Source organism: Calonectris borealis, chromosome 2 (genome assembly GCF_964195595.1).
Source record: "Calonectris borealis chromosome 2, bCalBor7.hap1.2, whole genome shotgun sequence".
NCBI classification, from domain to species: Eukaryota; Metazoa; Chordata; class Aves; order Procellariiformes; family Procellariidae; genus Calonectris; species Calonectris borealis.
Genome location: NC_134313.1, coordinates 147,827,999 through 148,116,356, shown reverse-complemented (window position 1 = coordinate 148,116,356; position 288,358 = coordinate 147,827,999). Strand labels below are relative to the sequence as shown.

The following is a 288,358-nucleotide window of genomic DNA, read 5'->3' as shown; positions in this document are numbered from 1 at the left end:
CCTGAGGTGATATAAAACCTCAGTGAGCAAGACTGTAACTCTAGTTCAAAGCTGATGTTTTAGTGTGACAGACAGGGTCCTGGTTTATTGAAAAACCCAGAAGTACCTTACAATTAGCTGGCCATTTATGAAACACTGTACTGTCTAAGTTGTGGCATGGTTACAAGGAAAGGACATACAATGACACTGAGCAATTGAATCAAATATGCTATAAAATAACAGTCTTAAAATAGTAAACGTTGCAATGAATTATTAAAGTTGCTTATTTTAACATTTTATTTACTGAATTTTGCATTATTAAAATTACAAATCATCAACTCACATTGTGTTGTCATTGAATCTGGCCTCCCTGAAATTTGCTTTGTTCCCATTCAGTCTACCCAGTTGGTTAACATGATCTCGGCTCCTGACCTTTTTCTCATAATACCCTTATGATTCATGCCACTGACTCCCTTTTGCCCATTCCTTCTCATTTGAATTTTCTTGGCTGTGCCTGCAAAGCTTTGCAAAGCTCCAGCACACCATGAATCTCTCATCTTGTGTTTTCCCATATGCAACACCTCTTGTCCTCCGTGTCCCAGATTGCTAAGTTACTGCCTTCTTTCACTTAATTTTGTCCCTGGCACCCATCTTTCTTGCAATACTCAAATGAAAAAAAAAAAATTAAGATTGCTTGGTAAAATGAAATTCCTCATGAGATGCCAAGCATATGCCATCTTTCCTGTGATTGTTTTCATACTGTACAAATTTTCATATACTTTTGCTAAAATATCTAGCACTGTTTCATGTACAGGTCAATCAATGGATTCTTTAGCATGGTGACAGGGAGAGACTAGTCCTGTGACATGCCCCAAATGGACCAAGGCTTTGAGATTAAATTCCTTAAAGTGAGCATCCCAAAGGGGAGGAATCTCTAATGCTAAAAATGGAACATTTCAAACAGAAAACTTTTTAGACAGAGTGAAAGTACGAAGGTATAGAAACATACCCTATACCCTCCTGAGTTCCCGGGAAAAGCTTGGATCTTTCTATCCCATCCAAGGAAATAACGCTGGCCCAGCTGCAGGATGGCATCCTGGTCTGTTCCTGCTTGTGTCTCTCTTCCTCCATGTCCTATCCGATGCCCACCTACAGCCTTTTGTGTAAAACATGATGTAATTAACACATAAAGAGAAGAATCATCCATTACGATTTCAAAGAGAACCTGAGAGGGCAGGTCTCATGGACAATCCCTGTATCATCTTCAACATAGTTTCTGTCCTTTGTTGAGGTTAAGGAAACTTGGTAAGGCTAATTCCTTCTGGGGCAAAGCCACAGCACAGATAATCCAGGCAGCAACAGCATAAGCAGGGTCTGTCTTCTCTTGTGGCTTGCATGCTTTATATTCAAAGCTACCTATTTATAACGTTTCTCATATGAATGCTAAAATAGTATCTGCCATTTTTAAAACAACATTTATCTGTTCTGGTGAAATCTTTTTATTTTTGAAACTCCCTACCTTGTGAACGTAGTCATACTGCTGGTAACGACAGCTGCGGTTTGACTCAAGTCACACCAGCAACAGTGTTTTGCCATTACATCTCACTTGCCTTTTTCTTTCTGAAACGTCTCCCAACAGATGAACTTTTGGATATTTTCAAAATGTCAGTTCAGAGGCTGGGTAATTTTGAGACCGTCGGTGACACCTGCCGAATGTCTGAATAGGGGTGCTAAGCCGACTGTGCCTAAGCACAACGCTTACCGCTGTTACGTGTCCCTGGAGCAGCTCGCTGGGAGGAGAGGCTGCCCTGCTCATCCCTCAGGGTTAGGCACGTGTTTAGCTTTAGCTACAGATGTATTGTTGACAAGCGACACCGTTAAACGTGCTACCTGTCACCACCTGCTGAAGTCTGAGCCCCTCACCCTGCTCCAGGCAGACGCAGGCGGTGCCGGCCGGGAGCGCAGCGGGAGCGGCACCCGTCCTGACGCGGGTGTCTAAGGGCTGGGCTGGTTCAGCCGGAGGAGAGACATGGAGGGGGAGGCAACTGCTGTCTTCAGCTACCTGGTTAGAGAGAGGGCAGTCAGACTCCTCCCAGAGGTGAGCAGTGAAAGGAAACCTTCACACGTTGCAGCGAGAGACATTCTGATTAGGTGTAAAGGGTAATTTTTTTCTCTAGGAGTGTGTCAGTTATTTTGACTGTAAAAGAGGTTGGGTGAGTCATGCCATAAGCGTGCTTTGGAGGTCATGCCTTCCTCTCCCCTGGCCCTACGGGGGAGCTGGGGTGAGCAGTTCAGCTGGAGGTGGTTGCACTGCAAACAGCAGCTGTACTGCAGGAGCTTCTTGGCTATCCTGCTTGGAATCACCCAGCTACTTGCCCTTGTGCCTTTAAGGTACTTTAGGAACAATAATAGCTTCTTTAATATTTACTGAACTCTTTTTAAGGACACATAACATGGAATCTGTACATTTCTGGCTTATTGTTATAAACAGGCATGTGTTTGATATACAGCAGATGTCACTATATATATTTTTTCCTATTCCTAAAAATGGTATTGCTTTTCTGTTGGGCTTGAGCTCTCTTCAGCATTAAAAGAAAATCCAGGGGATCAGGTAATCATTCCCAGGCAGTTTCCATTTCAGGCTAACGATCGGGAAGAGAAACTACTAGGGTAGAGTGCAATTTAATACTGCTGCCAAATTCTTCAGGTTTCCCCTATAGGATTGTTTATGCTCCCTTGCGAATGATTCCCTGGAAGGTTAATCAAAATAATGTCAGTGTGTATTTTCTTCTTTGGTCCAGCTACCTGTGCCAAAGCAGTATGTTTTATGGGGAAAAGCCAAGATACTTTTCCAAATGTAATACCTAACACCAAGGCTTTCTGTATCTGACAGTAATAGGAAGAGGACTTGCAGATGCTGGCCTCTGTGATGTACTCAGTTAACTTGGCACAGTCTTATTCTGGTAGGATTCCACTCTTGGTGGGATGCTTGCAAAATCTGTCAACCTAGATGGATGCTCGGTGCTGAATAAGCTTTGTTTACTATTTGTCTGTGTTCTAGAAATGAGTCAAAAGGCTCTTTGATCACCTTCTGGCCAAAAGGCAGTGCTAGAGTTTTCTGTGCAAAGATCATTTGGAATCTTAGTTAATGTTTTCTGAATCATGTAGAAACAACAATAAATATTGCAATCCACAGATACTTAAGAGCATGTGAAATACAGTTTATGTGAGTGTCCCAAAGACTTTTGTCCGAGCTGGAACAAGGGGATGCCTTCTGTTCCTTTTGTTTCCAAGACAATTTTTTTGCACAGCCTCGACCAGCCCTCTTGACAGAATGTAAATCCAAGAAAGTTCTCTTTATAGTATTTGGAATTAAGTACTGCACAGATATTTTGTTAACATTTGCCTGCCTCAGTTTAGGGAACAGAAACTGATTCATCTGAGGAAGCTGCTGGCAACTGACATACAGAAAAGCTGAATTACAGCCAGCATCAGAATCATAAAAATGCACTGTTTTGTTCAGAGGGAAGAATTTTGTCATTAGCCATGCCAAAACCTGCCGTCGTTGACAGAAAAGGATGAGAGCGCATTATCTTATCTCAATATCCAGTTTACCAGGTCACACACTGGCAGAGTCCTAATCGCATCCCTGTGATCGCGCGGAGATGACAAAGCCCAGCTTGTTCCTGGCTCAGGAGAAGCTTCTCTATATGTATGTCTTTGAAAATGGGGTATGAGGCCACCCCCTCCCATGGCAACCGGCAGCCCTTGCAGGGAACCCCCTCTATGATACCACTTTGTTCTCCTTTTCATCCCACTTTGGAAGGGCTCTGGTGTCAAGGAGATGATACCTGGAGACAGCAGCAACCACTGCTGCCGTGGCTGCTCGCTAGCCCTACCTGAGACCCCTCAGTGAAGTCGTCCCTCGATAAAGGGGTTGCCACCCCAAAAAGCCCATCAGGTGAGAGATGCACCATCAGGAGCTGCAGAGGCCAGACCTGCCCAGACTCTCTGTTGCTGAGGATGGGAATTTTTTAGGGCAATATTTTCACGAACGAGGCCTAGGGAAAGCACTGCTCTCCTCTCCAGTAGAACAGTCATTAGAGAAATTTCTGGAGATGGCACAGCCTGGGATTTTGCAAAACATTAATTTCTTCTGAACATTTCTGGATTATTTTAGGAGTTTTGTTTTCTGCCTCATTGGTGCTGAGGCCCTACTGAGTAACACTGCAAATACTGAAGTGAGAAAAGAAGGAGGAAAAGTCATGTCTCTCCTAACTTTTTGTGCTTTGTCATCTCGGAAGGTGCCTTGATTACTTTTTTTTCCTCTCTGCAAGTTGTTTATACCTCCTGGGAGAGACTCTTAACAGAGGAAAAACAATCAGATGGTTCTGGGAATGTCGTCGGGAAAATACTGCCTTCTCTTGACTCTGTGAGAGCAAATGTGCAGCTGAGCCTGCTAACGCGGACAGATGCTTGAACAGCATCTTTAGCACACGTGATAAAAAATGAAAGACTGCAGCGATTCAATAGCTCAAAATTCTGTTCAAACAAAGGCATTTGTTAATTATTATACCACAGTTAAAAGGCATTTGGAGGTGATATGCAAATAGCTTCAGTCAAGAAATAATAAAGCAATAATAATAATAATATAAGTAATATTGGGCTATGTTGAACTTAGGAGCCTAACTTACTCCTTCTGGTTTCGGCTAGTTACCTCTGCCTTTTTTACTGTATTACATGACTTCACATAATTTACCTTAGATCCAAAACTTATATAAATATATAAATATCAAAGATCTTCCCAAGTCTTTTCAGGAAGATTGAAGGCAACATGGACTTTATCAGCCTATGTGTTTGCATGGAATGCAAGGCAAGGAATGTGTTTGCAATGATCCATTGAGTATTTACTTTAGCAACAAAGGTTCAGGCAGCAGGATTATGCGCCTTTGCTCATACATTTAACAGTTCATTAGATTGTACAACAAAAGGATCTCAAGCTGTTTGCATACTCATTTTCAGGTATTCTCTAAGAAATCATCTAAGGATTTGAGGAAGGACTGCAGTAATTCATTGAGCTTTAAACTTCTCGGAAAAAATTGACATCATTGTATGAGGAGGCTGGGTTTTACTGCTGTTACACATATCAATGAAGTTCAGTATTGTAATGAATGACCATGTACTTCTGGAAACATTTTTAGGAGACATCTTAGGTCCCTAGACCTTTTGGAGGACCTCCTGCATCAACTGAATTTCTTAGTGTGCGTTATGCTTCCATTATTACATTGCCGTTTTAAGTTGATATGATGCTAGAGATGCAATGGCTCAAATCAAACACCTTCCACACTGATCTCATTGTAAGTGTCCTGAAGACATTACGGTGGAATAAAATAAACATTCTTTGTTAGATTATACAGCTACTCCCATACACTCTGTATATGCAGGTGTGAAGAGCCCAGAAAGAAAATATTTGTAGTGATACCTTATTCATCCACATCCTGTAGAAGCTCTCTAAAAAATATCAAAGCAAATCTATTCCTCTTTTCCCACACATTTCAGGGAAGTTATAGTAATAGAAGTCACATTGAGATGTTCCATAATGCTATGATAGCAACATTGTCCAAACATGCTACCAAATATGTGCTGGCATATATTAGGAATGGGTTATAATATGTTCTTAAATCATTGTACCTGAATCACTGAGCCAGAGCTGGAGTAAGGCAATGCGTCTTGCAGTGCCTCCCTGCAAGGTGGTGCGGAGGGGGAAGGCCATGAGCACAGTGCAGGTCACGCTCAGCAACTTGCAGGATGAATCCTCTTTGAAATTAAGTGATCATCTCTAGATGTTTTCATTTGTTTTATCAAAAACTTCCCAAACAAACCAGTTCCCAAAGGAACCTCATGTTATTACAGAGAAATGGTAAGTTTCTGCTCTAATTAGGAAAATATGAATAAATAGAAGGGACACAGTGTAAAGTGAAGGGTCAAATGCATGCTGTTCAAACGTCTCTTATCAGAAAGCAGGGCCAGACTCAGAGCTGCTGTAAATCACTGACTTCCTTGTTAATGATGTAAACTCGTTTGTTGCGAAGTGCCCTGTGACATCCTTCCAAAGGATGCTGTGTGGCAGTATTGTGCAGTAACTAGCGGTTTTGTTGCAGTAAGGGATAAATCCATAGGGTTGTGTTCCTGCAAAAGAGTAGCCTTTGAAAGACAGTTTCATAAATGAGCCGTTATGACCATGAGTGAGAAGATTTGGAAAATCAGACAGAGAGGAACTGTGATCAGGCAATGGATGCAACTGTCCTGAGGACAATACGGTCACTAGTGACCTTACAAAAATCAAACTAAGCACACAAAAATTTGGCAGTTTAATCCAAAACTACATTTTGACCTCTGTCTTCCGTGGTTTTGCATCAGGATCATTTCAGAAAACAGTAACCTATAGGTGGCATTCAAGGATAGCAAATTACTCCGATTTTGCACACATGTATAGTGCTGCCACACTTGGTCACACAGGTGTAAGCTGCGAGTGTTACGGTGTCATTCTCAGTGGAACAAGCTGGCCAGAATGGGAAATGTGCTTGCCCTGCCATGGTTCCTGAGAGCTGTCAGCTGCCTTTCTCCACAAACTTCTGTGCCACACTACAGACCCTCCTTTTCTAACTTTAGGGGCTGAATTGGCAAACGGGCTGGATAACTATGGGTCCAGGGCTATGGCATGAGCTAAGCTCCAGCTATGTCTGCCTTCCCCTGGTCAGGGCGCAGCGTGAGCCACGTTAGCAGTGCCGACGTACCCTCCGCCTGCAGCCTGCTTCTCGGAGGGGAAGGTCTCTGCAGACTGCAAGCTCCAGCTGCCAAACCTGGTTGTCTCCGGCAGTGCTGTGCTGAGCTGGCATTGGGGGGACAACTTGTGGGTGCCTCCACAAAGTGCCCAAAGCTGACCCTGGCTATGCTCTTGCAGATCGGTCTGGACTGTAAAAAAAATCCCAAGAAACTTTATTTCCTGGCAGAGACCAAATCCTGATGACCCAGCGCCTGGAGTTTCTGTAAGGGGCCATCGGACGTCTCCTCTTTAGATCATACATAGGCCCTTCCCCTGGGTAGGACAACCAGCCTGCCAGAGACAGAGAACTTGAGACTAGATGTGAATGAGGAAAAAACAAAAGCACCTGGAAAGGCCGAGAGGCAGATCTGGACCTCAAGCAGGTGCTGGGTCAGGGTGCTGACTTGCAGGTGAGAAGGATCACGTATGACTTGTTTTCTTCAGCCATCCAAAACACTGTCCAAGCAGGTCCCACTGTACCTGCATGAGCCCCCACCACCATGGGATTTCCCTCCTGCCTGGTTGTCAGGTGGCATTTGGCACAAATCCCACTGCAGTTGTGTCTTCATGCCCAGGCCACCTTCAGAAACCAGAGGTTTGCTCTCCTCCATCCCGTAGCAGCTCTTTGAACCAGCACGGCAAGCCATCACCTTCATGGTCAGCCAAGAATATCCAGGAAGCAGGACATGCAGTCAGGATAAAACACCATAGCACCATCTCTTTCCTAAGACACAAACTACATAGGAGTGTCATGACCTGTGCAGAGCAACCTGTTCTCCAAAACCGAGCCTATATTCCACCGATCAGCACAGGCCAATCCTTCAGAGCAGCTTCATGTGCTTGAATCACCCCATCCCCTGGGATTTCATCCCCACAGAGTGCTTTGAGTCCCCCAGAATCTGTCCTTATACCATACCTCATCCCAGCTGGCACCGGAGGACCATAGAATCATAGAATCATAGAATAGTTTGGGTTGGAAGGGACCTTTAAAAGTCATTTAGTCCAACCCCCCTGCTGTGGGCAGGGACATCTTCAACTAGATCAGGTTGAAGGATGCTGGTGTGCACCTATTTCTATTCATCTCATTGCAGCTGGAGATCCCCATTCAGAGTAAAAATCAACCACAGGCTTTTTATCTCCTAAGCATAACTGTTAAACTTCACAAACTATGGAGTCTCCCCCCACCCTTATCACATGTGGTCAGTGCATGGCACAGGGCAGCCAGCCGGCGAGTGCTGCTGGGCACTGCCCTTCTTGCGGGGCAGAGCAATGAGGTGCTACCAGCATTGCCTAGCTTTGCAAAATTTGGAGGTCTGCAAGGCATGCAATACCCTAATCCTGCGCTTAAAAGGTTTTCTTAATGAATCTACAATTTGGATATTGCTCAGGTATAATACCCAAGGTCAAACCTTGTTTTGCCGTTGTCGTGACATTCTCCTTTGCATAAGCAACCTGTCCGCACAGGACTTTTCTTCTGCAAATCTTGTAAGGCATTGTACAGGGGGTAATTAAAGCAGTCTGTTTCTACAGCACGTTCTGTCTGTTTCTTCTTTTCATTATTAGATGTGATGACACATTTGCCTGTGTGGCTTCCCACAGATGGCACTGAAATTTTGTGATCAAACGGTAAGAGTAAACCAACTGTCAGCTCCGATCACAGCTTCCCATATTGCTGCGCTGGTGTAAGAATACTGTTTTAATAAAGGGCTCCTTCTTTTTAAAGTGGTACCGTTTGCAGCAAGGATGGAATTTGAGAGTAAGATGTCTAATTCGATATTAACAGATTGAAGGCTCTATTAAGAAGTTTTATGTTCTAACTATAGATTTTATTTGCAAACACTTTTAAAAAGTCAATATATGAAGAATTCTCTTTCCATCTTTTTTTTTCAAGACAATTGGTCTTTTAAAAGCTCAGAAATTTCACTTAAACGTTTTAAAAATACATGTAAAAATCACTGAAACATTTTATAAAAATGTGCCTTTTGAACATACAGAAATACATTTCCAGAAGGCTTTAAACATCTTTGATAAAAACAAAAGGGTTTAATTTTCCTTATGTTGATTTTGAAACATATCTCTTTGAAACAACTTTACTAAATTTATCACATTTGTCCCATAATAAGAAGTGAATGTTAATAGAGAGTGTGTTTAAATCCACAGGCAATTTTCATGGCAAACTGAATAAAATACAAAATAATGTAGGTGGTGGATAATTCAAATGCTTTGAAAATTCTGACTTCACAATAATAAAGTGTAATATAATGCATACACACAAAGAAGAAGAAAAATCAGACATGTTGCATGATTTTTTTTGGTTTAAAACAGAAAATTGGTTTACAGGGAAGACAGATTTAGGTTAGAGGTGCCTAGTGTAGTGCTAATGCAAGGCTTATACATGCCTGGCACTGACCAGCTCACCTCAGCCTCCTCTGAACAGATCAGACTTGTCTTGGCAAGTAAATTTGGATCTGACATTCAGGATTCTAAGTAGAATTTCTGCTTGATAATTCAGAAGCTGACAGAACGGCATAAACGATGCAGATCAAACATTTATTTACGGTTTTAGCTTTTTCTGCTATTCACAAATTATCTACGAACAGAATTTGATTTTGACAGATTTGTTCAATATTCAAAATAGTCAGAACATATTCCAGGCTATGTCTTGTTTGCAAATTATTTGTTTTCAGTATGGGTGTGTATTCAACTGTTTGCTGAGTATCATCCTCTGCTGCTGCTGGAGGAGCAAAAGATTTTACAACAAAGAAAAGAGAAATTGAACTTCCTCACGCTAACGAGCACCTGCATGAGCAGCGAGCAGGCTCTGCTTGCGGGGTCAAGCTGTGATTTTCCTGCAGAGAGCTGATGGAGGCAGCTGGTACTGGTGGGCCTCTTCCCTGGTTCACCTGGATCCCCGAGCCGCCTGGATCCCTCCCTATTCCCACCTTGGTCCTTCCCCTAAATGTCCCATAGGAAGTTTTGCACTCAATCCCCTTAAAAAGTCCCATGAGTTTTACACAGTTCTCCCCCCATACACCCCAAAATAAGTCCCACGCCCGTGCAGGCAATCAGCCCTTGGTTTGCCTGGGCTGGCCGGGGAGGGGGGGACCTCTTCTGACCCACCTCAGTAGGCTTCATCCCAGGGACAGTGGTCTGCTGGGCCTCCTTGGATAGCCTTGGAGTAGCTGATTTGGGAGCTCTGTTCTTGCTTTCTTCACCGGGACTTGGTGATTCATTTGCTGAGCCTTTGGTCAGGAAACCTAACTGAAAGGTTAGGGTATCTTCCGGTCTTTCCATCAGCATTACACAGGGAGGGGGAACCTGCTTCAGCGGGGCAAGTGGTGAAACCAGCCAGTGGTCCGGGTTTGGGAGTGGAGAGGGGAAATCCCTCAGTATGAAACCCCGGCGTCGAAGGCTACTCCCAGACTGACACTTCCACACTAATCAGATATTCTTCCATCTTCCTGGCACTCTCGAGAGACTGATTAAACGGAGGGATCAATGGACGGCTTTGCAGTAATTTCACACTCAGAGAGGATTCCTTTCGCCTCTCGTTATAATTAAAATAACTGACATTTTTCTATGTTAATAAGCTACTTTATTTCTTGGTGGGGTTTGTTGGGGCATAACGAACTCCAGCATGGACTGGTTTGCTAATGTATATTGTCCTTTTTAGTTCTATAGATACAGATGGTTTCTCAATACCACATGAAAGATCAATTTGACTAAGATATGGTATTTAATATTAGAATTTCTCATGCGCATATTAAATAGTATTTTAAAGGTCATAGCAATTTCAGTTATGATCTGATGAACCTTGCAGTTTAGTGCATTATGCATTAGATGTAAGTATTTTCAGATTTTTAAGTCAAAGACATTAAAAACCATTATCTTATAATTTTATTCTGAAATTGTTGTTTTCTATACCAGTGACCTTTAGTGCTTTTACCTTGGGCAGAAGCCGTGTGATTTACTTTTACACCAGCTCCTAAAATCTCCCCGGCTGTGGGGGATACTGTTCCCCCACAGCCCGGCACAGAAAGAAGTGAGATCACAAAAATGCTTGTGAAAGAATCTGGAGCTGAAAATACGGCGCACAAGTCTTGTTTTGGCCACACAGAAATAAAGTGTCTGGTTTTTAGAAAAATCAGATCAACTTCCTCAGGGTCTTGTTAAATTGCTGAGTGTAAATTGTGATTGGAATTGACTGTTAAAGATCTTGGTTGAGCAGGTTAAACATCTGCCGGATTTATTATGGTTTTATTTGTACTTCATCTGTAACTGGTACAATTAAGCCAATCAGAGTAAGCGAATCAAATCCAATTTACTCTTTAATGGACCAAAAAAAGAACGAACAAACACAGCACTACTAGATCCAAATGATTAAACATGTCTCTCAGGTATTTTTGACATAGAAGAATCATGGTGTTTATGCTATAATTAATCACTAAGGAATTATGTAAACTAGTTTGAGCATTCATTCATTTTTCATACGGTTTCATAAAAATGCTAAACAAAACATACGAATGCAATGAAATAAATTCCATTGGAGTTGGGTACATTTATTTCTATAACCGTTTACCTTATGTCTAGGATCATTATACGATTGATACAGAGAGACATATTTATCAAATTGGGTGAAAATTTGTTGTACCAATCTTTTCCACATTACCAGGCCTTTTAAAGACAAAATTCAGCACATGTGTAAATAGCTGTCTAAGATGCACATATCATGTTCAGGTTCATTAGGTGACCATAAAAGTTAAAGTTACATAACCAGGGTTAATTTGATATTTGATATTTCAAAAGTATGCAAAACGGAGCTGGGGGGCCCATCTGGATAGATGCACTGGATGAAGCTGCACACTGTTAAGTCTGGAGCCCTTCCTTCTTCCCACCACCAGGAAGAAAACCTCGGCTTACAGCTGTTTACTCACACTGCCAGCTGGAAAGAGGATTTAATCTAAAATAAGTAAGCTAAATAAGAAAACTATTTAAAGCATTAATAAACAGAATACACAGCATGATTTAACCATATCATATGGAAACAACCCTTCCTTTTGGAATGACCAGCTTTTCTGTGCCAGTGTGATGCCGCTAGGTTTTCACGTATTCCAGGAGGGCCCTTTTATTAAACAATTTCCTTCGCTGCCTCTGGAGACATTTCATCACGGCGGGAGGCAGCTGCAGTCCCCATGGGGTTGCTTTGCACCCCCTTGTTTCTCATTGCACCTTAACCTACGTACTCTTACGTGAAGTTATGTTTTGGCTCTTCCACTGTAGGAGAGAAATCATATTGTTATGTATGAGTAAGTTGGAAATAACAAATACATGTATTTTATTCCATGGTGAGACACCTTTGCAAATACCAATATTCTGCAAGGACTGAGAGTTTCCACAACCTCCTAAGTTCTTTGTCAGGACTTTGTTAAAGCACTCTAGGGCAGAGATATAAGGAAAGTCAGAAATTACTCAAAATCTTTTGTGAAAAAGCGTGTTGCTCTGGAACTTCTAAGTTTACTTGGATATTTAGCAAACAACTGAAGATAAAAATAGCAGGATTTATACTCTAAAAGCAGTACTTTTCACAACTGAGGCTAACATCATTCATCAAATCACTTACTTACTTAAATGGCAAATTCGCGGTGACAGTTTTCAGTCTGGGCTTGTACAATATCTAGTGTGAAGGAGTCCTGGCCCACAGCTGAGGCTTCAGAATAACATAACCACCAGACATACTATGTTGCTATAGCAAATTTACCACTGCCTTGGCATAGATTAGAGCGCATATTTTTATCAGTCAGTACCGTTCCCAAAAATATTTTTGCAAGTGGGGCCTCCAAGATGAGGGAATCATTTCCACAACCCGTACCAACGTGTGATTCCTGATACAACTGGGAGGTGAGCTGCAGCGATGGTGTGGGGAGCTTCTGGCTACCTTGGTGAGCCGTGCAGCCCTGCAGGGGCATTGCACTTGTGTCCCGGGCTAGGCAGACCGCTGCAGAAAGCACACCAGCGCTAAGCCTCGACGCGTATCCTGGCCTTTGGGATGCTAAGAGAAACAACAGCCCAGGTGCTGCAGCTGCGAGACAATTTCAGCAGAAACTCTGTGCTGCATCCGAAGAGCCGGCCAGGTAACCACATCACCCACATGCCTCCCGATCCTCCTGAGCCAAACCCAAACTGGGCTCCAGTATCACACGACCTGTGAGCCCAGCTCAGCTGGGAGGTGGTAGGTTCTTAAATCACCTTGTGGTTGTCCCTAATTATATGAGTTTTCCTTTCAGAGCAGAATCAGCTTTAAATCACGACTGTTTGATTTTGCCCTGAAATGGCATGGGAGAGCCTAAATAGTCAGAGAGAGCTGAGATGGCTGGAAATACAAAATTGGTGTAAACATATGAAAAGACTCAGCCTGTACTAAATGTCAAATACAGATGAAAGTTTTGATTTTTAGCAGGCATAAAGTGAATGAACTCAGCATTAATGCTCAGTCACGTATCTGTGCAAACATGCTATTCACATACATCCTTTCTTTGCCTGGGTTGCTGCTGTCATCTGACACAATCCCGATGACAAGGACCAGACTCCCTGGGCATTTGTACCATGTATATTTTATATCAGGAGTGAGATGCACGCCACAAGCCTGCTGGACAATCTGCAGATCTTTTGCGATAGTCTTTTCTTCGTAATGTTTTATTTAAGGAATTGAATCAATAAACCTATCCTGTAATACCGTCCAACCACCTGTTGCCCTTGGTGAGTGACTTTCGGGATCAGTGATCCATGGAGTCAGTTCAAAGGATGCAGGTACTGTGCCTCGCTGCCCCGGGATAATTGCTGATGCTGAGTCATTGGTTATGAACTGATCATCTCAAGGAAAGTGAATTCCGCACACAAGATTTTCAGAGCTGAGTGTGGGAATAGATGTTGAAATGCAACATCTGCCTACAGATCTCTGTTTCTTTGATTTTTACTCAGGCTTACAGCTGGGTGTTAAGTAATGCGGTTCTAAAACATATGTAAAGGACAAAACAAGCTGTTTATTTTCAAAGTGGCAGACCAATTCAAAATTACAATGAATAATTTAACTAGCATGATTAATAATTACTTTCTCTTAAAAATATAATGAGCATGGTTTTGATGGGTGGGTTTAACACACTGTACCTAGCGAACATTGCTTTTGAAAACCACTTAAAAATACCCTAACTAATCACCTGGAAAATAACTGTGTAACAAATGAAAGGGACAAGAGCCGCCTGGGACTGTGGATCAGAGCCTTCAGTGAGCTGGCTTTAATTAGCAGCAAGACAGTGAGAAAACATCTTTCCACAGTCATGACGCCAAAGCTAAAATTCAAAGTATCTATCACTGGAGAAGCAAAGGTGCAGGTGTGCAAAGGAGTTTAAGCACCTACAAATGGATGAAGGGTAGGGTTGAAAGACAGAGCTCCAGCTGGAAATGGGCTGCCAAAGGGAAAACTGCAAAGATGGCTTTGATGTGAGGCATGGTCAGAGGCAGGAGGTGGAAATAGCAGATAGAATAGGAGAAAAGGCTTCAGTGAGAGGTCTTCTGCTCAGAAACAGGGATGTAGAAGTGCTAGATTTTTATAGCATTTTCTTTCCATGAAGATTCCTGGGGGTTTAGTTCTTGATCACCATATAATTTCTTTTATGTAGTGCAACTGCATGGCAACTGTTTAATACTGTTTAATGCGTGTGTTTTTACTCATGTCTTACACCAAGTCTTGAAGTAAGGCCCTCTGAGCTGAATACTATCTGTACAGGTTTACAACATCATGCTTTCTCCTACGGTCTCTCCTTCTGACCCTAAAAACCTTCCCACTGTTTTCGCACAGTAGGGAACGTGTACCAGGCAGGAGGCTCGTCCCCGTATGCCATACGGATCAGTATTCAGCCCTGTCTGCTGGGAAATGAGCTTGATCTGCCTCATGCTGGAAAGGACTCAGATCTGAACACCAGACTAGCTGATAAAATGATGTTGCTACTGACTATGTTTTTTAAAGAAACAAAGGGAGCTGGTTGTCTGTACCCAAAGGGATGATTTAAGTGACAGAGTGTTGGTCTGTGAATCTCACATATGTTTTTTGAGTCTGGGGCCAGAGAAGGAACAGATGTCTAAGTCTGGAAGAAACACTCTTCCCTTTTTAACACTTCCTGTTGACTATTATAAGGTGTCCCCTCATTCAGTAGTGATTTCCATTCCTCCATATCTAGTTCTCCCTGCGCATTATGTAGATGCCTAACCTGGCACTGGGAGTTTAAGGGAGGAGCTATGCTCATGATGAACACCTCCATGTGCGGGGGCTGCAAACCCACAATTGTGGGATGCAGTTTCTGTCAGGTTCAACCTCAGCCTTTTCATCTCAGCTCTTTATAATCATGCTTAAGAAAGCAAGGTTGGTATGGAAACTGCCCCTCTCAAAGGAAAAGCATTTTGTACTGCAAGATCCTGCAGGAAGAAGATGTGTCAGGAGAGTGAAAAAGAGGGAACTCCGTGAATGATTTTTTGTTTGTGGGTATAACCTCTTCAGAGTTACACATAGTCTCTTGGTAGATATTGCTATCCAAATTAGCCTTTGTATGGAATAAAGGGCTGTTTGAACCACTCTCTCAGCCAAGTCAAGAGTGGATAGATATTGAAGTGCTAACTTGGTATGATACATATGTTCCACCTTCATGAAAGTTTTGCATTTTTGAATCTGTTCTTCTTTACAAGCAGTTGTATGTATTGCTAGCTCCTTTGGCAGAAACAGTGCAATCAGGAGGAGGAGAAGCTGTCAGGCGCATGAAAAAGGAGCCAAGGGGCCCAACTCTATTGAAAGATGATGACTGAATGATAATATTGGCAACATTAATGCTCACTGTCTTTGCTCATTAGAGGCATCACAGTATCTGCTATTGCTGAAACAACAAGACTTTCAAAACTGGGAAGGGGATATTTTTCTTTAGGTTACATAGGATTTACTGTTATTCTGAAGTTGCCATGACTTCTGTTTCGATTTTATTTTTAAAACAGGAAATATTAGTCATCCATTCTCAATCTACAGCACCTAAAATACTCATCCCAAATCCACTTCAGGTTTAAGTGTGTGGTACCATCTTTGCCATCCAACCTGTGGGCTGGCTTCCCAGCTGGTTGCAGAGCAATGCTCGCGGGTTTTCAGGTCCCCTGCAAAACCAAGACGAGCGGGTGGGACTGTGCTCTTCATCCCGACTCCACCTTTGCAACCTGCACGAAGAGTTGAGGTCACACGTAGCACGAATCCAGAGAGTCACCTGAACACAGGGGCTGCCACGGAAGCCACTTTTCCTTGGAAGTGCCACTGCCGGCACCTGTTGCCAGCACGGAGCCCCTTGAGCTGCAGGCCGTGCCAGCCCCTCCTGCCCTCTTGCTCAGACTCCCCGACACCCCTCAATCATCCCAATTAACCCAGGGCTCATACATGCACCATACCTTACCCAACCCACACAGCAGCAGTCTGAATGCCTGTCCCCAGAGCGGACCCCGCTGTGGGACCCCCTCCTCCCACACCATCCCCACTGCCAGGCACTGCCCTCCCACATCCTCCTTCAGCTCTCCCTCTCGCTCAAGGGTGCTGCGAAGACGGGCATTCATAATTAGTTTTTGATTTTAATAAAATCCATTCATCTATTCTGTGACACGGTTCATTTGTGACTTTATTATAAAAACACAAAGTTTTATTTTAAACAGAAATAATTTTATGAGTGAAGTGCGGAGTGCTGCCAGTTTTCTCCCCTGTGGCTCATCTACAAAAGGGTTTGGGTGGAGATAGGAGAGGGTAGATCAGAAACTTCTTCACACTGTGCCAGAGAATATAAAATTGGGAGGCAGCTGACAAAAGGTGGCAATGAGACAGTAAGAGAACCGTGTTGTTGCAGAGATATAAAATCCTAATGCCATAAAAAGAGCATTACTGAAAAATAAATTTAAGTTATGAGCACATATTCAAAGAGAGCTTGAGGAAGGCAGGAAAAGGATATTTATGTAAAAGGAGTAAGTCGTGTGGTTGCAGAGTTTCGAGAAGCTTCCAGACAACAGGACCATTTATTGGCCTCAGCATGTGATCAGGCTGGGTTAGCACATTGCTTATCACAGCCAGGTGAGTGCATCACTTAACATAGCAATCTCCTGGCTACCCTTCCTCTATTGTTTTCTATACATCTGAGATTCAAGCTGCCCCTTAATGTAATGTCTGAAAGGACTGATTGTACATACCTTACTAATTGCAGTCTGAATATTAATATTATAGACGGCATGATTTAAAATACCCATTTTGATGGTACGGTGTGGATAAATTTGGATTACATATGTCTCCTTATGTAAAAGAGATCTTCTTTTAGTAACACATTGTCTGCTGCATTTGCCTAGCACCCCCTACCATATGCTCTTTAAAACAAGCTGTTGCATTTCAAGAACTGTCCCTAGTAATTAACAGGAAAAATATTGTATTTTTTTTCTGAATAAACTAGAAGACCTTGCATCAATTAAGACTTATTTTTCCCTCTGGCTAGTTGTTCCTGTAAGCCATAAAATCAATTACTTCTGTTCAGTGCCTCACCTCCTGCCTGTCAGTTCAGCTTTTAGCACCAGTGCTCCCAGTAAACACAAAGAAAGCTTTTCCCAATCATCTTTTCATCTTCCTTTTCCACTTTGTCTCTAAGCTTCTTGAAATCCTTAAAATTGATTTGCTCCAAGATCTCCTTTTCATCTCTGTTTTGCTCTCTTCATTCTCGTGCATGGGTCTTTACTCTCTTGCTTCCAGAAACCTACATCTGAACCAGTCTAAGAGCTGCTATTTGCATCCCCTTGGACCTCTTTCTTTTTTCTGAACCAAGAATTAGCTTTCTTTTTTAATTCTAGAAAGATTTTGCCTCTGTGGCTTTCTGTTCTTCCAATTAATCTCCCTAGTACTTGATCAATCAATACTCTGGGCTGTATGGGCTCCCTGTTCCCTCTTTCCCTTTCAGTCGCTGTAAGACTCTAAATCTTCAAATCCTTTTCCTTTCCCTCCAGCACCTCAATTTTGGCCCATGTGATTTGCTTATTGATATCTATAGGTATATTATATAGATACATACCTGTATCTATAACCGTGAGTCTCGGAGTCCCTCAGCTCTAACTTTGTTCCTTCTTCCAGTTCCTCTCCTTTATGGTCTGTCCAATATTCCCAAGATACTCGAAAGCTTTCTTAAATCCAGAGTGGTGGCAGTTGAAAGAGTTGTGTATCACTGTCTAGTTCTCTCCTTTTTGTGACAGCTGCAGGTTTGTTTGACATCTAGCCATCCAAAACTCAGAAAACAAGATAACTGTCCTGAGAGAAGAATGTTTCTCATCTCTTGATATCTAGACTCCACTTCTTCAAAATTCCCTACTAACTTTGTATTCTATTGGTTTCAAATGACTCTCCATCACCATCATATAGGAACATCTTTCATATAAACCTATAGCAAAGTTCCCAATAACATGAGGAGCCCCTTCAACCAGAATTTTGCCCAGGTTTTGTTTAATCTGTGGGTTTTTTTGAATGGGGCCTGAAAGTGAAAATGTGGTTTGAATGGCAAGCTTCCTCTGTGGCAAAGAAGATTTCTTCAGGAATATTAGAGAGTCCACAGCTCCAAAATTAGATCCTCTTGACTAAGCATGCAAAAGAAATCTTGAGTTTATCGCTGCCTTAAGAGATAAAGCTGTTGTGATGTCTTATAGGCCGATATTAATTTCAGCTTTAGGTATTGTAATTCCAAATACAGATGTTACTTTGGCCTGGTCTTCAATTTGGAAAGAGGACAAGATTTCCTAGAAAGTGAATGGGAAAAAAGGAGATCTGAAAACCAGTTCCTCATTACTTGCTTATCTGGGTTTCACAGGGTCTGACTGGAGTCTGAAGATGCACGCTGTGCACTGCTGAAGACTGAATGCTGTGGAAGACAAAAATAGTATCTGGGAAACACTTTGAAGAGGTGGCTCTTTTTTTGACCAGCACAGGTTTGGTCTTTCATGGCTTAAGCAAAACTAAGCCAGAGGTAATCTTCTATAGGCATTTTGATATTCTAGAAATAGTAGTGGTTTCCTCAGTTGACACTGACAATTTTTGTACTTTTATTTCAAGAAAGCTTTCTTTCAACCTTGACAACTTGTTTGCATGCCCCACCTTCCCAGACAATTATGGGGTATCCCCTCTCGAAAGATTTCTATCTTTCACAATGTCTCCCTCAAGAAAGTTGGAAAATCCCTATTTCCTTTAGATTGAATCACCATTTAATCTTGGCATGCAGGGACTTTGTTCAATTTACAAAGACAGTCAGGTGTCTGGATCAAATACAGCAGCAGTTATACTCCGCTTCACGGGGAAAAGTTAATCCAACACTTTGACATATCAAGTGATGATTTGACTCCTCTTGGGAGTCCTAAGTGATGGATTTGCTTCTTCTAAAACAGCAGCTGTTTCAGATATGTGTTACCAATTAGGAAATCATTTTCCCATACATTAAGCCTGTAGAACATATGGTATGTTGAGGTCCCCATAATCACATTCATACGCACCCTCACCACTGATGACCCCCTAGGGAATGTAAAACTCTGCTAAATACAGTGTGTAGTCCCTGAAATAGGCCCGTACACGGTCCAGTCATCAGTACTGCAGGAGTAAATCCCCACGGGTACTGCCTCCAGCTACCTCTCCAAAATTGCCCTCCTCTTCCGAGATGGCTATAAACATACAAAAGTTTAAAAAAATCAATTGTATTTAATTTCATCATGAAGATTTATTTCACAGTCTGTTCATGGCTTTTTGCTCCCTGTGTTTTCCAATACTGAACTCCAGATAGATTTTTCCTGGAACTTTGTTGCTAGGGAATACCACTGCTGTATATTACATCCTACACGAAGGCGTGTGATAAAGGAGCTGTTTGCATGTTCAAGCCAGCCTACAGGCCTGAAGCGGAAATGTGTAATGGTTGTCTTTTACAATGGCATCTTGTGCTTGTACTGTGTGGCTTAGAGGGCCAGACAAACTGCCAGACAACAGTAACATTACACCACAACATGGTAAAAACAGATTAAGGGGAAGATCCACACGCTATGGAGAAGCGTAAGAGTCTAGGAGAGACTTGTTTTATCTAAGCCAGGAAAAGAAGAGGTTTCTCCTACTCGGCGCTGAGAATCAGTAGTTACGCTCTTCCTATGCATTCCTGTGTAAAACTGAAAGCTGCTAGGTGCTGGTTGAAGAGGAGGAGCCGCTCTCCTCCACCGGCTCGGGAGAGCCTCCGGACCAGCTGGTAGAGAATCTGCAACCTGCCACCACCTGAGCGAGGTCTGCCCACAGAAGCCTGTCAGAAGCCTGCCTCCTTCGCAGACAGATATTTTGCCACCTGACTCAAAACAAATCTCTGCTCGGAGCATGCTTTTTAACAGCCAGCTTTCGTCACTGCTTCCCGATACCATCTTCCTCCTTTGCAGCCTGGGGAAGGGTGGTGGACTGGGTGATTTCCAGAGGAGTAAATGTTAGCAGTGCTGGGAGCAGCTTCCCTGCATTTGGATGTGATGGTAATGAAACAAAAGCGGTGTTGCCAAGTATCACATCTTTTTCATGTATCCTGTAATACATACTGTTCTCTAAAGCTTCAGTTCAGAATATCATCACAAGAAATATCTACCTTGTCTTTAATTCTATTGCATATAACTGTATAGAAATACTGGGGAAAAGTAAGTTTCAAACAAAATTTTAAAAGGTCTAAAAAGCTCAGTGTATTTTGGTGTTCATTTGGTTTGGCTACTTTGTTCTAGTAAAGAAATTTCTGGCATTTACAGGTAATCATAGCAACTATCAAGGGATTGAGGTTTATAAGAAAGAACTAAAGATTAATGAAATTTTTGTGAGTTTTTATGTTGCTGGGTATGGCTTCTTATCCGATATTTTAACTCTAGCTAAATCAATTTTTAAGATTTTAAGTTATTTTAAATAAAGTTATTTAACTTAGTTTTAAATAAAGTAAGTTATTGAAGTTCTTTTAAATCATGTTCAAGCTTTTCAAAAAGCACTGATACATGGAGATACACTGCAGAACTTAGTCTTTAAAATAAATTGTACTGGGATGGCAAAGAGGGCCAGTAATGATAACAAGGAATACCACACCCCGGGAGGGGAACTGTAACAAAAAACAGGTATTGGCAGTCTCATGTATCATCAGTATGGAAGTGAGAAATTTCTTATCACTACCCTCAACTAGTTACGTGGAATTTACTTCTTCCAAATTCAACTACAAAATACATAATTCTAATTTTGCCTGTGAATATGTGGTTACAAGAAGTGTATACCTGTGGCAGATGCATCAGTCATTCAAATTAGTAAAGACCAGCAGGAAAGATACATTAAGAATAGCTTCTTATTGTAGAGTTAATATACAGGACTTTCACAGAGTCAGTGGTGTAATAAATACATAGGTGAAGCAGGGAGACCCTCCCCCCCCCCTTTTTTTTTCCCCCCATCCTTGGAGGGAAAAGTTCAAAAAAGTGAACTATTCACCAAAAGCAACCACATGCACTATCAGGTCACTGCAGTGGGAACCACTGGGCTGTACTAGCTGGAAAGGAAACTCCTTTCTCTGTGTATCTCTTGAAGGACAACTTGATGAATTTCTTTTCTGTTCTACATTATCTAAACATTTATAAATTACTTTTAAACCTGGGATATAATACGAACATCTGGGAGTTCCTGTCTTTTTGACAGCACTGTGTTTAAAAGACTACTGGCTATATTCTGGTGTATGAAGGCTCACATATACAAGCTTTGATGCTGCTCCTCTCACAAATCATTTGTACCTTGAACACACTGTATTTTAAAAGGTACAACTGAAAATATTATGTTTACAGTATCCTGGCTCTGTCTCCCACAACCCTTCCCTTTCATTAATCTTAGAATAAAAGCTCTGAAACCTAACAATATCCTTGGTATATGTATAGTTTGTTGGGACTCCAACCGATTGCTGCATTACAAATTACTATTAATAAATCATTGCAAAAACTCAAAGTTTAATTGCATTGGAATAATGGATCTGCTATAGAGACAATGCACAAGGGGTGAAATTGCACTGCAAGATTGGCAACTGTTTGCCTTTAATATTAATAGATTAATTAGACAGTGCATTTGAGACATGATTGCCTGGGAAAATTTTCTTCCCAAACTGATGCAGTGAACTCAACAGGATGAAACTTTGGTTGTCAATGGTTACTCTGCAGATCTTTGAAGAAATTTATTTTTATAATAACTTAAAAAATATTGGCATCATCATTACATGTCCAAATGTGATTAAGAGTTCAGTGAGTGTAATATTTTAAAACATGTTCAAGGTGTATGATGTTAATGCTCTTGAAATAAATCTTATAACATGCCTCTTAAGGTGAAGATTTCCTTTGGTCTTTCCAGATCCATATTATCCCACTGGAGATGTATGAGCCCTATGGATTTGTTTTAAAAGATTTTTTATTACTGGTTGGAATTGCCACAATTTCAGCGAAAGTTTCTATGGCAGCAACTGGTTTATGGAGAACTGCCTGGATGAAAAAGAACACAGAACAAAGGAAACAGCCAAAAACATGATTCTGAAACACACAGTGGTACAGTACTGAGTCAGTGCAGCTGGGAGTGTGAGCTGCCGTTCAGACGAATTGGTGATGCACTCTCAATGTTGGAGTGATGTGTTTGAAAATAACCACACGTGATTGCAAAACACAGCACTGGCAGTGTCTATCAAGTACCAATGCTGCTACAAGAGCCATTGCAAACTTAGCAAAAGCAGCATCCCTGGCTAACCTGTGGCAGAACATGTAATCACACATTAGAGCTATAGGGAGGGCTCCTTGCGTCTGGGCTGGTAAGTTATAAACCTAAAGTCTTTGACTTCTGAGAATTTCTTCCTGTGGCAAGTGAAGTATCACACAGGAGTAGATTATTGTCCAAAGAAGCAAAGAGCAGTGAGTTTAACTCGTAGCACAAAGGAGACAGTAGGTTAAATTTCATAATGGCAATGACCCAGCGAGGCAGCGGGAAGCAGTGGATGCAGGCCAGGGCATCTCCAGAGCTGGGGAGCTCTGAGCAGCTGCTGCAAACAGCAAAGGCAGAGCTGATCCTGCCGTGGGGGAGAAGGAAGGGAGCAGATCATATCTCAAGACTGTTCCTAGTCTTATTTTTCCATAACTATAAGTTATTTCCTTGTTCTGTGTTCTATGTTTTGTTTCCATTTTGTATGTACATCTCAAATATATGCTGCATTTAAACTTAAGCAGTGTCCTATGTCCATATAGTTATTTGGTCCAGTTAACATGAATTGGATTATAGATTTGGGATGCAGAGTTTGATATTGCAAAATGAAAAAAAAAAGTACAAAAGCGCAGCACTACGCTGACGTGAATCTCTTTGCAGAATGAACGCCTTAGCCTCTAGCCCTAAGGAACTTGCTCTCTTCCATTTCAGAAGCTGTCAAAACTCTCATACTTTATAGTAAATTAATAATATGCTGTTGCATATAGTGGGAAAAAACTGGCAGGAGTCGATTTAATCCAATCTGATGCAAGCTTGTCTTAGAAATATTCCTAAAAGGCATAATAGGAAGGCATGATAGTTGAATAGCAAAACAGCCAGAGACAGACTCTATAGCAACAGGACAGCTGATGATCTGCCTTCCCCAGCTGTTAAGCTGCTGTTTTGCTAACAAAGTGTCTGCTGACTTCACTCTCCAGACAAGATTTTATTAAAAATGAAACCAGCTTAAGTGAAAGTGGAAATGCCTATGCAGATGTTTCAAACAGCAATTAAAAGATTACTGAATTTTGTCTCTGATCTCCAAATCACTGGTTTTAATTAACTTAAGGGTAACTAGCAAAGATAAAAGGGAATAAAGTAGCAAGACAACCAAAGCTGCTGTGTTTTCAGAAAGAACGATCATATTGCCTTCATGATTTCAGGAACTACTTGCAGAAGCAGAAGTCTTTGCAAATGGAGATAAAGTGTAGGTCTTGATTTCAAATGCATGCAAGCCATTTACATTCAGCAATGGGTTGTCCAGTTCAAGCACTTGGGCCAGGTCTACTGAGGTATTTAGCTCATTTGAAATCAATGGTTCTAGAGTTGTTATAGATCTTTATACATCTCTACATAAGTTTTGTGGCTTACAACAGCCTCATGGCCAGGGAAAATAGGAAATACTACTTTAGTTCCAGACTTCTTCAGTGGCCTTGGACAGACATTACTACCAATGCTGTGTGCCATCTCCATCTTAAAAAAAACCAGTATTTTTTCCTAATTCCTTACAGATGTGCTGTGAGGATAAAATCTGATGGTAGAGTTTTGACGGTCTCAGTAAGTCTCAGCAGCAGATAGATGTTCTGGCTGCAAAAAAAAGACACCCCTTTCATAGCAGGATGAAACAAGAAACATTCCAAACACCAAAGAACAATAAACTGACCCAGCCTGAAATAACCAATTACTAGCATTTAGGGTGCTAAACAAGGCAGTGGGAAATGCAGGCTGAAATCCCCCATGTACTTCAGCTAGAGCAAGGAAGGGAACCATGGTTCTATGCCTTGGATGACCAATTCCGGGGAGAAAAGCTTCCTTTACAGTTAAAAATTCTATCTAAAATCTGGAAGATCTTCCTCAGTGAAACTATATGCTTTGCCTCTAAGTGCTATTTTTGATAAATGAGAGTGTTCAGACCAAATTGTGTGGCTGAAATATTCCAGTCAGCTCTAGCACTCAGCTAGTGTGCGATGGAGCCCACCTACACAGACCCCTGGAGAGCAGCCTAGGTGCGGAGTCCCACCACCAGCAGAGTTCACCCCAGTGTCACTGGAGTTTTGGGACCCCTTTGCTTTCTCACTTGTATTATTTCATTGGAAGTAATGCCAAAAACAAAGTGCAAAGATCTAATGCAGCAAAACAGGAGGAAACTCAGGATCAGTCACTGTGTCCAGTGTGTGCTTGTCCTGATACAACGAGAGAGATAGTCCTACTGTCAAAGACATCAAATAACTAGTTTATTTTACATGCTGTACTGGATTTTTACTAGTTAACCAGTAAAGGAGGATTAACTGGTAATCCTCCACTTGTTTCTAAGGGATGCTGAGCCATGAGTATCTTATACCCACTCTAATTCACCTTGAGTGAGAGTCCATCACCATTTAAGTTATACTAACAGGATGTTGAGAATGAAATCTCTGCTTTTTGATTGTGTAGTGCTCCTCCATGTGTGTATCCAAAGGTTGGCTACTGAGGCAGTGATGAGCCTTCAACTCTTTTGGGCATCACTATGATGAGTACATAGCATAAATGTCTGGATTGATAAAATGGAAAGTTAACAAACTGCTAAGGTAAGATCAATCCTGAAATCACAGCATGGTAGCCATGGCAATGGGCAATTCAGCTTCTAATATACACTATAAGGAAAATTATTTTTTTTCTTTACCTTGCCACCTACTGACTTTTGTCTTAGACTAAGGTTGTCATTTCTGTTTGCTGTGGGTCCACCTTTTCCTTCTGTTTGTACAATGCCTCGGACAGGGACATGTAAATTGTAATGGGTCCTCCTAGTTATGCAAGATTGCTACTAGAAGATTGATAACAATTATATAGTCAGTCTTTCCAAGAAGGAGAATTATACTTGTTGTCAGGCTGCATGAAGAGAATAATGAAATTGGGCCTGCTGTTCTTATATTGTGTAAAATGTCTAAAATGCCCATTATTTTCTTATTTAATATACATGTAATGTTATACATGTAATAACATTCCAAATCATTTCAAAAGCAGTGAGACCCTACATTAATTTCGCTTGTGATCATAACACTAGCAGCAGTGCTTCTTAATCATTTGAATATGCAATTAAGGAAATGGCGTGTAACTTCAAATTGGCAATGCGTAGGATAAAACATGTCTTCACCCTGAAGGGACTGAGTTAAGCTTCCTTAAAGCAACACCTTTCAAGGCTGCCCAAGACTTTCTTTTTCCATTTCTCTCATTCTTCTTGCTAATATAACTGCACACCTAGCCATATGGGCAGCATAAACCTTTTCAAATATCTGGTGTGCTCTTCCTGCACAGCTGAGAAAGAGAATTTGGAAAAAGTCAAATTATGATGCTAATCTTTTCCTTTCCAGGGAACGAAGCCCAGGCTTTGGCTCTGCAGTTAAAGCTCTTAGAAAGGCAGGGGTAGAGCATAGGGTTAGAGTTCATGTTTAGATCTGTGTTTCCCTACACTCTCAACTCCACTAGTATGCTTTCATGAGCACCAGATTTGTGCAAAAATAAAAAAAAAATCCCAAAGTCTCTGCCAACCAATTATAATGAATGTCAGTATTTTGATACATGAAGCAGCTGGTATCTCCTACTAATATTTCAATTAGCAATATGAATGCAAGTTATAAATATTTCTGTGCACTTTGGGAATTTACAGTTGGAAGGCTTGGCTGGAGAAGAATTGGAAGTGCTAGCATTTTCTGATATAGCCTGAATACCTCTTGAAGCAGCAGGTGGACGGGATGCTATACAGATACAACTCAGGCATGTGTTTATATTACAAACAAGATCCCAGCATTGGCTGTAGCTAAGATTTGGTATTGATTCTCATTTTAGCCCCTCTTTTTCGTTGCTCTAAGTGCTCATAAGTGCTCTGTCTATGACTTTCTTTTTGGAGAAAAAATTTGGGTTTGGAGAATTCAGCCAAAAACTGTTTGCAAAAAAGCCGTCTCTCTCACTCAAGTTAATGCATTTGAGGGGCTGAAAACTTTTATTGCCCCAAGCAGGAACATGGGGGAGCCAGAAAGCTCCGTTCATATGTGTTAAACTTTTGCCTAAATTGCAATTTGAAAATTCACTTGGCATAGTATCAGTAGAGGTTTATTAAAAATTAGTTTCTAAATGCCCTGACAATTTCAATCATAATATGCATACCCTGGCATGTGTGAGTAAACTGGGAGCCTGCAGGTAAGTGAAAACTGAGATGAAAAGAAGGGGAGAAGGAATGAAAATGGGACTGAGTGGGAAAGGGTGCAATTTACTGATGAGATATGAACCAGAATGCAAAAAGATCCAGAGTCAGCAGGCGTGGGGGAGACTGAGCTCCAGGGAGGAAACCAGCCTGGGAGAGAGCCTGAAACTGGAGACTGGGATTGTCCGGGGGAAGAGACCGAAGCGATCACACTTCCTGGGGAAGCTTCACTTTTGAGTTTGCCATCCCCCATGTCGTGAGTTAAATATACAGCATAGCGATGGCACGCAGATCTTTGGCCAACCCAGGAAAGTAATGGTCTTGTAGTACTTACATAGTTTTCTTGTTTGGATTTTCTTTTTCCATTTACCAAGACAGTTGTATAGCTATTTCACTTTATCCTTAAAACAGAACTAGAAGAAGAGATCACTCCTGCCGTTGCCTTGCTCTTCCCAGCAATCCCCATCTCTGATGGGGAACGCTGCTCCCTGTTCCCTGTTCCTGTGCTCCCTTCCCCCTCTGCTAGATTTGCAGTCTGGCCAGGTAAAGGAGCATGTGACTTTTTATATCCTGAAAACTAATGCAGAGGTGTTAGAAATACTGTCATAATTGTTTGAAGAAAACTGCTAGCCTTTCCAGAAGGAGAGGGGAACAGCAGGAGGGTTTTTTTAATGTAAGTTTAATTATAATAGCCAAGTAGCTCAGCACCATCAGAGCATAAGTTGCAGCTCCCTGTTTATGATACACCTGCCAGGAGGAATTTCAGATTCCTTAAGATATGCGTCTAATAACTGGTGTCAGTCCCTAAAGGCACAGGCCTTCTGCTTCATATCCTTTTCCACTTCAACTTGTTCATTTTTTATTGAACTATGAAAACACATAGTAACAAATCCTTTAAAATTAATAACTTACACAATGAAGTAAGATTAATGAAATGCTTTCTAAACCAGCTTAATCAGTGACAAGGCTAAATGCTGCAGTTCACAAGTTTTGAACTTGGAAATTCACAAAATAAATCATTTCTGTTTACTCACACTGGGTTTGTGCAACTCAGTAATGGTAACCTTCAACGGATGTGCAAAGGTTCAATGGAAGTAGAACAAAAAGAGCCAACAGATGGCACTGCATGTAATTCTTTAACAGTGTTCACTAATTTTTTTTTTTTTTTTGCATTAAATTATCTAATTTTTCAGGGCTATTTGTGAATGCATCAACGATACTCAATTTAGTATGTCATACAATGTTTTTTCATGCCCGTCGGTAGCATGTCTAAAACTTTCAAGGCCAGTTTTAGCACAGCTATAATAGCTTGAATGAAGTCTCAAAATATTTCATATCTGGAAGCTGTTTTTTTTTTCTCTCTCTGCTTTTTCACTGACTATCAAGACTATTGCAGGAACATCTCCCAGGCATGTTATTGCAGAACGTCTGGTGGGTGCGTGATAGTCTTCAGCTGTGGCTGTTGTTATTGTAGGAGTGCTGGGCAGCAGTTTTGGACTGTATTATTGACTGTGTCTGCTAAACTTAGATGCCTGTTGTCAGCAGTACTATTCCCTTGAGTATCACTTGCAGGATTAGGTATTACGTGCACGACGTTACACAAATTGTACAGTTGCTGCAAAGCTGAGAGTAAGCGCTCTGGAATACACTCTGAGATCCTACTGTGGGCTTTGCTTAGTTTTAACCCTACTCTACATCACAAGGGACATCTTCTACCGAGATACCAGTGGTGTAAGTCACAGCTTAAAAGATAACCAGAAGCAGGATCAGGCAAAACTCTCCAAAACAAATGGCAGTTTTATAGTATTTTAACTATAGCTCTTGGAGAAAAAAAGGAAGGTTGGAAATGGATGATTCCTCCCACAGACCTTTTCTGGCAACACTGCATCTCCTGGAGACCATAGTACACAAAGAAAGCCAGGGTAGAGTTGTAAACTGGTTGCTTTTCCCAGTTCTTTTTTTTCATCAGCACTTGCTAGGTTCTCCGATTCCATTTCCTCAGGTTCTCACCCGCTTCTGCTCAAAAATAGTGTTCTCTTCAAATATAGAAATTAAATTCCACGTGTGGACAAGAAGCGTCCTTCTTCAGAGGTCACTGATGGAGCTGCAACATCTCCTGAACAGTAATAAAATACACGCAAAACTTCAGGTCTTTTGTCTCTAATTTTGTTCCGCCAAACAGTTCAGCTGTCCACTTCCACATATGCTCTCTTGAGAAGTGCTTTTCTCTTCCAGATAGTGTACCCACCTGCTACATCCCTGAATGCCTTCTCCACTTGGAATAAAATACTCTGGGTTTTAATTCTGTTGTTATTATTTAGATATTGCAATAGTAGTATATCTAACCTCTAAGTGAGATATTCCTGGGACAATGTATTTAAACAGCAATTATTGTTAAACAACTGAATCTAGTTTATTTAGTTGTTTAGACGTCTAAATAAGACACCTAATTTGCAGGAGCGCAGAGGTAGAATTAAGTGGGTTTGAGCCTTCCTGGAAATCAGGCCAATACTTTTATTTAGGTATTTAAAAACTTAAAAAGGAGCCTAACTTTGGATGCATCCAGTTGATAGTGCTGGCCCCACATTTTCCTCCTGAAGTCAGAGACACGTGGAGGATGAAATGGGGATACTCAGAGGATGGAAAAGAGAAATATGTATTTTTCTGTCATTCTGGTGATACTGCCATTGCCTTTTCCTACCTGTTGATATAATTACTATAGCACAAATAATACTTTGCTGTCTGTTCCCCAGGAAAAGAGACCCTTCACATCAGCAGGGAGCCCTTGTGCCACGAGACCGTACAACTCAGCTGCCAGTGGCCCTGTGGGAGGGGAGGAAGAACCCCAAGGAAAACTACAGCCATTTGGCACAAGTCAGCAGACCTACAGTTGCAAACCTGAAAAGCACCTTGTTACCCTCCTAAATCGAATAGAATTCAGGAATACTAAATCTGAACCTCTTGATGCAAACAGCCATTTGGGAAAAGAAACAGATGATTGTGTGGTAAATGTCACAAAAATCCCAAAGTTGTTCTCTGATCGAATTTAGTAATCAAAATCCAACCGTCCCCTACTTCAATACGGACTACCGTTTAACAGAGCCAGCGCTAAGCTTTTGCTGAGCAGCAAGACGCTATTGCAGCACGCCAGTGCCAGCAGCAGTGCCCCCCACACCCTTCCAGGGGCGATGCAGCCCATGCCGCTGTGAGGGTGAAGGGACCACCGGGGAGAAGCAGTCTTCGACAGACCTGGGCCCATACTGCCTCTTTGGGACCCACTGGCCCATCCGGCGCAGAGCCACCGGAGATGCTGGAACCTGATCCGAGTGGGCAATGGGGGCTGTGCAAATATATTCCTCTGATTAGTACTGCTGGACCCATTTTGTGCCAGAGATGAAAGGTGAGAAACCAGGTGCTGGGGCTGAGTGTGGTGAGGGTGGGACGGCAGCTGCAGACCCACTGGGAGGCAGTGCCCGGTGCCCCACGCAGCTTGGCGGGGGCTGCTACAGCCCCCCAAAACATCCCCTGGCTTTTTGATGAGTTTTGCAGGATGGGGAAGTGAAAATCTGGGGAGTGATTGGAGGGAGAAGGGGAAGAAGTGAGAGGTGGAGAGAAAGCAATGATTGCAGGTGGTGGCGGAGCATCAACAGGAGCAGAAATCAGAGCAAAGCCCATACAGAGGTGGAGTCAAAGCAGGGGAAGCATCACATTGAGAGATGGAGGAGAAACGAGAAGGAGTGGTCTGAATGCCTGCGCGTCTCTCGTGGTGAACAACAGGCGTTTTTGTTACTACAGGAGCATGAGCTTAAGGATCAAGAGTGAAAAACTGCCATTTTGTATGGTTAATAAGTTAACCCCGGCAGCTGACACTGGCACACAGTGTTCAAAGATGGAGTGGGCAGGAAAATGTCAGAGGCAGCAATGCCAGGGGTCCGCAGGAGACGCTGGAACCGCTCAGTTGTGCCCGCAGTTACAGTACCTTACTCGTTTGGAAAGTGGTAATGAGAAGACATTTACTTAAAGGCTGATATTTAAAATAACAACCACCAGTTTTACAAGCATCAACTTGTACCAGTTAATAACTGTGCCAGGAAAATAGGAGGTATTTTTAACAGCCAGCTCCTCAATCTGAAGGCCTTGACATGCGAACAAGCTACTCCTAGAACAACAAGTTACCAGAAGGTGATGGCTAAATTCAAAATTGCACCAGTGTGGCTTTAGATCAGATTAAAATATATTTAATTAAATCAAGCAAAACCTCCATCTTTTCCGATTTATCAAGGTCCTATAGACTTAATACAATTAAGAAATGCCTGCAGGTCGGCTGGGTCTTGCGTCTGCCAGTGGCAGAAGCGCACAAATGAACCTATGAGATGCTTGTCACCGGAGTTAAGTCGGGTAAATGGGAATGTTTTTCCTTAGTAAGTAAGGTGGCAGTCTGTGTGTTTATTTGGGCTGGGAAGATGGCCCTCAGGACCCTGAAAGTGAAGTGGTAGTGGTGCAGACATCCGCACCTGTGTCTGATGCCTCCTTTCGTGTGCTGACGGCTTTTAGCTGGTGGCCATATTCAAAATAGACAGACTTTTTGCATAGTAAAAAAGCAGTAACAGAGAGTTGGAGAAAATTGTCTTTTTTTCATTTTGTTGACTTTTTCCCACATAGCATTTTCTGTGACTGTTTAAGTCTGCGAGAAAAAAATAAGTCTCTCCTTATTAAAAATATGTGTGTTTCTGAAGGGATACACATATCCAATATAACCTTCATTACGATGCTTCTAATTAACCAATCTGCTTCACAATAAAGTATCTAGCTGTCACCAAAATCAACACTTTTCAGTTATTAATAGATTAAGGGAAGAATGTTAATTTCTTCAAGCTCCATTTCATTTGGTCTCATTACTTTGCAAGCCAGATGGTCGCAGGGCCAGACCTGTCAGCAGGCACCGGGAGGAAGAATCCACTCACCGAGTGCCAAGCTGCAACACGCGCAGCATCTGAAAACCTGCGCTCTGGGGCGGCTGCTTACGGTTCCCAGGAATTATTCTGCAGAGAGCAGAAGAAATCATGAGTCGATCTAACTTTCTTTGATTTTTCTCACCTCTCGCCCTACGGTACCCGACATCTTCTCCAAAATAACGGCGGTGTGTGCCTCCAGCTGCGAAGGAGGTAGCTCTCCATTCGTTTTAGGTGGCCGACTAATTGCCTTTTTCCTTATGCTGATGGATTTTACCGTCTCTTCTGAATTGGCTGAGGTGATGCCGAGTTGGAAGAGATGCTGCCGTCTACATCCAATTTACTAGAGACTTTCTTCCTGCAGTATAAGTCTTAGGACTAAGAGAAAAGCACTTTGTCACGCTGATCAGTCAAAATGTGTGGTGCCTTCCCAGGCTCACATGGCAGTAAAACCCAGAAAGAGAAGTTCACCTCCATTTACAGCCTGGGTAAAATGGCTCTCACACTGAAATTTTAAGAGGTTTTTCTTTTCTCCTCTTGGAAATAAATTAAAGAATTACAGGTTTTGAAAGAGAATCACCATTAAAACTTCTGAAAAAATAAGACCATCTGTTTTTCACAAAAACTCTCCAAGATTTTTACTTCTAATCAGAAAAAAATGAAAAATTTCAATTTGACCTGAAACTAAAATTTGAGAAAAATTTTCTCAGGTTCCCTTTTCTCTCCTTGAAACTATACAGGGGGGTAAGTTCAGAGTAACACAAGGCTGGGTCAGGTTATCTTTCCATAAAGAGGCAGAACTAAACATATCGAGGCCATTCTGGAAAGATGTTCTTGAAACTTTCCATTGGGAATTCTGCCATCTTGCTGAGTAGCCTGTAACAGTAATTTTCTATTGTTATAATTAGCAAGGTTTTCCTGAAGTCAAACCTAAATCTTCTTTGCTGCAAATTAAGCCAATGTCATCTTATCCTTCCCCATGCTGAACAATTGGTTACTTATCCCCTTTAGCATCCATTTTGTGTATTGTAAGACCATTAATGTTTCCCTACCCTAAACATCATCTTCTGTGTATTAAAAGAATGTCTTTCTTACAACAAGCTCAAATTTTCTAAGTTTATTTTCATTCTTGTTCCTCTATCCAATCATTTTTTGGGCTCTTCCCAGCTTACCAGTACATCCATGATTGATTTTTTCAACTTGTTCACAGTTGAAAAACAAAATTAATTTAAAGTAAACTGGAATGTTTATCTTTTCCAAAAAAAAAAAAAAAAAGGAAAAGGAAGAAAATTGTGAACATTTTCCACAAAAATAATTTTCTGATCTTTTATAGAAAATGCCCTTAGATTAAAACATTTTACCATCCCAAAACTACTATCTCATTAAAACGCTAAGCATAAATGCAGAAATGGTAATATTTTTGTGAAACATTACAGTGAAAAGGCTCTTAGTGGGAGCACAGCACAAATATACTGTAGCGTGGGGAGGCCTGTGAAGAAAAATTATCTGTTTTGGTCCTCCGTTTTTTGCCCCTTGTTTTGCTGTGGGGAGGCCAAGTTGCAATTTCCGTGTCTGCCCGAAGGACAGGATGAGCAGGGCTGCGGGAGCGGGGTGATGCAGGCAGGACCTCCCCCGCCCCATCCTGCCGCAGCCTGCAGCCCGGAGAGGGAGCAGGCGCAGCGACTGCTGCAAGTTGGTGAACCGGTAATGGTAAAACTAATGGCAGACAGAGATAAAAAATGATCTGCTGGCTCTAATTATGGAGTTGGGTTATAGAGTTTAAATATAAAAGGCTTTCACACAAACTCATGTGTATGATAGCCGTATGCAATTAGATACTGTAGAAGACATAGATTAATGGTAATGAAGGCCATTTTAGAAAGGCCAGCTAAAATTACCCAGAAAACTAATGGAGAGAGGAAAAATAGAGGCACTGATGGGGAATTTATCAGAAAAAAAGTCCTGTCCTTCATCTGAATAACACTGAGGGAGGGGAAGCAAGTAGCAATATCAAAATCGTAATCTACCAAGATAAAAATTATAAATCCTATAGTTTTTAGGAAACAAAATGAGCTCCAGCTAGTACCACACATAGTAAAAAAGAACTATTTGTGCCACTATGTGCAAAAAGAAATTGCTCTTGCAACTTGGTTTTGGCCTTCGCCAATCTATGTTTTCTCATCAAAGCCGGAGATGTCAAGTTTAAGACCTAGACTGCTACATTTGTTAAAGCTGAATTTATTTCAGTAACTTACATACTTTCATGGTGGAGAGTGTAGATAGAGAAAGGATGGATGAGCAAATGCAAGAAAGGCCTATCTCAGTCTTTGCCAGAGGGTCATAGGGCTGGAAGGTTCCCCGGGGCTCATACGGTCTGTTCATCATCCCAAAGGCAAAATCAGCGATAACCATGCCCGTCCTGAGAAAGGCTAGTTTAATCTGTTTAATTTGTTCTTAGAGACCTCCAATAGTGGAGGTGTTGCAGATTTCCTTGCCAATCTATTCTTATCCATTTTTATGTACACACATATGAGATATATATTTTAACATGTGATAAAACTTTCTTGCACCAATTCAAGTCCATTAATTCTTTTCCTATTTACTCCTGCATAGATTTCTCCCCTCATCACTGCAGTTATGTTGAGGACTCTTATCATTTATTCCCTTGTTGTCTGGGTTAGACAATCCTTGTTCATTTGTTCTTGCCTCATACATCACATTTTCTAGAGCTTGATCATCCTTGACACTCAGCTTGTGATCCATGTCTAACATTGGCTTGAATTTGTTCTTCTCAGGGATGCATTTATTTGAAGTGCAAGGCATGGTGGTGAGGCTGGTTCTGTCAGGGCTTTTGCCTCGTGAGATCTGGGCTATGTCTAACAGCAGGGTAGACTGAATTCCCTCCCTGAAGCAAGTTGCTCATCCTCTAAATGCCTCATTTCCTTAAAAATCGGTACCGTGATTTACCTTTGCTCCTACAGGGTAAGCTAAGAAGAAAACCGCTAACAAATGCAGAATGTCTGCTACAGAAACATCCCCTGTGGCTCAACCAGTTTGCTGCCTCTTCTTGTGTGAGTGGGACAGGGGAATCCAGGGTGGACAGCGATAGAGGTGATTCGCAGTGCTGCATTAGCCTTACTTTTTGTCTCCCATGGGGAGTTTGCAGCCAATTAATATTACCTCCCAAACAAACATCACTTAGTGGGATATCTCATGTCCAGCGTCCCAGTTTAATGGTATCAATAATGAAAAAGGTCTGTATTTAAGATAGATTGCCATTTCAAAAGGGATTATTTAACTGAGGGAACTAGTTGAAGATGTCAAAATAACTGAAAAGCATCAGAACTGGCATGTAAGAGGGAGTTCAGATTTCTCTGCATCTCAGAGACAGAAATGTCCAAAACATGTATACCAGCCTAGAGGTAAAATGCTTGGAAAGAATGGCTGCAGACCTAACTGCAGACCTGAAGGAAAATACTAAGGCTAAGCAGTAAGACTATAAGCAAAGGAAGAAAGAAGTGATCAATAAAAAAACCTAAGATGTTGGAAAGTATTGAAATAGAATGAGACTCTCCAAAAAATGAAACTGAGTTAGACCTGCCAAAGAAAATGGAAAAAAAAAAACAGTAAAGAATTCATATAATTAAAAAATAAAAGGAGTTGGCTGCAATGCATTGAGAGTAGGAGAGAATGATTAAAGACAGACTGGGTATGGCCTAAAGATTGATGAATACAAGTGCTCAATTTTCAATAAAGATATACTAAAAGCCTTTCCAACATTTTGAAAAAATAAATTGTTGAAAAAGACTTTTGACAAGCTCATAAAATCAGGGATTATATCGGAGGACTGGAGACCAGCAAACACAGTATCTGTTTTTAGGAAAGGGAGGGCAGGAGAAAAGCAATCCCAGCAACTACGCTACGGTTCATGATCATCCCAGCACACTGGACGTCTGGAGGTTTCGAGAACAAAGTGTGAGAATGGTGTAATCAAAGACTCAGAGGTAAACAGATGAGGATTTATCAGGCCAGGAGAGAGAAATTAAGGGGCCCTGTGTTCTCCCTCCCAGCAGCACTGGCTGGTGTTACATGGCTGGTGCAGTCCCTGGAAGGGTGATGGGCAGTGGTGGAAGGGCTCTCACTTTGCTGTACAAATGCACCATCCGGAGCACTGCTGTTTCCATCCTGTAGAAAGAAGATAGGATAAAATTCAGCATAAGATTCCCAATTTCTTTCTGGTATCCTAAAAGCAGATACCGTCAGGATAACCCAGTATCTTCCTTCAGCCACTTATTTTTCCATGCAAATGACATGCAGGCAATCTAATCTATCTGACCTTCAGTAAAGCACCACAGAAGCAATTGTATAGAGCAGTGCTGGTTATAGCATGACTTTAAGAAACTTAGGAAATGAACCAAATAGGAGATAGCAAAAGTTAATCTTGAAGGAAGAAGTATAATACTTGAGGGATCCTTAGGATCATCTGCAGCACGGATCTTCCTTAATATTTTCCTAATAACCCTGATATGAAAAACAAGAGTACGTTGATGATATTTTCTGATGACATGAAATTAAAAAGAATTGTCAGGGCAGGGAGGGTTATGACCTTGAAGACTACAGTTTAAGAACTGTCATGAAATTAATCATATAAATGGCAAAATCATGCACTTATAAGCGAAAACAATTTTTTTTTGGTAGAATTTTATGAAAAGGATTACATGATATGACTGACTGAGACAGCAGCAAGAAGGACTTTATAATTAAGAAGGTCTCTTCCAATCCTTTTCTCCTGTTTCTATGTGGATCAACACTTACTTTGTGGATTAATCAAACATTTTCATTTCTAGTAGCAAACAAGATGAGAACAATATAATGCCTAAATAATTCTGAGAGTTCTCATAAACAACCCAAGGCCTTTCCACATGAAATTATGAAGAAAAATTAATCTGGTCACCATTCCCCTCCTTTAGGCTTCTGGATAGCCATGGAATTTGCACCTTTGATACTTAATACACTTACTTCAAATGCAGCCCATCTGTGACTTGCAAATTAGCAATTAACTGTAACAGCCTGACATCTCTAAGATGCAGTGCTAAGTCTCCACAGCTGTGCAAGTGTGCTCCATATTGTGGCCTGCAGACCCAATCCTCTGGCATCCAGAGCGGAGAGGCTCCTGGAGCTTGGTTTGATTCCTTTCCTGCTCGCGTGAGTTTCCTACTAAATATACTGCCTGGGTATGGGTAGAGGGTGCATGCAGATACACAGGTTAGGGAGCAGCTGTGTCTCCCAGTTTAGATTTATATGACGATGGAAAGAAAGGACAACCTGAGCAGTAACCTGGCTCTGGAGGGCTTTTATGCAATTCCTGCACTGCATACCTTCTCTTTGACCTTGGCCAAGTTTCCTCAGCTGACTCTCTGTAAAATGAGTATGGAAGTTGTCCCAGCTTATAGGATAAAGAGCACATCTACGATCACAGGAAGGGGGTCTTTTTTTAACACAAGAGGATAAGTAGCACATATAGTTGAGTTTCATGTACACAAGTGTCACAGTAGTAGGCAGAAAGATTTGATTTGTCAATAAATACTCATTAATTTAATTCTCTGTTGAAATATAATGAGAATGCAATGAAGGATAAAATCTTAGCTCCAGAAAAGGTAGCAGGAGTTTGGCTGTTCACAGAAATAGGTTAGAGAATTTAACTCTAAATCTAAAGAAGAAAACTTTTTACAAAACCCAGACTGTGGTAAAATCTAGATTACCTGTGTAAGGTCACTAAAGTTTAAACTACTCTGGCTTTGCCCAGGCTAGTCACAACCCTGTATTACCCTTCAGTTCTGCAAGGAGCATTTGACCAAAATGTTTTCAGAAAAGGGGTATCCCTCTGACTTTTCATGGGGAAGGTCAAAGCAGGGTGCAAACCTTTAGAAATTCAGTGTTAAGTCCTTGGAAGTTACTTGTCCTTTCCTGTTGGTTTCACATGTTTATGAGCAGCTGCTGCAATCTGAGCCCTGGTGGACTGGGAGTGTTGGAAAGCTGCACGGTATCGCAAAAAATAGGTTTAGGCAGCTCTGTAGAGAACCCTGGAGCTGGAGAGTGAGGACTGATTTATTCTGGCATGGCCTCCCTAAATAAACAGTTTTTTTCTTTCCGTCTCCTGGTCCTAAATTTGGTCCCCGGGAGTCCCTCAGGGTGCTGACTGGTGACAGACAAGCACGTCCGCCCCGAACGTGTTGCCCCCAGGCCACCGCCACAGCTCAGAGTCCTTCGGCAAACTCAGCTCTGCTGTTCACAGTTGTTTTCCTTTCCTGCAAAGATTGACTGTGAATCTTAATAACTTGCCTGAGACAGAGTAGGATTCTCAGTCTTTCTTCCCCAAGTTAATGCCAGCGTGCCTGTTAATACGGGATAAGCTCAACTACAAATCAGCTGTTTTTCCAACCTAAAGCAAACCAAAAGATTTCAAAGGCATTGCATGCAGGAGAAAATCCCTTCTGTACTTACCTCTCAACATTTAAATCCTTCATCCATTCCTTAACTCATCCTCTCGTTTCCTGATCTGAGAGAAACAAAAGGCACTGGAGAAGTTGTTTCCTTATCTCTCATCTCACCACCTTTTTCTTCAACCCACAGCAAAACAGCAAGAAAGACAGCACAAGAAGTATTTTTCATCTGTTTGTAATTTTGCTTCAAACACATGATGCGCTTTGCTGAGAGCATAAGACATCAACTCTGACATGAATGGGTTAAGATGAGGGAAAGAAAGATATAAAATGCAACTGAAAGGAACTAACTGACAAGGGCACGTGACTCAGTAACTAACAAGTTTGGTAAAGATTTGTCTTTATGGTAGTTGCAAATATCAGGTCAAGTTCTGTGTTCTTTAATCTGCCTCAGCAATAGAGTCACCACCAGCTCCATACGATACTGATGGGATCCTCATCAAGCTATACAGACTTATTCTGAGATTTTACGTTTCCTTGTGCTGTTTCAGCAGGCAGGTATTTCAGATGGGCCCACAGAGCCAAAAATGCAGGAAAAAAAGAAATGGCCATATGTAAAATGTTAAAATAGCACTCTAGTAGTACAGCACATATTAAATAGTTTCAAGGATTGATCTAAAATGACTGTGCATGCGTTATTAGCAGTGGTGACTGGGTTGTGCTTCTACAAGAACTTCCTCATGGATCATTGCTTACTTACTACTTAATGATTTCATCCATGATTACACACAAAATCATTGTTAAAAACACTGGTGTTGACACAAATGCCAGTGGAATGGTAAATAGCAATGAGACAGGACAGCCAGGTATTTTATTAGACTAGAAGAGCAGTTCCTAAAAAAACTGAAAAATTGGATTTCAACCTACCACATTGACCAGAAGTTAATCTTTTGCTTCCAGTGGAAGTGTCTGAGCACCGGGCTGCTGTGGAGGAGGAAGGTACCTTCTCCTCCAGCTTTAACTTGTGGGCCTTTTTTTTGGGTCCAAAGTCAGAAAGATGCTGAGTCAGAAAGGGCAAATATCTCCTCTTAAAGAGGTGACACTGACAAAGAGAAGAGTGTTGATTTTGGTTTTGAACCTAATATCAGTAAGGATAATCGCGAAAGTCTGCGTTCAGTTCTGATATCCACGTACTTATAAGTTGGTTTGAAAGAGAACACAGAGAGGAACAATACAGCAATTTGAAAGCTGGAGAAAAGACTTGCAGAACATCTTTGCATGCAGCTACCAGCAAGAAAACTAAGGTACACTGACCACAATGTATAAATATATCTTTACAAACAGAGGCTGCTGCATATTAAAAGATTGCTTATGAGCTAGTAGCTCCTTTTAGCTATAGGCTCTGTCAGTTTATACGAGTAGGTGTAATGTCCTAAACTACAAGATACAGTATAATTTGTTCAGGACACTAGCACTAGTATTGCTATGAAATTACCATGCCTGTTCTGGCTCTACAACCCTTTTCTGACCAACTCTATCCCTTTTTTGTTGGCCATTTGGGTGGGTTTGAACTTGGTAGTTGCAAGTTTTTCCATTCATACATTTTTCCGGAAAGACTTTTACTTGCTTGAAGTGGCTGGTGGTGCCCCATACCTTACTCTCAAGGGCTTTTAATGGTAGTATGAGCTGATGTATATATAATACTTTCAGATGTTTCCCTGATGTGTGCCACAGAAGTACAGAGAACATTTTTTGGATGGCAAAGTGCGGCCACTTGGCCTTAGACCAGCACTCTGCTAGCCCAAAATAACTCTCATGAAGCCTTTTGTCTTATCTCCCAACACCAGCATGCTCTTGTTCTTATCCACATTTTCTGCCAAAATGCTTTCAGGAAATAGGAGTGTTTGTATCTTGTGACCCCCTCAAGTTTAGCACAAACTGAATCACGCTGTATATAGTTCAGCTGAGTAATAAAATATAATCTGATTGGCAGGAGGTATTAGAGCGGGCCACATCATTACAGATCCTCTTTTAACCCAGTTTAACAAGTTGCTTCTGAGAAGTTATTTATTCTAGCTGTCAACATCTTGTTGTTGAGATGACAGCGATCAAATCTCTGTTAGATCCTAATCTTATTCTTCTTACTCCACCTTCAAGTATCTGAGAGCCTCATATAAGCAATATCACTTTTTGTCAGTGAAATGATTTGTTTGACATTGATCATTCACTGAAAGATACAACAATGTGGTTTTTTAATATCTACAACAATTATTAGCATGAGATAGGGACGGAATAAATAGCAGGCAATAGTGAATCACAGAGCGCTGAAAGTCTGAATTGTTGCTATGTTGAGCACGCTGATCCATATACAAAACAAGAATGTATTTCACAATTATGAAAATTCAGCAATGCGTTCCCAGGTGCATAGATGTCACAGCAGCAAATTATTAGTCAGAGACTGATGTTCTTGTAGTGTCCTGGGGAGACTTCACTAGCTAGCAGAGTGCCAGACCCATCTCTGTTATGAAGTTATGAGAGTTCTTTTATTATGCCTCTTGATGCTAGGAATTGGGGAGGGAAAAGCTATATATTATCTGTCAGGCAGACTCCACCTCAACTTGAACAGCCCTCTGACTTGAGAAACTCTTGTTCCTAAATGATGCATTCTATCCTGATTTTATCTTCTCCAGCTCCCCAGTCCTAGATACTCGTGCAATTCTATCATGCCATGCCATTTGCATTATACTGGACAGTGAAATTGCTTGGAAATTACTTGTATGTATTTGCAGACTGCTTTTCAAGAATGTTTTAAAGCATAATTAAAGCTTGAAAAAAATCTGGAATTTTCCTGAAAGTAAAGTTTAGAATGTTATTTGGAATATGTGACTCATTTTTTAATTGTGGGAAGCTTAGTATTTTAGGCTTAAGACACATTTGAAATAAAACATACCACCTACTGAGTTCAAAATTATGCATTTAATATGTTATCTGTCTCCTGGGCCACCTGTGACTGCTAGCACATCTCATTCCTGCAAGGGAGTCTGAAAGCAAGTTCAGTTTCAGATGTGGGTACTTAAAGGTAATAGTCTTGATTCTCATCTGAGATCACTGAGGCATGTTCTTCCAGTGACAAAAATTTTAAACTCAGTACTCAGTATATTTGTGTCAGAATGGAGCCAGCTGGTGTATTTGAAGGTATTCACAAAAGTGTGAAAATATTGCCCCTGGTGGGGAGAGAGCCGACCTAATCAGCTCTGCATCTAATTGACTGTTTCAGACAATCAGTATCTTCCAGCAGTCAGAGCAACTGCATGTGCCCATGGGCAAATAGATGCTGCCTCTGCTGAGCCACCCTGAATGCTCAGGCCGAGCTCCTCACGTGTTGCTGACCGGAACCAGAACCGGTGTTGAAAACATCTTTCTTACTCAAAGAAAATAAAACTCTTCTCCGTTGACTGATACATTTCCCGCAGGGCTGTACCTCTAGGACAACATGCCATGCACTCCCCATCACGTCATCTCAAGCATATTCAGCTGTTTATAGAAAGGAGGCAAATTCATGGTTTTCTTTTCATGCAGCTTCCTTGCTAATTCTGCAAAGTCTGGATCTCCCACATCTGTTCAGTGCAATTTCTGCCTTACTGAAAGATGGTGTTGTAAATAAAAGAGAAAAAAAAGCAATTATGTCTTCTCTCTCCTCTTCTCACGGACAACTGACAACTTACACAAATGAGTATCATTTTTAAGATTTCCTTTACCAAAACTGAGTGTGACAGACACATCTCTTCTGGAAATCCCAATTTGTCAGAGTATCTCTTCACCACAGTTGTATTTTCTATATGTTGAGGGGATCTTGACACTTACCTCTTCATTTCTTATTATGCTGATTCATTGTTTTTATTTTGGGATCTTATATTTTAGAGACTAGCATTTTTGTGCATAAAAGGAAAATGTGTTACTTTCTGATTCCCTTTGCGTGGGTTGGCTTTCTGTAGTGATCTTAATAAAGTTTGTACTTCATATATATATGAAAAAAATCTATATCACCCCTCATCACCCCTTTTATCTCCTCATTATAGCAGAGTCTCATGTTTTTACATTATTTTTTCCCTCTCATTAATGAATAAATTTGGCTTCGTATTTTGAAATAGTTATTTATGAAAGTGAACAGCCTTGAAATTCTTACTAAAACGTTAATTTCTACATTTCTTCTGCTGGCTTCCTTCGCAATTCCATTACAGCTTTTATGTAATTAAAAAAATAATATTTCTACATTGGTTTGTACCCAGAATGAAAAGGAATGCCATAGAAATATATTGATTTCTCTCATTGTTGGAACTATAGATGTAAGCTATGTGGAGCTTTTCACGGTGTGTATCTATTTCTGGCATTCCTGCAGAAATTTCTGCATTTCAGAGCAACGCGTCTGTCTAAATGGGTGAAGGAGGCATTACGATGGAAAGCTGGTTATGAAATGCTGTAGAATTAAAGAAAATTTTTTCTTAAAGCAATTTGACTAATAAGGTTATTTCCCATGGATTTGTCTTACATTTGAATACTGTAGTATCCAGTAATGCTCAAATCTAGATATACTACTTTGCAGAAGCCTGGCCTGAAAGCAAGCTGTGAAGCAGGCACAATGGGAACTGCCCTGTTGCTGCTCCAGAAAATGCATGCTCCAGGGAGGAAACCAGAATAACACACTCTTGGGAAAAGAAGTTCTGAGCCATGACCCTTGCTCTATGGATAGCTAGTGCATTTAGTGTAGACAAGTCATGGGACAGTCCTTTCATTGGTGGGCAACGTGGTAAGAGCCGTGGAACTTAAGTTATAAATGAGTTACAAGTATGGAAATCTGTAGTAATAATGGTGGTGTAGCTGAGTATCAGAGGTGTGCCTCTGTGCACGCTTCAGACATTAATTCCCTGGGTACTCAAGAACCCCGCAGCCAGTCATTTGCCTCAGTGAGGTAGCGGGCTGGTTTGAGACAGTGGACTGGTTTGAAATGGATGCTCAATGTAGCTCCTCCACAGCAAAGTGTTTGACTGATTGCACCAGGAACTCTCCAGATGGGAATTTCAGGCAGTGCTGAAGATTCTCCCCAGGCAACAATTTGTATGCTCAAATGTGTTGATTAGCATCCTGGCTAGAGTGTCCTAGAGATGCCCAGGCTGTTTCTGCTGTAGAATTGATAAGTGTACATAGATAAGGCACTTGGAAATTGTAGAAATTGTTCCTGCAGCTACAGAAATGGTTACATAACCCATTTTTTATATGTAGTTAAGATATTTAAGAGTTGTTTTGTATGTAGTTAAGATAATCATGTGCTGGAGTGGTCATGTAGGACCATGAGCCAATCAAATTAGAACTGAGCAGAGCAGCAGCTCTGGGAATCTCAACCCAAAAGACACTGCTGCAAGGACTCCTGCAGCAGAGATTCCTATCACCACTGGAGAGCAACTGGCAGTCATGTTTGAGAGATCTGATTCCCTATGCAAGTGTTGTATGCCAAGATAACAATAAACCATTTTTTCTTTTTTTAACAAACTTTCTGTCCATGCCTATGCAAAAGCTAGAAAGTCAGGATCTCTAACTGACTTTGTGAATCTTGCATCTCTTTTCTGTATTGTCATTTGGCTTTACCACATTGGAAAATACTCTGCTTTACCATAGGTTATATGGTAGTGGTTCAAATATTTTTCTGCTAGTAGGGGCTAAAAGTTTGAACTTCTCCAGGCTGAAGAGGATCTGTCTTCCTTCCACCATCTGGGTGAATGCTCCGGTGAACAGGTTCTTCTATAAAAGATGAGTACTTTCTTCTTCTCTGATCATGTTTCCCAACAAAAGTAATCCTGAGTAAATTGTGACCTCAGGAAATTATTTTAACTCCCAAACAGAGCTAGATGGAAATAGGTGCCAAGTGTTTAGGCAGAGCAGACCCCCTTCTTGGATTTAGCTTCATAAATTCTAAGTTGTTCTTTAGAGGTTGAGTGTCTCTTATTTAGTGCTAGACTTCTAATCTGAGTTAGTCATTAAGATTCCCTTTACTATCAATAGAAAGAAATATACAATTCTAGGATGCAATTCATCCTACTTCCAATAGATGTTCCTATTTCTCTCCATTGATTACAAAGACATCTTTGGGTAGCTAGGTTAGATGCTAACATTTGCTTTGCAGATATTGAAAGTTAGGCAAAACCTGCCCACAGGCTCCAAGGCTGTGTCAGGAAAAGCATTGCGAGCAGGTCAAGGGAGGTGATCTATTCAGCCCTGGTGAGACACCTCTGCAGTGCTGTGTCCCGTCCTGGGCTCCCCTGTACAAGAGAGACATGGACATACTGCAGAGAGTCCAGAGAAGAGCGAGCATCTGACACATGAGGAGAGGTTGAGAGAGCTGGGACCATTGAGCCTGGAGAAGAGAAGGGTCTGGGGGGGTATTATCAAAGTGTATAAATACCTGAAGGGAAGGAGTAAAGAAGCTAAGAAGACTGAGCCACAGCCCTCTCCGTGACAGGACAAGGGGCAATGGCCACAAACAAAAATACAAGAAATTCTGCTTAAACATAAGAAAAAACGCTTTTTTATTCTGCGGGTGGTCAAACACTGGCACAGGCTGCCCAGAGAGGTTGTGGCATCTCTATCCTTGGAGATATTCAAAATCCAACTGGACATGGCCCTGAGCAACCTGCTGTAGTTGACCCTGCTCTGAGGAGGAGGTTGGACTAGATGATCTCCAGAGGTGCCTTCCCACAATTCTGTGATTCTGTGGAAATTATTCCGATTCATGGCATCTACGTTTAGTCTGGTAAACTTTCTTATATCTTCTTTTGTTTCTTTTTATAGCTTTTCCTTAATCTTAAGGAATGTGCCACAACTCTAGCATAACATTTCAAGAAATTGTTCTCATTTCAAGGATTTTTATGATTATCCTAAACTGACCTTCCCATACAAATTCTCGTAAATAATGAACCTGAAAAAAATGATTAATATTTAAGAAATTTGACTTATGTCAGAAAAAAATGTGTAAAAGGAGCTTGGACTTTTGTTTGCAAATCTGAATATATCTAAATACGAGAATCTTGTATCTGAATAATTGCACTATACAAGTTAATCTGATATGATCTTTGTACAGGGCTTTATCTTGAAACACTTGCTCAGGTGATGGAAACTTTCTCTAACTAAAGATTGAGAAGAAAATATTGCCGTATTATGTGAAATATTTGCTGTGCATTTGGAGCATGGATTTCATACTCTGACCTAATTCTTGCCTACAAGAATGAGCATACTGAAAAATGGAAAGTTTATCTTTTGATCTCCAACTCCACCTAATTAGGACATACGGCTTCTTTTCAGTAATAAAATTCCATAGGAGAAAACTGGTTTTTGTTTTGTTTCCATGTGTGAAGTTAAACCTGTAGAATACCCCTGCGAAAAGGTTAAAAGCTAAATTAAAATTAGATTTGCCATGTCAAAAAACTCTCAGAACACCATCTTTGTAATATTGTACTAAATGGAAGATGAATAAGCAATATTCCTAGTACTAGGAAAATATGGCTTAGAGTTTCTCTCTTTGAACCACAGCAAAGTATTTGGCTAAAATTCCAGTGAAGTAAATAATGCATCAATAATGTTTGCAATGCTTCCTTAGGTTACTTATGCAAAACAAACAAGAAGTTTACTTAACATTGGCAAAACTATTCCCCTTATTAGTTTTGATCAATTGCTTTGTGGTCATGTTCATTAGACAGCCTAATCTGAACCGCAATTAGATTTTATCCTTTTAAAAGACAAAGCAGAATCCCAAGCCATTAATTAAAGGGTTTGACTACAGTTGATTACAAGATGGATGTTGCATACCCTTTACTGATGACTCAACTCAGCAAAACAGAGCACTTTAGTTTTAAGTGGCAAATACTCTAGCAGTAATTGAATGCAAACTTTTGCTCTGGTGCAGCTGGAGAAAAGGAAATAATTTCATGTGTGGATTCTTGAAGACAGGAAAGGCTAATGAGAACCATGTGAATAAGCTAGATTTACATGGGGCAGACTGCAAGTGTGATGAAAATGTTTAAAGTAAGGGAGGCTGATTAATATACATTCCGGCACCACTTATCTGCTGTGTTACTTCTCTAAGACACTGAAAAACATTTAATACTTAGTCTTCAGACCCACTGTCTCTAATGCTGCAGTATCCCAATGACAAAAACCAATTTAAAGTACCTGAGAAATCAAAAAGTTCATTACTTTCTTACTACAGCTGAAAACTACGTCAGCTAGAACATTAACGCGTGTTTCCAGACAGAAGCTCTACCTCTGCAAATGTAAGAAAACTGTCTCCAGGTAAATAAATCCAATCTATTACTTACTGCATGATTCATTACCTCTGCAAATGCTCCCTGATTGCACTCCATGGATGTTCCCCAGCCCTTGCTTGGTGGTAGGCTGCTTCCTCATGCTATCCAAAGTGTAGGATGCACATTCCTCTTCCAGATATGAAGAAGTCCAAGTATTCTTGGTCCCTCTCCTCCCAAAACCACAAAAAGTCTTAAAAGAGTTGCTGATCTTTAAGAAGATCTGATATCATCTGGCCAGACAATAAGCTGCACTTAACCGTGCACAAGATCATGTAATACCAAGTTCTGCTTCTCCAAAGATTTCCTGTATGACCATGGAAAATATCAAAGGGAACTTAAGTAGCTGATTTTGAAGGCAAGTAAAACATGGTACCTTTAATGTATGAGACTCAGGCTTCTGTGGATAAATCAGCAGTATTTCTCAAACTCCCAGGGGTCCTGCAAGGCTCTCAGCTCCTGTGGTACCTGGGGAGAAGCACAACATGTGAGGTGGAAGGCAAAGGTGAAATTTGGATGTGGTAACTAAAGTTTTAAAAAGAATAACCACGTGAGTAAAGGGATTTTTTTTTAATTAAAAAGAAAAATTCAGGATTTTTTTAAATGCAGGACTTGCTGAGGCTTTCATCTGGTGTCTATTTGGGTGTCTTTCCCTTTCCATGAGTTTTGAATAGTAAGACTATTACCTATAAGCTTTAAAAGAAGAAGAAAAAGCTGCTCATTGCCAATGAGGGAAAAATATATTGCAGACCTTGGCAATAAGGGCCTGCAGCTCTACCAGTCATCTCAGCATGTAGCCGGAGTTGCTAAGTCAGCTATAAGAGAGCCAAAGCACACAGAGAGACTTTTTTAAATTAGCTTATTGTCCATTATTAATAAGAAACCCACAGAAAATAAAAAATACAAATTGTAGATAAACACATAAGCCTATTTTTAGTCTGTGAGATATATGAGAAGAAGGTACATTGCAGTCACAGGAGGTTATCTTCCATTTCTCTGAAGTTTTCAACATAAGTTTACCTAAACCGTTGTCTGCTAGGGTATTAACTGCCAGAAATGCTCTCTGGCACTACCAAATCGTGCTCTTGCACTAGGCTGAGGGGATGGCAAAGAAAAGTCTTGCAGGTTTGTCTGGCGTACACATCCTCTAGGATGAGATTGAAAATGAAAAAAGAGCTGCATTCTCCCATGACAACCAAACAGAGAAAAAAAGTCAGGAAAATATGGGACCACCATCAATAAAAGCAACAAAACTAAATACAAAATTGAAAGATCATAGCAAAGACAGGCTTTGCTTCACAGCAACATGAGTAGCACAGGGAGTCAGAATTTAATAAGTAATAATTTTTTCTTCTTGTAATGATTTTCATATAGATATTCATAGACCATCAAAAATCCTCTGGATCACATCTTTCTTATAGCGAGCAAAATGCTGAACTGAAAGCACGGGGGCAAACCATCATCTTCATCAGATTGTCTTTGCTGGGTGTTTTCAGGATTTGTATGCAATACATCATTAAAGATTAGAGATACTTTAAGGAAATTCACCCATGAATAGGAGGAAAAAGGAAAATGTTCCTAGTTTTGCTGGTTGTGGGGACTCTGCAGAATTTACAATAGAATAAGTAGCAAATTTTTTTGATAAACAGCTTTTTTGCTGAAAAATGTTCAACCAAAATGGGAAAAGATCTGTACAAAAACAAAAGAATATTTACATAAACAGCATGAAACTTCCAATGTTGCTATTCTGAAAAATGGACATGCTGGATTTTCAGTTCAAAATTACTTCTATACTGACATTTAAGTTACTTAAAACACAGAAGTCAGAAGCAAAATGAAATGTTTGAAACCATAGAAATGACAATTTCACCCACATTACTGCTTCACGAAAATTCTCAATATTTTGATTTCTGATATTTGTATGGTTTAAATTTTCAACATTTCCGAATCTTGTAGGTCGAAAAATGAGTCTCTCCTCTTTATTCATTAAGTCTTTTTGAACAGAATAATTAAGACAATTGTAAGGGTGCTTTGCCTGTGATTAAATATATTCCCTAGAGGAACTGCATCCTACCTTAAAAGTAAGAAAACTAAGCATTTGATTGAATATTCATTGAATTAAATGAGCATTTCGCCATTGATTTTAGTGGGTTATATATCATGCACAACATGAAGGGCTTCACTTTCAGAAATGCAGATGTATAGTTGCATTTTAAACACGCATAGACAAGTAACTGCAAACTGTTCCACCGATCATGTGTACAGATCGTCCTTCCAGTCTTGCAGACTTTTACACATATTTGAAGATGATATGCATATATGTATGCCTATCATGCATATATATGGAAAATATTTATATATTTTGGACTGCATCTTCAGACCAAGTATGCTTTTCTACCCTCAAAGGAACACCAAAAAACCCCACAGATTGGTAACAGCCTAGATTTGTTTGGGTTTTTTGATATATTGCTGCCTATTTGTTCATTAGACAACCTTCCTCTTCCTAATTTATCACTTTAACATCAGATTTAGCACAAAGAACCAGCCTGCAAAAGGTAAAAAAAAAAAAAAAATATAAATTATACTGACCAGTTCACATTAGTGTGAGTGTTAGCAACACCAAGGTTTTTCTATTTATCACCATTTGCTTTGATGGGACACCATTCATTTAATTTATCATTTGATTCCTTTCAATTATTTCTTCTTGGGAAGAAGTACAATCAGCATTATTTAGTTAGGATTGTGTTTGCCCAACAGGTTTTATAAAGTCCATTAAAAGCAAACAGTTGCTAGATATTTGTGCATTGGGTCTAGAGTTTTCCTCCAATATCTGCCTACTTTGTGATTTAAAAACATATTTGTTTTTTTATTGTTACAGGAAGCCAACATAGATTTACGCATTTAAACTCAAAAAGAGTGTAGCAAAATCATTTTAATTTTCTTTCCCATTTCAGGGTAACACACTTCTGTCTGGAATAACAGCCAATTTGAAAATCTTCTACCAAGGAATATTGCTGTGTACCTTACTGTTACTGTTTGGGTTGGGGTTTTGAAGGGTTGGGGATTGTGTTGTTTGGGGGTTTTTCTCAATTTTGAAAGCCTCCCAAAATTGGGAATCCTCAGCAAAGGTGTGGGACACATGATTCTAAACATGAAATAAAAATGACAAAATTAGCTCAAGTGTTGCACAACCTGCTTAGGTGCACTGAGTCATTATAGGTAATAAGTCTGCCAACCTCTCACACCTCTCCTTCCTCTGCCATCATCTTTCCAAAGACTGAGATAGATGCATATATCCAAGGGACAGCTTAGTTGTGTGTACCTAAGTTCAGGGAGGGCTCTTGGACTGTAAATCCCAAAGCAGTTCTCTCAGGGTTTCTGCATTACTCCCTGCCGACCCGCTGCACACGGGCATCGTGAATTTAATCCTAGAGTGCTCAGGCTCCCATTTGCTCAGGGAATCGCATTGCTGGACCCTGACTTCTCAGGCAATAGCAACTGTCCATTGTACCAGCACCTGTACCTCAGCCCCTTTGTGAATCTGAGCCTTACTCTTTAAATATCAGAGGATGCATTAGGGTGAATAAATACAGAAATGGTGCCCAGGAGGATGAAGTAACAGTCAAATGTCAGATGTAAATTTACAAGTGTGAGATGATACATCGCTAATGAGTTGCTCTCACTTTCAGTGACAAATTCCTCTGCTATTTCTGGTTTCTCATGTGACTCTGGCTTCTCACGCCCCAGTCCTGGGCACCTGGATGTTTAAGAATATTGAAAAGGAGATCTGCCCCAGAGGCTTGGTGCTGACACCAAGGAAACAGTAAGTTTGAGGGTCCAGAACAAATTCCAGTAAAGCAACATGGATACTATTCATCTCTCAGTATTTGAATCATTACACTTGCAGGAAGAGGACTCTGACTTCTATGAGACTTTTAACCGTTCTTCTCTAAAATTTTTCATTTGTCCCTCCTTTATAGGAGGAGATGGACAAGGTCTTTCCAGGTGCCATTTTCAGATTGCCAGTTAATCACTTGGTAATCCCTCCAGTTAGAGACTTCTCTATGCTTCAGTTAGCCCCAGCTAAAAATGATGACAAGAATGCTGATAGGCTTAGCGGGGGGCTTTGAGAATCACGGACGAAGAGCTCTGTGTTCAACACTACTTCGTGAGACACATGCCACCCCTTTAGCTCCACAAACCTCTGACTTTCTCTGGGTAGCAGAGAGACAGGGAAAAAAAAACCATATTCAATGGTAAGAAATAAAAGCAATTTTCAACAGCTTTTTAAAGAAGGAATTGCACAAAGGTGCCCCTAAAGTAAGCGGTCCGTAAACATTGCCACCCCCCACCACAACAGTCACACAGCCCCACCCACCATTTCTGTGCTGCAAAACCCTATGGCAGCTAAGGCTGGTTTTACTTGACTCCAGGACTCCTGTCTGTGACAAAACAACAACCAACTCATGGAGAAGAGTATAACCTGCACCCTCTTAGCCTCTCTAAATAAGTAGGAAAGTGTCCTGAGTAGAGGTCAGGAATATATCTGCCTCTGTGTTTTGTTCATTTGCGAAACAGGGACTCACAGGGGCACAGCAGGACAACTAGGCCTCCATCTGTTGTGCGGAGCTATGTTTTTTCCTGCAAGGTATACAAGAAATAACCAACACTTCCTTAGAAAATAATAATTTGACCTTCACTTTAAAATATGCCTTAGTCTGCCTAAGAAGCTATAGCTTGATGTCCTCAGCCTCACCAGCCAGCAGTACTGAGAAGAGGAAATAGTCAAAGGAGTATCCAGAGCCTGACATCGCGTCCCTGCACCGCCACAAACATCTTGAAGGATCACGTGGAACCCACAGGCTCTCTGGTTTATTCCCATCTCTTAAGCGGTGCTTCCCTAAGCTATAGGAGTGATGTGAGAACCAAGGCCACTGCAATATTCTGTGCCTTGCAGTGCATGGAGGACGGGGACGATTTATGCAAAAAATAGGATACAGCAACAAGTTCCTCTTTGAATATCAGTTTGACGGTTTGGAAAGGCAGATTCAGGTGCTTTAAGTGGTATATAGATAATCAATGATTTTTACAAAAGTGTCTAATCATTTCATAGTCAAACTCAGGTGTCCCCACCTTACATGCTCCCCAGTCCTTAACTGCAAAATCCTATAAGGATTTGCAGAAGTCTGGGGTGAGTAGCTTCCTTCCCAGGGAGATACCAGCCCTGCCACAGTTCCACCCTTACACTACTCCAAGACAGCCTCCAGGAACCACACGGCCCACTGCCAGGTCACCCTGCCTGCCTCAAACCTTTGATGTGGTGTTCCCAACACAAAACAACATCACGCAACTGTTCAGTCAAAACTCCCATGCTCTTGGCAGCGAGGGAGGAAGTTAAGGAGGGGGAGAAGGAAGAGGCAGATGGGTATGGAGAAAAGGTATAGGGATTTTTGTTGATTACACCTGTTAGACTTTTTGAGGTACCTGGCTAGGATAGTGGTACAAGCCATGATTGTGTTAGACAAACAGGATCCATCCATTGAGACCCGGGTTTGTGAAAGGGCACAATCTGCCAGACATTCCCCATCACAAATAGTGAACATGCTTCTGACTAAAGTTTTCTTCATAAATACTTTCCTCCTCCAAAGGGCAGCATCTGGGCTTTAGAGTGCTATCCATAAAGGCTTTCTTTTGGGGTACAAGATGTGCAGCATAGGAGTAGTTTAGACAGTAAACCTGGAAGGTTATTAGACATCAGGAAAAATACCAAAGGAAAGAACAAGTGCAATTAATAAAACATAAAACATTTGCTCCATAAAAATCTAGAATATCATCATTACTGCTTCAAATTAGTTGAAGAGTAATTATCCCCAAGATGTTCTGGCATCTTCTACATCTTGCTTGCAAAAGTTTGACAAAACAGGAAAGACCTGGTAAAGATAAGGATATCAAAACTCTGTTGGATTAATAAAGGGAAAAGAATTAAAATAAACTATTCTAAGTCAAATGACGATACAATCAAAATTGGACAGCACTAGTTATCTGTGTAGGGAATGTGCACACATGAGGATCTGAACGGCAGTGAAGATGACCTTGCGCAATCTCATCTGATAGAAAAGCAGATTAAAATTCCAATCTATCTCAAATATTGTCATTACCTACTTTTAATAAGCAATACAAACCTAGTGGAATAGTCCAGGTGATTGTTTATGTGAGTAAGTGCTTGATTTGCTGAAATTGTGCTGCCTTTTGTGCTCAGGTGATTTAGACAGACAATTTATTAACTGGTTTTAGGAGCATAGGAATTCTTTGCGAACAGGGTGGAAAAAGTCCTAATGAAGCTTTACGTTAAAGAAGGTCTCCTTACGAGATTTGTAACATGGGAATATCATAAATATTTCCACCATTGATCTGTGATAAGGAAAAAAGAACACCTCTATATCCCAGTGGTGTAAAGGCAGCAGAAAAGTCAAGGTTAAGATTGTCTTTGAGGCGTATTCCTCTTCTGGCTAGACTGAGTGAGGCTTGCTAGAGACAGCAAGTGCGTGGCCCGGGGAGGGGTGAAGGTGGCTGATCTCCGCAGCCCTTCAGTGCACCGAGCGAGTGTCAGCTTTAGCAGAGGAGCAGATATCTCTTCCTTGCCCGAGAAGAAAAGGAGCGGGGGAGGAGGATGTGCTGAGAGAGTGTGGAGAGAGTGAAAGGAAAGAAAGATGGGCTGCTGGATGCCCTTCCCTCCCACCAGATCCTGAGAAGAAGAATACCGTGCTCTATACTGTGCTAAAACATGACATTTAGGCTTAAGTACTTTAAACAGTCCCCTGAGCTATGTTGAGGGTGCAGAACAGCTGTATGTATAATTAAGTAAAGCTAATTACAATAAATTAAGTTAACTAGAAAATCAGTCAGAGCTTTTATGTCTAAAAGTTCTGTTGTTGTTGCCAGAGTTGAAACTGCTGCAGGGCAAGATGCTGGGCCATCGCAGATTGTCAGAGATCTAGTCACTCAGTTTTATTTTTAAATCAAAACTGGTAACTGGAAAAAGTTGGAGTAATGGGGAGGGTGTTCGTGTGCCTGAATTTTAGCGCCAAATTTAGAAACTAAATGAGGAGGCTGATGTCTCTAGGATAATTGTAGGGCTGAGGTACATGCCTTCTCTTTCTCTTGGCTACAGAAGACTTCTTGAGTGCTCAAGTTGGCACTAGAATATGGTGTGAACGTTTCCTTTGCCCATCTACCCAGCCATGCCTGCACAGCTCTACTCTAAAACTGTAACAGATGCAAAAACTTTTATTCTAGTTCAGCTTTTAAACATGACACACAGTCCAGTGAAAATGTAGTCCAGCTCCAGGAAAGCCAGCAAAGTTATACAAATAGGCTGTTAGTGAGTCCTGTCAGAGAGCGGGGTTTGCCTACCACTTACTGAGATTCCTGTTTCAAGCTGTGCCAGTGAAAAAGAGGCAACCTGCCAGGAGAAGGCCCAATTCTGTTGTAACTGGTGGAGAATGTAATGCAACCAGATGAACGGCAGATACTTTGGATTTACGTTGGCATTGCTACCGTGAGGATCAACTCCAGGGAGAACAACGTACAGTATTGGTTGCAAAAGTTTTGTGGAGAAAAGTATTGAGCAGATTTTGGCCCCAGCTGAGGAAATGTGTGAGGCACAAATCTCTGGAGTTGGGGCAAACACACTGGGAAAGTGTCATTGTAGTTTGCCTTTTTCTTACACTCTTCCCAGAACATCTGCTGCTGTCCACTCTCAGAAAGGGGATACTGGGCTGGAAGGATCTTTGATCTCACTTTATACAAGTATGACGATAGCACAGTCTGCTCCTTCAGTTGCAGGATGTATTCAGGAAGGAACAAACTGTGGTTCAGCTGGCACACAGCAAAGAGATGCCAAAGGCTGTGAGAATCTCTCCTGTGTCTCAGTGCTGGATGCTGGAGTTAAAGACCAGATTGTGAGAGGGAGAGCGATCTTTCTTTGCAGAGTAATGACTTTACTTTGTGCAAGGAGAAAGGAATTAGATTGGCAGGAGCTTTGATTTTGCCTTCTCCCCACAACAAGGCAGTTCCCTGTGCTGGAGAATATAGACTGCTCTATGCATCACGGCCTCAAAGTGCTTGCTTTTCTCCACGCCTCTCCTGGAACAGTGCAAAAAGATGCCCCTCCATTGCCCCAAACTGGGGCAAAACCTGGAGTGAGCCTCCTACAGCAAGAATACCGTTGAAAACTACATTTAATTCATCTGCATTTGCCTTATTGGATAAGAAGGGATGTCACCACAGTAAAGATTTTTTAGAATAAAAATGAGTCAGTAACTATCTTTAAAGGACTCGGCTTAAGGGTAGGCGTAATGCAATCCACACAGGCTGTGAAATTATTCTCATCAGGAGGCTTTAAGGAACGTTTCTGGGAACCAAGGTGAATTAAAGTTTGACCTTCTTTTTAATATTGTCTTTCTTGACACTTTCTCTTATATATACACTTGTTTTCAGGTTTCAGGAATGAGCTGCATTGATCCTGTTTTTGGAGATCAGTCATAGTAGTAAACAGCAAGTCTCTGTGATTTATGACTGGGCTTGCTGATAGTACCTTAGAGATGTGTAAGCACCTGCAGCTGGAGATCCAGCTTTAGGAACCAGGAATTAAGCCTTTCAGGTATAGCTTTCCCAGACGTGATCATTTGTGAGATGAAAACAAATCGGATGAGACAGTGATTATTATCAGTGATACTGATCACTGTTCAGCCCATGAAAAACAGATTTTTCTGGTTTTATAATATTCTTCAACGCCCCCTTCCCCCATTCCATCCTTGATCAGCCTTTTAATAAAAGCTAAACATGCAGGATTTCTAATAACACCAGTAATAATGAAGGGAGAGTGTCAGGAACTACAATGCATGTCTTTTAGATTTGAGAAAATTAGTAGAAAAAATTTGTAGTTAGTGAAGTATTCAGACGAGTCAAAAGTGGTTTTGTTCTTGTTATTGTATTGACTCACAATGTGATTTCATACCAGCTACCCCAAGAACACAGCTACTGTGTGCAAGTCCTTGTTAGTCATCCTAAATGGCAGCAATGCAAAGTAAAACTGTATTTGTGACCACTAAGTGTAATTAATGTGTTTGCTTGCCATTATACTTAATGTAAACAAGGGTAGCATGCAACACATTCATGGCATAGCCATGCACACACCATTATCTTTTCTTTATGTATGACAATGATGGATGTAAAGGCATCCTATACTACAGAAAAACCTGTCAGTGACAGGGAAGACTGAGTCAGGAAAGCCTCTCCTTAAACTCCAAGCTTTAAATTCAGCCATTTTCACTGCAAACTAAGTGATGCAAGGATAAATTTGGCTGCACAGGGCTGGATGTTGCTGTGATATTGATAGAAAGGGCTGTGCTACACTGCAGCTTCACTTCTGGCTGGACAGCATGGAGCAGAGTGCTAAGGGGGAAGTCTACCACCTTCCGAGCCACTGCTAAAACTACCCTTTGGTACTGATGGAAAACTTCAGCATGTCTGAGATTCATAAGCTAATTGTAGCATATTACATCCTTTGAAAGGAACACAGCAGCAGCAGCTAACAATTGTGGGAAAAACCCTGCAGGTAAATGGCACATCCGTATTGATCAAGAGCCACTTAATAAGGCATTGAAAACATGCCACTCTTCATTAGCAGTGATTGAAGGCACAGATTTTTAAGGCCAGGAGGAATCATTATGATTTGATAGTCTGACCTCCTGTACAACATGGGCCAGAGGAGTCCTTTGGCACAAGGCCAACAGCTGTGTTTCAACTAGGGCATATTTTCTAGGAAATAAAGTGAAACCTTAATTTTTAAAAAGCCTTTGAAAAAAAAGCCATCTCAGTCCTTCATAACGTGTTCCAATCGCTAATCACACTGAGCAGTAATCTGTGCTCTGCTCTACTACTCTTACTAATCGCTACCAATCAGTTCATAGACACTAGGAGTAAGATTCAACCAACTTTGGGCACCTTCAGTAGAGGGCTGCAGTTATGCTAGTCACACTAGGTGCCTTTCACAGACAGTGGAACAAATACAAACTTTAAGGGAGTGATTCATCTAACCCGTTTTAGACATCTACTTTAGACTGAGATGAATTGTGTTTTACAATCCACTGAGAGTATTGCTTAGTTCTGTATTGACACACACAGCTTCTAGATGGACCAGCTCAGATATAGACATCTATATTTAGCCAGATGAATCCTCCCATCATGCATGACTTTTTTCTGCTGAAGAGTTTGGCCTTTCCCGGTTAGATACTTTTGGACTATAAGCAAACTATCCCTTAGCCCTGCCCTTGTTAAGGGAAATATAACAGGATCCCTTAGTATTTGACTTGTTTCCTAATACTTTAAAATATTCTTACAGTCTTCAAATTTTCAGTTTCCTCTTGGACTGTGAACATCAGAACTGGACACAATATTAGAGATCTGATCATATATCAGGATGGTAAATAGTAGTAGGAACAACAACATATGACTAGCTGTACTAACTCAGACCCAAGGTCTGTCTAGATAAACGGCTTGTCTTTGATAGTAATGCATAGTGGATGATTCAGGGAAAGTTTAAAAAAGGAAAGGAGTGAGTGATATTTTCTGGGCTGCTCTACCAGCCTCCAGCTTTATGACAAATACAGACACCTCTGTGCTCAAGCGTGATCTGTGGAAGGTACTTACAAGAACTCGTCTCATTAGCATAAGCTTTTGGTATCCATAATATTGTGTGCCAATGAGTTTAGTGGTCTAAATATGGAGCATTTAAAAATAATCTGTTTTTTGTTTGTTTTGAATCTGCCGTACTGTTTTCCTATCCTGCCTTCTAGGTTTCATATCAGAAGAGACAGTGACAAAATATTCCCCAGTATAACCTCCTTACTTGAGATCAACCTGTTTGTCTACATCAGCTCTTCTTGCCACAGCACTGAGCAGCAGATCATCTGCTCCAACCCCCAAGACGTTTTTCAGAATTTCTGTTTCTAGATGTGTGTTTTTTAATGTAGTAGTCTTTGTCCCTGACATTTGGGCCTGAATTGAACATAGCAGTTTGAATGCCAGCAAATTTGTTTGTTGTTTTCTCTCATGATTTTGGGGATATTTACAAACTTAACTAGGATTTTTTTCCCAGATAATTGTTAATAATGAAAGTACTAGACAGCACAGGGTCAAGAATCATATTTTGTAGAACCACTACTAGAACTAGAATAGATTTACCATTATTTTCTATTTATAATTACAATTCATGACACTTAAATATTTAACTGATACTAAATCCATTTCATGTGGGCTGCGTTCATATATGTGTATGTGTGGCACTGGTATACTTTACTGATCAAAACCTTGCGCTGTATCAAATTAGACAGTTAAATCGTTTAGCATTATCTACCAAACCTGCAGACTCAAGAGGCAGCACCAAGAGACAACACCTGTTCGCTTTGCATCCCCCTCGGTGGAGGAGGGAAATTCCTTGGTGCTGTTTACTGTTTTGTAAACAGAAGTATAGTGAAGTGCCCTCTTAAAAATGGTTATGAATGAGTAAAAGCTTTCTAAGATCTTCTTGCCCTTTATTGTCTGCCATATTCTTCCTTCTCAAGTGAGAGCCTGGAGGCACAAGGAGCAATTCAGAGGCTATATTTAGACTACAAATTAAGCACAGCCTGTAGTTTAGATCAGGTTCAAACAAATCTGTTCCTTACTGGTTTGTGTGCCTAAATTTTTTTCCAGGGACAGAGGAGGTGGCGTGATGCAAACCTAGACATCAGTGCAGCGTCGCTACCTGGCAGGCTAGACATAACCGGAGAGAACATATAGGAGCAACTGGAGCCTGTGAGTGGGGAGGTTGCTTTGAAACCTGAGGTACCAGCCAGCAGAGATGCATTTATTTTAAAAAAACAAACAATGAAGTATCCAGATTTGGGAGCATGCAAAGATGAGAACCACGAACAGGCATGGCCCAAAATGCTTTGGCTGAGAAGAACTTGGGACCAGCAGTAGAGCCCATCCACAACCCAGTGGTGTCTTTTCAGAAAGACATCAGTTTGTAGGAGACTGTACGTAATCTTTCCTCAGCTGTCTTTCCTCAGCACATTTGTCCACAGAGCAGAACAAAAATGTTTCTCTTTTAGGTCAGGGTAGAAATGGTGCTGCTGCCTTGCTCAGAGGACTGTCACAGCTGTTTGGCACGGTGCTGGCCTGGTGGAGGGGTGGTGTTCGTGCCATGGGACACATCCGAATTGCAGCACAAGTTTGCTCGGTGTTACAGAGGCTGCAGCATGCGTGGGAGTCCTGCCACCGTGCCTGGGGCAGTCACTCTGCCCTTTGTGATTTCCCATTTTTCATTATATTTGAATCTCACTTGTGCTGCTGATCTCTGGTCTGTGGCACTTGTAATTGTAGAAATGCCTTCTGTTCTCTCCCTGACTTGCCTCAGTCACATCACACAAAACAAATTTCTGAAGGAGAAAATAGGACTTCCAGCCTATGCAACATAGCCAAAAATAGTTAACTCTTAAATGTTATTTGCAATTTTATCTCCTTCCTCCTGGAGGTAGAAATGCCACTGGCATCCTCCCTGGGGAAGATGCTTGCCAAAGGGTGGAATGCATGAAAAAGGATAATTTCCTGAATCATCCTACGAAGGCAGCCACGCTATGGAGGAGGAACGGAGCAACCTCTCTGCTTCTTCCCCGTTTCACTCCATCTGGAGATGGATGTTGAACACAGAGAGTAGAAGGCAGAGAGGAGGCACATGGGGAGCTTTGTACCTCCCACTCGCCACATTTGAAGACACCAGCCCACTTGCGCAGGTTTGCCCTCTCCGCTTTAGGCTGTTCTTTCATATATTAAGGAAGACCAGGGAGCTATACCAAAGCAGGCCTTCTACATTTACATTAAAACAGTTATAGTTTTATAATTTCAAACACACTGTGGCTCACTCTGTGTGCAAAACATAAGGACAAACGCTGGATTCTGCTCAAGGCCTCAGAAGTGAGGGGTCAATCTTTATACAGATCCCCTATAAAAGGCGATTTTCATCACCTATGAAGACGAAAAGAAGAAAAGGTAAAGTTTTCAGGGTATTTGAGGTAGAAAGGGGACATGCCTGGCTCTGCGGAAGCAGTACCAGTGAGAGAGAAAGACATATCAGTCTTGCAACATCCAGCTATTCCATAAAAAAAATAATTTGGCTCACTCGTGTTTAAGCAGCAACAAGTACCTCTTACACTACCAGAGATAAGAAGGGCTTATAGGGATGGAGAAGTCATCACACAGTTAAAGAACAGAACCTGCCACCACCTGGCTTTCATTTTTGCACCACGAATAAGAGGACTTTCTCAGGGTAACCAGATAACCATAAATCCTTATTGTAATATGACCTTTCATGCACTAAAAGATGACATTAAAGTGTCCTCTGATTATATAATCTTAATATTTCAATTGAATAAAGAGTACCTGTGCTTGTATATATGTATAGGAATACAAAGAAGAAGAAAAGGATAGAATAAAAAAGGTTTATCATTAAAAAATTTTTTAGGCAGTCATCAGAACAGCTAAATAAAAATACATATGAATTATGTCATTTAAGGCTTAGTAAGGATTTTGCAATCTAATTGTGACAGTGATCTGAGAGATCAGTTTCTACTGACACCACTGTTCCCTGAAGATGCTTTGCACTGTGGTCCAGGGTGACGTTTTCCCTGGTTTAGCTGCTCACCAGTGCAAATACAACTTAATCCACTGCCTTTGAATTGCCACAGATATGTGTGGAAGGATCTATATTTTTCTTAAATTTAGCAGCTCTATGTCTGAGGAAAATTTGGTATTGGAACTGCTGCATAGAAAACCAAGAAAAAAATCCTGTGGAGCTGTAGGTCCATGGTGTAATTACTGCCCACAAATTGGCTGGCTCCAGAGTGAAATACCTCGTGACAAAGAGCACCTGAGCTGACCAATAACTCGACATCCAGTTTGTTTGGTCTTTGCATCACCACTGAGAAAGGATAAAACTTCCTCTCTGCCTATGCAGGGTGAATATAAATTATCATAGTATTTACTATGGATATGGTAGCACTACATACACACCTCAAGACAAAGCTGAATAGATCTGCATCTCTATGGAATATGAGGTTTTACAGATGGCTGACACAACTGCTTCTGCAGGATTTGCAGTAGTATAAATACGAAAACTGACTTTGAATCAAAACAATCTTCTTAAATAAGCATTCATGTCAATGGCATGGACAACACATTGTTTATTTTATCAGCCATATCCACTTACTCTACTCGTTCAACAAAGCATTGTATATCGATTTGACAAAGATATTGTCAAATCACATTGAGTGACTGCTGGTGGTACCAGTACAGACCTTAATTTATATTCTGGAACTGTGCCCTCTCTGCCATCTTGGATCTTCCTATAAAATCTTATAAGATGCACGAAAAAAATCTATTCCGCATTTTTCAGATTTATGACTCTCAAATGAAAGAAGGAACAGAAATAATCTTTCCATTTGTCAGCCTGTCATCTACATGGAACAGACACAGCTGCTGCTGCTGCTGCAAGAAAATTCTATTACAGGTGCAAAAAGGACATTTTCTTCACAAATATTTTTGTCATTAATTTAGCATAAAAATCTATGAAATCTTAGGGCAGTAGAATACTCATTTCATCTTATGAACAAAAAGACAAATCACAATTCACTTCAGGTTTTGATTTTGTTATTTTGTGCAGCTGAAAAGCTAGCAAATTCTGGGTAGTGCTCAGAGATGCATGTGCTGGGTTTTGAGAAAGGTAATATGCAAAGTTGCTCCTTCACTTCAGTCTTCCACCGAGGAGGTAACGATGGGAGTCCTTACAAGGTCCCTTGAAAGTATCAGGGAATGAAGGCCACGCACTCCAGCAACCTTGCTCACTTAGCTCCTCAGTCAATTATGGCTGAGCCCTGTCTCCAGACTAGAGATAACTAAGAATGAGTTAATATTTTTTTTACAGAAGAACATCTGGCTTAGGAAATACATGCAACTGTGAAATTTCATCAGTAATCTTTAGTTTGATGGTAATATGAAAAAATACCTGAAATATGAAACAAAAAACAGAATTTACATAAGAATAAAATTAATATAAATTAAAAACCTTAGAGAAAAAGAGTAAAAGTCCTCACCTGACCCTCTGTAGTAGCATGCAATGTCCCTGTATCCCATCCCAAGCACTTCCACAGGAGACAGATGGGAACCTGGAGAGTGCAGCTTGGCTGGAAATGTGCAAGGTACAAAGAGTGCTTTGCTATGTCCCCGGGAGGAAGCAGCCATCTCATCCTTATACAGTAGGATGAACTGAACCCCATTTGACAAAGGACTTGACCATTGCTCCCTGCCCTGATCTAGGGCAGACAGACCCTACCCTACTTTCTCGTGTTCTCCTGACACCCCTGAAACTACTTCTTTTCCTCAAATTTGCACGGGTTCCTTTCTCCCCCTCCTTTCGCTCTTCCCACTCATGTCCCATCTGTAACCTGAAGGCTCCTAAGACAGGGGGTTCCCTGGCACCTTGCAAAGGGATGCCTTGCAGTCCCCCACCCTTCTGCCTTTTCCCTCTCTTCTCCCTCTCCAAAGGATCCCATGGGCTAATTGGAGGGGGTAGAGAACTGGAAACTACTAAATACCAGTTGGAAAGAGAATCAAAGTGCAAAGTGTAACTAAGCTGGGAAAACAAGCTGTGTGCTATCCTAGAAGTCTTCAAGAACAAATACATGACATATAAATGCCAAGCATTGTTACTGATCTGTCAATGCAGGTGCAGCATCATATGACTGAAAAAATAATAAAACTAATACTTGCAAGCCTCTTACATTTTAGAAAAGAGGGAAGGCTTGAAATTACAAAATCAGCTATATATACCTGTGAGTCTAATCTGCCCATGTGCACAAATTCAGTAAGAATTTCAAATGAAAGAAAAATCAGATTTAACTATAAATGGGTAGTGGGTTAAAATACAAAGTAAAATTATTGAACTAGACTAACCACATATTTTGAGAAGATAACTGTTTCTTAAAGTGTAGAAAAATTAGTGTCTCTGGATTTCAGTAAGGAATTTAGCATGATGCTACCTGAATACTATTTCTGTGCAGTGTAAAACAGAGTTCTGAGAGCTGATCTCAGGAAAAAAAGTTTCCATTTTACAGTTACTTCTCAAAGCAGACTGCATTTCAAAATCAGAGATCCTATAGAGCAAACAGATTCCAGCATGGAAACTTGATGTTTGCCTTATTTTGAAAAGTTGTAGACTTCATGCAATGATTTGCAACAACAAAATACTTAACACTGCTAGGATAATATAAATATCTGCTGTGTTCAGAACTTAGAGATGTTCTGCAGCTCATGTATTTAATGACGTATTATGGACCGGATGGACAATTCTTTCATATTCTAACTTCTTACAAATAGAATGTATCCAATTATTTCTTAGATCCACTAGGATACAAGGAACAGAAAAAAGGAAGAAACAGAACCTGCTTTTTTTTTACTTCTGCCATGATGACATGAGTAAAGCTCTAATTTTCTGAGAAAAGTTATTTTAAAGTTTTGAGAATAGAGCACTAGATAATTCACTATTTTTATTCTGAGACTATTATGTTTATCCTTTGGTTTTAGTGGAGTTGGCATGCTCATAAATCCCACCTTCCTCTGGCTGTTATTTCTGTCTGGTAAATTATTTTTTTATTCACAAGGCAATAAAAGGTCACTGGAAAGAGGAATATAATATTCACCCTCATAAAATAAAGTTAAAGAGTATTTAGCATTTATATCTTTCCAGGGCGGTAAACAAAATATGGTTTATTTGACTCAATGAAGACCTATGATACTGAAAGAGATAAATCTAATGACTTGTTTTAACAGAATAAGATAAATCTTTCCAGACAAATCTTCAATAATGCCGTGTTGTTCCTGTGGAAGTCCACTGCACAATTATACATAGGTGCCCATAGACAGAGCAGTACTTTGGCTCTTACCTGCCAGAATTATTTATGAGATGCACAAGTAGATTTCTTAACCACTTCTGGAAGTACAGCACACTTCTAAGTTGCTAGTCTATTAAATTATAAAAGCAAAACATTGCTTAATAAAGTTTTGTACTAAATTTGTTGATAAAATTGCAGGAATAGCAGAAATTTTCCATTTTTCATCAAGCTTTATTTTGACTGAGGGCTGGTTCCTGGAGTGTGTTTTTGAGAATCAAAGCAAATTAATTCCTTTTGAAAGGAAAATTTAATTCTGCTTAGTAGGAAAACTTAATTCTGTTTGGGATACTTGGTTTAAAAAAACGATATAGCAGCCAACCAACTAAATGTACCTGAGTGTATACCATAGCCAGAATAAGCCAGATTTTTTTAGAACAAAACTGTATGTCAAAACACAGCAAAAGAATGCATAATAAAGTATGCTTTGCATTTTGCAACTACAATATTCAGTTTAATTTTCTTTTTTATGCGATTTCTTCATATTCACATTGTTTTAATGCAACCTGGAAGAATGGGAATTCTGCCAGAGAATCATACTGGCCCCAAATAGTTCCTTGGCAAGGAGGAGAATTATATTCACAGCCCAGATTTTTCCTGGTTGACCTCATGTATTAATTGTAACCTCTTATGTGGACATTTAACAGAAAGAAAAAAAAAAGTTATTCTGCCAATGGAGTTTTGAAACAAGGTTTTCTCCTAAATGTGGGCTCAGCTTCAGAGTTTAGAAAGTTGAACACCCTTCTGCATCTGGCCTATGCATTCTATCCTTTTTTCCCGATCTTAGCTCCGATCAGTCTCAGCCTATTCAGCCCATGCTCTTTGCAACTTCAGTTCACTTCACTTAATCTATATTTTGCATAAGTAACAGCAGTGGAAGCAGTCATTTCTCGAGAACTTTTTATTCTTACATTTGCTGTGAAGCTGATGCCCCATCATGGGAGGGAACTACTGCAGGGAAAGACCTTCTCAGTGGCAACAGCACTGGACAGTATAAGGCCAGTCATTCGGTTGGGAGGAGGGAGGGGTGGGGAGGCGGGGGCGGGGGTGTATGGGTGTGCTAGCTGCCTGGCACACAGGAGTTGTGCAGCCCCTCAGCATGCTCCATTATGGTAGAGTTCTCACAGAAAATGCTGTAGGTGTCCTGAAAAAATAATCTTGCAAAGTTAAGATTTAATTAACTGTTCTCTGGGAAGCTTAGCTCAAAATAACTGGCCCGTGTTGACACATGGTAGACCTTTACATCTCAAGTTTTTACTGAAGGATTACAGTGAAAAAACATGAGTAGCTTTTAAAATTTTGGGCAACAATTTCCTTATTCCTATTATTGTTCTCAGAAGTAACTGAAATATTTTTATTGAAAAGGAAGAAAAGAAGGAAGGAAAGCAGAGAGATATAAGTGGGAAAGAGAGAGAGAGAGAGGGAAGGAAGGAAGGAAGGAAGGAAGGAAGGAAGGAAGGAAGGAAGGAAGGAAGGAAGGAAGGAAGGAAGGAAAAAAATATGGAAATAAGGAAAGGAAGGAAGGAAAGAGAGAAAGAGAGAAAAAAGGAAAGAAGAAAAGGACAAAAGAAAGAAAGAAAGAAGGACAAAAAGAAAGAGAGAAAAAGTTTTGAGGGAAATTGTGGCATCTGCAATTTATGTCTGAAAAAGAACTGGAGTTTCACAGGCAATTGAAACCAGAGGTTCATACTGATGAGAAAGAACCTGAAGTACAGGTATTATCATTAGCTTTGCCTAAATGATCCACACTTTCAGTCAAAGGCTCTTAAACAATTTCAGTTCTGGGACTTGGGAAAATGGAAAAAGGAAAAGAACACATCCTATTACCTAAAGCTAGGAATCTAAACAAAACTGATTGGGCTTTCCCTTACTGCCTGGTTTCCAGCATTCCCACTGGAGTTAGGGAAAGCTTCAGGCACTCAGCATCTCTTACAACCCAGATTTTTTTTTTAGGTGCCTAAGTTCAAGCAGAAGACTATGCTGTTGTTTTTTTCCAGTAAATAAGCCTTAATCCTTACTTAGTTTTTCTCTCAATTAGTGTGATTCACCAGGCATATCTGCTTTGTAAAGAGACTGATAGATTCAACAGAACCAAGCTGTACTTCCAGTGCTCTGGAAACCACTGAAAACAAGACCTTCAGAGGTCCTCTACTCCATTCCCCGCCTCAAGGCAGCAGCACCTACACCTAGACCACCTCCCACAGATTAACTTGCTGCTTTATGCTAATGGTGTCATAAAGCAAGTGGGGAGATGGTCCCAATAAACAAATAAGAAAAGTGCTTACTCTTTTGCACAGTACTTTTGAGAATCAAGTTGCTTGTGTTGACTACCATTTCTCTACTATTCCGTTAGTTAGATACTAGAATTATTTTCAAGAGTAAAAGAAGCAGGATTTGGCCAAATCTGAAAGAATCCTTTACCAATCACATGTACGCACATTCAAAATCTAAGAACTAATTCTTTCCTTGTTCAGCTGCCCAATTGTGGATTTGGAGAACTCTCCTCCAGTTACATCAGGATCTAAACATCCCAGCAGATGTTTTTCTTCTTGCAGAAGAAAAAACTTCCTCTAATTTGCCTGCTTGAAGATCCAGATCTCCACTAAGCATTTAGGTTTTGGCTATTACTCTTTTTCAGTAAAGGACCACCCTGATGTGGTGCTGGAAACTGCCCAAATGCCGTGTATCTGGTAGAAAGATACAGGGTGTCAAAGAGTGATTGAGGCTTGATGGAACTTTTTCTTCCTTTCTATCTCAGTATTGAAAATCAAATATAATCACTATTTATCCTTCCACCTGCACAGCTCCCTGCCTTGGGCTTCTCCAGTGGCACCATGTAACTTCATAACTCCCATAAATCAGGTAATCCTCTGTATTCAGTCCTAGAGGTGCCACGAACTCATTTTTTAACCCAACAAGATTTATTGGATGGTGATTTTTCATGCCTTCTGGCACCCCAAGACAGTGGATATTTATATTTTCCTCCCAACTTATTCTCTAACATTTCAAAGCAATGACTGTATATCACAGTTTGTGTTCCAAAAGTATCACCTCATGACGAACTCCCTACGCATTGATACGCACAGGATCTAAGAGTTCTGCCATTTTTTTCCATGGCTGACTGCGCTGCAGGATTTTACTATGAGAGAACAGATGTATCTGGAAAGGTGTGTTTTGCACTCTTGTTTTGAAAGACCTTGTGATGTACCAGTATAATGGATCTCCCCACCTTGGTGTTTGTAGAAACTGGCAAGCTACAGGAGATATATTATGCCCTGAACGACAATCTGTTACCAAATCTTGTCACCAAATTTTCAAGAGACTTAAGAAGATAAAGAAATTATCTGTAAATAGGCTACTACATGGAATTTCTTTCTTAATACTAAAGTGTCCTGATACTCCAATGATTGAAGATGGAATGATTGTCATCTTTGTCAGGAAAACACTAAACCTATTGTAGGAATCGGTAATACTACAGTTTTACAGGAGTAGTACTGTTCAGATGAACTTTCCTATTCTCACACTGAAATAGTGAGAGTTGAAGGTTCCCTGAAAAGCTAAATATCCAAGGGAAAAGAAACAATGGGAAAACTCCACATTTGAGCCAGGCTTAAATCGCTCACCCTGGAACAAAGCCCGTGCTGCAAAGCCTGGCAAAGAAAGCAAACACACTGGAGCAATGAAAGGCAAAATGGTCTAGCCCAAAATTCTCTATATTGCTGTCAGTAAAGCCCTGTGATTTTTATATTAACTTAACATATCTAATAAATGATTGTCTCTTCTGGCTTCTGCTGTATTTGGTTTCCTGATCTCTGTGCTGTTTTGGTTAGACCACTAAGGAGCTGGGGAGTGTAGAGCTAATTGCAGCCATGCACATCCCATTGCAGTCGCACAGCCGCTAATTGGCAGCTCAATGGTCCGCAAAGAGAGCTCTCCTCATTATAAACATTAGACTGCAATATGAATATTATTAGGTGTCATCATTATGAAGTTGATAATACTAGAATATTATTAATATTTGGAGTGTATTATTTTATGCTTCACGCTGTCAGTGTTTTGTTTCCAGAAGTTTCTAACTGTGAGGGATTTTACGTTAAACATTCCCTGATTACATTTTTCCATAATCCTACGGCTGTCTCTAGGAAGGCTATTGTAGTACTATATGTAACATCACCTAAGATCACGTAAGTATGCCCTTGAATAATGTGAAGCAAAGCCCCATCTGAGCTTCTCACTATACAATATTTGAGAAGTAGGGCCTAGAAGTGAATAAAACACAGAAAAAAAACCCTGTATTTTAAATGCAGTCCGACTAAAGCATGAGGTCAGTGCCTGAGAATTCATTAAAGGTGCAGAGACTGCTTTGTTCTGCAGTCATTTTGTATTTTAACAGTAAAAGTGGAATTGCTACAATTAGTGTTGGGGTTGGGGCTGTGATTATAAAATAAGAAGCTGTAGCGCTCCTTCAAGACCCACAGAATTAGGATGAAGGCTGACACTTGGAGGAAAACAAAGAGTTTATGTTTTGTGCTTGTGTCAGGGGAGGTCTCCCAGACTGCTTTTAAGTTCAGGGTTAGGATTGAGTTGGGGTCAGGTCAGAGTCATGCTAATTTTACCGCTTGATGTTCAAATCAATTGTGGTAGGGCAAGACGTGTATGGTTGCTTAATATTTCTGTTCCCATTAACTGTGCCTGGATAATGATTGGCACTTGTAAAGGCTCTGATTAGATTTACAAAATGTAGATAATAAATTATTACTTTTACTACATGATCCTGAAAGAACAGGGACTCAGGACAAGGACCTGGGCCAAAAGGGAAGAGTATTTTTTTTACCCTTTGCTGCTGTTAGCTCTAAAGCTGGAGCTCGATTAGTGCCACAGACACCAGGAACTGACTTTTTTATTATTATTACTGTATGAAACTTAACACCTGAAGAAATAGGATGACAACGGATGTGAAATGGAAAAACAGTTATGTTTGATTTTGGCCAGGGGAGAGATGTCTTAACTACTATTAAGGATTATTGTTAGCATTAGGACAAAAAGGCAAAAAGGATTACAGAGAGCAGTGGCTGAAGTGTTCAGTTTATTTACATATCTCACCAAATCCACAGGTTAACCAGTGAAGTCGTCCCAGCTTACAATTATCCAGCAGTCATTTTCATAGTTGGAAAAGAGTAGTTATGGTAGACATGAGGACCTCCAGGTACCGAGTAATGAAATCAACATGTGCCGGACCTCTGCCCTCATGTGAACTAACCCTACTTGGCCGCTGTTACCCATTTCGGAACAGAATAGAAATCATTTCACAATTTTCTCATCAGTCCTCAACTAGATCTGCATGCAGTATCAATATCAATAACAATATCAAGCAACTTATCTAACAGTTCACACAAAACTGAAGTCCTCTTTCATGTAAAAATAAAATCCACACCCAGCCTCAATCAGATTTGGCCTTCACATGGCCCAACACAGCCATGAGCCATCCACTGTCTTTTCAGCCTCGTGCCTCATCATAAACTTGAGGAGGGATCCATGGCTGAGGCTCCGTTGCAGACCTTCCTGGAAGGGCCCCTTCAAGGCCACCAGTGGCATGGTCTCCAAGTTGGCCTGGAGCGCAGGCAGCCTAAACTGCAGCCTGCTGACCCTTGGTGATAAATTGTAAAAAATCTACAAGAAGAAGGAAGCATGCCAGACTTGCATACTCCACGTGCCCAAATAAACTAAGCTCCAACTCCTTTCCATTACTAACCTACATCCAACCCTATCGTTAACATTACGTTATGACAAAAACCTACACTCAACAAGCACATAGAGTGTAAGACCCTGTGGGTTCCAGCCCCATCCTCACTGTAGGAGATAAGCAGAATCCAAATATTAAGCAAATATAACAAACCTTAACACTATCCACAATCCTATAGATACTGTTATACCAGCAGCACTCACCTAGCTCTTAAACCAACACAGACAACGTCTCAGAGGATCAAGGAGTAAAACTACCAACTCAGTCCTTAGCCCCAATCTCAACCCTAATTCAAACTATAACCTTGAGTCTAAACCTTCTTGTCCCTTTCTCATTCCACTTTTGTCCTAGGCTTGTACGACATAGAAATTTGAACAGCAAGTCTATCACTTCAGCCTTTCCCATCCACAACAATAGATCAAGAAGAAATTATTCATTAATCTTATCTCATAAATCAATTTCAACTCAATTGTCGCAGAAAGCCCCAATACTTGAGCATGTTCTTGGCTTGGTTAAACTAATATCAATAAATCAATGTATTTCACATGCTGAATTTTGAAGAGTAAGAGTAAAAGCAAACTTTTATCCCCTGGAATTTTAATGAAGGGTAAACAAAGTCACTAACATACATAAAAATAAAGTGATGTGTTTCAAAATTTTAAGACATTCTGCAAACAACATTTATTCTTCTGAAAACTCAGTTGATTTTGGAACCTTCTAGGAGGAATTCTTTTGAGAAATACTAGATCTAGAGAAAAAAGGTAACTATACTGGCTCTCAGAAACATGAACATACTAAAGTTAGCACCCTGGAAAGCAACAAAATTGAAGCAAGCTATAAACTGGAAAGATATTGGAGAGAAGACGTGGAACACTTAGAAGGATTGCCTGAACCAGAGGACTGCAGTGAGAATTTATGATTAAAAATTTACAGTAGTTCAGTTTGAAGGAATTTTAACCATGTAGAGTGCTGCCTCTTGAAGCCACAGCAACTGTCAATATCTCTCAAGAGAGGGATAGCCCATATTTTATGCCTATCAGTTCAAAATTTCCTTCCTAATAATGTTTTTTAAGTATACATATATGAAATGGGAAGAAAGAGTCTTGGGAAATACCTGTTAAAAAAAAAAATCAGGTAAGATTTTTATGGTGCATACTAATTTCACATGTCCTTATGGATGTATGGATGTATAATTTAATAGATGGTGCTGGAGAATGTAATATAGATTATGTTAATAGGTTATGGATTATGTTAACAGACTGAGTGTTTGAGAACCTTATAGAATAGGATAGAAAATACCTTCTTTTTTTTTTAGCTTTTTGTCTATAGCAAATACAGAATTGCTTGCTCAATTAGTGGATTGAAAAAGAATTTAAAAGAGCTTGCCTTATAGTTTCCAGTATGAGTAATAATGACAAAATCTGAAGAGGCAACAAAGCATGTTTGGGCTCAGCCCTGCCACCTATCTTGATGAAGAACTATGTGGTAGCACCTTAACACCCTCTTGAAAATGATATTATAGGTTTAATCTAAATAGGTTTTTTTAAAAAAGGGGACTATGCAATCATGCAAAACCAAATGCATAACTGCATGCGGGCATCAGCCTTGCAGCCTCAACACGAAAAGCCCGGGTGACGCTTCAGCAGCGGTGATGCACTCCAGCTCCGCCGGCGTCTCGCTGCTGCTGCGCTGCAGGCTGGGGCGGAAAGGACTCCGCTTTGTTCAGCGAGAGGTGCTGAAGCTGTCGCCCACCCTGCTAACGAGGTTGCCAGGGTTACCGCAGGGATCCCAAGTGTTGAGATTCAGGACTATAATAGCGAAGCTTTGCTTCACTAAACAAAAAAAAAAAAAAAAAAAAAAGAGAGAGAGAGATGATTAAATACTAGAGGATTGCTGCAGAAATAAATAAAACTGAATAAAAACATTAACAACTACATACAGGCAAAATGCCAGAGCTGGCAAAATTATTGCTAAATGCTGAATTACCTGCTAATTTAAAAAAGTGTTTTATAAACCCAGGGGGAACTTTTGGCACAACACAATTACGTTAACATTCCTGTCTCTGTCATACCCTCTACCACTCTCATGGTGTGCTCACATTTATCCCAGCCATACTGCTGGAGAGAGATGTGTCTTGTTCCCAGTGCAGGACAAGATGAAGCCCCAATTTCACCCACCTATGCTGGTTCAGCACAACTCCTCCTGCATTTGGCCATAACGGGGTCCCATCCAGGAGTTTTTTAAATGGGCTACAGGTTAATTCAATGTTTGAGTATAAGATACCGTCTGAACCAGGACAGCTGCTGTCAGTTGTCCCTTTTTGGCCCAGCAGGTCTGTGTGAGACAGGGTAACCAGGGCCGAACATCAGAGCACAGGCATGAAGCCGTGCTGCTGAGTTTGACACGGGCACACGAGCAGCCCTGTATAAGCGCAGCAAGAGTGTGACTAATTTTATTACACACGCAAGGGTAAAATAGCTTGTATCCGAGTTCAGAATTGAGCCCCTGCTATAAATACAGCCTTAAAATATGAGTTCAGAAACTACCAGTGGTTGCTGTGAAATGCACTAACACTTCGAAAGCCTCCTAAAATTTTGAGAAAATTCCATCAATCAGAGTCTTAAAACTGTTCATGCTTTTCATCATTTTGTGGGGGTTTTATCCATCATTTTCTGCTTCTATTTTATAGTCTCTAGTTGAGGAAATCCTCTTGCTCTTGCCTTTTTTTATTTATTTTTGACATGGAAGCACATACATTTTTATGATACCTTTGCAAAATCTTATGTGATCAGCATAAGGTCAGGAAGAGGTGACTCATGTAATAAAAGAGTTTGAAAGAAAACTTGTCTTAAAAGTAACGTCCCATCACTTATATAATTATTTGCGATACTATACTGAGAATTACTTTGAACAACAATATTTACTTTTTTTTTTGAGGAATTCCTTTTTATATCTTAAGTCTAAACGTCTCAAGCCTAATAACTCCTGCAAAATATTGTTCTCCATCGGAGTTCTTTGGCTGTGAAACTGAGGTTGGACATTTCTGCATTAGTATTCTTAACCATTGCAGTTATTCAGGATATCTTAGAAACCTGTTTCTATTCTAAACGATTTCCTTTTGAAGCTACTAGTTTTGAAGATTACTATAGTGTAAATCCTGAACAAGGAAAGGGTGTCTGGATGTATTTATTCTATAAATACCTAGTAGAAAATTAAAATTAATAAGGCAAATATAAGAATGAAAAAGAATAATTAGTAACTCCACAAGGGCAGTTTACCTAATGGAAAAATAATTTTCTGAACTTAGCTATTTAAGCATGCATCTTTATTAATTTTGAAGGTTTTCAAGCAGTATAATTAAACTAGACAACATTGGTTTATTATCTTCAAGTTCAGCCCACTTTGTGAAGAGTCCCACAAAGAAGCAAGAATTCTCATTGTGGCTAATTCTGCTTTTGCCAGTTTATATTGGTAAATCTGCAGTGATTTTAGGAGACAAGGGAAAGTGACACTGGCAGGAGGCCCAGGACATTTCTATTCGTAGGGGCCAAATCCAGGTAAACGAGTAATCTGGCTATTATCCTCAGTAGTGATTGGTTTGAACACAAGGATCCCTTCATCTGGAGTGATGAGGCTTGTTTCCCCTGGGCACTTACAGAGGGTTTGGCCTTTAATGGTTATTTAGTCACCTAAATGTCCATTTCTGTATTTCTTAACGCTTGGCTTTCTCATAGGAGGAACCGTGAACATCCTAGGCTTCTGGAGGTTGTACTCATGTCAGTAAACTTTGAATTTCTGGATCTGTCTCTCTCCTCTTTTGGACACACTCTTCAAGCCCTTGTGTGAAATGGGGATGGCAGGAGCTGACTACTTCTTTGTCCCAGGGAATGTGTGATGCCTCCACAGCTTCTGCTTGGCGGTAATCAGGGGGACCAAAATAAGAGAGAAAAGGTAGAGAATCTGCCCTAGGTATTGATAGTGCCCCTTAATTTTTTTAAACAGTATGTTTAACCTCCACATAAAAAGCATGACACCAGTTTTGGTTCCTCGTCATTCCTACCCAGCCTTGTTCCTGGATACCCATTGTCAGACGTACAGGAGAGGAGCAGAGAAGCCTGATGTACAATGTGAACAGAGGAAAGCATACTGCAAGGGTACCTTCTTCTCCTGCTGCCCTTTTCAGGAGACTTTAAGCTTCTTCTTCTTCTTTGCTCTTTCCATACCTCCAACTGGAAGAGACTCAGACTGGAAGAGAGCAGACAGGAGACAAAATACTGCATTTGCTGCATCAAAATCCCATGGCCGCAGACTTTTTAGGTCACAGGCAGGTTTGGGATTTCTTTGAGGTATAAAGCTGAAGAAGAAGCTGACAAAGATGAGAAAAATCTCTCAGCAAATGTAGGAAAAAAAAATCAAAAAATGTAGCCAGATAAATTGCTGTTTGCACAAATAGTGTGAAAGTCTATCTTCAAAATATTCAACATATACCTGGATTTATTCAGAATTTCTCTGTCTTTCTATCAGTCACAAGTTTTCTGCAACTTTAAATTGCTGGATTGGATAGCTGAATTTAAAAAATTATGTTAAGTGTTTAGCAGTAACAAATGGATATAATAATGGTCAGAATTTCAGTAATACAGTTATGACCTGATTCTGGGGTTCTCAGAAAATTAAAGGGATTAAATGTCTCTCTTAAGGTTTACGGTATGATGTGAATCTATAAATCAAAAATGCTGCCTGCAATTCAGCTGCCTAAAAAATATATATTTAAAATGCACATAAAGCTTTTGATCTAAATGAAAAACATGAAGAAAAAAGTTGTCATGTCAGAAATTTGAGGGTACATTGAGGCTGACTTTTTGGATTTTGTATTTTTAAGAGAAGTTTAGAGGCAAGTAAAAGGATTTTTCCACCTTATCTAAACTAAATGAGAGGACAAAGGGAGGACTGTCCAGAGTACAAACGATGACCTATGAGATTAAAAAGAAGTCTCTTTGCTGCAATTTTATCATCACTTGTAAGTGACAGAGTGCCAAAAGACAGGTTTGTGGCAGCAGCAATATATTTTCTTCAGGGCAGGAAAATCATCAACAAGGTGTCTGTATATGTGTAGCTCTGCTTGAATATGAAAGCAATTTTCTGAAGCCCTGTGGCTTAATTCTATTGTTTTCGTCAAGAACGAATATTCTGGATCACAATCTTCAGCGACTGATAGTAATGGACACACTGTGAAAAATGGATGAGCAAGTTCCTCAAATGACTGCTGGACAAGGCTCCAGTACCATCAACAGCAATATTTGCATTTATCTAAAAAGAGATTAAATGCTAACAGGGTTTCAGTACATTTATCTGCCTGGCTTCTGTGTATGGTTCCCACTAAATTAAAGGGGAAAAGGAAATCTGCAAAGGGAATAAAATGAAGAGAAAGAAGAAGAAAAAGGCATGCTGTGTGTAGAGAGCAACTATAATCTTCCATATTCTAAAATACATTTATTCTAGAAAAATATCAACTAGGGGTGCAGAAATACAACTGCTCGATCAAAGTATAGGTAATGTGGGATAATAGAAATTATTAATCTACTAACATACCTTCAAGCAAACCTAATTATGCATCCAATATTCATCCTTAGTGTTTTCTGAAAAATGCCTCAGATACATGAAAGCCAGTTCTTTTCCTGCAGCAGGACCATATCCTCCAGCATTTGATGGTAACATAAATTACAAGCTTCTTTAATTATTCAGTTCCATACGGCCTGGCCGGCACCTTCATTATCTTCCCATGCAGAGCACCCTCCGACTTGGAGCAAAGACTGAGTGTACGGGAGAAGGTTCTATAGATAAGCTCAAGGGATTCTCTTTTCATTGGCAAGTAGAGATAGCAGTTGACTTCTCCATCCACTCAAAATCAGCTCAAAAAAATCACTGGGTTTTTCCCAGTTATGGACTTGAATTTGTATAAATTATTTTGAGGCATGAAGAATATTTGCATTTGATTCTATTTCCTCTGAAATCAAAGGAAAAAACATATCTTAGGTAAGAACGAGATGGGACACTGAAAGCATTTGACCTCAAGTTAAAATTCAAGATTCTTATCCTGATTCAGGCAAGAATATAATCTAGGTAGAGATTATAGGCTTTACTTTATGCATGTAAGCAGTCACATTTCAAACATGGCAAAATTAAAGCAGATGGGGATAAACATGGGCAAAATTAAGTCTGTTCAGTTCCTTGCACATATAAACTAAGGCATTTACTTCCAAAACTTCAAAGCTATTTAGGCACTTTAATCTCTCTGAGAAGCTGGGCATTACTCAGGAACTGTTGAACTGGGCTTCTCCAATAGAACTGAAACAAAACGATATTTTAATGAATTTATGTGATTAATCTGATTAGAAAATCTGATTAGAAAAATATTATGATTCTGTACTCGGATATACTGTCTTGATTTTTGCACTTTGTATTTTTTGCATTAAAAAAACCTACCTTTATATGAATTTTAAACTAGATTGTCTAGTTAGTGCAAAAATTAAGCCATTAAAATAACATTGGGAAAATAGTTTTTGGAAGTATTAATTATTTGCTTATTTACAAATTGAAACTTTCCAAGTCTAATCATACAGGAAAGTTCATTACCTCTCTGCTACAGGAGTAACACAGTTCTGCTGAAGACACGTTACTAATTTGTTATAAAGTTCATAAAGGTGGTGCTTGGGGACGAAGCACTGCCTATTCACAAAATTCAGTGGAAGCTAGCAGTGCTTAGTCAAGGATAGGCTCTGTCCATAGCTTTTTCTATTCCTGCTTTTCTGGGGCAACAAACTTTTACAGTCATCGCTGGAGATGATATCCAAGATGATAAACAGTGTATGGGTATGCGTTATCTCTTCAGCTAACGGAGAATTTCCCAAGCTGCGATGAAGTAAAGGGCTCTGTGGTTACAGGACCCACAGTTTACAAGGTGATGGCATCTGCTGTAGTGGGACTCTGTGTTGGTTATGTTGGTTAGGAAATATTTTTGCCTAACCTGCATGAAAAATGGAAAACTACAGCAATCTGTCTTTAACTCCCACTCTAATAAGCTGTGAACAATAAACGGCTGAATACAACTATCACAAGTGAGGCTGCTATTTAGGTTAAATATAATAGCAGGCACTGACTACACGAAGGGTCATAAGGACAAAGGGGAACTGTTGGTGGTGTTAAACTCCGGTTAAAAGCCTAACTGACTGCCTAACTAGGGAAAAGAGTATTCTTTATACTTCAGGTATGAAGAGGGAATCATGGATACATTTCTATCTAATTCCTTTCAATGACAGTAATTTCTGACGCTGTTTGCTATAAAAACAAATGTTAAGACACATTTAAATAGAAACTTTGCATGTGTATTATTCCTGTAAATATAAAGCTGATATGAAACCAGTATTGTGAATATCTTTAGCAACTACTATAGCCTATTTGAAGACTCAGAATATTTCTTGAATTGAATTCACCATTGAATGAGTTTACCTCACAGCCATAAAGATAACTCCTCTTTTTTAAAGGAAAATTGTAAAAGTGTGTAGTATTATAATATCAGATAATGTAAAAAGTGTTTTGCAGTGAATTCCAGTGCAATATAACTAGCCTCAGATCCTCCACTTCGATTTCTTAGATTTCCTCAAAACTGACTCCCTCCATGAAAAAATATAGCTAGTTACAATGCAAGCCCATTACTGGCTCGTGGAGGCCAGTCTCATTAAGGCCTGGAATTCTGGGAGGGAGCTCCAGAAAGACCAAACTATCAGCAAGAAAAATAAGTCCATTATTTACCAAGATATTGGCGTTCCGTCTCTTCATTCAACTACTTCTAACACTGCACATGAGAACTACAGTACTGAAAATATACTGTATCAGGAATGGCACACAAGATCTATGAACAATTTGTCCCTCCTGTCATTGCCAGAACAAGCCTCACTGCAGATCAGAAGTGAAGCAAAACAAAAGAAAAACCTTAAAAAACCTCAAGCAGCAGATACTCCATTCAAACAACCCACATATCAAGAGCTAAATTTTCAAAATTTTCAAAATTCAAATTGTGTGACACAATATTTACATGAAAATACACAATGCACACATACGTCAGTGAGGCATTTCTGAATGTATGTGCCCAGTTTCTCATTTAAGGTACAGGTATCTGTATTTTACCCTGTACTTGATACAGCTAGACATTGAAATCACATAGGTACTTTGTCAATGTAAAAATAATAAATTATTTCAGGAATGAAAATTATTTAAATTCTTAGAGTTTAAAAGAGCAGCTAACAAACTATAACACTGGAATGCTTTATATGAAGAAGATTTCTACAATATTTGGGATAGATGAAATAGATAGTCATGCAACGATCTCTGAACCATCAGCCCTGTGGTATCCCAAACAACAAAGTCATATAATTCCTCTCCTACATTCAACAAACTCCATCTGAAAAACCAGGTGTCTTGTCTCCACAGCCCACACACAAGATTTTCACAAGCTCTCTCTCCTAAAGGTTGCAATATTTCTTTATATTTTAGCGTAAATTTATTTATGCATATCTTTACTCATCTATACTCATTTGTTTTCAGTCAACAATGCCCTTGAGTTCAGGCAATTCTCAACCCCTCGTGTCCACCTTCCTGATGTAATTAAAGCAATTGCATCCTCTTCCAGCTTAGAATCATAGAATCATAGAATCATAGAATAGTTTGGATTGGAAGGGACCTTTAAAGGTCATCTAGTCCAACCCCACTGCTGTGGGCAGGGGCATCTTCAACTAGATCAGGTTGCTCAGAGCCCCATTCAACCTGACCTTGAATGTTTCCAGGGATGGGGCATCTACCACCTCTCTGGGCAACCTGTTCCAGTGTTTCACCACCCTCATTGTAAAAACTTTCTTCCTTATATCTAGTCTAAATCTACCCTCTTTTAGTTTAAAACCATTCCCCCTTGTCCTGTCACAACAGGCCTTGCTAAAACGTCTGTCCCCATCTTTCTTATAAGTCCCCTTTAAGTACTGAAAGGCCACAATAAGATCTCCCCGAAGCGTTCTCTTCTCCAGGCTGAAAAACCCCAACTCTCTCAGTCATTCTTCATAGGAGAGGTGTTCCATCCGCCTGATCATTTTTGTGGCCCTCCTCTGGACCTGCTCCAACAGGTCCATGTCTTTCTTGTGCTGAGGGCTCCAGAGCTGGACACAATACTCCAGGTTGGGTCTCACCAGAGCAGAGTAGAGGGGCAGAATCACCTCCCTCGACTTGCTGGCCACGCTTCTTTTGATGCAGCCCAGGACACGGCTGGCCTTCTGGGCTGCAACTGCAACATTGCTGGCTCGTGTCCAGCTTTTCATCCACCAGTACCCCCAAGTCCTTCTCGGCAGGGCTGCTCTCAAGCCCTCCATCCCCCAGCCTGTATTGATGCCAGGGGTTGCCCCGACCCAGGTGCAGGACCTTGCACTTGGTCTTGTTGAACCTCATGAGGTTCACATGGGCCCACTTCTCGAGCTTGTCCAGGTCCCCCTGGATGGCTTAATTCTTGCAAGACTAATAAAACCCTGTTGTGATCTCCAGCTCCTTGATCATCCAGGGAACTTTTCTTTGCAATTGTTTCTACTTGATTTCAAATTTACTGTAGATAAGTGAGCTGACTTTTATGAGTACTCCAGATGAGATATCACTAGGGCCTTATAAAATGGCATTCACATTTCCTTCTCTCTTGGAAACATTTTACCTGATATATCCTAAGACTGCTTACTTTTCACAGTCCTGCATCCAACCAATTTCAGAGTTATCCTTTGACCAACGAAGGTTGCGTTCACATTGCTTGAGACACCTACTACAGGTAACAGCAGAGGACACAGCGACAAATGGTGCAGAATTACTCATGCCCGCACTGCTTGGGACATGCAGTCCTTTTTCTAGTGAGTGCCAACCATGTCCAAATTGCAAAGCACTAGATCTGGGTCCCCTGTGGTGCCTGCATGATATTCCTGTGACCCTAAGAATTAATGCTGATTCTCATGTGGCTTTCCAGTTCAGGTGCCCAAAATAAAAGGGAAACTGAATTGCAGTATGCCAGAGTAATGTCAGACCAAGGACACTGTCTGGACGTGTGTGATATATGAGAGGTACTGGGTTTGCTGAAACAGGGTTGGATGGCTGCACAGGGCAAAGGGAATTAAAGGTGTGTTTAAGCTTTCCCTGTCTGTATATGAGAAGTAGCCCCCAGAGTGAACTACACCTTCTGGCTAATAACACACTTGGATTTCCCCTGGGAAGGAATTAATGGTGAGTCCAAGAGAAAGAGTCAGGATCCAACATATATGCAGTGTAGCTGATCAGGAGAAGACCCAATAGTAAGCTGCGGATTTCCATCATTTCACCAGCGCACGCATATACACTCTTCTTTTTCCTTTGTTATTTCCAACAGATGGTGGCCCCCTGCTTAAAAGAAAATGTTGCTATTGCTCTCTATTGATCAGATCCATGCAAATTACTTTTACATTTTCTTTATGTTTAATTTAAATTGAATCATCTCACAGTCATCTCTTAGATTATTTTCTGTGGCCATTTCATCCTTAAAATCTCCACTGTTTCCCTACATTGAATAGAAAATAACATCAACTTGTATTGATTCAGTGATTGTTTACTGAAGAAATCAGTCTGTTACCGGTCTGTTACCTACAGATATACCATTAAACAAAACAGCACCAGTGAACAATGGAACTCCTCTATCATGCAATTATTACAAAAGTCCATGATATAATTTTGCTCAGTTTCAACTAGCTGTCTCAGCCAACTCCTAAGCACAGTTTAGGAGTTACCACAAGCTGGCAAATAGTCTCAGTCGGCAGCAGGCAGGGAGGCAACCTGTTTGAAGACTAAAAGCATTTAATAATATGGACATGGGTTATGCCATGCTGTTGACTTCTGCATCAGAAAACAGTCCCAGGCCCTCTTAATTTGCTGGTGTAGACTTGGCCCACATCATTATTAGCTTTGCCTACAGATAAACCAAATATTTCAAACTCATTTGGAATTATTACAACCACTTAAATACATTTAAATCTGTATTTAAATGCATTTATTCGATGTGTGCAATGGTTTGCCATTTTGTCAGATCTTTAGGAGGCGAGACATTCAGTTAGAGTCTTCCAACCTTGTTTGAATATACTGAAAGCTAATTGTGAACATCGCAGCTCACTGTATCTCTGTGATAAACAGAACCAGTCTCTGCATTCAGACACCTCTAAACTTTGGGCATTTTGCCCAGCTTTTCTACTGGTATGGAGAAAATTATATTTTAGTATTACAGGGCTTTTTCCTATAACACTAAAACGATCGAATTCCTGGAAGATATTTTCTGTGCATAGAAAAGTGGGACTATAAAAAGAACATAAACCTGCAAAAGTGGTCAGAGATTGTGATCATAGAGAGTTTGTGCAGATCATACAGAGTTTCAGAGAGGCAAAACCTTATCAGCAGAGCTCCAGCCACTATCCTGCAGAGACACACACATTTACATTACCCCCTTGCGTGCACCACTGACTCCAGCGGGTCCACACATACGTACAAAGCTCAGCAGGATCAGGGACTGCCTGTTTCAGACTCTTCTGTGATCCTGACTGCCTCCTCTAGGTTCTCAGTAATTAGTAAGTGATCACCGTAATGCATTATGCATTCAAAAATCTTTTTCTTATACTGATATTTCTTCGTTCTCCCAAGTAATGTACAGGTTGGATTCTTACTAAATGCATTGCTCCAGGTTGCTGTTTTATACTTACTCAGGCTGCATCTTTGTGCCCGTGCTTTCCCAGCTACTCTCACTAATGCTCGGAAATGCCTGGGTTGATTTTGTTAGCATTTTTATAGTACTGGGATCAAAGAGGGAGGAGATAATGAGAAGGAAAGGGATCATTTATCAAGACAGAGAATTAAAAGCAAGACACTAACAAAAATATATTTGGGTTAAGATTTTAAATGGCATTTGCCTGAATTGTCTGGGAACCAATTTCCATCCGCTCTATCCTCCTGTGGCCAGAAGGCTTATACAATGCATTTTACACTGTGATTTTCCCCATATTATGAGGGGGGAGTTATTTCAGATTCTACTGTGCTTCCAGAGTTTCAAAGCTGAGTCTTAACCTTTCAATCTGCTTATTAATACTCATGTCATGGCTTCTGTTGAGAAAGAGGTTTAGTGTCACTGTCCTCAATCAGTGTCCTTTCATTCACTTTCATTAAAGAACCATGTTTTCCTGACAAAGGATAACAAATGGACGCTGTGGGTCCCTAATGTGCTTTTTGACTACAGAGCCGGTACCATTTCTCTGAAGCAACGGCAATTATTTGTCATTTTAATATGACTTGGCAAGGAGATCCAAAAACATACGACCATTATTCATCAATATGTATATCTTGTGCTTGCATTAATATTAGAATATCATTATTATTACCCTGACATTGTATGAGCTGGATAAAATTACATCATGTAAAAAATGTATTAAGCTATATTCAGCTATATCCATACAGCAAGGCAAAAGCAATTTAAAGACCTGTAGCAGCTCTGTGTTGAATGCTGCAATTTATTCTGATTAGCAGTGAAGCCCCTTTACCTGTGTACTAATGAAATATATTTCAGTATCGCTCTGCTATTAATTGGAAACAGCATAGTTCTGTGTTACTATTGTTACCAAACATATACGATGATTTAATCCATTTTCTTTGTTCCTAAAATCTCATGATATTTAATACGCCTGGCATTCCTGTTACATGAAAAAAAAAAAGTCAATTTCTGTTAATTTTGGGGAATGGCATAGGCATGTTTCTCCCATTTCTTATAGGTGTTTTTGTTGCTACTGTTTGTGCTCAAGCTATTGCACATTTCTATAAACTGAGCTTATATGTGATACTTGAGTCCAGTGCTAGGCCCATTATTATTTTTTCCTACAGAGGAATAAAAGAGTTGTGCTTATGTCAATGACAGTTGGATTTAGATCAAAAATTGTTGGTTAAAGCCAGAGTGATACTCCTATTGTTTCCTGGTATTGTTGAGAATGGAATTAAAAGTGGATAAAGAAAACATCCTAACAATATTTAATATTTTTCTTCTCATTCCCCTCCACCTGAAAAATAACATTCTTCTATGAAAAAAAGTGAGGTAGAAAAGTCTAGGAGTAAAAGCTCTGTAATAAAATTCAAGGGCTGCAGGTTCTGTTCAAGTAGGCTATTAGCCTTCATTGCAGACTTAATTCAGGTTATTTCTCTCAAGAGAGTATGACTTGAGGGAGAAAGACCCCACCATGAAATAAGGTTTGAGTAGTTATGTTTTCCCAGATGACATACTTATTTTTGCATGACAAAGACATGCTTCAAAGACAATCATGCACCTTACTGTGCACTGTGTACTTAGATTAATATCTGTTGTAGGAAAGGCTCCATTTTGATCACTTGAGGGCTTTCTTAGTAGGCAGAAGAAGAGAGTTGTAAGATGCCATTGAACTACTTCATGGAACAACATAACATGAAGCAATAGTTGCGTCAACTTAGGAGCAATCACATATGACAGACAAACAAAGGCACATCAATTATGCGGGTGGAGGGGTTTTTGCAGAATATCATTTTGTGCAATTGAGGCAAAAAGACAAAAGACATGAAGAGAAAGAATCAATAAATCAACAATATGTCCTGAACAACATTGGAAGTATAGCCCCAAAAAAGCCCAGCAAGAGTTATCCCAAGTGCTATCTGAAAGAGGCTTAAAATTCCTGTCATTTTGTGCACTCTTAGTAAATAAAAAGGATGATATCGAAACACCTGACTCCCTTAACAACTTCTCCTAAAAGAAATACCTCATTGACCAATTGCTCAAGTCAAAAAAGAGATATAGGAGTATTCTTTCCACTACTGTTCGTATGTCGTCTTCACCCACGTGCCCAGTAAGCAGTCCGGTCAGAGGGAGATAAGTAGGCCTGGCCAGTGCAAAAACCAAATGCAGCATCAAGATGGGGAGTAGCAGGATCAGTGAAGGTGTCAGCACCATAACAATCACACAAAGCAGTGAAGAACAGGCAAAACATAATCTGGACTGCTCTTAAACAGGTTTTGGTAAAGATTACAGCAGAGGGATTCCACAAACATGAAACTTCATATAGCATGAAGCCAGTATTGTAGTTTTCCATTCTTTACTAAGCATAGGAATGTTTTAGCTATTTCGGGTTGGAAATATGTTTTTTCAGAAGCCAAACCCACAAAAGGACTGAGCTGCTCTAAAACTAGGGAGTTGACATACACAGAAGAGAGAGGAAACAGAAAGATGGCAGCAAGCCACCCTGTTCCCATCCCAGATCTTAGGGGTACCAAGTCCTGCTTTGTAAAACAAGAGAATCAAGTGAACAACAAAATAATAAAGCAGTTGGAGAGCTTGATCGAAGAGGAAGAATCCAAGGCTTAGCTACACGGGATGGGTCTCTGAGCAACAAGGTCTGGAGATTAGTGAGCTACGGTTAGACATTTTGTATCTGCCCAGAGTGGATTCACTAGGGTGTACTTTTAATACCACTTTGGGATTGACTTTCTGTTCTACCTTTTGATGCAAAATCAGTAAGCATGTGGCCAAAGCAGCCGCATCGATGCTCAGTTATTGCTTGGAGTGCTTAACAAACACGCCTTTTCAGTGTTTTCTCAAGTGTATATATTATGGTAAGAGCAGTAATATTTCTTCAGTCTTCCGAGAGCATGAATGGGAACAAAGAAAAATAGAAAACACAGCACAATTAAGACCATCACCCTTAAATAAAAACAGCTACACTACAAAGCACTGAAGGAAATCACACTGACTAAATATCTTTAATATGTGCATATATTTGGCACTTGTGAATCTTTAAGATTTAGGTTGTTTATCTTTCCAGTTTTTAGTAAACAAAATACAGCTGGAGTGAGCTGCAAGAAACCACTTTGTGCAAAATGGTTTGTGAAAGACCAGAATAACATCTGAAATAGCAAATCACCTGCTGGTGCTATAGAGGCAGATGATATCCTAAAAATAACCTTAAAAAAAAAAAAAAATTAAATTGCAGCCTTTATTAGTTTCCTGACCTGGCTTACCAGTGGGAACCCCACTACCAGACCTATTGGCACAGCAGCGGGGAAGGCACATGACAGAGCAAATGGCGAGTGAGTGCTGGCGACAGAGAAGCTAGGACTGCTACTGAAAGAAATGTGTATTAAACACAGCACAGTAAAATAAATCTCGTGTAAGCTTTATGTCTTTTTAGGACTGCATGTTTGTGTAATTGCTTAGAAAACAGCAACATTTTTTCTTCATGCTTTGTTGGAGAGGACCCAGAGGAATACACTGTGCATGCACTTGGTGGCCGCTAGTAGTGGCCTGAAAAATCAAACCTTGCATGAAGCTACGAAGGGTGGCCACAAACATTTGAAGGATATAAAGGACAGTTTCTCAGGATAATCTAGAACAAAGAATATTGGTCTGATGTTTAAAGTCTGGAAAAATATGGAACCAATATAAGAAAACTCTTCATGCTCTTAAGAGTTTGGAATAGATAGGAAGGCAGTAATGGCTTTGTGTCATGGAGTTCCTTTAAAATGAGACCAAATAAAGCACTGGAGAATAAGAATGATGGAACAAGACCTTTATTTTCTATAATTTGGGGGTTCTCTTTCATCACTTGATCAATTTCTACATTGTCAATAAAGAAAACGGAGATGTAAAAAGAAAAAGGAAATACAGAAGGCACCAAGGTTTACGCTAAAATACAGATATCATTTAATAAATGTATAAGTCTTTCTTCTTCATGCAAAAATTTTCTGACTTTACTGTTTCCTGGATCTATCACATTTGCTGTCATTTGCCACATTTTGCATGACATGTAGCAATTTTCTGGTAAACTCTCTGGGACAACGATTGTTTTCTATATTTGTTAATATCGTGCACAAAAACCTGAAACTTTCATCCCTTTTGCAGGTACCCAGGCAGTGGTACTGGAAAAAAAAAAAAAAGAAAGGGTATTATCGTGCAGTTTTAGAAGCTGCAAATTATGTGTATTATATTTTTGTTGCTGCTCTTTTCTTCCTGTTAAGGCAAATATTTACCTTGAGAGGTCAACTAACACATAATAGAAGCAGAGTATTCCACAGAGTACAGTGCTGCACCAAAAACGTCTTCAGACTCCCTTCTTGAAGGATATTTACTGTCCTTGACCTTGACTGTCCTTTGGGAAAGAGAGAAAACTCCGTCTTAGCTTTCCTAAGCAGTAGCAAAAGCTAATCAAACTCACTTTCACTTTCATTTCCAGCATATGTGTTGCCTTCTGATGAAGACTGCTGCCCACTGAGAGCTTAACCCAAATCTAAGACATTTCCCACAGGATCTCTGGGTATGCTGCTGACACAGTAAGTAACTCCACGACAATTTCAACTAATTTTTAGCTAATCTGTCGTTCTCCAGAATTTACCTTCAGAATCCCAGTTATCTTTTGACCTGGAGAGCCTTGCATTTTATGATAAATTTTGACAGTAAAGAAATGTCAAATTAATTTGGCAAAAGGGAAATTTTCCAATAGGAAAGAGGTTTTTTATCCCATTTTAGCTTCTCCTTAAATAGAAACACTGTGTATAACACTGTTTATAGCTCAACAGTGACATCCTTATGAATGCACACATGGACAATATCTGCACCAGATTAAATCTCAATGCAAACAGAGCTCTGGAGGATATCCTGGGACGTGGCAGGAAAGAGCATTCTAAGGAGCAACTGATGGCGCTTGTGAGGAGGTGTAGCTTGTCTACTTGGTAGACAGTCACTAATGCCCAGTGCTACTAAATTCTGCCAATAAAATACACTTTGGGTGAGCTTTTCTCATCCATTCCACTCTTCACCTCTTGAGAAAGAGGATACCAAGACCACCATCACAAAGAAGACCACCTGTTCTAACAGAGTTATAAAGCTAGCATCTGGAAAAGAAATATCCAAATAAAGTGTTTCCAAAAGTCTGTATTTTGGAAATTCAGCTAAAGAATAAAATAAAAGCAGTATGAATATATTAAAATAAAATAAATTAGCATTAAATTATCAGATTGTTCGAATGCACAAGTTGATTAAATAGTATTAAATAACTCAAGAATTCTTATTAAGGTCCATGTAATAATTTTAGTTGTGATGCCATTTAATTCTTTGTCACAAAGCAATAGGACTTTATCTACCCCAATCAATATAGGTTCCAGAAAAAAAAGTAATATAGCAGTAGTCAAAAACTCACAGATAAAACTAAAAATTTCAGCTGATTACCTCTCTGATGTTAAGTGAGGCAGCCGGCTCAAACTATCAGTTGTCAGTTTGCAGTGAGTCTTTTCTCTCTTAATATGAGAATGTAATCAAATGTTTAGGTATAATTCAAGATAACGTGTTATATTTCATATTCATAGTAACGTGATCTCTCAGGATCAAACGTTGAACTTCTGATGAAGTAATGACCTATGTAATATGTCTTTTACATGTCAGGATTGTCTAATTTATTGGCTGCTTCAATATGTGGGCCAAATGCAAACTTCAGTACAGAACAGCCAGAAGACAATTTTCAGGATGTTAACTGATTACATATTTTCCTGGGGATGGTAATGGGAGTAAGAAATGGGTGGCAACTACAGCTCAGCTCTCTCCTTGCTCCAGTCCAGAATAGTACTTTTATTTTCACCCTTTACTTGGTGACATTCACCAGCTCTTCCATTCACTGCAGCTGGGCTAAGCTGCCACCACTACCTAGTGTTTCCAGTGATGGTCCTGTTGGGTCATGACCACAAATTGCTACGGTGAAAGGACCTTGAATTGACTGCAACATGATATTTTACATTTTGCTTAAAAATCTCATTGTCCAAATGTTTCTTTTTAAAAAATCTGATATTCTTTTTTCAGATCAACTCTGGTTTCAAACAGAACAATTTCAAAAATTTCAAATAAGTTATTTCAAAAAATAACATTTTAAAAACATCTTTACACTATCTGCTGGAATTAAAGATGAAGACTGGTAAACAGAAGCTGATAATTATGCAGCATGATTTTTGCAACCATGGGAGTTTTCTTCAACTTCAGGAAGTCAGAAAGATTAATCAGTACTCCTATTGATCCTGATACTTACTCTTTTTTCTTTTTTGTTCATCTTAGGTTGAGAGGGTGCAGAAAGCATGAACCTCTTTGTAAAGCATAATGTCACTACATAGCTAGAAGCTGGCATCTAATGAATAATGGTCATTTTATACAAATACAATAGCAAGACTTCTTCCTGTTACTCAGTTTTGGTCATGGAGATTTTGATTACCTCCTTGGCACCTGTAACTCAGCTCAAAAATTTCTTTGGCAAAGGGGAAAAAAATGCAGCTCGTAAAAAGTTGGAAGTAAAACCATACAATATTCCAATCATTCATTAACTCATAAATGCCCAGAGAACTGCAGTTTTACAGGAAGATGCTTATAATGTTTCCTGTACATTTTTGAATTTTATAGTTCCAAAAATGATTTACTGACACACAAAATCTAGAAGAGAATGTCGGCTTTGGTTTATCACAGTAAAAATCTATTATCCCAAATAACCCACAATCTGTGGGGAAGAGATACAACGGCAGAACTTCCAGAGATTGCTTCAGGAAGCAAATCACAGTTTTAGTCATTAAGCAAGCAACTGAAGTAAGTAAAAGATTTGTTTGCTTAAAACAGAGAGCTCAGTCCCACTGCGGAGACTGGGGTAAAGCTAGGCTCTGTAAAGGCTTGTGCTCATGGTCTCTGAGTATTTCAGCATGCTTGTATTCAAATAAGGAAACTTTGACAACTCAAAGGAAAACAATATAAGCTCATTTTCTTAAATGGCTATACCTCAACGGCATATGCAAACATTTCTCAAAAATGGATGATTTCTTATTGAAAATGGACAATAATTATTCACACTAGGACATAATCTAGTTAAAGAAAGTTGTATTTGAGAGCATGATGTGCATAAAAAGTAATTTAACCAAAATGAAGAAATAAAGTTTGGTTTCAAGAAGCTCAAAACACAAAAGTCATACTGTAAATTTTACTTTGCCTCATTGCTTAAAAAATTTCTATTCTGAACATATACTATTTGTTTTTCAGCATATTTTGGCATTTTATTCATTAACCGTTATCTGTCATGGACTTAGGTGAACGAACTGCATCAAACTGACCCCTTACATAAGATCCTACTGAAAAAAATGAAAGAACAGTCTGTTTGGGTTCCTATTGATCCTTCTGGGTGAAATACTGAGCCTGCTGGAACTGCCAGGAATATGGTCATGGATTTAGTAAAACTTTATCCTAACACATATGATTTTTCTTTCAGTGAATTAGTTGTATAAAGGAAAACATGATACGGCAAGACAAGCTGAATTCTATCATTGGCTCGCATGATACAAGCATAAGTGGGTTGACTACATCCCACATTTATAAGATCAATTTATTTAATATATAAAAAACAAGATGTTGCACTTAAAAATTAAACATTAATGTTGCATAATGTTTCCAAGAAAAAACGCTTTCAATAAAACTTATTTACATCTAACTGACCCATACTCAAAACTATTGTCATAAATATTTTGCAGTCAAGCAAGCTAAAGCTACTTTAAAAAGGAACTGTCAATAATTTCTAAAATAGAACGTAAAAATAACTAAGGTGTCCTTTTGATCCTTGCGAGTATACTTTATTTGTCTTTGAAAAAATATATCCAATGTACCTTTCAAAATGATTTATTATGTGTTATTGTTACAGTGTTCAATATTGTTCAATACTGAACTACTGTACTGATTACCACTCTCCCAGTCTGCTTTAGTTCTATCATGTGCTTTTATTTACCACCTGAGGCAAAAACATTTTAATTGGTTTAGGGAAGCTTGAACTCTCTTTTATCAATGACACGTTTCATCAAAATAGAATGAAGCCAGGAGCTGTACGTACTCTCCCAGTGTTGAAAAACAATGGTTTTGTTTGGGGGCTTAAGTTTGGAAATGGCTCTCTGCAGTGTAAATTACTTAATCACTTTAATAGCAATAGCAGAACATCTTGGTTTTGTTCTTCTTCTTCCTCTTTTTTTTTTTTAATAGTAAGAAAACTTACAAACAGATTGCACTAACTTTTCCATAGCTTAAATTTATTCTAGACAAATACATTCCGCAAACTGACCCTAAAGTCTGTATTGTATATCTACCAAAGTTCTCGAATATAACATTACATGGTTTATAGTACTGCAAGTGACAGAACTAAATCAAGTACCTTCTCCTGATTTAAAAAGTTTCTGTTCAAATGATCTTTACATAAAACAGAGAGAGAATTGTAGTCATGTTTGAAATAAGTTTCATTGTTTGCGGTGATTAGAAAAAAAAAAGATCAAATTTTTCCAGATCGAAAATGCACTTTTAAAAAAGTATATGACTTTCTTAGGGAAGATCTCATATGACTTGTGAACAAGGAAAAAACCCAAACAATTGTCTTTCTATTTTATTAAAAGTGCTTAGTTGACTAGGCCAGGACCCCACTATGAACATCATGTTTTTAAAAAGTTATTTAAGCCAAAAATATATGTATCATTACAATATAGTAGTTAATTACAAAACAAGGAATAAATCTATTAGTCTGTTTCTATCAGTACTTCCAACTGTGATCATAAATATTTTACACTGAAATCTAAGAACATACAACATAAACATTTTTTCATGAACAACAGAATTAATGAGCCCTTTTCTCCAAGAAGGTTACGTATTACATCCTTCTCAGAGCCTGCCGCAGCTCCTGCTTTTATCCCAGCTGTTTGTCTGGACGAAAGGCGCAATGGCTGGCTGGTATCACACACATGGTGACTGACCAGGCCATTTCAGTTTCAGCACATGTAGCGGTCTACGTGTACTTAGGCATGTAAGTTCTTTTTGTCTTTTCCTCAATGAAGGAAATCTTCTCTATTCACATACCAATTTTCACAAAACTTCTCAAAATTTAAGATCTCAGATCCACCCTGCCCATATTGTTTGAAATTAGTTTATAGGATTCAAGTTTTTAGGGATAGTTGGAAGGAAAGATGTTCAGACAGACCAGAAAAATAATTGCATATGTTTTGTTTCTTTAGGAATTCAAGTTAAACAAAAGAGATAAAAAGAGACACCTATGATCTTTACCTTTTGGCTTGCACAGCAGTACCTTATCGCATGTCAGAAACTCTTCAGTGCCACCAACAGTCACTGGAAAAGACTTCTGCTTCCCCTGACATTTGTGGTGTTTGCTTTCTGCCTGCTTACTGCAGAGGGAACAAAGGGAATGAATCTGCAAACTCCAGATACTGCGGAGGATGTGCTGGGCATCTAGGGCATTTGTTAAGATGTCAAATGGCCCTGCTTCACAGATTCTTTACAGGCTTGGGTGACGAATGCCTTGTTAACCTTAAAGACAGGTTCAGAAAAAATGTAAAAAAGCATGACCTCCAGAACAAATAATACAGTTAAAAACATTTACAGAATATATCGATATAACTATTATCACTTTACTTACACTTAGTTTACCTTTACACTAGTAACCTATTTTTCTCCTAACAAGGTGCTAATAAGGTTTTCAGGTTTTGTGCATTTCTCTCCCCACTTTTGGAGGTGCTTTAAGTCTTACAGCTATTTTCTTCTTTGATTAAATTGGTCTCCTTCGACGAACTTAATTCTATTCACTCCTTCAATATGAAACAATTTCACTACCTTTTAATTAGAATAAAGTTTTTTCCCTTTCACAGTTACTTAACTGTTTCTTTTACACCTAGAAGGGAACTTAGAAAAATGAGGTGTAATGAGTCGACCTCATACTCTTTATCAGTTTTTGCATTAGAAACATACATGATACAAATATCTAAAGAAGCTAGTGTTGTATAGCTATTGCTTTCTCCAGCTTGAAACCAGATATTGGCAGCTATCAACCACTTCAGGGTGATTATGTGTTTTGGGTGACTGATCTCCAAGCTTTTCCTTTTAGGCATACCATAACAGTACGGCTTTGAGAAGCTTCTGAACACTCTGGTTGGAGCTGAATATATCATGTGAGCGATTATGTCGGTAAAGCTGCTCAGTTAGCTTTAGATGCGAAATAAAGCAGATTTCTCTCCCATTGTTCAACTGTTGATGATTCTGAGGAAGCATTTGTATCCAAAGCCTCCAAAGATGAAGACAGCATTCGATACTGGGAATCCATACCAAGATACTGAGAAAGGGATTTATATTTCAAAAGACGAAGAAGAGTTTCTATTGCCTTCAGCGTTCCAGGTGAGCTGCTAGAAGAGCACCTGGCAAATCTCTGCCAGATCCTTAAGCTGACACAAGGTTGAAGGTCTGGCACTGGCATTCGTGCCAAGTTTCATACTAAGAAATTTGGGCAGGTATTGAAGACAACTTTTATGATGTACTTGGCATTCAACTTCAAAGCATTTCCAACACCATCCTACCCAAGCTTTTTATATAGTTTATTCTGAAACAGGAAAGAGCCCTTCTATCTAGGGAAATACGTACTAGTATTTGGGCGACTGTTACAAATAGGGAATACACAGGACTCGTGCCTAATTAAAAAAACTTTCCCCTGTGAAAGCTGTTTCACTTTGGTTCTTGAAAACGCTCTATAACACAAAGTTTTGTTGACAAGTCATAGGTTAGTACAGAAAAATGGCAGCCCTTCAAAACCATTTGCTGAAAATCCATCCAAGTTTGGGCCTCTTTGGACTTAAGATTCTGATTACATAAGTCAGCACTGCTGTATTTCTTTACCATGCACATTTAGATATAAGAGGATAATATATTTTTCATGCTTATGAAAACCTTACTGGCAAAAGAGCTAGTAAGGTGTTTATTGAAAACACTTTTAAAATTTATTTTAAATTTTACTTGAAAAATACTCCAAAAACATGCTGCAGGAGATGATGCTTCCAGACTTGACCTAGTTTCCAACAAGTCAATAACAGATTTTTGCGCTGAATCCTAATTCTGTTCAGTAATCTAAAACACTAATTCTGACATATCAAAACTTAGAGTCAAGCAGGGAAATCAAATAATGCAGACTATGCCTATTAAGAAGCTCCAAGAGAGCAAAAGACCCAGCTATAGCAAGATCTACAGGCAAACAGCAAGGTAGCTATAACATTTGGTAACGTGGGAAACATTCAGCACATTATTACTTCATAGTCTTTACCTGCACAAACCCAGTTCAAAGGAGTGCATTGTAAAAAAAGGCTCTGTGGTTTCCTATAAGGCCTGGTTGATCTTACATAAAACAACGTGTGGAAACTAAACTAGGTCCTATGATTTACAGTGTTTGTTCCATGTTATTTATTACTGAATGGCTTTAGATATATAGCATATATATTTAATATTCATCTTTGGATTGTTTTGAGTTAGCACATTATTTCTTAAATTCTATTTCCTTTCTTTCCTTTTGTTTATTGGGTGCAATAAATTCTTATCGTTTCCCTTTCTTCATTTTACAAGGTAAAAACTGTTCTTAATGCCTCATCTTATGGGTATGAAAATGGAAGTTGATGGAGTACACTGTTATGATTTATACATCTTTACCCGGAACTGTCTGTGTATTTAATCCCATAGTGAGGCTATAATGTCTCTAAAACTACCATTTATTTCTGCATAAAATTATTTGATACAAGAAATATATAACTTTTTTGGGAAAAAAAAAACATTACAAAAGAGAAAACCAAGAAAGGCTAGAAACAGAACGATTATCAATGTGCAACAGTCACCCTATCTGAAATCAGACTTTAGTCTTGAGTATACATTGCACACTGTTTTTGTCTTGGTGCTTTTCCTCTCTGGAGCATTAGTCTGAGGGAACAAAGATGATCCGGTAACTGTACCTACATACAAACCTTTCTTTTTTAAGCTTTTAAATATTGGACTGTCAGAGGGGGAAATCTCAAAGCTTGTTAATTTTCTAGCTAGTAATGGGGGGGGAAGGCACCAAGACACTTCAAGTAGGAAACTGTCAAGCTGATAATCAAAGCACTCGATATATAGCTTACACTATCTCTGAACACAGTTGCTGACTCAAGACAGTTTAGCTTCAGTAAAACGACTTCACCTCTCCACTGAAGATAAGCCTTCAAAAAATACTAGTGAACTTCTCTCAGCAGTAGGAATACACAGAACCATAATAATAATAATAATAATTAATACAATTAGGGAATCAGAAGTTACAGAAAAGCCCTCCAGTTAGACCACGAGGAGCAAAAAGTGTGGGTTTCAGACAGATCACCACTGGTGTGTGCAAGCAATTCCATGACATGATTATCTGCAACAAGAAAGTGAATGCAGTTCCTAGGAAGTTTTTATAAGAGAAAAGAAGATATCAACTGAAATATCAAGAAGACACAGAGAAGGTGGAATAAATATAATACTGTTCATGCACTTCCAAGATTCAAGTAACATACTATACAAATGAAAATTCATAACTAATTTCTTCTTCTTTCATTTTAGTTGTTTCATCTTTATATTGTCCCCTGCAAAACCAAACTCAATCCTACTTTAAAAATATGAATAAAGAGAGATAGATGTCTCTTACTGGTGTTAGCCCATACACATTCAATGACTAACATGTAATGAATCCCTCAGACAGAATAATTTAGGTTGGAAGGACCCACATTTACACCAACCCCCTACCCAATGTAGGTCCATTTAGATCCAGCTGCTGAAGGCAGTGGCCAGTTGAGTTTTGAGTATCTCCATGGATGGAGATTCCATAACCTATCCAGTCAACCTGTTCCAGCGTTTGACCACTCTCAGGGCAAAAGGTTTTCCCCTTGCACTAGGATGGAGTTTCCCATGTTGTAACTTCTGGTCACAGACTCTTGTCCTTCCACTGTGCTCTTTTGAGAAGAGTCTAGCTCTGTCTTCTCAACATCCTCCTGTTAGGTAGTCATACACAGCATTAAGATTCCCTCCATTGCATTAGCCTTCTCTTAGGATGGAACAAACACATCTCTCAGCCTCTCCTTGTACATCATGTGCTCCAGCCCCCTAAGCTTCTCAATGGCCCTCTGATGGACTTGCTCCACTATGTCAATGGCTTTTCTGTGCTGGGGAGCCCAAAATTGGACACACCACTCCAGAAGTGGTCCCACAAGTGCCAGATAGAGGGAAAGAACCATCACTTCCCTCCACCTGCTGGCTACCCTCCTCCTGATGTAGCCCAAGATGCAGCTGGCCTTCTTTCCCAGAAGGGCATGCTGATGACTCATGTGCAACTCACTGTCCACAAGGACCTCAGGTCCTTTTCTACAAAGCTGCTTCCTAGCCAGTCAGTGCTGCCCTGCGCTATTGCATGGGCTTATTCCATTCTAGATGCAGGACTTTGCATTTGCTTTTGGTGAATTTCATAAGGTTCCTGACAGCCCATTTCTGGAGCGTGACAAAGTCCCTCAAACAGCAGCCCTGCCCTCCAGTGTACTGACCACCCTTCCCAATTCATATAATCTGCAAACTTGCAAAGGATGCACTCTATCCAGTCATCCAAGTTGTTACTGAAGACAGGCATGGCTGGCATCAATCCCTGAGGCATGCCACTCACAACCAGCTGCCAGATGAGCTTTGTACCAGTGATCACCACCCTTAAGGCTCAATGGTTGAGATAATTTTCCACCCACCTTACTGCCTATTTATCCAGTCCATAGCTCACCAGTTTGGCTGTAGGAACACTAGGTAGACTGTTATAGGCCTTGCTAATTCAAGGTATACAACATCCGCTGCCCTCCCCTCACCTGCTCAGCTAGTCATCTCATCACAGAATGGAATGCAGATGTCCCTCCCAGACCACATGGCACAGAGGATATATAGGTAACCTAAAGAAAGCTTATCACAGATGAGGACTAGCCAGAGTACACAAGAACCAGTTGCTCAGCAACTGTTTCCAACTGGTGCAAACTAGAAAAAAAGAAAAATCCAGAAATCTGGGAAGCCATAAACAGTTCTCTGCTGGCCTTGCATTTTCTTCTGAAATTTTGTGAGGAAACTTCTCTGTCCCCAAAGGTTCTGCTCATTGCAAACACAATGCCCTCTGAAATTCAAAAAAAGGAGTCAGGATTTTAATTTGCTCTGTCGGTGTAGCAACTTCTCATGCAAATGCGACAACACTGGAAGCTCAGAGGCACAAGATTTAGGGTATACGTCCTCACCACTAATTGCCTGAAATGAACAGATTTCTTCACTGAAATACACAAAGCTTGTTGAAATTTTTGCCACGTGAAGCTGCACATCGATTTTTCTTTTCAGTGTCATGTGAAAAAGGTGCCGAGCCAAAAATGTGCCTCTTGTCATGTGATTCATCGTAGCACAAACTTACATTCACAGCTCCTGACAAGCTTTGAGTTTTGCTTTCAGTTGCACTGCTCCAGAATGAAGCTATCATGTGCTCTACCTGGACTTCAGTAAAGCCTTTGACACTGTCTCCCACAGCATTCTCCTAGAGAAGCTGGCGGCTCACGGCCTAGACAGGTGTACTCTTCGCTGGGTAAAAAACTGGCTGGACGGCCGAGCCCAGAGACTTGTGGTCAACAGAGTTAAATCCAGTTGGCGGCCGGTCACGAGCGGTGTTCCCCAGGGCTCAGTACTGGGGCCGGTCCTGTTCAATATCTTTATCAATGATCTGGATGAGGGGATCGAGTGCTCCCTCAGTCAGTTTGCAGACGACACCAAGCTGGGCGGGAGTGTTGATCTGCTGGAGGGTAGGAAGGCTCTGCAGAGGGACCTGGACAGGCTGGATCAATGGGCTGAGGCCAACTGTATGAGGTTCAACAAGGCCAAGTGCCGGGTCCTGCACTTCGGCCACAACAACCCCAGGCAACGCTACAGGCTTGGGGAAGAGTGGCTGGAAAGCTGCCCAGAGGAAAAGGACCTGGGGTGCTGGTCGACAGCCGGCTGAACATGAGCCAGCAGTGTGCCCAGGTGGCCAAGAAGGCCAACGGCATCCTGGCCTGTATCAGAACTAGTGTGGCCAGCAGGAGCAGGGAGGTGATCGTGCCTCTGTACTGGGCACTGGTGAGGCCGCACCTCGAATACTGTGTTCAGTTTTGGGCCCCTCACTACAAGAAGGACATGGAGGTGCTGGAGCGTGTCCAGAGGAGGGCAACGAAGCTGGTGAAGGGTCTGGAGCACAAGTCTTATGAGGAGCGGCTGAGGGAACTGGGACTGTTTAGTCTGGAGAAGAGGAGGCTGAGGGGAGACCTCATCGCGCTCTACAACTACCTGAAAGGAGGTTGTAGCGAGGTGGGGGTTGGTCTCTTCTTCCAAGTAACCAGTGATAGGACAAGAGGAAATGGCCTCAAGTTGCGCCAAGGGAGATTTAGATTGGACATTAGGAGAAATTTCTTTACTGAAAGAGTGGTCAGGGCTTGGAACAGGCTGCCCAGGGAAGTGGTGGAGTCACCATCCCTGGAGGTATTTAAAAGACGTGTAGAGGAGGCCCTTAGGGACATGGTGTAGTGGGCATGGTGTGTTGGGCTGACAGTTGGACACGATGATCTTAGAGGTCTTTTCCAACCTTAATGATTCTATGATTCTATGATTCTAAGAAAGAGGAGAGGAAAGCTGACCTAGGATTTCTCTGTACATAGATGCTGCTGAAAGTATACTAATGCTAACTGCTTATGATGATTTTTAAAACAAAAAAAATTGGTGAGATGATAGTAGAGATGAATGGATTTTGAAACTCATCCGTACGCGCTTCACGTAATGCTAAGTTTTGTAGAACACTATGCAAGGATGTACCATATGTCAAATTGCAGAACAGGCTCTGACACTACCAGTTTCATGCAATTTAATAACAAGCATTTCAACTTCACCCATTTCTAGTGACTCAACAAGATGCTTGAATATCAGACTGTCTCCTCTGTTTTCCACAGCCAGCCATCTTAAGATGAGAGTTGCCATAATACTCTAGATTTATCTGCTGATTACTTTTTCTTAACAGCAGTGTTAGTAGGAGTCCCACTGTTGTGCTGAATGAGCAGTTTTCTTCTCAGCCTTACTTTTCAGTAGTTCATATATTTTTTAAAGAAAACTGGGCTAAAATTTCTCCTACTTTCGGACAGCTTTGCAGTAATGACATTTTAAATGTCTGGCAAAATTTTGCTTTGCTGTGAGGCAGAATAAGCAGAATTTCACAGTTTAAGATCAATTTCATCGTTTCAAATGTTTTGGACCTATAATCATTAACAAATAGTGGAAACCATTTATCTGGAAGAACAGATTTTTGCCGTGATTAAATATATGCTTGAAAGTGCTTTATTTAATGTTCTTTATTTAAGAATTTTACTACACTTACTTAATAAATGCAATTTAAACTTCACAAAACTTCATTCAAAGAGGTATATGTGTATACGTATTACCTATATGTATTACTTGCTACTTCACATTACAAATGTATTACTTGCCACTACACTGAAATATAATCGCCACTACAAAGTAACAAAAAAAAAAGTAAGAGTTTGGAGCAGGAGATAAAGAGCATAAAATATATTCAGTTGAATCTACAGTTGAGAAATATGTAAGTGGTATATCATTGAATACTTTTGAATTTTGCTAGAGGACTGTTATCACCTCTAATTGTATGAAAAGAAGTAAAGGATTTTAAGCTTAAATCTTCAGAAAAAAATGCTTTCAATTGTGTGCCTAATTTGCATAGGTAATTACTGTCCTTTCACACAGTCACTGTAATTGTGATGGCTGACTACGTGTCCAAATTAGAGAAAAAAATGCAAGTGCAGTTACATAAACTTTCTGCCTGAATGACTGCAAGTCATTAGTTTCTTCTCATCTGAAAGATGGATTTAGCAATAGAAAACATACTGGATACAAATGAAGAAATGTGGCTTCAGGGATATAAATCTCCTTAGTATTAAAAACAAGGCATGCCATGTATTGGGCATTAAAGATGGACAGCAGATACAAACACAACAAGAGTGGAGGACTACATAATAGCCATACTAAGCTGGAACAGCTAACATATGATGGGAGGATTAGAGTGGCCACTGGAAATATAATGATGACGACGATGATGGTGGTGAATGGTTATTGTCAGGAAGCTACGGAGTGCTGGATGAAAGCATGAGGCTATGGAAAGATTGACAGGAGAGTGAGCCTATATGACTTGCAGGGCAACTTCACAAGAGGCAGTAAGAATGGCATAAGAGGCAATCAAATGAGAAGACTGATCATTAAAGCCCAACAGATGGGTATACGCTGAAATGCAGATAGCTTCCATAGCAAATCAAAGGTAGGATCTCACTAAGAACTTTTTCTAAGAGCATGTGATACTTAAAGGTATTTAGTGTATTTCAAAGGGGCAGAAGGGAAGTAAGAAGAGGAAAAAACCCACCTCTTAATAGGCTCAAACCTTTCTGGAATTCATCGATAATTTCACAAAACCCAAAGAAAACTGAATTTGTACAAAACAAGGAAACTTACTTCTTTCCATCTAATCGCAAAATTTCAAAGAAAACTCTTTCTAGTGCTTGCAGTTATGGTCCACGGTCCATAAGGACCATGAATCATTCAAAGTATTTTTTATCTCAGGAATAGATTGTTTTAACTAACAGAAGAATGTAGTATTGAGGAAATGCTCCTATTCATCTACAGTTTTTAACTAAGAAAGAAATGTGGTATTGAGGATATGTTCCTAATTCATCTAGACAGTTCTAGATCACAATCATCTCTTGAAGCTTTGATGCCTATCAATTGCTACTTAGAATGACAGGAGAAAGGGTATTAGATTTTATTAGTCTTTATTCTTTTGTTATAAAGAAAGTAAGCAAATGGGAAGCAAACAAAAATGTCAGCATAATTTTGTATGTGGAGAAATTTAAAAGAAAAAAAAAAGAATAAAGCGGTTTATATGTTCAAGAATAAAAGTTGTCAGTAAAAATGCCAACAGTATGTAAAACAGGGACAAGTCATGGTTGTTGTGGGAAACCATAAAATTGAAATCCTTCACTTTGTGTGTTCCAAAGCAGATGTTCAGCTGCTATAAATCAGCAAAACTCCCTGACCCTTCATTTCTTAACCACAGGATTGTGCCGAGGATTTTTTTGCACTGAATTTAGTTAAACCAAGTAGCATTATTCTAGCTATTCTAAGAACTGTAACACCCTCTAGTGGGCAAAGGATTTTTATTCAAATATGGTAAACTAGTTAATTCCAATGATCTGAAGCAACCACTGGTTGCATTCTTCAAAACGTCAAGTTTGAGTGCATGACTCACAGTCTATACAATAAGCTATATATAAGCTATAATGATCTATAAAATTCTATGATTTTTTTGGTGTGATGATAACATTCTGTAAAGAGGAAGGAGGAATTCAGCTCAGAACAAATAAGCATCACATCTGATGACAGAAAAGACCCATCTCAAATAAATTCTGAAGTTTCAGCAACTTACTCATGACCTCCCTTTCCCTAAGGTTTCTCATCTGATGGGTGCTTTTCTCAGTACTGCCCACCATCTCTGAGATCTGATTGTTCACAAATCATTGTTCCCAACATGGTTGCTCCCTGTGAATCTCTTGTCCTTGCATTCTTCCTTATGTATTCTTAAAATGTCATGAGTATGTGATACTTTTGCAGAATGCATTGCAGAAACAAACGTGTCACAGGCCCAAGGAGCTCACAGACTCTTGCAGAAAGGGTTTCAATATGAAAGTAGATGGGATTTTCAGCTACCTCTGTGAATAGAGATTGAATAATGAATTTTCATAACAGATCTGAAGGACAAAATGTCATATAGGAAAAAATAGATCGTTCCAAGAATAAAAAGCAATAGCACTTATATTAATACTTAAGGAGACAAAACAATGGTTAAGGACGGAAAATTAAACAAAAGGCAAGTGTCGTTAAACATAAGTACTGCAGATGAAAAGGAGATGAGAACATAAAGGGAGGAATACCATTGTGTCAGGCTTTTAGAGGAGGAATTTGAAACAGAAAACCTGAGAAAGTAAGAAAATTAATTTAGAGAGCAAGACACTTAAATGGGCAAATGGTTTTGACTGCCACACTTGGAGAATGAGGTTCCTGTCCCTCTAGTGCAGACCACTTTCTGAGTATCTTTGTTTTCTCTTATCAGCAATGTGAACAACCTCTTCATTCTGCATTCTTCCAACATATCACCTGCTTCAAAACAAAACTTCCCTAGTAAAATCAACTTTCCCCCAATCTCTCCAAGATCAAAAATAAAGCTGGTCTAAATACTTTGATGGAATTTTCTGCAGGAAACCAGTCCTTTTGCAAAACTGGAACTTTCCTGTCCAATTTTGACTAAATGATGAGTATTTAATTCTTTTAGCATTTCAACACAATTAATACATTTTGATTCAGCTTTACTGAAATCAAACAATTCAGTCTTTTGTTTCAAATAACTTTTCAGTTTGAAACATAGTTCACATTACTAGAATTGATGACTCTATATGCATTTTAAAAATTTAACTGCATTACTAGCTCTTTTTATCTTTTCTTCTGTTCATTGTCACTGCTAGGTAAACTCTGCAATTAACCAGAGACTAGTGACTGCACGGCAAATTATTAGCCCATTCATGTCACACTAAGCTTGTCTGAACCACTTGTAACTAATAATGCCAGAGATACAGTATTAGCATCACTGTGTTGGTACTTGACATTGTTAATTTAATTATATCCCTAATAGTCTTAATAATCACAGACTTTTTCTTGCCAATTACAATGCCAATTTTTTCCCTTTTTCTCCCACAAAATTGCAGTCCATAATCCAAAGGCATTTGCTGTGAGCCATACACTGAATGACTGAATAAGGGTAATGGATGTTTAAATTTTACCTGACTCTGTAAGATCATTTTATTTGAAAATAATAGAAAATCTCAGTATGCTTTGGGAGGGAAAAAAAAGACTCGTCTTTAAACGTGAAAATGCCATGGTAACTTGCAAAAAGTGAATAAATTACTCTTTCTAAAATAGTCCATTTTCTGTCATACTTTTTTCCACACTTACACTTATGAATCTTAAATGAAATGCAACAGTGAGTAGAATCGTTATGTTCTGATGTAGCTTGTTCTATGAATACATGGATATTCACTCATTGGTGTTTCTGCAAATGATGGAGTTATAGCTCCAGCAGTTTTAAACAACTTACCTAAAACTAATATTGTCTATACCGTTAAGATACCATATATATGGTATATACGCAAGAAAGACCTCTTTTTTAACTTGCTATACTGGCTATCACAGAAAGTTGCAATTCTCTAGGAATTCCTTCCCATTCCACAAGGATGTCAACCCCAAACATTAATACACTCAGGACAATCAGTAGCTTGTTTTGTCTCATCAACAGATTCTGAGGGCAAATATCTACCAAGAAATTGCCCATTTTCTCTTTTCCAAAATTTCAGTAGAAGTCAGTCATCTTAAGATGTCAAATCTAGCACTAATTCATCATTTAAAAAGAGAAAACGAGACATCACAGCTTTCTGTTCCTTAAACTTGGAGTCTGCCTTCCCAGAGAATCTGGTGCTGACGCACAGGCCAAAATGTAAGAAGATTTATCCTCTTCTCAAAAGAAGGAGGCCTAAGGAGAGAAAAAATGAACCATTCAAGTCTCAGGGCCATAGTATATCCCTTGGTACCTGAAGAATTTCACGTTTGTGCCCCGATTTCTCTCATCTTCCTGTTGGCAGAAAGCAACTTACTCTGTCCATTCCCTGGATTGTGCGACATTTTCCTTCGTCAAGAAGGACTACCCCAATTCAGGATGAGGATACTGAGCAGACGAGCATGACATTGTGTTCTTGTCTCTAACATATAGTGTCTCACTGGCTGACCTAAGCAAGAAACAGGTAAGTGTCTCCCTCCCCCCTACTTTGTCATCACGGTTATTACAATTATCTTTACCTCTTAACTGAGAACAAGTTGGAAGAATCGGTCACCCATTCTTGCTGCTTACCCATAGTCCAGAGCTTACCTCTGCTGCAACAGAGGGAGCAGTCAGCATTTTGTAAACTGGTGACATTAATTATTCCCCAAACACAAATGTGCACACAAATGGAATTTTGAGTAGGATTCTTGATATCAAAATTCCTTCTCAGAAATCATCCCGAGAGCAAATAGGTACATAATATTTCATGTTGCACTATAAACAAAGTCAAGATACATTCGCCTAGTAGGATGCTAGGTATCCAAACAACAGACAGACAGCTAAATGTTTCTGTGATCTGATTCAGTGGCCTTTTCTAGCCCACCACAACGTTCCAACTTCTTAATAACATCTTTTCTATACAGACTTGATGGTGTGATTTTTGTTTTAGTGGGTGTGGGGGGAGGTGAGGTAATTAAAAGAAGGGCGTAAACAGAAAAGGGAACTGTAGAAAAATTTTAACTGTAATCCTCAATTATAGCTCCTCACTAATGTGAGAACACTTCCGTTATACACCACCACTGTGATTCCCTTTGGAGCTGTATGCACTAAGTAGCTTGGCATTTATTAATATACTCGTTTTTCCTACCACCCAAGCCAGACAATGCATTTTTAAAGACGAGTAAGACAAAGCTATCTCAGTGTGGATGAACTTTATTGAGATTTGTCTGGCAAAAATGTACAATGTCTGTAACTGGTATTGCAGTCTGTCATAGCAGTAAGCCCATAAACTCTCAATTAATCCAAAAACTTTTATGAATAGGCTTAATCCTTAAAAAATATGTTAAGTAAAGCAAAAGGGGCTGCACATATATAGAGTATATGCTTATATTCTTTACCTTCTCCTTCAGTGTAGTGGAGAACTGTTCTAAGATGTTACAAACGGAAATTAACAGAATCAAGCTAAACCAAGTGAGTTTGGATTACAGATTAGAAAGGAGAGAGTGGTAGTTGCCATGTTTTCCTAAAAAAACAAAACCGCCAAACCAGCCTGCAGAGGGAATTAACAGCATTTCACAAAGAAAAGAATAAGTGGATAGTGCATATTATTTAAGACAGAAAAAAGAAAACTTGCAGATATTTTTAAAAGTGCACATTAAGTCATGAAACCAACCACATGATGGCAGTCCAACATTAAAAAAAAAAAGGAAAAACACTTGTGCATTTAATAGAAACTATTTGAAAAAGTAGTTCAAATTTGTGCACACTACTCAGAATATATCCAAGCAATGCTGTAGAGCAGTGAGTTTTAATCTTTCTTGATTTGCATACCTCTAAACATTTTTAAGGAGGTAAAGACCCGATATGCAGAGAAGTCTGCTGTTTTATTTCTTCTATGAAACTCTGACTTTATAGTACAGTTCATACACCCCAGAGTCCACAGACACAAGATTTAAATGCCACTGTTTCATAATTTTAGAAAATACTGTTTTCATGTATTAGTGTGCTGATTTGCACACTCTTCATTCAGAGTTCAGACTCCAATCCACATATATTGTTTCTGAAACACAGTACATAGTTTACCTTCATATAACATAGGTCAACCTTATATTAGACCCATCTCAGCTTAGTTTCTCCCTTAGTGAGTAAAACCAACCACCTGAAAAAACAGAAGTCCCGGTACATTCCTAATTCCAAAATACCAGTTTTCTGGTATGCTTTTCTCCTAATCCTCCTTTTTTCTTTTCCTTCTCACTAACTGCAACCCACCTACATAAATTCACATACATATCTTCCAGTTCAATTCTTTGGTATACCTATGCAACATATCACTAGCTTATGAATGCCCAAAACTTAAGAGATGATCGGCGAGAGATCAAAAGTCGCAACTGATGACATACACAGCCTCATTCGCTCATATTCAGTGTTGTTTGCTACAGCTGACTATACGGTTTGCCTTTTACCATTTGTATGAGTGAGGCTAATGATTTCAGTGGTATTTCCAAAATAATTTCCTAATGCTTTTCCTAATCAGCACATGGCAGATTGTTCCAGTTGGCACATATGCCCAAAATTGCTCCCTTGTTCCCAGATCCATTAATTTTTATTTGTCTACATTGAACTCCATGTGCTGTATGCCAACCAAATCAAGATGGGTCAAACCGCTTTGTATCTTCTGTCTCTCATTACTCTTTGCTTTTGTCAGCGTAGTGAGTAACTCTGAAGAAATGTCTTCTCATATCTGCGTTCAAATTATATGGAGAAAATTAGCAATATCAGAGGTATACAACAGTCAGTAGCTGGTGAGACATTTTAAAAGTGGAATCATTTTTACACAACACAGGGCATTGGCCTAAAACCTCACTGTCCCTGCTACACAACAAAACTGCTACTACACCAAAATGTGGCTATTTGTCATTCTAACTCAGGTTAGAAATATAGATTCAATTTAACCTGATATTGTGACTTTACAGGAGTATTAGCTGCTAGCTCACCTATGGGTCTATAATCACAGATGTGCGGCTGAAGCATTCTTCCACTCCATGATGAGGAAATAAACCTGTTGCGCTTACTTAGAGCGCATTAAACTGCAACACCTCTTCTGGCTCACAACTCCCGAGGTTGTGACTGAGCTTTTCCTTACATCTGTTTCAGTGTGAATACCTGTTTGCACCCATGAAACCAAAGGGCACTCTCATTTTAATTAACTTCCTTTCCACAACGTGCAAATGATGATCCAAGGCAGCAGAGAGGGAAGTGGAGGAGGAGCTTTTCCAGCCTTTCAGTGCCTCTGGGTGGTGCTGTCCACCTCCTCTTCCTCACAGCAGTGGCCATGGTCCACTTGTAGGCTCAGCATCCTTGTTCTACAGTGCCTTCTCCCCTCAATTCTCCATTTGTTCACTGAATTCTGTTTTTCGGATTGCACCCCAGCATCCATGACAACATAAGTTTGCTTCCTCAGAACAACCCCAGCAACTTGAAGAGATGGGCTAAAATTTGCAGTATTTTCCTCCTCCTCGTAAAGCCTGCCTGTCAATGGACAGCCTGAACTTTGTTGAGCTAGCTGACTTATGGTTGCACCATCGCACCATTTTGATTATATACTTCTCTGAAATATTTCAAATGTATATTCAATATACTTTAAAATACTTTGAGATTTTCCTCCTGCTCATGGGATGTTTACAATTTCAAGCCTGCTATACCTAGTATTAAACTCAAGTACTACAAGAAAATTTGCATTTTACTGCACAATTGATTCAAAACACACAAAAACTGAAAAAAAATGATGGCCTTTATTATAGTATGTACAGACATGATTTTGTTGTTATGATGCCTTTAATTCTAATTAAATTCCTTCCACTTGTTTGGAGTTATTCTTTCTTTATGCTAAAAATCAAAGTGACCATTATAAGCGTTACTTATGCAAATCCAGAATCCATTCTGTTAATCAATACTGAAAGAAATTGATGGCTTGTCAGTAATTATTCAGAAAATGCTTAATTGTGCAAGTATTTGAAAATGCTTAGAAATCAGAAGTACAACCACACCATCTTCTGATCAATTTGTGGTATGACATGTCAGAAAGCTTACTAACACCCTGATATTGGCGATTTTCATATTTAATTCAGAATGGCTGCACAAGTAACAGTCTCAAGATGTGCTCAATCTCCATAAAAGTACTAAGTATATGATGAAGATAAAGCAGGTGGGCACAATATCACAGCTCAATTCCATCTGTACTCCACATGAAGAATTCCATGTGGCATATGCAATACAGCTTCAACCAGAAAACTTTTAGATTGAAATGTTTTTCTAAGATAACATCCTTAATCCACTTTTGTCAGTGGTAATGGTTAACACCCTTCTGAAGAATTTTGGTTAATAAAGTCTATGTTAATCCTGTGCACAACACTGACCACAAAACCTCCATGAAGAATTCCCATTTGAATGGCAACTATCTTTTATAAAAACCCCCAGTCTTTATTTCCAGAATCTCTGCTGGAAAAAAACATTACTAAATTACATAAACTAAATTTATTTTCCAAATCTGAATCTTTTGAAGTTCATGGGATGTCCATCTAACACCACTCCTAAATAGTTTAAGAAAATCATATAGCTACCTTTCATTCTTCATTTCAAACTATTGCATGAATATATGCACTGCCAGGTGAGAGAGCGGTTTCTAAAATATATATTTCATGTATATATGCAAGCACTACATTTTACCTATATGTTAGGTTAGCGTTTGCACAAGACGCTATACAACAAATATGTAAAAGAAGCTCTCTTACTCATACTTACACTGGTATGATTCTGAATTCCTGACATCTGTTGGTATATGCAGCCCATATGCAAGTCTTTACACTGACTGTCTGCTTCAATTAAGACTTAAAAGGCCACCTTCTCTAACGCCACTATCTCCTCACCAATGCCACTCCATTCCGCTCAGCTTGTAACAAAGCGTCTGGGGCAGCCCCTACTGAGCAGAACCCAAAACAGCAATGCAAGCAGCGGCAGGGCCAAACCCCAGAAGGCGAGGGAAGCCGAAGAGGAGCTGCTGCTAGCCGAATGTACCGGCCTCACACCCGGGCGGCTGCCAATGCGGACTACCGTTTGGGTTCACCACTACGTCCACCTAGCCGCCCGCCAAACACACGCACACACTGGGAGGCCAGCGGCCGTGCCCTGCGCGGCAAGCCTTACCCGCAGGCTGCAGCCCCGGTACCACCCGGCCTGCCGCTACCTGCGGCAGGGCGGGCAGCGCGGAGTGAACCGGCACGACGCTTCTCACTCCCTGCCAGCCGCCGCTCCGCCCTCAGCCAACGGCTCCTCAGGGAGCAACGCTCGGCTGCACAGCAGCGCGTGCGCCGCCCGCCAAAGCGCCGAGCCGAGCCCAGCCGAGCCGAGCCCCCCCACCCCACGCCCTGCTTCCTGCGCCCGCGGAAGCACCGGGGCCTGCTGGGCAGGCGGAAAAAAAAAGGACGCGAAGCATGCGCAGCTCCGCCAGGCGCCCGGCGAGGCCCCGCCCCCCTGCGCGAGCGCCCCGCCCGGCCCCGCCCTCCCTCCCTCCCGCCCGCCCGGCGCGGCCCGGCCCGGCCCCTCCCCTGCGCAGGGGCAGCGGCTGCCACAGCCGCCTCCGCCGCCGGGAGACTCGCCCGCCCGGCCCCAGGGCCGCCGCCGCCCCGTCATGTCCGAGGCGGGCCAGGAGCTTGTCCACCTGGTGTGGGGCAAGAAGGCCGGGCCCCGCGGGCTGGCCGACACCATCTTCTGCCGCTGGGCGCAAGGTACCTGCGTGCGCCGTGCCACGGCCCCGCTCCCCGCCCGCCCCTTCCCCCGCCTCGGTGCCTGCCCGGCCTTGCCCCAGGGGGTCCTTCCTCGGCATTCGGCCCGCCCCGCCGTCCTCGGCCCACCTGCCCGGACACACCCACAGCTCTCCCCGCCGCCCCCGCGGGGCTCCGCGGCGCCTGTCTGTCCGTGTCCGTGTGTCTGTGAGGGGCGGGACGCGCCGCGCCGTGGGGTAGGGGCCCCTCCGCGCGTCTGCGGACGGGGACAGCGATAGTTGTTGGCGTTCGTGTTCCAGTGTCACCGGCAGCCCAGCCTGTGGCCCACGGGAAAAATGATGCAGCAGTTTCACTTGCTAAATAACGTTTTTTGCAGCTTGGTCGTCTTTTGCCCCAAATCTGCAAAGGAACTTAAAAGAGTAGGGAAGGAAATGTATTTCTTAAGTATATTTCAACAGCATCTTGCGCCAGTATTTTACATAGCTCATGGAAACATGAACATAAGTTGCCTTTTTTTTTTTTTCTGCAAGGAACATGGGAGTCACAAGTGGACTTCTCAGAAGTGGGGACAAGCTTGGGACAGAGACCCACAGATTTTTTTTAAAGCGGTTCTTTGGTGATTGAAGCAAGTGCATACCATCTTTAGGATGTGGCAAGAGATAAAGCAACAATAACCATGGAACCTGGGGTATTTGTAAGATGTTTTTTCCATATTTAAATTATGCAACCTACACATAGTTTCTTCTTGATGGAGACTTTCTGGTATTCTTTCAAAACTGCAATTGCAAGGTGTAGTACAGAGACTTACCAATAAAAATGATATGCAAGAAATCAATCTATGTACCTGTCCTGGCTGAAAGAAGGGAATAATAGCCTTCTCTATAACTTACTGTGGACTTTGAAGAATTCTAGTAATGGTTATGAAAATCATAATAACAACACCCCTAATTCCTGGAGAAAATTCACAAATGATAGTGGAATTTATAGATTAAAAAAAAAAAAAATAATGCATTCAGGTCTCAGGGTAAAGTTAGCTGAAACAAAAGGATGTTCTTAGTGTTCTCTGTTCCTTGCTCTTCTTTTTTTTAACATGAGTTTTGTCATCTGTATAATTTCAGTAGATGCATGTGTGATGTTGATGTGGGAGCTGCACAGCTTCTCCCCTTTCATAGGACACAGTGCATTACCAGACTCTCATATCTTTTTCCCTAGGTTAATCTGCATTCAGATAATTCAGTGAGAAATATTTGGGGAAAAAATGCCAAATTCCTTCTAAGTTCTAGAATTTAAGCAGGCCTAGTAACGCCATTACTTTTCCTAGTGAATTGATTATTTTTATTGAAATATAATTACTTTTCTGAAATATAATTACTTTTAAGAAATTAATATTATCTCTTAAGTTTTGGTGGAGTGTTGCTGTTTCAGTACAAGGTTTTTACAAAGTCAGAAAAAATTAGTGTTAAAAAGCTTAATTATTTCTTTAACTGGTAAAGTTAGATTACTGAAATTGACATTTTCAAGATAGTTTGTTTGTATATGAAATTTTAGCAGTTTCAAAATTTATTGAAATGTATGTTGTAATGCCCCACACTTGTGATCCTGTGAAAGATTAATGGAAAAGGCCTCTCGTGTTTGGGAAGGAGCTATTATTTCCTATCTGTCTTTAGGGAAAGTCCCGTAACTCTACTGTGTAGTATATCTGTTCCCTTCTCTATATCCTCTTTAATATAATCAATTTTGTGTAGTAAAACCACATGACAATAACTTAGTGTGTTGTTTGGAGCTCTTGTGCTGGGAATCAGAAAAGTCAGTCTCAGTCCCTTATCTTGTGTAGCAGCATAATACATTTACCCAACTTTCAGTTTCTATTTTGTTGAAAAAGTTCTGCACCATTTACCTACTGCAAAGGAATCTTGTCAACACTGACTCATCAATATTTAAAAAGAAAAAAAAACAAACATAAAAATCAAGCTTTATTATTTCCAAAGACTTCAAAGTTTAAAAGATAGACCCTTGTTTCACATCATATGTGCAGAAAGTATCAAAGAAATATAAATGACGCTTGCTTAAACAACTGCTTTGGTGTTGGTTTTTTTTCTGTGGTTTGGTTTGGTTTCTTTTAGAGTGTAGTGCCCGCACTGGTATTTATTTCAGATACTTTCTGAATGTTGCCTGATCTTTTCTCAAACCCTTTGGAAGTTGAGAACTATAATTTACATTTAGAAAGAAAAGTAGAGAGTCGGAAGGGTGTTGAGGAATGTAAGACTCGAACCAGTCAGTTTCTCAGTAAAGATAGCAATGTTCCGGGAATCCTTGTCATGCACCAAACTTGTTAACCATCGTATTTGTTTGGTCAAAACTGAAGACAGACAGATCTGCAGGCAGTTAACAGAACTGACCTAGCTAATGTGGATATGCTGTTTGAAGTTAGTGACAGCAATTCCCTCAGTTTGCTATATTGGCAACTCTAAATATATTGTTTTGATTCCTGACTTAACAAAGGCACGGCTGCAAAACTGTTGTGTGTGTTGGTTTTTGTGTGTGTTTGTGTTGGGTTTTTTATAGAATTTTTTTTTTTCTTTATGATTGCAGCAGAATTTGCGGTCTGAACCTCTCAAATCCCATTTACCAGAATCTTCAAAGTGGACACAGAGGAATGTAGTGCAAAGGCTCAGTCTGCACTTCGGTGTTTCCTGGCATAGATATGATGACTTGGGAAGGAGTTAGGAGAAGGACTGAACCCTAAAGAAACATACCCATGTTAGGAGTGATTTTCTTCATTGATCCAAGAGGCAAATTCCATTCATAAAGCCACTCTTCAGATCAGCCCTAAGGCATGCGGCATCAGGTCTACACAACTATGAATGTCTGGCAGGTTTGAGTGCAGCATCCATTCAGAATTACCTAAGCTGTTTTTTCACTGGTCTTTGGAAAGAAAAATATGGGACAGTCTTTCCAAAACAACTATTTAACTTCAAAAGCATACTGTGAAGGTATTAGTACTACAGTTCGTGTATATATGTATAACGTAAAATGTAAAAAGGTCCGTTTTATCTGGGTCCTCTTCTAGCTTCCAGGTTGAGAGCGGGGTGAGTAGATTGACAACTTTCCTTTTCCTTCTCCCCTATTCTTTCCAGGTTTCCTTTTTTTACATGCCTGGAACTCTCTTTCTGGTCTGGTAGGTTTAAACATCACCAGATTGGCTTTTATTACATCCTTGGTTAAGGAGATAAATCCTATAGTATTGTTTTTAAGTCATTGGAGCTGTAATAATTTGACCACGATCAAGTCAGGGTTACAAGGAAATAATTTTTTTACCAGACAAGCAGATACATTTTGAACAAAAGGAATACACTTGCCACTCTTCAAAATCTTAAACAGAAGTAGCAATTTGAGAAATGTTTCTCTGAGTTTAATTTAGTAATTTTTAGTTCATTTGGGTGATGCGAGAGAAATAGTCATTGGTATCTATGTAATTTTTTTTTTTATGTTTTGATGGCTATGATTTGTAGAATATTTGCATTTGTCTGCTTTCTGTCTCTTTGAGTTCCATATTACTCAGTGCAAACAGTTAATCAGGAAGAAAAGAAAAGCATTTTTCATTTAATATTCATAGTTAGGGTATAGGCAAGTGTGGATTGTGCAAACAGCTGGAGGAAGTTACACCTATTGGCCCACCTCTGCCTACTTGTTGCTGCTTGTCTGCGCTAAGTATTGCCTCTTCAAATCTTCTGGTGGAACTGCTTTTGAAGCTTCTGCTTTGCCGATGCCGGTCACACTTAGCAAAATAAACCTTGGTGAGTGGTCAACTCATGGTCTGTGGACTGCTTTTAAGGCATCTGTAAAAATTAAGTAAGAAGTTAGAAGCCAAATCTGCTGCCAGGAATTTGCACATCGTGTGGAAAAAATATTGAGGTCTTCAAAAAAAAAGTACTGATTACTACCGACTTAGAGCTTCTGTTTAAGTAGAAGACGTTGCTTCTGTTTAAGTAGAAGATGTTGCTTCAGTTTAAGTAGATGTTGCTAAGGGAGTGGTCTTTCTTGCTAACACAAGCCAAACTACTATTAAATGTGAGACAACAGTAGCTTTTGGGAAAACAGCAGGGACATGCTGCTGAGAAAAGCTACCTAACAGCCTTCTCTAGAAGAATTTCTGTTCTCCATTTTATACTGGTAGACTTTTTTCTTCTTTCCTCCCTTGGAGTGGCATATTGGTTTTGGAGTAGTGATACTGTCTTTACAGACAAAATAACCATATCGTGCTGTTTTAGACAGACTGACAAATCCCTTTCTATTGTATATGAGATTTAAGTGTTTATTTCATGTACTTCCATAATTCAGAGTTGTCTTAAAATAATGAATTCATTCTGAAGAATGCAAAACCTTTTGTGAAGCTTGCTGAATGTAAAGTTAGGCTTTGGGGCAGAAATATAGTTTTTTGAGGAACTGTCTGTGTCATTATGTGTAAGTAACAGCCCTTTCAGCACTGTTAAACTGGAAGGAGAATAGAAGATACCATTCACTGTGAAAAAATGGGGTGTGAACATGTAAGTTATGTTGTTAAAAAGATTGTATTTTCTGGCTAATGGGCATGGTGGCTAATGTAATTGGAATACACATAGAGCAGTAAGAATTTGAAATGCCCTGTGACACAATTATGTAAATAATTAGTGAACCCTAAAATTCTTTGCTGCTGCCTGGGCCCAAAAAGGAATATCTGAAAAGACATTGTCCTTACTTTAAGAAAGGATACGGTGCTAGTGACTCTGTTCGTTACTCTGGATAAGGCTGACAGGCTTAAAGAAAATAAAAGATCTTGAGCAGTGCTCACATAGAAGGCCCTTACCAGGGTACAGATTGAGAAGTGTCAGTCAAAATTCAGAAGTTTCACAGAGCTGTTTTGTTTTGGCTTGGTTTTTTTATAAACGTGTGAAAAAAGGCAGACACGTTGGAATCTTACCTTGTTTTCTGGCAGCTTGTTGCCCAATTTAGTGGTAGCCTACAAGGTAATTTGGATGTTTCCTCAAACCCTCCCAGGACTTCCTGGCTCTTTATCCACAACCCATTAAGTGGAATTTTGTTGTGGTATTGCTGTAGTAAACACTCCTTTCTTTTTGTGTGTGGGAAAAGGTTGATTTGTTTGGTTTTTTTTTTCCACAGAAAATTTCAGAAGTTTCATTTTACTAGAAAAATACACTTTGAAAACCCAAAGCCATACGCAAAATGTGTCTATCATTCTACACTCAGCTCTAGAGAAAGGATGAAACATTAAAACGTGTTGTAAACCTTAATGGATTATTCTAGTGTTTCTGTTAGGCAGTTCTTGTATCCCAGAAGAGAAAAAGAAATACAGTTCCATGGTGAGAGGCCGGCTCAGCAGAGAACAGGACAAAAAAATGAATAGCGCAGCATCTTTGTAGCTAGATTGGATCGGAGACACAGCAAGTTTTTTCTTCTAATGTGGTTAATATTGCACGCTCTTTAGCTACTCCCCTTGTCTCTTTCATTTGGCTTAGAATTGGTTCTTGCACAGAGTGAAAACACTGAAGATATACAGTGTTCTTTGTAAAATGACAGTGTAACTAATGTCTAGAGTGTCTTGGATGTAAACAAAAAATATTTTTTAGAAATAGGCAAGTTATAAAAGGATGCAGGAAAACGGTGGGGTGGTCATAATAGAAGAATGAATGGGTTTTGTAGTGCTTTGGACCATGATGTGGAGTATTAGATGAAAGACAGGAGTAGATAACTAAGTCATACATTCATTTTGGCAAACTCTATGTAGAAGAGCTAAGAATTAGGTGTAAGAAAAGAAACATGGGCCTTGATAAATGCTAAGTTTTGGGGAAATAAGGAGAATAAAACTTTGGTTTGTGCCATTAATAGTGGACAAAGGATATAAAGACAAATTTGGGAATATCATAATCACCATAACTCAAAATATTGGGCAATATACTGATTAGCAACAGGAATCTAGATCTACTTCCCCCCCAACAGAAAGGTTAAGCAATAGAGCAGTAGTGATATTGAAAAAAGGGGGTCAATGGAGCATTTAATAAGGTTATATACAAGGAAGATGAATGATAATTATACTATTTTATGTTTCTTATAGGTAAATGATGATAATTATACTCATGGATAAAAAGCAGGCAGATTGATAAAAAAAAGATTATTTTGGCTGCATTACATCTATTTTGCTCTTGAAATTTTATCTTGAGTGAAAAGAGCTGTATGATATGACTAGTTAAGAGTGAGAGTAAGTTGAAATTAGTCTGTATCAGAGATGCTAGTCTTACTTGGTAGCTTAACGGGTGTCGAGGCCATTTCTATGAATCATAAGGAAGAGCGCAGGGGTTGATGGGTGTTTATAGAGATTGCCCAAGATGTGATTATTGTGGAGGGCAAAAAAGGTAAGTAGGTGCGATTGCAGGCTGAGGTAGACTTGGACCCAGCTGGACTTCAGACTGCTGGTTTCTGAAATTTTACCTGAACTGACTCCAGATTTTGTAGAAGTTTTAAAAAAGAGAGCAAGACCAAAATCCCTGAAGCCTATTTTTTTCCTTAACAGCTTTTAGGACCTTGACGTTTATTAAGCATTAAGCAGCATTTAGGTAAAAAGAAATTAAGTGTTCCTTTAGGTATTATATATGTTTTTTTTTCCTGTGGATGTATTCTGTCAAATTCTGTGTAATATTGATTTTGCATTGTCTGTCTCAAGTTTGTATTCACTCTGGTAGATCACACTTGATTTTCTTTATGTTTTAGGCAGCAATTTTGAAAAATAGGGCAGGGCTAAGCTGAGACAGTTCACGCTTTCTATAAGAAGCCTGAAGAACGTGAAACAAATTCAAGATTTCTTAAGTGTGGTTTAATGGTACCACATCCAAGTATGTTGTTTTTCTGCAGTGGCTGAATCATTAAAACAACTAAAAAAACCTATTGTTGCAGTGTGCTTAGATGGCATGCTTAACAGTAGAGGAAGACTTACCTTTTAATATGATAAGCCTGCACAAACTAATTCAGAAAGTTTAAAGGACTGGTGATATTTCTTATTAGGGCATGTTAACAGGGGAGTGAAATGACGCTAGTGCAAACTTTGATTGAAGTATGGATTAATGGAGCTTTGTTGCTACATTAGGTGATGCCGGATCTACGTATGTAGGCTTGGTGTGCATCTGGGTTTTGGATATAAAATAGGTCTTTGTAATGCACATTTGCACATTCAGTTAAAAAAAAACCTGGAGCCTTCTGTCAGATACAGGGGAAACCCCATGTTTTAAAGAACTATGGCTACATTGATCCATCTTAATAAAAAATTTCACAATTTCACATTGTTGTTGAACAACTATCATTTCTGTGTTGAAATATGGCCTACAAAACATGCAGTAGTCCTCTCTTGTGCTGCTTGGGATGATGTACCTGTCATGCAGTAGTGTGGAAGTCTGCACTGGGGGGATGCATTTCCCCAGTTCAAATTCACATCCAGGGGTTAGGGATGCTTTTGATATGGCAGCATGTAATGATACAGAATTGGCAAAAGGAGAAATTGTGGGAAAGAAGCATTGGATATTCTTTCCGCTGAGACTGACACTGCTGCGAAAATATGCATGTATATCCCCTTTCTCCCTGCCCCCACTTGCTTGTGCTTGCTGGTTAGTTGCTGACTACAGTTGCATGGTTTCTAGATTACATTGAACTAGAGTCACTTCAGCACATCTTATCAGCACTTAAAAGAATAATGCAAAATATCACTCACTGTGAGTAAGTTGCCGTGTGTCAGCTTCATCAAGGTAATTGTCCATGTATATGCATTTATCTATGAGAAATACAAGCTATGAATCACCATATCTTGAAGACAAGTTTAAGGGCAAGGTAGTAACAAACAATTTTGCAGTAATTGCTTCAGCATTTGCTCTGTTATGTGACTGTAAGATAATTTGAAAATACAAATACATTAAAGATGGAGGGGGAAAATAGGTGATCTTGCGTCTCAGTAAATACTGTGTATCTTCTGTGAAAGAACACCATTAAGAGGCTTGCTTCAATGGTTATAAGTGAATATTTGAGTTACCCATCGTATTTCAGTCTTGATAGGAAGGGCTGATAGGCCAAAAATGAGATCAGTGGGAGACATACTGTGCCCTTCACAGGGAATAGAAATGTATTAAGCATGTTCAGTGAAGGTCCAAAGAGATTTTTTTTTTTTTACATATGTGAAACAAAATATTATCACTTACAAACAAATTTTAATTGATTTATAAGAAATAAACCATAATAAAATAAAAACTATGGTTTAAGTATCCAGCGACATGTGCTCTAGTAACAGTTTTACTGTTAAAAATCCTGTTGTTTAAAACCCTAGCTGTTGGACCTTTGTGATTTCATTGCTGAGATAAATAATTCATTTCTGTGCTCTCACCTGTATTCGTGACTTTTTTTCTTCAGATAGTTTAACCACATTCTCTTGCACTGCCAGGGGAAAAAAATCTTGAAAACTTATCTAACCTTTAAAGATGAATAAATCAGGTGTCATTTCTGTTAGGGAAGGAATATACATAAACATGTACTTGTTTATATATTTCACTAAATACAATCTTTTTTCATTTGACAGGATTTGTCTTTAGTGAATCTGAATCAACTGCATTAGAACAATTTGAAGGTGGCCCTTGTGCTGTGATTGCACCTGTACAGGTAAGATGCATTTATTATAGGAATAGTTTAAAATTAGTAAGCCCAAAATTTGTTCTTTTTTCTATATATGTGGAACTAAAAGAAATACTGAAAAAATTGCAGATCAGTTGTATTTTGATTTCATAATTATAGTATGGAGGAGACAAAAAACTCAGTAAAAAGGCAGAGATGGGCTGATTTTGAACTATGATTTTGCAGAAGTGGATTTGTTTGAGGAAGTGCAGCAGGTTGATCCAAGCAGAGGTAACTTTAAAGTGGGGAATGCAGGATAAAGGGGAGAAGTAAAAGATCAGATATAAATGTAATCCTAATCCTTTCTCATCTCTCAAATTCCCAGTCCTTAAGAAGGGTAATATCTGTGTCACAATGGCTGCTTTAGCAAACTGTATTAGAAATATTTGAATTAATCAATTTTCAAACCTAACAAAGTTTGCTATGTAAGAAAAGGAGAAATGTTATACTTTCAAAGTCTTAGTTAGCAGAATAATTGAAGTATGTCAAGTGAATATATTTTATTCTGGATACATGCTTAGGATTTCACTTGTGCTTCAGATACACTCAACCAACTGTGATTGTCATTTTTTTGTTTTCTTACTCCGTTGTATCTTGTAGACTATGTGCGTACTCTTTGAAATGCTGTTTCTGGGGCAATTCCGATTGCTGTGTAGATATATGACCTGTAGGCTGGATCTGTTCTGCTAAAGCAGTTTGCCTAATCTGCGATTGCTCTTCATTCTCTTAGGAGCACCCTGTAGAGACAGGCAGCCATTGAGTCATGGGCCAGATTACTTTTTCTGGTAACCTGCTCTTGACTCCTCTTACACACAGGTCAAATTCTGCAGGTATGTCTAGGTCTGAGTTGAGGCCTTGTCCACTGATAGGGGACATATTAAAGTCATGTAGCAGAGTTAATCTGATCATGAACTGGAAGGCATCTGGGTCAGACAACTGAGATTGTGGAATTGTTTGTGTCTCTGGTGTGTGTAATGTGGTAGTCGTAAAACCTCTGTTATAGTTACTTCAAGACACTCTAAAGGTTGGTCCTACCAAAAGACTTGTACCGCAGGAAGGAGCACCACTTGCTTAGGTTGTAAAGAATCAATAGAAAAATATTTTGTTATGAATTGCACTCTGTAACATGGCTCTACCTAGTTCTGTGGTCTTAAAACGAGATGTAGAGTGTCTGGTCTCTAATGTTAGAATTACAAGTCTTTTATTTGGGGGGAGTGGAGAGAGTAAAGAATAGGACCAGCCAACTCCTTAAAGGCAGTGCCAAGTCTTTACCATATCAAATGTTCTTACAGACAGTGTTTTTCGAGATTTATATGTAGTTCAACTTCCTTGAAATAAAGTATTTAAAGCATGTTTAAAAGTGAGCTGAGTTCCAGCTAAGGAAGGAGGAAGGGATCAAACAGAACTTGCAGTGCCTGCTGCTGTTGTGAATTACTAAAAAAGATGTCCGAAAGATCTGTGATGGGAGAACAGGCTGAGTCTGTCAGGGAAGAAGTGAAAACTGAAGCAGCTATTTTTAAGGTGCTGCAAATACCTGAAACAGCATCTAATAGAGTAATTAGAAAGACCAAGGGTCTGCTTCCCAAAGTTTGTTCTTTCATTGTTCCTTCTCTGTAACTTAGAGCATATCTTTTTTTTTAATTGCCACATTAGTGTTGATGGAAAACAAAGCAGGGATATGGAGATGCATAGGTTTTCTTTAACCTGATCTGCAAATTATGATTTGCAATGGTTAAAAGAGGTGGGCTTTTTAACTACTAAAGGGGTTTGTCTGAGTGACTAGAGTTGTTTTGTGCTACTCATCAGTTATATTGCAAAATATTTGTGCCTCCATTACTGCAACCCTGGAGTCTGGAGATGTTTATGTAAATATGCACTCTGTGTATTTCAAGTGTGCTTGAGGTTCAAAGTCAATAATGTTGAATGTAGGTATGAGGCCACCTTTGTAGTTAGTTTGAATGGGGAAAATGAGTAAACAGTGCAGGCTCGGGGTCTCTTACTGAACGATGAGCGGCTTGAAACCCTTCAAAAACATGCAAAAATGCTTTGGTATAGAACTTGTGACATAATGTAAAAGTTGTTGTTGTCTTGTATGTAAATATTATTTTATGCTTTGATAACAAAGGCATTCCTTTTGAAGAGGCTTTTTACCAGCGAAAAGTCTACTTGGAGAGACTGTCCAGGTACTGAGACCTCTTTTTTTCTCTTTCTTTTTTCCATTTTAATTATTTGTAAAGCATGTCCTAGTACAAAGAATTTAAAATATTTTACACTTTCTTTTTATTAAAGTGTGCTTCCATGCCATTTTATGAGGCATACAGTATGTATACTACATGTCTCTAAACTCCCATTTGTGAGGTCTATGCCTGTCCATAGTACTTCTCTGTTATATAAATATTTGATTGAAATCTATTATTAGGAAAGGGAATGGATTAGAAATCATATTAAAACACATTTTTCTAAAGACAGCTTTCTAATTCTTTGATCCAGTATAGTCAAACAGCAATTAACGTTAATAATTCATAAGATAAAAGTAATAAAATCAATTATTTAGATAATATTAATGTATAAAAAAGATACTAGTAGCTTATATAAGATACTGATTAGCAGCAATTGAACTCATCTAGGTTTCTGATCTTTCAGAAGAGGAGCAGAAGAACCTTCTCTGTCATACATTATGTGATATTTTGGAAATGGCTTGCTCTGATAATTCTGAGTCGTACTCTCTGGCAACTTGGATAAGAGGAAAAACAACTGAAGAAACTGCTAGTATTTCTGAAAGTCCTGCAGAATCTAGTCGTCAAGAGGAACAACCTTGTAAGATGTATTTCTATGCTAAATTACCCATCACTTAGTGAAGTATTACATTGTTTTTGAGGGGCCAATGCTTTTTATTATTACACAGATGGGGTTTTTGCCTTTGTGATTGCATTAGCAATAGACGGATTTTTGTCTGTTATAATTAGAGGCATTGATCCTTTTTGTCGAAAGGAATATGCTATCTATCATTGGAGTTCTAACATACATGTTTCTCTTGAATTTGAGCAATTTCCATAATCTTTTCAATTTTATTTTTTAATTTATTGGGACTGATGTGTCTTTAATTTGGAAAAATCTACATGCTTCCTAACATTGGAGGAATATTTTAACTTGTCACATGTTGCTTCATTTCAGAAGAGCTTTTGTAGGAAATTCTGCAAAGCTTTATCTGTTCTAAAATATTCTGGATCCCCTGTTATGGAGAAGTAGCCTTTTTCCCTTTGTTTGATTCTATGCAGTACCAAAACAGCTTAATCAAATCACCTTCTAGTAGATTAATAGAATTTTTTTGTAGGTTAGAATTTTTCAGGTACATGGTTTTTGCAAATGTCTGATTCCTTCATTAGTCACTGACATCAACGATCCAGTGAACATCATCTGTTGCACCAGTAATATCTAACTGCTGTGGAGCCAGTGACATGGAAAGTTTGTCTGTGCATACACGATCATTGAGATGTGTATTTATTAATCTTTTAATAGGAGATATCTAACGTGTTAAAAGATAAGCTTCTTTTTCTTTTAGTTTTTGTTCCCAATGTGTCCCTTAAGAAGTATGAAAAACTCTTCACATGAGAACATGCTTATAAAGGTGCCATCTTTTGATGGAAGGAATATGTTATTCAGCAGTTTGTGGCATAACTACAAAGTAAGAATTGTACAAGTAGATTTATACGTGCACAGCTAGCTATAGAAATTAGTAGTGCTGGAGCTCTTTATGTTAGAAGTCATCTTCATCTGCTTCTACCAAATGCTCCATGTGCTTTAGAAGGCTCAAACAATAATAATTAAAATGTTACTTAATTGAAAAAACAGAAGGTCACCACATAAGAGTTCCAAAGTGAGCATTTTTTTTAATTAAGAAAAAGTATTATACAACTTTTCTGTTTTTTAAAAAAAAGAATCTTTGCAAGATAATAATACGGCAGTTGTAACTGAAATTCCTAATTGGTGTGGATTTTCCAGTTGTCTCTGAAGCTCTTGCTCATATTATGAGTTTTCCTTTGAAGAAAAAGTGAAGCAGAGCCTAGTTATCAATGGGCTTTTACTGTTTTATTTATTAATATATTGCCTTATTCTAAAGAACTTTTAACTGCAGAAAATGTTCAGCAGAAAGTCTTTTTAAACACACGCTCAATTAATAATTACCCTCAGCACTGACACTTAAGGAACTAATCCATTCTATTACATATCTACATTTTTCATATTTCTGTACGAGTCTACAAGTTCTATTTGACTTGTCCTTAATACCACGGAATGGGCTTAGGAAGAGCAGGATACATTTGCCATGAACAGTGTGCTTTTGTCATGAGCAACGTTAATCTCTTTCATTGTTTGTATTCTACGTTCCCTGCTAGACACTGAATGTACCTCTTGTAGGTACTCTCTAGTTCAAACAGTATTTTACCTTATATGTATAATGCAATACACTTCCTGATTTAAGATATATTTGTTAGGGTTTTTTTTCTTTTCTTTTCTGTCCTGGTATTTAACTATAGACCAGCTTCTTGCCTGGTTAGGCTGGGACAAAGATGTGGAGAAGAAGGTATTGTTAATAATGCAGACTTCTGTTACTGCTAGTGCAAAGGAATAAATGTATTTCTTGCTTGGTTGCTGTAATCAATAAAAATAGAAACAGGCATGGTCATAGTTGGTAGGACTTAAGAGATGAGTTCTGCGTGTGGGGGAGTATTACAGATACAATTCCACATGGCAGGCTACTGCTATTTGGGAATTGAATACGGGAATGTATTTATAATAAAACCATGAAATAGGATTAGACACAGCATGACAGAGTATCATTTTAAAGAATTTCTATACAATTGTATTTCTCATACAGCTCATGTTCTATTGCTGTGCGTTCTTTTCCTCTCCACTAAGCACTGTCTTTATTTAGCCTTGTTTGAGTTATGTACAGCTACACTTCTCATTAGGATTTCTACTTCTTTCCCTTTGTTTCAAATAGTAGTTCTCTTACCATTTCGCTCTGTTCTGTAGTAACAGAATGAAACTGCCTATCATCCTGCTGTGTGAACAAAAGGTGGATTCGAGCACACTTACTGAATGCAATAGCATTTTTCATCTGCTTTTGTGGTGTATACCAGTGACTTCTTGTTGGCCATGCATTGGCTGTAGTAGTGCAAGTTCCCAGGTTCAAAGATTGCTTTATATGATTTAGTCCCTCTAACTTTCTGCTTACAAAAACAAATGTTCTTGGAGCGGCGTTAGTTTCTGTAGCATTTTCTGCAATTTAGAGTCATTGTTTCATATTTTTTAAAAATGTCTTAAAAATACATTTTCTTAAGTCTAGTTTTGCTCTTGGTAACGTAATTTTAGCAATTCCTTGTAGTTTTTCAAAAGACAAAAACTAACACTCTTAAGACTACTGTTGCCTTATTTCTGAAGTAGAAAATGGAAGTATTCTATTGCTGGAGAATCAGTTGTATTTGCACGTAGGCAAATCAAGTGCATCTTTTGAAATACAATCAGAAAGGGCATAAAAAGCCCTTTCTGGAATTCTTGTGGGAAGAATTGATCAGTAGTATTAGCCCTAATGGCTTCAGGTCTTTAATGAATTGTATGCAGTCAAATTCAGTAGCTAGATGATCAGACATTATTTAAATATTCAGCATTAAGTGGCCTTTATCAGAAAGCAGATCTCTCTGTTTTGTATATTATTCTACTAGCAGGAAGATGGAGTCCTTATGGACATAGAGGACACGAAACACTGCTATAGTCTTAATATTTGAATGCCTATAGAATTTGATAATTACACAACTGGCGAGTATAACTTCCTATTGGTAAAAGAAAATTTGATTTTCAAAGTTCATTTCATCTCCTTGGTTTGGAAGTGTTGTGAGGGGAACAAAGGTATAAAGCCTGTGTTGAACTTGGGAAGACACTAATGCTGTATTTTTTTCTGTCTTGGATGTGACACTTATTTGAAAGGCTATTTATCCATTATTAAAAGAAAACAATGAGAATTTATGTAAAAACAGGATGTGTAACACTGTGTAGAATAATTCTACTCGTTTGTTTGCAATAAATAAGCATCAAAAGGGGAAAAAACCCCCAAAATTTCAATAACAGAAATGTGTATTTGAAGAAAAAATACAGCTTACCTACATTGATAAAATGATCCAAATAATCATGCTTGCTTTTCTAGGAAGTAATACTTCTTGTTGACCTGCAAAATTATATCTGTAGTATGCATATGCTTGATGACTTTGTGACAGCCACATTTTGTACAAAATCAACAGCTTAGTATTTGACAAATATTTTCAAGTCTACACACTCCAGTGGCTTTGTGCTTTTAATAAATTGATTAGTCCAAATAGAAATGTTCTTACTAATTTGTATGGTGGAATCTCAATGTTGCGGTAAATTAGTTTATACTAATCATTTAAAAAATTTAAATGTCAAGGGAGGTTTAAAAATTGAAAACATAATTAAAGCTTGAAAGTATACTAGCTTGCTGTGTGTATCTTGTGTCATTTTTTTGCCATGTGTAGTGCTGAAAAGTGTCTCTTGTGTATAGCTGCCTTGGCTGTCGAAGAGCTTGGCTTTGAGCGATTTCATGCATTAATTCAGTAAGTAATATGTTGGAACATTTAAAATACAATATTTTGAAGTTACAGTAGTATTCACAGCCCTGAAAGGGGTATGTTGAGGAACTTTTTGTGTGTTACACATCAGGTTAAAGTTGGATTTCAGGTTTTGGTTTGGGGGTTTCGGTGGTTTTTCTTTGCATTTTACCATTTAAAATGGAATATTATTTTGAGCATAAGCATTAGGCTTTAAAATAAAACTGGAGCAATGTAATGTGCAAAATTGGCTGAATAACTTGTGCATTTCAGGTATATGAACACAGCTAATTAAGATTCACGTTTAAGTTAAAGAAGTTAATCCTCAATTTTTATACACACTTCACGGGTGATTCTATCTGAAATACTTGTGAGATATATACACTGAAAAAAAATTGTCATCTAGTATTTTCTTGATTTGAGACAATGCAAGAAACATTTATAAAAATGTTTCATATACAAGACTGATTTTTGTTTCATACTTCATTGTTCTCTTTTTGGGGTGTAAATACAGAGCTTACAGTTCTAGTAAGTTTATCTTTAAAGGTAACAGCCTGTTATTTTTACAGTGAACAGTTGTAATCATTATACAAATAAATCCCCAAAGAGGAAAAAAGAGCAACAGAATTTCAAAAAACACTTGAGATGGAAAATGTTACTAATTAGAACTGAAGTAACTACTGCTTATTGTGTCAATAGTAATTATAGTTTGTTCTTTGAACCCGTTGTGGTATGAGAAAAGAAGAAAGAGGAGAATAGAAAATTTTTGTAACCTTATCTGATCAAAACACTAATTTCCTGCCCTCCCACTCACCCCCTCAATCTTTGGACTTGTGGTACCCACTTCAGTTTTTTTCAGTCTTTCTCACTGGAAATGAATGCTCTGGCATATGCCTTTAGAGCAAGCTGAGTGATGGATTTCAGAACTGACTTTGCCTTGCATACTTTGTATGCCTTATATACTCTATTGATAATGAAAGTTAGTTTAAAAATCTCAAGTGTTAGCCAGAGTAAAGCCATCTATGGATATATTTTTGCAGATGTTTGTTTCTTTTTTAAACAAGACTTACTAAAAGTGTGCAAGAAATCAAAAAGAAAATAATATAGGTAAATTTCTGTAAGATAAGCAGAGAGTGTGATCTAGTTTGAATTACGCAATAAAAACTAATGTTTGTGTTCTGAAAAGCAGTATTTAGTTCTAAATATCCCAAGAAATAGAAAGTGTATTACTTCACTGGAATCTTGATGGATTTCTTCCTTTCCTCTGTTTTTATTTTACTTTTTTTTTTTTTAAACATATGATCACCTGGCATTACCTTATCATCCAAACAGCAGCCCTATTATACAACCAGATAGTTTCCAGATAGTTTTTTACATGTTAATGTACCACTCGTGGTTTTGAACATTTTGCTTTTTTCAAAGCTAGAGTCTGACAAAATCAAATTCTCATGGGAAATGTAATAATTTATTCGAAAGACTGAAAGGTAGTCTTACCTCGTTAAGTGGAAGGTTTTTTCTCCACTGTTTATGGACAGAATGGCTTTCAGAACACTCTATAATGCAAACGTTATTTTGGTGACGTACAGTCTATTTGCAATTTCAGTAACAGTGTTTTGTAGAATTACTGCTTCAAGCCACTCAGCTCTTTCACAAGTGTATGTAACTTTATGGTTAGTGTTTGCATATAAAGACTATGTTCATTTTGCACATTGCTCCAGAATTATTTATCTTCTTCTGATGCGTAAATACTAATGATTCTATGGCAGTTATAGTAACTCCAGAACAGCTGCTGTGTCATTCTGTATATAACACCAGATTTACTCTGCTTTTACTTGGACATTTTCATGTTAGGTATTAGTAGTTCTTGTTTGTGCTTTGTGACACTATTGTAATGCTTCATCTAAATAACATTCTCCTTTTCTGTTGTTTTTTTCCTGTCTTTAGCAAACGAGCATTCAAAAGCTTCCCTGAACTGAAGGATGCAGTTTGGGATCAATACTCAGTGTGGACAAACAGATTTGGAGTATTGCTTTTTCTGTATTCTGTAATACTGACAAAGGTTTGTAGGCTGTTTGGTATTTTTTGTGTGTGTGTTTCTTTGTTAAGAGGAAGTTTGATCAGGTAACCCTTTTTCTGTAAAAGGTGAACACTAAACTGATAAACTAAGTCAAATCTAGAGAAATGTATGGAATGGTATCTTCATTCATGTTGCATTACATTTCCAGCATAAAAACTTGAAAAAGCTCAGTTTGTTGTGGTTTTGGTGGTTTTTTTTTCTGATCTGGGAGAATTACAGATTTTGGAAATATCCTTCCTTGTATATCCCTAACATCTTTTACCAAGAGAAAGAAGTGTGTTTAGGTATCAATTCATATAAGAACATCAGCCTCCTTATGTTTTACTATTGCATTCTGTTGTTGTAAATGTTGCAATTCATTCCTTAAGAGAGCAAAAATGTTGGTAATTTTTCTGCAGGGTATTGAAAACATAAAAAATGAAATTGAAGATGCAACTGAGCCATTGATAGATCCTGTTTACGGTCATGGAAGGTAAGCTGCTGCAAAATATGGTTGCTACGACTTAAAATAGATTACTGGGCTAATCTTTTATGTTTCTGTAACTGATCATTCTTTTAGAAATTATTGACATTACGACAAAGATTTAATTAAAACTTTATAATAGCTAAAAGCAACACTTAACATAGCATACCTTTTTCACTGCTTACTCCATTTAATGCATCACTTCCAAGGGAATGCCTCTGTTATTGCTGAATTTTTAGAGGAATAATTCCTAAATTCAGGGCTACATTTTTATGTCAAGTTGTTGGTTAAAAGAGTGGAGATCTTATTAGCATTGCTGAATTAAAAATACATGCTAATTAAAGGAATATAGTTAGAGAATATCTGCTTAGCTGTCCAGGTAATACAATATTTTTTTCATTTGTTAGAGATACAATTACTTTTTCAGAAATAAATTGTATGTCCCTTTTAATAGGCTATTTCTTTCTGTTATATAGCCAAAGTTTGATTAACCTCCTGTTGACGGGACATGCTGTTTCTAATGTGTGGGATGGAGACAGAGAATGTTCAGGAATGAGTAAGTTGATTCTAGTTTATGCTTGTCATAATTTTTACATACTATGAGATGCTGACCTGCAGATTTGGAATATGCTCTATTTCTGTTTTGATAGTCTCCTTGTTTACTCTCCTTTGATCTAAGCAGACCTCAAATGGAAATAAAACATACTTGCACAAAATCTCTGATGTTAATATCAGTGAATACAGGATTGTCAGCTACAGGTTGAAATTATAAGGTACCTGATGACCTGGGTGGTGGAAGGGAGTGCAGTCTATGCAAGTTGGGAAGGTTGGTCAATATATTGGAGACAGGGCCACTATTCAGAACAGCCACATCAGGCTAGAGAAGTGGATTGACAGGAACCTCATGAAATTCACCAAAGTCGCATCTGGGATGGAATAAGCCCATGCAACAGCACAGGGCAGGACTGACTGGCTAGGAAGCAGCTTTGTAGAAAAGGACCCGAGGTCCTTGTGGACAGTGAGTTGCACATGAGTCATCAGCATGCCCTTCTGGGAAAGGCAGCCAGCTGCATCTTGGGCTACATTAGGAGGAGGCTAGCCAGCAGGTGGAGGGAAGTGATGGTTCTTTCCCTCTATCTGGCACTTGTGGGACCACTTCTGGAGTGGTGTGTCCAGTTTTGGGCTTCCCAGTACACGAAAGACATTGATATAGTGGAGCGAGTCCAGCGGAGGGCCACCAAGATGATTAGGGGGCTCATGTGTTTTTCGCATTTCATTTTACAAGCAGAGAAGATGATCTGCAAGCAGGAACACTTTGAATTCTGCAAGTGTTCACATCCTCTTTGCCACTGCTACAAAGTCCATCTCCGGTTCATCAGCATGCTTTTGACAAGGATTTTCCATCATCTAAGTCATCACTGAAAATACTGACTTGAACTGAGGTTCGAGACAAATCCATGCAAGACCTGAATCAAAATGCTCTGGTTTGACAATGAACAAGTAGTATATTCTCCTTTGAGACTTTTTAGACTTCCAAATGATTATGATTCCATACAGGCTGTACTTCAGCATCAGACTTATTAGAATGTTATTTGGATATTGTATCTAACTCTTCTCACCCCTATTTGGTAGAATTCTTATCAGGGCATTTAGATTGGATTACTGCAGTCTATTATTTATGAACCTATACTGGCTGCTTTTTTGATTTCTTTTTTTTTTTGTTTTTTTTGGTCCTTCCTAGTGCATGCAAATTGATTAGTAATTTATTTCAAGACCCTTTGGAGGTTAAAATCATCCTTTCTCCTGGGTTTTTCCTCTAGCTTTTTTGTTGTTTTTGTTAGGGTAAGTACCCTATTTTCCTTTTTCTAGTCTCCTGACACCTCCTTTATGTTTGATACATAAGGTGATCATTAATGGTTCAGACTTATTTTGTGTAGCTACTTAAGTGTAACATAGTGAGTTTCATTAGGATCTGCAAGCTTGAACATGTCTGTCTTATTTACAGCTTTTTTTAGCCAGTTTTGTTACTTTTTTACTGCTGACACCATTATCTTATTGTTAAATCTTCTTGAGTATATGACATCATTTACCTTTTTGTGAATTAAAGCAAAGATGGCTTTGACTACTTGTATTTTCTTTGTATCATTTTCTTTTGTGTTATCAGTCAATTCCTACCCTGATTCATGCTGCATGTACTGAACATTGTTGTCATTTATCCCCTGCCCCTTCCTAACTGAAATTTGTTGTAATTAGCCTCTCTAGTTTTATCCATGTGTTCTCTTCAGTATTTTTAATTTTCTCTTTTTGATTTTTAGATTATGATTTATCAATCTGAATTGTTAGATTATGATCAATCAATCTGAATTGTTCTTGCAGCATTCCTTTACATTGGGATAATTTGCTGTTCTGCAATTTAATATATCTTTTTTTGAAATCTTGCAGTTCATTCCCTCATTTGTCTTTTAGATTATCTTTCTGGTAGACCTTATTCATTAGTTATCCAGTTGGAATTTTTTCTTTTCTGAGAATACTGAACTCTCTTTTCACACAGTAATATTCCACATTTAGGTTCTTAATCAATTCTGCCCTAAAAATCCAGAACCAGAACTCCCATAGAAACATCTGTCTCTTTTTGGGGGGAGAGGAGGAGCAGAAAATCTTTAGTACATCTTGAGAATCTGGTATTATGTATCCTGTTAGTTTTTCACCAGTCGAATAAATGGACTTAACTGCTGTTGGGAGTCCTCTGTTTTCTTCAAGCCCTTGGGATAATTACAGTCAAAACCAGCTTATTCACGGTCTTTAGTCTATAATCAGTATCTATTACAAAGTGATTAGTGTAGCCTATCAAAAAGAAGGACAACGAACAGCTTGTACTGTTCACAGCTTCTTAGGCAAGACTGAATTTTGGATACATTGTCACAGTTCCTTTAGCTATCAATCCTTTTTGTCATCTTTTCTTTTCTCCTTTAATCGTTTCTCCTGTATTTTGACTCTCTTTGGCTGTAGCCTTCAGCTTCCTTTCTGCCAATGCTATGAGTTTCTCATGTAGAAGGGTTGCAGGTTACAAAATAACAAGAACTGAATGTGTTTGCTGACTGTTTTCTGAAGTTGGCTTTACGTATGTTTTTCTGGTTTGGTTACTGGTCACTTGCCTTTAAATTCCTCTGGTCAAGCGACTCCAGTTCGGAAGGTTTGATATTAGTATTGTACAGAGCTGACTGCCAGTGCTGCTTGATTTTTCCATGTGTAAACATAATGGAAAGAGATTTTAGGTACTTCTGTGATTAGGTGTGATCAGTAGGTGAACTTCTGAAGCTGAGAGGCAGGAAAGGTATCCCTGGGCATGGGGTAAAGGTGGTGCTAAAGAACTGCAGAAAGCCGTGGATGTGTTGTAGTTCATGGTGTCTTTGCAGGGGCAGCAATGAACAAACAGTGAGAAGTTTGAGCTGCAATGCAGGAACAGGAAAAATGCTAGATATGTGATGCTATTATCATAAGTAAACACATTAACTAAATTGAATTTTCAGAATGGCACTTGCCTTACATTTTTATTCAGCTGTTCAGCTGTTTAGATAAGCAATTTTTAATTAATAAGTAAATCTTTAAAATTATTTTAAAGCCATTTTAAAGTTACTGTCAGTAATTTCACAGTGACAAAGAACATACTGAATTAAAAACTTGAGGAATTACCAGGTAGTTTGCAGATTATATTCAGAGCTCTGACTCTTACAGTATTGCATATTTTCCAAATAGGGCAGGAGTTATTAACTGGAATTGTTCTTGGCCACCGCTGGTACAAATACCAGTGAAATGATCTCTCTTCTTTGACTATCTACATATTCCCCTTTAAACCTTTCTTCTTATTCTAATCTCTTTTCTTGCCACAGTTATGCACAGTAGGAAGATATTGGAAGATTTTTTTTTTCCTCCTTTTTTAAAGACCATCATTCTTACATGAAGTGTAGCAATTTAATAGGAATACAAATAATGCTGTATTTGCTTTTTCTAAGTAGTGCCAAGAATTTGTGGTGTTTCATGTTGTCACTGGGTGGCAGTATTCTGATACGGTTGGTAACAATATCATTACATTTTAAAACCATCATAAGCTTGGGCCTGACTTTTTTTTAAGGGCTCAGGTTTTCTCCCATTTTAGAAATTTGAGTAAATTGCAAAAGTACTTTAAAAAAAGGAGAAACTAACTTTCTGACAAGAAGCATATATATGCATTTTCTTAGATGATCTCTGGTGTTATCAGATCTCTTCCAGGGGTGTGTTTTCCTTCTGTGGGATGAGGATGTTCACAAGGATGAACTTTGATTTAGGGCAGCTAATCTCCCTTTGTTTGAAGGATCCTTCACTAGTGTTTTTTAATTGGACTAGCTTTCTTACCCTTGGCTCAAAGAAAGGATGAATTGTCTCAGCGTATGGCAATTTATAGCAACACAGCTATAAGTCAGTGAGGTAATAGGGTTCTGCAAAGCATTATCTGTGCACCCCCAAATGTTTTAATTCCAAGCAAGTTTGAAGATAATTCTTGAAAGCACAGTTTCAGATCAAGGAATTCTGCACTGCAAAGAGAACCTTTTAATATGTATAGCTGACAACTCTGCAAGGAAGGAGTTATACTTCCAGGCCACAAAGGTAGTGAACAAGCTAGTGTTTGTAAGTTTTTTGGGTTTTGTTTTTTGGAGTTGGGTTTTTTTTTTCCTTAACAGTAGAGGAAAAAGTTAAACCATGACTATAATAACTGTTCTGCACTGTTGCAAAATTCAGTGAGGTAAACTTGAAGTTGATGAAGGAAGCATGGCACACCATGCTTAGCACTGCGAGTTGCAATGAAATGCAGAGTTGATTTCTGGAAGTCCAGAAATCTTTTAAATTTAGAACAATTTCTTTCACTTGCTAATGGTCCTGAGGCTTTAGCCCATGGATAAAGACGTCATAGTTTTATGCTGTTGTACATGAATGATCAGTGTTAAAAAAATATAGTTGAGAATTAGTGTTTTAGAAGGAACTTTCAAATATGAAAGTCAGTGTTCTCCGAAAAAAGAAATACAGATCTTCTTGTTAAATTGATCATGGTGTATGTTCCTATGTGTATTTGCAGGATCAGGTATGTACTGCTCTTTGTTTAGACAATGTTTGGAGATCTAGCAGAGCTGTCTCAAGTAGACAGTACTTGTGCTGTTGAGCTAATGTATATGTAAGCCCAGAGCTTCTTCAAATCCTTATAACTAGTTTCTAAGGTTGAATTTTGAAGTACTTTCTCATTCTTTATTAGAGGGCCGCAAATAAGGCTCTGGAAGTGCTCTTCCAATCAGTAGTACATAAATATTTCAGATGTTCCTGACAGCTGTGTGTGTTTGAAAGCTGTATGATACAGTAAGTGGAAGTCAGTACAGAAAATCAAATCGAGTGAATGCTTTCTTTCCTACTAACAAAACTATTATTTGCAAAGTTATGTTTAATTATTCAGAATGTGAAATGATTAAGATAAATATAGCCAGGGAACTCTTTAAAAAAAAAAAAAAAGGGAGGGAAAGGAAGCTACATATATGCGTATATACATTTTTTTCCCCATCAAGGTAGCTGGTTTTGTAAATTTTTTTGAGAATAATTTTGGTGTAAGTTAAAGTACTTCATCTCCTAATAAATCCAACAACTTTTGAAAAGAGACTATCAACAGTAAACTTCTAAAACCATCCATTTGGCTCTTCTTATTTTATAGAGAGGGAAATTATTAAACTTTTGTAGTTTTTGACTATACCTTGATGATTTGCCATTGTTGCTAAAACTGCACAACTTCAAAAATTGTTGTTACTTGACCAATTTTGAAAGTAAGAAAAATCGCTTAAAAGAGGTTTTGCAGATTCTTCTTGAATAAATTCTGTGTTTTGTTTTGAACAGAACTTCTTGGTATACATAAACAAGCAACAATAGGCTTTTTGACATTGATGGAATCTCTGAGATACTGTAAGGTAAGCTTACAGTAAGTTTTCTGCATCATTTAAAATTTTTCTTTCATTAAGGTATTGTGGGCTTCTTTCACAGTATTACTAAAATCTTCACTGTGTACAACTGAAGATGTTAAGGAACTTTTGAAGTATGTTCAACTTCAAATTAAAACGGAGAATAATACTATGTTAAAACAGGTATTTTTAATAAGATTATTAAATGCACCTTATTGAGTAAATGTTGTTTGATGCTATTTAAATTAGAACTTTATTGCAGCAATTTAGTATAGCTAGTTAGAAGCTTATGTTTTTACTAAAATAAGGCTTAATGCAAGTTATGTAGATGGTTGTAAAACTGCGAAGTCCCAAAGTGGCTTGCTATTGTGAGTGTTGCGGTTTTATTGTTCTCTTTTTATGCTATCCCTGTCTTCCATTTAAAATAAATAGCCGTAAATAAAAATCGTAAAACTACTATTAAGTAAATATATTCTGAATATAATATTCAAGTCCTAAAAGTTACTTTATGTTCTTATCTGTGAACATCTTGAAAGTAACTGAAGTGCAACCTAGTCCATACTGTTTCTTCCTGTTGTGACACAGAATTTCTTGATTTAAGGTTTTTATTTGAGAAATTTTGGACTTTACAAATATGACTTTTGAAACAGCATTAATACTCTTAATTTCAAAAGGCTTTTTGGTTGTTCTTTGCTTCCTTTTCAATCTCTATTGAATTTCTTTAATTTAGCTTAGGGTTAAAGAGGATTATGTAGTTTGCAGAACATTGATGTATTGACTGTAACTAACTATCCCTTCATTTATTAAATAAATGTCAACTCTGAATTGATTCGTCCAAAGCCAGCGAATAAGTCAAGTGGACTTCTACCTCATTTAGCATCCGATTATAGTATTGTTAAGCATAGGAGTACTTATTCGTGTGTAGTGTTTGAAGCATGTCTCCAAGTTCGAAATATGGGATATTGTTGATACCACTTTCTCACTGATGTCTTATTTCAGTTAATTATCATAAGCTATGTTGTTTACCACGTCAAACAGGAATCAGTGATCAAAATTAGAATCTAAGTATTTTACACTGTTTTGTCATTTTAATTGAACATTTTATATTAGTTTTCAGGGCAGTCGGGACTTCACTAACTGAATTGTCATTAACTTGATCATCAACTAGATAAGTTTTCTGGGTTTGCTTTGTGTTTCTGATTTTGTTGTACCTTTTTAGGTTGGCTCCTATTTGAAATCTCCAAAATTTCCCATTTGGATACTTGGCAGTGAAACACACCTGACAGTCTTTTTTGCCAAGGTATGTTAGATATGATTTTTGGTACCCTCAGGCAGATAAACACCACATAATTCAAAGTTCAGATCTTGCTACAATGTGAGTTTCATGTGGCTTTAATGTAAAAATGTAGTCGCCAAACCTTTTAATTAAGCCTTCCCTGGAAGGCAGAGTTGTTCAAATGGTTTAATGATATCTCATAAATTTTAGTGAAGTCTTTCGGTTCTAGCTTAATTTATTGAGCTGGGGGAAGGGTAAGCTTTAGAACACCATAATTGGGATAAGTACTGTCTTAAATTTCTATAGTGCAAGAGAGAGATAAAAAAGAAATAGTTATGTGTAGGTACCTGTTAATCGTTTAATATCTCTGACAGTACTTTCACAATTTTTAATCTATAACCATAGTTTTTTCTTCTACATTAAAAGTAGATATCAGGACTGTTATGATAATTCCTATATTTATTCTATCAGATATGTATTGTAATCTGTGGAACATATAAAATGCTTTTGAGGTGAGTTCTTAGTTTAAAATCTTAGACCAAATTTTCTGAGGAGACAATTTCTATTTCTTTAGTTGAAGTTTGTAAGTTTTTTTCCTTACTTTTTTTTTATTTCTATAGAACACTTGTTTCTGATTAAAAATACGTATTGAAACTTTAAATGGTACTTACTAGTATATTTATTAACGCTTATTAGGAATGAAATTTTCTATAGTTAATATGTTACAAATAAATGAATATTTTAGGTATAAATCTTGAAAATAAGTACTAGAACATACAACAAAGTTAAAGCCATAATTTCTTGAGGTGTTGAATTTCCGTAAGGAAAACTTTGGCCTAATCTTTAAAAAGAGGACACAAAAACTAAGATTTTTTTTTTTATAAAAACAAACAAACAAACCCCTGCAATACATTGCAAGTTTATGTGTAGCAATATTTCTTTACCTTTAAACTTAAATTAAAAAAATCCTTTAAATTAATTAGTCTATGTTGTGCATTGAATATTTTTTTTGCAGATTCTGGTGTAAATGCTATACTAGAACTTCCTTGAATTCCTTGTGTCTGATAAATGCTCTCTCTTCCCTACTCCATGGTAATAGAAAAATCCTTATCCTCCTTTGAATGTTTGTTTTCTGCCTCACTCTCTCCCCAGTCTTTTCTAGTAAAGTTTTTTGATTTCAATTTTGAAATTTTATCCACAATTTTTCTGAATTATACCATTAAAGTCAGTACCTTGTCGTTTAGATAGCAGTCTGATGCAAATAGGCATAATCACTCTGTTACACAAGTCAAGTGTACCTGTCCAGAATGTTACTACATCTTCTAATATTTTGTGTTTACAGTGACCATTTCCAGATAGAAATCCAGTTCTAATGCTCTTTCTTTTAGGATGTTGAGGGCTGTTTGCTGGGTTTAAAGTAACTGGGCATCAACATCTGGTGCCTCCAATACAGCTTGGTTCCTCTTTCTTCACTGAACTCCACTTAGGCTGTGGAAATATCTTGGATTTGTGATTAATATCTTAGGAACTGAAAAGCAGGAAAGGGAAGCAACATAGGCTTGGCAAAGAATGTCCTAGAAATTTTTTGATGAAAAGAAGTAGGAGCTGAAGGTGTGTTAAAGTTCCAAGAGTCGTTGAATATGTGCTTTGCATGTCTGACCTCACCCTTTCTAAAGTAAAGGTTTGTGAGCATTTCAGGTGGAGCAGAGATGTCAGCTACAGTGGAAACATGAATTGTGTCAGCAATCCGTTTTTTTATCAGTTGAAGCTACATGCCAAAAACTACAGGAAGAAACTTGAATTCATTGCCAATGGCTAGTCAGCAAGTTGTTAAAGTAGTGTGTGTAGTCGTCTAGATGGTGCTTGATACTGAGGGTGTAAGGATGTAACTTCTAGCTTGATAGTGAGTTTGGTTACATCAGAAAGAAATCTTCAGAATGGAAAGAGGAAAATGGACTGTGGAGCCAAACGCAGTGCAGATTAAGTTTGAAAAAAGCAAATACAGCTTTAAGTCTTTCAAGCTGCATATGATTTACAGGAGCCCAAACCCTTATGTTTAAATAGAAGAACACTAGGCAATTATTAAGCAGAATAGCAGTCACTTTTGTCATTAGCTGACTAACTGGGCCTAGAAACCTAGAAAAAAGCAATCTTCCTAGGATACTGTCACTATGGACAAGTAGTGTGGGGAAATTACGGAATGGGACAGAATCTTCATTGCTATTGGGGACTTTTCTCAAATTTCTCATACTCAAATTCTGCATACCACCCTACGCAAAGAAAGTTGGCTGCTGTTCTTTAATACTCAGGTGCTTCACTCAGATTTTTACATTTGATGTGGAGTACAGCAATAAACGTCCTCTTAACTGTGGAATGAAAAATCATCCACCTTACTTTTCTATCTCAGAACATTTTGAATTAAATACTATAGACATCTATTGCTGTCTGCCAGAATATATTTGCATTACTCTAAGTGTGGATCATTCTGCTGTAGCTGTGACCTTCAGAGAAATGTTTTTCAGTCATACTTTCTAAAATAAATAAATCTGTCCATAGCTGCCATTCTAAAACTTTCTACATTTTCAGTGGATTTTAATGAATGAGCAAAATGCAGCATAGCATCTTTGGGCTGAAGATCACACTTACAGCTTAAAGTGAAAATAAAAAAATGAACTAAAGCATGTAATTGGGCTTAAGTTCTCTTGTAACTACATCTGCATGAAATAGCCTTAAATAGTGACAGCTGAGTCAATTCCTAGCTTTAACAAAAGTCTACAAGTGGGTCAGCGGTTTTCCCCACTACTAAAATAATAGAGATTTTATTCTATCTGCATGATCTTCATTTCCACATCTTGATTGTCAAAGTTCATTTGGTATGTACAGAAATATTATTAGCCTCATTTTACTACAAGGAATTGGAGGTAGAAATAAATGACTTAAGAAATAATTTCTTCCTTAAAACAGCAATTTTGATTGAACCACATTTTATTGAAGAGAATATCAAATATCAGTAGTTTTTCTTCCTGGGACTTAGTTGACCTGTCGCTACCCAAATAGTTATTTACAGTTAGATATTTTGGAGGCAACCATGCAGACACAAGTTGAAATGCAGTGGATAATCTCCTATGCAAAACATGGAAACATGAGGATACTCATTACAACGTTTTGATCCGCTATCACCCACTTCAGTGGAAGCGTTCTTTCTAGATGAAAGAAAATAGAATCTGGAAACATCTGAAATGAAGCTTCACCTCACATCTTCCATATTTTAATTTCTAAGCTAGACTGTATTGAGTAAAAATACTACAGCTTGTTCTGCGGATGAGTATGTAATGAAGTTGGAAAGGACATACGAACATTTGTATTACCTAAATAGTTAGTTTTTCAGAACTCTGATACTTATGTGTATCATAATAGTGTGAATAGTTGGGAGGGCGGGGGGCAAATGTTAGCAGGGAACCGTAATTAATACCAGCATATTTTCTTTCTATCAATTACAACTGTGTGTGTATAAGACCAGAAAGTTTGTTGATGCTCAGCAATCCAAATTCAACATCTACTGAAAAAATAGGAGTGGCTATTACTCCTAGTGGTTGTGGACTTCACACAAGGTAGATTTTCCCTGGAAAACTGAGTATGTAGGTTCTTAGTAGGCAATTAAATCCAAGCAGCCATCATTTCTGCCTCTCCCTTCCCTCCCTTCCTTTCAGTGAGTAAGAAAACTTTCAAATGGCCTCAGGCCAACAAAAATAAACAAGGAAGCTTTCATCTGACACACTAAGTATCCCTGCATGCTCTGTCAGATTGTGCTAATGCAAATAGACAGTATTGTAAATGTCCTCTAAAAATCAACTTCAGAGTTACAGTCTTTTTTTTATTATTATTGTAGGGAAAAGAGAGAGTGAGGGGCAGCTCTAAATTACTTAATGTAGGGATAAGGCTGTGATGCTTTGGATCAAATGCTGCATGGTCAGTTATTGGTTATTTTTATGATACTCGTAACATAGGGAGTTATGACAAGCTGAGACAATTCAGAACTTTTAGGAATGTCAGAGTGTGGTCAGACATTGTATAAAAGAATACCAACAGGGTGAAATGTTATGTGAAATATAACAAGAAAATGTTTCAGTGCAAACAATAGGAAGAACAAACAAGGAAGAACAACCTGCTTTCTAAATACTATCTGCTGACACGCAAACTCACATGGTCTGGAAGTTTGAATTCAGACTCTTTGAAAGTGAAAAGACAGCATGGAATGAATGTCTGTCTGGTGACTTCAGGTGATGAAACTGTCCGTGCAGACACTTCGGAGCTGTGTAAGTTTTTCAAAAACTCCCTTAGTCTGTTCCCAGATCTTGGAGCACACAGGCCACAACAGAATCGGCTATCCATTTTCAGTTACAGCATTGTAGCATTTCTAGACTTGAAGAATCAGATAGGCAGACAAAACTCCTGGCTGAGACATCTGAATAAGTTACAAATTACTGCTTTTCAAGGAAAGTGTGCCTGTTTTGCTGTGTTGGGACTGTACTTATGGTTTTGGATTACGTTTTTTTATTTTTCTAACTTTGATCACTGTAACCTGTTCTACATATTCTCAGGGCCTTTCTTCAGCATCCTCGATAGTATTGTCTCTCAGAAGAAAGAGCATTCACTTCTCTTCCTAAACAATCTTTTTGATCAAAGTTCAACAGAAGGACACCTGAGCAAACACTGACACTGCTATAGGAGATCCTGAATTTTGGTCAGTGGTGTTTACCAGAACAGAGGGAGTGTTACTGGGTGCAGTATTTAATCTCAGAACACCCACAGCAAATGTCAGTGGCCATGAAAGAAAATAAGATGCATGTGTAAAAATTCAGCCATTACTAGCGTGTGTTAGCAACTCTGGTCTCTGCAAAAGTAATCTATGTATATCCAAATAAATTATACTTATCCTTTAACTTAGGAACTCTTCTACTTTGGGAAGGTAGTGAAAAATATCTATGCCCTTCTTTTGTTTTTTGCTCCCATGACCAGTGAATGCAGGTAATCAGATTTTGAAAAAGTCTTTCTTCTTCAGAGAAGAAATCAAAATCAGATTTTGAAGAATTCCACTTCAGGAAATGGTTACAGAGCATGTGGTTTCAGAGTCTTTAGTTTCCATGAGTAAGTGGAATTGGTTCTGGTTGAGACAGTCTGGATATCTAGTAGAAAGGGTATAGATGTGTGAGGCAACTGCAGAAATAACTTCTGGGCTAAAGTGGGGTTTAAATTTTCTGTGTGCTGATTAAGAGCAGGGAGACAAATGCTGCTCTATTCTTTACAGTAGCTCTGACCTGGCTAAATCAGCAGTGAATCCTCAAATATTTCTATTAGCTGTTAATTTAAGAGCTCCTCTCTGCAGGAAGAGATCCCTTTTTAAAATGAATGTTAGAGCAGGGTGTTTCCTGTGGGATCTGTGGGCCTCCAAAGAGAATTGAAGTTACTCTACTGGTTGGTTTAAGCTTCATAGTGTAAATGCTATTGCTAAATGAATTTAAATTGTTCTGAATAATGCAGTAGTTCATAAGGGTTGCTTTGTCCAAATAAGTTTCCTAGCAGAGAGGCCAAGTCTCTTGAAAATAATGGTCTCATAGTTGGCAGGGGGCACCTCAAAATAAAATACTTCTGTAAGGTATCTACCCTATTCTAGCTTTGCAAGATCACAGAGCTTAACTGTGAACACCAGCATTTATCCAAGTAACTTCTAGATTTTGTCTAAACTTTTCATTGTAGTAAAATAGACTTTATATGTGATGCAACAGTGTTTGGTGGCATATTTGTTTTTAATGAAACAAGTTCATGACATCAGTTTACCCAAAGTCATGGTGGCTTTATTTTCTCTAAAGATAACCAATCTGGAGCACTGTCATTTATGAAGTCTCTGTGTTTCTATTTCTCAATTTTTTCATTAGAAATGTAGTTTTGGCTTTAAATGGAGGTAGCTTTCATGAGAAACTTTGTCAATCATGATTTTTGGCTTTGCTCAGGAGAAACATTTGTGTCTCCTTTTATTTTCCCATTTCCCACATTGTTGGAATGAGCAGCCAACTGTGATAGCTGCAAGGAAAAATCAGGTGTCTGTCTCCTCTTAGTTTTTGATGGTCTGTGCTTCAACTGTACTAAAAGAATTTTTGAATAGTGGAGAAACCAAAGCTCCTTAGAGTGGCTATACCAACTTTATACAGGACGTGTTCTTTTTCATGTCTTGCACAAGGTTTGGGAAAGAAGAAAAGGTTGTGAAGAAGCCAAGTATGCCCTCTCCAATCCAGGAGATAAAGAACTGGTTCTGGTTTTGCTACCTCCCTGACATCCTTTCAGGCCTACAAAATGTCTTTGAGAACTCTGCACTTCCAAGAAGAGCAGAGATATGCAGAGGACAACAGAAAGGTTGAGTGAGTAGATTGAGGTGTACATGTCTGTGGTAGGCACGTGGGGCTGATCTGCAGAGCTAGAAGGTTAGGAATCATGGATCATTGCGCCATAAGAAATCCCGTAATAGATGTACAGAGGCCAAATCATATTCTAATGCAGTAGACTGGAAACACTGTGATTACGACATACATTATTACATCCTAAATCAAAGAGAGTCAAAAGACTGTGCTAAAGTTTTCAGGATTTTAGTGGGCCTGATTTGGATTTTCTGATTTTAGGGTTGGTGATACGGGATCATCACTCCATCTTCCAGAGTCAGGTAGGACTCTAGTTACTCAGGATTTTGGGGTCTTTCAGGTATTATTAGAAGGATAAGAAGGAGTGTGGTCTGAGTCCTTGCCACACAATTATAAAGAAGCCTTGAAATGGAGATCCAGCTATACAGATTTTATTTTTTTTAGCCTAGTACAGTAAGTAAAAATGTGGAGCTAGGAAGAGAAAGCTATAACCATAGAATCTAAGGTCACATGATTGACTTTTATCAAGACTGGAGTACAATATTCTACTCATATATGTTGAGGAAATTGCATGTGAAAGTATTAAAGAGCATTCTGGGTGGTCTTCCAGTTCCTGAGGTTGGGTGGTAAAGAAGTTGATGTCTTTGAACACTGGAGAAATGAATCTTTGGGCAGTGGTAGGCATTTTGACAATTTGTGGCAAAGATTCTGAAGTGAGAACATTTAGGAATTAGGTCAAGGTCCTGTAATGCTTGTATTGCCCATGTCGGAAGTGCTGTGCATCCCATAATAGTGAGTAGCAATTGTGAGGACTTACTGCTCAGATCATAAGAGGTAACTCAGTCATGAGGTTTTGCATTATTTGTTCTTAGAGTTGAGACATAGAAGTTGTAATGTAGGGGTCATTAAACTGAGAGATGTAAGACACTGAATATTAATCTAACCAAGTATTTGGGATTTAGCATCCTAGGAGAATTGTATTCACTGTGTTTACCCCAATTCTCTGACTAATTTCAGCTATTTAGTCATATCTATACGTTCTCTAAAGTTTTAGAAAATTTTTAACATTCATCCCATTATATACAGCTTTCACAGTGATCATTTAAGAACATTGTTCATGGTTGGCTGATACAAACCATGAAATGTAATTGTATATGCCCCCAAGCAAATAAGCAAATTACTTCCTTTTGGGAAAAGACTCCCCATCCATCTGTTTTCTTTCAGAGCGGGAGATTCAGTTTTTATATATGAAGTAGTTGAGAGTAGGGCTGCTTAGATTATATCACTTTTCATGTGTTTGTTTGAGTTGTTCCAATTTTTGTGTCACTGAATTCTTTCTCCTGAAACGTTACACGTTTTGATACTGTTTTGTGCTGAGGTAGATGAGAGAATGACTTTATACTGGTTCCTTGCACGCTGTTTCCAAGCCTAGATGAAAACTTGTAAAATGAGGTGGGTTCTAGCAGTTCCAATAGGAACTTTTGATCCAGCAAAATTTAGATCTAAAAATTCAAAATAAAACCCTACCACTTGTTGCATGAGATGCCCTTTGAAACGAAGGAAGGAGGGATGAAAGAAGGAAGGAAGGAAAGGCAGCGCAATGAAGAGAAACTTTTCTAGATCCACAAATGAAAACTGAAGGAATTTCCCATTAACTGCTATGCTCTCAATTTAATATACTGTAGGAGCACTTCCAAATTAGAAAACTTATAAAGAAAATATGCTTAAGTAATGATCACGAATATCACATTAACCATTTTTAGAAAAATTGTATTCCTTAATCGTTTCAACTCTCTTTTAACTACAGTTAGGAAGAAAAGATATTCTAGTAGTCATCTATTTATTCAGTTTTCCAACTTCCTAGTTCCCTTTCAAAGCATATACTGTTTCCATTTGCTGAGTTTGCATTTCAGCTGGTTAAGAAACAAACTTTTGCCTGATTTTTAAGGATTAGCAGTAGACTATGGGAACATATTTGATACTAATGTGCAGTCATCTCCATGAAGCAATATGTTGACTATAACTTAAATGATACATTGATTCTGAAAGTTAGATAGCTATATTTTTAGTGGAATAGATTGTAGTGGTGAACGTGTAAAACACCTGTTGTGAAAAATGCACAAAGCAGTATGAAATGGTGGCTCATTTACTGTCCATTTGTAGGCAGAGGAGTCCTGAGGAGTATTTTTTCCTTTTCCTCATATTAGAATGAATGTCTTTCATATGTAAACTGAAATTGGGGACTGGATGGGTAATGGGATCCTACCCCATAAGAGTATTTATTAGCATCTAGAAGGATTTATAACCTCCTGTTTCGGGAAGGAGGGCATGAGCAACATCTAGTTTGTATGTATGTTAGCCTATCAAATGAAAGGCTGATTTTTAAAGAAACATGTTTTAGTTTTTTCTTTCTTTTTGGTAGTGTATGCAGAGTGGCTTGCAAATAGTAAATGCATCAAAGACATTGCTAAATGCAACTGTATAATTTATAAGTCACTGTATTGAGCAAATTCTGAAAGTCAACATACTGCATAGAAACAAGGGCTGAGAACATCATTGTATCATTCTGTATCCCTTTTAGGTGTGAAACCAATGTTGGTTCCAGCTATATTTGATACAATAGTGAAGATATTGGGCCTGAGTCATCACATGACGGGTGGATGCTGTGTTTTTCAAATTTGGAGGAATAGCCATCCTGGCTTATTATTAGAATATGGTTAATAAATTGATAGAGTTTTTAATAGTATTGCAGTTTTTAAATATCAATCCAATTTATATTTACAGAAATGTGTTGCATTAAAAAATCATTATTCCTAATTCCAAATTAAGTGAAAAACAAAATGCTGATGGTTTTTTCCTCCATCATTTGCTTCTTCCACTAGTCAGGTGCACTGGCCGTTCCAGGTACAAGTCCTACTCAATTCTGCCACAATTATCACTTTAGTTCCGTTTTCAGCTATATTAAATAGTGAAGTGTTGTTTATGCTATTGCTCACATAGCAATGCATTGGGATACAGCCACCCAGTAAGTACTGACCTGAAGTTTTCTTAAGCACACCTTTTTTAATATAATGTGCTCTCATATGTTGCATTATTTTTTTTCTTTTCTGCTGGTCACAAAGCATATCCACCTCACTCGATGCATTAACATTTACCAGTTGCTGTCTTGATTCTCCATTTGGCACATGCTATGTTTGCAGCTATTCCAGTCTGCTGGTAATATTCTGAAATCAGGTATTTTTTATATATATGTCTTTGTGTAATTGATTACAGACCCCCTCCTTCTGTTGGGTCATTGCAACTGAATATTATACAGCACAACTTAGAATCCTTCTGGTGTCTGATGGCTTCCAAGTTATGTATGTGTTAATTGTTAGCTCACAGTAGATCTTGGCCCAAAAAATACGACTCTGCTTTAAAAGCCCTTTTCTCGTTTGGATGTTTATACCTTGGCTTTTTAGTGTTCAAAATGATTTTACACGTTAGCTTTCTGCATGTATTTGGATATTTTTCAAATTTCCTCAAAATATTAAAAATATCCTTTTTATTTGAGCACTTTTGATAGTGGAACAGGTGTTATTACACCCTAATGAATTTGTAGTTCATTCAGTATTTGTGAGTAGATGGAGGGGAGAGGCATAAACTTCTCTTTTATTCCCTTAAATACCTTCTAAAGTCTTAGCCAAAAGCTTTGACTTAGATAAATTTAGTGCGCTTTCATTTCCTGCTGGTTTACAAATCATTGAATAGTATGCAAACAATTAGGAAGAAAATATTAGCTTCTTAATAGTTATTCTGGCATCAAGTGAAGAATGGAAAGAAGGGTGTTAGTTTCATGCAGTAGAATACTCCTTTCCAGAAAGTATATAAATGCAATGATATGCTCCAGTGTTTGCATGAGGCTTTGGCATGACTGTATTTATGAAAGAGATAAGACAGAGGTAAAAGACGCTTTTCTAGTCATAAGAGGCAGCCTCAGCACATGGAGGAGGAAAAAAGCTGAGTTTAGTTTCCATGCTTTTTCAACAAGTAAATATGCATGATTGTCAAAGTTTCTAAACCAATGCAGGTCAGTAAATAAACCAATTTAGGACAGCAAATAGTATATTCATAGTCAGGGGTTATCTTCATGGAATCATTACAAAAATGGAATTTTAAAAGAGAAATTTTATTGAGTCATTTCCACACAGAATTTTTTTTATGAGTTCCAAAATCTAACACATTGTCTTCTAAAATATGGAATTTAATATGCTTGTAGTATCACAATGAAGAGACGTGACAGGTAAGTAGAATGAACAACTTCTCCCCATATTCCATGTATCCTTATATGAGGTAATAGGTAGAAATCATAAACTGTGATAGTACTGGGCCCACACCATCCATTCTTTGCTCTACAAGCCATCTTTCTTTTTATTTTATTTTATCTTCTAATTACAGCCTACTAACTGCAGAAATTGTTTACCAGATAATGATATTGGGAGTATTATTTTACCCATTTTTAGTGAGACTTAGAATTGGAAATCTTGTATTCACTATGTGACCAAGTGGCAGTTCCAGAATTAGCGTATGAACTGATGGTACACCCATCGTGTCTGCTGTTTGAGAAAATGAATCTATATGAATGGCTGTTAATCTGTGCTCGACTGTTATAAATACCTGTTCTAGATTGATTCCTCAGATTCTTTCTTCCCCTTAGAATTTTTCTTCCTGAAGAAGAAAAATGTCCTGAAGTCATAAATGTCTTACAGAGCTTATGAAATAGTTTTAAATGCAGTTATTGAATGGCTATTAAACATATTTTAAAGTGAAGTTTTCTTGGGTTAAAAATCAAGGAAATTACTTTGTGGCCATTTTTGTTCGCTCTGCATTTTTTTTCTCCAAAATGTCTGAAGACCAGATGTTCTTTCTGAGCAGGGCACCATGTATCCTAAGGAATTGGAAGATGACCTTTTTTTATTCTCTGTTCAGCCTGCTTTATTCCCATGTTCCCAAACCCTACTGGGATAGATGCAGGGAACTAGAAACACTAAACGAGACTGCCAACATGACAACATATGCTTCAATAATAAAAATGTTCTTTAAAATAGTAACGCTTGTAGTCTTGTTCTGAAACTTTATGCCAAACTCTGCTTTTTGCAAAACTCTCCAACTGCCTAATAAACATATGACATGACAGACTGAACTTGTGTAAAGAATCTGTATGTTTCCAGAGACTTTAGGTAATTTTATAAATGGCAGGAACCTGGTTGAAATCAGTTTAGGTTTTAGCTGTTGTTTGATCCACAGAACCTTAATGCATGTGACAGCTGTTGAATCCTTGGGAGCATTAGAGTGAATCCGTATACAGCGTCTGATTTCATCCTTTACAAGTACAATCACAAATACCCTTAGCAATCCATTTCTAACCACTTTTTGAGAAGTATTCAAAAATGAGTTTTTCATCCCTTTATTGTCTCCTTTCATACTGATAGCAACTTTGTTGCGTACAGAATAACATCTTTGACGTCTTTTGATAAGGCAGCTCTACTTTCAGGTTAGGATATGTGAATGAATGAATGAATTGAAAGTGTAAATGTGGAAGGAGGAAAAAAATACAAAAAAGGGGGGGAGGGGACTGACTATGGTGGAGGAAGCTTTCAACTCTTCCTAGCAGAGGTGAAGCACGTTTAGTGATATTTAAGACATTACCTTAATTTTCTATTTTTATTTCACCCCTTATATAACATCAGAAGTCACATTTGATTAACTATCTGAATAATATATTTGTTTCTAAAACTGAAGTAACCTCATTTCAGTATTTAAGTGCATTTTTTCCAGTGTTGGTTTGTTTTACATAAGAAGGGTATGAAATATATTAATATATTTTCTCATTTTAATTTGTATTATAGGGAGTCCAATGCCATTTTGGTCTACCGATTGATAGTTTAGGGAATCTTTATATGCATATACATTTATATATGTACTTTAAAAATAACTGTTTTGTGTTACGGAGGGGGGCCAAAGTTGTCAGTCTAAGACTTGAACAAGTTAAAGTCACTTTGGTATGGAAATACTGAGACAGTGTGGATGTACTTAGAAAAAAAAGTTCAGTGACTGCCTCTGCATAATTAAGAAAATGAATGTAATTGGTGTGATGTGAGATGGGCTTTACTGTATAATACAGCTTTAAGGAGAAAAATATCACAAGTTTTGTATTAATTAAAGGAATAAACACACTGTTTTTCATATAAGCTAATTGCTCTATTCTGCTACTACTGGAATTAGCTACCTGAAATACCAAATTCAAATATGAACATAAAAGGTGATACTGTTTCTATAATATGTGAAAATGTGTAAAATTTGTGAATATTTAGTATTTTCTTCATACGTGTATCAACACATGTGCATATAAAGATTCCCTAAAATACTACTTAACAGTACAAAGTAACAGTGGACTACATGGCATTATTAATATATTGTGTTCTTAACTGCTTCACAGAGCTCGTACATTTCACATATAAAGCCATAAGATATTACTGTTAGAATAATTAACCAGGCTAATAATTGTCCCTTAGAAACATTTTTGTCGTATTTGAGTTATAAAATAATTAATCTGGTCCATTTTCAAAATCATTTCATCATTTTGGATTGAAGCAAACCAGGGGGTTTTCATCATCCCAAGAGAGAATTATATGGTTTAAGTGAGAAACTGAACACTTGAAGCTGGTTTCCAACATTTAATGCAGCTTTCAGTACTGTGCGAACTGTATTTAGGAAGATTTGAACTTCTGCAGTACATCTTCACTGGCTTTGAACTTTGCTATCAAATATTCCTGTTATACTTGTTCATTTCCCACCTCCTTATTGTAATTGCCAAATAGAGTTAATATGTTAATGCTCACCATGGTTTGTATAGCAAACGTTTCCTGTCTATAGGCTGAAATAGTATTAGATATAGAAATAGTATTTAATACAGATATTAATTTTTTTAAGTAGAAAAAAAGTGGCGTGATAATAGAAGCTACCATTCATCTTGAATTATATTGTGAAGATTTGGGAAGTCATAAACCATGGAATTTGCCCACTTCCAGTTTGGTTCGTCTTGGGAATAAAGTTTGGCGTTTGTATAGCACTGTATTCTGTCCTCCAAAAAAAAAAGAAAAAGCTATCTGAATATGGCAGACAACAGGTAATTTGAAAAGCTGCCCTTTCAGATTAAACTTGTGGCTGGAGGGTAATATGTAATTTAGTGATTAGAAAAGAATTCCTGGAAATCCAAATTTGCTGACTCCTGGTCTGTAATTCCAGTAATGTATTTTTGCTTTCGAAACAAAGACTTTGCTCTGTGATGATGAGCAAAACAAGTTAGTAACTGTGAATAAAAAAGACGACTATATACCTAATCTTTATTGTTTTACAGTAATCTCTTGTAATGTGTCCTTCAAAGCAGGGAACATGGTGAAGAAGCTCTTATTTTTTTTATGTGTCAACAAGCGAATTGTTGCCTTCTTGTAATGTTTTGAACTAAAACACCAACATATGTGGCAAAGTAACTGTTAAACATGTATTCACTGTAGTTTGAGTTTCTCTTATTTTTGAAAAACTGCAATGCTGTGGCTTTTTTTGTTGGCTGTCTCATTAAACCATCCTCTCCCACAGGAATGGAGCATATATTGTGGTTTCCATAACTTAGTTGAGTGCATGTTAAAAACACTGCTTTCCAGCTGGGTAGGCTGACAGTGTGCTCACTGTAGATTTCTCTGTAATTAATTCTTGCTCTTTGGTTTGTGCTTGCTTTTCCTCCACAGCCTCACCCCACCCTTGGGTGAAGTAGGCTCCCTTTTCTGTCTGGGTAGTATGGGTGAAGGTGAAAAAGGATTTGAAGTAGTTGTCCATATGTAGCTTTTCTTTCTGCCCTATTGAGAACTCTCTTCCGTTTGCAGTAGCAGCAAGGTACTGCAGGTACTGTAGAGTAAATGCAATCCTTTCACTCTTATTCACAAGGCAGAGTGCAACTAGAGCCAGTTTGCTTCCTTTCAACCACCTTGTTGAGACAAATTGCTTACTGTGAATATTTCTCCTCCACCACCACCTCTACCCCTTGATGAAGACTTTCAGATAAACTGTGTCATCTTTTACCAGTCTGAATTACAAGGCCTGTATTTTATTTTCTGACCCGTGATAAGAACTCTGCTACCTGGGGAGTGGTATGCTTCCTTTTGTGTCTTTTCCCTCTCTCGTTCAAGGAAGGGTTTTTCTTTTGGCTCTTCAAGGCTGAGGAGGATACAGTATATGATCTTTGGCACCTGCTATTCTGAAGTGGAAACAGTCGTGGCTGCAGAGCTCTTGTATAGTGACAGCTAAGTCAAGGACCTTTCCTTCACTTTCTCCGTATAGAGCTCTCGAGCAGGAAAATCTTTTACTCCTTCAAGTATTCTGTGGGTATTTTCTAGTTGTTTGACATTTTTTAATGCCTTCTCTCATGGAAGATAATAATGCCACAGAGCAATCTCATATTCCACCAGCCAGCACAAGAAAAGCACTGTAAGCAGTCTGTAGAGAATACTTCCATCACTGCAACAACTATGGGCAGTGGCCCTTCCAACTTATTGGTGCGGATGATGTCCCTGAACACAAGTGGGAGTCTTGAACTAGTCTTCATTGGCCATCTCTCTGTTCAGAGCCAGACTGGTAATCTTTCAAACTACATTTATGTCAAATAACATCGAATTCTTTAGTATGGACTTTACAGGTGAGAACTCTAGGATTTGATTTGCTTTGTTGCCACAGTATAATTCTCCAACTCTGTCCCTTTTCAGGGAGCCCTCACAATAGTTTGCCTAAATGGACAGTAGATGCTATGTTGGTGAGTATTTTTAGAACCAATAACTGCATACCTCAGCAATCTCAACATCCATTCAGTGGTGCCTAAGAGGAAACAAGATCTATGGCCTTTCCATACCTGTCCAATTCTTTGTATAACGGTAATAATGGCCTCCCATTTCAGACCTTAAGGACTCTCCCTCTTTCCTTGATTTTAGCTCCTAGGAGGACCTAAAAGAAAGCTGTTACTTAATTTCAAGCAATGACCAGGTTCTGTTTAATCTTCTCAATCTCAGTGAGAATCAACAATTAAATTTTATATCACTGCAAGACTTTGAACCTATTTTTACTTCTGTAATGATGATAGCTTTCCTGCTTGTGAACTGATACCAGTCTATATTAAATTTTATTCTTTGATTCACTTCCTAGCCAGTCTCTGCAAGTAAATCAGTATCTGACACCTTAAGGACACATAACCTCATTTGTATATGTGGTGCTACGTATGACACTTACACTCCTTGCCTCCAAATAAAGCTGCATTCAGTCTGTTCTCCCTCAGTTAAGTGGGTTGTTATGTCTCAGGCTGTGAAGAGCATTTCATCAGTTCTGGCTTTGGTATCGGGATCCCTTCACCATTTGAAGAAGAAACCTTCTCTGTGTGTCTCTGTCCTCCGGGGTACTGACATTGGATGTGGATCTTGTGGATCTGGAGATTCGTTGCAAATGGATTACAGCCACAGGAGGAACTGAAGCTTCAGATTCTTATTTTAGAGCACTACCCAGTTTGAAATGTATTCTGATCATGTGTGAAAGACCTGTGCATCTAAATGATAATGATACAGTTTCATAGTACATCAGTAGGACTGTATGAAGTGTCTTTTCTCTTTCAAAAGATAATCTCCAAAAGAACCTTACTGACATTTAAAATCACATTTCTTTTTGAACCAACTCCACAGTGAGATTAAGTGAATGACAGTCTTGCTTCTACACCATGCATCAGGTGTTGCTTGGGTAGTCTCACAGTATTAGGATTGATCTGAGTTTTATTTTTTTACTTCCCATACTGTTAAAAACTGCCACTTCTTTCTTAGTTGTGTTTCTGATGGCATGCATGGTTGAAGAGACAGCTGTTGTATTCCACCCAGTTTAACTTGTCCCTTGAGTCCCACTGAGAGTAAAACAGAACAGGACTCTAGTGGTTTTGACATGGCTGGGGCACTTTTGTTATCAGGACCTCAGTAAGTTGACCAGAGTCCCCACCATTACCTCTGGACCAGAACCGTGATTAAACTATCTGATCCCTCCAGACTCAAAAATCTTCACAACGCTGGATTGTGGATGGCTGTCATTGGATAAGGACTTCTGTTCCTCTGCAGCATAAATAATAGGAATGTGTAGGCTCTTTTCCACCCTCCTAGGTGGATCAAAATTTCATCTTAGTTTGCCCGGCAATCTGTTCCTTCCACATCAACTGCAATTATTTTCGAATATCCACTTCAATTGAGTAAAGAGATAAGTGAAAGTCTATACTGAGTCAGCCCATTATTCTACTCTTTATTGGACCTATGCTTTTACCAAATGATTTTTGGATTTCTGGTCTGGTCTCTTCCTGCCACCTCCCTCCCCAACATTTGTCAGAACTGTCTGTACCTTCACCAAATCTTTTGCCATCTCTGAAGCCCCCAAAACTGATGTGAACCTTAATAAAGCAATGTTCTTTGAAGAAATCTAAGGTTGCTCCCCTGGGTAGTTAGTGAAACAATACAACTGCTTCAAGTCATGTTACTTTAAAACTACATACGGAAGCGCTTCTAAGTCAAAGCATGTTATGTAAGAGCAGACCACCTGCAGCCTGTCTTCCAGCAGCTTCTCTCCTAGACCCTTTCTTAACTGTTTTTTCACTCTTTCCCTTTCCATCTCTGCCTTGCACCTCTCTTTTCTCCCTCTCCCACCCAGGCAAATACCTGCTACAGTAACCCACCACTTATCTCCTGCGATGGTCCACCCAACAACAGCCAGGCACACAGTCACAAGTCTGGGCTTGTGCCTGTGGTGTTTGAATGGTTGTCTGCCTGTTGCTGAACACAGCGATTCACAGCAGGGTTCTGCCTTCCCTCGGTGGGCACACAAACCTGTACGTTTCCTCCCTGCCTGGCTTCCAGTTTCAACAACCAGTCGTGAGGTTCCACTCCCTCTGCCAAATAAAAATGAAATTGGACAATGGATTCAGAAATCAGCTAGAGAAAAGGGAATCAGTTTCAGAGATCCCATCAACCTTGTTTCTTAGGAAACCATTTTGGAAAAGTTGCTGGCTTGAAAGCCACTGATTATAGCATTGAGAAATACACACTGTTATCTGTAATACAAGACTGTATTAAATAATCTTCATTATTGCAGAACTGATTAAATTATAGCAAGTTAAATCGTTGATAAATTATCAGTGTTTCTATATTGTCTTTAGGCAAAATTTCACGAAGAAACTACAGTACGTAATTCTTCCACGTATCACTCAACAGTGGTAGTGTAGAACTGTAAAGCAGTCCGCATGTGAACAGATTTCATTTTCAAGGGCCACAGGTCTTTCAGGGCGGGATCTTTGTAAAAATTCATAGCCAGGATGTCAGTGTAGCTTAGCCATTTGCTCTTGATTTGTAGAATGAAAACTTCTGGAATGTTTTCATTAAAACTTATGAAGAGTATTTTTTGCCTCTGAGGGTAAACATGGGATCTTAAAATAACTGGTACTACTGATGAGAATAACTTTTCAAAGTAATATAAAATGACTTGTTTGTGTATCACAAGAGCCAACGAGTGAAACATGATTTTTGGGACATGTTGTACTTGGTATTGGAAAAAAGTATTATAATTAACTGTTAATGGGATTCCCTTATATGGAACTTTCAATGCATGGGATACATCAAAATACAATTCATAAGGCTGGGGTGGGGGATATATTTTGGCACATATATTGAAATATCAGCTTGGGCAGCTGAACTACATTTTTGTTAGATGTTTGTCACGTTTTCAGCTTTGGTGCCTGAAGGAGGTATGTTACTTTTTTTTTCCCTACATACAAATATATGGACTAGTTGAACTTTTAAAGTTTTCTGGATACTGGAAATGAATGACATGCTAAGTTAGGGGGTGCATGGGATTTGTATATACAGGGTTAAAATCTTGTATTTTTAACTATGTATAGGATAACAGTCTCAGTGAAAGGTTAGAATTATTTTGAAGATAAAAGGGTGGGTTTTTTTGGTCATCTGTCCAAGGAAGGTAACTTTTCTAAGTTTCTTCCTGAAATGAATTCCTTAGAGCATCAGTAAATCACATTTAATGAATAAAAAGTGTTAATATGTAATAACTGGGAAGCTTTACCATATTTAAAAGTTCAGTTGAAAGACATGGAGAATTTTCAGTATTGAGTAATGCATTCGGTGACTTATTCTCTAAGTTCTTCCCATATACACATGCACTGAAATAACTGAAGTAACTTAAGGACCTGGAAAATTAAAATGCCAGCAGAAATACATGCTATTTGCAATTGGACTATTAGAAAAAAAAATTGTTGGTAGTTGCAGGAGACTTATTTTTAAAAATCTGTTTTGCGTCATATGAAACTGTGGAAAGTACGACATTAACAAGATAATTTGGGGAGAGGGAGGGCAACACAAATGATAGTCTTTATTTGTGGATTACAGTGAAATTTTATGGAAAGAACTGCATATTCATAAACCAAAGTAGAACTATGTAGTTTGCATTTGAAATAATATGTCTGTGCAGTTGAAGTTACTTTGGTGATATCCTTCAAAACCATGGAAATTTCAAAGAGTTCTCCCTTGTTACACTGCATCCATGAGCTGCTAATTCATTAACAAGAATCTACCATAAAAATACCCCCTCTTTAGAGTTAAATCCTGAATATAGAAATCACCGGTCATTTTGTTGTTAATAAGCTCTATATACTATGACATCATCTATTTTAAACTGAGAACTAATTGCAATAGTGTACTGTAATTCAGTGATAGTGAAATCTACTCCTGCTTAATATGTTTTGTAATACTGACCCCCCAAAATGAAACTTTTCCAATTCTGGAGTATTCCAAATTATTTAAGAGTTGGTCACATATTATCAAATTTTACAGTGTATGTATAGAACAGGATAGAATAGACTGTTTCAGCTGGAAGGGACCTACAATGATCATCTAGTCCAACTGCCTGACCAAATCAAGGCTGACCAAGTTAAAGCATGTTATTAGGGGCATTGTCCAAATGCCTCTTAAACACTGACAGCCTTCTGGCATCGACCACCTCTCTAGGAAGCCTGTTCCAGTGTTTGACCACCCTCTCGGTAAAGAAATGCTTCCGAATGTCCAGTCTAAACCTCCCCTGGTGCATCTTTGAACCATTCCCATGCGTCCTATCACTGGATACCAGGGAGAGGAGATCGGCACCTCCCTCTCCGCTTCTCCTCAGGAAGCTGTAGAGAGCAATGAGGTCGCCCCTCAGCCTCCTTTTCTCCAAACTAGACAAACCCAAAGTCCTCAGCCGCTCCTCATACGACATTCCTTCCAGCCCTTTCACCCACCAGCTTTGTTGCCCTCCTCCGGACACATTCAAGGACCTTCACATCCTTCTTAAATTGTGAGGCCCAGAACTTCACAAAGTACTCGAGGTGAGGCCACACCAATGCTGAATACAGCAGGATAATCACCTCTTTTGACCAGCTGGTTATGCTGTGTTTGATGCACCCCAGCAGATCCCTTTCTGCAGGGCTGCTCTCCAGCCACTCCTCTCCCCATTTATACTTGTGCCCGGCATTATTCCGACCTAGGTGCAGAATCTGGCATTTGGACTTGTTAAATTTCATCCCATTAGTCACAGCTCAATGCTCCAATCTATATAGATCCTTCTGCAAGGCCTTCTGTCCCTCAAGAGAGTCAACAGCACCTCCCAGTTTGGTATCATCAGCAAACTTGCTGATGGTGCACTCAACTCCTGCATCCAGATCGCTGATAAATATATTGAGCAGAACTGGCCCTAGAATTGAGCCCTGAGGAACACCGCTGGTGAATGGCCACCAGCCAGATGTAGCCCCATTCACTACAACCCTTTGAGCTCTGCCCTTCAGCCAGCTCTTCACCCAGTGCACCATGGACCCCCTCATCCCATAGTTGGACAACTTGTCCAGAAGGATGCTGTGAGGGACAGTATCAAAAGCCTTACTAAAATCCAGAAAAACTACATCCACCACCTTCCCTTTGTCCACTAGGCAGGTGACCTGATCGTAGAAGGAGATCGAATTAGTTAAACAGGACTTTCCTTTTGCAAACCCATGTTCACTGTGCCTGATGATAATCAATCACGTAAGTGCTACCCGTTATAACGGAGTATATACTTAACAACTGCACATCTTCATACATCGTTTGGTATCATTAAACTAACTGTGTTGAGATATAGATGTTATTAAAGCAGTATGGTCTCTTTACCTGCAAAGTACTTTAAAAAAAGTTTAGAACATACGTAAACATGAAGACACACTGTTAAAGCATTGATTTTCGAATTATCATTCATTTATAAAATCACTGGAATATTTTTCATTAAATAGTGGGTTTGTTCCAAATTAGTCATATTTATGGATCCTTAAAATTACATTATTATGATACTGAATTAATATAAAAATCGAGGTTTTATATTTCCAGTATATTAAGCAAGAAATTTACAAGTTGTTCTCACTAGGAGAGACTAGAAGGACAAAGGGACTTCTCCCAAATTAGTTTCTTCTGTACGCTTTCTCACTTGGAGTACTTGGGTGCAGGGTGATTGGAGAAGTCACATAGTATGGGAGGCATAGAGTTCTAGTTTATCTGCAGGCAGGCCTGTTTCTGACCTAAAGATGGGCTCTGCAGTCCAGTCACAGTGAAAGGTGGCACTTGTGCTGCAAGAGAGGCAGTAGGCCGGAGCCAGAAGCAATTTAGTCCTGGTAAGTCTATTGCGTCTCAGGAACTAGGAGAATTCCAGCAGACGTGATTCACCAGATCCATCTACATTAGTGATTTAGCATGTTGGAGAGCTTCTTTTTGGTGCAAATTTGTGGTGCATCTATACTTGGAATCCTGCTGCATGCAATTAAGTGTCCAAGAGATGTGCTGAAAGCTGTTTCTCTCCTGGTGGAGCCAACACCTGAAGTTGCACATTGGGAGGCCTTTCAGAGTGCCTCGCCTGCAGTGTGGACACTGACGTCTGGCACAAACTTCATTGCCAGTAAAGATGTGATGTGGATGCCCCTTAATACATCACAGCAAATTGAACCCCAATCCTTCACTCCATGTGCTGCATTGCTTGGTAATGTAGACGTTTGCATTGTGCTCAAGTGGCAATGGAGTAGCCCTTAGGTGTGAAAGTATAATGGGCTGGTGATCTAGAGCCGTGGAAGACAGGGCAGATGTCTCCTCCCAGCTTTTTGTCTTATATAATCCTGTATGAGACCAAATATTTGTCTCTCCTGTATGTGGAAATGAGGGGAGCTCTGTAACCCCCACTGTATGCACCTTATGCCAGTAATAGCTGTATCATTCATGTGTTCAAAGTAAAACTGTTGCCATTTTTAAGTGTATGTTGTAAAGTAAAACTGTTGTCATTTTTAAGTGTATGTTGTGTTCCATGTTATCCCTGTTTGTGTGTCCTAGGCAGTTGGCTTTCATTTAGGAAAGTTTTTAAGTGTATGCTGGATGGCATTAGGTGTATACTTAAAATTCTTGACTGATTTGGAGTCAGCAATTAAGAGAAACTGGTTAAGAGTGGAATGCTGGTCAAATGTATGATTTTTTCTGTTCTTTTCCTGAAGCCATTTTCTTAATCTGATAAAAGAACAGTAGGTCACTATGCATCTTTTAATTCTACATTTTCTGATTTCTTTCTGTGCCTTCCTTCAAATGGAGTAATACAGACTTGTACAGTTTAGACCAAAGTTCACTGCTGGCACATGCAGGTATAATGAGAGGATGTTAACGTGATTTTCAAGAAAATCTAAGTCATCTTCAGAAAGCAAAGTTGAAATGAACTGGAAATTAAAAAATTATATATACTTTATGAAACAGTTTAAGGTAACTTTTTGATTTGTAACATATAAATTTACTTAATACAATATGAACAAAAGCATGTTTCCCAGGGTATTCAGAGTAACGTCAATGCTGCTATTTCTGAGGGTTTGTGTTTACTGTTCATAGCATAGCAGATAACCTTACATTTTCACTTTGACAGGAAGAAAAACTATAGAGGGGGTATTGTGAAATGCAGTGTTTCCCTCTCAGCAAGTTTTTCATTTTCCTTTCTATGTGAAAAACAACATAGGTGATCATAAATTTGCAAGAGGAGATATAGGATTTAAGTACTCCTAGCAAGCAGTTTTTGGAGCACTATTGGAGTTTTGTGTTCTATTTGAACATCAAGTCTTTGTATCTTTTTTTAAACTAAAGGCTGTCTTGAATAGGTGCGTTTCTTACCCTTTATGCCACCTTTCATTTTTCATGAATAACTTATCAATTTCACTTTTTTCTTGATGGTTTTACTATGGTCACTATCAGCAATATTGCCAAATTACTGTGATTTTTCGTTTGTATTTAAATTTTCATTAATTTAAGGTCCAAACCTGTGTAGTATGGCTAATATTTCCTTAGTAATCTGTATCTGAATTAAGAATATTCTGAAAGTTTTCTTCTTTTTTTTTTCTTTTTTTTTTCCTTAAGGATATGGCCCTTGTTGCTCCAGAAGCGCCTTCAGAACAAGCTAGAAGGGTTTTCCAGACATATGACCCTGAGGGTAAGGACCGTACTTCTTGCTGAAATAAGATTTTATAATTGAAATGTACTCACTCAGTAGAGACAAATTCCAAATAGTAATGAATACTGCATTGTGTAAGGTATCTCCTCAAAAATAGGACCATTATTTTCTAAAATTTGTTCCAAATACTGCACTTTCAAATCCATTGTCCTTTCCTTGCCAGGGTAATATGCTGTTTACACCTGAGATGATTAAGAGAGGAGTGAAATACTTAGTACTTAAGACAAGAAATTTTCAATACAATAGTCAATCTACAAGGAACATGAAGAAATTTTCTGAGAATTCTGTAGTAAGGGAAGTTGAGTACAACATTGTGCAGTAGGAAGTAGAGTTCTTGGAGCGTAAGCTTTTTAACTTTGTAATGTTGTTTTTATTTAACATAAAGCTTACATACAGAATCATAGAATCATAGAATAGTTTGGATTGGAAGGGACCTTTAAAGGTCATCTAGTCCAACCCCCCTGCTGTGGGCAGGGACATCTTCAACTAGATCAGGTTGCTCAGAGCCCTGTTCAACCTCACGTTGAATGTTTCCAGGGATGGGGCATCTGCCACCTCTCTGGGCAACCTGTTCCAGTGTTTCACCACCCTTATTGTAAAAAATTTCTTCCTTATATCTAGTCTAAATCTAAAATTAAATCTAAATCTAAATTTAAATTTGATATAAATATAATTTGATTTCTCTTATATTACATTTTCATAAAATAACTGCTCCGCTATGATTGCATTCCTCATGAAATTTTGTTCTTGAATGTATGTGGCATACACTGAAAATTTTCTTATGTTTTGGAAAACAGAAGATGTCTAACATTCAGGTATTATTTTAGCTAATCAAAAGGGAAAAATTGTACAGTTATTATTCCGTGGTATCAAATGGAGATTGCTATAAAGAGATTGAATTCTTAGCAAGTATTAAGCTTCTAAGTATATGAATGATAAACCCGCAGTTTCTGTATGGCACTCCTCATTTTTTTTAAAGTGGGAGAGAAGTGTTTGAAAACTGTGTTCCTTCTAGAACCCCACCATTTGTTTGCAAATTTTAGAGATAAAGATACGCAGTATTTGTATTTTTGTATAAAATTTGTACTCCTGGAAAGCATTTTGTTTCTTTTCCTGATGAGAAGCTTTGCTACTTCTTCAGATAATGGTTTTATACCTGACACTCTGCTAGAAGATGTAATGAAGGCTCTGGACCTTGTTTCAGATCCTGAATAGTAAGTATAATAAACTTTAAATACTATAGAAGTCTCAATTAACCACATATTAATTATGATCTATTATTAATTAATTACAATTCAGGGTTTTTTCCTGGATTCAATTAACCACATATCAATTATAATTTGGTGGTTTTTCTAGATTTTTTCCTAGCTTGCATTCTAGGCACAATTATTTTGAAGTGTTTCAGTCAGCTTTAAATTAAATGGGAGGAATTCAAATTAAAATGTCTCTAACTTTGGTAGTGATAACTAGAAGCCAAAAAAAACCCTCAAACCTTCTGCATTACTATATATTGAGGACATAGTCGTGAATATATTTCTGTATGTTAACAAGGGTGAAACTGTGTGACAGAAGAGCCAAACAACCAAGGTACTTGGAGGCAGATTAGCATTGGATTACCACTGGATCTGTCTACAGAGTTTGAAGCTGGAACTGCTTCAGTTACACTTTTGTTTCCACCAACACTCAGTACCTTGTGGTGTTTATAATTGTCATTTGTTTCCAGAAATGACACCTTGATTCCTAGGATTAGAGATAAAACTATCAAATGAAAAAGGCAATTTATTTTAGATCTTATGTGGACAGACAGGACTAATGTTCAGTGGCAGCAGTTAACCTTCGGCATCAAAGCTTACCACGTTTTGCCACTAAATGCTTAACCTGGAAAGGAGAGCTATGTGCTTGAACTTTTTTACATCTCCAAAAGGTGGCTCTGCATTTTCGTAAGCATATGGTCTAGTTTATTGGGGTCTACATCAGTTCTTTCTGTAGAATGGCTGTGGAGACTGCAGGTTTACTTACCACAGACATCTGAAATTTGATTGTTGCCATTTTCTGTCCTTTCAAATGTTGCGAAGTGCAACAAAGTTTACTGAGCTGTTCTCTGTGGAGAATAGGAGTGAAAATTGAAATCGAAAGACACACGGGAAACTAAAACCAAAGAAAATACAAAACAAAAAGGCTAGCATTCATATCATGTCAATAAATGGTGAAATCTGCAAAAGTTTTTTTTAAAGGGGAAAAAAGAAAAAAGCCTTAGTTTAATAGGTCTGAGAAGCTTTCCTTTGGCCTTTTTGTTCTGCTGCCTCAATAAATCTGCAGAAATCCTCTTTCTGCATTCAGCAGTTTTTCCATTTGGCTCTTTGGCCTTCAGGGTGTTTGTGGCATAGCCCTGGCCTATTTTATTGTGCATAGCACAACGAATATAAATTGATGTAGGAAGAGCCAGTCAGAAGGCCTGCTATGTTGAAAAGCCATGATCAAACCATGGGATATTCAGTCTTGAAACATCTCTTCTTAAATAAAAATGTTGTCTAATATTACTGTCTTGAGGACCTACTCTGTTTTGGTTCTAGATGTCCTGTCTACTTAATGTGGAACACAAGTATAAATAACACATTTCAAACTCCATGCGGGCTTTTCTGGTTGTTTTTTTTTGTTTGTTTTTAAGTAAAATTAAAGGCATTGCTTCCAAGTGTACTACTTACACTTTTTAGTTCCAGAACTAAATGGAAATTATTTATGATCATCTAATCCAAGGCTTTAAGCTTCTCAGAATCTCAAGATGAATAACGGTCAGACCTGCTTAGGGTTTAAGAATTATAGAGGGGAAAACTTTGCAGAGCAGACATGAATTAACAAGGTGGATTAGCCATTCCAGTACTGAACGCCATTGCATGTGATTTTAGTAAAATTTTCTAGTCTTTTAGTAAATACATCTGAGAACCCAGCTCTCTTGTTTGTTTTGTCTGTTTGTTTCTAAAAACCATCTGATACTCTTTAGGGCACCGATTTGAGTACATCTGTCAATCTAGGTTTAGCTGGTTTAAAACACTTTATCCTATCTGCCTATTTGACCAGTGCTGGAGGCTTTTGTCCCCACGCATTTCTCAGCCCTAACAGTACAAAGGCCATCAGTATCATCACCCCGACATTCAGAACCTCTTTAGTTCAGATGCTAGACTTCACACTGAAGTGACTGAAGCACATACACACACTTATTTTGGTAGCTCTGCTGTAATACCAGTAATGTTGAACAGCGTCAACTATTTGCTGAATGAAAAAGCCTCAGTTGAAACATACAGCAATCAATTTTTATTAAATCTCCTCTCCTGCTTAATTGATTTAATTTTGTACACTGACCATACTTAAAAACTTAGTAAGGCTCTGCATTTTTAAACAGTTCTCGTATTTCATTAGTGAGTATATAGCTTGTTTAATTTTATTACGTAATTTTAAGTGCATTTTCAAAATTATCTTTACTTAAATCTGCCTTGGTTCTGTTTACAAACACGATTTTTTAGAACTCTGTTACAGCATTTCAAGAATTTGAGCAGGTTTCAGACAGCTACTGAAATATCTTAAATTTTGTACTTTGAGAGCAGTAAGAACAAGCAATAGAAGGATTAAAGTCCAGTATCTTGCAAATCCTCGGTTGTAGCTTCACTTGAGTAGTGAAATTTTTTTTTTAGATATTAAATTAACGTAGTTTATAGGATATTACGTTCAGTTTCATGAATTTTAAAATTCCTCTTCCAAGGGCCTTAACAGAGCCACTCTCTTAAGAATTGCATAGCGTATTCTGTGTGTATTGAGGCAGAAACAAAAAGAAGCCAAATAATTTACTACTAGTACTATGTTAGGACCAAGAAAGGAAGCTACTTAAAAATGAAGACACGTAAGTGGTAGCCAAAAGGATAAAATCTTACATGCAACAATGATCAAGAAGAGCTTAGAAAGACACATTCTGCCCACAGCCCCTGACAAAAGAGAACTAGGTGGTTAAAAGCCCAGGTGGTAAAAAGAGGCAGCTACGAGAAGCTAAGACTGTGTCTTCTGAAAGGAAAATGTAGTGCCTACATGAAAAAAATAGGGAAGAATCTACATTTATGGAACATTAAATGTAAATACAGAATAAAGCAGAGTTAAAATCGTCTCATGACTAATCCGCAAAGTTATAAAATAGAAGTTAATAGTATTTTTTTATGCCCATCAGAACCAGGAGACTTGCAAGAGGTCTGTAGTTCTGATAGGTGATGCCCAATATTAAAAAGTGTTCCAAGTCAGTAAGAAGAGTGTAGTGAATTCCTCTTCATATTCACTGAGGAAGACAACAGGGATTAGTTCTCATTTTCACTGGGAAAGATTACAGGGAGGTTTCCACACTTAAGCCTTTTTATGGGTGGTCAGAGTAACTAAGAGTCTGAAGTGTCAAGATAAGTAAAAACCCCAAAATTCTGAAGAAACATCAGAATAAAATTGCTGAACTATTTTAAGTTACATACTACTGTAAACTGTCCTGGTACCAGACAGTACCAGAATGAGAAGGTGACAAATGGACAGCATTACTTAGAAAAGGAATTGAAGGCCAATCTGGGGAAAATTCACATGTAAATGTTTCATGTGTAAACATGGGATAAGAAGGAAGGTTTTCTTGTAGATAAATAACTGATCAAAGGATAAAAATGTCATTTTTTCTTAATGGAGGGAGATCATTAGAGGAATTTCACAGGAATTTGTGTTAGGTCTGTGAAGTTTGTCATGGCACCGGTGAGGATTTGAAGGTAGGGATTAATATGATAGTTAGCTGCTGATACAAAAGTATTCAAGATATTAAAAATGGTGTGGAACAGCAGCAGAAGTTACTGGGGGGTAACATAGCAGTCTCAAAACAGTAACTGTAGATTGATCGCACATGGAATAAAACAATCCTGATTTTACATACACATTGGTGGGCTGTGAACTAGGTACTACCATTCAGGAAACAGATCTTAGATTTAAACTGATACTCAGTGATAGACAGACATATGGAGTGGGATTTCTAGGAATTATGCCATTGTATAAATGCATGACGTTTCACTCCATCTTAAAAAAGAACATTGTAGAAAGGTATCAGGAAGGCAGCAAGGCTAATTGAAGGTACAGAACGGCATTAGTACAAATAAGAAGTAGGTTAGGACTGTTCGACTTGGAAAAGAGAGACAACCATTGGCATGTGAGAGAGGTCTCTAAAATCAGGACTTTCATAATAAATAGGGAATGATTTTTATTGCTTCTCACAATACAAAAATGAGGTGTCATCAAACTGAATTATCAGGTGACCGGTTCAAAACGGGAGATACTTATTCCCAGAATCCATAGTTTAATTTTAATTTTGTGAGGAGTTTTTTAAATGCCACAACTGTATATGGGTTCAAAGCCAATTAGGCATATGGATGGAAAGAAAAAATATATATCTTTGTGTTTTAGATACTGCCTCTCACTGAAGATGTCTTTGAGCAGCAGACTGCAGGAATTGGGGAGGGTAAACTAAGGATATCACTGTATGTTTGCCCTGTTGTACTCTATCTAAAGCATCCACTACTGACCAATGTCAGAAGCAGGATACTGGGCAAGACGCTCTGTTGGTTTGACCCAATGAGGACACTCTTGTGTACGGTACAACTTGTAACTTAGGCAAAAGGATAGGTAGATGCAAATAAATGTTTAAGTGATCTGATGCCTTAGAAATTTATTACTTAAATAGAAATACCAAGTTATAATTGACATTCATTTGTAGTGACCTGGAATTATACCATATTCATGTAGTAAGGCTTTCAGATTAGTACTGTTAATATTTTCACTATTTATTGTTTTCGGCTTCTTTGATATCAAGGACGTGATGTAAATAAGAAATGTATCTGTTAAACTTAATTTTATTTCAGTGTACTTAGAAAATCTTGGAGGCTTTTCAGATCTCCATTTAAAAACAGGTTGTTTGGCAGTTACGGAGCTGTATTTGAAAGATGACTGTTTTATTTATCTAAGTTCAAGAATGCTTACAAGACAGCAAAATGCCTTTTGGGCTGTAAACCTGGTTTTAGATTATATGGGTTTCAAACTATTTTACCAAATATGGTGGTCCTTCAGAATTATCATTTATTTAATTTAAAATAACAGATTACTTTTATTTAAAAATAACCATGTTTTGGCAACTTGCATGCCATTCTGGTGCAGTTGTCACTTACGATTAAAAATAGAATAGTATTGCTATCCTTGGCAGCCAGTACTGTGGTAGCACAGCATAACTTAGTCATGCAAGAATAAAAATGTCTTACTCATACTTTTATATTCAATGTTTTTGTCATAGTGTAAACCTCATGAAGACCAAATTAGACCCAGAAGGCCTGGGCATCATATTACTGGGTCCCTTTCTGCAAGAATTTTTCCCTGAGCAGGTAATCAATATAGCTTTATTGCTGCAGAGCATTGTCCATTCTGCTTGGCTTTGAGATTCATTAAACACTTCCATCAATATCACAGAGCTATTTTTAATAAGTATTGCATTCATTTGACACAGCTGACCAGCAAATAACTTCTTGTATTACACAACAAACTGTAGACTTCCGTTTTGCATAAGGTGTCCATGATTTTGTCAGCTTTACACTGGAAGGAAACTCCATTGTAGCGACAAGTTCTAAAATTAACTTCAGGAAATATATAATCATTTTGCATATGAAATTGAACTGGTTCCCTACTCAGAAAGTTCACCTGAGTTTGGTTTTTCTGAGAATAAATGACCATACTGTTTTTATCAGTATTACAAATGTCCACTGTAATCGCTAGCAAATGGGAAAAGGTTACAAATATATTTAAAACTATTTTTATGTATATCTCTAATAATGTAAAATTTTTGACAGTTTAACAAAAAGTCATGATAGGGTTATGTTTAGCATATGTGGAAGTCAGATAGGTAATGGAAAATTATTTTCAAACTCTCAATCTGTTCCGTATCTTCATTAAGATAGCACCACCACTGAGAAACGTGTTAACCTAGCACTGCTGTCCTCTTCTCCCTTTGCCCTGGGTCCCATTTTCCTGCCATCCTGCTGTCTCCCTCCTGCCACCAGGAACCTCTTTGTACAGATACGTGGTAAACCAGAATGGAACTGGTCTGAATGAGAGCTCTCTTTGCAGGTTTATGGAGTCTTGTTCCATGGCCATGCAAATGCTTGTATTGGCAGAAGAGAGAGGGTTTCCCCAGTGACAGAAAGATAGGCTGGTGAGGCAAGAGAAGGGCTGACAGGAGTACTTCTTTGGAGGCTTTTGTGGCTTAACATGTCATTGAAACTATATGGCTTAATTTTTACAACCAAGGAAATGTGAAACTAATATTTTTAAAATTCCTTCAGCAAGACTCTTTTTGTTAAGGGTTGTGCAGCACTGTTTGGGTGTGGTATTCTGTACTATGAAACAATCTGGTCATTCAGCAGACACTAGAACTGCACTGCCAAAGATGGTAGGGACTGAACACATCATTAAGTGGTGATTCATCATCTAGAGGAAAAAGGAGTTAGAGTGTCCATTTTCTCTGGATTTACAGAATTACATCTGCATTGTGTATTTGCCAACTGTTTCTTCTTCCTTTCATTTGTATATCCAGAAGTGGAAATATCTTTAAAATTGAATACAATTTAATCTTGCTTCTTAGGATTATATTACACTTGCAAATCTGGAAGATTCCACTGCTTAATTTTAGGCCCCAGATGCTTAGAATGAAGTTCAGAAAGCCAAAGCACATCCTCCATAACTGGCTGTGCCTAAACTGTCCAGTACTGCGGGCCATAGGTAGCTGGAGGAGAAAACGGCCATCGTATGGGGCTGCTACCTCTGTTGCCTATTGCTGAAGGGCATCACTGACTGAAGAAGGGCAGCTGGAGAAGGAAGCATAGTGGAATCGTGGGCAGATCCTCCCCGCCTTGGTCACCTAGAGAGTTGGTGGAGGAACTCTTTACCTGCTGGAAAGTTGGAGCCCCCAAGTCAATGCCTGTCCATCAAGTACTAATTCCTTGCTGCACGTGATTCCCCACCACTCAGTTTTGCCTGTGCTGTTGAACCTTCGCTGTCTCCAGTATAAACATGGGAAGTGTTCCTGCCTTAAGGGTACATTTTGGCACATTTGGGCATGGGACCTGCCAGTATCAGTTACTGAATGAATGGTGAGGGCACAGACACGTTGTCCAATCTGTCTGTGCTCTGTGGATCAGATAGCAGGAGCCCTTCCCCATATTGACACCTCATTCAGAATTCTTTCTGAAAGTGAAATTCTGCAGAAATGAAGATGAATGTCTGTCTTCAAAATACTGTGAGGAAGTAGCAGATGCCAGTGATGGTTGGAATTGATGTTCCCCTTTATACAATATTTGATCACTTACCTAGTGTCAGGAGATCCAGATTTGATTCTTTCTTTGCTGAGAATATTCAAACCCCCATTCTTACTCTCCTAGAAAGTATTAAGCTCCACCTCAAAAGCAGGACGGGATCTCAGCTTTCCTTTTCAAAGCTGTTGGCTTAGAAGAAAAATATTCAAAGATCATTCAGTCTGAGACAGCAAGCCTGACTCTTTAGTGTTTAGGGCAGTCACCTGGAGAGGGGGATTCCTGAATTCCCCGGTAGCCCTTTTTTTGGGAAACAATTACCGCACAAAATTCTTAACAACCATGGGAACTGGAAAGCAGCACTTCTTTTCCTTCAGGGTGAGCATACCTTCCTCAGGGAAAAGGACAAGTGTCCTCTTTCCTTCCCAGCAAAACTTGATTTTATTCATTTCTGTGAAGCAATTCCTGTAAGTAGAGTTACCACTTACCTTCCTTTTCACCACCCTCCCTCCACTGAATAGCCTGGGTTGCTGTGAGACCCATACAGAGATAACGTTTTTGAATCATTTAAGAGGAGAAAAATGAATGAGGGCTTTTCGTAATCTGATGGATGTACTGTAACCTGAGCAGATCTCTTCTCATTCCAGCCTTTACCTCCATGTATTTAAAAAAAGGATAAGCTTTTGTTTGGAGCCTGGTCCAGTAGGCATAAAAGAGATGATATTACACCTGATTTGTGTTTACTGATTCAGTGAAATGCAAAGCTTTTCAGTCCTTTTAGAACTAAAGCATTTAAACACCTGGAGTGGTAAAGGTTGACAACTGCAGTACATCTGCTGTTAGGCCTCAGCTGAACAGGTGTCTTCACAATTAGTTTACCATTAGGCAGGCATGGGCATAAATAACTTTTTAGCTCTCAAATGGAGGGTTGGAGATTGGATCTGGTCCTTAGTAAATATTTAATTTAGTAACATCCAAACAGTCATAAATACGCGCAAATGTGGCTACTACGTAAGGTGTCTGACTTGAAAAATTAGGACAGTTTCTACATGCATGCTCAGTGCTGAAGTTATAGCTTAAAGTGACCAGGTGAACATAGAAAATCATGACTTGCTCTTTGGGGCATTACCCATTAATTTACTGACATCTTTTTATTATTTCTGATGAGAAAGGTAAAATGAACAAAATCTTCAAGATTATGTCACCTAAAAGAAATTATGCTTTTTTACAATTTCCTTGAGTCTTCCTGTTTAAATGCATCTGCCTAGTTGTGAAGAGAGGAGACTATCAAGGCACAGTGTTGTACACATTACATGAAATTAACTGTCTTCTTTCTACTAGGACTCTAGGGTTTCAGAGTCATTCACTGTTTACCATTACAATGGACTGAAGCAATCTAACTATAACGAAAAGGTAAGATTTAAGAAACATAAATCTAGCCTTACTAACAATTAATATGCAGAACTGACTCCCTGTGTTAAATTGTAAAACTGACGATAGTTACAGGCAAAATACTTTAACTTGAAACAGACTTTTTACAAAACTATTATTTCGATAATCTTCTTCCAAAATTATACATTTGGAATTGGAAACTGCTTTGTGCTCCTGGTCATATTTTAGCTTGGATTGGTTGGCTAGACCATATCTCTTAAGCTATGCCTTTTGAATGGAGCACTTCTCATACTTATCCATGAGAAGTGGAATCTGAACTGTAAAGGACAATGGAGATGTAACATGGACAAACTGCAACTTCTATAAGTAACCCTACATGTACGTTGAGATGTTTGGATTTTTTTTTTAAATATTTTAGTACTCCAGACCTGCATCAGAAATCAATTTTTGGAACCATGTAGTGGTGGACAAAAATGACCTGTTTCATTTTCAGCTTTCTTGGAAGGAGGGGTATACATGACACACCGTGACTGCTTCTAAGTTAGTTCCTGAATTAGCATTTAGGGTAGAAGAGTATAAGGCATTAATAGACATAGGGAACAAAAATAACTTCAGGTAAGAAGACTCTTTGAGAAAATGTATATACTCAGTCTTCAGAATAGCTTGGAGTTAGGTCCTTAAAATTACCCCTGTGAAATCTCCAGCAGTTTTATATCCCAAAAGGTAGGCAAAAGCATTTAAAGATGCATTTATCTTTACTATTGAACATATATACATAATCAAGAAAATTTAAATAAATTTTTGTTTTCAAAGGATTCTGCTTATACCATTTTAAATATTGTTTTATGAATAGAGCTGGTTAGCAACAGAAGTTCCATGTTATGGAAAATTAGTTCCGTAAAGTTAAGTCTAAGGAATGCTGTCCTTATAAAAATAACAATATCAAACTTTGCAACTGCAACAGGAGTAGAAGATCCATTGTCACAGAATTCTTGCATTGCATTTCCTAGATTTTTTTTTCCCCCAGTTTTGGCCATTACTGTCTATTGAAGTAAACAGTCAAATGAATATGGCCTGATCAGGGTTTTCAGGCACTTGAGTCTAAGAGATTAGGTTTTTTCGATTTCATACCTCATTTCATTTTTAAAAAAAAAAATATAAAACTTCATGGATTTGATTTTTGTAGTAAAAAAAAAAATCATCTCATATTACAGTTTTTAAACACACATAGACTGACATAATTGGATTTATTTTGACAGGTCATGTACGTAGAAGGCACAGCAGTTGTTATGGGTTTTGAAGAACCAATGTTACAGACTGACGACACTCCTGTAAAACGCTGCTTGCAAACCAAATGGCCATATATAGAATTACTCTGGACCACAGATCGATCTCCTTCTTTAAACTAATATGTTGCGCATAAACAACATATTACTATCGAATGTTTGAATGGGGATACAAGAATTGGTATTTGCTTGGAAAGTGGTATACTTTGACTGTGTGGAGTTATACACTGGTATCATTGATGAATTGTAAATAATGATTACAAACACTTTTTCAGTGTTAATTGGAATATTTAATTTTTTAATCAGATTGATTTTTATTATAATAGTTTGTCTTTTTTGGCCACTGTAGTACTGTTAATGTGAGTTATCCTAAAAAAAAGAAAAAGCCTACTTATAAAGTCTTAACATTATTTTGCCATCTCATGAAGATTTGAAAAATGTCTGATACTGCAGAATCTGCATATTAGATGTCAGATCTTTAAAACATAAAACATATTCAGCTTCCTCTGAATCATATAGGCATGTTTTATTATTTAAATTATATTGGCTTACATTACAGTACCATAATGTGTGGACTAGACTGGCCGTTGCACTGGATATGTTTTAATGAGTTTAAATTTTCTGCAATTTTTCCTAAAATCTAATTGTACCTAAAGAGCTTGCACAATATGACATAAATATGATACATTTTTAGGAATATTAATAAGTATAATTCATAAATACTCTTTCTTGGCAGTTGTATATTACTGTGGCTTAGATATCGGGCATGTTAAAAGTGAACACAAAATCTGAAGAAAAATAGATGTATTAATATTTATTTGAATTTGTATAAAAGAAATGTAAAAACATTGGAAAGAATTTCTTCTTCTATAATCTGTAACCTATTCAAACTTATAATATTGCCAAATACCTCTTCTCAATTTGTCCAAACAGCAGTGTAAGCCAGTGTTATTGTATGTGTTAAGTGCATGAGAACATCTGTTATTACATTATTATATTCCTTTATTTATTATCAACTTGTTAGCCCTAAAATAAAATCTTTTCCTTGAATCATGATGTATTGTTTTAAGTTTGGTTTTAATCAAACTTGTTTTACTGCCTCTCTAAGATGATGAAAAGGGACCATGGGTTTAGCAAAGGTTTTGAGCTGAACACATCTCAGGAAAAAAAAACAGAAAAGATAATTTATTGCGTCTTAACTGTGATTGCAGAGCCTATGCTATTGCCAGCAGGGCTGAATTTCACATTCAGAATTAACTTTTAAAAATTTTATTTTCATGTGTAAATAAAAAAATGACTAGAATGATCATCATGCAGGAAAATAAACTGATTTGGTCGAAAATGAGGTACGTAGTGTGGGGGAGAAACCCTTGTAAAGCATGTGGTAGTGGTAGAAAGAGAACATCCTTTGCATTATACTTTGCAGATCTGTCCTCTCCAAGATTGTACAATATATCTGTTAGATTTACATCTGGAAATGGGTGAACAGTATAGTTCTGTGGTGGGTTGGCCTTGATTGGCTGCCAGGTGCCCACCCAGCTGCTCTCTCACTCCCTCTCCTCAGCAAGACAGGGGGAGAAAATACACAAAAAAGCTCCTTATCTTGTTGAGGACAGGGAGATCTTTCACCAATTATTGTCACAGGCAAAACAGACTCTAAACTTAATTTATTGCCAATTTAAAATAGAGGTAGTGAGAAACAAAACCAAAACTAAAACCACATTCTCTCCCACCCCCTTATTCGCAGGCTCAACTTCAGTCCCAGCGCCTCTACCTCCTCCCCACCGAGCAGGGCAGGGAGATGGGGAATGGGGGTTGTGGTCAGTTCGTAACACTTCATCTCCGTCACTCTTTCCTCCTCACACTGTTCCCCTGCTCCAGTGTGGGGTCCCACCCATGGGAGACAGTCCTTCACAAAGTACTCCAACGTGGGTCCTTCCCACGGGCTGCAGTTCTTCATGAACTGCTCCAGCATGGGTCCCTTCCACGGCATGCACTCCTTCAGGAATGGACAGCTTCAGCATGGGTCCCCCACAGGCAAGAGGTCCTGCCAGAAAACCTCCCCCAGCACGGACTCCTCTCCGCAGGCCGCAGCTCCTGCCAGGAGCCTGCTCTGGCATGGGGTCTCCACGGGCTTCAGGGCACATCCACCTTCTCCAGCATGGGGTCCTCCATGGGCTGCAGGTGGATATCTGCTCCACCAATAACTGCCATGGGCTGCAGGGGGACAGCCTGCCTCACCATGGTCTTCACCACAGGCTGCAGGGGAATCTCGGCTCCGGCGCTTGGAGCACCTCCTCCCCCTCCTTTTTCACTGACCTGGGTGTCTGCAGGGCTGTTTCTCTCACATTTTCTCGCAGTTTCTATTTAAGTGATTCATTGTTTTAAAGGAGTCTTAAATTGTAAGGCTTTTTATTTCCAAATGCAGGACAGCATCAGTACATAGGTGAAAAGCACAGAAATGAGCCCCATAATGAACTAGGCAACTTCATTGCTCTCAGAATTATATATTGGCTAAAATTCATCCTTTTTAGTTAGAAGGGACAAGCAGGTGCTCAGATTCAGAAGCTGGCAATAACAAGGCTGATAAGAAATTCATGCTCTTTGTAGAGCATGGTCACATCCCCATTTTATCCTCCTGCTTGCGATAATTAATACAAAATACTGTCTGTGTAATGGCTCCAATTACAGTTCAGGAGAAGGCTTCCTGCCTACAGAAACAAAACTAGGAAACAGCTATGAGAAAAAGTAAGCTTTCCTATGGAAATTGGACACTTAGGCTTCTGTACGGCCATGTTTTGAAAAGATTTAAAAATAAAATTGTCTTTAATTTTGACAAGATTTATGTTAAAATCCCATATGATTCTTTGAAATACTTATCCTTCCTCTGCTAGCAGGTAGATTTCTAAATAATGGCATAAATAAGCTTTCATAATAGAGCCTTCTATGAAATACTAGTATTTAAGTTTTGCTTCCACAAAACTTTCCACAGAAGCTTTGACTGATCTGTTTTTAAGATTGGAAAAACCATAATGATATATTAACCTTACTAACTGCACATAATATAAGCTGTAGAAATCCACACCATGAATCTTGTATTTTTCTGTATAAATTATTTGGTCCCACATCTGACCTTCTAGTTATTCTGTAGGGTAGATGATAATGACTTTTGGACTCTTGGCTAAATGTTCTTATAAAAGCTCTTCGTCCTGGCTCCAGGTCAGGTTCTAGAGCCTATTAAGACTTTTTAAGTTCGATATTCAAAGCAGTTAATGGATTGGGCCATGGGTATGCTAAAGACCAAACTTTAGTCTACCAACAAATGGGGCAGCTGCTTACCTCTTGAGCAGTGCAGATCACAATGTCCAGTCTAAAGTCTGAGGAAACCAAGGTCTGGAATAAGCTTCCAGTGATCAGAACAGGTCCACGTTATTTAGGGAAACACTGCAAATCCTTCGAAATACGAAAAGGTTGTTCTTTTTGTTTATCTCTTTGAATTGATTTGGAATATCCTACACTCATGTCTCTCTTCTTTACATGGAAAAAAATAAAGGAAAAGGATAAGGGGAAGGGGACTGCTGTACGTTAACACGTTGGGGGCGAAAGGATCTTGAAAGAGATTTCCTTCTTTTCATTCTGCCCTGCTCTCCATACAGGTTTTAGCACTGATAGCCATTTGAAGCACCTTTTCCCTTTTTTAAATTTAGTTCAAAGCAACCAGGTTACGTGGCATATATTTCAAACTGAAAGACAGGTACAAGAGGAGCACATGAGAACTGCCTATGTTCTTGCTATGCCCCTTCTGCTTTTCATTTGCGTGAACACTCACGTATCTCTAACTGTGCTAATTACTGAATTTTAACTCTGTTTTGGATAGACCTGTACAAGATGGATACAGCACCAGAATGTGCTGCCTTCTCGCTCCCCGAGTGCCACAGGTCTCGTGTGCTATCCGAGCAGTTCTCCAAGCCCCAGTGACTTCATTTATGATGCTCAGCACTGGAACTGACTGCTGTTGTGCTAAGTAAGAGCAAGGCATTATTATTATTATTTAGCATAAGGCAACACAACTTTCAAATGCCTTCAGTTGCCTTAAAACTGTATGACTTTTAAGAGTAGGCGTTAACCCTACAAGTCATTGAGGTACTTCTGAAGTTATTACTAGTGCTTAGATCTTAGACCGAAATACTTGTTTGATGTAAAATAACAAAATAATGTCAATGGTGATGTTTCACTCGAATAGCAAGAGTAAAGTCAGTACAATTGCAAGGCGAGCAGATTTAAGGAATATTACAAGCCTGCGGGGACAGCTAAGGGTCACACAGTTAATGTTGGAAATAAACACACTGTTCTATTTTCGTGGACAGGAATGTCAGTCTTATCTGAATAATCCTGCCATAAAGCACTTAAAATAAAACAAACACAAAAGTAAAGAAACCAGAACCTCAGAGCAAAACAAACTACTTTCAGCTGCTTTCGTAGGTATGCTCTATTGTAGCATGTTTATAAATGGCTTCTCTATTCTTCTGATCTTTCTCTGATATTGTTTTGGACACATCTGTATTATAAATGCTGAAAAACAATCCTTTTTTCCTCCTAACAGAGTTGATTAAATAGAAAATAAAATGATTCTGCTTTTCTTCCTACCTTTGATTTGGCCAGAAAAAATACAAATAAGAATACTGTCCCCTCAAGATGTGGATATAATGTCCCATTGAGTGCTGTAGGGGAAGGAAGCATTTTCAGGCAGAGTCAGGTTTTATATATTCTTAACTACTGTGGGGCTTGCAGGGGCAAAACATAGAATCACAGAATCATAGAATCGTTTAGGTTGGAAAAGACCTTTAAGAACATCGAGTTCAACTGTAAACCTAACACTGCCAAGTCCCACTAAACCCATGTCCCTAAGCGCCAGGACTCCACGTCTTTTAAATACCTCCAGGGATGGTAACTCAACCACTTCCCTGGGCAGCCTGTTCCAGGCCTGTTCCTGCTTGATAACCCTTTCGGTGAAGAAATTTTTCTAATGTTCAATCTAAACCTCCCCTTGTGCAACTTGAGGCCATTTTCTCTTGTCCTACTGCTTGTTACAGGGGAAAAGAGATCGACACCTACCCCGCTAAAACCTCCTTTCAGGTAGTTGTAGAGATCAATAAGGTCTCCCCTCAGCCTCCTTTTCTCCAGGCTAAGCAACCCCAGTTCCCTCAGCTGCTCTTCGTAAGACTTGTTCTTCAGACCCTTCACCAGTTTTGTTGCTCTTCTTTGGACACACTCCAGTAACTCAATGTCTTTCTTGTCTTTCAAAACTGAGCACAGTATTCGAGGTGCGGCCTCACCAGTGCTGAGTACAGGGGGACGATCGCTTCCCTACTCCTGCCACGCTATTTCTGATACAAGCCAGGATGCCGTTGGCCTTCTTGGCCACCTGGGCACACTGCCAGCTCATGTTCAGCCGGCTGTTGATCAACACCCCCAGGTCCTTTTCCTCTGGGCAGCTTTCCAGCCACTCTTCCCCAGGCCTGTAGCATTGCATGGGGTTGTTGTGACCCAAGTGCAGGACCTGGCACTTAGCCTTGTTGAACCTCATACAATTGGCCTTGGTCCATCGATCCAGCCTGTCCAGATCCATCTGTTTTTATTTACTTTTATGAAGAAATTATAAAAGGAGCTTTCTACAAGCTCCATTCAATACCACATGCAGTAGTATTGGTCATTTCTGTGGGAAAAGAGGCATGACACCTGCTCCTGCATGGAGCTATGGTAAAGGCACATAGCAATGCTTTCCTTTGCCCAAGTGTAAGGTGCCCCCTACAGTGTATTAAAACTTTATGTAGCCAGGCAAGCACTAACAGAGAAACTTACAGAGGAATGCATTTCCTAATGTGTTCTGAACTGTGTGGCTGGGTTTACATCTTTCCTGTGGTTAGAAGGGGGTTCTGGTTGCTGGGTTTTTTTTAAATAATAGCCATGCTGGCAGTCACATAGCAATCTGATGAAGGTCTATTTTTTTTTCCATGCACTTTAGTTTCCTAAAAGGCATTTTCAAGTATCAGACTCTTCAGTTCTAACTCTTGAAAATGCTGGAAGTCGAGAGAAATTCCAGTAGAAATCACCAGCCTCAACTCCACCATTTTCCCTTCCGAACAGGGCTGTCCAAACATAACCATCGGGTATCTCTGCTGGGCAGAGTTAAGGGGGTGTCCTACTTAGCATGCATTTCTCCCAGCTTCACTGGTGGATTTTCTTGGTAAGACAAATTGGTTTCCCCAGATACAGCCTGGTTACTGCAGTAAACCACACCGAGCACGCTGTTCAGCCAGGATGGAGGAACCTTGCCCAGGCCCCGGCCCCCGCGTCACTCCCTGTTCTGGGGACCAGGGCCGCTCCAGGTCCTCGACGGCCACACCGCAGCCACAGCGCTGTGACCACCGTCCTCTCTCGCAGACAACGCCGGAGAGTCGTGCGGAGCAGCGCCGAAGCGCCGACAGCTCCGCTGGCGACGGCGGGACCTCTTCTGCCTCAGCGAGGCTTCTCCCTCAGCGAGGCTTGAAGCGCGGGGGAGGCGGCCCCAGACCGACCACCAGCGCCTCGCCCTGCCCAGCGGCAGCGGGGCCCACGCACAGGCCGGTGGCGCGGGGGTCCCTCGGGCTCAAATGCTGCCTCGTAGAAGAAGAGCTTCCCTGCCGAGCCACCGCGCCTCCGGCGGGGCCTCACCGCGTCTCCCCGGGGGCCGCCGACAGCCGCGGGGCGCCGCGCCGCGCTGCCTGCCCCGGGCGCCGGGCGCGGGCCGCCAGGGGGCGCCCGAGCGCGGCTCGCCCCGCGGCTGCGGCGGCGGGGTGAGTGGGGCCGAGCCTCCCTCGCCAGCCCCCCGCCCCGCCGCCAGCGCACGGCGGCAGCCAGACCGCCGCGGCACCGCACGGCCGCCGCGCAGCTGCGCTCCGCTCCGCTCCGCTCCGCCAGCGGGAGCCTACCGCGGAGGGAGCGAGGATGCTGCGCCTCAGCCGCGGGCGCGGGGCCGGCCGCGCCCGCCACAGGCAGCGGCCGTGCTCGCTGCTCCTCCTGTCAGCGCTGCTCTGGGCGCCGGCGCTGGTGGCCTTCAACCTGGACGAGGAGAAGCTGACGGTGTACAGCGGGCCCCCGGGCAGCTACTTCGGATACTCGGTGGACTTCTACATCCCCGACCCCAGCACGTGAGTGCCGCCGCCGCCGCCGCCGGCGGGCGGGCTGGGCGGGTCGCTCCCCTCAGCGCGGCGCCCGCCCCGGGCGACGGCGGGGTTCGGGCTGTGCCCGAGCGAGCGCCGCCGGGCTGCCCCTCCTGCCTGTCCGGGGCTGGGGGGCGCCGGCGGGCTTGGGGGAGGCTTTGGGGAAGGCGGTGGGCAAACGGCGGCGTCCCGCCCGCCGCCCTCGGGCCGGTTGCCGGGGTGACAGCCCCTGGCCCGCCGTGCCGGGGCCGCCGGCCGTCGGTCCTGATGGCCCCCACCGCCCCGGTGACTTCCCGGTGTGTTTCGCAGAGTCAGTGTCCTGGTGGGAGCTCCCAAAGCCAACACCACGCAGCCAGACATAGTGGAAGGAGGAGCGGTGTACTACTGCGCCTGGCCCGCCACCCAGTGCAGGCAGATACCCTTTGATAATACCAGTAAGTAAATCGCCGAATCTCGTAGGGCAGCGTTGTGTGTGTTGCTCTGCTGTGCTCAGGTTCCCCCTCAGCACAAGTTTCTTCCGCGCTCGCTTTAGTTGTGTCGCTTTGATCTGAGTATCTGCGGGAGAAATCCTGCTCCTGGGAGTCTGTATGCATGTGCGCGTGCAGGGAAGGGTTTAATGGTCCCCAGAGAAATAACGGGAGTATGACCTCCAGGATCTGTGCGTAGTTCATCTTAACGCTTTAATGAAGGGTGTTTGTGGCAGATTCCTCATTTTGAAAATACTTTTTTTTTTTTTTTGAGTGCTCAGAAGGCAAAACCCCAAACCCCATGTCTCACACACTTCTCTGAATCCTGGAAATCACAGGATTGCTAGTCTTTGCTGTTATTTTCAGCAAGGGGTTTTCCGTCTGTTCAGATGGATGAAGTACCTCATGTGGCATGTTTATTTAATTCTTTTCAGAAAGCAAGAATTTTATTTCAGAATATTGGAAGCTAGATGCAAACTGATTTAGGCACAATGTGGATAGATTATATCCACTTCCAAAATCCCAAGACAGATGTTTCTTATTTAATTAGAGGGAACACACGTTTTAAACAATTCAGGCTGTTTATGTTTTCTGTTGTCTCTTTATAGGTCTTGAAAATAATTTAAACCTAGTGTTCGCAGGGACTTTAAAACTGATTCCTTTATTTAGGCAGACTTTAACAGTTTAATCATTAAGCAAAAGTTATGATTCTTTAGGTTATATTTAATCTTAACATTTGTGGTTTATTTAAATGTGAACACAATACAATTCAGTTTTTTTCTGAGAGCACAAATTAAATTAGAAGAGCTTAGTTAAATGTAGCAAGTAAGGAGTGCAGTTCTTTACCCCTTCCAGCTCCAGCCACCCACACATACTATTACTATGTTAGTGTCTAGGAACTCTACTCAGGATAACTCTTCCATCATGCTGGGCATACTTCAAAACAGAGTAAGAGATAGCTCGTGTATGTGTATGTATGTGGCTATTTGGGCATGTAATACTATGTACAGCATACAGTTATATATAAATGTGAATGTACAGACAGACAGTATGCATACAATATTTTTGTTGTAATATGCCCTGAGTGTACATCTTTAAAATAAAACCAGTTTAGGAAATATTCCTGTATTTCCATCTTATCATTAGATAGTTCATGTAGCAGGAGTGAAATATATTATCTATACAAATTAATTTTGGGTTTGAATAGAAAACTTACAGGCCAAAAAATTCCACTGTAGTTTAAAGGGACATTTTGAAAAATGAATGAAAACCTAGTGATGAAACCTAGAAGGACATCTGGCTTTCCTGTGGGAAACTCTAGAAAAGTTGACTAAAGAGACTCAGGACAAGTCCATACTCTTGGCAGAGATGTCCTTTTGCAGGTACTATGTTTCAAATAAAGGCACAAACACAGACTGATGAGTAAGTATTGTCAACAAGGCTTTGGACTGTATCACACAACTATTCAGCTTGGAACCTCCAAACTGTGGTTCATTCAGTCTATCATCTGAGATGGTTGTTTGTGTCCTCTGGATAGATGCCTGACCTGTAGACAGCTGAAGTTAAGCCAGAGAGCGCCTATTGTGTAGATATAAATGCACTGTACTTGGAGGAGGGACTGCAGTATAGGCAGGTTTAGCAGTGTTATCATTAGCTGGCTAATTCCGGTACCAAGGGCAGTAAAGGTGTCATTTCACACAATTCAGCAATGGCCAGCTGCCCTCATAGACAGGGACCCCGGGGAAGGTTTGCATAGCTTGTACCAACACCCATTCTTCATTGCCAGCAACATAAAGGCCACCTCCAATATGCCTTAGATGACTCTTTTTGCTGAAGTGTGGATGTATATTTCATGCCATTTTTTTCTCTCCAAAATACGCTACTTACAGGAGCGAGTTTTCCATCTTTTCCACTATTCCTCCAAACAGAGCAGTCCACATGAGCTCTATCCTGGATGATACTATTTTAAATAGTCTGTTACACACAGTTCCTTTTGAAGCCTTTGACCATTGTATGCCTAGTGGGACTTAATAGTCCTTAGTAAATATGAGGGGTATTTTCAGTTTATGGCTCTTTCTTGTACAGGCACCTTGTACTCACTATGCCTTCTCCTTGCAACATCACTCAGAAATGCTGCTATTTCCATTTTATATTCATATTCCCATTTTTATATTTATTCTGATGAACAGAAAAAAGTACTCTGGGTTGTCAAAGATCATACAGGAAGTTGGTGATGATAGTGGTAACTGACTTGGGATTTTTTCTTCTTGCTCCAGTTCCTTAACCTCAAGATTATCCTTTCTCCCAAAACAGAAACACCCAGTAATTGTCAGAAGACTGGAAATTCAACTCTAGCAGCTTTAATTTTAAAGATTAATGCTTCATGCCTCATAGATTTTTAAAAGTCTTGGAAAACTTGGGAATGTTTTCTGAAACAAAGCAGAAAAACTAAAGAGGCTGCTTCAGAGCTGGAAGATTTCATTTGGATGCATTTTTATACAAAGTTTCCTTTTTTAAGTACTTTTTCTTGACTCTAACCAAATAATGTCAGCCCTTTCAGTTAGATTCACTAAGCACAATAAAAGAAACAAAACTGCTGAATAATTGAAAGCATTTTTAATTAAGATCAGAAGTAAAAATTGAGTGGAACTAGAAAGAAAGGGAGAGCATAATGTAACACTTAAAAGGCAGTGTGACCCAACAAAGAGATAAAGAATTTTCTAAATCAGTATTTTTCAGCCACGAGAGCTCAATGCAGGACTCAAAAGAATTTGTAAAAGAAAAGCAGATTCACATATACTATATCCCAAGATAGATATGTGAAATTGCTGCAGGTCACAGAAACTATGAAATTTCCACTATAACATAAAAATTCAAGATACCAACAAATCCAAGTGGTTGAAAAGCCACTGGCTTAAATTACGTATGAGCATGAGGGCTCATGTCTTCCCTTTCGGAGGGCTGGGTATACAAATGAAGCTCAGGTATGTTACATTCAATGCAAGTTATGTTCTGCTGTTGAGGAGGGAACATACAGTGCACTTGGATGTTATTTGGACTTTTACTGCCACAAATAAGTGTGTAAGCGGGCATCTAATTGGTAAAACTCATATGTAACTGTACAGATTATTTCACTGTTTCCACAAGAACAGTAGACCTAATTTCAAGAAGGGTTCCTTCATTTGCAAATACTTTGATGTTACTTGTATTAACACTATTAATGACTTGGTCCTACTAAATGAAAACAGTGAGGACATTGACTAGTATTCTCTGATGGCTTCAGTCAAGATTCTGGACATTTTTGAACATCATAGTGTTACAGGTGTGGAGCTGCTTTGTACTAATTTATAGTTATTTTACAGATACTGAGATGTTTACCAAATGAATGCCTTGTTATGGGGCTGTAAAGTATAACAAACTAAAAAGGAACAAAATCTCTCTCTGCAAGCATTTAAGGCTTGTTAAGAGGCAATGATGAACAAGAACACACTGACGAGTCAGGGAAGGGAAGGAAGGAAAAAATACGTCGAGTTTGTAAAGTATGTATTGCCTTAGATAGAGGGGGCCCTTGTTCAGAAAGTGATTTGAGGGAACCAAGTGAAGTGATAGACGACTTTTAGTGAAAAACTTAGGCTTACTTAGGTTAATATTATGATGGTAAGCACCGAGATAGTATAGTCTTTGGACCTGTTTTGTTGAAGAGTTTTGTTTTTCTCTGTGAATAATATCTTTCTGTTTTTAAAATAACTAAAGTTTTAGTTTAAAGAAAATTATTCTATATCCTGCATGCCATAGAGTCCTGAAGGGAGAATACAAATGCTAAGCCTAACTGAACCCGACATCCTGACACTGGTGTAAGACAACTGCGATGTTCGCCAGTGGATCAGAGATCTGACACTGCAAGGGTTGCACCCAGAGTCACTGGCAAGGTGCAGCTAACCTCCCCGCCACCATGCAGGCTGTGACACTCAGGACTAAACTCTATTCTTTGTGTCATGTAAGCTTTAAACGACAAAAGACAAATCCTTATGGTTTGTGAAGCTCTCTTGCTTCTTTTTTCTCAGAAACTAAGATCACATGAGGGAGTAGACATTGCATTGGTTACTAACGTATACCCAACAGGAACACTCAGTATTCACTCAATTCCTAGTGAAAGATATGAAAACACTTTAAAAAATGTGTCACTACTTTCGAGTGCCATGTTCTAGCTGTCAGACACAGACTGGGTTCCTTGGTACCAGCACTGATACTCAAAACCAAGACTACTCCTGAAATCATCTCTGTGGCAGTGTGCAAATGTTAGGATGCCCAAGCTGGCCTGACTGCTATGAGCAGCTGCATAACTTGTGTTATGTGGAAATCTGTGTGGGCTAAACTACTCTGCTGAGAAGATGGCTTAGTTAGAGTTAATGGAGGTGCAGAAGTATCTGCACCCCCTTCCTAAAGGTCATACCACCTAACTGAAATCGTTCTACAGGCAATTCTCCCAGATTGTCACTAATTTCTCAGATCTCCTATTTCTGTTCTTCATAGTAACTAATCCAGAGATTTCCAAAGCAATGAGGTGCTTTACTTGCAAATTAACATCAATAATTAATCCTACTGATGAAATATTGTTCCTGACAAGGGACAGGGGGGCAGGGGAGGGAAGGAGGATGAAATTTTGACATGCTGTAGGATTTGAGCCGACCTATCCATAAGCAAGCTATGTAACTGGACATTCCCATATGGGTTGGCCAGTGATATGGCCTCCAGCCAAGAAGGGGCTTTAGCAGGAACTCTGCGTGTTTCCTGCTCTTGATAGAGCACTGACTCTGCAGTCCCATGTTTGCAGTTCTTTAAAGCTCCCTAAATCTGGGCACTGGGGCCAAGGCTCTGGGAAGAAGCTGAAGGCAGTGCCCCCGAGAGCACTATTGGTGCTTTAACCTGCTTCATTGCAGGAGGGAACTGAGATAAAGTATAATGGAAGGGCTTTTAGTATCCCCTTACTCCAGGAGATACGGACTGAAGGGCAGAGAATCTTCTCCCTTGTTTCCCTGCTCTGTAAAGCTGTCCTGTGGCATTGCAGTGTAAGGCTGTGATACTCTTTCATAGAATCATAGAATGGTTTGGGTTGAAAGGGACCTTTAAAGATCATCTAGTCCAACCCCTAAACTTTTTTTTTTAAAACCCTTTGAAACTCAATGAGAGGACAGGGGAACAAGCGTTGGCATTATATTAAAGAGCTGTGATCTGTCTTTCCTCTCTTACCTACACAAAGCTAACTTCTCCTTTTCAGTTTCTTCATTATAAACCTCATTTCGTAATGACTATTTCTGCTCTAGCATTGAGGTAGAATTACCAAGTCCTTGTTTAAGCTGGGTGCTCTTCCATTCAGCTGCCAGGAGAGGTAGCAGGAGAGCAATATGAAGAAAACTTTCTCCCTGCTTGATTAACTGGGGAACTTCTGAACTATTCAAAGCATCTTGCAGCCAGAAGCAAACTTAAATGCCCCCTGAAGTGCACTATTGTGTTTGAAATCTGGTAAAGAGCTAATAGTTCATATTTCAGAAACTCATTATAATGGTCACTTTTAATTGTAATACTTAACAGACTGCAACTTCTTATGTTTTAAATTAGCTCCAAAAGGCAGAATTTTAGATACCACTTCCCCTAAGTTTCCAGAACTCACTGGGGTGTTGTCTTTGCTATCAGTTAACTTTACCAGTTTTAGTGAAATAGGTCATATTTTTCTAAACTAGCTGGAGAAAATTTGAATGGTCTCTGAAGAGAAACAGGGGAGGGGGATGTAGATCAGTTCTGGCCAAGCGTACAGTTGATAAAAAACATGAGCTAATCCGGCCGGCAGTTGAGCTGATTGTAACAGAACCCAGGTTCTGTTATAAGGAAAGGATGTATTGTGGGGCTCAAGAGCTTTAGTTACATGAAAAAATCATTAGCTGTAAAGATGGTAAGATTCAAGGGAAAACTTAGAATCCTGTTATAAAACAGAATTTGCATCTCAAGAGAAAGTGCTGAGGGAGAACTTTGTTGTACTTTTAAATGTTGACACATTTCAGTCCACTACGCCAGTAAGAGCTTATCTGGAGCCTCAGGGTTCACTTGTAGCGTTCTGATTTATAATAGAGCCTCATGAGTTTCTTTTATAAGTCTCAGCCTTATCTAGAGAAGGGAAAAAAATACCCTTAGCTATGCTAGTTCAAACCCTGAGGTCTTAATTTGTTTTTCATCAGATTGTACTTAGGGAAAAAATCCTATTGGGTTTGATGATTCTTTTTTTCTTGATTCATGGAATGAAAGTCCAAATAAAGCTCTCTAGATATGATCTATTAAATTAAAATAACTCATATGAATAGCATCTAAGGCACAATAAAACCCAGAAATTCAGTAGATGTTTGCAGAATCAGATAAATCTAAAAATAGAAGCAGCTCTTTTCATCATGCAAGGGTTTTGTGTATCCTTACTGTCTCTCAAAACTATGGAGTCTTTTTTCCCCCAGCATTAATGTTGAAAGCAATTGCTTGGCTTGGTTCCCTAGATCATAGTCTTTAGCTTTGTATTTGTGTTCTGTCTCTCTGTTGAGAGTCTAATATCAATGACCCTGTGAATGTTACTGACTTACCTTTGCTTAGTAATGAGTGGTATCATTGGAATCTTTGATGGTAGTGATATCAAAAAGATATCACTCTGCCATGGTGATAGGGTTGACACTTCTTCCCTCACTTCTAGAATATGGGACCATGTATGCCAGTATGAACCTTTCCTTCTCTCTCTTCCCTCCTGTAAGCCAGGACCCTAATAATGCAGCAGGGCTGATTTCCAAGTTAAATTAGGTTGCTCAGAGCCTTGTGTAGCCAAATTCTGAAACTACCCAAGGATGGAGATGCCATAGCCTCTTCGGGGAATCTGTTCCAGTGCTTAATCACCCTCACTGAGAAGGGTGTTTTCTTTATATCTAACCAGAAATTCCCTTGCTGCAACTTACGTCTGTTGCATCTTTTCCCTTTGCTGCATGTCTCCATGTGAGGGGTATATTAACTTTCCCTGACCTGTATATGTTTATATAAATATAAAAGTTTGTTGGTTTTATATGTTTGTATTCCCATTTTTTATAAATACAGATAGGTTGAGGTGATTATTCACCTCTACTCTGTGTATATATAATTATGTATAAATATATGAAATATATATTATATTTTGTATTATCTATATTTATTTATATGTATGGATGTGCACAGATACATACACACACATATATCAAAACAAGTATTTGAAAGGGATTTGCCATCCTGGATGTAGTCTGAGTAGGTACAGATTAGAGGGTAGAGTATAACAGCCTGCTGCAGATGCCTGGTTAATGGCCATCTGCGTTTATCCAGTACATACAGGCAAACGCACACGGAGCAAGTAAAGATAATACTTTTCGAAGTTCCTGAAGGGTGAGAACTTACCTGAAAGAGTTGCAGGTGTATTACATAGCTGGATTTGTTGCTTTGATTAGAAGCATTGTGTTCCTGTGTTAAGTTTGATTAAAATATTTTGGTTTGCTTTTGTTCATTTGAGTATTTTCAAATTATAATAGATGCTGTATTTTTTACTTCTAGTTTTCAAGGGCTGAATGAATCACAACGAGCCACTATCAGTGTTTGCAAATACATCTGTTTCTTATGCAGATCCTGATTACTAACAAAGAAATATTTGTAAGAGTAATGTTTGATTCATGCCTGTTAAACAGTTTGCAATGTGCTGACTCAGTGACTGAGAGGAGACCAATCCCCATAGAAAGTGCCAAATTTAGTCTAATGTGTGCAAATGATGGATTTCCATTAACTCCAGGTTCAGACTTTAATTCCTAAAAATGAATCTCTGCACTGTTGTTCTTACATATGTTTGCTATTTACTGTCTGAATTCAGTTTTTTCTACTTGTCCAGCTACTGCTTTGGCAATCTGAGGGGCCTTTTTCCCTTTGGTAGCCCCTAGGTACCTCAAGTATAAAAGACTGGGTGAAGGAACACTGATTTTTGAGAATCATGTTTCACCATCTCCAGAGCTGCTTCTGAAGCTGGATTGTGAGGCAGTACCAATGCACTGGCTCCTACAGTAGAAAATGAGATGCTTTTGGGTTGCTGAAATGTAGTTTAAGGATGTCCTTGCACCTAAATTTATATTTGTACATCTCTCTGCTGTTTGCATAGTCCTGGTTGTCTGGGCCTTAGTCTGCAATACGGTCTCAGGCAGTACAATTACGAGTGACTCCAGGGCTGAGTTTCAAGCCAAATTTGCGAGTCATCCAGACTGTTGACCATCTGAAACAGCTCCTGAGCTGGCTCTGAAGCAATCCAGCTGGTACTCAGGCACTCCCTGGACTGATCTGTGGACAGGCTCAGGCGCTGTGTGCCCAGCCCAGCTGCTGCATTGAATTCTAGCTATCCTTGCACTAGTGTCACGTATCGTGATACAAGATAGCCTGGACTCCTTCCTAAAAGGGGCCAGGCATTCTCCTACAGAAGAGAAGATGACATTTGAATGCAACCTGAATTCAGGCCAAGTTTTTGCTGCTCACAGAAATTTGGCTTAGCCTGTGGGTAAGGTACAGTATAGACATAGCCTGTGGGCCTCAGATCCCCATAAATAACACAAGGAGAGATATTTCCTTGTCATATAAGGGTGTTGTCAGGACACAGACATGTTATTTTTTGAAACATTTAGATAATACAGTTTTGAGGGATGTACCAAAGACAGAAATAACAACTTTTTTTTTCTTTTTTGTTTTAAAACTGGATTGGGATTTATCTGAGTAAACAAATAGCTTTTGTCTGAGTCTAGACTAAGTTGGTCATCCTTGGCTATCTACAGTTGGTAAAAAAAATTAAGTACTTTTAGGCCATGGTTCTTCTGACCTTCTCAGATGTTTGCTTTAGGAAAACTGTGCCCTCAGTTATAAGTGGATGACTAGCTCAGAAGTGGACATTTACAGTGACTTCATTCAGAGCCTTGTTGTCTAATGGAATACAATCAGGGCACAGTAATGACAGTCCATGTACATTCAGACAAGTTAATTGTGTATATAGCTTCATTTTGATAAAGTTATAGGGGTTTTATATTTACATTTATAAATATTTATATATTGCTGGTTCACAGCAATCTGAAATACCTAATGGTTGTTATATACAAAAGACTAAACTGTATTTTAAGGCACAACCTCAGAAGCTAGGAGTATGACTCCATCGCTCCAGCAAGGATCCTGAACAAAGGTGATTAGAGAATTTCTGCCAAAAGAGATTTATCTAGGAAAAAAAGCTATTTATTAATTTGGGGGTGCGTGATATTCTACGGATTATTTTCTAATGAAAATCCCATGCCACATGATGAAGGATTCATACTACACCATATGCCACTAAGCGAGGTAGGGGTGTGTGTGTGTACAGTTCTTGCAGATCTATTGCTAAATTCAGCTATGGTTTTTATAAATCCCGCAAACGGTTGTCCTAGTTTTAAAAACTAACATTCTCAAATTTGAGTATACTTTGCCACTAGACAATTATGCTGTTTTGATTGAAAATGTAAGCTCTTTTTAAGTTAGAATACTGGCCGTGAGTATCCTCAGAGCCAGGCTAGCATTGGCTGCTGTAAGCTGACCATGGCTGATTTTCAAGCTTCAAAAGCTTTGTTTCTATCAAGAGCTCATCTGTGGACATTGATCATGTTCAGATCTGCTGGAGCATTAAAAAAAGAAAAAAGAAACCTTTAAAGTTTGAAAGGGTCTGACTTCACTGTAAAAAATAATCAAAAGTGGTGTTGCCAACAACTAGGTAGAAGCTGGCAGTTCGTACAATGCAGTGTGTCAAAGTCGCTGTCTCCTAAACTCTTGAAGTTTAGGCCTAACTTAAATAAAATGTGTTTTTAAAATGAATATTTTTAGAGTGATTTTAAATTATTCTTCCTGAATTTTTACGATCTAAATATTCCTGAAATTTATCTCTCTCAGCATGGATTTCCATACTAGCGCCTGTAATTGTTGCAGCACAGAAACAAATATTTGTATGAAGGAAGATGTTTTCTCAGAGACTTTCACACTTTTACAATTCATTCTCATTCAACTTTCCTTCATGTTTATCAGAAAAATACAGAAATAGAGTGCCCTTGTTCTCTAAGTATAATGTATTTTTCTTTCTAATTCAGTTTATATCCGTAACATTTATGAGGTTACCACGAGCTGAGGTAACTGGTGATCCAAAATCCTAGAAAAGGATATTCAGATATCTCCTTTATTCCTGTCAGGCAAATCCCAGAAGTGTTGGCTTTTTAAAGGTGACAATTACACCAGCTGCATTTTTCATTTTTTTTAAAAATGTATGTAAATCCATACAATATAATCTGACGTTACATTTTTTCTGCATTCCCGAGTAGATAGTATATGGTTTTATTTTCACTTAGAGTGAATAAAAAGGATTGATTCCGGTGAAATCCCTCCTGATAGGAACCAGAAACAAACATAAGGGAATGCAGATACAAAGGGGAAGGAGTAATGCCCTGCTTATGTATAAATTGAGAAGTTCATTAGGAATGACTGGTAAGGGAGGAGCATAGCTCATGAACATATGGGAAATCAGTTTACTTCAGAGAACTGAGGGTGAAAGGAAGGGATGTCTGCTTTTTATTAAAACCTGAAATGCATTATAATTGGCCTGAGTCTTTGCCCAGATGGCTTCTTTTATGCTGACATCTGCAAGAGTGTATATAAAGCAACATTAAGAAGCTGTCTCTTGTGACAGTGTGTACACATGTAATTCTGTTAAAAACTAAGTCCTTTGCTATCTGTAGTGTTGGTTTTTGAATAAGCATGCTAAGAAATGTCATTTGTTTGACAAAAACTAATTATGGAACATACTTTTTACATGGAAAGTTTCTATCACGTATGAGAAAACTTTTTAGGGCTTTTCACCAATTTTTGTAGATTCTTGTTCATTCTTCATCATAAATTCCAGGTAAACTTTTTTTTCTTTTGCAGGGGGAAACACAGGGTTTCTTCTTCCAGTCCTTTGTATTGTTTTCTGAAGTTTAAGTGTAATTATTTTGAATTTTCACATGTGAATTTAAGTTGTTTTCTACTGACCAGTAAAAAGCTTAAATGATACTAGAACGTCCATTTCCTATTAAGCTGGTAGGACGATGACAGTGGGTGCAATGTAATATATCCATTAGTCTGTTCACTTGTATCTGTAATTCACAGGGTAATACTTTTTAAAATAAGCTGTCAACATACTGCTTCTTTCTTTGTCAAGACAACAGGAAAATTAAAGTCAATGGCACCAGGGAACCTATTGAGTTTAAGACAAAGCAGTGGTTTGGGGCAACAGTCAAAGCTCATAAAGAAAAAGTTGTGGTAAGTCTTATGCATTTGGTATTCATTTGGAGATAATGTTTATTTTTCTCATGTATATCTTTAATAGCTCTCTATGTGTAGATTATGGAAACAACTCTATGATAATACATGAATTATAAAACAGATGATGTATATAACTCAGAAAATGAAAGCTATAGTCTATAAAAGTCTATAAAATCAGATTGAACTGATCAAGTGAAGATGATCCTGCTGCCATGTGAAAACATCAGAAAGCCGTATTGTTATGGAAGTGAATGATGATTTTTTTTTAAACAGATAATGGTCATATTTTAGAGATACACAGTAACTGATCGCTATATGCTATAAAATGTTTTGCATTATGAAGCTTTATTTGGAATGTTAAATGCAGAATGTAATGGAAACCAAGAACCTGTGCTGGAGATCAGTTAGTAAGAGAAAGCACTGACCTCTTTTGTCACATTTACATTGTTTTGAACAGCTGTGTCATAGTCATGATAAAACAGCTGCAAAAAAGTAATGATAAAAAAGCTCCAAATCAAGATTGCTGTCAAAGTGCAATGTCTGTTTTCCAGTTTCACCGAATATGTTACCTGTATTGGTAGAGGACCGCAGCAAGGGGCAAGTACTTTTATTGCTTAGTAAAGTAGTGGTGATGCTGCTTATACACAGACATTTTATACTTACAGTTTACACACTAAGGTTTGCATTGAAAATGTTGCTGAAATAATTGTGATAAGAATAATTAGTTTGGTCATTAGTTGTATTAGTTTTTACAATTGCAAAGCAATAATTTGTGTCTTGGGATTTACTTAAAACTTCCAATTATTACTTAAGAAGTAGTCATAAGGGAAGAAGTATCTAAAGGAAGTGCTTTCCCTTATATAGTATGCCTTGTGGTTAACCTAGGGGAGGATTTTGACATGAAACAGGTAATGAATAAAACATCACCCTGTTCTGTTACAGAACTAAGTAAATGTAAAAATTCTAAAAAATTATAAAAATAGCTGCAGATTTTTCATTTTGTGTACTCTACTAAACAACAGTTCACAAACTGAAATAAAAGTTCTTTACCACCGTTTGCTAAATCTTAATCAAGTGAGCAGAAAACCTCATCACCAGCTGATGTGCTGTGGCTGTACTGACCAAACTTTGTTTTGCTCCTGATAACTCTCCTCAGGCTTTCTGAAACAGAGATATAGTCAACATTTTTCAGGCAAAAAGTTGAACAGCGAAGCTAGAAAACTATGTCTTTTAAGCTTTGTAAACTGAAAGGAGAGAAAAAAAAATGTCATCAAGCTGTCAGAAACTTTTTTTTTAAACTACAGATGTGAAAGTAAACTGCATTAGATCAACTTTTATGATTATATTGAGTTCTTGTTTCAATCCATTTTGGTCGATGTCAAATGTACTTAAGATCACCCTCACAGGACACGTACTCCTCTTTGCTGCACTTTGGTTTTGCTGTTTTAATCTGTAAGGTCTTCTAGGCAGGGGCATGTTAAGAGTCCCTATTCTTTAAACCATTGTTCCAGAAGCTCTGACTTTCACGGTAAGCTCTGAGTTCATCCAGCTGGAACTGATTGCAGAACGAAGGCTTATACAGTAATGTGAATAACAACAATGCCTTGCCAGAGGTAGACAGGTTTCTGATTGGAAAAGTAAGACAAGGTAGCACGTATGAACGAAGGATTTGTTTGTATCTTACAGAGGCAAGGTTGTAGGGAGAGGTAGAGTCTTCCTTCCCCTCCCCCCCCCCCCAGCCAGTTGAAAAGTTTTCATGCACAGGAACCCCTGAAGAATGACTTGCATACCTGACAGCTTATCTTTTTTATTTTTCCAATTATCTGAATTACTTTCAAAAAAGATAATGTCTCTCTCTACACAACTTGTATATCTTTTATCCTTACACTGTCATGTTTGTAAGACCACTACCATATCATAGAGGATTAAATATTAGTTCACTAGCCAAAACTTAGCAAAAACCTGTTACACTCAGAGACTGTTGAATGCATTACAGCTGTATCATCTCTCCAAAGATTTGAACCAGGGGTTTATAAGAAGGCAGGCAATCTGATGATTGTGATAAACAGTATGACACAACACCCTGACAAATTTCCTTCTGCTAAGTGGAGTAGAATCATAGCAGTTCTGCTGCAACGGCCATTATCTTAAGACATATCAGGACAGAAGTAGGAATGTCTTCAGCCACATGTATGTGATCTACATCTTAAACTATGGGATCAAGTCCTGTGCAATGAGCAGTAATAGAGCAAACGTATTACTTGTGAAGCAGGCTTAGAGGGTATTTGTAACATATGCTTAAATGTGAGTTGTAGTCCCTGACACATTTCATCTGCTAAGGGCTATAAGTGAAAGATCAGACTATGCTTTTCAGGTTATAATGAAATTATAAGAAGCAGTGGTCCTGCATTTCTTCTGTCAATATGTTATGATCATCGCTGTATGAATGATACAATACCAGAGAGAATCCTTGTGCACTGTTTATTAAAAACTACATTTGCCAGATACGTGGGTGTGTGGAAGGTATGTGTGACATCGCTTCTGTTTTGATAGGCTTGTGCTCCCTTATATCATTGGAGAACCCTTAAAGATAACCCTGAGAAGGACCCCGTTGGCACCTGCTATGTAGCAATTCAGAACTTCAGTGCCTATGCTGAATATTCACCTTGTCGCAACAGTAAGTATTAATAGGAACAATCCTGTGTTGGAGGAATTGGTATTGCACTCAGTGTTTTCATCCTTTCAGTCTTCACACAGTCTTGGTTGAATGAAGACTACTATATGACATTATTGCATTGGATGAGGGTTTAAAGAAAAATCAACATTAAATTATATGCCTGCAATTGGGTGCTTTATTGTATAATTAAAAGAGGAGAAATTAAGTAAATTAAGCTTATGCAGTTATAGTGATGAGAGGTAATTGGTTCAATTTAATGGCTTTAAAATGTAGCAAACAGATCTAGATAAGAACCAGACAGCATTTTAAACCAATTGTTCATGCTTATGCTGAGTATAAATCTCTCATCACAGGATCACCATCTGAAGACCAGACCCTGCACAGAAACACACAAACCTGTATCACCATTCATGCCAATATCATCCACAATAGTTCATTTATGAAGGACTTCCAGCATGGAAGAAAGCCATGCACATTAGCAGTGCTGTTCCACACTCTTCTCTGTGTTGTTCTGAGGATGTGGTAGCTATCTCTGGGCCTTACTTCTTGGGGAATAGGGAAAAACTGCATTTATATTTAGAGCCAGTTACCTAGAAGTCTGCAGAAAATGCCACGCATTAGATTATATCAGTCATTCATCCTGTTCAGCATCCTATGTCTAAGTGTTTATGATGACTATTAATACCCTCATTACCTCAGTGCTCCAAATTATTAAAACCAATATGAAGTATCCAGTGACTTTACTGAGCTTTGGATTGGGCTAGGTCTACGGCAGTTTCTGCGCTCACAGATCAGAGTTCTGTTCTTTCAGTTGCTTTCCTAAAGGTAATGTGTGTAAGATAGCAAATATGATGGGCTTACCTATCCCTTCCAGGGGAAACTCTCACAGCAAAGCTATGATGTTGTTCAGTTTAGCTGAGGTGGGTAGCTGTTTCAAGTTGCATGTGCTGGCCAATAACACCAGAATTCTGAATGTAGTTCCTTGTCATGATACCCGTTGTTCAGAGACCCTCCTATTGCAGCTGGCATTCTTGCCATGTGCACATGGACTAATTTCAAAACACACCTTTTAACTGTTCCTCTACTGCAAACTGCGCTCCTACCTTCGAGTTTCTCATGGATTATTTTGCCAAGAAAGTAATAGGCATTTTACAGAAAAAGTAGACACTTACTTCACATAATTAAAAGGTCTCTTTCCTGTGAAGATCTAGAGACAGCATCATATCATGTAGCTGGATTTTCCTGACATCTGACATATGTGTGATAATGTAGCCCAATAATGCTTTCCGTGGTCTACCAGAAAATCTGCACACCTATAGCAATGTGAGATACTTGCATGTACATTCAGTGTTACTCTGTGGCTTTCCTTTTCTCACATTGTAGCTCTCATAGTGTAGCTCTAAACTGCGTTGTGCTATGTCTTTCTTTTAAAGCCTAATTCTTGTCCCTGGACGGACAGGTACAGAGAGAACCTGAATCTCTAAGAAATGGTGACCATAAGATATGCTTCATGTACTTCTGATGTCTCACTGGGGCTTTGCCAAAGGCTTATGCTATTTGAAGAGAGAGTTAAGTGGCCATTCCTGCTCTGTTTCCCAGTCCTGCAGACTTCTGGCACTCTAATACTCATAGGAAAACCCTGAAATGCATGCCAACACACTTTGTACAATTATATAAGGATTTGGAGACTAGAAATAAAAATGGACAGAAGCAAGGAAGGATGTTTTTGCATGTACAAATGTGCATCCAAAATTATATTACACTTCAGTCCTCACTGAGCAAATGTGTATCAATTAAAGGGCTGGCCCTTGTGAAGGACATGTGCCCCCTTCCCTTGTATAGCATAGGTAACCAGGATGTTGTCTGAACATTGACCTATGCTGACCCATCCACTATGTCAACATTTTTTGAGAATACCTTAGTAAACACTTATTTTTGTGTTTATGGCAGAGCAGACTGTGGTGACCATTCTAGGATTTCTTGTGAAGTTGTTTACTTTTGTATTTCCAGTCAAATTCAAACTGAATTCCTGCTAGTTGTTGCAAAGGTCCTTCCTTGGCAGTGAGAGGAGAAAGTCCCAAGTAACTGGACCTATTTTTCAAAATCTTCACAAGGGGAGTCATGTTCAGGGTCCTGTAGAAGGTCTTGATTTGCTCTGTCTCTTCTAAAAAAGAATACACATATTTTCACATATTTTGATAGTTTTGCATTTACAGCCTTACAGATCCAGGGGTGTGTAAGCTGTCTTCCACATATATTATGAAATCAATAAAATGCTTCTACCTTAATAATTGCAGGCAATGCAGATCCCGAAGGACAAGGCTTTTGTCAAGCAGGTTTCAGCTTAGATTTTTACAAGGTGAGATCCTGCTTCTGAAATACTTTGACCAAATGTAATTCTGATATATCCCCAGTGTTCAAGCACTGTCTCAGTGATCAAGAGTTTATCCCCATGCTGCTGCATATGGAAAGTTTTGTGAAGTTGTTGCAAGTTCTTTCCTCCTTTGCTAGCTTCAAACTTTATCGTTTCATTAATAAAAGAAATTCTGCAATCAGCACCTGTTGTTCTTTTTGCAGCACTCCAATCTGACTCTGCTCAGTCTATCTTAATAGATGATTAGGTGAAAAATTGTACATGCTTCTGTCTCAATGTGTCCCACTTACCATGCTTTCCGGAGACCTGACTTTCAGGAAATAATGGGCAGGCACCAGATAGTTTTTAAAAGTTAAAATAGCTTGTATAAGGATGCTTTTGGAGGCAGACTAGTCATTGAGTAAGACTGTTCTCTTGTGGAGGTGAAAGTGAAAGCGCTTAAGGGAAATAGCTAGTTATTCTTATATGCCAAGAGGGTCCAGAAACAATATTAATGGGCCAAAGAATAAACTTTGCAACTATTGTTATAATCTGTGCCATTATTACAGCGCCAGAACCTCAGATAATGCATAGGGTGATCTTAAATTTATTTAACTGTGGATTTTCCTGCACATCCATGCACCTACATCCTTTCCTTGAACAGGGCTATTCTCCTTTATCATGATTCTGATATTCTTTTGGTCATTTAAATTGTTTTTCCCATGCATGCTTAATTTTTTTGTGTTCTTTTGTTGTGTAATTTTATTCAATTTTGCTTTTTGTAGAATGGAGACCTGATAGTAGGCGGGCCTGGTAGTTTTTATTGGCAAGGTATGTTCATCTGGCTGGTTAACTTGATCTAAGAAGTAAAGCAGAAAGTATTGTGGAAAATGTTGTTCTAGATTTCCATTGTTTTCTCAGTTTAAGATAACCAGTCTCTGGTCTTATTTTCAACAAATATAAATCAGAAGAATTGCTTAACAAGCAACTAAGCATAAAAATAAGTCAGGGAAAATTCAGGATGTAGGTTGTCTAGAAAGCAAAACAAATAGAAATAACTATTTTTATGTTGGCATTTTAGCACATTTGTCATTTAATGAATTAACTGACTTTTTCCCTAGAAATACTGCAGTTTTAAAAATAGCTAATATTTGTACATTAAGTGTAATATTTTCAAAGTTTTTGTCACTATTCGTTTCTGAACGTAACTTTTTATTGCTATCTGCATATATTTTTAGTTCATTTGTGGCATCACTGTAGTTTCCAAGATGTAGTTTCTCATGTACATAAAACCTGAAGTGGTTTTGGTAAAGGGTTAAAAGGGTATTTTTGATTTAACCTGTTTTGACATGTATGATATAGCTGATTCCCAGACTCTGCCTACTAACTTGCCCGTTGTCAGCCTCACTGATGTGTGGTTTTGCTTTGCCATTAAAGGCGGAAGATCTAGTTGATTATGATGGTAGGGAATTCATAGCTTTGAATTCTCCATTGAGAAATTGCTTCCATTGGTCTACTACATTTGTACAGTACAGCATCAAAAGGTAGCTGAGCCTGAAAATGCTTGACTTTAGTTTGAATCAGCACCTTGAAATGGGTCTGGAGATGTTTTTGTTATGGTTCAATAGTCTCAATGCCTTGTTGTATTGATTTACTCTTATGACTTTGAGGGTAATCGTGGAGAAAGATTGAGAGAAGATGTCTACTCTTTGCATCTGTGTTATATTATTCCTTCAGCTCTGTTCTGATGTTCTGCTTGCACTATTTTGTAGAAACTGGCTCTCCTTTGTGTCCCTTTCATTTATGAAGTTGTTTGAATCCAGGTCAGGTAATCACTGCAAATATTGCGGATATCATTGCAAATTATTCCTTCAAGGATATTCTGAGGAAACTGGCACGAGAGAAGCAAACAGGGGTGGCACCACCTTCATATGATGACAATTACATGGGTAAGCTAAGTTCTGTGTCAGTTAGCAATATGTTCTAAAAGCATGGAGCTTATATAAATGTGAAAACAAGCCCTAAATTACTAAAGTCCCAATTTTGAGAGTATTTGAACATGTTTTGCCTTAAGCACAATAGCAAATCAGTAGTTTGGTAGTTACTTCAATGGGATTATGAACGTTCTTAAAATTATGCACAGCAACAGGGTTTGAGGGTTGGGATCTTAAATAGCTCATTAGGATTCTTATTATTTGATCTTAAATAATTAAGCAGAAATACAAAATTTTCCCATTTATATCTTTTTCATTCTAAGATGATGGATTGGTTTAAAGTAATTAAAGACTATTTCAATTTTTAGTAGATAAAAGAAAATTCTGTTCTGTAGTATTTTGTACAGTACTACACAAATATCCAATTTATTCTCACTGATATTTAAAAGATACAATTGAAGTAAGCAATAACAAAAGTAATTTTGAAGTTATTATGTAATAAATAGAAAAAAAGCTATGTACCTTTTATTAGTACTGATCTCTAAGAATTTGCATGATATTCACATGTTTCTGCATTTAAGACAGGTTTTTCTTCACATAATTATAGAAAAGATGCAGTGGAATTTGAAGGCAAAGATGCATCCTTTCATCTCTGCCCATACATTTGAAATTACAGTCCCTAATACAATCCAAAAGTCTTTACTCTGTTAATAGCCGTTATCTCACAGGTTTACTAAAGCTCCAGGAGGTACTTAACTGCATCTTTGGAAATCTGTCTTCCATATAGAGCTAGAACAGGATATTCACACATTAGGTACAGTAATGAAGACCTAAATTGTATCAATAGCTGTTAGGGCAAACCACCATAGTACCTGCTGTTTTTTCAAATAAGTTATTAAGTATTAATGGTTTAGAAGATCATTTTTGAAGAAAAGGGGTAGATTTATTATACATTCAGACCTACAGTTAATGTAGTCATAATAATGTGATCAACAATTCTACTTTTTTCCACACAGTTTTAGTATGCTAATGTTATAGAATTTACATTCTGATGATCAGATGAACAGACAAATCTGATTGTCCTTGCGTATTTTTTGAAAGAAATGATTTATCAAGTGTTTTGCTTGTAATTTATCTTTAAACAGGATACTCAGTGGCTGCTGGGGAATTTACTGGGGATTCTGAACAAGGTAAGAAGCTATATGCTTGAATGGAAACCATATGGCTGTGCACCTATTAAATTCCTCATTTTGGGTCTCTACGCAGGAACATATCTTTTATACATTTGAAACGCTGGTGAGACTTAAGCTATCTGTACCCAATATTCTCAGAGGCAAATACTTCCTTAGAAGGTATAGCATAACAGAGCAGAATGTAAGTAACCCAAAAGACTGAATCTGTTGTTATGGTATCATGTCCATGCATTTGTTCAGTAGTTAGAGCTGTGACTGCATGGTAGGCGGAGCCACTTAATTTACCCAGTTTGGTGACCAGTAGTAACAAGTGGAGCCAACAGTGCAGTCCTGTCTTTCGGTCCGTACTCGTTACTCACCTGCATAGAGGCTGCTGGACCGCAGATGCAATGTGGCTTGGAAATGTCTGTGTATGCTGAAAGCACACTTCTGACTGCCACACAAACATCACAGCCCAGGCTAGGAGATAACATTCAGCTGCTTCTGGACAAAGACATGTGGCTACACTGGCATGCTAGGTCTTGTTGGTGAAAGCAGCTCTTGTCTCTCTAAAAGTTTCTCTAGTTCCAGTTCATGTGCCTTAAGGAAGGGGTGTCTGGGGCACTTCATTAGCTGACCCTTTTCATACATTATATTTTCCTGCACAGGCATAATGCGGTAAGAACAAGTTCCCTGTGCTCTTGCTCCTACCCTGAGCCTTGTACTTAACAGCAGGAGACAGAAGAATTTAATTCCTTTTGTTAAAACCTGGGCTTAGAGGGAGAGAAGACATTCTACAGGAAGATAAGGTGTTCAGTTAGTCCCTTGAATTAGGAAAAGCTGAATGCACATGAATATAAATGTCTGAATATAGAATGCCTGAGACTTTGTAAAGGTTCGTGGATCGAGTAAGTTTGATACAGGACATATTTAGAATAATTTGCATTTAGACAGCAACTATCATCCACAAAGAACCAGGTATCTCACAGACTTAATAGCATTGCTTAAAAACGTCATGACTGTGAAACCTTCACCTGAAATGTTTCATGATCTGTAAAACACCACCTTGTAGGACTCTACATTCATGATTTGATACAGTAGAGCAACATGCACTGAGGAATCAAAATTACAGGGTAAATATTTTTTTTAAATGTGCAGAATGTCATTACATAACTTAGAATTCAGCTCAAACACTGAAGTTCAAGTTGTTCCGTCTGGCAAAAGGTGACATAGGATATTTATTAGTTTCCCACGGCCAGGGAAAACTGCCCTGGAAGGTGGCAGCTCCAGTAACATAGTTCTGAGGCTTTAGCTAAATACCAACAAGACTTAAACCTCACTTAATTTATGTGCTGAACTCACAGTACAAAGTGCTGTGGCAGGAGAACTAAAAGCAAGCTGAACGTTGTCTGATTTTTACGTTGTAAAGTAAGTTTTGCGGGTGTGTTAGAAATTGAACACTCGTTTTTCTGTGTCTCTGCAAGTTGAATCCAGTGTAGAAGAAAAACTCCTGTCACAGCTGTCTGGTAGAGTATGTTAAAAATAATCAGTTATAAATAGAAATTTCTCCATGATTTAGCTATTTTCAACTGTTCTGAAATTGCACAGGATTTCAAAACATACAGTTATCTGAAAATATCTGTATCTCTGGTGTGTCATACCTTAAGAGCTATGTTTCTTGTGTAAGGCTGACAGTCTGTCAGAAAATATTGCTTAAGGGGTGGCTTTCTTGAGGGGGTGAAGAGCTCCATGGTCCAGAATCACCAGTAGAACCAATAGAGACATAATACATTTCTAGAAATGAAGCCAGTTCCCCAGAAGTGCTGCTGCTTAATCCCCGTAGTTGCCACTGTGCCACTATGGGTTAAAAAAAAAAAATTTTGAGCCGAATGCTATAGTGTGGGAAAAAAGATGTGTCCCTGGTAATGGAAGGCTGCAGCCACCTACTTTTTTTTTTTTTTTAATGCATACTCACATTTTTATAATGGATGGTTCTTGAATCAGTAAGTCACATAAATGGTTGGCACAAAGAATTACATTGTTGGCTGTCCTGGGAGTCATCCTGTGTCCTGTTCAATCCTTCATTACTACTTTCATCTCCCCTTGACCAAACACGTTCAACCACAGGGGTTAGTATATAAACCCAGAGAGGAACAGAGGAATGCTAGGTCAATACAAGCAGGTGTTTGAGGTGCTCTGCTATCTGAAGTTCCTGCTGCTGTCTTCTGATATGGATATCCTAATGAGGGAAGGTTTAGACAGTAAGACTGCAGACTGTGACTTTGCTCTTTTCTTCTTTTTTTTTCCATTTTTTCCACTAGTTGTTAAGTTTTCACCTTTGAGCAGAATTACATCCTAGAAGGCAGCTAGGTCCAATGTTTCATGTTCTTATTCAATGGATTCCCCAATGCCTCTCACAAAAATTTCCTTGTAATGCTTTTAGATGGCTTGTGCAGAACTTGTTGAACACTTTCATGGCATCAAGCCAAATAACAGCTGAGACGAACTGTTGTGCAGCCAGAAAGAAAAGGCGTATTTGTAAGGACAGTTGTGTTTAGCTTCTGTACTCTAGTGTGTGATGCCATAACTAATTCTGGTTCCATCAATCCACAGCTGTCAGGTAACAAGCTGAATTTTACTAAGAGCTTTATTATACTGTGCTAAGTAATGCTATGCAGAAAGAGATCTCTGGATGACAGTTAAGATGTAATATTTCATGCAACTAGATGCACTGAATGAATGTTAAAATCTTATGAATTAATGTCTTGAAGTGATTTGCAGGTGTTTCTGATACAGGTAACAAACCAAAATCCTCAGGGTTATATGTCAAGGAAGAATTTAAGTGGCATGGGATGCATGTTGCATGGACCACTCAGATAGCATAACCAGTTCACTGTTGATCATGTATCTTTTCAGAGTTGGTTGCTGGAGTCCCGAGGGGAGCACAGAACTTTGGCTATGTATGTACTGGACCCACATTTTATCCTTTTTATAGTGAGAATGCAGTTAGACCATTTGGAAGATTAAAGTCTACATTATATTTTCTGTCTCTTTGATCCTAAACTTTCTAATCAGAGAAAACTGCCACTGACTTTCACCCTCAGGCCTAGCTGGCTGGGTTGAAAGACCTTAATGGTTTGGGCTTTGAATATTAAGCACTTAGTCCTTTCTGAAGTTTGTTTTCAATAATCAATTACAAGCATGCTTTGAGTATGACTAGAATCCCTATACCCACTGAGTGTTATCAGACCTAAGCTTACCCATAGGTTAGCATATTTCATGTGCAATGCTGTGTCCACAGTGGAGAGAAGTCCAAGTTCAGATTATTCATACTCAGTCTTTATTTTCAGTGCTCTAAGTATATACACTGAATACCAAATGCAAAGAGTCATGAAATGCAGTTAGAAGTGAAGGGAGAAAACAATATATGTGTCTGGATACATCTTTTACCTTATAGGAAAAAAAAAAGTTTCAGAACTAACCTGATTGGGAAACAGAGATCCCAGCCCCAGACACATTCTCTAGTTTTGTGGATCCAAAACTCCTTGTGTCTCTGGAACGTATTCATACCATTTCTGAGAGGAAGGGTGTGTATGTGTGTGTATTTATGTAAGTATGTATGTAGGTATATATTTCTTTATATTTTAAGTTCATGTTTTCATGCGTACTGATGTAGTTACTGAGTAGCTGATAGTCTGTGAATTGCTGCTCTTCACAGTGTCCAGTAAGGAAGGATAATAGTCTTTTCCCCATTTTATTCATGAGGCACCTTAGACTCATAAAATCTTAGTGATTTTTTCAAGATCATACAGGAAAACTGTGATGAAATGAAAGAATTGTTGTTTTTTCTTGGCCACTTGGACCATCCTTCAGTGTGTCAAATTGGTTTGCAGTGATGTTACACTGTAGCATCTTGATGTGTGCGTGAAACTTTCCATATTTTTCTGTTACCAGGTCTCAATTATTAATTCTTCAGACCTGACTTTTATCCAGAACTTCACTGGTGAACAGGTAATGTCAAGGAACTACGTGATGAGATATTATATCTCTAGAGGATATAGTTTCATTAACATAGTTTCAAGAATATATAAAATATTTTTTAGAGATAATGACCATAGAAACAAAGAGAATTATCAGTAAAAATTTTTTTTAAATAGATACCTGATATGAAAGCCTATCTGTTGTTTTTTATTTCCAGATGGCGTCTTATTTTGGGTACACTGTTGCAGTATCTGATGTTAACAATGATGGGTAGGTTACCAAATATATTCAGCTCCACTGAACATTCATAGAAGCAATGCCTGATATTTATTAATAAACACAGATTTTCAGGTGCTTCATACCTCAAAATGCTTCTCTTCGCTTCTCTGCTTTTCTAATTTTAATTTTTCACGTAGGCTTATCTTTGTGCAACCACAGTGGCACAAGTATTTGCAGTCCTAGTTTGGGTGGATTTATCTTCCTGAATATTTATTCAAAGCAGTGTGGCAGAACGGGAATGTCCAAAGTCTTAGGGAACAGATCCAGGTAGAAGAACAGTGAATAAACAGCGCTAGCTACTGCTGGGAAGAGATAGGTGAAAGTCAAAAGTTCATTCTCCCATTCTCTAAAGCAGGTAAGTCTTCTCACATGTGGACCATCCATAGCTTCACTGCTCAATTTTGAAAGCTTTCCAATATCATCAGCTCCTCATTCCAGCACCTGCTGGTTGGCCATCCATTTTCATCCTCCAGGGGACCAAAAAGTGTCTGTGGCCCATAGTTGTTATGACAAGCATTGTGCTTGTCTGAGGGAGAATGCTACTCAGCTCCCAGGGTCGTGCCTAAGACACTCGGGGATTTCAGGCCCTGTTGAAAAAAACGCTTGCTAACTTTGAACTCATGTAAAGTCTGATTAAATGTTTTAGAAGATCAGGCCTTTAATAAGTGAATATTGATACTAGTTTTCTAGCAAGGAGATAAAGATTCCGGAAGCTCAGAGCCTTGGAAGTCTGCACAAAGGTGAGCCAGGATTATATTTAGAGCTGTGGCATACTCTTGCCTATTGCAAAATGTCTCAGATGTGTCTACTTCATATTCTTTTCTTATGATTATTTCTTACTAGATGCTTAAACATAGTGCATTAAATAATTTTTCTGGGCTAAATCATTGCTTCCAGTCAGTGACTAGGGACCCTGTAAAGAGTGAGGGATACAAGAAAAGAGAAAAGTAACAAGGTGATAAAATGTTATTGCAGTTCCAAAACAGAAAAGGAAAAAAAAAAAAAAAAGAAAAAAGAAGCTTCAACAGTTTCTGTGGTGGCTTCATAGTACTCAAATCTTTCCAAGTTTCTGAGGTCAAATTTTGTCATAGTACCATAGCTTTTGAAAATTTGCATTTTTATGATATACGAAGTCAGGATTAATTTAGTCCTGCCATAATGTATTACTAATGTGAAAGGGTGGAGAAACATTGATCTAAGTTACGATAGACACTCATTAGACTTTCGGGGAACTTGCTGTTTAACTTCTCACTGAACCAAACTATTTCCTGTGCAGGTTATTTCCTGTGAACGATAGGGTTACTTGGCAGGTCTCATATTTTCTGTGTACCTCTAATACCACAGTTTATGTCAATAATATAATCAAACTGCTGTTGAGGCCTGTGTGGTCTCCCAGTCTATATCTTAAAAGAAATCTAATGACTCTCTCTGAGATCCAAACATCCCACAGAAAACAAAACACAAAGAGCTCTACTTGATAAACATGTCTGATTAGATATGTAGTCTGTCTTTGCTGGTTTGCACATATAGTCGATAGAAATATTTATTTGAAAGGGAGAGTAAAACAGAGAGAGGAAAAAAAAGCAAAAGGGAAATGACCACTTCAAATTCACTTGGGTTTTTTGTCAGCTAAGGACAAAGGAGGTAGTGATGGCCTTATCAGTACGAGAAACCTGATTAAGCTATATGCTGAAAAGATTAATAGGAATGATGCTTTGCTGTAATAAGACTGAAGACATGGCTCAAAGATTACGCTCATCCTAGGAAAAAAGCTCTGTAGACCTGCTGCTCTAGCAGTTCTGCAGGTGTTCCAGGGTGACTCTTGCAGTTTTATTTGCACCACATCAGCATTGTAGGAGGAACAGGGAAATTGGGGGTATTGTTTGAACTACCGTTTAGTTGCCCACTGCTAATAATGAGAAATCCACAATGAAACTTAACAAATCAAGCTTTGCCATCAACTTACAGACTACATTCCTAGTAAAGAGGAAAAAAGAGAACACTTTCAATTTAGACTGAAACAGTCCAATAAAAATAGTGAATAAACTGTTTACTGGCCTTTTATTTGGGCTGTATCAAAGCTTCCCATAGTTATACTTTGACCTCTTGACATTTCCCATACTCCTGCTTTTTATTACTCGGCAGGATACAAAGAAACTGCATACAGTCTCAGCAGGTGGTCAGCTGTGCTTTTTAAAAATTTTTTTTATCAGAAGGGAAGCAATACTGGCTGGTTACCGTGCTGGAAAAAAAATATATAATTTATGTTAACCGCAACATCTTAGTGCAGTAATGAAATAACTTTAATGAACCAGTTCAAAATACCACTACAAACTGAACTGCACTTTATGGTTTAATATTACTGTTCAGGGGCTTTTGCTTTTGCTTGCTCTTATGGCCTTTTAAAAGGCATCACATCAAACCTGAATTTGGCTCAGAACTCCAATTTTGTAAATATAAACTCCTACAATTTAAAAGCCAATTGAAATATCCTCCTTCACCAACAAAAATGCATAATTCTAATCACATAGGTACTTATAACCCAACAAGTGACGCCCCCCTTGACTGCTTGGTGTCTAAATACTTAAACTGTAGGAGCTGGAAGGTAAAACTGACTATAAAGCATGGTAAGCAGCAATTGTTTGCTTATTACCCACTTGGAGAGAAACTAGGAATAAGTAAATGAGGATCAGAGAGAGCAGAGTAGCTGAACAATCCTTTCTTTTGGCTATAGTACACTGCTGTGACAGTGGGAAAACAAACAAACCAACCCAAAACCCTAGAATTGCCTGAGGGAGAATTCCTTCTTGCAGGGGACTTGCTGAAGCATCTTGCCTTGACCTACAGAGCTTTGCGCTGACAGAGAAGGGGGGGAAATCAAGAGGGTGAGGAAAAGAAAGCTTTGGTGTGGATGAGACATGCCAAGACTCGGAGGGAAGGCAAACTAAGTGCTGCAGGTGTTCCGGGTAGCTCTGCTGCCCGTAACCAGTTTAGGGATAGGTCAGTGTAATTTAGATGACTGCCTTCCTCCCATCTTTACCTTAGCACATCAGAAGACAAGCCATCTTAGCTACTGGGTTCTGGTCCCTGGTCCCTGGACTATTCATGCATTTTATACAATCATTGTCATTTATTTTAACAAAGTACAAATTTTCCTAGAAAAATAACCCAACACTGTGCACTTCCAGCTGAGGTGCTGTGATCCCTGCACAACAGACTACAGCTGCTGTCTGCTTGCTTTCTGTCTCACCTGGTGAATCTTGTATTCTGGGTTTGGCTTCTGCTTAGAGAATTTTAGGCCACTGTGGATGATAGATAGTCTGCCTTTCTTCACCATTTTAGGCACTCTGGATATTGCTGTATGGACCAGAGTTTTAAAGGTATCTAGGTATCTACTTATTTTACATTGATGTACTGGGAGCTTGTGGCTCTGAATCTTTTGATTCCTTACCACTTCCAAAAAAATCTTCCCTTAGTCTTACAGTCCTTCATTTGTAAAATATTCATTGGAGCCAAGCTCATCTTTTGCTTCATGGTTTATACAGCACATAACACCATGGGGTCCCAATCTTACTGGGAATATCTGGACTGCGATGTAATAAAATAATAATTGATGATAGATAATGCTTTTAGTACATGGCATACGTAAAGTAGCTTGTGAAAAAAAGAGCATTCATGGTCTGTTTTTGTTATTGCTATTGTTTTCATGGCAACCGTTTCAGTTGACATTCTGTCTCAACCACGAACATCTTCCATTAGTAGAGGAGGACTTTTGATGTTTAGTGTGAAAGGAAAATCCCACCTTTGATGTCAAGTCAGCATCTGCTTCCTTCCTTTTTTAGTTGTTCATGCCATGGGGTAAAATCTGACGTATAAAGAATAGAACAACTGTACCAAAGTGACCTGACATTTTGAATTACAGTTTCCTTTATGGAAACATACTATAACACTTAATAGAAAAATAGCATTTCTAGAAGTACTTTGTCACAATTTATAGAATGTGTAAGTTCTACAATGTGATTAAAAGGTTTCTAGATGAGATATTCTGTACTAAATTCTGTGGTATATATCTTAGAACCATAGTATATATCTAAGCTAAAGTCCTAGCTGAGCTACTCCTAAATCATAGGGTTTTTTTTCTATCAGGATTGGGAAAAACAATGAATTGCAGTTTTACTAATTGATTTACTAATGGATAAAGCCTTTGTGAAAACATCACTATTGGGAATATGATGAATTGAGAGTAGAAAGTTTTCTACAAGTTTTACAAAGTTTGAACAAAGTTTCATGTTAGAGCAAGGGAATATGTTTTCCAAATTAAAAATTCTGGGATCAAGTAGTACTTGTTATTTGCAGTAAGAGTTCCTTAATATGGATGATCAATGGACCAATGTCCACTGAATATAATGGGAATTATCCTACTAGTTTATACTAGTAGGTATAAACTAGTAGGTATAAACCTGTATAAACCTGTATAGGTTTATATGTATTATATGTTTTATATATGTATTATATGTTTTTATGTATACTAGTAGATATAAACCTGTTGTTCACTTACTGATGTATAATTTTTAAAGCTAGATTTTGTACTAAAGTTTGTCTCTCACTAGCACTGTTAGCAGGGTAGATCTACAGAATTTGTTCTACTAACACAGATCCCCTCTGAATTAAGTTCCTGACTTCTGGATCATTAACTGCAAAGCGTAGCTTTTCAGTGTCTATTGTGGGCATGAATTGAAGTGCAAGAAATTCTGTTTAAACCTAGGAAGAAACATTTTTGCTGAAGGTGATCAAACACTGGAAGCAGTTGCCCAGAGAGGTTGTGGAGTCTCCATCCATGGAGATATTCAAAACTGGAGTGGGCACGGTCCCGGGCAGCCTTCCCTAGTTGACCATGCTTTGACCAACTGTTTGGACTAGAACAACTCCAGAAGTGCCTTCTTACCTCAGTTAGTCTATGACTCTATAATAATTATCAGTTTCCTGTTTAACAAATGCATGAACTGTGTTGATTACACTCATTCTCTCAGTGACATTGGTTTTTGTTTGACTGTTCCAGTTTAGATGATATCTTAGTTGGCGCCCCTCTCTTTATGGAACGAGAATTTGAGAGCAAGCCTAAAGAAGTTGGGCAAGTTTATCTATACCTGCAAGAAAGTGCTTTCCTCTTCCGAGATGCGCAAATTCTGACAGGCACTGAAGTGTTTGGTAGATTTGGCAGCGCAATCACGCACCTTGGAGATCTCAATCAAGATGGATATAATGGTAATTTATGTGTAATGTAGTAATATAGATCTCTGCATAACTCTGAAATTAAAAATGGCTAAGCAGTGAATATGAAGTGTCTGTGCAGTGCCTGAAAAAGGCATTTTTTAACATGTAACTGCCTTTGAAAGTCATGAAATTTACACTAATCCTAATGAAACTTATATTGAAGGCCAAACCATGAAAAGCTTACCTATAGGAGGACAGTCATATTGACTACAGTGCTATTTTTTACTAAATATTAGCATGTTCATTTGAATAAAAATACTATCTTATTTATGACTATAATTACATTTAAATACGTAGTTAAGATGTTGCATTTGTTTAAAAGTAGAGTTCTCCTTCTCTCCTCAAATGCTTGGATGAGTTTGAGAATTGAAAGAGGCTCAGTAAATGGAGTATTTTGGCCACAATGAAAGAATTGGACAAGTACAGACGTACTATTTTGGAATCAGACTTGCGTGGGTACTTAGGCACAGAAAGAAACAGGTACATAATGGGACCTTTTTCAAATGCCTATAGCACATGCACAGAACAAAACATTCATGTAAGTTAACTGGGAGCCTAAATTCAAGAAAACAGTCCAAGTAAACTAACTTGCTTAATTATCTGCGGTAGCCTGGATGCCTTGAGCACCTAGAGTTAGCCTCCTAGACACAGTCGGTAGCATCCTGGTTTTTCCTGCATGCATTTCCCTACTTCTTATTTCCAAGATGTTAGGGATCTGCAAAGCAGGCATCTCTGCATCTAAAACCCTAAGGAGTTTTTCCTCAAGGAGGTATTTTGCACAGTAGCCTTAAAGATAGTTGGCCCACTAAGGAAAAATTAATGGACTTAGCTCCTCCTTAACTTGAGGGCTGTTTTTTGTAGTGCTCTAGCCACTAGACTCTAGGGCAATGTCACCAGTGTGTGGCTCCTGTGCAAGGGATAAGTCATGTCAGGAGCCATAGAATTGTACTGGGGTGCACGGTGCACAAAATCCGAATAGAAGCCACTGGATTGTGACTGCTGAGAATACCCTTAGTGGGTTGTCCTGGAATCCCACCATGGAGTTCAGCCCAGCTGGACCTCATGGTGGAGAATTCCTGTTTTTTACCTGTGAGCAACAGCAGATGCCCTCAACTTCTCTGGGCAGGGAAGGTTTGTATCCCTGTTCTCCAGCATTCTGGTAAGGCAGGGAGGAGACATTCCTGTTTTTCTCTCTATCTGTATAGAGAAGGCTAAGAAGGATCTAGAGCCAAAGTCTTCTGCTTCTTAACTGAAGATGCCAGTCGTAGAGCTTTGGTGCACTCCTGCCTTTAGAGTGAAGGTACAAATTCCAGGTGCTGAAGTCAAGTTTAATACAGGAGTCCAGCACCATCTCCTAGATCAGAACGTAAAAATGAGAGCAGTAGATACATATCCTCCTCTAGTGTTTCCTATTGGCTAGCTCAGCTAGTGCGGCTGTTGAATCTCAAGCTAGAAATGTGATTCTCTCCACACATCCCGTGCGTAGGAACTAAGAAGAGCATTGTGAGTTCCGCTTCTTTGCACCTCGTTTTTTAAGGATTGCAGTGCTTAATTGCATAATGCCCAAGGCCTTCTGTTAAATTCCTGACTCGGTACTATTCCCATTTCTCAATAAGGTGTTGGCTTGGTATAGATAAAAACATTATATTCCATTGTTCTTTTTTGCATACTAAATCACTGGATGTTTGAGGGGGGTTGTTTTTTTTCTACGTTGAATATTTTATTTGGAAAAAGAATATTAATTTTTATGTAACAGCTATTCCTTATTAATTAGGTGATAGAGGAAATCAAGGAAAATTTGTGTCTGTTTAAAAGTATGAAGTAGAAGCAGGCATTCATTAGATCTCGGTTTATTAAAGCTTATTAAATGCCCTGGAAATATGGTAGAGGAATCTAATGTGGATTGGCTATTTAGTATAATGCAATAACCCTTTCATAGGATGATTTTATAACCTTTTGTTACGAAGGCTTGACACAGAAAAGACACTACAAACGTTTTTGTGTATTTGCCTTAAAACTAGAATCCATACAGAAGTACAGAACGTTGAAGTTCTTGCATGTATGTAGCAGAAGCCATTTATGTCTGTTTTTCTGCAGGGACTTAATTTTTGCTTTATTTTAATTGTGCCCATTCTTTTTATTCTTCTATTGCACTGCAGACGTTGCTATTGGCGCACCATTTGCAGGAGAAGACAGAAGAGGGAAAGTGCTCATTTACAATGGATATAGTAATGGGTTAAATACTAACCCTTCCCAGGTTCTCAATGGAGCATGGGCCTCACAGGCCATGCCTTCGGGATTTGGCTTCACTCTAAGAGGAGACTCAGATGTAGACAAGAATGATTACCCAGGTAAGATTTTTCCATTAGAAAGGGAATTTCATACTTCTATTCTCTGGAAAATGCATCATGCCTAAACTGCTCCTTTTGGAAGACAGAGGTCAGAATAAAGAATAGACATTTTTGGATAGTTCTCGCTTGGTTTCCTGAGAGTTAAAATCAGACAAAACAAATACTCCCTTTCCTGTCAAAAGACATGATCAGAAAGGCAAGAAAGGGCTTAAATAGTTATATTAACATAAAACATGTGAAATTTACAATAAAAAGCTTAACCCCTCCCCCCCACTTCCAAAAACTGAATGCTCTCAGCTCATTGAACTTGTAAGGTCTCCTTCATTCTGGCATTCTTTCTTAATTAAAAACATGTTGTGTTGTAGAAGAAGGGATTGACTTGGTTGTGTTGCTAAGTTGTTTTTTGCTGTCTGATGAGACACTGAGCTTAGGTTCTTAATGGCTTTGATTACATTACAAAAAAGCAGAGAGAATGCAAAGACATTGCTTAAAGGCAGATATTTCATTTCGGCCTTTCCATCCCTTTTATGTTTTCATTCTGCTATATGGACTCTTCCTTTTTAGGTTAGCTTTGATTCTTCCTTATTAGTTTACCTGGCATGCATTCAAATTTATCAAGCTTGTAACTTTAGTTGAGTTTCGCTGGGGAGGTATTTATTTTTTTGAGAGGTATGTTTGTAGCATCGTAAGTAGTCTGAATGTTGGAGCTATTTTAAATGTGCTTGCATTTACTCTCTCTCTCCTCTAGAAGCAAATCTGTTTCTTTTCATCACAATTCAGAAGCCCTAGCAAGGGTCTGCAGTAAAACATCATATTTTGTTATTGTGAAATATTCATCCACAGTAAAATGCTAATAGTCTTTACTTCCCTAACTTACTATGAAATCACTTTAGTTAGCCTGGGTTATTTCAAGGCTAATGCTCTTAAAAGTTGTATTGTTTCAAAAGTGAAAATTGTGATTTTCAAATGGGATCCTTTTTACCTTTTTGTGATGGATTGTAAAAACCTTGAAAGAGGTGTCTTTTTTCAAAAGCGGAAGAGAGTTTCTGGGAAGGGGTGTTTACAATAGAAATTACAATTTTACAAACAGAAAAGCTGACTGCAGAGTAATAAAGTGAGGCTATCACAGGACTGAAGTGAGAGGATCTTTAGCGTTTGAGAAAAGAAAGGGCTTTTAAACACTGTTCTGACTTTTTGTTTGCATATTGTTGATGTTGCTATTAATAGTCTTTCATTGTCCATGACTAATGAGGTTCTTTTGGACAACAGAGCTCTTTATTAAAGTTTCAGCATTTAAACATTTCCTAAAGCACCCACAAGGCCCCCCAGCAAAACCAAAGAAAACAGGATATTGCATTCCTGACATTTCTAAGATTGAAAAGATAGAGGGAGGGAAGGGAGAGATTCTTTCAGGTCTTCTTTGAGTTGCATGGGGAAGAAAGAAGAGTTGAAGTCAACTACTGTATTAGCATACTTTATGTGGAACATCTTTTAAGCTAATTTTTGAAAAGTTTGGGTGATTGGTCTCAATCTTTCTAAATGTGTACTGAGGAACTGCTATAGTCAATTCAGTTGTGAGATTTCGTGGAGTTACTCTACTTGTCATTGTTGGCTCCATTATGCATCCTACTTGCAGAATTTCACATTTTGATCAGCTTAGTATGTGTTAGATGGTTTGGTTTTATTACATGAATTACTTATTTTACTATATTACTATTCTACTATATTACTATTAGCAAAAAAAAACCCCTGCATTTACTGTAACTAGCTTTTCCCTCCATCACTCAGTTCAATATCTGGATGAGCAGTCCAGAGTACTGGTGAGAATCTGTCAGAAAATGACAGAAGAAGAAAACCTTACTGTCAGTCAACCACCTCTTCCTTAATTCACAAAGACTTGAAGCACCCAAATAGAGCTGTAAAAATAGCACAACCATGGCACAGTATTAGCACAAAAATAGAATGCCTTCCTATGGGAAAAAGGAAAAAAAAAGAAAGGAAATAATATGGGGAAATGCAAGTCCAGGACAAACATACTAGGCAATGAAGTAAGTAATCCTTCTTGTGTCAAAGAGCTTTTCTTCTTTGCTTCCTGATGGAAATCCTGAAGGGCAGGCCTTGTACAAGAAGGAAACAAGGGACTGAACTTGGAAGGAATAGAAAGGAAGTTTTGTTTTAGATGTCAGCTGAGACGCAAAGTATTTGCTGACTATAGAAGGTCTAGGAAACTAGCCTTTAATTCAGTGCTTCCCAAACTACTGGTCGTGACTATGATTCAAAGAGGGTTGTGAAAGATTAGAAAAAAATCTCGAAAAATTTCACTCAAGCTTTTTAATGTATATATTATAAGATCAACCATTTCATAAAAAGAAAAAAGTAATAAAACCAAATTATGCTGACTCATCGCTCTCAGAAGTTCAGTTCCCATAGGCTGGGAAATGAGAGCCAGCTGTAATGTCTGGCTGCAAATATAACCATGTATTGCCGCAGTCTAAGGTGAGATTCTCCAAGCAATTAGCTCTTCCATGGCTAGAGTTCAAGTGTTGTCTGAAGACAAATGAGCTCAAAAAGGGATCACGCTTGCAAGAAGTTCAGCACTGACACCAGTTTGTGAGGACTTATATAACTACAGCTGTTATTGTATGATTTACTCAAGCCCTTGTGCCTAACATTGTTCATGAGGCAGGCATATCCCTGCCAGGAAATGAGAGGCTGAGAGAAGGGTGTTACTCTGCCATTTCGTTTTTAATGCACTGTGTAGCATTTTCAGAGCTTTTAGCGTTTCAGACCTTCTTCTTTAAATCAGGCCATGTATGAATGTTCTTGGAGCAGGTCACAGACCTGGAGGCCAGAAGATACCACCTGCTTGAGTGACTTCTTATCACAGACCACTGAGCTTCATCCTGGGCTCGCTCTATTAAGCCCAGGAACCAGTGCTCTTAGAGACTGAGTTACAAGTTGGGGAATACAGTTCCTAAAAAGTGAGGGTGAATCACAGTCGAATTTTTCTCCTATTGGAGAAAGGTTAAATCCTCTCTTGGTTGGGAGTTCAATTCAGGCTGAGATCTACCCATTAGCCTTCTGGGAAAGAGCAGCCATTTGGTACAGGAAGTGATATCTTTCTCTCTTCACCCAAATGCCAGTATAAGCTCAGGAACAGAGACGGAAATAGGGAGCAGGCAAAGGCTGCCTAATACTCAGTGCTGTTCAAATCCCCCAGCTTTCCTGTGGATGGAGGAGTGGTTTCTCCTTCTTCCTCTTCCTGCAACTCCTGGCCAGCAAAGGCAGAGAGACTCACCTCCTGCTTCCTGGTCTTATCTAGGAAAGGCAGAGGAAGACCCTCTGTCCCCCAGGACCCCAGTTGCATAATAAATATGGGAGAAAATTGTTCACGAACAGGTTTAATGGTGGAGTAGCAGAGCAGGCAGGGAAGAACATAATACAGCCATACTGATACAGATGAAAGATATGTCTAGCACCACAGCATGTCTCCAGCAGTGGCCAGCAACAGATATCCAGGAAATTGTACAGTTGTGATGTTTCCCAGAATATTCACCCAGCTCTAACCAACTGGAGGAGCAACGTGTCCCTGAGTCAGAGGTGCATCTTCAAATTCAGTAGCCTTTGACAAACTTTTCTTCCATGAATTTGACCAATCAGTTGTAGAACTCGTGTGAATTTTTGGCGCCCACAGCAACCTGTATCAAGAGGCCCACAGCCTAACTGCATGTTTTGTGAAGAAGTAATTCTTTTCACTGCATCCCATTCAAATCTTGAACGTTCCACTGGACAGTTTCTTTGGATGTGCCCTAGTTCTTATACTGAAGAGACAGTAAACAGTTCTTTAGTCGACTCTTATTTTACAGACTTCTGCCTTATTCCCTCCCTCAGCCATATGTTTTAGCAATCCTGTGGAAGGAACCCTAACTTACGTAATTGTTCCTTGTGCAGAGGCAAATGACACACCAGTCCTGCTGTACCAGATGACGGTTCAGTCTTGTCATCACTGCTGCCTCTTCCTTGTACATTTTTATGTAAAGAGCAGTGTGTAAAGTGTGACTTATGTCTGGTTAAAACATTGCTTCTAATGAAGATTTTACCATTGACCTGGGTTTCAAACTTATCCGACATAAAAAAAAGCTCTATCTTCCCTACTGAGAAGAAAATCAGAATTAGTACTTGACAAAACAATAATCCCAAATCTTTTTCATTGGTATCAGTGATTATGTTTGCACAAGAAAATAAAGTGAGCTGGGAACTGTGGTCTGGCCTTGAGGCTACATGGCACAGCACAGCTCACCATCATCAGATGAAGCCGTCCGGCCCACTGAAACAGGATAGCCATATCCAAACTGTCTTTTGGGAAAGGTCCTTGGCCGAGGCTATTCCCCAGACCATTCCTGGCCACTATGTGGGAGACTACTAACTTGCACACACTAAAATGAGACCAGAGTCTGTGCTAACAATATAAAAATCTGGACAGTACCAACACAGTGCTCAAGCTCGTGCGCTGACTTTATTTTAATTTCACTTGTGTAGCCACTGACTGCACAAAGCACATGATACAGACAGCTGAATGGCCACCTAGTCAACATCATACCTAAAAATGAAACTTTCTCTCTAGTAGGGTCAGCATGCAGACAGGGCTGCCTTTCCTTCTCGCTAGCAGTCCTGTCAGTGTAATGACCATCTGTCTTCAGTTGCCCTGGCATAGGTGTTATCACTGTAACAGTAACAGACCTCTACTTTCAGCGTTGTGAAAATACAGGGATTTTTTTAACCTTTCAACAGGGAAGATTTAGTTTTTGTTATTAAGCACAACCCTTGGTTTATGTCTCCACAGCTTTCCAGGGAAAGATTTCTGTAAATCGTGTCATACTTGCAGACACTCCAGATGTTATGTGCCCAGAACTGTTCCTGTATCAACATAGACAGGGATGATAATATGGTAGTCTCTGCTTTGCAGGCTCGGAGGTAGTGGGAAACTTTCAACTCTGGGAAGCAGCAGAGGCAGAAAACTCTGCTGATCATCGTAACAGCTGTGTTGCTCTAAAAACACGCAGCTACCCTCTCTCTGTGTTGGTGTTCATCACCTTCAGCCCCAAACAGAGTGCTGTTCCTCATCTAGCAGAAGAATCGCAATGCCAGTCAGTGGTGATGGTGGTAATGAATGGATGGATGCTCCTTTCTCTGTAGTCATGTAAGAGTTAGGCAGAACCTGACCAAACTTTATATAGTCAGATAAGGCTAGTAAGAAGGAAGCAGTAAGAGGAAGGCAGATTAAGCATGTCAGTCAGATAGATTGAATGTACCAAGGCAGCTCTGTGCTTTTTGATGTGACTATTCAGGGGAACAAACAACATGCAGCTTTCCCAGTCTTCCACGCATGACACTAACAAACTTTGTACAATACTTACCTGAGATACTCAGTATCTCTCCAGTGTACAATATATACTCACTATTTGAAGGAAAAGACCAATTAATCCTCTTAAGCTACCTCTACGCTATAAATATGCTGTTCTTTGGTTTTGAATTGTCGCTGAACGGTCCTTGTCCATGCTATCGAACTCACTTTCTTGCCAAAACAGGGTTGCTGCGCGCTTTCTTTGGAGACTTATAAATTGTCATGGGCCAACTGCTTTAGGGCCATTATAATGATACCACCACAGACAGCGCAGGTACGGCACACAGGCACACAGGCACATTCTCTGATGCTAATTTACTAACACTGACATAATTGTAACTTCTTTCAGCAGACGATCCATTTCAGAGTTTTCTGACAACTCATGTTCTAAGGTCATATTCAAGGGAGAGGATCCAATCTCGCTTATGCTGCTATAGTAAATACTGACTTAATGCCGTTACTCTGGATTGAGAGTCATGTAAAAAAAATAAAGGGGGTTAAAGAAATAAAGGGGGGAAGCAGTGAAAAAGTTTAAAAGATGGGCTTTTTTCATCAGTTTAACTGCAAATACAGGGGCAGTTGGAAGGAATTATGTGCGAGATTCTGTGCTGCACTTTTCAGTGCCGAGGTTAGGACATGGCAAAGCAGCATCCTGCTGTATCTGAGACTGTACTGGCGACGCCCATAACACATTTCATATAGCCACGGGATTCTCTGTAATAGCAGGTCTTCAAGGTTTCCCCAAGATGTTCTGAAATCCCTGCCTCAGCACAACCTTCCTCGCTATCTTCTGCGCTGGAATATCTGAGCAACGTAATGATCACTTTCAACACAGCTTCTACTCCACTCGCCAGTAAATCTGGGGCTTTTAGAGCCCCTTTGCTCCATCCTGAGCTTTATTTTCGTCATGAAGGCCTAGAGCAGGGAATGAAGCCTCAGCTTGGGCATATATTTTGAATTGTAGTTTATAGTATTTATAATTTTATTTGTCTTTTTCTATTAGCATAGTTCAATTTTAATAGGAACAAAAGAAATCCATAAATCTGTTTAAAGGGAAAGAAATTTGTTTCTTTTGGCTTCTGGGCATCCGTTCAAAGCTGGTCCCCACTGAGTGCTTGGAGTCTGTGATTATCTAGGTGATGGTGCCGCACTTCCAGCTGGTTCATCTATCTGTGCAGGGCTCAGGCATTTGGAGGCTGTAAGGTCTCCACCCTCACATTTCAGCATATGTTCAGTCACTTGATGGCTGATTATAGCTGAGCAAATAGTTTATAATGAATAACTTACTCAACTCATTAAGCTTGCTTTCTTCTTGTGGCATATCCTCCAGCAGACTGTGTTTCTTCAAATGTATTTGTGAACCAGGATGATTTAACCAGTTTCTTTTAACAGTGTGGGTGGATTCAGAGCAGTGCTTTAGATGAATTCACTATTTAAAGACTGTTGATTAGTTAATTAGTTAATTGCTCAAATAAATTATGCTCTATTGTTTCTGCTCTCTGCCTGTTTAGACGCTTGCATAAGTCTTCCTTATTAACTTAGAGAGTCACCCTGGAGTCAGTGTCACTGAAGCTTCATCTTCAAGGTATCCCACTTTTATACAAACACAGCTGTTTATACAAACACTGCCTGTTCTTTTGGTTATTCTTTTTAGTCAAGCTTTGTCAGCACAGGGAGACGTATAAAGGCATCTTCACAGATTGTTCTTTTGGACTCAGTTATTATCTTAAGAATAGCGTGTAGTTAATATAAACAAATTACCCTAGAAACATTTTAAGAAGGAAACAAGTGTGATAATCAAACAAAATTTCCTCTGAACTTCAGTAATCCAGTCTAATCTTATTAAAATAGGAGTATTTAACAGCTCCATCTGCTAAGTACATTAACTCAAACAGCAGAAAGAAAACCCTCAAATTTCTTTCTGAGAGGCAAGCGTTCTTCAGCATTCATATTTTTTGGCATTGTGCCAACAATATCACAAATCGTAATCTAGTGATGATTAAATTATGAAATTGGTCCAGGAGATTTGTGGAAGAAAAACAAATTAAATCAATGAAAAGCTGCATCTGTTCTGGTAGGAGAGGACTGCTGAGCGTGGGAGCCAGAACAAGGGCGTGGGTTCTGCCAGCAAATGCAGAAAAGCTGAAGTGTTTCTACCAGCTAATTATGTTTTCACATGAATAATCAATCAAAAATGTAGTTACAAGCCAAGAATCTCCTACAAATATGTTAATTTTATGGCAAATTATTATCTGTGTAATTTACAGGTATGATTTTCTAAAATTCTTTGAGGTATTTAATGAAATCACAATATTGTGCCCAATGGAATATAAGAGTAGAGCAATTAATCCCAGTAAGTAGGGATTTACTGAAGTGATAGAACATTAACTGCCCTCTTTTGGATTTTTTTGTAGTATAATGAAGTGAATAATAACATTGTATTATGAAAGGGACTCATTCAGACAAAAAGGAAGCATTGGAATGAGTTAACCTTAGGTGTTACTCTTAACAGACCTGCTACCACAATGGTTGAAAAACAGAGAAAGATCAAGGCGATTGAGAATGGTAGGACTGGAAGAAAGTGATTCTGTTTTGGGTGGTGGTTGTTTGTAGTATTTAACTAAAATTCTTGAGTAAAGTTGGCTGAACTGGACAATCCTGTGTCCTTTATTATGGTCAAGCCTCAAGTAATCACCATTTAAAAGAAACTTTATTCTGGACCTTTCCTACTGAGATTTGGGAGTGTAGTGCTCTCTGAAATCCTAGAAAACAAACAGAAACCTGATCATGGGCCTTTTTGGCACCTGATCCACTGAGGGAAATGAAAATCAAAAAGGCTAAAGATTTTTTAGCAGAGTTATGCAGTTTTCTCACTTTCTTTTATGAAATTTCCATTAGCACCGGTGCTTAGATAGATAAGATTCTAATTGTTTTCCAGTTCCTATTTATACTATGCAATTAAATTGACAGACTACAGAAAGTGATGTTTAAAGCTGTCAGCAAATCATTCTGAGTCCATAAAGTCAACACTTTGCTGCCTGTACCCTGGTAGAGTTGCAGTGGGGAGGTGGCTCGGCTATCTATTGTTTCATTTTTGGGTTTCTCAGAAGTGAAGTGTGTGCCAATTATGTACTCCTTCATTGGCTGTTGTTCTTGGCCACTGTCCCCCATGAAGCAAGGTGAGATACCATGCCTTGGCAATTTCTCTTGGGATTACTGGACAGACTCCAACCAAGCATGGGGTGCTGAGCACACCACATGTTCCTCCCTGCTCAGACTCCCTGGGGCTGCATCTCTCACAGGGGATGGAGATGTCCTTTAAAAATACCAGGGGATCAGAAAATTCGCTCAAGTTCATAAATGAATATATCTTGTTGAGACTGCAGATAGGACTTCATTGATCTACCTACTTCCTCCAATTGGTTGAAGGCTTAGTCAGCATCGTGATTCTGCCCTTTATCACATGGTGTTTCAGGTCTGGCACAGCCACATGGCCGAAGGTACAGGTAAATAGACCAGCTTACAAAATCCAGTGGGTGAATACTCTTTCCTTAAATTTTTATGATAATTTTATCTCAGAAAATGGATTTTCTTCACCAGACAACATCTTGCAAGCCTTCTCTTCAGAGCAAAGTAAGATTTGAAATAAGCGTTAGGATTGTTTAACTTTGCACAGTGCCCCTTGACTTCAGTTAAGTATACTTGTTTCAGGATCAAGCTCTGTGAACTCCACCAGTTGGGATTTTAGTGCATAAAACCCTCGAGCTGTGTTGAAATGCAAGTTGAAAATTCCTTCGGAGTCACTCCATGCTTTCTTAGTTTTTGCAGTGTGGTTGTGGCCCCACAGCTCATTTATTCCACAACAGCAATGAGGCAGAAGCACAAGGCTGCTGCCACCAGCCCCTCCTTGCAGATCTCTGCTTCTCTGAAGGGTAGCAGCTGATAATGAGATGATATAGGCAAAATATACTTAAGATATACTTAAAATATACTTAAATCTATGAGGTCCCTCATCCTCCTGAATACATGAAATATGAGAAAAGGACTGAAGGAGATTTTGTGATTCTGATACTTCACTCTCTTTCTTTCTCTCTCTATTTATAGACATTTTAATCTGGGTTTGAAAAAAAACCCTCACAAATGCAAAGAAGCAAAAGTTTTCATGTGCTTTTCTTCAGGCTCTGTTTAGAAGGGTTATAAGTAGTTAAGCTGGCTTTTTTTGCTATGTAATTCCAAATTGCTTATTAAACCCTTATTTTTCAGCTAGTGACCTTTGCATCAGTGACATTGTGTGTGTAGCATTAACAAGCAATGAATAAAGACAACTTCTCTCTATTTTTAGGAGGGGAAAGTTGCCAAACTTCAAATAATTTAGACATCTCATGCATTTTTTCATAGAAATGATTAATAACTTTTCTTCTGCAGAACACACAACAAATTCAAACCTTCTGTTTATAAAAGTGCTCTGATTTGATGTGATGCAAATCTCATGGATTCGTATCAATGTCAAAAATGTTTTTTTCCAATGATGGGTATAGGAGTTGCACCCTACAAAGCAATGAAAGAAAGAAGAATAAAACTGATGTTCTGTAACAGAACAAGTAGAAGCAAAGAAAAATCCCATAACATAGCCCTGTACCAAAACCTTTTGAGTTATCAAGTTTAGTATGAAACAGTACATATGCTAAGTTAAGTCTGTTGCAGAATTCATAAAGAGCATCCAGCTGGGAACAACAGAAGGGAAACCCCTTCCTTCTTGTCTTTCACTTTCTATTCATAACATAGTGTTTCTTTTTCCTTTAAAAAAAAAAACAAACACAAAAAAACCCTAACACAAAACCCAAAAAACCAACAGACTATTGAATCTTTTGGGGTTACCATAGGTGCTGCTATCAGGGAGCTGCCAGGGAAAGTTCTGCCATGTACGTTGTGTAGCCTTTGTGGTGACGGCTATGTCTCAATCAGCTGTTTAGGAGGAAAATATCTAGGTTTTGGTACTGTGTGCAAGTTGTCTATAAAAGCTGCTAATGAAAAGGACTCATAAATGTCCCAAAAAGGAGATAGAAAGAGCACTCATTTTCTTCTGCTATTTAAAGTGTTCCTGACCCTGAAGCACATTTCTCTAAGGCCAATGGAAGTAGAAAAATGTAAATGTTGTACAAAAAGAGGATCAGATGCATAAACTGTCCATGCCTGCTCCTGCTAGGACATTATTCAATGGAATTCATTGTAGGACAGGCTGTTGCCCATGTGGAGTACTTGTTTAAAGTTGTGAAATCGTGACCATCTGAAAGGCGGACAAGGCGCTGCAAAACACGCTGCCAGACCAGGCCCAAACCCACCCAGCTAATTAGCATCAACGCTTTGTATGTGCATCATGCTCGATGCCTCCGGGGCTTCTTAAGCAAACCAGTGTTCAAACTATGGAAGCAGCAAGTAAGGGTTTGCTTACACCCCTGAGTACTGGTTTAATTAACTAATTTAGATCAATTTAGGTTGCCAGTCTGTACCACTGCAAAGATCTGTTGTAAGACTTGGTCTACTGAATTGGGCATGTGTAAATCAAATCGTGTGATAACAACAGTGGAGTGAAAGGGGTGCCCAGATGGACACTAGGGGGATTGAAAATGAAACAAAGCTCTTTCCTTTTCTTGAACTGTGCTCCAGCTAGAGGCAGCAGGAAAGTTGATCCTTTTTCCTCACTGCTTGGCTCCAGCTTTTTTCCAGCAGGCCTGAGTGGTCCAGCAAGCCAGTCTGGATCTTTCCAGAGAGCCCTGTGTGGGGACTCCAGGCAAAAAGAGGAAATATTTAGGCCTGTAGATTCCCAACCCAGGCCGGTGTCCAGTAACAACGATGTGCCCAAGGCCCGGTGTAGCGCTTGTGTTTTGACTGCATCTGTTCCAAATGGTGACTGATGGGGAAAAAGATGGTTTTAGACAGATAACTATTGTAAGCCTTAGCACATGCTGCTACAATGCTGAAAACATTAGAAACTATGAAATCAGCCATCCTCTCACCTGTGCGTTGTATTTATATACACAGAGATGTAATGCTTAAATTAATGAACAAATTACTTAAAACACAAAGCAGAATGGGAAGGATTGTCAAGAAGGAACACCATAAATTTTCAGCATGACCTGTATGAGAGTGATGACAAAGTGGTTTGCATCTCTTTGTGTGTTGGGCAATTAATGGTTTGGAATAAAATGTATAGGGGTCAATGGCATCCTTCTTCCCCTTAATGCAAGTTGGAGAGAAGCGAGATTGTGGCATGGGTGACCTTGTGTTAAATAGATTGGCACTTACTGGATACAACCAAGACATTTATGAGCCCATCTCTGACAATGTGAAATGCTTTCTTTCAGGTACACTGTTGAAAAAATTACTTAGAAAGGAATTATCACATTTGTTTTATGTAACTGCATTTTTAATATAAATAATCTAATTTAGGCTGGGATAAAAAAATGTATGAGACACTTCTATATAGTTCTTCTGAAGCTGTTTTGTTTTTCCAGATTTAATTGTAGGTGCATTTGGAGCTGGAAAAGCAGTTGTTTACAGGTACGTGGTAAATACAGTGGATTTTCTATTTTACAGCTTTGGTGGGAGATCTGCAAATAAACAAATTTCACATTCCTGTGTTTCCCTAGTGCAGTGTGTAAAAGACGCTCATTAGAGATGATAAATTAAGCATCTGGTGAGAAACAAATGCTTTTTCCCGTGCTTAAAACTTGTCATTCTCAATGAAAATTTCCATGCTCAGTCTTAGCTCAAGAAACTTCTTTTGGAATGTTTGACTCCTCAGTTGATTTTAAATAAGACAAGAAGAGAAAATGGTATCTTTTCTACCTTTAAAACAAAGGTCACACACGTTCCTATATAGTCAAAAAAGTTCTTGCTGCAGCTCATTAGAGAGAAATTTAAAAAGTGTAACACTGAAAATTAATTTCTTTCCTGGGGGAATGGTACTAGTAAGACGTTTTCAAGTTACTGTGATTCTTCGGAGGTCGTGTACATTAAGACATGAACTATTTGTTGAAAATAAATTTGTTGCTGCTTTTAGCGTCAGTTTAGAAAAAACGTATGAGACCCCATTTTGCAAATGACAAAGTTGTTGTTGACTATGGATTTTCACTAAATGCACTGTTTGATTAGAGGTATAAATTAAAACTACCAAATACATAAACAAAAATCTGCTGCTGCCCTCTTAGTCCAGCCATGCCAACAGTTCTTTGCATTTAAATATTCAGCATCCGTTGCTATAACAAGTTGGTCATATTTCTTGATTCCTGTCTGTCTTCTTGTTGTCTATATTCCCAACAGTACCTGACCGAGAGAAGGTGTGTTCTGCTTCCCAATTGAATGTTTGTCAAAGCGCAAGAATTTTGTAAAACAGGAATGTTAGCTCATTTTACCTAACACTGTAGGTGCAGTGAGTAGACCTGATTTTCCTACTGCCCTATTTAAGAATCACGCAAATACTTTGCAATGCATCACTTTGCAGTGGCATGAGTGACTGCACAGGATGTGAAATATTGGAGAATTAGATCCAGTGTGTATTTTAAATAGCAATAAAAAAGGTGTTCTATTTAATTTAAGAAAGTGAATATCAGGAGGCCCTCAGTCTTTCCAGTTCCTGGCCAGAGTGTATCAAATATGCAACTTGTCATATTGGAGAAACAGAATTTTATTAACTGAAATTTGCTAGAAAAAAGGTTTTCCCTGTTGCACAAAAATGAAGAAAGTAATTTTATTTTTTAATGTCATGCTGAAGTGTCATGGTTTAATCCCAGCCAGCAACTAAGGACCACACAGCCCCTCACTCACTCCACCCTGGTGGGATGGGGGAGAGAATCGGAAGGGTAAAAGTAAGAAAACTCATGGGTTGAGATAAAGACAGTTTAATAGGTAAAGCAAAAGCCACGTGCACAAGCAAAGCAAAACAAGGAATTCATTCACTACTTCCCATTGGCAGGCGGGTATTCAGCCATCTCCAGGAAAGCAGGGCTCCATCATGAGTAATGGTTGGGAAGACAAACACCATCACTCCAAACATCCCCCCTTCCTTCCTCTTCCCCCATCTTTATATGCTGAGCATGATGTCATATGGTATGGAATATCCCTTTGGTCAGTTGGGGTCAGCTGTCCCAGCCGTGTCCCCTTCCAACTTCTTGTGCACCCCCAGCCTACTCGCTGGGGGGGTGGGGTGAGAAGCAGAAAAGGCCTTGACTGTGAGTAAGCACTGCTCAGCAGTAACGAAAACATCCCTGTGTTATCAACACTGTTTTCAGCACAAATACAAAATATAGCGCCATATTAGCTACTGCGAAGAAAATCAACTCTATCCCAGCCAAAACCAGCACATGAAGTAATATAGAGAAGTAATCATAAAAGCTCCTCCTAAAAATAGGAGGAAAGTAATTTTGTAATAAACTGGTTTTGCCAGAATTATGTAAGTTACTGTAAAATAGTATTGCTGTCTTAAAAAAACAGAATTTGGACCCTTTCTTGTTTTCATTTGTTTTCTAACTTGCTCTCTATTATGGATTATCTCATTACTTAATAACAGATTGTTATTCAAAGGGATGGTTCCCATCACCACAACTATATATTCACATACTCAGCAGAATTTTGTGATGATTATTCCTGGTTTCCAAAGTCAATTGTTTCAAGACATGTCAGACAGAGTTTACTTTTTTATTGGCTCAAGATGTTCTAGATCAACTTCCATTTTAACCAAATTATGTTCTTTTTTTTAAGAGAGATAGCAAGTCTGAATATGTCACTGTTAATGGAGACAGTGTAAAACAAATCAGACAATATAAAATAATGGCCAAAGCACTGCTATAAATCCCAGAAGGCAGACTTTGTCCCTTTGTGAAAACCTAATGTGATGAAATGTCTGATGTGCCTCAGTCCCAGGACATACCTATTGTTAACTATAGGATACTGTTTCAGTGATGCGATTAACCTGTGATTTTTTTGTGAAGAACTTTCAAAATGTTATAGTAGGAGGTATCACAGTTTCTGACCAAAAAAAAGTTCTTTTGGAGCAGCATTATAAAAGTGTTTTCTCCCAAGTAACCGTACATTTCCGGCTTCTTTGTGGCCATCTCAGTTAAGTGTTTTCTCTGCTGCAACTGAGTTACTAATGTGCTCCTTCTGTATCCAGTGAACCTTATTTCTGTCCCTCAGAGCCAGACCTGTTGTGACGGTGAATGCTCAGCTCATTCTGAACCCCATGATTGTGAATCCAGACAATAAAACTTGTCAGCTCCCTGACTCTCAGCTTTTGGTGGCCTGGTAAGTTCATGATTAGACAAAAAATGTCCTCATCTTCTTTCTCAAATGAATTCCTATTCCTAACTTTCCTTGCAGCTTTTTGTTGAACATGTTCAAAGTTCAAAAAAAATGTTCAAACATGCTATGAGCGCAACAAAAAAAACCTATATAGTACAGAATTCTTTTTGATATCTTCCAGTACTTCACAGATTCTCAAAATGAAGTAGCTAAAAGTTGAGTCCTTTGATACACTGAGTCTCCTTCTGCATAGGAGGATGCTCAGTGTCTCCTAGGATCAAGCTGCAAATTCATGTGCAGTGTTTGGATGAGTGAAACATGAAACAGCTAAGACAGACAAAACACATAAACATTGATCTATCAAAACGTACATCTTTGTTGAGAAAATGTAACAGTGAAAGTGATGCAAAGACCTGGTGGGCCCACCATTTTCTGTTAGAGAAAGAGAGATATCGGTCCTTTGTGGAAGAGAGAAGATATCTGGCTGGCCATCCTGAGAGCAGTACAGGATGTTTCTGGCTGTCGTTGGTCAGAGGAAAGCTTTTTTTAGTGCATTGTACAGGACAATGTTGCATATATCTTTAAAAGAGAAACCCTCCACCACAGTAGCATTTAACTTTGAAAAGAAAAAGTACATTCAAAAACTTGAAGCTAATTAAAACAATATAAGATCAGTTACAAATATAAAATGCTTGCAGGACAGTTGGACGCTATCTAATAGCACATAATACCACATAAAGGCACTAGGAAAAAAGTCACTTAAAAAAGACCCCAGGAACAGTTGATAAAAGAGGCTATTACAAATACATAAGATACTGTTTAAAGGTGGAAATCATAACAAATGTGGAAAATAAAAACAAAACAGAGCATAAACACATGCAAGTTGCATATAAAATACCAGTAAGTCCTGCCAGAGAGATGGTGAGGAACAAATTTCTAAGACATAAAAACTAGTCATATCATTTTATTTGAACACATTAGAGGCAGAAAGCCTGCCAGGACGTGGGCTGGATGAAAAGAATATCAAGGTGTAAAGGAGGACTCCAGAAGATAACGTGACTGCAGAAATTTTGCTTTTAAAGCAGAGGTGGGCAGAGGATTTTCCTGTAGTGGAGACATTCTTTATAGGAGATTAGTTTTAAAAATCATCTCAAATGTAAGAGTCAATCAGCAAGATAGTTTTTAGAACAAATTGATAAATATGAACCATAAAAAATAATCATGACCAGAAGCAGTTCATTTAAGAGTCATAAAGGAACTGAACTCTGATATACTTAAACCACTAAATATATGGGCTTTCAATGCAGTTGATGCAATTTGTGACTCAGGAAGTTCACTGATTGTGAAAATCTGGGATGAGGCTGTCAAGAGATTTTCCCTTTTGCTCTGTTCTTTAACACTTTATGGGACTTCTCATATTTATCAAATGTTCCTCATTTCTACATCCTGTGTAGAAGATTGCCCATCTGCAGAGCCATGTAGAATGCACATGGTAGAACTATGCAGTCCCAGAACTTTAAAGAGCTTTGGCCTTTCTGGAATAGGCTCCAAATCAAGATCCGTCCTGATTTTTTGATTCAAGCACCTTTTGTTTTAATAGTTGATGTAATAGAGAATTTACAGTATTGACATTGGGCTGAGGCGTGTTCGTTGATCCAAATTATGTTTTTTCAGAACTTCAGTTTTTAAAACTTTTTAAGAATGCTTTATGCCATAATGGAAAAGATTTCAAAACCATAACATTTACTGACAGTGTGCTGAGAGAAAAAAGGTGCTTTTTTGCACAAGAGAAATAAATAAAAACATCTCTGTTAAGAAAGTATTCCTGCTGTGAGGTATTGTTTAAAAAAGGGAGAAAAAACAAAGTATGCTCCTTTAACATATAGTGTTTTCATTACTTTTCATTTTTGTGTTTCAATAAGCTAGAAGATGTTTGGTTCTTATCTACAAGAGTTTTAATAGGAGCATAATTTAATTTCTGTCTCTTTTATTCTAAAATACTCTTCCCTAAAGACTTAGTTTATATTACAAAATGACTGAAGAGTAGCTGCTATTTTCCATGCAGTAATTTTTCTCCTTTGTTGATATAAGCTTGTATTGTACCTATGAAAACAATTAGTAGGGAAACTCGAACAGGCAAAGAATTTCTCAGTCATGGGATAGATTTCTGTATCTCTTAGCCAGCTCTGCAACTGGTATAAAATATCTATCGACTGACACTGCAAAATTAGAATGAAAGGAAACCTCCTACCAGAAAAGTTTTAGGAAGTGTGTGTATATGAATAATGTGGATTATTGTACATTTTCAAGTATTAGGAAAATATTAATTTTGCCATGATATAAATTGGAAAGTTGAAGCACTGAGGAAACATGCACAAAAAGTTATTTTTATTGCACAGTCCTAAGAGAATTGTTCTGAAACACGTAATCCTTTCTCTGCTATGTTTAAAACGTGGCTATTTCTGAGTTCCCAAAACTAACAAATTTGGAACAAATTCTGCAACTTTGAAGATATTAAAGAAAATGTAAGACTTTAAATAAATGAAGACTTTTTTTTTTTTTAAAGTGTAAAAGATGCAGGTTAATTTCTGTAAAAAGGGGTAAATAAATCAAATGTTTACTTTTTTCAAAAGCTGTTTCCACATCATATGATTTATTAAGTCCAATGCTGGGTTCCAGCTATCAAGAGGTCTAATTTATCTCCGCATTGGTATTTTTATTACCATTTGAGATCTGATTATCCACTAGCTACTTTGTTGCTACATTGTACTTAAATTATATCTGCAAATTTTATTTACTTCACCTCTCACTAACTTAAGGTAGTATGCAAATATTGTTACTTCCATTTGGCAGAGGAGCAAGAGGTTGGAGAATTTACAGGACTTATCAAAAATTAAGTATCACAGGATTGTCCAATCATGATAAAAAGTCAATTTGCAGAATATGTTTTTTATTTGTTAGTGCTTTTCAGGTGGATGTCTAATCTGAGATGTGCCTTAAGACTTCTTCAGGGAACCCGGATATCCACCTTCTGTAATCCCACTAAACCAGAGGCAAACTGCTTAAAATTTCTGATCCTCAAGTTCCTACTATGAAAAAACAGTTTTAAAAAATTCTGTCATTCTTTTATTTCCAAATGTGTTATTATTAAAAAAGTAATAAAATACTTATAATCTTGAGTCAGCTAGATTCAGTAAATGAAACATTTCTACATACACTTCAAAAAAAAGCTGAATACAAAATTCCTACCAAAAATATAAAATCCAAAAATAATAATGTTTCAACCCTTCCTAACTACATAATTTTTGGACTATTTTTCTAATTTTGCTCTTTTCTACTGCTAGTATTTTCTTTTCCCATTGACTTAATTTGAAACTGGATGTGATCAGTGCCCCATGGATATGGACCCAAGGGCCTTTGTACTTTGTTGAGATGAATTTGTGTGAGATTTGCCATAGACCATTGGCTAGTCCATGAGTCAGATAGCAAAGTCATATGGCCAAGAGTCAGAGATGCATACCTCACACCTCAGGGGCTGATGGGAGAGAAGTAGGCAGGTGGTGACAGTTGCTACCCAGGAAGCCCATTGCTGTGTTGCAGACCTCTGCTGTGCCAGGAATGCAGCTGGGTAATTTGATGGTATGAGTTTTAGTAGCCCTAAAGACATCCAAAAGACATTCATTTGAGGTATATAGCAGCCCTTGGGTTACCACAGCCTGGCCACGTGATGTAGCCTAGCCATGGAAAGCCTTCAGCATTAGAGCTCCATGTTGGTCATTGTGGGTCACTGGGTTAGGCTTTGGCATAACAAAATCTAAAAGCACGCCAAGTATTAGAATGTCATAATAGAAGTATATTGGCTTGCTTTTATGTATTATTCTTCAAAGAGGAAACAATTTGTTTAAAGGTCATTCCTCAGTAGACGATAACAGCTTCTGCTGTTCTTCTGTAGAGGTTTGTGACCTTGCAGGTTGCCTATCAGCCTCACACAGAATGGAAGTCCATAGCATCAAAGCTTAAAGTACCTTTCTGCTAAGGCGTTAACCGTTCTTCTTCTCCATGTGCAATTCTGTGTACTAAAGAAATTGTCAACAACGACAACTGACGTCTGGTAGGATCTGGTAATTCCTTACTTTTCACTTCCTGAAATAAGTTTCCTATTTTTTTTGTCTGCTTAGAATAGCCAGACCAAAATAAATTCTTTCTGGTACGAACTGCAGTCCGGAAAACATTATTTGTAGGTAACTGAATTTTTTTATTTTCTAAGGATTAACCATTTTGAGTAATATTAGGTAATTTGATTTGACTTCTAAAGAGACTACCCCCATCTATGCCATGAGTAGTTTTGAAGAAAGAGGAATATTTTTAAACTGCTTCTTTTAATAATATTAAAAATGTTTCTGTCTACCTGAAGAACATAAAATTATTTCAAACAAACTGCTTTGTTACCCCAAAATTACCAGGAAAAGCTAGTGTGTTCAGTTTTAAGGCTTTCCGTCTATTTTGTAGCTACAGTTAAATACTATTCAAACCATAGCTTATAGTGATGACAGACACTGCAGAATAAATGCATTGTGGGGATCCCTTCAGAGAGGCAAGATTGATAGCACATAAAAGTTCATATGCTTTAGGATGATGGACTGTTTCCCAGTTGTTTCTTATCTGCTGAAGTTTTCTTCCTTTGATTGTTAATTGTCTTGTTTGGTTGATTGCCCCTACAAGCAAGCTCGAAAGCTCAACTATTATATTTTTTACTGTGCTTAGGACTCAGATCTTAAATCTCATAAATCCTTTAGACTCCTGTCCTCTTCTGTGGTCTGTCATTTCCTCTGCTTTTCTTTTTCACACAGCTAAAGCATCCCTCAACATCTCCACAGCATCTTCTTGTCAAAGTGATTAGCATATCTCAATTTGTCTGGATTTGTGATCGAAATCTGTGATGTCTTTAGAACTATTCCTGAACTAAATATCCATAAAATCACAGATGTGTGGCAGAATTCTGCTAAACCCATAGTCTTGCCTCTTGCATGGCCAGAGGCTGGGAGACTAATAAACTCTAAATTTTTGCTTTTTTGCACTGCCTTTTTGACATGCTCTGCCTGGAGTGGAAGGATTAAATCTTGGCTCTTACAGTAATACTTAAGAACATGACATTGGTTATCAAATGTGTGTGATGAATTATTCTATTCATTACAGTAAATTAAACATACACTGAAATTGTGCTGTTTAACAAGTAAAGCATTTCAAGCTGGATTTTTAACTTAACCTTTTTTTAAACATGACAGTGCAAAAATTATGTGAGACTTCCAAAGCAAGATCACAGAGTTTAATACATGATGGCAGTTCATGAGTTTACATTTGAGAAAATACACTCTTATGCTATGACATGCGAGACTGGACTGTGAAGCCTGATGTCTAAATCGCATTTATGCAATTACACAAGCTTTTCTCATTTTTGTTGTTCTTGTCCTTGTGTATTAGGAAATAATCGGTTCTTCATCTGTTAACTCAGAATTGTAAAGACGTAGGAATATGACTGAATTTGCAATTTCTGCATGGAACGTGAATCAGCACTTGTAATGTCATTTGAAGGCTACAGTTAAGTGGAGTTTAATGGCATAAGGCAATTTTTTTGCCCAAGAGGAAAGTGTTTAATAAGGTCATGAGAGTTACATGAATCCCAGATGTGGCACAGTTTCATTACATTTGTCGGAGGAAGCAAACATGCAATTAAAATGTGATTACAACCTTATTTTAAAGGTTGTGTTACTGGTTTTGAATTCAATGCATGAAGACCTTAATATATAGGATAATAGTAGTGAGGAGATTAAGAGCAATGGCTAATTCAAATATGTTTTTATTTAACCCAAGCTGATTTCACATCTTCCAGTGCTGAGCTACAATCCATGTTTAGCTGAGTCTTCCATATACAAAACAAAACATTTTTTGAATCCATGAAAATATTCCATAAGAATGATTGGTAACCAGGGACACCTGCAAGTTTTAGAAGTCCCAGATCTTTCACCTGAGCAATTTTGTTACATTATACGGGACTTCTTTGGGAATAATGCTGTGGAGAACTAAATCCTTGTGGAGTGTGAGAGCAGAAATCAAACATCAAGAGCATCTTTCCAGTGACAGATTTCTTTTTTTGTCACTCATTGGGGAAGCACGCCCTGCTAATACCATCAACAAGCGTCATTATAACTGTTTCCCTAGCCATCCAGAGTAATTTGTGAAAGCTTTTTTAAAACGTGATTCAGTTAAATATTTATATAATTTGCATAGATTCCTTAAAAAGTGAAACTTTTCTATAAGCATTTATAATTTTTAGGACTTTTTAATTAATTTTTATAGTAAGTCTTGTTAGAAGGTATCAGCCAATAAAACTATAAAAGGCTTCTCCTGTCAGTTGTTGAGTATAACTGCAAATCTATTGCCTGTCTTACAGAGAAGTGGAAATAAATGTTTATTATGAGAAATAACCAATTATGGCTGAGGTGATGTTTGTATACTACAGTTATAATTGTAATGTGAATATTGCTAGGCTCAAAAAGCTTGCTATAGACTATGAACAGGCAAATGAAAAACTAATAACTTACAGTGTGTTGCATTGTGTAGAATGTGTTGCATTAGCATACTAAATAATGAACATGAATAACTAGTTTCTCTATGCTTTGATTTAGGTCACGTACCTGCCAACTTCTGCAAAACTTAGCGAATTAAATACAATACATTCTGGTTAATCTTGTGCAACAAAAATTGAACAATTCAGTTGGTATATTTGGAATTAATTATAGCCTCTTGAAATCATGAAAGTCTTATAGTAATGCCAATGAAAATCATGTTGTGTGTTTTGATTTGCTAGAAAACAGCTTGGGTGTTGACTATATGCTCAAGGATTTTTCTTATTTGACCATGATGAACCAGAAAGGACTTCTGCAGACAGCCTCATACGAAGGTGGTTTGCTGAAGCTCAACATAAGGAACCCCACTTTGCCAATAGTATTAGAAGGGTGATCTCTGTAGGCTGTCTCAAGAATTAGTGGGAACAGAGCCTCTCTCCATATCTGTCCCAGGAAGATATTCAGATCCTGTCTTCTTTGATTATTAGTGGAGCCTAGGAAACTTGCTAACTTAATTAGGGCATATCTTAGGTAGCTAAATACAGATCTCAGTGAACATCTTTTTAAGAAATGGAAAGGAAAACTTGAAAGGTATGACTTGGGAACTGCTGATTCCCAGGTCAGCTCTCTTTCTGCTAATAATTAATTCTTCTTTTTTATGTATATAGCTTTACTGTAAGAGTCTGTGCAGACTTTGAAGGTCAAAGTATTTCAGATGAGATAGGTAAGAAACATTTTATATTCCTATAATTTACTCTGGCCCACGCAATTTCAGATGTTTTTTTCTCTTACACCTTGAAAGACAATAGGAGTGAGATCCTCCTAAGGCAAGAAAATACAGTTAAAAAGATGTGTGTATATATATATGTATGTATATATAAAACATAAAGTTTTTATTATTCACTTGAAGGATTTTTTATTCAGTTTAAGCCATTTTCCAAATAAAACCAAGAATGTATCCTGCTGGAGAATGTTCTGTTTAGAAAAAAAAAAAAATAAAAAAAAAAATTGAAATATATGGAAATCCTGTACACATATGATCTGTAAATGAAATTAGAAAGTTTAAATTACATGTATTCCATACTTTGGATCAAAAACTAGTGTGCTGCTAAACAGACAGGCACTTAAAACATGGATTAGTTTTACTTGGAAGACTTTGTTAGAGTAATTAACTATAATACATAAAGAATTGTTTACTATTTTTTCTTTCCATGTTAAATAAATAAATATTTTATTTCCTTGTATCCTTTAGTGCTGAAAGGTGAATTGCAATTAGATTCATTGAAACAGAAAGGAGCTGTTAAGAGGACCCTCTTCTTTGATTACCATCAATCACATCATTACTTCTCCATTGTGATAGAAAGACAGAAACAGCTCCATTGCCATGACTTTCTTGTTTATCTCAGAGTAAGTTGTTTAAAATATTTTGGACTGTCATTATCATTTGAGTAGTATCAGGCATTTAAAGACAACAATAAAAAAAAGGAGCCACTGGAAAAGGAAGAACAATTTCCATTGTTCTTAGATCCCAAAATTACAGAAATGTGAGATACGAAAGGCCTTATCTGGGTGTCCAGAACATTCTTCTACCTGGGCAAAATTTCCTATGTAAATCATTGGCTCATCTTTTGTCAATGTAAGTATAAAAAAAAGACTTCCTTTGAAGAAGAGTATACAGTTCCTCTGTGTACAAATACATTCATTTTGTGTTCTTCTGGAAATTCTGATTAAATACTGCATCTCCTGATACAAAAGTGCAAGATTGCTCTCCCTATAGTATTCACAGTGGGATAATCAATGAAACATGTTAAATGTCATGCCAAGTCAGTTTCAACAGATATTTTAAAGGAGTGTCAGCAGCAATATTGGCCTAAAATTCATATATTTTAAAAATATTTTTAGGCCAATAAAGTTCTTAGAAAAATTAAAACTGTGGAACTGAAGTTCTGAAGGAGAAAGGGTCATTAGTTACTCACTTGCAGCTGGAATTACCTCATGCTATTGAAGCAGATTCCAAGGCTGGTCCTAGAAATGCAGTGGGAAATGAAATGGAGGAGTCTCAAGCAGTATGTAAGGAAGTATCTAGGCAGTAACGGTGGTGGTGTTTTACCTTTGCTAATCCATATAAATTCTTGGTTATGGAACAAACCAACAATATTACCTCCACAAATCCACACATGCCCTCCCTCCATTCCAAAAGAAAGGAGGGCAGTAGCTGATAGGAGTTGGTTCTGTGTGTCTCTTTTTAAACAGCTTCATTTTAGGCTAATGCTTTGAAAAAATTCTGAGTCTACTCAGCTCAGCCAGCTTCTTCCAGATGTGGGGCTGTGGAGGCAATGTGTTCTGGGCATTCCAGTTACTGGTGAGTCACTTTGCTTTCCTAATGACATTACATATAGCCAGAATTTGTCCAGCAGCTGTCAAAGAACCATATCTTCACCTTCAATGAAGACTAAAGTCTGAATCTGTTGCCATATCATACTAATCTGAAATAATTATATTAAACCATTGTTTTTTATTATGTGCTTGTCACTCACAGGACGAAACAGAATTTAGAGATAAATTATCTCCCATCAATATAAACTTGAATTATAGTTTGGATGAATCCAATTTTGAAGATAGCTTGACTGTGAAGCCAATACTAAACTATTACCAGAAAAGCTCAGTAACAGAACAGGTATGAATTTTGCATGCCACATTTTCTGTATATAAACGTGAAAGCATTTACAAATACTGTGTGTGTCATCTTCCTTAAAACAGAATATTATGCCCAGAAATTACACAACAAGGATTTAATTAATTCAAAATGTAAATTGAATATGAATATAGAACCAGGCAGGCCTTTAAAGCATTTCCAAAACTTTGTTGTGTTCATACTTTGATTGCATTCTAGAATATGTAAGCCAGGTTAGTGTCGGAAGGGGCCTGAAAGATGATATTTTTCTGCCTGGGACATAGTTGACAGTCTAAATAGTCTCCAACTATTCATGGGGAAAGGAACTTATAGAAAGGAGAAAGAGATTAATTCACTAGGGCAGTGCTAGGGATATTTAAGACATTTAAGTTAGTGATATTTAATGATGTGATTTGGACTTAGAAGCATGTACTAACTGTATTATATTTTTTTTTTATTTTGCAACAATACAGGCTTACATTCTGGTTGACTGCGGGGAGGACAACTTGTGCATTCCTGACTTGCAGCTTTCTGCTATGCCGTAAGTTAAATAAAATAAATGATGCTGTATATAACAAAATCTAGACACTTCTAACTGCTTTAACAGAATGAAATATGTAGAACACAGTTCTGTTGTTTGCTATATCTACTCATTCTTACCTGATTTCCAGATTTTAATTTGCGAATCCATTTCATCTAGAAAACCAAGCAATGGAGAAATATACAGTTAAAAAATGTACCTTTGTCAGCCACATTCATGGTGTTTAATGATCATAGAAAATACAGTATGCAGGTGTTTGTTAGGAGTGATTCTAGTTCTCTGAATGCCAAGAGATAATACAAGTTGTTTTTCAGAGGAGATTTTAAATTTGTTTATTTCATGTGCCAGTGACTTTGAACTTGAGATGCAATTCTCCTGAACTCAGTATACAGTGAAGTAAATGGATCTCAGAATAAAAGAATTTCAAATCACGGCCACAATTCCTGCTATGGAGGGAGAAATACGCCAAGCAGGACAAGTGGGGAACCACTGACAGTTTTCTGACTCTGTGCCATCAAAATCAGTACATATCTGTGAAAGGAAAGAGCACAGTGCCATTGCAGGTCTCAGGACATCTTCTGTCACTGTTCATTTTGCAATGGGCATGAGCGGAAAACTGGAATCCCACCACATTTGTGCCCTCCCAAAAACAATGCTGATGGGACCCCTGTGGCAAGTAATTCCTCCACTAGGTACTTCTTTCTGGTTAGAAAGTAGTCAGACTCTGAAATTTTATATAAGTAACGTTCAAGTTCTATGGTAGTCCACTTTGATTGTCCATGGTGGTGTTTTCTCTTGACCTCTTTCCTACCCAGGTGCTGGCATACTTTTCCATTTTTTATGAAAAAGTTTTATTCTGTGTTCACAGAATATTTTCCAGAACAGATGCTGTGAGAGCAAAATGTCCTTCTGCATTATTCATACATAAATCGTAATTGTGCATGTTTTAACTCCTGACAAGTAGTATGTTCTATATAGAGATAAAGATCAGCTAATAATTGGAGAAGAAAACTGTGTCATGCTCATAATAAATCCAAGGAATGATGGGGAAGGAGCCTATGAAGCTGAGCTACATATAAAGATTCCACCTGAAGCAGATTACACTGGGGTTGAACGCAACAACAAGGTAAATGAAGATCAAAATGTTAGCGATAATAAAGCAGAAGAACTGAGAGCAATGTTAACCTATGAAAGCAGCAAGCAGAGAGGTGCCTCTTAGGCAGGGAGATTCCATCGACCATCAGCTACCCTTGCTCACACAGTCCAGGCTAAAGATTAGCCATGTTACCAGAAGATGGGAAGGTCAGGACCATTCTGTTTCAGAGCCAGCCCAGGTCCAGCTTCTTGCTATTAACTTAGTTATAATACCACACAAATACAGTCACATTTGTCCTAGGGCTAGAGTTGTTCACATCATTCAGATTTTGAACTAGTAAACCCTACCAGTAGCAGGGAGTGATAGTGCAGAATCCCCTGAGTGTTTCTAACCTGGGATCCAGTGGTACCAGCTCTCAGTCAGAGTTAATGAGCCCTGCTGAAGCCCAGACACATGGACACCTCTGTCTCATGCTCCCAGCACACCAGTGTTTTACCATTATTAAGAGTATCCCAGTCTATGATATCCTGAATAGTTGAACATTAACTGCAGTATAAACTTGACAAAGTTGATTTCCTTTGTAGTTAATTATTTTTTCTTACGGATAGGCCAAAAAAGCAGTTATAATGTAAAATGTGCCAGTGTTCACAGAAGGACTAATGTTGACTGAAGTCCTGCTGAGCTGTACTGAACAAACAGTGTTTCCTTTTTGGGTCTGTTTGTTTTTTAAGAGCAAAGACGAAACACTATCCTGCAAACAAGTAGAGTGTTCATGTATTCTCTGTTGGACAGCAAGTCTGAATCGGCTCATCTGCACATAAATCTCCCAAGCTGTTGCAACATCATCTTGCTTTTTTCTGTCAGTGCCCGGAATGTTCAGAAGGGCCTCAAGGGTGAGAGTGGGAGAAAGCAAGTTAGTTTCCTTTCTAAAGGCAAATGTTTTTAAGGAAGTTGAAAGTAACTTACAAGGTATTTCCTTATTCTCCTTCTGTCAGCGTCTTTATTAATGGGCTTTTAACCCAGTTTGAAAAAAATTGTTGTTCAAAGGAGATTTTAAATTTGTTTAAATTTGAAAAAAATGACAAGAATTAATGATGTCACCGAAGATGAGAATATGGAAATTCTCTGCAACCTCGCTTCTCAGAAGCATATCTTTGTACACAAAACAAATAAGTAAAGACACCAGCCTCTTTCTATTGTCTATTTCTTTTGTTCTCTTAGCATAGCCTCTGTTTTTTCGGACTGTGATCTACAAAACTTAAGTTCTCTTTAATATACTACACCTGGTTATATTTTTCCATTGTTGCTCTTTAGGAATCTTTGGCTGTTCTTTTGGCCATTACCAAGGATGTCGGGGAGGCACTTATTCCAAAATCTATAGCACGTATTAGCACTTATGTATCATTTGGACTGGACAGAAATCAATCAGGGCTTTTCGTTATTTTAGGAAAAATTGTATTTTGTAGTGCCAGCAGAGTAGACTCATGGGGAAAGGAAGGAAAAAAGAGGTGGGAGATTCTGGTGCTTTGGAAGAATAAGGGGAAGCTAGAATGAGTTGGGAAAGAGGGTTAATGTACTTTTTCTTTTGAAAATAAATTTTTAAAAACCCAGGCAATGTAATGGAACGTCTTCATTTTCTTCAGATTTTGTGGAAAATAAAATACATTTTTGACAAGTCCAGTTCTGAATCCTTCTGGATTTATAGAAAAATTGCCTTTATTTTGCCTGCATTTACTTAGTTCACTACAACACATAGTTTATTTCATATTCTCTTACTTTTCATACTTATTCCATTCAAAGAGATGTCATCATGTTCTTTCTGAGAAGGATCAAAACATTAATCCTACTATCTACATCATTCTTAGTGTCGTCCCTTCCACATTGCAGATACAGTTTTCACAAGGATTAGATATAGTACTGAAAGCAAGTTTATTCTTTCTATTGTTTTGCAATTGTAAATGTATATTTTTTAAAACTATGGTCTTCATGATATTATGGTTCCATTAAATAAACTAAAACATTCACTTCTAAGTGCATTTGGAAAAGAAATTGATATTGTAATTTTCTTCAAAAAGAGAAAGCTAAAACTTGCTGGCATTTAACTGCTGGTGGAGGTTGGCTCTTGTATGTATTCAGTTGCTTTTCTGTACTGCCATATGTCACCTAAAACTGCTGTGAACATGACAAAGAAGAATATATAATCTTTGTAATTTAAAAAGAAAATTTAGAATGGAAAAACACATTTTTAAACTCAGACATTCTTTTATGTCCTTCCTGTTCTGTTTTCTCATTTAATTCATTCTGTCTAAATGTACAAATTAAGTAATCTGACCAATCAAAACAAGAATTAGCAGGTTTTTTCAGTTTTGTTCCCCAGAGTGATCAGAATCCTAGGTATCAGAGGTTCATGTGTTACCAGGATGACCAAATTCTTAGGGGTCATAGTATAAATGAGTATAAATTAAAGAGGGACTCAATTAATTCAACCTATAGTGCTTTAAAAAAATATGGCAATTTGAACTGCTTGACAAGAGCACAGAAGAAATTATCACACTGAAATGCAGTAAACATTGAGGTATATGGAAAAAAGGTCTCTCAGTCTGTGGGTACTTTGAGGCACGGACCATAGATGAAAATTAACGTTTTGCTGTCAGTTGCAGTGGAGTCAGGATTTCGCTTCTTATTTTTGTGTTTGTGCCGCACCCTGCCAGTGGGGCATCGTGACTGCTCCTGAAATGTACTTAATTTAATACAGAGTAATTTCAGCAGACAGGTGGATTTGTGATAGAGCCTGCTGCAATCATGCTCTTAAAGCTCTGCATCTAAGGATTTCATTGACTCTTTGATGTATCAGTGTTTACAGTCCTCTGTGTAGCTGTTTTTCTCCAAACTGCAGAATTCCTTGTATTAAGACAGAGATAATATTCACCTCAGAGCCAGCAAAGCAGGTAGACTGAGAGCAGAATAAATGAAATGTAATGAGCTGAATGAATTACTTGATACATTTCTGATGGAACTGAAAAATCTTTAGAATCAAATCATTCTGTTATGCTGCCATCATTTCAAAGTAACTATACTCATAGAGCGTATTAGGCTACTTTATTATGGGGCTGCTCTAGATTTGGTCTATCTATCTAATAAACAAATTTATCCCTTAAGTGCTTTCTGTCCAATCTGATTTTTTTGGAGCAATTTATTGGGTTACTCTATATCATTTGCATTACACTTGGAAAGTGTTAAAGTCAACAATTTAATTGAAAATTCACTTGCCTTCTACCTCTTCCCTTCAGCTTTATGGAATGCAATGTTTGACCTGCCTCAATTGTCATTATCTTGTTATCTCAGGCCTGGTTCTGTAGCATATTGTACGGAGACTGTGTAACCATATCAAAAGAGTAGCATTTTGCAGAGATATACGTGATCGTATGCAAGTGGAGAGCCAAGTGAATGTGTGTGATCTTAAAGTCTGAGGTCAAGGATATGATTTTGAAGTTTCATTAATTCTTCACATACTGATACTTCCTTCACTCAAAAGCTTATTAATGAAATACAATGACTTACAATGAAATCAAATGTGTTATTCATTAGTTGTATTGTGGAAACATTTAGAAGCTCCAGAGAGCAGGTAAATGGGTAAATTACCACAGCTTTACAAGTTACTGGAAACCTGTTGGCTTGTAATAACTGTCCATATGCAGTAATGCAGTAGGTGTGGAGTTACTGGAATTAGCTGCAATGAAAAAAGTATAACCTTGTTATATTACCTCACATTTCCATGGGCAGCAGTAGATCCAAAGACAGTACATACTTGCTGTATGGTACGTTCTTACACTACAATAGCATGATTGTGTGTTTGAACCCTAAGCCATTGCCTGAATACTATGCATTAATCCTTTGCCCGGTGGAAGAGTTCCGCATACTGAACAGCTCAATCCTGCCTTAGCAGCAATGGCTGGAACTGAAATTCACATGGAATAATTAGTAGAAGTAAATCAGGCCAACACAAAGCCCTAATAGGTATTTGTTCCACACAAAAAACATGATGTATTTTGGCATAACTGTCTCTGCTCAGGCTGGGAACTGCAGTTGTTGCAGATCACAACCAGATTTATATTGCAATGGATAAGCTCTGAGCCATTATCCCCATGCCTTTCTGAATAAAGCATGACACTCTCTTAAAATAGGAAAAAGACCTGAAACCTTCTTGTCTTACCTGAACATTTTTAGAGTAAGTACATGGTGGCTGGCTAGATGAGATGTGATTTGAGCCTTGTGAGGATAAACGCTAGTTCTTCATACATCAGCTAGATGAGAAGCTAGATTCTGGCACCTGGTACCTAATCCATCCACTTTTCCTCAGAAAATAAGATTGGAAGGTGTTGATTAAGGAAAGAGAGGAGGTGTTTTACTCTGCAGCCTGTTGTGCTTAACTATTCTGGTATCAATTAGTAATTCATCACTAAGACCACCAGAAAGAGTTTCAGTTGTAGGCTGCCTGGATTACGTAAAGCATCCAATCATTTTCTAGTTAAAATGCACCCTGGGAGCACATGTGTTAATTGTTGGGGTTTTGCTTCTGCTCAAGACTGCCAAAAAGACCATGTGTTTCTATAAAACTATAAATTGCTACCAGTGGCAGGTAGAAGGGTTTTGTGGCAAAACCTTCCATCTGGCTGAGTTACATATGAACTCAATGGTACTGACAATACTGGGTGTATAAGTCTCTGCTCTTGCTTGCTTCCTGCCTGGTTTTAATTTTCCTGTTTTGTACTTAACCACCTCAAAAAGGTGATCAGTGAAAAAACAAAGGCAATAAATCTCAGCGTTGAAGAAATTCTACCGCAGCTGACCCTTTGTCACATCTTTAGGCTGCACAGATTAGCTTTTGTGATGCTGGTCATATAAATTCTGTGCCATTAATCATTTTCAGTCTGAGAGCATAGCCTCCAAATTGCAGAAAACCTACTTGCAAAACTTCTCTATTTGCTCAGCCTTTGAAGGACAAAAAATTGCATGATAAGGGCTGATTTACTTTGTACTGATGTGCGATACAGCATTAATAAAGAAACTGCAAAATATCCAATCTAGATGAATATTTATTTTCTAACATTTAGACCTCAATTTCACACACCCCCCAAAACAAAATCAAAACTATAGACCCACACTTCAAGCTAAAATGAACAGTTTTCCAGACAAGTTTGGTTTCAACAAGCTGTGTTAACAAGCTGTGTGAACACCCTCTCTTCTCCCATGTGTTGCTTCCCACCTCTAATTAACCGGCTGGAAAGAGTGTAAAAATCCCCCACTCCCAACCCTAGAATGGCTTGGAAAGGCTATTAGTGCACTGGACATGCTGTGTAACAAACTTTGTTTCCTCCTAGCAAATTGTGAAAGTGTCAGTATACAGTGAGTGTGCTGAGGGCTCCTTTTAGCACATGCGCTATCTTTTCTTTTAATCTCAGGAAATGATAAGGTCAGCATATCCATGCTGGCTTTTACAGGTAGGAATGAATTGGTAATCAGTGGTCTGGAGATTTTCCGGGTCTTTCTATATAAAGAGCACATATTGCTTAATCTGTGAGAATTACAAATGAGAGGAAAGGTAGTGGGAGAGCCTTATAGCAACAACTAACTGCATCCTGCTTTTATAAAACTGATTTACTTCTGCACATATATGGAAGTATTTTCTTTTATTGAATACGCCAGAGAGGAAAACAGAAAAAAACCCAAGCATTTTGTTACTTTGTCTTACTCTCTATCTCCTAACTTCCACTATTCTATAGCTGTTCCTCCTTTTATACAGTCTGTTTTGTTTACAGATGATAACAACTAGTGATAAAGACTAAAGGGTTTAAAAAAAAAAACCCAAAGCGTAGGATACATTTTACATTAAGAGGTTTAGAGGGAAGTTATACGAGTGTATCCTCAAAGTTGTTGAACAAAGCTGCCTGAAAAATATTATGTACAAACTGGGTTTTGAATGAATAGTTTCTGGAAAAACAGTTAAATTTTACTTATTGCTATAAACAACGAAAACCGTAATTTCTGGTGATGTGAAAATCTATCTCCTTTGTTACTAAATTATAAACACAGGTAACAGTTTATGTTTTTACAGAAGTATTTCATGTTCTATGTACCATAGGTTGGAAAATAAAGTTCTAGGCTTGGTCCGTAATAAAGTTCTGCCAGTGCCAGAATTTCACTACAGAGACTTCTAGTGATGGATAATTCAACTATTGCAATTAGTGTGAGGCCTATTCTCCTCACCCAGTTTTGCCTACTCTTTTTTTTCTCTATTGAGTCATTATGGCTATAGGAATGATTCACAACAACAAAGCAGTATGTTAAAACTAGAAATAGAGTGATCTCATCGTGGCTCTTAAGGTACTGGGAAACTTTCCTATTTGTTTTTCCCTGGCATCAGTTTTCCCCCATTGTCTGACAATAACCAATTAAATGTTAGTGCACTGAGCAGGTGTCTGAAATCAAAAGAAATGTCACAGTCAAAAAGGCATCACTTTCCGAACTGGATACATTTCACTGTGATCTTTGACCTCCATATTGGTGTCCTTTTGTTACAGGCACTACGTGTATTGAGCTGTGATTACAAGATGGAAAATGAAACTAGAATGGTGGTTTGTGATCTTGGAAACCCTATGGTGGCTGGCGCAAACGTAAGGGAAAACCAGATGCATTTACTGATTTTTATCTAATTGAATTTAAAGGGGAGCAAATGGAAAACTATTCAGTTAGCAGAATGTGTCTCAATAAGCAGCACCTAAACCAAATTATTTACTTGGAGAAGAAATTGTTGGTGTAATAAGAGGCAGAACTGTGCTTCTGAAAAACTAACATTTTGTTGTTCTAAAAGATTAATGATGCTAGAGCCTGTGTTTTATTTCACTTACTCTAAAGAAAATGAGTGCGACTCAATTTAAGTCACAGAAGTTGCACTACTATAATGAGAAGAGAATCCCAATAATGTGATCTGTTTGTTTCTCCCTTTTAGTATTCTTTCTACTTAAGATATGTATAGTAAATTACAGCTTCTTTAGCCTGATTCTCATCTTGAGTGCATAAGGGTTGTCTTATCAGTTTATATCATGATCTATATCCATGAAAATGTGGTTGGAGTCAAGTTTTCCTTCAAGTTATTATTGTCATTCTAAACATTTTCCTGAGACAGCTATTCATAAATCATACTACACATTAGATGGAACATTGATAGCATTGTTGTTAGAGAAGGGTGGAACTGAATAATCATAGAATCATAGAATAGTTTGGATTGGAAGGGACTTTTAAAGGCCATCTAGTCCAACCCCCCTTCCATGGGCAGGGGCATCTTCAACTAGATCAGGTTGCTCAGAACCCCGTCCAACCTGACCTTGAATGTTTCCAGGGATGGGGCATCTACCACCTCTCTGGGCAACCTGTTCCAGTGTTTCACCGCCCTCATTGTAAAAAATCTGTTCCTTATATCTAGTCTAAATCTACCCTCTTTTAGTTTGAAACCATTCCCCCTTGTCCTGTCACAACAGCCCCTGCTAAAAAGTTTGTCCTCATCTTTCTTACAAGCCCCCTTTAAGTACTGAAAGGCTGCAATAAGGTCTCCCCGAAGCCTTCTCTTCTCCAGGCTGAACAACCTCAACTCTCTCAGCCTTTTTTCATAGCAGAGGCGTTCCATCCCCATGATCATTTTCGTGGTCCTCCTTTGGACCTGCTCCAACAGGTCCATGTCTTTCTTGTGCTGAGGGTTCCAGAGCTGGACGCAGTACTCCAGGTGGGGTCTCACCAGAGCACAGTAGAGGGGCAGAATCACCTCCCTCGACCTGCTGGCCACGCTTCTTTTGATGCAGCCCAGGATACGGTTGGCCTTCTGGACTGCAAGCGCACATTGTCGGCTCATGTCCAGCTTTTCATCCACCAGTACCCCCAACTCCTTCGCGGCAGGGCTACTCTCAATCCCTTCATCCCCCAGCCTCTATTGATACCAGGGGTTGCCCCGACCCAGGTGCAGGACCCTGCACTTGGCCTTGTTGAACCTCATGAGGTTCACACGGGCCCACTTCTCGAGCCTGTCCAGGTCCTCTGGATGGCATCCCATCCCTCAGGCATGTCGACTGCACCACTCAGCTTGGTGGTGTCTGCAAACTTGCTGAGGGTGCACTAGATCCCACTGTCTAGGTCACTGATGAAGGTATTAAACAGTACTGGTCCCAATCTCCATCTGGATATTGAGCTATTGACCACTACCCTCTGGATGCGACCATCCAACCAATTCCTCATCCACTGGTTTAGTCCTATGGAAGATCAATATTTCACTCTTCAGACTCTCTGTAGAGGGATGTTCTCTTGGCCTCTTACGATCTTGAAGCAGTTTCTGTCTGATCCTCAATAAAAGAACCAAATGGGTCTTATGACAGGAGGCTGGAACTAGAGTAAGCTTGTTTGGATCATAGGGTTAGCTTCAGATCAGTCATAGAGTTTTTGAAAGTGAGTGTGAGACCAGATGTCTCATAGTTAAGTGCCTTCATGGTCACAAAAAGTCCCAGATAGACTCTTTGGGATTACAAGGAGCATTTCTGAGGAATGGCGTTTTCACAATGGGATGATGGGAGGCAATGATGGGCTGAAGCACTAGGTAAATCCCAAGTCAAGGCAGATAATTTCTCGTACCAGAAAACCAGCAAATTTAGATATCTGCTTAGTGCTTTCCTGGTTAGTCTCATGGCAGAAGCAAATTCCCAAGATACAGACAAAAGTGGACAAGAATCTTGTGGATGATTGGGGTGCAGTGCTGGGGAAGGAGAGCATGAAAACCCATGGGTTTGGAAGAGAAAAGGAAGACTAAATACAAGAGACACTGACATTGTATATCAAGCTAGAAGCAAATCTTTGTGGTTTGCATATTGTCATAAACATAAGCAATGGAAAGGTCTGAGTGTGGAGGTATTAGACTACAGCCCCTCACTCTCCTCCAATTGAATCCAAAGCCCTGTTTCCACATCATCCTTGACCCAAAATGCTAGCAGTGTCAAGACTTCAGGAACGCTATTTGGTGGCCACTAAGGCCATACTACTTTCATCTGTCTCCTTATGAATTCTCACAGCACAACTAATCCTGTTTTTCTTCAGAATCAGCTCTAGGGCTGCCATAAATGCACTGTTACTAAATATTCCTAAGTAAAATACTACATAAAGTAGCAGAATAAAACAGCAGGGTTCATAACATGTGTAAGGGTATTCTAGCTTATAACAAAAGAATCCCACCCTTGAAAATTAATGCATATGAAGATAGACCATTACAAAGCCAGATAGCAGAAGTGTTTGATTATAGTGAGTGAAAGCTTAAAGCCTAACTTTGTCTTTAAAACCAACTCTCCTGGAAGCTTAGTAAAGGTGAAAGGACTTGAGCTTTTTCAGTCCAAACGTATTTATGATGGCAAATGTACTTCCAACAGCGAAATACCAGCCCTTTGTACAAATTGCATAAATCACAAAAGGCTGCTCTGATCCATTTCCAGTTTTGCAAAACAATTCTGCTCTGGCAGGAGATCAGTTATTCTCAAAACATTCAGACAGAAAGGGACTCTTTGTGGAAGTTGTGAGGGAGTGGGAAGGGAGGGTTAGGTCAAAATCAAACATTCCTAAAACTCTTAACTATTGAGTCACTGTAATGACTTTTCAGCACCCTGAAATCCTAGAATTCTTAAACTCTTTAAGATCAGCTTCTGAGTATGAGGGTATGTCAGGATTTTGTGATATAACCCATGGGATATTACTGCAGTGGGCTACAGAGTTGTCTGACACTTCACATCTTCAAAATGCATTACCATCATCAAAATTGGTATATCTCTGGCTTTTTGAAAATCTGTGACCTTAAAATCGTTTACTGGCCACAGAAAATACTTAACCTTTTCAGTAATATCTTTGTGGTTAAAAGAAGATAAAAAGATAAAAAAGAAGATAAAAAGAAATGGGAAGGAAAATCAGACCACCATATGGCCCAGAATGCAAACTAAATGTCTGTGATACCATCTCACTGGCAAAGAGTGCTCAAAATTATTTATGACACTGAAATGGATCAGATTGACAAGCTTCCTAATGCCTGTTGAGTGGCCTTAGCAAGTGAGATGTAGGTTTTATTATAAATTCTGGTAGAACAATTTGGAAGTTAATAGAAATGAATAGAAATAAAGTTAGAAGACTGGGAGGCTTGGAAGATTTTGCCTATTTCTTGGTATGTACCAAACTGATTCTTCAAGAGCACAGAGCCTTTATCTTTCATATGCACTGTAAGACATTTCAAAAAAAGCTAGCTCTCTGTCTCCCAGCGTACTCCTAGATCCTGTCAAACATAGTAACAGATTAAAGCTTATCAGTAAAAACAGAAATGTCATGTATTTCAAAGATAAATGATGTTACTAACGTGGAAAATAATGCAATTTTAATGAAACTAACTTCACTTGGAAAATTTTAAATACAATTAAACTATTCTCATAAAATGAATATCCTACTAAAATAAGCAGGCTGAGTGATTGCTAAGTTACAAGCTCAAGCAAATTCAACTCCTTTGGCCTTACTGGGTTTTCAGCAAGGGCATGTGAGCATCTTTGCCCCATTGTTAGTAGCAATGTCAAGGGCTACTTGACATTAACAAAGTCATACAACCATACAACGGCAACATCTGCAGCTTATTAGACTCATACAGTAGGAGTGTGTTTCAGTATTAAATAAGGGATTAAGCCTCAAGAGTATAATAGATCATGAAAACTGCAGTTCATGTCCGCTCTGAGGAAAATTTTACTTTTGGTTCATCAAATATTTTTTCTGCTGTAAGTGGAAACAAATTTATATAGACTAATTAGTAAAAGAGAAATGCTGAATTCAATATTTGGAAATTTTTGTCCAGAGATCAAAAAAATCATGTTGTGTTTTTAAAGGTCAAGGAAATATCAATACAATTGTTAAAATCATCTCCACAAAGTGGTCTTAAAAAAAATAGCTTACATCTCTATTCCAAGCCAGCTATTTAGCTTCTGTTTAATTTAATGAGCATTATCTTTTAATCGTAAAGAATTTACTTCTAAAAAGAGAGATTAGCTATAACTATGACATTAAAATGGTCAGAATTCAAAGATTTGAACTTGCTATTTCTTTTATGATTACAATATTGCTTTCAGCGTAGGACAACTGAAAGAAGTAATTGAAACATGTTAGCTAAGTCTCGTTCTGGAGATGGATTAAGATTCAGTGATGCACCACTGCAAGTGAGGAAGGAAAGAGAATTGAATGAAAATTTATAAAAAATATGCTTGGGAAGAAGGAATTGCTTAAACATCTGAAGTGACATCCACAGAGGAAAATGCATCCTCTTCAGTGATGTGGAATCTAGGTCCCAAACATAAAACTCTACATTGCTGTGTGCTGTCCTGTTGCTGACAATGCTACCCCAAGTACGTTAAGGAGAGTAAGCCAAGCAGACAACTCACTCTCTTCCCCCCCACCACCCCCGTAATCTAGTCAGATATTAGCAGAGATGAAGGAATGATGTCCTCATTTCCTAATGCCTTTTGATGAATTTCTCAGGAAGATTGTTTCTCCACATGGAGAATATGGCTATATGTAACCATTCTTCTTGAAAAAATGAAAGCACAGTGTGCAAGTTACCTGGCAGGAAATTCTACCATCAGGCAATAGGGGAGGTAGGGGGGAGTGAGAAGTTGTGCAAGATTACAGGCTGTAGACACTGTCAGTCTCCATGCAAAATTCACATTTCAAAAATTACCAGATTTAAAATGTGCAGTTGAAATGAGGCAATTAAAAACATTAATTTAAACATTGCAGTACAATTTTATTAATTTAACATGGAGAGCAGATGGCATCTCCCCCTGCTCCCCTGCCACTTGCATACTGGGGCTGTAACAATGTCCAGTGAGAGGGTTACAGAAACCCCACCATAAACTGTTGTATATTCCTTCTTTAGTTAGCCCTGCAATTCCATTCTCTCTTCCAAACTAACTTGTTCTGCTTTACTCTGTGCCCTTCTTGCAAAGCAAATGGAAATTATCAGAGGGAGGAAGCAAGGTCTGCATAAACACAAGGGAGCACCAGTGGAAGCCCATATCTCCTTCAGGTTTGGGAACTGTGTGTTTTACCCTCTATCTTCTGAGGAGCTGCAATGAAAAAAATCAAACCAAATCAAACTAAAACATCAAGCTGCTGCTAATTTAGCCTCTAAAAGAAAAACAGGTGATCAGTCAGTCCCGCCACACCTAAAGCATGCAGCTTATATGTCAGTTACAGAGACAACGGGAGGAGCAGGAAGCCCTGGAGACCTGGACAGAGGCATTCATGGATGGAGGCAGGGATGAGAGGTGCCAGACAGCTATTATTTTCTTTTGGCTTGGCAAAGTAAAGCAAAGGCTGTCTGGATGAAGAAGGGCCCACTGCTGCGTCTTGGGAGTATGCTTTTCTGTTCCTCTTGATCTTTCCTCTGTCCAGCCAAGTTTTCCATCTGGTAACATACAAAGGCAGGATGGTGTTTTTCCTAAAAACAACTAAATGATATTATTTCATACTAATTTTAAAAAGTAACAGTATCCTATACACGTCTGTGAAATGCAATGTTGAACAGTACAGCTTTCTCAATATGGAAAGATCAAACCATTTTATAACCTGTTGTTTTGTTTCTTTCCCAGTTTTCTGCAGGCATTCGATTTTCTGTTCAGCATTTTGAAAATGCAGATTTCAGCATCAATTTTGAGCTGCAGATAAAAAGGTTAAATGTTTTATCAAGAGTGCGGTTATTTAAATTCTGAATTCCTGTTGATATCTGAAGTTTAATATATAAGAAGGTCACTCTACCTCTTCAGTATTTATTTCATGGGCTTTCCGATGGTAGCTTTCTTCAGAAGGATTTCTGGAGTTGGAATCTTGTTAGTTTTTAACAAAAACAGTCTTAGAGTTATTTTGAGGATTTTATTTTGTTAAAATTCAGGGTAACTGGTTTTGGTCAGTGGTCCAAGGATTTACAGATTTGCTAAATTTGCACTTTGTTCTCCACTTCGGGGTTAATGAACAGTGATCACTTTGTAACGAAGTTCTGTATTTAAAAACATATCATGCTCTGAAAAAAAAAGATATGCCACTTCTTCACGACAATTTAGAAAATAGAAGGAGAGCAGTGAAAATCTGCTCAACAGATTTACTGGCATGAAGAGAGAAAACTGTTTCAGTCTGATGCAGGTGAACCTTTGTCATTTTTCCATTAGTTTCCTGCACATTTGTGGGGCTGAAGTATTACTGCTGGAGAATCTTCTGGGTTTTGCTGAGCAGTGCTTCCTCTACAGGGACAAAAAAGCACAGGATGGGCTGGGTTAGGATAACAGCAAGAACAAACCTGGGACTTTTTCAGTAGGTGGCAGTGCTTCTGCTCCATCTGTCCTCATCAAATACACACTGGAGTTCCTGATGGGGCCCTCCCTGCCCCACACATAGAGACTTAATTGCTAATGTCTGGTCTTTAATGAGGGCCTTGATCATGTTCACTATAGTAAATAACTGAGACATTTAAAATGTTGAAGTCATGTTTCCAGAATGTAACCCTTGAAGGAAAGGACATGCAGAAACTCGGGAAGGGCACAGCAATGCCACAGAAGACAGTGAGGTGCCTGGTCAGGCCTCAGCCCTTTCCCAGGGGTCTGGCTGGCAAGCTGGAGACCGTGCAAACCTGGCCATGGGCTTCTCCAGAGAGAAATACAAGATAAAACTTCTAGCTTGTAGGTCCCCTGACTGTTCACTGTCAGGTCATTAATGCAAGCAATACAGTTTTAAGTGGGTATCAGAGGCTCTCGTCATTACCCTTTTCATGCTGTGAAATTGGGAAGGTTCAGAGCTTTCTGAGTAGCTAGATCTTTCTAGGTAATAAGAGTTGAGGGTGGGTCACTTTCATAGAAAAAGTGACAAGGCTTTACCGAGGAGTAAGTATGAGCTTCAGGAGATAGCAATATCTCATGCTTCCTCCATGAGTGTGACTCGCTAAATGTAAAGGGAGGAAATCTGTTGGGCTACCAAAAAGGACAATTTCCACAAACTGGTATCAAAATGCTGAAAAGCACCCAGCTACTTAAAAAAAAAAAAACAACTCCTTGCATAGGGAATGTACCCTACAGTTAAAACTCACTGCTTTGTACGTTCCTTCTCAAGCAGCACTACACTTTGTGCATTTCTGTGCCCTTAGTGAACAGGTAAAACAATCTTAAAAGAAAAAGGAAACAGAAATGCATAAGGCAGAAAGAAGAAATTACCTAAATGGAAGGAAAGGGAAGCAGAGAACATGTCTGAATTTGTGTCCTAGCCTGAGTTATTCAAAAGAGAGACCTTTAATTTACTCCAAAACATCAAGTAGAAAATAAACATTTTGGTTTGCAAGACTGAAGTTCATTACTTATAGGAAATAACTAAGATGCTGAGTAGTGTCTTGAAATCCAATTCCTTTTCTGATGTGGATTTTGCTAAGCAATTATATACCCCTTAGAGAGGGAGATGTCCTGGCACTTTTATTTAAACTATTTTCTTCTCTACAAAATACCATAAAGCACAAACAAGATTTTTAACTCTATGGAAAGTAGTACCATTATACAAATTGGAGAGCAGCTTATTCTAACAATTAGTGGTATAGTCATTTTTATACTTTAAGCAATACTTTTATACTTTAAGTACTTTGAGTACTTTTGTACTCAAAGCAATGGCTATAAAGGATTACATCAAAAGTTCAAATGATGTTTGAGGGGAATCTGCATTAGTTTACAAACAAATTAGAGCTGCTCCTAATTTTAGCAATCTGTAACCAGAAAGCCTGGATCAAAGCAGTATTGCCCGTTACTAGGAGTCAGTCTCTGGGAATGCTGGCCTCCTCTGAATGTTTCCATTTGACTGATGCTACCCAGATGTGATAGCAGTAAACTGTGACAGCAGTAGAAACTTAGTCTCCATGAAGCAAGGAGGTACTTCCACACTTGCTTGAAAAACACCTCCAAATTTAGTGTTGTTAATCCCATAATTAAATAAATTCTAAGTCTCTAATTATTTATTTTCACTATCTTCATGAATTTGAACCTGCAAATCTTTCTTTACATGAATGAGCTATACTCATAGGAACAGCCTTTTGAAGTAAGAGAAACTATCTTTACTACTAAGGATTTGCAATAAGAAAAGACAATAAAATGAGTAAGAGCACTAGGCTTTAAACATGGGGATCTGTTTTCACTGCTAAGTGGGATTAAGAGTGTAAACACTCTCTGGATAGGGGAGGGGAGAAAATAAGAAAGGTAAAGAAACAGTTTATTTTGGTTCTTTTTCTTCAAAGACTTTTTCATGCAGAAGTCACAAGTTTGGAGAGTCATAAACGCAAATTTTATTATAACAAAGCCTATCTTGTTCATTAACACTGCCTTCCTCCAATGCATGAAACAGCCTTGTGTTCTATTAAGAGACTCTTATCCATGCAGATAGCCAAGTTGAACAAGGGAATTTACATGATATTCTGAGCTAAATAAATTTGTATTATCATATTCACATATAGGATTCTTTAAAGGAAGTTTAAAGAATCTTTGAGTTGATTATATTATTAAACATGTCATGAGCTCAAATAATATCAAACTTAAATACCAGTGTCCTACAAGACTGAAGAGTGGCAATAGCAAGCCTATGCTGTAATATGTCCAATGGCATTGCTTCCTAATTGTAGGCCTTGTGGTATTCAGTGCTGTATCTATAACAATCTAGAGTTCTGCTAAATAACCTTTTTTAACCCTTGTACATATCTTTTCCAGTTCTAACAAGATTAATCCCACCAGCAATTTAGTTAACCTCCATATCAACATCAGTGCTGTGGCTCAGGTACAGATCAGAGGGTAAGTATTCGACCATTTCAATTCATAATGATAACTATTTTTTGTACATATCTTTCTACATATAATAATCCGTATAATAATCCCATGTAGTGAATCTTTTGACATGTTATAATCCCAAGCGCCTTATCCACCAAGAATTCCCAGGGAGTCTCACCCCTGCAAGCCTTGCAGGATGGAGCTACTAAGGACTTACCAGGTCATATATGGCAGGACTGCCCACATGGACTCCAGTAAAGTTACTGGGTGTCTGTGCAAATGTAGCACACTGTAGAATCCCACATTGTAGTAACACCAGTCAGAGCCAACATTTTATTTGGGCATTCAAATTGTGTATGGATGTTACTAGTACAAAATGCCTGTTCATATGTGTAGTCTGCTGATGCAACCACTTAGGCACTTAATTCTGAATACCAAAGCAGAATCTGCTGCTTTTATGTATGAAACACATTATGGTAAGGCATATACTAATGGAAAGCAGAGTGAGGCCTTTGGAGAAAACACGAATAAGGAATAAGCTGTGACAAGAGGTCAACCAGCTACTACTGTAGGATTCTTACATTTCCATCTGAAGCAGGTGCCTGTCCACTGACACAAGGGATACCAAAATTAAACAAGCAGAGGATATGATCAAAGATGATTATTTCTATCTCCATTTTCACATACCACTTGGTTTTGGAAACTATAAAATGCAATTAGGTGGTAAGAATCTCAGACTACCCTGTAAAATCTTGGAGCTAGGCTCCCATCCTCGTATCTTGGAGGAAGTTGGCAGGATGTTCTTTTAAAGCAAATAATTGCCCAAAATGCTTTTTGTCTGGGATCTCAGATTTCCAACATCTCCGCTTCTCAAACTACGGCTGTGGACCTTAACCATTCTCAGCTCTGCAAGGGGAGAACAGGAGGTACATGGCCCAGCTTCACTCCCACAGTCAGGCCATGAGGCCTGGCTGATACAAGAGGGGTAGATGTCTCTTATATGATGCACCTCAAGGGGCTGCCTTAGGTGTAAACAAATAAAAATGCATTTATTTATGCTTTTATGGATTTATAAAAATTCATTTATTGTTATTACTTCTAAGACAATACTTTGACTATGTAGTACCAGCAGAGAGTCCAATCATTTTGCAGATCACAGAGATCATGTTTTCTGCTCTAATATTCAATCTAAATCAGGGAGATTCTTAAAAGTATTTTTTATCACACTTTGTAAGTGTTTTCCAGGTTAAGAAGACTAACCCTAAGGCTAGAGTTAGGTGGAAAAAAGAGGACTGGCTTTCAAAGACTGTGTGGATATATGTTAATGCTAGTATTTCTGAAAAAGAGCAGTTGAAAGACAACATGTTTAACAGAACAGAAATTAGAGTATTATTTCATTTTCTGAGGTTAGTGGTGATCTAGGGAAATGAGCTGGCTAGGAAGAGAGGTGAAAAATACAAAATGAGGAGGAAGGTAACACAGAAAGAGAAGTAGAGGCTGAGGAAATAAGAATCAAAGGGTGGGCTGCAGATGTGTGAGAAAATGTTGGGAGCCAGCAACTGCTAGATGTTGCCATGGGTGGACACCCAAGTTAAGGACTGGCTGGAGTTTCAGTGCATCAGTGAAATGGTTATGGATACATACACGAGAATTCTCAGTAAGGGCTGCTTCCAGTGCTGTGGATTCTGTTTTTTTCACTGAGGTTGCTCACCACTTTCACAGAAAAATCTTACAAACTTTTTATATTCTTTGCAAACTTTTTGGAAACTTTTTGCCTCCATCATGTTCTTTCTGTGCCACAGTGTGTTCTTTTTAATGAAAAGTTCTGTAACAGGTAAATACATAGACACCAAAAAATGAGCAAAACATTTTCGGTTCTTAAAAAGAGCATGCCCACAAGTGGAAAAAGTGGCTTGAACTGCTGTGCTAAGAAACAGGTCATTAAATACAGAGGAATTACTTAATTGAATGACTTCCAGTTCCTTTCCTCTTAAGTCTTTTAGTTTTCTTATTAGCTATAGCATGCATGTACAAAGGAAAGTTCCCAAATGTTTTGTTGACAGATTTTGTTAATTACTCATAGATGCTAAAGCACACAGCTCCAAGGGAACTATTTGCTCACAATTTCCTAGATAAAAATAAAAGAGAGACTGTGTCCACATTTGGACTGGAAAATATCTTGCATTGTTTTCCTACTGCTCTGCACAGAGTTGCATGAAGTGGGACTGGAAGCATTGTACATTTTACTGAGGAAAAGTAAGTGGTTATCAAATTGTGCATATGCATATATGCATATATACTTGCACAGGGACCCATGCAAGTACTGCCCCTATGAGAAAGGAAGAAATCTTCTTCAATATCCTATTCAAAAGAAATTTAAGATAACTCCTTAGATAGTTCATTCAAAGAGCAGTTGCTCTGATAACTGAGATTTGATTATTCTGCTTACCTTTTTTTTCTATAAAAATGTAAGAGTTTTGTAGTTGTAATTGTTATTTCCCACTGCTGAAAGAGCACTAGAGGAATGAGGGATTCAGGTAAGAAGTAATTTGGACTGGAAGGATTTGCAGCTGGCAGAATTCTTATTGTATATCCCACATAAGCATTTTCTGTAGAACATAGTTCCTTTGTATTATTTTTCAGTGCTCTTGTTTGACTGATCGTTGTCACCTAGAAGTCTAGGATATATCCTCGTCTAATAAATCATTCAAATGTTAAAAATATTCTCAGTTAAATGCAAAATAAAATAGTCAAAAGAGAGGATTTCTGTTTAATTTGATCTGATTTTGTTACTTTCATGTCAATAGCAGAAGTCCTCAAAATAACTGTAAAATCTCAAAATAAACTGTTAAAATAAATGTTCTTATATACTTTATAATAATTTTAATTGAGTGTCCACATTTACACTTTGCACTTTGTAATTCTGTGGAGAAGAAAAACACTGCACAGGGAGTGTAATAGAAAACACTGGTATTTGAAACATCATGCCTGCTTCTTTTTGTCTATGTACACTTTCTGGTTTGCAAATTTTTGCAGTAGCTTAAGGATCTCTGTGTCTTGGCTTTTGTAACAACACAGGAAAGTTCCTGTGTTCTCCAACAACAATTAATAATGAAAATTCTTATTGGAAACAAGGCCATTTGTGAAATATAACAAGTTAGGCTAAGTACCTCATCTGAAATTACTTTTTAATGAGTATGTTTCATTTCCTTTATTATTTGGTTTGGCTTGTAAATTTGTCCTCTGGCATACTTGTTAGTACAAACTGCTGGCCTTTTGAAGTCTGGGGAAGTATTTAGAGTTAGCAGGATACTCCAGGATACCCTAAATTTCATGAAGAGTTGTACTTTAGCTGGATGGTATTAAATTGTTCTTCACTGGGATCCCTTGCTGCTTTGAGAAGCTGTATTCCATAGAAAAGTTTCTATCAGACGTTTCGTTCATTGTATATGACATAAGAGCTGGAAGCAAGAACAGTTTGTTTCTTCCTAAGGTATTTTAAAATATCAGCATTTGCAACAGAGCCATCCAGTTTTCTGTTCTCTTCTTCAAGAGACAATCTGCAGTGGTGCTTCCTCTGTTTAGACTCAAGGGAAAGTGAATTAACATGGGTGGATAGAAGTCCATCATTTTAGTCAAATGTTATATTCTGAAAAAAACTCATTAGCAATTCTTTTTTAACAGTTTTCTGTCAGCAAACTTCCAGCTTTGGCAGAACAAGCATTGAAATTTTATGGCTTTTCTTTAAGCTGAAGATTCTGGAAACCGGCAATACTGAGTGAGAGTTGACCCTTGTAAAGAAAGGGTAATACTTATCATTTTAGCACCAAGAGCTACTTTCAGTACTAACAGATTACAGATGTCTGTGCCAGAACTCACCTACCATGCTAAAAGAAATTCTTGGGATCTGATTTCCCAACTTCTCAACAACTGAATAAGGTTAAAGTTGGCATCTGAATGGGATCCCTCCAAGGAACTTCCAGTTCCCACAAGTAAAATGCTTGTGATTCAAATAGAAACATTACAGAAGACTACTTGGTCCTTTCTTGAGGTCAGACAGAGAAGGAAAGGAAAAATAAAATAGCAGATGGAAAGAAAGATGTCAAATATTAAGTCACTGTTTTCTTCATTTATGTTTGATTTACATGTTGCAAGTTGCAAGAGTGTTTCAGGGAATGCCTTAGCTGCCACTTCGTTTGAAAAGCAAATGGGAAGCCTGGAGCACTATTTCAGGCTCTAGTCCTGAGTTCAGTTTCTTGATACCCCAGTTTCCATTGTGACTCTATGGAAGATACAGTACCTCAGTTTCCCACCTGTAAATGAGATAGACTACTTTGCAAGGTTTTTTAAAGGAATAATAACAGAGGCTATAAGGAACTTACAGTCAGAGCAGTTGAATAAATATCTAAAAATGTATTTCAGGGAAGGAAGATGCATAACATTAAACATTTACAGGCTTTAAATGGAAAATACATTTATTTACGTATCATTACTCTAGTTTTGTGGATAATGTATTCAGATACCTCAACAGTGAGAATGATGGAAATGCCCAACAGACTGTATTCCTCTCTCCAAATAGAGAAAGAGTCAATCCCTTGTCTGGAAAGGACCATCCATCAGAGGAAGTATGAAATTAAATGCACACCCTCAGTAGTCTGTAAAGACTGGGTAGTACTTTATGGAAGCATTGAATTGTTCATCTCACCTAGTTCTAATGAATGTGGTGAAATGCCCTTAAGGGCTTAGTTTTCTATAGTGGTCTTAATTTTTTTCTAGAAGTAATGCAGCTGATCACTGGTAAAAGTTACTGTTTTAACTTGTTTTATATATTACAGGGTGTCTCACCCCCCAACAATTATTTTGCCACTTCACAACTGGGAACCCAAAGATGAACCTACAAAAGAAGAAGAAGTTGGTCCTTTAGTAGAACACATCTATGAGGTAAAAATGATAACATGTTGCCACAGGACCTCGTGCTGCTCCCATTGAAATCCTGATGGATTTGGTTTATTGTCTTTATCTGCAACTAGATAAAGCCACAAATGTAAATATTCTGCCTTTAGCACATGACCCAAATTTAATCTGGGAATTCACAACCCTAGTATCTGTTCATGTTAGTGGAGGAGATACTAGTTTATGCTAGGAGTCTGTCTTTGACATTTAAGGGATCTATAAACATTTTGGATGTTTGACAAGAATTAAAAACAGTGCTTAAAAGCTCATTACAATCAATGCCAAATATTTTCAGTGATTTGACTGGTTTCTCATTAAAAGCTATGACTGTTGTGCACAGGAAAAAATATGTTCCCTGTAACATTTAGCTAACTGAAAAAAAACATGTAGACATACATGTAACTTGTTACCTCATTGCTCAGAAAATGTTCTGTTGAAAATAACTCTTAATGTTTGAAGTATACATATTTCTATCTTGTATTGTTATTGGTTTTTTTCTATGGATGATTCATCAATTAAAAGAGAAGAGTTCAGGTTAGAAAAAAGTGCATTGAGTGAACTACATGGAATACATGCCATCTTTGAAATCTGATGGATACCCTTTATTCTAGGGGGTAAAACAGAGTGCTTCACATATGGTTATAATTCACAAACTAGCACTCAAGAAAGTATAAGCAACTGAGCTTAATCAGCAGTGTAAGATTACAATTTGCGTGACATACTAAACTATAATGAATCAGACTGTAAAATACAAAATATTATTTGTGAATTCCTCATCTTAACACATTTCTCTAAACTGAAAAATCTAACAAATCTTCCTGTCTCAAGCATTTGGGCTGTTTGTGGAACTATATATGTGACTTCAAATGTATTAAAATAGTTACAGTGATTAGTTACAATGATTAAAGAAACTGCTTTCATCGTTTATTGATATCAGCAAAGCATAAAAAAGGCCAAACACCCACCCAAAAACCCTTCACTTAAGAAGCTGTAAGATTGAAAGTGGGTTTTATTTGGTTCTAAATAAAGCTCATCAGTCACAAAAATTCTACACGTTTAAAAAAATAGGAGGTTCTCACATCTGTAGAAACTTTTGAGTAAAGCTCCATGCTTTACTCTTCTGCTTCTTTAGCTATCATTCCATTTCCTGTGGTCATCAGATATTTTCAAATTGTAAACTGATATAAGAAAACTACTTTGATAGCCCAGTTTTTTAAATTTCTATTATTTCTATCTTTACTCATTTTCCCAGAAAATAATAATGGCCTGGGATGTTACTTTAGAAAAACTAGTTCCTTTTTTTCTTTTGGAGAAATTTGCACTAAGAACTGTTGAAAATAGAGTTCTTAACCACAAAAACTAGTTTAAGCTCTGCTATACCTTCTATTCCTGCATCCTGAAATGTGATTCTTCTGTGTCCTGAAGTTTCAGCTACTATTTTCAAGTATGTTCTGTTAAGGTTCATTGTATGTATTTGTATAGTGTATTTTGCTAGTGTGTTTTGGTTTGGGTTTTTTATACTTTTTTAGGTAATTTCAGCTCTTTCATATGTAGGAAAAAATGGGAAAGGTGATGGATTTCTTGAATGCAGACTCAGACAAAAAAGGTTGTTCTCTCAGATTTGCCACTGGCTTTGTGACTAACATGGAGAGGTCCTTTTCACCTGCCTGCCACAGATTCTCCATCAATAAAATGATACTAATAATCTATACATCTTTCCCAAAGTATTTCAAGGCTGTGGACACTAAGAATTTGAAAATGTCTAAGTGGTGGTTGCTGTGTTCTTTGTTGTTATTTACTGCCTTGGAAAGTACTGATGATACTTGTTTGACAGCTGCACAATATTGGACCAAGTGCCGTCAACAATACAGTTCTCCATGTCGGTTGGCCTGTGTCCAGTCGAGAAGAATTTCTTCTTTATATTCTTCATATTCAGACACATGGACCACTGCACTGTCAAACGAGCTCTCCTATTAACACAATGCAAATAAAGGTAAGTCAGCCCCTTTTATTTCCATCCCTGTCTGCATTTTGCTTGAGATTTTTCTGCCTATGCTTCACAATCGGATGGAGCTTTTGGGGAATTTTTCACAATGACTCTGAGATTGTTTTCCTGGGTAAGAAGCAAGATACATATTATAGTCTATAATGTTTCTAGTGTGACAGTTGTGTCACATGGTATGTGTTTGGTTTCTGTCCTCTTCTTATCAGAAGAAACTTGTATTTTGATTCAGTAATGCAGCATTAGATACAAGATAATTTTTTTAATAGAAATTTGCAGGGTTTTCCTTAAGGGTCATTTTTAACATGGCTTTGAATAGATGACACAAAGTTTTTTAGTTCTCATGGAACCCTGAAAATTCTTGTGTCCTAAGGAGTACATTAATTCTGAAAGTCATCTGTACAGCAGTGCTTAGCAGATGAACTCCCAAAGGTGACATAAACCTTTGTTATGTCAAGCAACGCACATAGTTCTTCAGTTGAGTCTGATACAACCTAGCACTGGTTTGTTTATCAAAAGGTCTTACATCTGAACCTGTTAGCAGTGGGGAAAATCCTTTATAGCCCAATAATGCAATATCATTAAATTGAAAGACATGAACTTCTCAGAGCTGTTTATTAAATAGACAGCAGACAGCCACCAGGTATTGTAGCATTAAGTATTTTTAAAGGGTGTAACACAGTTTTTGGTTTTGGTTCCAGTACAAATAATTTACAGCTAATTTGTATGGTGATTTGTTTTTTTTAGGATCATAGGCTAATTCAGGTTGGAGTACTCGGGAGTAATCAGATCCAACATCCTGCTCAAACAGGGTCAGCTGTGAGATCAGACTAGGTTATTCAGGGCTTTATCCAGTGTGGTCTTTAAAACGTACAAGGACAGAGACTGCAAAACCTGTCTAGGCAAATTCTGCTGCTTCTTGATTGTCCTTACAGGGAAAAGGTTTTCCCCTACGTCCAGTCTGAACCTCTCTTCTTTCAACTTGTGCCCGTTACCTGTCATCATCCCACCATGCAACTCTGTGAAAAGCCTGGCTCCATTTTTATGATAACCTTCTCCCCCTGACAGCTTCGATCCCCCCAAAGCTTCCTCATCTCTGGGCTGAACAAGCACTGGTCCCTCAGCCTCTCCCTGCAGGACAAGTGCTCCAGCCCTGAGCATCCCTGGGGGCCCTCCACTGAACTCATTCCAGTATATTGATCTCTGTCTTCTGCAGAGGCTCCGAAAATGGATGTTGTATCTACATGTGGTCTAATGAGTGCTAAGCAGAGGGCAGTAATCACTTCCTCAGTATACTGCCTTTGCTCCTGTTCATACAGCCCAGGATGCTGTTGGCCCTCGCTGCTGACAGGGCACACTGCTGGCTCATGTGCAGTTTAAGCCAGGTCTTTTTCTGCGTAGCTGCTTCTTAGCCGGTCAGTCCTCAGCATGTTTTGTTGCCAGGGGCTATTTCCTTGCACCAGGTATATGATAAGACACATATTTTTAATATCATATGCTATATTTTATATCATGGTTAAGTTCAACATAGTATGAGACAGTATAATCTGTAAAATGGGAGTGATTTTAGAAACCTATGTATTTTTTACTTGTCTTAAAGTGCTAATGATTTTAATTTTTTAAAGAACATACTTTGAATGTCCTATAAAGTGAAACTATCAACTGGAATTCTGCATGGAACGTACTCCAGAAATTGAAGTTTTCATGTATTGCCACTTGATAAAAGGATTCATATAGTCCACAATTATTTTATGGCTTAATCAATATTAACTCATAAAAGTTACAACTTTGTCAGCAACATGACAGGTTTTTTATTTTTCTACTTGGAAATGATTCTACAATTATTTTAATCATACCAGCAGAAAGGAAAAAATTCCCCTACCAATTTTTTCGTAAGTGTTACTCCTAGGTATTGTTTGCCATTCAAATTGCTTCCCCTTCCATGGACATGGTTCTTCTTTTATAGCAGAGCTGGAGATCTCCGAGTTTGGCGGAAACACTAACAAAGAGAAGCCTAGTAGCAGCCTCCTCCGTAAAGTGTTGATATGCCAGTGTCTAAAAGCCTGTTTTAAGATCTATGTTTGTGATGGCAGATCCCCCCAAAAGAGCTTGGTTTGGCTCAAAGTCAGAAGATTTAGCAAAACACAGCTCTACATATTATCCCATCAAAAACAAGGTATCCAATTTATTAAGCATAACTGATTCCAGACACTTCTGGAGTAAACAACACTTCTCGAGTTTAACCAGTAGCCTGTTAAACATCTTGTGGGGAGAGCTGCGTTCCAAATGCTAAAAGTGCTGTACATCTTCCGCATACCAGAAGGGGTTTGAGTTCAGTACAGTGGATGAAAGTGGAGACATCTTTCTAGTGAAGGGGATTGCTCACAACCCAGGAGCTACAAGACAAGTCTTTAGCTTAAAGAGACAGAACTAGAACATATACTTACAAGGATATAGAAAAACTCATGTATACCAAATACATTATGGCTAGATTTTTGTGTTTCACCCAGGAAGCCAGAGAGGGGTTAGGATTCCACCCTTTTATTTATTTTCTCTACAAGAAGAAAAAGAAAATGAGGGATAGAGAACTGAAGTTAGAAAATGTTTCCATTTTGTACCCAAAACACAGCAAGTTTAGAAACAGATTTTTTTCTATTAATCTTTTCCACCCCATTTCCACCTGTTTTTCAAAAGTGGTGAGGAGCAAGAAGCTGAGCTGCTACATTTCTATTTGCAAGCCTAGCGTCTCAAAGCCACTGGTCAGATCAGGTTGCAAGTGCATGAAAGGAGTTCAGCATCCCTCCTCCCTAGCCACTGTGTTCTGTTTTAAGTTTCAATTAAGAAGCTGAGATGGGAGCGTTACTGTCAGGAGGGCAGAACTCCTGGGTGGAATAGTGCCACAGTTCTTAACGACATTTTCAGACAATATATTTTTTGATGATTTTTTTTTTTTTTTAGTTTTTTGAGTTTGCTCTTCCTCTCCTACTTGATAATGATTACATCTGTTACATAAACAAGATTAAATTCTTGTGAGGCTTGTGTGAAAACTTCCTGTAATAATGAAATAATGGTCCATCTGTCTTAGCAGAATATGGCTTTAGTTGCACAATCATTATTGCAAGATTTTAAACATCCTTTCCTTATTTTAGTTTTTCAAAGCACTGAACGGCATGAATACACAAATCAGGTTTCAAATATGTAATGCTTATCTGTTGCTTCAGATGGGAAGACGATAGAGAGACAGCTTCCTTCAGGTTTTGTATAAACAGCAGGATGCCTGGCTCAAATTTCCAAATAAGGCTAAGGACGTTTTATGCCTGGCTCCTCTTAGATTTCAGAACCTAGCTCTCTTAGGGTGCTTGGGCATTTCCCTGTTAAAATTACTTAAATTGTTCAGTTTCAGTTAAAGCAGTATCTTCCTCCCCATTGCTGAACTTCTTGTCTTTGTGCTTTGTTGTTTCTTCCACAAAGATAAATCAAACCTATGCACACATGGGAAGACTTATTTAGGGACTTTTCCTTTTCTGTAGCTTATCTTTCTCTGAAGGTGGTGAGGGACGTGAAGGGATAATAAAGTTATGAATCTTGCAAAAGATGTAAAAAGGAGCAAAAGGACTGATCAAAGATATGGAACAGATTCCTTTGCAGAAGAACTCAGTACGCTAGGATGCTTCAATCTAGAAAGGAGGTGACTATGCACAAATATGATCCGCAAGATCAGAAGTGGCGGGAAAAGCGTGAGTGGGGATTGACTGCTCTCTGCCTATTCCTGCACAGGAATGCAATGTGTTCACTGCGCAGGATTGGAGCATCAAATGAAGCCTGTAGACCCAGTTTCAAAACAAGCAAAAGGAAGTGGTGGTTCATGCGAACAGGTATTAGATGTCTGGAACTTGTGCCAAAAGAAGTAGTTTTAAGAGGCAACTGGACAAATTCACAAAAGAGAAGTCCAGTGAAGATTAATAAATGAACAAAAACTTCATGCAGATCAGGAAGTCCCTGAGCTGAAAACATTTGGAAGCTGAAAGTTATTAGGAGAGATCATTGAGTATGCATGCCCTGTTCTTATTCTTCCTTCCACATCGGTTTAAAGGCAGCGTTGATGAGAAGAGGGCTCAGCTAGATGGACCTTTGGCCTGAGCCAATATTCCTGACGAGTTGTTTTTTTGTTTCACCAGACTGCTAGCAAAAAGTAGTTTTATGGAGTCAGTGCCTATAAATACCAGCGGTACAGGCAGTGGTTTCCAACTATGGTGGGCGATACAGGGTGACACACATGGCACATTTTCAGTAGCTGAGCACTGTAGTACCATAAGTCTGTCAGGGAATAGCGAAATAGCAGCTAAAATCCACTGACATGGGTGGCAGGAGCTAACCTCCTCCAGAGGCAGTGTCTGCTCATGTTGCAGAGCCGTTATTACTGTGTGTAAGTCCTGATCTGGAGACAAAATAATACCATCCAATGCATTGCTCTTGAGTGGTCACTGAGACCTTTACAGCTTTTACACAAAGTCCTCTTCCAGAACATTTCTGGAGGAGTTACACATTGCAGCAGAGGGTATTGCCTGGCTAGAAAAAGGGGAAAGCTAAACCGGGTTTTGAAATGAGAAGTAAAGGACTGGAGAAATCTGGAAATCTGCTCAAGGTGACAAGGCTTGGGAGAAGAAAGCAATACAGTTTTCCCTGGTGGGGAAACCAAGACAGTCCATTGTAGTTAAAGGGAGGGAGTGAGAATCCATTTAAAATAAAGTATGGTGTGCTAAATATGTCGCATGTAAAATAGCTACAGAGACGGAGTTGTACAATTCCATGCTACTGGCTCAAGAAGGATAAAATAATATCTTTAACCTGAACACGTAGGCCACTGGAGAAATGCTGCTTTTAAATTGTTGCAGGAGACATGTATGTTTTCTCTGAATCACAGAGGGCTGTTTTCGAACCTTTGCTGTAATAATTCACTACTGAAAATGCTAACACTCTAGGATCTATGAAAAAAATAAGTAAATGTAAAAATCATCTAGTATTGAAATGGATCTACATATGTATCAGTTGTGATCATATACTGAGGGCTTCTTCAAAGGCATGTCATTATATTGTGGTTCTTTCAATTTGTCATCATTAATGAAGCCTATATATGCTGGGGAAAGAATCCTGGAAAGAGAATTCCCACATGTTATCACATTGAGAGGGAGAGATTTACTAGCTATTTAACTGTTCCCTTATTGCAAAAAGACAATGTTAACCTAATTAAGCAACAGAAAAAAAAAATCTTTTTTTTTGCTTAAGCGGTTTTCATCAGTTAATAAATCATAGTATCTTCCACTTTGCAGGATGCTTTTGACTAAAGATCTGAGACAATGTCAAAATAGTTCCTTCTTTAGCCTCACAATTTTAATCAGATGAATGGTACAAATTTTCCAAATCTAGCACACAGCATTTGTATGTGGAATGTTTTGTGTGTTTGGAGCTATTCTCTTCCCTTTAGTACTACAACATTTCTTACAATTACAAACATTTTCTTTAGGAATTTGTTTAAGATATTTTGTGTTCAGAGGTTAAAGGAACTGATAAGATGGATCTGATATAGCTTTTTATAATCTGAGGCCCTTAAAGAATAATCTTGTCTATGATTAGGTGAGTTCCTGTTGAGATCTTATTAAAAACTTCCACATATATTTTATTGCGATTTTACATGATTGGATTGTCATACATTAGAATTTATCTTTCCCTCTGTAGCAGTTGGGTTTCCAGGCATGATCTGAGGCTTCTTGAAAGAAGCCATAAATGCTCTGTGTAGAAATTAGAAACAACAATAAAAATAGGTTTTAATCAGAGAATAAAAATCTGTGAGATGCATTTTAATATGAGATTAAAAATGAACAAACTGTTGCATTATACAAAGTTGAGTTCTTACCAAAAGAAATCTGTAACAAATAATGATCAGGATGTTTTGCTAGAATTCAGATTTCCTTTTTTTTCTCTTTTACTTTCTAAAGCTGGTAAAGTCATTATATTTCAATAGGCATTAGTTCAGATTCTGATCTGAACTAATGAACAGATTTCAGTGCAGCAACTTTGAATTTATCCTGTTGTAGAGATCAGAATCTGGCCCCAAGAGTCTAACAAAATTAAGTACAGCAATGAAATTGACACCAGTAAAAAGCAGAAAAAATTCTTATCTACTGTAATTCCTATAACTGGACAATATCTTGCTGTGCTATTACTAATCATGCTCCTAATTGAAGACAAAATGGGATGTACTCATGGTTCATGGCTGTACTGTTAAATTGAAAAACAGTGTTAATCCAAAATTCAAGACCTCTGAGAAGGGAACAAATCTGTTAAAATCATTGTATGAGTATGTCATTACCATTCATATTTTTTCTCTTTGCAGTTTGCTATTCCACAAGACACTCCTGAACTTGCTGCTTTTTTATATAATTCCACTGTTTCTCATTACATCAGGAGAAGGGATGTCACAGTGGCAGAACCTCACAGGAAAAACTCTGCAAAAATACTGGTGAGCTATCTGAAAACTATAAACTGGGACTATGCATGCAGTATATCAAGATGGCCTTTGGCTTGACTGCAATTTATTTACAGACTTTTAAATACTGTTCTAAGTGATTTTCAACCTTTCAGTTTAAAATACTGTTTATTACCTATCACCATGCCACAGGTTAGCGATTTTGTTTGACAGATTTTTGCATTAAAGATTATGCATGCCAAATTCCTGGCTGTCTTACTCCTGGCTGTTTGCAGACAAACCTCTGTGGTCATGCAGTAGCACACATCACAGGGAATTTCAGCACAGGTTTAGAGAATGGACCCCTCTTCCACGAAATAAATTTCAGATTCTGACTTTTGAAATGTAGGTCTCTTCTTGTTAACTTGACTCCTAGCATTCTGGCTCTTTCATAAAGAGTAGCTCACGCTTAAAATTAACATTTTCATGTAAGGTAACTGTTCTGACACACAAATACTTTAGAGCATATTTGTTCCCCCCAATAACTACTTATATACACATGGAAAGGTAAGATTCTTTCCCTTTACAGTACCACATGCAAGGCAAATGGGACACATCACTTCATTTTTAACATCCCAGACAATGCTGGAGCAAGAGCAAAGATCTCTCTCTCAGGAAAATAGTTCTGATTAGTCAGTCTGGTACCTGAGTATTTGGACTTGGCTATATTTCCAGAAGGTCGTGGGTTTTTCCATTCCTGCATTCAATGTCCCATCCTTAGCATACTTCAGCATTGTAGGTATCAGCTTCCCTTGCCTAGAGGCTGTGTTCAGACTTAGTGACCTTCAGGTCAGTCGTGGGATTCATGCAGTCAGTGCTTTCCATTTATTCTTATGAACCTTGGGCAGAGTTTCTTTCATGCTGTCCAGTTTCTTATTAAGCTGTTTACTGCAAGCCCATGTTTGAATTCCTTGACATCACTATAATTTGGTAGGAAGAAAAGAACCTCACAGACCTAAATATTATGGAGTAATAGAATAGTTGTGCTGCTTCTGAAAGTTAATTTGGCAATTTTTGTAACAGGAAGAAGATAGAATCTGAAAGTAATGAATACCATAATGTTATTCAGAACAAAATCGCAGATGAACCCATTTTAAACAATAATCACTGTTGATTCCTATGTAATTCTTTCATCAACCTAATACCCTGGGAAGAATCTGATTCCACTGGGGCTGAAGGAAAAATGCCTGGGCTTTCGAAGACATACCAGTCAATACCACAAAACACTTAATCCATTTTTCAGTAATACCTTAATTATCAGTTATCTTTCTCAGTGATTAGTCTCATATGCTGCCAACATAGAAATTACTACAGCAGCTGAAAGTGGTTAACAAAAGTTCTTAAGTATGTACTGTGTCTGCATCTTAAAATACGAAGCAGAGATTTTTCAGCTGCTTGATGTAGACAGTATTTAGCTGAATACTTAGTAATATAAAATTGGCACTGTGATGAGCAGTCTTCTAGTATAATATGCTTTTGATAAGCACAAATTAGGATAGGATTGGGTACAGTGCTTACTATTGGATATATATAGCAGGAGTTTTTCAGGATGGGCATAGAAAAGCAATATGTCATTTGTTCAGTTAGAAAGGTGTCTCAATTCTGTGTGCCTTCAGCATTGCATACTACAGATCCAGAAAAATTTAATTGTTGTTTACACATTTGAAGTATACATGGAAAGTGAATGTTGCTCCAGAAAATGACTGACTAGCCAAAGGTAATTCTTTGTAAAAATTTGGGGTTTTTTTTTGTCAGAACTTTCAAGTTAATTTCATTTTCATCAAAGCATTTTCACATAGAGGAAAAACGTTCTGAGAACCTCTTATTCTATTTATACTGTTTACTAAACATTTGGTTTCTCTTCCATTAGTTCTGATGTTACAGTGTTCTGAAAATCACTACAGGCTAAATGCATTACTAAGAAAAATAGAAATATGTGTTCAAGTCCTAAAATGTCAGCCAACAGTAGACTTTTTTGCATACTAATGATTTATTTTGTTAATATGTGTTTTTGGCCACTATGATTAATGAAAACAGCTCTCCTCCTTTCTGCAAGGTAAATAAGTCTGGTTGGAGGATGTTTAAATATGAAAAGCTAAATAAACAGATACTTTGAAATATTAATTTTAAAACAAGGTTTATCGTTGCAAGTTCCAGGGTTTACAGTTTCATTTTCAGGCAGATTTAGAAAACAGTGATTAAGCATACAGCTTCTATTTAACCTGTAATAAGATAGAGATTTGTGGCAAAAGCTGTCTATAAAAATAGAGGATTCCTTAAGGGTGTTTTCAGATCTGTTACATACATCATCATCTCATTTTCTGAAGTATGGGCTTTGGTAGTGCAGCCATTCTCACTCTCCCGAGGGAATGTACTTGTGAAAACTTAGCTTTGCTTTCGAGGTCACAAGACCCTCTGTCATGAGTGCCAGTAAAGCATCTGTAAGGGAAGGATTCTCTGCTTCGTTATAAAAATATGAATCAATTAAAACCTCAGCCTTCCTCCTGAATCAAACCAAAACTTTTCAGGTAAAACCCATTTGTGTGTATAAACCTATACATCTTTTTACATACACTTTGGATGGGGCTTTGAGCAACCTGGTCTAGTGGAAGGTATCCCTGCCCATGGCAGTGGGGTTGGAACTAGATGATCTTTAAGGTCCCTTCCAACCCAAACCATTCTATGATTTTTCTGTGAGGTCTTTTCTTCCTTTCTACGCCCCAACCAACCACATAATTTCTGTGGTTACTCCATGAGAATCTGCTCATTCCCTTCAGTGGCTTCCAGTTAGCTTTTAACCTTTTTTGTGACATTCTTCTGGCAGACTTTAACAGAGTATATAGTTTTGAGTTGCATTGCTTGGCTTTTGTCTTCAACCCCGTGTATGAACCAGAATCACTGCTCATCAGGAACATTTCATGGACAACAAGTTTCAAGTAGAGCAACTAATGAATCTCAGCAAATGTTCTGGCTGCTATAATGTAAATATCGGTAAGAAAACCAGGAGAGTTAGGAGAAAGATTTAGGAACATAAATAGAGACTTCAAGCATAGAGAACAGAAAAAAAACGTGTTGAAATCAAAAAATGACTGATAGATAAAGACAAGCACATGCTTCAAAGGATTGATAAGTACCTGGAGATTTTAAGAGTTCTTCAGACTAGATGTTGTTGAAAATTATTACTTTTGTTTTCATTACTACAGGTAGGTGGTTGTATTCATTGGTGGTGCAAAAAGAATCTCCCCCTTGGTTTATAGTTCTCACAATGACTCACGGAGTATCTCATGTATATTAGATGAAATTACTGATTTTAGACTACTTTTAACTCTTTAAGGGAAAATTGATTTGGTTTACTAATTTATAGCATTTGAAAGTGATTATATACATTTTTAAAGCATAGGTATGATTTCCCTTTATTTTGTACACAGAACTGTACAAATGTGAAGTGTATCCTAATTTCCTGCACTGTGGGACAACTGGAAAGAGGGAAGAGTGCAGCGCTAAAAATCAGGTCCCGGCTATGGGCCCAGACATTCATGGAGGTAACGCACACAAAAATCTCTTTCTGTACACAAAGACCCCTGCATCTTTTATTTGACCAGATATTTAAGAATACAAATGATGACATTAAATGGGCCAAATGCAAATCCTTTTTGTTATCACTTTCTTTGAAGATAACATCTCACTGCTTCCTGTTCAGGTCACATGCATGCTGCTTACTTTGCTTTTTCTCACTATCACTCCCTTTCAAATTCATGTCCTGAATCTTTCCTGAAATCTTTCCCAAGATTATTTTTAAACACCTTTCCTAGTTTTGTTTCTGCTTTCCTGGACTGGCCCAAATCTCTTAGGTCTCCATGATATGCTCTGCATTTATCACATCTTTCCCAATGAAAGGTTTTTCTTGGTGCCAAACAGTAGATGGTGTACACTGTGTCCAGCTTAAAAATTCATTGTTATTCGTTCTCCGTTAATCTGGGGAAGAGTAATATGTATCAAGCTCATATGACATACAACACTTCAGTGACTTACCACTAAAAAGAAGGGACAGTGCAGACCATGGAAAAAATTAACTTCTCTTTGCAAATTCTTGCATTTCCAACTTCATCTGCTCTCAGAATTTTATTTGCACTGCATAAGGCAGAGGGATTGCACTGTGAGCTGTTACCGTGCAGCTGGCCATGTGTCTGTCGTACTATGCGGTTGTCACATCTTTAAAACTGGGCACGACATTGAGAAATTTATAATTCAGTTTGCTGTTACCAGGAAATAACTGCAGATCCTATCTTGATCAAACTGATTGGTTATCACCTTCCTTCTTCAAGGAATTTAGAATCCCCCGGTCTTTCTACCTGGAATGCAAGAACCTTCCTGCGTTCCCCATAGCTGTGGGAGAAGAATGACTTATCCCCACAATAGCTCTTACCCGAGAAAGAGAAGAGTGAGGATCTTCAGCTTACAACAGAAGCTTTAAGTTAAGCTCCTCACACCTTTTTAAATTAATTTCTCCCTTTCCTCAAATGTGAAAGTAGATAAAAGAAATTCTTCCTCGCTTAACTTGCTTTCCTGGAGAAACAAGAGAGCAGATGGGACAGTATTTACAGAAAGCTGAATGCCAGCTCAATAGCTAACCATCATGGCACCAAATCCACAATGGGTGCATACTTTGGAGGTCATGGTCTCTCTTAGTGTACTGGACTATGGCAGTGGTTACCGAAAGGATGACTTGAAAGGTCTTTTCTACCTATCTGTCAGGGCTTAAGGTCACATTCTGTGTTTCTTCTGCCACAGCTATTAGCACCATTATGAAGAGAGCATAGAACTATCTGGCCTTGCCTGAGGGAAAGTGATTTCTATCTAAATCAGTAACAAAGGACATCTTTTCAGATACTAGGTGAATTAATTCCTGATTTGTCAGTACATTTTCTTTCTATTGACAATCAATCCCAAGAAACTTTCATATCCTCTCTTCAGTTCCCTTAACACAAATACAATGCTTTTAAGAGGAGGTACTTCATTTACATATTTAGCAAATGTGTTTGAAAGGCTAGACTGGAGGTACTTCATTTAGATTTGCTCAGTGAGTCATTTGCTAGCGGGGAAAAAGGGCAGGCCCTGGTTCAAATTTAAGCCCAAAAGCTTGACAGCTTGGATGTCTCTCTGTCCTTCCAAATCTGGGTAACTGGGATGGACATCTCCTGGTGTAAGCTTTTGCAAAGATCTTATAAAGTTTTGCACAGAAAATATCCGTATGTAAACATCTCTGCACTCATAGGAAAAACATATGTATTGAAAAATATGATGGGAATTTTATTCCAATTTTTTCTAATTCCACTAAGAGACTGTTTGACCTTCGCACACTGGCGAGGCCCTGTTAAGTTCAGTTAGGAACTTAACTGCCCTAGTTCACTGTTCCTAACACATAGAGACAGGCAGGGAGGCAGAGCTATTATCGTTGGCTGGAACAGTCTGTGATAATTTTGACCACTGCAGTGTCCAAGCAATATCACAGTGAACCCTCCCCATCATCTTCACCAAGCAAAAGATAAAGCTTAGCTCCCTTAGCTAGCTACCTTACTGGGAACTGGACCTGACATCTTGCAGATCCAATCAAGTTTTTCTGTTCATCATTCTGCTGGTGAAATCTAATTAACTCTGTAAGGGCCAAAACCAAGGTCTTGTGAAAAAACAAACACATAAATGAAATCCCTTGCACAGATATTTAGATGACAATTTTTTAGGCTATTTACAGCTATTTCAGTGGGAATTAGGCTCATAAAAGTTTTTCTAAGTCCAGTTTAGTATGTAACAGAAATAATTATAAGAGATTAAAGCTAAACAAATTTAATGAGAAACAGAGAGTATTCCTCCAAGTTTTTGATTGTGACAGAGGATGTGTAACAGTTGGAACAAACTAGCTACCGAAGACATGAAATCTTCTTTTCTTAGTGTCTCTTAATAAAGGCAGAATCTTTTCCTAGAATGTAAGCTTAGTTAGCCTGACTTAGGTTCAGAAGAAGGATAACTGCATAAAATTCAATGGCGTGTTTAATGCAGGAGCGGTGAGACTCGTCTTAGCTAATTTTAGTCATCTGAAAGTTAGATGCCAAAGCTGGTTGCCTAACTCTGTAGCCCGTGGCAAGACAGAGAGGTGTCTTCAGAGGATGCTTTATCCAGCTGATTTGAAACACCCATCTCTGCCCTCCTTCTGATCTGGATGGTGGAGAAGGGTCACAGCTGTGCCTTGGAACACAAGTGTGTGTAAACACACCAGGCAATGCCAGTGCTGCAGTCCCTTTAGCTCCTTCTTGCTCCTTAATAAGTCCTGCTTGCTATTCCTGTACCTCCCTTCACTCAGTGAGCTTAAGGCAGAGGTGGAACCTTACACCAACCTGTGGGCAGGGGCAAGGATGAGCCATCCTGTAGGCTCCCTGGGTGCAGAGACCTCATGGCAAACACTCCTACAAGTACATCTTTTGCTTACTCCACTGTCCTTACACACCCTTGCTATCAAACAAGGCTTTTTATGGGCTGTGATAATTTTACCTCTTATCTGTATCCTTAGGAAGCATTTCTGTTTCCTTCAGATAGTAACTCACAAGCCTTGTAAAGGCTCAGAAAACTCCACTTAAAGCAACAGGATTTTCTTCTAAGTATAAAAAGAGAACTGTTGCATTTATGTCTAAGAAGCTGCCAGAATAACATGTTCCCTGCTTCACATGCAAACTTACATATTGCGATTTGAGAGAGCAAATAGTGTGATGGGATCTGGTTGCCTTCCTCCCACTTGCCTCAAAACAGTTCTCTTTTTCACAGCCCCTTTTAAAATTAACAGTTATACAGCCATCACCATAAAAGACTGTAGAGCATAATTAGTTTCCTAAAAAGGGCATAATCTGCTCTTAGTAAGCCTGTAAACTTCTAATTCCTAAGGTTATTCCAGAAGTAAACTAAAGTATACCTAAAAAACGATTGCTGTTAGGTAGGCTGAAATCTGCAGATTCAGACTGAGGATTAAAATACAGTAAAAATAATCAGGATGTGGTGATTCTGAACAAGGAAGGACTGCTTAAGGACCAGACCGAACGCCACAGTCATGGTTTTGTAAAAAAACTTAGAGGAAAAGTTGCTGTCTCTACAGCAACATTGCAAACTCTTCTGCACATGCAGTTAATGTACAAAATTTTCATATGCCAAAGAAAGCAGAATAATGGTGACATACAGCATTCCTCAACTGTGTTGTAATCTAAATGAAGATACGATGATTTGCAGAAGAGTTTGTGCTCATTAAAGCTGAGAACACACTGTCATTATGTATTTTTTCTTATAGATATGCCAATGCAAACCTGATAAGAATTTGATTGAAATTGATTGATTAATGCTAGGATGAAATAATTCATGTTTCTCATTGAAGTTATGTGGATCAGCTTGTATATTTTGTTGCCACAAAAGATCAGTCATGTATTGAGTGACTCCTTCCTCTTCCACTTAGTTTAACTGACAACAGCTGACCCCTTTGCCTCTTGACAGTTGTCATCTGTCACCTTAAAACCCAAACTCCCATAACAAATAACAGTTAAATGACATGCAACGATGAGACATGTTTGAGTAAATAAAGCAGCCCAAATTTCCCAACCAGCCAACAAAGATAGAGACAGACATTGTGCAAAGGCCAAGAAGAATCACAGACTTTTTTGGATTAACTTCAAAGTCTGGCTGTAAATATGAACCCTCTAGTAAAGCTGACTTTTGGATTCAGACTTGCTGATCGAGCAAATAATAGCCTGATTCATGCAAAAGAGAAACAACCTTACATGGTTATGTTACGTTGTGTTCTGTTAGGGCTCTATTATGTCCCCATTTGTCTAATCATGGTATTTATGAGTCATCAGAGGGAGATCCAAGGGGATCTTGCCCAGCGTTCTTTGAACTCTGATGGCTACTTTTTAATATAAGACTCAAGAGTTGACTAGTAAAACATCTGTTTTGAAAATGTATTTCTAAATGATGAATCTGTACCATCTGTCTAATTTGCGACAACCTTCCAGGCTCCAAGCTCTTTGGACACTTATAGCACTGTGGGAAGTGGAACTCAGCTCATTCTTGACTATTATTTCAGCCTGTATTGAAAGTTCCTGACAATGATAAAAATCTCCTCCTGAGAGAGCTTAGGGAGGCAGTAATGTAAAAAAACCACAGAGGGTGTGCGAGGTTCCCAAGAGGTTTGAAATTTATTTTATTTTCTTTTAATTTTATTGAATATAATTGTATTGTTTCTTTCTTGACTTTTAGACAGTTCCAGGTATTTGAATTTGGCACCCCTGACTGCATGAACTTCAATAGCTAGAAGGGAGAAAAATCTAGTTTTAAGCTGAGAAAGCTGAAAAGCAACAGAAACATGGCAGACACACTGTAATAGGGTTCTCCCTTAGTATACAAAGCAATGTTTTGGCTTCTCTGTTAAATACTTGTTATTTCAGTGCTTCTGAATATATGCTGCTCCTGTTTCTTTTTAGATGCCTAAATATGGAAATATGTGCTTGACATAATAAAGGTGAGGGGTGCTGCAACACCACATCTTAAGTGTCGGGCCCCAGACTGGAATCCAAAACCTGAAACTAAATGCCTAGGCTCCCTATACAGCATACAGAGACAATGAGGTGCCTCAAATTGACTTGCACTAACCATCAGGGTGGTGCATGAGGGCTATCCCTTATCAGGAGGATAGGCACCCAAATTAGGATTAAGCGGGAATATTTCCACCGTCTCAGAAGGCAGAATCCAAAAATTACTCATGAGGTACCTACAGCATTAGTTGAAAGACTTAAGGAGCACTTTGTTCATTCAATATTCCATGGCAGAAGCTAGAGCTGGCAATCTGGCGATTAGAGAATTCATGACAGGAAGACATGAATTCAATTCCCTCCTCAGCTTGAGAAACCCCACACCCCTGCTTTATAGAATGATGGTGTTCCCTTCTGCTGAAGCTGCACCTCTACAAGGACATAAAAAGAAATCGAGAGGTCTGGAAGGGTATAGAAAATGAGAAAGAGCCTGATGTAATACCTTGTTATTTTGGGCCATCAGCTAGAAGTCCTCCCAGTCCTCTCATCTCCCTTTGCCTTCATTGCCTGGCACCTGGAGCTATCATGACTGTTAGAGTGCATGCTCTAATTGTACTTCCTTGATGAGAAATTGTGTTGAGAATCTCCATATTTTACTATTGGTGAACTCAGAGACTCTTTTTAGTGTGGTAGAAATCCTCTGGGCCAGATAATGCTTTTGGACTGAGGTTCAGTTTAGCTGCACGAAGGCCGTTGGAGGCAGAATGCAGATAACCGGTGCAGTGGGCCACACAGACTGTCCTCTGTGCAGCACGTGTGTGTTTGCAGAGGCTTGGAAGTCAGAACAGAGGTGAACTGATGGAGGTGGTCCAGGACAGGTGAGAGATCTAGCTCTTGTATAGGCTCCTTTATTGAATTACTTTTCTCCCTCTCCTCTTTACTGTGGGAGCAGTTATTCCATCTGTAAGTGGGATATGACCCCAAGGAACAACAGTTTCTATCCTCAGCACAGAACCTTTTTCCGTGCCCAGTGGAAAACACCTCTGTCAAGGGAAGCTTGCTTAGTGTTTTCAAAGCATAAATCTGCAGCCAGCCTAAATTCCCTATTCGTGGATGGAAGTGGGGAAGCACCAGAAAAATTAGTGAGAGAGAGATCTTGGTCTCTCACTGATTGCCATATGTAAGCCATATATGGAAGTTTAAGTACATTATTTTAATTCAGACTGAGAACTAAAAGGCATAAATTTGATGCACTGCCCTTCAAGCCACATATAATAACAAAAGGAGGAAGTCGTCAAAGAAATCTGCCTTTACGTCAAACAACTGTTGTTATTTGAAAAAATAAAATAAGTAAAAAAGAAAACTGTGTGTGGCCAAAAATACTGTATTATGCTGGGTTTGATTGTTTATGTGGAATAAAGGCTAGGAAAAAAGAAACCTTGGCACTGGACTGAACTAGCTGGAGGTTTTTTGGGTGTGAGCTAGTTTTGTTTTCATTCCTTGTTATTTAAAATAATGCCAAAATGTTAACAAGAGCAGAACATGAGACTCTTGCTAGATGTGCTAAAGTATAGGTAATGTCAGGTGTATGAAGAAATGAACATCTTAAATTGATAACAATTAAAATCTGTATATTAAAGTGTTCTGAAATCACAACAAAATACCTGCCTTTATTGTAATTTAAAATAGTCTGTTTAAATGAATGTAAAAGATAAAATATGTGAAGTATAAGAAGTTAATGAGAGAGATGAGGATGTGTTGATTTTCAGATGAGTTGTATTGTGTTTGGTCACAGATACATTTGGGTGGACATTACCCTCTTGTTACAAATAGCACAAGTACTTTTTGACCATGCACAGAGTCATACATACATTTTTTTAACAAATTAATACAAGAACAAACAGTTGTATGACCTCTACTCTCAGCATTTATGTAAGCTACTCTATTTATTGGCAGTAGTTCAGGTTTTTGGAGGTATGGGTCAAAGAAAGCAAGCTAATGAATTCCCAAAGCATATATTTAAAAGGTAACACCATATTGCTTACCCTCTTGTCTCTAAAATGTGCCAGACTCCAGCAGACACGAAGGGAAACAAGTTTTAATCAAGCAGGGCCAATATTGTTCTAACAGCACTGAACTCTATATGCAACAGACCTAAGTTCTGGGGAGGAAATTCCACTGCAGCATGCAGCTTGCCATAGAGAAAGGGTGACTTCACTGGGCTACATCTAAGCAGAAAAAAAGTATTTCAGAGAAGTTGAACAATGCTCCATAGAGGCAGTGGAACAAAGTCATTCTGGGGAGTCTCTCCAGTAGTTAAACTCTTCAAACCTGCAGAAGAGCAATGACCTGTCAGACTTCTTTAAGCTGCTAAAAGTTTTGTTCCTCCTACCCTCAGTCTAGCTCCCTGTGGGCCAGATTCGTCCCTGTATTTTAGTCTGCTCTCTGACTAAGAGGCCTCCTCCATATGCCTTAAAGATGCTTTGGGGAGACTTCAGGTCCTTGCCTGAGCTTCCTGCAGAAACCACCAGGATTCCACTGGAGCCTGGAGAACTCTCCTTCAAATTGTCCAAGATTTTCCAGCACTTCCCACGTTATTTCTGTTTGTCTCAATTGTACTTAGGGAAACATTGCACTGAATATTTATTGAGAAGACTTTCCTTCATTTCTGGATGCTTCTGTGTCTCACAACTGTTAAAGAAAACAAAGGCTTCAGTTCAAAAATCTATTTGTAAAACAAAATGTGTAGAGAGAGAGAAGCCTTAATAAATACACCAGCAGGGATCTACCACCAAGCGACACAGGGGATGGCCGTGTTTTGCCTGGTTACCAGTATATTGGCAAACTACTCAGCAAAGCACACAAGAGCAGGGTCTGCTTGTTCTACCACAAGGGGAACCTCAAAAGGCCCATGTAGCTAGGGCTGGGCTCCCTACTGTTGGTCATTAGGCACTGACAATCACAAACACCAAATTCCTTCTTCCCCTTCCTCTGAGCTGTAATGAAGTCCTCAGCTTGGATTGCAAACCACAGGTCCTGCTGCTTCCAGTAAACACTGAATATTTAAACATATGCCATTTAAAAAATGATATGGTAAAGAAATGCTGTTTCTCACAAATGACTTGAGAATTATAAACAAGGCTGTAGGAGAGGCAGCTGCCTGTATCTCCAAGGTGCTGGTACAAGTAAAAATCCTGTTTGCAACTGATGCTGACCACAATCGTCATTTTAAAGCCCTTTGCCACAAACACATAATTCTGTGAATGCAGGAAAATATTCTCTAGTCTTTTATATTCCCCATTCCTGTAAAGCAATGGAGATGTGCAGCATTTCCAGGAGGCTAATGAAGGGTCAAGAAGAGTTGATAGCTGTGGGCACAACCCAAGATTATTAACCGCAGCCAAGCATTAATCCACAAGAAGTACCCCCCTCTGATGTTCTTATTGCTGATACAAGCTGAAAATGAAGTAAGCCATGAATAGTAGGTGAAAGGATTTATTTTTCCATGAGTGCTGTGTTTCCTTGATACGATGTTTCAAGAGAGTTAATGCCTTTACTGTACCTTATCCAATCAGGCTGTGTGTCTAATGTCTACTTCTTTAATAATATAACATACCCTGCCCTCTCCATTACAGATTACTTTTATAAATCATATAAATCATATCCAGAATCCTACTTAATATGAATTGCTTAGAATTGAAAACATAAGGCTTTTATTCTGAATGCAAATCATTGCACAACTACAGAAACATGTTGGGACTTTGTGTGAGAAGTCTAGTCCTGTAGAATAAAAGATGAAGAGTGGCTTGAGTCTGAAAAAGGAAAATAATTAGTGTGATAAGGAAAAATTATTTTTCTGAAGACCATCTCATAAATGTTTAGCACCATGAAAGTGTATAAAAAATACTTACTTGCCAAGACTAATATTAAATCGGACTGATTTTTCATTTCAAACACCATTAATAGAAAAAGTAGTTCCCTTTCATTAGATGCCATCTATGTTAAGGAGCTGATTTGACTACCCCTATGTAGTCACATGAGGCAGTTTTCTTCATATTGTTCATTTCTAATATAGAAAGGAGAGGTTAAATGTTTTGATAATAAACATTCAGCTGCTCTCAATATTTTAAAAGAACAAAATGATGGCATAGCCAAATGAGTTCCAGAAGGCAGTAAATGTGCTGGCTTCATGTCACCAGTAAACACACACATGTTTGAAGAGAAAACTAGTTGTTTAAAAAGAAGACAGAATGGACAAGGCAAATACCAGAACTACAACTCTGGACCTCAGGAGAGCAGGCTTCAGCCTTTTCAGGGATCTGCTTGGAAGAACTCCATGGGAGATGATCCTGGAGAAAAGAGGGATCCAAGAGAACTGTTGATTCTCCAGGATCACCTCCTGTAAGCTCAAGAACAGTCCATCCTGACATGCTGGAAGTCAAGCAAAAGTGGCAGGAGGCCTGCATGGATGAACAAGGAGCTCTTGGTAAAACTCAAAGATAGAAAGGAAACCTAAAAGAGGTAGAAGCAGAGTCAGTTGACTCAGGGCAGGGACTGGGTGAGAAATATAGAGACACTGTCCGAGCATGCAGGGACAGAGTTAGGAAAGTAAAAGCCCACCAGGAACTGAGGCTAGCAAGAGACTTAAAGGGCATCAAGGAAGCTTCTATAAGTATATCAGCAACAAAGGGAAGGTTAGGGAAAATACGGGTCTTCTGCTGAATGGCATATGGAAAAGGCCAAGTTACTCAATGCCTCCTTCACTTTGGTCGTTACTGGTAAAATCTGCATACAGTAATCTGAGATCTCTGCAACCAGAGAGAGAACCTGCAGCAATGAATATTTACTTTCAGTGGAAGAATATCAGGTTAAGGGAACATTTAAAGAAATTGGACATACAAAAGTCCAAGGGACCTGACGGGATACACCTACAAGTGCTGAGGGAGCTGGCCTATGTCAATGCGAGACCACTCTCAATTATCTTTGAAAGGTCATGGTGACTGAGGGAAGTTCCTGAGGACTGGAAGAAAGCAAATGTCACACCTATCTTCAAGAAGGAGGATCCAGAGAACGACAGGCCAGTCAGCCTCATTTCAATCCCTGAGAAGGTAATGGAGAAAAAAAATCTGGAAGCCATTTGCAAACATCTGAAGGACAAGAAGGTGATTGGGAGTTGTCAGTGTGGATTTACGAAGGGGAAATCACGCTTGACCAACCTGATAGCCTTCTGCGATGAGATAAATGAGGTTCATCTTGGTCGACGAGGGGAGAGCAGTCATTGTTTTTTATCTTGACTTTAGCAAGGTTTTTGACACTGTCAAAATGAATGAAATAGATGGACAGAGAGGTGGATTCAAAACGGACTAAAGTGCCAGGCTTAAAGTGTTGTGATCAGCAGCGTGAAGTCCAGCTGGAGGTCTGTCACTAATGGTGTACCCCAGGGGTCAATACTGGGGCCAATACTGTTTAACATCATTAATGACTTGGATAATGGGACAGAGTATGCTGTCAGCCAGTTTGCAGATGACAGAAAAGTGGAAGGAGTGGTTGTTGCACCAGATGGTTGTACTGCCATTCAGAGGGACCTCGACAGGCTGGAGAAGTGGGTTGGCAGGCATTTCATGAAGCGTGACAAAGGGAAATGCAAAGTCAAGTACCACAGGAGGAATAACCCTATGCACCACTACAGGCTGGGGGCCAACCAGCTGGAAGGCAGTGTTCTCGCAAAGGATCTGGGGGTCCTGGTGGGCACGGAGTTGAACATGAGCCCACTGTGCGTGCCCTTGCAGCAAAGAAAGCTGACAGCCTCTTGGGCTGCATTAGGAAAAGCATTGCCAGCAGGTCGAGGAAGGTGACTCTTGCCCTCTACTCAGTACTGGTGAGACAGATCTGCAGTGCTGTGTGCAGTCCTGGTCTCCCTGGGACAAGTGAGACATGGACATACTGGAGCAAGTCCAGCCAAGGGCCACAACGATGTTAAGGGCTTGGAGCATCTGATATACAAGGAGAGGCTGAGAGAGCTGGAACTGTTCAGTCTGGAGAAGAGAAGGCTCAGGCGGGATCTTATTCTTGTGTATAAATAACTGATAGGAGGCAGTAAAGAAAACAGAGCCAGGCTCTTCTCAATGATATCCAGTAACAGGGCAAAAGGAAATAAGCACAAATTGAAATACAGGAAATTCCATTTAAACATAAGAAAAAACTTTTTACTGTGAGGGTAGTCAAACACTGGAATAGGTGGCTCCTAGAGTTTGTGGAGTCTCCATTGTTGGAGATGCTAAAAACCCAGCTGGACACGGCCCTGAGCATACCGCTCTTGTTGACCCTGCTCTGAGCATGTGGTTGGAGTAGATGATCTCCAGAGGTGCCCTCCAACCTCAGCAGTTCTGTAAAAACTTTAATTGGGCCATGGTCATCAAGCTACATCCATGCTGGCTCCCAGGTTTAGGTTATGCTTATTTCAGGTCATGTTCACAAACAAATCTTTCTTCATCAGTGAAGGAAAGAAACAGTAGCCCAAATTATGATGGGATCTTCTTACCTCAGTCTTTTGCTCTACAAAACAGCTGAAAGGGGAGAAGCATTTCTTAGAGAGGGTTTATCCCTTTGATGCAACAGGAAATTCCAGAGAAAACCACCACCTAGCAGGGAGGAAAAGATGTTGAGTAATTACATAGGAATGAAGTCTTGTCAATGGAGCAGAGCTCCTAAATGTGCCAGAAGCAGAAGGAAGGAGAAAGAGTTTTGCAGAAGGGGATTTAGGAAGTGACAGTGACGTTCCAAATACGCTGGACTGTAAGCAGCTGGTGCCAAAATGAAAGATTGCATTACTTACAAGGCTCTGTCTTTCCATAAATCAGTAGTCAAATACTGTGTTGAATTCTGGTCATCGTATTTCAGAAAGGATTGAGACAGGTAGCAAAAATGATTAAGGGCTTCAAAAACATTCTCATACAAAAGATTAAAATTGTTTACCTCAAGGAGTCTAATGTAAAGGGATATAATGAGTCATAACTCCTAGCCCTCCGGATTCCAGTGGACACATTAGCACTCAACTATCTAATACTTTACAGAGCATATCAAAGCACTTTCAAAGGAGATCCATATCATTACCCCAACTGTACATGGAATGGGATATACAAGATAAGTTGCATGTAGTGTCACCCAAAAAATCAGTTGCAGAAATGGAATTAGAAACAGGTTCATTGACTTCCAGAAGAGCATGGTAACCACTCAGCCATCCTTCCTTCGGATAAAAACAAGAAAAAAGAGCACATAGTTCGAGTGCAGGATCTTCTGTCTGTAACAAAATAACAATCAGTGAAATTGAAACATGTCAAATTCAAGGTGAACTGAAAGATTTATTTGATACCTGATGTACTTAGCCTTCAAAACTAACTGCAGTTAGATGTTGATGATGCCAAGAGCTCAACAGGATTCAAAATACGTGTGTGGAAAATATTTGTATCTATTGTAGTAAATGTTGCAACCATTAAGATTCTTTTAAGGGACATACACTTTCACATGTCAGGGCTTATGCCAATTCATAACAGATTTAGGCAGATATTTTTCCAGTGGACATACCAGCACTTAACTATCATTTCAAGGCAATTTGCACAGAGTGGGAGATTACTGTCAAGGTCAGAACAGCACAATGAGACACACAATTGGTCAGATGTAGTGTGTCAGTGCCTACCTGGCTTCCAAATGAGGTGAAAGCACTAATTAAAAGTCACAGCATGAGATATATGATGTAACAGTTTTTAGTCATTCTGAACCAGGCAAGGTAATGCCTAATCTAATCTAACCTCATCTAATAATATTTTATAAATACAAGCAAGTATAAATGAAAGCCAGAGAACTGACAGAGAGGTACATTTTGTTTTGTCTGCACATCTTTAGGTTTGTTGAAGTGCTTAATGAGAGCTATCTAAATATTTTAGTAGGCAGCCAGTTAAACAATGACGGCTATACATTCCTATTGTAGTTGCACAATGTGGTAAAAAAGCAAGGTGAGTTGTTCTGGATTTTTTGAGCTCTACTGCAATAGGAAATCGATCACACTCTAAGTGAGGTGCAAAGATGTTTGTTCCTATTGTTGTTCTTTGATGGGAAGGCACAGCCATTCCTTTGATGCTATCAGGGAGCTCTACCTGCCTGGTCTCAACGGAGGCTTGGAAATCTTCTGAAGATACCCATGTTTCTTGTTGGGCTTGGTGAGCAGAGGCAAGGTTTTAAAACATAGACACCCCATAAACCTTCCCCGTGCTTCAAACTCACCAGTCTCCTGTTTCGGAGAGAAATATAAGAAACAACTGTATGTGTCTTTCTGCATATCTAACCCTTCTTCCCCACTTGAACATGCGGTCTTTGTATTTCAGCTTCATGCTGTATCATGTGTTTGTCTCGTGGATACAGACAGGTCCCAGGATTGCTGTCCCCTTTACCAAAAGAAACCATCTTTGCCTTAGGAAATCAGTGCTCTGTATTTTTTCTCTGCTTATTTCTCATAATGCTTTTAAGTATATACATGGGTTTTAATAATTTCTTTTTTTATGTAATTTCAGAGAAAAAATGATCTCTATACTCTTTCTTCCAATGTGTCCTTCGAAGTTAAGAGCATGCCATATAAAGTGCAACCAGCAAAGCTCCCTGAGGGAAGCATAGCAGTAAGTAACTGAAAATTATATCTTTGTGTGAAGCACATGTATTTGGTCATTCTGATCACAGCTGTGAAAGTTTTTATAAATATTGAGATCAGTCTTTTCTGTGTTTCTAGTGTAAATTCCTGAAATAATACCTAAAGGAAATACCTTTATTGCTTTCTGTGAAAGTTGCTGATATGTGATACTAATTCCATTTTAAAATAATTTCTTGCTGCATTAATGTGCAGGCTGCTTTATTGCAATCAGAATGGATTTTTCACTCAGAAGAAAACAACAAAACTGTGAAAGCAAGTGTCTAATTACCTTGTTTGGATTAAAAAAAGCTGGAGGAAATTTTTGTGCAAAATCCAAAATCTTGTTTCTGTCAGGTTTAGAGATCTCACTCTTCCCCCAGTCAGCAGTTCTTTCACACAGGCTTAGGGATGCTCTGTGGCAACTTCTCTCTTATCTGTATTAAACGTCTTTGATACCCTGATTTTCAGAAAGGTCTGCATGCCTCTCTAGCGTTTCCACCTCACAGCACATCAGGTGCAAGATGTGAAATTACCTGGTAATCCCTATAGATGTGATAGATAGATACTAAAGTACCTGCCTTATTTGCAGAGCGAGATTTGTATGGCCCTGTATTACTATATGAAAAATTAATCTTGGAGGTGTAAGTTTGATTTAATTGTTTGCTGGTGCCAAAGCATTGAGTTTGGGGAGCAATTTAAAGGAATTTGCTTCTTACGGTGTCTAATATCATGGTTAAAATTCACTCTTATCTTGTCATTACTGATGGAAATAAGTAAAATATGAGTGCAAAATTTGATTCCAGTGTAAGAGTAATCTGAAATTTCAAGGCTTATGATTCTCATCTTTATAAAGATTTATCATTTACAGTCCTTCTTTTAAAAGGTAAGCTCAGTAGAAACTTTTCCCAGTTAAATCCTGGTGCAAATACATCATATCAGTCTGTTGAGATGTAGTGGTAGGGAACAGAATACTTTCTTATATGGAAAACCAACATAATAAAACACTTTACAGCTTACATTGAATATATTTTAGAGGATATAGGCTATAAAGTTTTGTTTTGAACAAGCACAGATTGAATAGTTATTGATACTTGCTCTGGGAAGACACAAGGTGAAATCTCAGTCCTACATGCTCAGTGATTCCAACCTCTAACATCAGGAGAACCACGATTTCACCAGAGAGATTTGATGCTTAATGCAGTATTCATCCAGAAAGGTTCAAAGGCACCAAGCTGACAGATATACTCAGGCTCTTTTTATTTTCTTGCAGCATGTGTTCCATACCAGAAACACATGTTGTGCAGAACTCTGTTGATAGTGGTACCTTCATCTGGACTGAAGTGCTTTACCCCAGGTGATAGCCTGCTGTTCTCAGCAAGTGTCAGATGATCTACCAAATGATCAGATAAGCATTTTATTCTCTTACTCCAGCCAGTATAATGCTTGTTATTTGCTGCAGATGATTTACAGCAAAATGCCTGTAATGGCAACTGTAAAATGTTGAAAAATGATAGCGCTTTTATGTTGTTTCATATCTGGACATGGCAGTGGACGCTTGCCAGCTCTACAGCTTGATGTGTTATATGCACAAGCTCTTTTGATGTTCCACTTGCAAGAAGAAATATTTGCTTGAAGTTGGGCAATGCTTAATATTTTTGCTCCTTCTGAAAAAGATCACTGGTTGTGTTTTAAAAGTTTCCAAAGATTTATTTGGAAGTTTATGGTTTTCTTTCAGACAATGCAAGGGTGGAAGTGGAATAAAGATTTTAATATTTTAAAATTAATTGTCAAAAGTATATATTTAATAATCATCTAACACCTTACAGTTTATATAGTGAAGAGAATATATTCTAAAAGAACAGAGCATATGTCCTTCATTTAACTCATACAGCACTGGGTTCCAATATTGCAGGCTGATATATATATTTAATTTCAATGGTATAAATAATCCTGTACACATCAGTAACCTACACAGTCATATATGTATATGCTTACATATTTGCAGCACTGAGGTCTTTATTTCCATCATCATGGAATATAGGTCTATATCTTGAACAGAGGGTTATTAGACATAGATGTGTGAAAGGTTATGTAAATGTAAGAAAATCTAAATCTTTTATCGTAAAACATTAGAGTGAAAATGGCATCAATCAGGAAATTAGCTTGGAACTTAAACCAAAATCCACTGAAATCAATAAAAGTATTTCTACTGTTTTTGATAGGCTTGGAATTACAACTGTGTATTGTACAACTGGTTGGATTTCCTTGCTAACAGCTGTATCATTCAAGAGAAAATGGTCATTTTTTCTTAGAGGTATTATTATGGCAAGTAATACTATCCTACTTGATGAATTTCATGTGCAAGGTGAAATAATACTTTTTATTACAGAAAGTATAGAGTTAGAATAAGCAGTAATTTGTTCCATTTTAATTTATGATTCTTGAGCCAGTTTTGGAGTTTAATAAAATATGATTACTTTTCTTAAATGCTTGATGAGATCTTCAGAGGGGATGCCTTTAGTATAAACTGTTTGACCAGTGTCCTACAGTGAGTAAAATTGATTTCAGACAAAGGCTTTTAACTCTTTTTTAGCTGTTACACAGTGATGAGTACTTTCATTTTAAATGTGCTTATATTGCTTATGAAATATATCTGCACAAACATTTGTAAAGTGTAAACATAAGTGACAATATTAATTATGACTCCAAGCTCAAGGGAGCTTTTACATTCTATTTTGAGCATTTTTTCAGAACATACAAGAACATCATGCTGCAAAGGTTGGATGGGAACATGCAGGAGTACTAAAGAGTTCCTGTTTCTCAGTCTCTGTAAGCAAAATGAGTAAAGATTAGAGGAAGGTCATCATGGGCAGTAAAAGGAGTAGCATTAGAGTAATAAATAATTTAGCTAATTTAGCTACTGTTTCTAGAAGTAGCAGATTAAAAAATTGAGAAGTTAATTTTACTTTTTTAAGTGTGTCTTTTAAAGGACTAGAGGGAAAAAATAGCTTTGTGAAAATCTCATTAGCAGGAACTGCATTCTGACCATTGATGCTGGATGTTTGCACTAGTAAAATCTAATTCCCATCTGTCGGATGAACCGGCAGCTTACCACACACGCTTCTCTCTGCATTGTGCTGCCTTCCAGTGGAATCAAAGACAATTTTGAAGCTACATTGAGTAGCACTAAAATCAGGAGCAAAATCCAAACTGTACAAAAATCAGTGGCAAAACCCCTAATATTTCTTTTCTTTACTTACAATGTGCTTAACTGTGGCACACTAAAAAAAAAGGAAAATAAAATCCCCCCTATAGAATTACTTTCATGAGCAACAAGTGACTTTCATGGAACCACAACAGTGATTCTGAAGTTAAGACTATCAGACAGCGTCCGTGCTAAGACAAACTTGGATTTTATTTCCAATAGCAGACAAAGGCTCTGTCTGTAACTCTCAAGTTGGCTCCATCCTCATCTCCGTGCTTGAGCCAGATGGCATTCCTTGTCATCCCTTTGCATACAAAAGGTGTGAGATGTTCAGCAGTGTGAAAGGCCAAAAGTCAGACGGCTCCTCTCAAGTCTGTGAGGTGTCCTTTTCACCAGCCTGACAGAGAAGCAACCACTGTTTTCAGTGTTCAGTATAGGAAAGTCGTCTAGCCCGGAACGGAGAGGAAAGCCAACATGCATCTAAAGTACAGCGCCAACATGCAACACTTGTGTAAAAATTCCACTTCTTCATATTGGCCACCTCTGATGAAAACAGATAAATCCCTCCCAAAATGTTCCCTGGCTCTGATCCTGCAGTACTAAACCTACCACATGGAGAAGAACAGAAATCCAAGCTGAATAATGCAAACTTGTCTTAAATCAAAATCATACGTAAAACTGTTGTGGACAGCATGGGGTAGAGGAGGGACAGTCTTCTGTGGATATGGTGAAACAAGGCAGGCAAAACTGAAAGGATGCTTTGTTTCTTTCTTCCCCTCCAGCTTCTGCCTCAGCTCTGTGGGTGTTCAGGTCTTGCAGTGTCAAACTGTTCACCAGGAATTGCATTAGTAGCCCTGCAAGTCTTTGTATAGAGTATAAAAGGAGGCAGCCGAGGGGCGTTATATTCTGCTGGTAATGCACACAGGCAGGAGTGAGACTGATGACTACATACAATCCTCTGCTTAGGAAATAAATCTCAAGCACTTAGCACAACCCTTCCCTTGGCTTCAACAACCTAAGACAAAGAGGATTCATGAGAAAAGGGTGTGGGTGCGACAAGATGGTTTTAAGATTTTAGCAGGCAAATATTTTATTAGCCATTGGCCTCACTCCTGCTACAAGAGAAGAGAGATTCGGCAGTTTTGCAGCAGCATTCTGTTGATAGAGGATAGACCTAATTTCTGCTGGTTTACTCATTGCTGATAATCTAAGGATTATAAACATGATGCTCTGCACTTCTGTAAGATTACGGTTTCTTGGTTATATTTCAACATTTGTCAGGCTCCAGCTGAGCTACTGAAATTACACTGTAAATTGCACTCTACTGTCTGTAAAGGCAGAACGACAGAAGGAAGAAGGGCGAGAGGATTATGAACCCATGCAGTACAAGCGAGGCTGAGCACTGCTACACTACTCATAATTGGTTACAATGTGTCCCCAGGAAGACCCAGATGTCCTTATCTGGATCCATGCTGATAGGTGCTCTGTAGGTATCACAAGAAGAGCTAGGTTGCTTTATTGTTTTCAAAGCCTAAGAGGAAAGAAAACACAACACGCAAGTGCAGCAAACATCTAGGAAGTAGTACATAAAAGAAGACATTAAATAGCTACATAGGTACTTGTAGTTGCATACGCTACTATCAGCTTTACCCAAAGCCTAATGAAATCCACCATCCCTAATGAAACTGACTGTTTCCACTGATGTCAAGAGGATCGCAAACATGCTTTGAGGTCTGGATTCACCCCACCTAATTTTGAACAGTGAACTGAAGCACATTAGTTAAGAGTCTAGTTGCTGTGCTCCTGTGCAACCAGTAGGCAGCCCTATGAGTTATTCAGATCCTCAGTAACACCAGGCAGCAGCTTAGGAGGCTGGGGAAAGGGATGGTGTCCCTGCAGTGGCATAGTCGATCACTTGGTCACACCAGCAAGATATCTGTTGGGACCCAGGGGTGGGATTTCTTGGGTTTTTTTACTGATTCTGTTTGCCTTGAACTAATTTTTTTCTTGCTTTAATTGCCTAACATATTTATTCTTTGTATATGCTATCTTTTTGAAGTCTTGGAGAGTAATAACTATTTACAGCTGCACTAGAGAAGTATATTAGCTGAATGTGTTTGTTAGATCAACGATGGTATGGCCAGCATTGCAAGCACTTAATCTTCAGGATACAGGTCAATGTTAAAGTGTTAACCCCAGAAGGACTGGGCAGTGTCTTGGAATTTTCTGTGAAACCCTCAGTGTAAGCTTTGGTAGAAGGCAAGTGGTATCCCACTTAAAAAGTTTGTCCCTAATTTCAACTATGATCTGTGTCCCTTAACAGTGAGGGATACTGTAAAAAACATATGCATCAGTAGACCTGACCAGACTGCCGTCTTTCTAAGTGCTGTGTCAGAATAGAGGACAGTTGGCTGCACAGATGAAGTAAGTGGAAAGGACTATTCCAAAGTGTCTTCGAATTAAGCATGACGGTAGCTGGGAGACAGATCTGCTGGTGCTTGCAGAATGAAATGTCTGAGAAAGTATGCTGATCATGAGAAAGAGTGAGAGAGGAAGGGTCTAGATGCTGCAGAAAGGCTGAAATTTGCCGTCTTCAAGGAGAAAAGTGAGAGACACAGAAATAGAATTAATTTTGAACTGGACTACAGAAGCCAAGGGACAGAGTTGTGTCCAGTCTCCAAACTTAGGATGCTGTTCCATGAATGAAAAAATTAGCATTGTGCTAAATTTCAGGTGCATCAGCCAGTGAGTTAATAGCAAAAAAAAAAGTAGAAAGAGAATTTGCAATGAGCGCAGATCAGGTACAGGGCAATAGCCAAGAAACTTATTAAGAAGAGTAGATTTCCTAGCTGTACCTCGAGCACTGAAGAGGAAGATCATTTGAGAGTTTGTGTAATCGGTTTGTGTAATCAGATTTCATCTTGTCATGAAGAAAGTAACTTCCATCTGTTACATACTTATCCTGTTTAAGGGAGAATAGGAGTAAATGAGAGCGGTCCAACAGAAAACCCCAGAGAGAAATAACTTCCTAGGCTAACAATAAAGAGGAAAGTTTGACAAAATAAACTAAAACTGAAGGGACATAATTGTGGCTGTGGAGCTAAAGAAAGCTCATTCTTTCCCACTTGGGAGCAGCAGGGAGAGAGCAAATATTCAACGAGATTGACTAAGAGCCTTCCAAACAGAGTCTGAGAGCGTAGAAGAAATTTGGTACAAGGTATGGAAAGGAGAGTGAGGAGGAGGTTACTTGTGTGGATGGTCCCAGAAGGAGAAGTACAGAAGGGTTATTATTACTCCTTGTCAAGATGAAGGTCTAAAGAGAGAAGTTTGCCAGTCAATTAAAAACTTTGATAACTCATATTATACACACCTGCTGCTTTCTAGAGCCTTAGACAATGAGAGAGCACGTTTCATGCTTATTTCCCATTTAGGTAATAGTCCGTATGCTTGGCTTCTTTTAAGGAGCGTAATAACATACTGTGTGTTAGGCTTTATCACAAGGACAATGCACTCTGCTTGAGTTTCATTTTTGGACTGCTTAGCTGAAACACAAGTCATAGGAAAAAATGTATACTGGTGTGTCAGCAGAAATTAAGAATAATGTAGCTGGTATCTATTGTGGTTTGAATTAAGAGTTTGGGCTGAAGTCAACCATTGTTTCAGAGTAATTCAGCATAAGTCAGTTATACTGGCCTAGGCTGTACCAGCATACATGTGAGCAGAACTTTGCTCCTTGAATCTTCTTGAAGCATCTGCACAGAAGGGTATTTTTTGCTACTCTGTATTAAGTGAAAATTATTTGTGTGTCTTACACGACAAGACTTTTGTATATGTGTGAATCCCATTTCTAGTAATTATCATGAACAAGTGGAAAGGAACTTGCAGTAAATGAAGCCAACATGGGACAATTCCAAGCAATGTGTATTTCTAATCTGCAAAATGCTATTGAAGTGAATGCTTATAACCTCTGTATTCTACTGTCAGGTTTGCTTTACTTGTTTAATTTTTGTTCATTTAATGTATTCTTTTCATTTCAGATCAGAACATCTGTCGTTTGGTCCACTCCAAATGTCTCCTTTGTAATCCCTTTATGGGTTATAATACTGGCAATACTTCTTGGACTATTGCTACTAGCTGTGTTGACCCTAGCTTTATGGAAGGTATGTTGCATTATTAGTGTTACTGTTGCCTTTAAAAAAACCCTAAAAGATACTGGATGATACTAACAGATAAGAAAAAGAGAGACTGGAATTTTGTGTTATCAGTTTGGAGCAAAAGCAACAATACACATGTGTCTTTTTTTGTTTTGGCATTTCTGACATGCTAGTGTCACTGACCTTTATGCAGGGAACTTGTTTTCAAAGTCCTCCTTTATTATTAAAGTCTGGTTAGAAATGGGCATACAGAGTTTGGCTCTGTTTCCCAAGACCTATGATCCTCTTTTTCAGGATGTTTAGGTTCAAAAAGAAGTGACTCTAACTTTGTTTTTCCCTGAATACTTCAGGAATTGCCAGTTTTTGTCAGCATGAAGTTTTGAGAATTAGTTTTTAGAAGATTTCCTTTTATATGAGTATGTCATACCTTCTTTTTTTAAAGTTTTCTAGTTCTGTGTTGGTCATTACATTCCCTTCACAAGTTATAAGACAAGTTACTGGAAACTGCCATATTACAGAGAGCCAACATTCCCATTAAAAACAATTAAAATAATTTCTTAAGTTAGGATATGACTTAGCTGCCTTTAGCTGCCTAAAGGTTATGGGTTAGGCGTCCAGCCTGTGCTAACTTTCCAGATTCGCCTAGTCAGTGAACAACAACAGCAAAAAGCTATGTCTAAAACATAGGAGGAATTACCTTTTGGTGGTACTCTCCTTTGACCTCTTGTGAAGTCTGCGTAACTTTCAACCTCTCGACGAAAAGGGTAACTTTTAGGCAGTTAAAGTTAGGTGAGAGGAATCTCATGTTTAGTGATCTTTAATCTAGGTCAGAACACTGTCCTGTGCACATTTCCCGACACATATTCCATCTCTGTTACTATTACTATCTGTCAATCTAAATATCTTTTCTGAATGTCTTGCTGAACTGAAATTAGCAGTTTTCTCATTAGAGTCAGTCAGTATCAGCATTCAGACCAACTTTACATCTCCTGCAAAGACAGCTTTCATTTTAATTTTTAAAGCTGTACTTTGGAACTCAATGCCTTGCACCTACATCTTTAATTTTTCATAGGGAACAATTTGAATAGAAACAAAAAAGCTTCATGGTCTATCAGCCTGCCATAGACCTGTACCCGACCTTTCAGGCTGACTGAGTGAAGAATCAAACTGCAGCTGAGACTTTCTGTCGTTGTCTTACCATGACGCCTTTGTTAATGTTGATTGTTTTCTGCAGTGTGGCTTCTTTGACAGAGCTAGACCTCCTCAAGATGACATGGCTGACAGGGAACAACTGACAAATAACAAGACTACTGATGCATAGAGGAAGAGAGTGACAGTTCAAGTCAGAATTCTGCCTGAGACGAGAAACATGATGAGGATTAAATGAAGGATTCCTTCCACCAGTCTTCCTTTGTACCTGCAAGTGACATGGTGTTGTAATCTGATCTATGCAATGTTCTGAGAACATGCCACATGATGGCCATCCTTGCCAAAGAAAGCAGCTTATCACTGCCTTACAAACATATTCACCACTGAACAGAATGTTTATGCCATATTCCAGTCAGTCTACATTTCAGCAGATGCTTTTGAACACGTGTGGTATACTGAGATGCTTCCAGAACAAGCCCAAATCTCCCAAGGAGAGAACGCCTGTGTTGCTGTATTGTCTAGAAGATGGACCAGGACAAAACTTCTGAACGCTACTGTATCATGCAGAATACCTTTGACACCTCCCTAAGAATAAGAACTTTTATGAATTTATGGCTCAGGGAGACAAGCAATATATCAGTACTGTGAAAGTACTTCTGAAAAACAAAGGTAGTCTATAAAGAACTTTATAGATGGGGCACAACTATTTATTTTTCCACCTTTTCAGGATAAGTATCTGATATAATCATCAACGTAGATTTTGAGAGAAGAAAGTAAAAAAATAGAAATCATGTACTTACCTTGCATGTAAATAGAAAAGTAAACCCATTGTACACACAGAACACATCTTTCTTGGCTACAAGGTGTTTTGCAAAGCAGAAGATTTATGCAACTCTTTACAAAATAAGACATGTGATAAACAAGTGTATCTTTCAACCCAGAGCTGGCAGTGTCACACCCAGATAACTAAATCCATGCACAGTATGGAGCAGGGGATGAGTTACCCTCTCATTGCACTGCTGATGGCTGACACCTGTACAGCTGACACAGGATACAGTCATTTGTGAAACATTGATTTAAATTATCACAGCCACACTGGTGATATTGAGAAGGCTTGGGGGTTTTGGGCTAGGAAAATTTGCTTTGCCATTGCCCTGTTACTTTGTTGAAATGGCCTCTGAAAATGGAATGGCTGCTGCCATTGTATCTTCTGTTTAATTTGTGTCATAGACCCTAACACTTTGTTCACCTGAAGAAATCTTTTCCTTTTTTTTTATTTATTTTATAGATTACAAGCTGGCAGCATATTTAAAGTGTTGTTTTCAGCAAAGTTTAGGGCTGCATATAATTATTTCTTAAGCAAAGTCTTACAGGGAAAATGGGCAGGATTTGTATTTATGCAGAAAAATAGGATGCCAGCCGGCAAAGCATAAACAAAAAGAAGTAAAGATATTTTGAGGTAAAGAGTAAAAATATACATTTAGGATTTTTTTTTCTGGCTTGAGGATTCTGAAGAGGAGAGGCTTCATTCTTTCTCTTCTATCAGCAAATGGTCCTTATCTCAGTAGGGGCTCAAGCGCTGATAGGTGCAAATTTGTGCCTGAAAGCTTGAGTCTTCCAGTGCTGCCTGTGAGTATGAAATTAGCTATATTGTGTAAACTTCAGGAGGGATTGTTCATTTTCTGAAACATACACCACACTTTCCTTCTCCTGAGGTCCTTTTCTTTCCAATCTATCT

At 38.7% G+C, this 288,358-nt stretch overlaps 2 protein-coding genes and 1 long non-coding RNA gene across 15 annotated transcripts; 2 read left to right on the top strand and 1 right to left on the bottom strand.

Moving 5' to 3' along the window:
- Positions 1-84,970: 84,970 nt before the first annotated feature.
- Positions 84,971-107,869, bottom strand: LOC142079520 (uncharacterized). 2 transcript variants are annotated; one of them, XR_012672697.1, is made up of 4 exons: positions 107,702-107,869; positions 90,566-90,684; positions 85,486-85,604; positions 84,971-85,374 (listed from the first exon to the last, which is right to left on the bottom strand). It is a non-coding gene; the product is annotated as an uncharacterized LOC142079520 (long non-coding RNA). The 2 variants fall into 2 exon arrangements; XR_012672698.1 differs by lacking the exon at positions 107,702-107,869 and adding an exon at positions 104,786-107,162.
- Positions 107,388-167,828, top strand: MINDY3 (MINDY lysine 48 deubiquitinase 3). 12 transcript variants are annotated; one of them, XM_075143860.1, is made up of 18 exons: positions 107,398-107,575; positions 108,103-108,201; positions 110,165-110,332; positions 116,184-116,263; positions 117,006-117,105; positions 118,401-118,458; positions 118,919-119,092; positions 122,850-122,901; positions 124,840-124,954; positions 125,371-125,444; positions 125,912-125,991; positions 131,346-131,416; positions 132,627-132,707; positions 155,647-155,719; positions 156,882-156,954; positions 162,087-162,174; positions 165,436-165,507; positions 166,746-167,828. In XM_075143860.1, exons 7-18 carry the CDS (start codon positions 118,969-118,971, stop codon positions 166,893-166,895), a joined length of 1,053 nt encoding a protein of 350 aa, XP_074999961.1. In that variant the 5' UTR covers positions 107,398-107,575; positions 108,103-108,201; positions 110,165-110,332; positions 116,184-116,263; positions 117,006-117,105; positions 118,401-118,458; positions 118,919-118,968; the 3' UTR covers positions 166,896-167,828. The 12 variants fall into 12 exon arrangements, with proteins under 12 accessions (XP_074999949.1, XP_074999953.1, XP_074999961.1 ...); XM_075143853.1 differs by lacking the exon at positions 117,006-117,105; XM_075143857.1 differs by lacking the exons at positions 110,165-110,332; positions 117,006-117,105.
- A 5,916-nt stretch (positions 167,829-173,744) lies between these two features.
- On the top strand, positions 173,745-287,462 carry ITGA8 (integrin subunit alpha 8). Its single transcript, XM_075143847.1, has 30 exons — positions 173,745-173,962; positions 174,284-174,408; positions 185,729-185,829; positions 188,386-188,509; positions 190,807-190,868; positions 191,648-191,693; positions 192,686-192,811; positions 193,942-193,986; positions 196,885-196,928; positions 197,923-197,979; positions 198,167-198,219; positions 203,288-203,493; positions 205,662-205,853; positions 217,773-217,818; positions 220,453-220,560; positions 227,852-227,907; positions 228,436-228,590; positions 229,723-229,860; positions 230,331-230,398; positions 231,377-231,524; positions 238,076-238,168; positions 244,196-244,275; positions 247,331-247,411; positions 252,223-252,328; positions 254,175-254,333; positions 260,737-260,862; positions 264,297-264,410; positions 278,000-278,101; positions 285,355-285,477; positions 286,706-287,462. The coding sequence occupies exons 1-30, from the start codon at positions 173,760-173,762 to the stop codon at positions 286,790-286,792; spliced, it is 3,174 nt and encodes a 1,057-aa protein (XP_074999948.1). The 5' UTR covers positions 173,745-173,759; the 3' UTR covers positions 286,793-287,462.
- The last annotated feature ends 896 nt before the right edge of the window (positions 287,463-288,358 follow it).

Bases quoted from the DNA above. Each gene is read 5' to 3' on its own strand.
- ITGA8 (XM_075143847.1), top strand. From the start codon at position 173,760: ATGCTGCGCCTCAGCCGCGGGCGCGGGGCCGGCCGCGCCCGCCACAGG. The intron at 193,987-196,884 runs GTAAGAAGCTAT...GTATCTTTTCAG, and splicing joins TACTGGGGATTCTGAACAAG to AGTTGGTTGCTGGAGTCCCG. The intron at 238,169-244,195 runs GTAAGGGAAAAC...TTTCTTTCCCAG, and splicing joins CTATGGTGGCTGGCGCAAAC to TTTTCTGCAGGCATTCGATT.
- MINDY3 (XM_075143848.1), top strand. From the start codon at position 107,479: ATGTCCGAGGCGGGCCAGGAGCTTGTCCACCTGGTGTGGGGCAAGAAG. The intron at 124,955-125,370 runs GTTTGTAGGCTG...ATTTTTCTGCAG, and splicing joins ATTCTGTAATACTGACAAAG to GGTATTGAAAACATAAAAAA. The intron at 156,955-162,086 runs GTAAGTATAATA...TTTTTGTCATAG, and splicing joins CTTGTTTCAGATCCTGAATA to TGTAAACCTCATGAAGACCA.